Below are 288,358 nucleotides of genomic sequence, written 5' to 3' on the forward strand. Positions count from 1 at the left end.
ATATGTGTGTTAGATATTGTTAGTGTATTAGAGTGTTTAATGTCATCTAAATTTTTTAACAATTGCATTTCAAAAAATAAATTATTGTGGTAAAAAAGGAAAAAAATAAAATGGAACCAATTTTAGACACCATAAAGAATGAGAAAGTGCTACTCTAAAATCAACATCATGGAACAGAGGTGATCCCATGATCCCAGGTGATTTTCTGGACTTTTAAACTCTAGCAGGTTCTTCCATGATGAAAAGCCTTTGAATTCAGTCTCAGTAAAATATATATATATATATATATATATATGTGTGTGTGTGTGTGTTTGTCCAAGAAACATTCTAGTAATGTCAGTTGTGGCAACCCATGAATCAAAGACAAATTTAGTGTCCCTCATTCTTGTGTGTCCCCCTTCTGTTTCCACGGTGATTGAGGGAGTGTTCACAGGAAGGGAGCAAAGTATACTAAGAATCACAGTTTTAGACCATCTAAAACATTAACTTAATTAGTGACACTAAATGTAAGGTATTTTCCAACAACCAAGAAATTTATATACTATTGGGAGAACCAAACTCCACCATGATTGTTATTTTTCTGAGAAATGAAGGCTGAAGCCAAATGAAGTGTCAGCTAAACAGAAGGATGACTCAGGTTCTTCTTACAAAGGTAAGTAAGGAAGCAGTTGAAGTGACTTTCATCAGGTGTCCAAAGGCAACAAGACATACCATTTCATGGAACACTTGGTCAATTCTTCTTGTAATATTCCTGATTAAAAAAAAAAGAACAAAATGAAGATCATTGCATCAATATCTGTTACAGAAGATGATGATATACAGAAATCCTATTAGGCAGTTGGCCAAACCCGGAAAAATATATTCTTTGCTATTAGGTCACATCAATATGAAGGTAAAGAACGTGAATATAAAGAAGGATGGAAAAATATGTTAGAAGAAATGGCTTAGGAATGAGAAACTGAAGAGACCAAAGGTTTGTATAATATTCAATAACCTCACACCTATATATTGTGAATAGTTCATCTAGAAGAGCGTTAGACAGCACTGGATATGGTGAATACAGAATAATATTTTTTTTTCCAATGGAGGAATGCTTTATTTGCATCTTCCATTTTCAGAGGGTTCACAGGAGATTTAAGGAGTCAGACTGTGAAAGGAGTCAGCCAAAGGAAAGGAGGAAAGCTTCCATATCCCAACACCAACTGTAGGGTGAGGCACAATCTAGCATTATCTACTTTGAAACTGACATCATGGGGACATCAGGGGACAGTTCAGGTTCTGGATGGGCAACAGGTCTCATCCTGTAGGGCCCTATGCTTATCATCAGCCATCCTGGGGATAGCAGGCATCTGGAAAGGGCTAGCCAGGGAAGAAGGCCAAGTCTGTTCAAGTTTATGTAGGACTGGCCCATGCATGCCAGCCCAGATTGTTGTCAGCACTCCTGCCTTAGACTGGAAGAGTCACTTTATGTTCTTGATATTAGAGGGAGCTTGGAACAACTCCGGATACTTGTTATTTTGAAACTGGCATCATGACAACTTCAGGGGACAATTCAGTTTCTACCTGGGCAGCAGCCATTGTCCTGTAGGGTTCAGTGCCAACACCATCAATTTTGAGCTCCAATTTGAGAAGGTGATGGAACTTGCCTTTTGCCCAGGGCTTTGTGGTCTCCTCTACTGGCCCTCCTCTTCTCACAGGCTGGACCCATTCCAGAGATGACACACTCTCTGTTGGTGTGCTGTTGCTGGTGGAGACCCGGCAGGGAGTTTGGAAGAGGGTGCGCTTGCCCTTGACTACTGTGGGGGGGAGGGGCCCTTTCCTCTCAGGGGCTGCAAGTGCAGCCCCAAGGAGAACATCCAGAGGAATAACTGGAATACTATTTTCAAAAATGAAATTCAAGATTATATAATAGACTAGAAAATATTGGTTACTGAAGTGAAAGTCCTGTCAGACAGAATCAGCTGTCTTTGTACAGTAAGATGATTAGCAGGTTCTCTTTAAATGAAAAAAAAAAATCATGAATGAGTTGCAATCTCTTGCAATGTAGGGAGAACTCCGAAAGATGAGATCACAATTGTTTTTAAATATAGTGTGATATTGAAATATTGGAATTCTGGGCTCCATTTCTGATTCTCTGGACTTTTTATTTTCTCTGCTCTATCCCAACAACCTTTTCATCTTAGAAAATCACCTGGAAGATCATGCTTCCCCTTCAGCCCTTTCCACTGCTTGGTCAGCTCGTTTCCACACCTACATTTAAATAAAACATGTCCGTCATAGTCACTTCTTTATTCCTCGCTAGTCTCTACGCAATTCTCCAGAGTTTTCTCCACCATTACCCCTTATTGGCTTCTTCTCCCCTACCCCTGCTTTTCAGCTAAAATTTATGTATTGTCTTCCCCTGTTAGAATGTAAGCTCCTTGAGGAAAGACGGGCGGTTTTTCTCTTCTTGTACTCATATACTATTCATCATCCCAGAACTCAGCCTAGTACTTGGTATGCATTCAACCTTCAATAAATACTTATTTTTGACCAGTGAAATCACACGTATAATTTTAAAAAATGTATTGAAGCAAATATCATGAGATATGTTATGATTCCCTGAGCTTTGAAATCAGAGGACATAGGATGAATATTAGTTCTGCTATCATGATCGAGTCACTTATCTCTTTGAACTTTCCTTCTTTTTTTTGGTTTGTTTTGTTGCATTTATTTTTATAGAGGAGACTGAACAGGGCCAATGGGTGAAAGGAGAAAAGAAACAAATTTGGGCTTGATTTGAGAAAAAAAATAACTTCTTAACAATGAGAGCTATCTAAAATGCAATAGACTGCCTAGGAAAATGGTGGGTTGTCTCCTTTTGGAGATCTTCATAAAAAAAGCCTAGTTTTTGGTTGTGGTGTATTGGTGTATTTTATGACAGACTAGATGACTTGCTGAGCCTCCCAGCTCTGAAATTTGGTGACTGTGATTAACGTGACTCTGACATTCCCTTTTATGTTTCTAAACTCCAGAATGGGAGGTGATTGTTGTTGGTATTCAGTTGTTTCTGTCATTTCTGACTCTTGGTGACCCCATTTGGGGGTTTCTTGGCAAAGATGGTGGAGTGGTTTGTTATTTCCTTCTTTAATTAATTTTACATATGAGGAAACTGAGGCAAACAGGGATAAATGACTTGCCCAGGGTCACACAGCTAGTAAGTGTCTAAGGCCTGATTTGAACTTAGATCTTCCTGACTGCAGGCCTGGCACTCTATCTGCTGTGCCACCTACCTGCCCCCCCAAAATGGGAGGCTAGCTAGTTAAAAGTAAAATCAGTGAGAATATGACTAAACCCAAGTACTGAAGTAGAACTGGAATTTCTGGGGAGTGATACTAAAAGACAGATGGATTCCCTGGTGATCAGAACTATTCTTTATGTCTTCACCTTGATGTTGGGTATTAAATTTATTCAGCTTCTTGATATCTGTTTCAGATGAATAAATTAGTAGTCTAGGAGATAAGAGAATGTTTCTCCTATGCCATGAATGATTCACCACGTTAGAAATTTGTAGTGACAAAGAGTTGATGTAATGGAATAATTATTATCCAAAAGCAGTGCAGTGCATTAACCCTAACTTACCTATTTATACCACTCTGAAGTCACCAATTAAGTTTGTAACAAAATAGTCCCAGATTTAGTCAAATCTTATCATCATGCTTTTCTAGAATATATTTTGTATTATTTTATTCAAGATTGCAGAAACTTTCATAGCACGATGTTAAAAGCACCAAGCTTCTTCCATTAAGTCTTTTTGTAGACCTGGATAAATCATTTTACCTTTGTGGACCTCAATTAACTCATATGTAATATGGAGGAATGGATCTAGGCTTATATCTCTGGTCTTCTAGCATTCTCATTGATGTGTAATAGATCAATTGGTCTAATAAAGGCCAATTGGAGAACTGTAAAATTTTTCAAGGGGACAATTTTGCTGCAACTTAGCTGTTTAATTCATGCCTGGGTCCATCCTACCAATAATCAACTTTGCTCTGGAGGTATAGGCCTAGTCATTGTGTCACAACATATTTTGTTTTTCATACTTCATCGTCTTTTAGATAACTTTCAAAGACCATGTTAGCTGCCAACATCAACCAATTGCCCTCAATGTGAACTTGACAGTGGCCCACAAGTTCACAAAGGTCTCATTCCAGGAATATGATTCTCATTACCATGATGAGAAAGAGAAACTGCTTAAAAATATTTGGCAAACATTCTGTGGACATTTGCAAAAGATAAGCATTCCCTTATCCTCATTAATTCATATCTCTTGGCATAGTGAGCCTGCATTGTCCTTTCACTTGTCACTGGTCTACAAGAACCCTGAAAAGGTTGTGAGAAGAACTTAAGCCTTTTCCTTTGAGTGACTAAGGTTACCAGCTGGTTATCTGTGACTCTAGCTATGCCATTCACACAATTTTGCTTTCCAGATGTCAATTAAGCCGCAAGTTAAAATGGGAGAAGCATTATAAAGTACCCTCAAGATATATTTGGGATCAACTCTAATTTTCATTTGTCTGAGTTATCAGAGGTATATTTCCAAGCTTTCTTTAAGAATTGTTAAATTAGACTTTCATGATAAATAACAGGGAGGTTTTGTCACAAGAGAGTGTGTTCTGTCTAAAATGTGAAGTTGGAAAATTTTTTCTTCTTTGAAATCAGCAAAAAGTTGTCCTATCCCTTATTACAAAGTATCCATTCATATTTTTAAGTTCAGTGGATATTTCTGGAATGTCTATTATATGTCTAACACTTTGCTAGGTGATGTCTTGAACCTAAAGCTTATATCACAAAAATTTCCATTCGGCTTATACTCTGTTGGGAAGATAAAAGTATGCACATGAAAAGTTAAACAGTAATACTAGGCAAAAGTTAAAGTAATAAGCAGGCATGAAAAGTCAATCTTGTACTGTTTTCTCCCTATTGAACAGGTGATAGGGTTATAAGTAGAATGTAAACTTCTCAAGACAAGAATTGATTTTATTGCTTTGACTTTGTATTGGTGGTAGTAGTAGTAGTAATAGTAGTAGTAGTAGTAATAGTAATAGCAGTAGTAGTAGTAGTAGTAGTAGTAGTAGTAGTAGTAGTAGTAGTAGTAGTAAGAGTAGTGGTAGTAGTAGTAGCAGTAGCAGTAGTAGTGGTAGTTGTTATCTTGTTGTCCTTGAGTCATTTCAGTCATATCCAACTTTTCATGAACCAATTCGGAGTTCTCTTGCCAAAGATACTGGAGTGGTTTGCCATTTCTTTCCCCAGCTCATTTTATAGTTGAGGAAACTAAGATAAACAGGATTAAATAACTTGCCCAGGGTCATACAGCTACTAAATATCTGAGCTGAATTTGAATTCAGGTCTTCCTGACTCCAGATACATTGTTCTATATGCTATACCATATATAGCTCGCTGTCTCCCCACAACTGAGCATAATGCAATGTACATAGTAGGTGCTTACAAAATGCTTGTTGGATTGGAATGGGATCCCTTCTCAATGTTCACATAGCTTGTTCTAGGAGCCAACTCAGGCTTAAATATTTCTCTGTAAGTTCCAACTAAAATCCCATCTTTTACAGGAAGCCTTTCCCAAGTCCTCTTAATTCTAGTACTTTCCTCTATTAATTATTTCCTATTCATCTTGCATATAGTTTTTTGTGTATATCTGGTTGCATGCTGTCTCTCCCATTAGATTATGAATTCTTCCAGGGAAGGGACTATCTTTTGCCTCTTTTTGTATCCTTAGCACACTGCTTGGCACATAGTAGGTAATTAAATTGATTGAGGTACTAAATACTGACCCTGATATACTTAAAAATATATCTAGTCATTGAAGAAAGTTCATTATACTGTACTCGTTAAGCTCAGAAACTGGATTGATACTGAAAACTAGATGTGGAACTGGATAGATACTGGAAACTGGATGTGAGAAAAATTTCCAATAAGCCATAGAAAAATCTGTGTTTTAATCTGTAGCAGCAACAGCAATAGAGACTCGCCCAATACAAACATAGGAGTTGCTCATAGAATATTAGGCCTGGTTGGGTCCTTTGAGATCATCTTAGTCCAACTATCTTATTTTAAGGATGAATAATGGGAGCTTCAGATATGTCATCCAAAGTGACTGGGCTGATGGCAAAGCTTTGACTAGAAGTCATGTTTCCTAACTCCAAGTCCAAAAATCTTTCAGCTGCACCATGCTGTTACCTTAAAAATAAAATGAAATCAAACCCTACACTTCATGATTCCATTATTTTTTTTTCCTTCTTCTGTGATGACAAGCTACTCTCTGAGAGATGAACCACCAGCTTCCTTCCAGGAGAGGGAAAAGACCACTTGGGAAACCTAAGGAGTGAGATTTTATAATGATCTCTGTGTGATACAATAGCATTTGCTGTTGATTTGAGCTCTCCAAAATGTAGCAAAGGGCTGTGTGCCAGCAAATTGGTTCAAAGAGACACTATTTCACTCTGAGAAACTGGGGACCTGGCAGGTTTACATTAATGACACATGTGCCTATCATCTCTGGTCTCCTGCCACAGCTTAGCCCTAGAGGTAGGAATATGTAATGATACCTTGTCTCACAAAGATCTGATCGAGTTTTCTTCATTATGCCATTCTGTGACAATTTAGTTTTTAATGTCATTGTGTCCTGTGTGTCTGACCTGACAACTTTGAATGCCTAATGGGGGCATTTGTACATTATGCATGATTTGGGGAATTCCATATTCAATCATGATGCAAATGATGAGTGGATCAGATTTAGGGCCCTGGAAGGAGGGGAGATTTGGAATTTCAGGCCATTAGTTCTTAACAAATTAAACAAGCATTTACTAAGTTTCTGCTACTAAAATAGCATAGTGTAGTGGAAAGAATACTGGATTTGAAGTCAGAGGACATGGGTCCAAACCCTCAACTCTGTTACTTACGACTTGTGGATTCTTGTGGGCAAGTCAACTCAGCTTTGCTAAGTCTCAGTTTCATGACTTATAAAAGTGGGGGTTTTGGATGACAGAGTTAAGTTCTCGAAAAGACCTTGAATGGCTGGAACACAGGCCTGAGCGAAATAAGATGAAACTGAATATAGATACAATAATAAAAGTAAATACAACATAAATAAAGTGACTATTTCTAAATAGGGAATAGGGATGGTGGCATGTAGAGCCTTACATGAGTTTGAGAAATCAACTTTGCAAGTACAAGATAGGCTAGAAAGCGGCTCATCTGAAAAAGATGTGGGTATTAAAAGGGATTGCTAGCTCAATGGGAGTTAACAGAGTGATATGACAAAAAAAAAACTGATGTGATCTTGAGTTGCATTAAAAAAGATATAACTCTCAAGAAAAAGAAGATAATAGCCCTTTTATACTTTGGTGTAGTCAGACGACATCTGGACTGTTATTCTAGGCACCACATTTTAGAAAGTATATTGAAAACTGGAGAATATTTAGAGGAGAGCAACCAGAGTTGTGGTGGTTCTCGAGTTTTTGCCATAGTAGGATTAGTTGAAAGAACTGAAGATGTCAGTCTAGAAGAGAAAAGACTCATGACAGGAAAGGGAAGGATTTGACACCTATCTTCAAGTCCTCTAAAGCTAAACATGGAAGAAGGTTTATACTTATTCTTTTTGACCCTTTATGACTATACTAGGGCAAATTGGTGAAAGTTAGAAAGAGATAAATTTAGGTTAAAATAATAAAATCTTAATAAATCAGAAGTGTCCCAAAATGGAATGTGCTGTTTCAGGAGACAGTGGCTTCTTCTTAGCAAAAATCATCAAGCAAAGTGCACAACAATGTATACTTGTCAGATATATGGTAATTCTAATAAAAGGGGGTTCTTTTTGGGTCTGGATTAAACCAGATATCCACTGGGGTCCCTTCTGCAACTGGAGTACCTTAGACTCTACCCTCTCAACCTTTTTGAAAAACTGGGATGTCTGCCCCTTCTGTGACTAAAGCACTTTGTAGACACATTTATAAGGGCAGGTGTCCTGGTTTTACCAAAAGTTTAAGATGGTAGAGCCTAAAAACTATAGGCCAGTTAACATGACTTTTAATCCTGATAATTCAACAGTTTCAATTCATTTCAATGACTATTTTCAAGGCACTATGCTTAGCCTTGGACAAAATTAAAGTCATTTTGCTCAAGAACTTAAATTCTAGGACATTGGATTGATCGGACAATTTGTAACCAAGAATCACACAAACTAGAATAGTTTCGAGTATCAAACTAGTTTCATTGTCTTTTTTGACCAGGTAACTATACCTGGTTTGGTAGATAAAGTGTGCTTTGAACTAGAGCCAGAATGGGGCGGCATGAATAGGACTTTACCCTTGTACATTGAAATTTAGAGGGTTTAGAAATGTAACATTAAGGTTTTTAATGACTGTGCAATTTAAAAGTTTGTTGCATTTACCTTTTGACAACACTTTCACTTGTTCAGAAGCATAGAAACCACACAGCAGAATCACTTTGTTCAACTAGAAATCTAACATTCATCCCATTTCTTTCTCCAGGTGACTGTAGGTCAAGAGAGTTTCTCCACAGCATGACTGCTCTACTCCTCCCTAGTCACTTACCTCTTCTTCGTGACTTAGGGCCTCTCTCTCACCAGGAGGCATTAGGATTTCTGTTTATGTTTCTGTTATATCATGTAGTGGTGTCTTAGGGTGTCTGTCTACACAAAAAGTATCCTAGTGTCTGCCCCATAGGGTGAGCGTCAATGTCAGCTCTCCTGCCCTTCACTCTAGGCCTAATATGAATCTTCTTTCCTTGTAGTAGCCAGTGTCCAAGGGCTTCCCACAGAACTGGGGTTGGCTACTGTTGTCCTTTAGCACTAACTATGTGCCAGGAGCTGTGCTGGTGGGTTGGTTGGTTGTTGTCCTTCATGCATGAAGAGGATCAAAGTGGCATCATTATATCAGGGTCAACATACAGTCTGTCCAGCTGTGCCTGATCAGAAGAATAGGATCTCTGAAAACTCTACCACAGATTGGGCACAAATAGTACATGTAAACATTTGGGGTGGAGATGTCTCTAAATTTGTATTTCAAGAGTACTTTACAATATTATCTCATTTGATCCTTACAACAAACCTAGGAAGCAACTCCTACTATTTTTTAAAATTTTAAATGTTTATTTATTAATTTTTAGTTTTCAACGTTCATTTCCACAAAATTTTGAATTCCAAATTTTCTCCCCATCTCTCCCCTCTCCTACCCAATAACATCTTGAATTCTGATTACCCTTTCCCTCTATATTCCCTTCCTTCTATCACACCCCTCCCTTCCCTTATCCCCATCTTTTTTTGTAGGGCAAGATAGACTTTTATACCCCATTACCTGTATTTCTTATTTCCCAGTTGTATGCAAAAACATTTCTCAACATTTGTTCCTAATACTTTGAACTCCAACTTCTCTCCCTTCCTCCCTCCCCACCCATCCCCACTGAGAAGGCAAGCAATTCAATATAAGCTATATATGTGTAGTTTTGCAAAAGATTTCCATAATTGTTATGTTGTGTAAGACTATATTTCCTTCCATTCTATCCTGCCCTCCATTTATTCTATTATCTCTTTTGACCTTGTCCCTCCCCAAAAGTGTTTACTTCTAATTACTCCCTTCTCCCATTTACTCTCCCTTCTATCATCCCCCTCACCCCTCTTTCCCTTTCTCCCTTACTTTCCTGTAGTGTAATTTAGATTTTTATATCAAATTGAGTGAGCATGTTATTCCCTCCTTAAGCCAAATGCGAAGAGAGTAAGCTTCACTTTTTCCCTCTCACTTTCTCTCTTTTCTCCTCCATTGAATAAGCTTATTCTTGCCTCTTTTATGAGAGATAATTTGCCCCATTCCATTTCTCCCTTTCTCCTCCCAATATATTCTCCTCTTACCCCTTAATTTTATTTTTTTAAGATATCATCCCTTCTTAATCAACTCACCCTGTGCTCTCTCTGTATATACATATATATATATATATATATATATATATATGTGTGTGTGTGTGTGTGTGTGTGTGTGTATACATACACATACACACACATATATACATACATACACATATACACACATATATATACATATATACGTGTGTGTGTATGTGTGTGTTTGTATAGTCTCTCCAACTACCCAAATACTGAGAAAAGTCTCAAGAGTTACAAATATTGTCTTTCCATGTAGGAATGTAAACAGTTCAACTTTAGAAAGTCCTCTATGATTTCTCTTTCCTGTCTACCTTTTCATGCTTCTCTTGATTCTTGTGTTTGAAAGTCAAATTTTCTTTTCAGGTCTGGTGTTTTCATCAAGAATGCTTGAAAGTCCTCTATATCACTGAATGACCATGTTTTCCCCTGAAGTATTACACTCAGTTTTGCTGGGTAGGTGATTCTTGGCTTTAATCCTAGGTCCTTTGACTTCTGGAACATCATATTCCAAGCCCTTTGATCCCTTAATATAGAAGCTTCCAGATCCTGTGTTACCCTGATTGTATTTCCACAATACTCAAATTGTTTCTTTCTAGCTGCTTGCAATATTTTCTCCTTGACTTGGGAACTCTGGAATTTGGCTACAATGTTCCTAGGAGTTTCTCTTTTTGGATCTCTTTCAGGAGGTGATCAGTGGATCTTTCAATATTGATTTTACCCTCTGGTTCTAGAATATCAGGGCAGTTTTCCTTGATAATTTCATGAAAGATCATGTCTAGGATCTTTTTTTTTTATCATAGTTTTCAGGTAGTCCTATAATTTTTAAATTGTCTCTCCTGGATCTATTTTCCAAGTCAGTTGGTTTTCTAGTGAGATATTTCACATTATCTTCTACTTTTTCATTCTTTTGGTTTTGTTTTGTAATTTCTTGGTTTCTCATAAAGTCATTAGCTTTCATCTGCTCCATTCTAATTTTTACAAAACTATTTTCTTCAGTGAGCTTTTGAACCTCCTTTCCCCCATTTGGCTAATTCTGCTTTTTAAAGCATTCTTCTCCTCAGTGGCTTTTTGAGCCTCTTTTGTTATTTGAGGTAGTCTATTTTTAAGATGTTAATTTCTTCAGCATTTTTTTGGGTCTCCTTTAGCAAGCTGTTTACTTGCTTTTCATGGTTTTCTTGCATTGCTCTCATTTCTCTTCCCAATTTTTCCTCCACCTCCCTTACTTGATTTTCAAAATCCTTTTTGAGCTCTTCCATGGCCTGAGACCATTGCATATTTATTTTGGAGGTTTTGCATGCAGAAATCTTGACTTTTAGGTCTTCCTCTGAAGACCTAAATTGTTCCTTCTCATTCAAAAGGACGGAAGAAAATTCTTGCTCACCAGGAAAGTAACCTTCTCTTGTCTTATTCTTTTTCCCTTTTTTGGGCATTTCCCCAGCCAGTTACTTGACTTTTGAGATCTTTGTCAGGGTGGAGCACAGGGCTGAGATTCAGATCAATGTCTCAATTCCCCCAGGGGCTCTAGGTGGAGGGATCCCAAAATGGAAGCTACCACTGCAGTGGTTACTGCCAGGGGTCCAGACCACACTCCCCTCTGTTGGGTGAAGGAGTCCTCCTACTGACCTTTGAAGCTGTTTGTGTGTTGAGCAATCTGGGAACTGGTGTTGCCAGTGGCTCCCTGAAGTCTGTTCAGGGTCCTGTCCCTGCCATATCAGGCTGTACTCCACACTTTCTGGACTGTGCAGCAACTCCAATTATTTATCTCCATTTTGTAGATGAGGAAAATGAGGCCAACAGAGGTTCAATGACTTCCCAAGATCACACACCTGGTAAGTATCTCAGTCAGGTTTGAATTCAAGTCTTCCTAATTTATGACCTTTGCTCTATCCACTGAATCACCCAGCTCCCCCTCATTAGTACCTGTGAAAGAAGGATATCAGATTTTTAGTGGATTCTAATCTCAGTATGAGTAAACTGCATGATGTGGCAGTCAAAAACACCCAACAAGCCCCCAAACCCTATTTAATTTTATTTAGGTCAGTTTTGAAAGGCATAATATCCCTAAAGGGGAAAACAATAATTCCACTATACTCTTTTCTGTTTGGGCCACATTTGGAGTACTGACTTCATTTCTGGACATCACATTTTAAGAAAGAAATTGACAAACTAAAGTATCATCAAGAGGGTGACTGGAAATGTGAGAAGACACTATCACTAATATCGCTAATAATAAATGCTTGTTGGATTGGATGACTAATGAGGATCAGCTCAAAGAAGGGAGAATGTTTAGCCTAGAAAAGACAGGATTTATGGGACAATATTGCCTGTCTTAAAATACTTGAAGGGCTGTCATGTAAAGAGGGATTAGATCTGTTTTACTTGGCCTCAGTGGATAGAACTAGGAGCAAGGAGTAAATGTTGGAGGGACACAAAAGTGAACTTAATATCAGGATAAACTTCCCAGAAGTGAGTGCTACCCAAAAGTGGAATAGATTTCTTCAGGAGGTAGTGAATCCCCCTCTCCTTCACACTGGAAGTCTTTAAGCTAAGCAACAAACTTTTGGGGAATATTATACAAGTGATTCTTGTTCTGTTATGTATTGGATTAGACAATTGACTTCTACGATCTCTCCCAGTTGTTAGATTCTCCAATTCCTTCTCTTCAGCAGGAATTCTTTACTGGAGAACTAGAATTTCACTATATTTAACAAATTTTAATATGTACTTGACCCCTCAACTCCTAGTTTCTCACCCTAATTTTTAAAAAATATTATATAACAACAAAATGGCTAGTGATTTGTTCTTATGAATTTTACCCCTGTTTTTCTTATAGAGTCTGTTTCTATTACATATATGTGTCTAGGCCAGAGGTAATATCCTGGAATGCATTACTGAGTAATTTTTATATTTCTGTTGAAGTACTTGGAGACTTCTGACTTTAAATCATGGGTTTATCTGAAACTGTATTGCCTTAAAAATAACAATGACTATTTATAAATAGGGAGTAGAGATCGTAGCATATTTATCTACCTCCATTTTGGGTAAAAGAATTCTCTTGGAAATATGGATACACCTTAAAGATTCAACTGGAGTAGTAACTTGACTCTTATAAAATTTAATAGACTTTAAAAGAAAAAATGAAACAGAGGTTTGAACAGGAACAAGATCTGGAGACAAATACTATAGAAAATTTGAAGCCTGGGAGTTTATTAAATGAGGAAGATCGCTACATGGTCTTACAGGTTATACTATAGGTTAGTGGACTTGTGAAGCCTTTCTCCCTCTCTCTCTGTCTCTCTCTCGCTGTCTCTCTGTCTCTCTGTCTCTCTCTTTCTCTCTCTCTCTCTCACTCTCTCTGTCTCTCTCTCTCTCTGTGTCTCTCTCTCTGTCTCTCTCTCTCTGTCATAGAGAAGTAGTGGGAGATCCCATTGGAAAGGCTTCTGAGGACTTTAAATTAGAAATTAAGAAACTTTGACTGTGTCCTGGAAACAATGGGAGACCTTAAAGGATTTTGAATAAGGTAGAGATGTGAGAAAAACAGCTGATAGCAAACAAAGATATTTTGAAAAAAAGTTAGGATGCTCAATCACAGATTTTTAGTAAAGTCAAATTCTATTCTGAACATATGTAAGACTTTACCATGACAGAACACTGGAAACATGAGTAAAAAAATAGCTTTCAGGGTGATGAGAGAGGTATAGAAGTTAGAAAATAGGAGGAGGATAGATAAGGAGAGTCCAGAGGCAAGAAGATTACTGTGAGGGAGGGACGCGGGTTGGCAGCAGGAGCAAATAAGACAGGGGACTATGGGTCATGTTATGGGGGGTAGTTCAAAGATAAATTGCAAAGAGAAGTCATAGTTAGCAGGACCTGGAGGAGATTTATAGAAGACAACTAAAGACTGATGACATCATAATTTTGTTACAAGGCTCCTAGTACCAATCAGACCCCCTTACATTGCTGTGGCCACCCCTGAGATTCCACGCCCAGCACATACCAGCAACATAGACTTGCTAGAAAACTGGATTGTAACCAGAAAGAGGAAGAAAATATTTCTTCCTTTAGACACTGGCTGGAAAACTGATGTTTTATCAAGCTGTTCTTTTTGAGGCAGGAGAAAATGTTCCTGAACATTTCCCATTTTCTCATGCAAAGGTCAGCAGACAGATTTGGGCACCAAGTTAGAAGTTGCCTTTGAATGTGACTGGATACAATTATTTATTGGTGGGATTCCTGGGGAGGAAGAGTGAGAGAGAGAGAGAGAGAGAGAGAGAGAGAGAGAGAGAGACAGAGAATGACAAAGATGGAGACTGAGACACACATAGAGAAACACAGAAGCAGAGAGGGAGGAGAGACGGAGAGACAGAGAGAGATGAGGGAGAGAAAAAGATGGAGAGACAGAGACATAGAAAGACAAAGAGAGAAGCAAGAATTCAAAATTGCAAACCAAAGGGAGCAATGCTTTATAATTTACTTAACAAATGATAAGTTAAAACCACAGAAAATACGTAGACAAAGGGAAAAATCCATTCTCCAGGGCTAGAATATTATTGACCATATATAACCAAGAATTTTCCTTGGAGTACCTCCCCATTTTTTTGTTTCTGCCTGTGTTGGTCTTTCATTTTGTCTCCATGTTCACCCCATCTTTCTTGAATCTTTCTTCAATCTATTTTCCTTTTCTTAGATCAATTGCCATAAAGAGAAGGTAGTTCATAGTTCTTTGTTGTATACCATGACGGTGTGAAAAATCTCCTTGAAGAGTAATATGGATTTGTATTTATTAATTTCTTTCTTTCTGAACCCTTTAACAACTCAAAGATAGAAACCTCAATTTGATTCATTTCAATAGACATTTATCAACTGTTTGAAATGTGCAAGCACTGGGGAAACAATGATGAAATCAGAAAAACATTAGGTCCTCATGGCCCTTACAATCTAGGACTGTTTGCAGGATAAAGGGCATACTTAGATGTGGCATAAAGTTGAATGTGAAAATTGAAAAGTTGTCTAATCAAAGTTCTGTGAAGATTTTGATGAGGGAGATCTATTTCAGCAGGGGGGAGAGAGATCAGGGAAGGCTTCATGGAGGATAGGAACCCAGAAATGACCTTGAAGCAAGGGAAAGATTTCAATAGGTACAAATAGGGTAAGAGAAGTCATTCATTCCAGGAATAAGGCACAACATGAACAAAGATCCAGAACCACAGGGCAATATGACTTTTGACACAGGCATGCCTAAAAGAATAGAAAAGAGCTTCCAAGTTGTTATGAAGACTGTATTTGTCTCTGACTTGTGATTCAGTCATTTTCACTCAGATGCTTGTTATTCTGTGCCTAAGATCTCAGGCAATTTATTGTACCTAGAAAAGTGCCTGGCACGCAATTAATAAATCCTTGTTGATTGATTGATTAAACAGTTCAATATATAATGCCTACTCAGGAATATATACAACACAGGGAAATAAAAACACACATACTAGGAATGCACCAGTATAACCAAAGTCTCCAGAACTGTGTAGTCAACAACCATGGTGCACCTTCAGGTGTCTTTCTTGCCCTTTCTCTTAACAACACTCAGCACAAATCACAGTATAATGACCACTTTTGTTTTTGAATTGATTAGTCCTGTGCAACTCTTTGTGACCTCCTTTTGAGGTTTTCTTGGCAAAGGTACTAGAGTGGTTTGCTATTTCCTTCTCCAGCTTATTTTACAAATGAGGAAACTGAGGCAAACAGAGATTAAATACTTACCTAGGGTCACATATATTAATACATATTAAATATATGCGCCTGGATTTGAACTCTGATCCTCCTGACTCTAGGGCCAGTACTCTATACATTGTGCCACCTTGCTTCTCCCAATGACCATTAGGTTAAGGCCCAAAGGCCTAGTTCTCCCTAGTGACTTATGCTGCTCACAGACAACCTTGAGAAGGAGAAAGGCTAATACTTTTGTCAGGGTTGTTGGTAGCAGATGCCTATTCCCTCTTCCTTCAAATTTTTTACTCTGTCCTACTGATAGTGATAACCTTGGCAGGAAAGTATAGGTTGAGAATGAGTAGAGAAGTGGTGTCAGATAGGATTGGAAAGGTATAAGAGTCACCTTGTTGACTTGTTGAGGACCTTGAATGCCAAGGTAAAGAGCTTAATATTAATTTATTCATTAGGCAGTTGGTAACCAGTGAATATTTTGGAATAAAAGATTGACATAACCAGAGTAGTGCATGAAGATTATATGACACTGTTTGGAGAGCTGGAGGCTGTCAGAGTATTTGGGTTTATTAGCTGGAATGCTTAAAGAATAAGGTGTGGTGCTAATTTAATATTCTGATATAATACTACATGATGAGGAGAAGAGGCACTTGAATTTAGAATCAAAGGACCTGAATTCAAATTCCAATTTCTCTACTAGCATTTGTATGATACTGAGAAAGTCACCTATACTTTCTTGGTTTTAATTTCCTTGTCTATAAAAGGGGGGAGAGAAGTTGGAGGTAGGGGACTACATGATCAGGACTCTTTCTTATTCTAAATCTATGATTCTTGGAGTTAATCAGAAAAGGCTTTTAGTTTAACTCCTATTGTTGGAATTCTCCTACTCACTTATTTTAATGTCTCAGTAAAGTCCAGTAGAGTGAACATAATAGAATCTTGGATGATTGAATATTTGCCTATGACTCCGATCATGCATGATGCATGATTTTTGTTTGCTGATGATTGGGCACTCAGTGCAGCCTCTGAAGCTGAGATGCAGCAAAGTATAGATCAATTCTCTGCTGCCTGTGCCAATTTTGACCTAATAATCAACACCAAGAACCGCACCATCCATATGTGGAACCATCGGTTACAACAAATGGAGTTTTGAATGCTGTGGATAAGTTCACTTACCTTGGTAGTGTAGTTTCCAGGGATGTACACATTGACAATGAGGTTGATGCACGTATTGCCAGAACTAGCTCAGTGTTTGGGAGGCTCTAAAGAAAAGTTTAGGAGAGAAGAGGTATTAGACTGACTACCAAACTGAAGGTCTACAGAGCCGTTGTGCTGACCTCATTGTTATATGCTTGTGAAACATGGACAGTCTACCAGCGCCATGCCAGGAAACTGAATCACTTCCATTTGAACTGTCTTAGGAAGATTCTGAGGATCAGTTGGCAGGACAAGACACTGAAGTCCTTGCTCGAGCTGAACTGCCAAGTATTCAAACTATGTTTTAGAGAGCACAACTCCAATGGGTAGGCCATGTTGTTTGAATGCAAAATGTACTCTTGCCGAAAAGACTACTTTATGGAGTACTTGCATGGGGCAAGCGATCACATGGTGGCCAGAAGTTATACAAGAACTCTCTCAAGGTCTCTCTCAAGAACTTTGAATTTGACTGTGCAACATGGGAGACACTGGCACAGGACCACTCAGCATGATGTGCCCACATCAGAAAGGGTGCTGTGCTGCCAAGCCTAGAGGCCTGTATTGGGCTACCCGAGTCTTTCTTACCTGTCCAGGTCTTCGGCTGGCCACGCCGGATGCACATATGAGAGAAAGGACGTTCCAGAGTCAAACAGGGGTTGAGCTTTATTACAGGGTTTCGGTTACAAGTGCAGGGGGTCTTCTTTCTTAGGACGAAGAGGGGGAGATTTCCTAAGAAGGCTAAGCTTAAGGGAATGGAAGTAGAAGTACAAGCGGGGAGAGAGGGGGAGGGGAGAGAGGAAAGAAAAGAAGCGGAGCCCTACTTTTCTCTTTGGCTCCACACGTGCTAAGAGAGCTTTTAGGCTTCCTCAATCCTACTTAATCTTCAGCCACACAGTTTGCATCTCAATACCGTGCTGTTAGGTAACTAGGTGTGCTCCAATCCGGGACGACCTCGAGGGCAGGGAGACTCCACCCATCAGGTATCTCCGGGGGAGAGGCGGAAATACCCGAGCTAGCCGAGCTAGCTCAGTCTGACCTTCTCGAACCCCCGCTGTTCATGGAGGGCCTCGTAAGACTCTAAGATTTAGAAGTCCCACTTTTACCTGCCCGAGACTGTCCACACGGAATTGAGCTTCCAGTCCCAACACTGTGCTCTATGAGCAAAGCAGAATTAAGACAGCACAAAGTAAATGCAGGATGCGCAAATTTGAGATATTCACCCCAAATATTCACATGGATTATCTGCGTCCAACCTGTGGTAGAGCATTCCAAGCTCATGTTTGTCTGACCAGCCACAGTTGGACACACTGAATCTTCACTTTATCATGATGATGTCATTTTGGTTCTCTTGGAAAATGAAGGACAACAACTAACCAACCAATGGCTCAGATCATCATTTGGAACATAAATTGTCATTGTGGAATGCAGTAAGTATAGAATTTTTGGACATTAGGCTAAATATATTCTAACTTTAGGACTTACTTTGTAAGTTGTAGTGTGTGTGTGTGTGTGTGTGTGTGTGTGTGTGTGTGTGTGTGTGTGTGTGTGTGTAGGTGTGCACAGGCATGTTTTAACCAAGATTTTGGTATGAAGACAATTTCTTATAGTTTTCTTCTTTCTCTGGAAATCAAAGTGCTGAAAAGTTCTAGATAATTAAGGGCTATGGTTACTTATAATTCCACTTAAATTTTTGTTATATTATTATTTCATAGAATGTTAGAGCTTGAAGGGAGCTTAAGATTTTGTAATCTAATGCCTTCCCCTAACCAGGTCTAGAATCTACTGCTCCCTAGACCTTAGACAAGCCATATAATTACTTAAATTTCCTTGTTGGTAAAATGAGGGGGGTTGGATTAGATAATGCTTGTCTGGTTTCTTTTCCAGTATGATTATACAAGCTGTCCCCAAAATCTTACTGTAATTTAAACTTTAATAATTTCAGATGTATAAATGTTTAAGTTTACAGGAAATTATCTGAAAGTTTATTAAAATTTTTATCTATTTTGTTTTATGAACTTTGAATAATATATTTTAAGTTTTCATTTTAGCAAGAAGAGGCACTTTGTCATTACATATTATATGTGTGATATTTTCTGGATGATACTTTCTCAGGGCAATTGATTAATAGTGGACGTCCTCCTGTTGGGTCACCTTGGACACCTGATCTTTCTCCATTAGGCAATTTTTTTTGAATAGGGTCACATTACAACTGTCATGTATGCATTGAGTCTTGTTCTTTGAACGATCTGAAGATCAGGATTATAAATTCAAACCTTTCAATCACTGAGCAGTAGACAATGAAAGTTTTTACAAAGTTTGAAAAATCAACAAGAGTGATATGTTACACAAGACAGTGGTTAAATTGAGTTTTGTAATTTTAATAATATTTTTATTTTATTTTATAAATAATATATATTATATAAAAATATATATTATATAAAATTATACACAAATATATAAATAAAATATTTATTTTATTTTGATTAAAGCATACTTATTTTTAGATGTAAATAATTCTCTTTTAAAATGTAATTTTTACAAATTTGTATAATTTGTACTTCTGAAGTTATTAAAACTTAGACTTTTGGGATATCTGGTATATTTAATCACGTGATAACCCAAATATAATTGGATCTTTATTACTTATATATAGATAGGAAATGTTCTGTTCTTTGCCCACAAGTAAAAACAGTTTGGTATTTGTTTTTCAAACTGACTCAGTGGGCTCATTTTATTTCAGAACTCATTTATTAATGCCAACTATGTGCCAGGTGCTGTGTTAGGTCCTGGGTACAAAAACAAGACAGAACAAAACATAAACAATCTGACCTCAAGGAGCTTTTTGTTAAAAATCAATGTTATCTGGCAATTGGAACAAGTATTTATTTCAGTGCTTAACTCTACCATGTTGGTTTAATCAGTTGGGCGTTGCTCAACATTAACCCTCAGAAACAATTTAAAAAACCATCTAAGCTCCAAAGTCAACTAATCAGTAGCAACTTGGAAATACAGTTTTATCTGAACATTTCTTTATTTTTCAGAAATCAGTTTCATAAATAGAGGGAATAAATAGCAGGTCAAGTCCTTGGTAATTTGTATTGCTTCCCATCGAACTACACAATGTATGTGGAAATTGTACCTCTGGAAAATCTTGAATGCGATAATCTGGGGGAAGTATATTTTTTACTGAAATACAGATAAGCGACAATAAGACAAGTGACGATCACAGAGTACTCCTAAGAGCCTCTGTAACAAGATAACAAATATATGTACAATAAACATTGATTATTTCTGGATATGATATTACATTAGGTAAAATATAACTCCTATGAAGAAATTTATAATCTAATAGGGCGTTAAGACTCTACTACTCAGCAGTGATAGACATAATTACATAAAGAACATGAAAGATTTACAGAATGAAGAGTTTTCTGAGATCTCAGGGGAACGATATTATCAGCTGGGGGAAGCCAGGGAGGTTTTGTAGAAGAAGTTGTATTTTGAATTGGACTTAAAAAATTTCAACAGATGAAGAGGAGAGATGACTTTCTAAGCATAAAAAATGGACTGAACAAGACATGATAGTGCAGGATCCAGATGTCACTTTGAGTGGTCAGGTTCTTAGTTTGTATTTTCAGAATAGCTTTAATAAAACAAATAATATAGAAAGCTGTCCAGTTTGGCAGACCTGTTGAATGTGTGGATGGGGAATGGCAGGAAATAAGAATTAAAAGTTAAATTGGTGTTAGGCCATGGAAGACCTCTAATTTTAGGCAGAGACACTTGGTATACAATAGGGAGGCACCAAAGATTTTTGAGCAAAAGAGATGAAATCTGAGTGCAAGGAAACTCAATTTAGAAGATGTATGAGGAATAGATTAGAGCAAAGAGAGAATGGAGGCAAGCTGATCTGTATGGAAGCTAAGGAAATATCATCTAAAAGAAAAATTTACATAATAACATTATTATATATTTGAAAGGAATAGCAAGTTGTACATAAAAATTTTCCATTTCATGTGCAATCATCATTTTTAAAAAAAATCTATATTATGAAAATGCTTGTTTTATTTCATAAATTAAAAATAAAATAAATAGAAAAAAAAGAAAAATAGTCTATTGACAGTGAGGGTCTGTATTAAAGTGGTTGCTGTGGGAATAGAAAAGAAGGAATAGATCTAAGGACTGTTTCAGGGATGGAATGACTAGTTCCTAGAATCAGATTTTCTGTGAGAGATAATGGAGAGAGAAGAGTCAAAGAAAATTGTGGGGTTACAAATAAGAGAGATGGGCTGAATGGTATTGCCACAGATTGAGTGAAGTCAGGAGGATCAGAAGGAGTACTGAGCAAGGACCTAGCTGGGAATTCTGAACTACTTAATACATAGCACTGTGCTAAGTGATGGGGAGACAGATAAAAGCAAGCAAGAGCGTCCCTACTCTCAGAAGGCTTACATTCCAGCAAATAAAGAGGAGCTGGAAAAGCATGGAGGAGAAGCAGCATGGTGTGGATAAGTCTGGGAAGTGACTTGGAAGCCAGATTCTGGGTAAGATAAAGTGAAGGCCCATCCATCATCCATCAGAGCCCAGGCTGGTTCCTGAAGCAGAATTTATTCTAAAATGGGAAGGATTGGAAGGTGATGATCCAAGTGGAGTGCAAGTGGCATCACTGGAGACATCCATGAAGTATAAACTGAGATCTGGAATCAAGCAAGAGAAGACCAAAGGGGCCATCTACAGCATGGATTTATACTGGGCTATTAGGCTCAGTTGATGCACAAGACAGCATCAGAACAGCTTTCCTTCTCCGTGCTCCTTCCCCAGGTGAGTTCATGGAAATGATCATAATGAAAAGTCATAGGTAGTGGTACATGAGAACACAGGAGAGCACACATTTCTAGAGAGAATAAGATGTGGGCATCTAGCCTTCAGAAAAAAGACTTGTCACTTTATGTGATCAGGTTCTTAGTTTGAATTTTGAGAACAGCTTTAATAAAGCAGGTTATGGGAAACATTGTCATTCTCTGATGCCTCGTACCTGGGCATGGAGCCCAGGTGAATTCAGCCTTGAAGAAATCCACTATCAGCCACTGTTTCCCTAGATAAAACAAGCTTCCTTTCCTCTCCCACTTTCCCTAAATGTCATTCACTCCTTGTTTGATTCCCTGAAATTTTCAGGACATCAGATCTCATACTACTGCCCTTTCTAAGGCCTTTAAAATCCCAAGTAATAAAATATTTCATTTCAATAAACATTTGTCCAGTATTTACTTGCCTTGTGAAGGGCACTAGGGATATAGTGGTAAAGTCAAATATGAATTAAGAGCTCAAGGATCTTTCAATCTAATGGGGGGAGGGGAGGGATGAGACGTATAAGATAGAAGGCATAAAGGTGGAGTACAGAGAGTGATAAACAATTTCTAGTTGGACCATAAAAATGAAAACAAAAAGAAAGATTGTTCTTGACCTCCACGGAGCTTACATTCTAATGGGGGGAGACGGAAGTCAACCTCAAAAAGGGAGCTGCAAAGGGGAAGGAGGATGAAGGTACCTGGACCACCAAGGTAAAGTTGGAAGGGGCTCTGAAGGTTCAACTCCTTTACAAAATCCATTGCTTCATATTTTGCAACATTTTTTTCATTTTCTGGGGTTAACGAATCATTTGCCATCATGCCTCTCCCCTCCCTCCAGAAACAAAACCCCAACAGAAACAAAACCAAAACAAGGAGCAACCTTAGAACTTTAGTTTGAAATCCAGATTATCCACAATAGGAGCTTAAAATAAGATTTTTAGGAAAATATTTAAAGTTGTAGGAAACCATATTTTAAATGAAGAGAAGTTGCATGTAACCCAACTAATTTCACTGTTACAGTACTGCAAACTTACTTAGTCTATGTTTTGGTGACTTTGGGTAGAGTCCCATGCTGAGAAGGTTTTTATATTTTAATTTTCACAGAAACCAGAAAAGGCTGCATGGAGGAGGTAGCAGCCAGCTGAGTCTGGAAGGAACTGAATGATTCCAACAGGTGTTGAGGGCAGAGCCCAGAGCTCTTCCAGCTGGAGTTTGACTGACTTGAGAAGAACAGAGGTAAGAGAGGGCAGGATGGGTATGGTTGACTTTGTTTGGAATGAGAAGTATGTGTGCATTCCTTAACTCTGATTTGGAGGGGAGAGAATTCTTTAACTTAAAAAAAATATCCTTTGCTTAATTTAGCATGACTTCTCACCCTTGTGAAATATAAAGGGTTTTTTAACCACAAACCTTTGTTTTTTGTTAAGTTTTATTTTTGTAAAAGAGAATGAGATGGTAGAACCAAAGGCTTTTCTGATCATTTCTTTTTGGCAAAGTGATATTTTATTGGTCACATTTTTTTTGGAGGGGGAGAATTAAAACTGTCTTAGAATTAAAGAATTTTTGAGTCAGAATGAGCCTGAGAATTCATCTGTTCCAATCTATTTTCCAGTAGGGAAATGCCTCATATGACATTCCTGACAAAATGTTGTTCAGCTTGACTGAATCCATAAGAATAATGAAGAATTCTCTGTCTGTTGTGGTAACTCATTCCATTGTAATAGCAAACAAAACAAAAAGGCCACTTTTTAATAGCTCATTAAGGTTAAGGTCACAGGAGTTAGATCTGGAAGGATTCCCAGAGGTCATTAAGTTCATGATCCTATTTTACAGATGAAGAAACTGAGGCCTGGGGTGGTTAAATCATATGCCCAAGATCTAACAGGTAGTTCCAAGTACCTTTCTCACAATATCCCTGACAGGTGGTAGCAACAGCAGCCGCATGAGTTGCTTACATTTACAAAGGCTTTTGAGGTTTATAGAGTAATGTGTAATACTGACAAAGTTCAAAGATTATGATCCCTATTTTATAGATGACAAAACTGAGGCTCAGAGAGGTAACAAATAAGCTGTGATGACTCAGTATTATAGCAGGGATTTTGGTAGGCCTACTGAGTAGAAGGGTATTGAGTTAAAGTCTCCTAGTTCTTTCTTTAAGAACAAGTCTAATCATCCTCTCACATGACAGCTCTTCAGATTATCTGGAGATAACTCAAATGCCTTGGCGATTAGTCAGGAAGTCAATAAGCATTTATTAAGGCATTGTGCTGAATGAACCCTGGGTATAAGAGACAAAGAACATTAACTGTTCTCAAGGAGCTCGCAGTCTAGCCAAGTCTTTTCTTCTCCCACCTAGAGATGTCTAGTTCCCCACCTCTGTGGCAGTGTCCACAGGATGGGGTGGAAAAGGCCTTTCTTACAAATAAGGATACCCAAAGATCTACCTGTTTGTGCAAGGCTTCATGCTACAGAAATACCAGGGAAGTACACAGCTGTATATAATCCACAGAACTTCTGAGTGATGTGGTTCCACTTAATTAATGCGTTGGACAAAGTGTTAGCACAGAAGGCACCTCCCCCCACTGTTAAATGAGAGTTTAATTGTTAACACACGTTTTTTCCCTTCCAAATCATGATTTGTCTGACAATTCAACTTTGTCTGGCTTGGTACTGTAGCTGCATGTGTGCATGTGTCTGCTCATCATCAGATGGCAGAAAGGAGTGTGTGATGAAAATAGTGTATCTGGAGGCTTCAGGTGTTCTCCTTACAGCCAGAAAGTCCAGTATCTGCATCATCACCCCTGTGCCTGTGGGCACATCACTCGTCCTAACAGCATAACTCTACATAAATTAAAAGGGCTGGGCCAGATCCAACCTTCTTCCAGTAAACAGATGAAAATGTAACCTCCCTAGATTGAGTGAGATAGAGCCTGTTGTGTAGTCTTTAATCATAATGAGATTCCCCTCAACCCCCATCAATTCACTTTTTTTCCCAAGCAGTACAATTGTTGCACAAATATTGTATAGATTTGTACAGAATGACACAAAACAATGCCCAAATCTCAATTGTTTATACTGCCAAATCTTGTCTCACAGGCTCTTAGCAGATGCTGCTAGGAACCATCCCCAGACATCACTCATTCATTGAGTTTATCCTTCGAGGAAACCTTCTGAACAAATGGTAGCAGAGTAAGGGATGAAAATATGAACCAGTAGCAACATCTGATCTTGCAATTCAGGTTGAAATGATTCAGGAAGCTGATAAAACCACTACTCTTGGTTCAGAAGCCAGTTACAAGCACAATGCTGAAAAAGTAAAGTTTTTTCCCAATGTTAAAAGAGAACCCCTGTATGTCTCACTTATCCTGCAGGGATCTAGAGGCAGCTTTAAGTGGTGCTGTTGTTAGAGCGCTTGATCAAAATTTAAATCCAGTCTCAAATACTTCTTAGCTGTGTGATCCTGGGCAAGTTACTTAATCCTTATTTACCTCAGTTCCTCAACTCTAATGGGAATGTGTTCATCCTTCGTTGGCCAAGAAGACCATGCCATCAGAGAAATGATGACAGGACTTGCACTTGACTTTGTTTTGAGTGAGGGAGGGCTGTGCAGGTGACCAGCCTCGCTTCTCCTCCAGAACCATCTGAATCCAGTGACCAGATATTCATCAGGATGTCTGGAGATGACCCAGGATGCACTGGGAGACCTTGGCCTAAAGGGGACCTTTAGGTCAAAGTCTTTGCAGGTTCCACGGGGTTATGAAGAGTTGGACATGACTGAACAACAACGGACCTCTCATGGTTGTTGTGATGATCAAATGAGACAATATTTGCAAAGCGCCTGACACATAGTAAATGGTTAATAAAGTGCTTGGTCCCCTCTTCTCCCTTTTCTTCTGAAATAAATTCAAGATATTCCTCTGTTCTTTCCATATATGTGCACCTGATCTCATCAGCAGCAACACCAAGCAAAGTAACTATTTTGCATTGCAATTTATTATTGTTCCCATTCAAATACTTACTTCTTTCTCATCAGCAAGATGAAGAGGGTTAAATGAAACATTGTCTTATCCATAAATAGTAAGAAAGGGACTGGGCCTGTTCATTCACTCCTATAGGGACCTCCCAGGTAAGGACCTTCTTAGAAGTTCCCTCTAAGAGATTAATTAATTTAGCCAGGGTCATAAAGCAAGCATTTTTCAGAGGTGGAACTTGAACCCATGTCTTTTTGGTTCTGAGGTCAGCTCTCTATCCATCATACCATGATCACTTTTAGAAACATGTGACCTTATATATAGTAGAAAAATTTCTGTTTTGCTGGATCTGCCTTGATGTGTGAACCTGGGACTGTTATATTTAGAAATAGATTTGTGTAGTCAGAAAGGACATCAGAGATTGCCTACTTCATCATATAAGATGATAATAACAGTAATAACAGTAACCAGCACTTCTCTAGCATCTATTATGTGCCAAGCATTGTATGATGAGCTACATCACCTCACAACAACCGTGGGAGGTAGATGTTATTATTATCCCCATTTTACAATTAAGGAAACTATAAATGTTTAACAATAGGTCTGTGGAAAAAATGTACATACAACACACTTTTAAATTTAATCTGCATCACTAAAATTTTCTCTGTCACTTGCTTATGAAGCAGATGAATTAAATGACTTATCCAGGGTCATCCAGCTAGTTAAGTGTCTGAGGCTGGATTTAAATTCAAGTCATTCTGACGTCTAGGTCTAGCCCTTAATTCACTGCACCACTTTTTGTGCCCTCTCTGCATGGAAAACTAACTGGACTGGGGGAGACCAAAGATACCAGCTATGGGGAAGTCCTCAAGTGACCATAATCCTGACTTGAGGAAAGAATGTGACAGATCATGGAAGAGGCTTCTCTCTGTGTTAGGGAATAATCCTGTATTTTTTTAGTCTCTATACCTATTAGACCGGAAGCTCCTTGAGCACAGGAACTATACCTTATCTAAAGTTTTTAAATCCCTCCCTCTGCCCCTGTCAATGCCAAAGATAGCGTAAGAACTTAATAAGTGTTTGTATAATTGATTTTTTTTAGGGGGAGGTATGTAGCATAGTGGATAGAGCATTGGACCTGGAGTCAAGAAGACTCATCTTCCTAAATTCAAATCTCTGGGCAAGTCATTTAACCCTGTTTACCTCAGTTCTTCCTCTGTAAAATGAATTGGAGAAGGAAAAGGTAAATTACTCTAGTATCTTTGCCAAGAAAACCCCAAATGGGGTCACAAGTTGGACACAACTGAAACATCGGAACAACAACAGTTATTCTTTTCACATAGCAGGAGTTAGGAGTTACACTGTGATCTGGAAAATCTGCATAAATTTTTTTGCTCCTCCCTTTGTACTAGACAAGAGGTCTGAATTATTATGGTATTAAAACATGTTGATATTCTATAATGCTACACACACATTTTATGCATTTCTGAGTTTTTAAACTTTTTTCTGTCATTTGTTATGTGTCTCCACAAAACTCCCCCAAATTCCCATTTAATTTCTTCTGCCAACCTGCAATGTGCCAACTCATGATGTATCCAAACCACGATGTGGAAGGGATATCTGTAACTGAATTTGAAACAGATATGTATTCCTACCTTGTGATTCCTTCTCTCCTATTTTTCCATAAGGGTGATAGAAGGAATTATTAATAATGGCTGCAAGGTGGGATATTACTAGATACTGTGAGATCTCAGATTTCAAGGATGGGCTTAATTGGAATTACTGGGATTTCAGTTCCAATAAGACTGTGTTTGAGCACAGAATGATTCTATTGTAAAGTGAGGATTCTGCTTTGGCCCAAGAGACTTTTGGGAAAATGACTGTCTAAAAGAGGTCTTTCCTGCTGGAGGTCTGTGAGAGACATGGGATGCCTGGGATAGCAATGGCTAAATGCAGGAAACCATGGGTTCTTGCATTTTCTAGAGACCCCATGGAACAAAGAGAGAGCACATCTGACCTCAGCAGAACTTCAGAGACTGGTAGTAGCAGTCATTTATTGATATAAAGCTTTAATAGATGCTCCTTCCAACTTATTGTACTGAAGCCTGAATGTCTTCCTACATTCTAGAGCATGAGTTTGGAAGACATTGTTTTCTGAATCCTTTTGAGGAGGGAAAAGGTATTCAAGGATGAGTGTTGAAAGTGATTTTTGCCTTGCTTTTCTTTGTGATTTGATCTTGTTCCAGTGAAATATTTACTATGTCAATGTCTACACAGACTTCCTGGTCTCTTAGTCCAGAGGCCACTGGCTATTTAGGCTTGACTTTGATTTTAGAAGTTCACAACTTCTACCTTTATGGAAAAATAGGAAAGAAGGAATCACAAGGTAGGATGACATATCTGCTTCAAATTCAATTACAGTTATCCCTTCCACATCACGGTTTCAATATATGGTGGGTCAGCATAAGAAATTAAGTTCTTCAACTCGGGTCAGTTTTTGAGCCAGAAGAGATAAATGTAATCATTTAAAATATTTCCAAACTTAACCTAAGTTTATGTGAATCTACAGCTGAATGGTATGTAGGCTACAAATTGAATTGGAATTTATCTCCCCCATTGTTTGATATAGTGCTCTGCACTTAGTAGGTACTTGATTGACCAATAAGTTTATTAATTGATTATCCAGTCAATTTATTTTATTCTGTCCATTATTTTTATTCTGTCTTCTTTGCCTGTAGAATCAGTGCTGTCTAGATTTTAAGCTCACAGAGATTAATTATAATACTTAACCCAATCTCTTGGGTGGCTGAATAGAATACCAGGCATTTAGTTAATAATGTCATTGAAGTTCTCTTAATATATTCTCAATAACCTTTCTAGTTTGGATTCCAGTATCAATCCAATTAAGTCATATTTCATGTAACACAATACATTTTATAAAGATGGCAATTTAAAACCATTTCTCAGTATTGCCCCCCTATTTTTTTTTTACATTATGATGCTATAAATACCTCTGTAATATGTTTCTATGTATCATGAGACCATATTAAAGAATAAAATACCTCTGCTCATTACACTCAGTTTCTTGGTCATACAAGATGAGTTTCTCACTGGAATCCATTCCTTCATCAGTTACTTACTTAAACTCTTTATTAAATTCTTACTGTTCCTGAGATCCTGTGTAAGTTGCAGGGATTGGGGGAGATATATAGGCTACATGGATACATAAAGGGATTTTTTGTGGAATCCTTACAATCTGCTAGGGAAGATATGGCACTGTCATTTTCAGCTTACTTTATACCTTTCCTTCTACCAAACATTCCCTCTGGATTGTTACTGTTATAAGCTTTCTTTTTCAAACCTGGGTTTTCTCTTGACCCAGCTTAGCCTGACAGAGAGAACCTCAGCTTTTCACTTTTGTTCCAGGGACTGTCTATTGAAATAGCATATCCAAGTGTTATCAAAGGTTTTTTGTTTGTTTTTTACAACTTATCGTTAGTTAAATTATAAAATGTATAGACGATACTAAACAAAAGAGAAAGGTTAAAAAGCTACAGAGTCATTCTGTCAACAGCTATGCCTCCATCAGACTCATTTTTCACATGACTTCAGTAGTATGCACTTGACCAGTAGAAGTGTGAGTTGACATGAACTTGGTGAAGATGCTGGTAAGAGGAAGAGAGAGGACAATAGCTTAAAGGGACAGTAGGGCTGAGAGGATACCAGAGTGGAGGGGAAGGTTCCAGGAGGAAGTAAGAGAGGGCAGATATGAGTCTGAATGGATGGAATCTAAATGTATGGAGCAAGATCTAGTCGAGGTTCCAAAGCACAAGTGGAGGGGTTAATTTTAGAAAGGAAGAAAAATATTTCATCCTCTGTAGCAGGAAGGCAGGAGAAAGTGGGTGAAGTACAAATACATTTAGAGGTAGTGATGAAAGGAGCATTATGTCAACTGGACTTGATCTCCATAAAGTCAGAGATATGGTCATCTGTTGAAAAGGGGAACTAGGGAAGCAAAAGGGATGTAAACACATGCAACACAATTTTTCAAAGCAGATTTGTTGTTTTCATTGCAGAAGAGTGACAACACTCAATGTATCCTACCCACTTCTGAGTCATTGCTGTCCATTGTACTTCTCCTCTGGTGCTTTCCAATGACTGATATTTGAAGAAAAATATTTATATTTGAAACATCATTCTGACCACTTAATTTTATTTCTCATGAAATTGTGCTTGGCAAACTTTGGCACAGCAGCACGGGGTAGATGAGGTTGCCCCTAACTGTCTGTTCTGGTTTTTTGCCCCATATGGAACTACTTACCCCATGTTAAATGAGAGTAGCCTTGTGATGAGTAATTAGTAACATAGAACAGGAGGCCGTGGCATTGTTCCTGCAGTAGGTTTGTACAAAACAGGAGTGTTCAAGACTGGGGACCTGAGCATGCCCTTTTGACTCCAAACATTGAAAGATAAGCCTCTGGGCATAAAATAATTGCTTACATGCTTTTCTTTAGTGTTCATTCAAAGTGAGAAAGCACATCATGGTTATGCTGCATTATACATTTTAATGAAGTACCCACAAAGCGTCATCATCTCCCTATCTCATTTTTGCTTAGAAAGACAAGGGAATGATGAACCCACACTGTCATTGGGACTAACAATTAAAATAGGGCTTGTTTAGCCAGAATGAGTTAGCAGTTTGGATAAGATGTCTTAAGATTGTAATTGGCAGGAATTTCTGCCTCAAGGTTGATAATTTTGCAATCCAGAAGGAACAAACGAGTTTAATAACACAGTTAATTTGTCTGATAAAGCAGGCAACCTTGTAAGAGGCAAAACAAGTTATGAAGGCAAATTAATGAAAACTAATTAGAAGTATGCTGGCTCCGAAATATTCAGGTTATTAAGAATTTGTGGCAACTCTTGAATTATTCAGAACTAAGGAAAAATAGCTGACTTGAATTTTCTTCTATAATTTAGCACCATATATATCCAGCTGTGGATCTGTAATTTACCAAAAAATGTTGTCAATAGAAATTTAGATCTAGAAAGGACCTCCATAGTCATCTAATGGAAATCCCCTATTCTGCAGATGAAAAAACTGAGGCCCAGAGAACTTATGACTTTCCTGGAGGTCATATAGCTACAAGCAACAGAGCATTCCATTATCAAGAGCATGTTGCTTCATGCTCTTAAATATCCAGTTGTTATATTCTGAGTTCCATTTAAATAAAAAGCAAGGCCTTTGGTAACTTTTGCAGATATATAACTTAGATAGTTCTGCAGTATTCCTGGAAAGAATTTCCTAGACCTTAATTCTGATACGAATCCTCTGTTTTTTTAAAGAGAATGTACTTGGCCTCAAGACCACTTAAAGAAAAACCTTAAGGATAATATAATTCATCCTCTCCCATTTTACAGGTGAGAAAACTGGTGCTTAGAACAGGGAGTCCTGGTAAATATTTAACAACTGACTCTCCAGGAAAAACGTATGCACAGTACACTTTTAAGTTTAATCTTCATTATTATTAACATTTTCTTATCACTTTCTTAAGTCTAGGCAATCGATAAAACAATAGATCAGGCACCAATTCATAGCATTTTCCAACTTTGAATTGTTCATGCTCACACTGAAAATTTAACCATTGACTATGGAGAGCCAGTACAGCTGGGAACATAGGTATTAAGAGAAAGAGTTGAACTCAGATCTTCTGACTTCAAGTTTCTGTCTATGTCCAAGAGATTACATTGCCCCTGGCTGACAAACTCAGCCCTTTAAGCCTGTTGACCCAACTTGAGCTTCCCTCTTCCCATCACTCCATTCGTATTTCTGCTTTTTCTTTCAAAATATTGCTTGTAGTTTCCTTCTCCCATGAAACATTTTCTGGCTAATTTCTGCTGGTTTTAACTATTCTTAGGGAATTCTTGACACTTTGGTAGGTAGCTTTATGTAATGGTATTTAACTCGCATTTGATTTAAGTCAATCTGTGCCTCTTTCACATGTATTAATCCAGCTTCCTCCTTCGGAATGTAAAGTGCCTCAAGAGGAAGGACCATGTCTTCTGTTTCATTTATACCTTCACAGGGTGCCTGGCTCAGAGCTTTGCTCACAATGAACACTCAGTTCCTGTTGGCTGACTGATATTCACAGCAGAGTTGTAAATAGACTAGTAGGGTGGCCATAGGATCTGGATCTGAAAAAATTCTTAGTGTCTTTCTGGAAAAAGGAATCTGTTGTTGTCTGTTTTTCTTCCTTCTAAACAACTCCCTTTTTTTAAACATAGATTTCTCCTGCCTTTTCTTTCTCCACATCCTCCTGTCACCACCTTTGTTTGAAATGCCACTAAAACAGCTTCACTTCAAAGCTCCACCATTTGCCTTTCATTTCAAGTCACTGTTGCTATAGCAGACCTTGTTGGAGGCATGTGCCACAGCTGGGAATGATGGAGACCAGATGACTCTCTAGTCTTTGGGTTTTCTCAAGGATGTGGTTTAATGGTTTTGTTTGGGGATTTTTTGTTTTTGTTTTTTTCTTTGGAATGTAAGATGGGCCTAAACATTTCCCCTACTCCCCAGATGCTTATTGGCTAGCTGCTTGGCTTCAGAGAGTTTATAAAGGATCAAGAGCACCAGGAACCCACTTTTAAGTTACAACCAATGAGTCTGATCCTTTTTTTGGGGGTGGTTTATTATCAGTTTTCAGCATTCACTTCCACAAAATTTTGAATTTCAAATTTTTTCCCCATTTTCCCCTTCTCCTCACCCCAGGAGAGCATGTATTCTGGTTACCATTTCCTTCAGTCTACTCTTTCTTCTATCACACTTCCCACCCCCTTATCCCCTTTCCCTTCTGTTTTCCTGTAGGGCAAGACAGATTTCTATACCCTATTACCTATATATCATATTTCCTATTCTTAACATTCTTAACCTTCATTTTTAAAGTTTTGAGTTCCACATTCTCTCCCTTCCCTCCTCCCCACCCACCCTCATTGAGAAGGAAAGCAATTGATATAGGTTATGTATGTGTAGTCATAAAAAACACTTCCATAACAGTCATGTTATGAAAGACATTATATTTCTCTCTATCCTGTCCCAGCCTCCATTTATTCTATTCTCTCCTTTGACCTGTCTTTCTACAAAACTTTCTACAAAACTATAAAACTTCTGATTACTCCTTCTCCCAATCTGCTTTCCCTTCTATTTCTCCACCCCACTCTTATCCCCTTCCCCCCAATTTTCTGTAGGGTAAGATAAACTTTCATACCCAATTGAGTATGTTATTCCTTCCTGAAGCCAAATCTGATGAAACTAAGGCTCACTTACTCCTCCTCACCTTCCCCTTCTTCCCCTTCATTGTAAAAGATCTTTTTTACCTCTTTTAAGTGAGATGATTTGTTATATTCTACCTCTCCCTTTCTCTTTCTGCCAGTAATTTCTCTCAACATCTAATTTTATTTTTTAGATATCATCCCTTCATATTCAGTTTGCCCTGTGCCATATCTCTCTCTCTCTCTCTCTCTCTCTCTCTCTCTCTCTCTCTCTCTATATATATATATATATATATATATATATATATATATACTTATATATACACACATACACATACATAGATACACACACACACACACACACACACACACACACATTCCCTCCAACTACCCTAATATTGAGAAAGGTCTCATGAGTTACAAATATCATCTTTCCATGTAGGAATGTAAAGAGTTCAATTTTAATCATTCCCTTGTGAATTCTCTTTCCTGTTTGCCTTTTCATGCTTCTTTTGATTCTTGTATTTGAAAGTCAAATTTTCTATTCTGCTTTCATCTTTTCATCAAAAATGCTGGAAAGTCCTCTATTTCATTGAAAATCCATTTTCCCCCTGAAGTTTTATATTCATTTTTGCTGGGTAGGTGATTCTTGGTTTTAATCCTACCTCCTTTGACCTCTGGAATATCATATTCCAAGCCCTCCAATTCCTTAATGTAGAAACTGCTAAATTTTGTGTTATCCTGATTGTATTTCCTCAATACTTAAATTGTTTCTTTCTGGCTGCTTGTAATATTTTTTCTTAACCTGGAAACTCTGAAACTTGGCTACAACATTCCTATGAGTTTTCCTGTTGGGATCTCTTTTAGGAGGCAATTGGTGGATTCTTTCCATTTCTATTTTACCCTCTGATTCTAGAATATCAGGGGAATTTTCCTTGACTATTTCTTGAAAGATGATGTGTAGACTCGTTCTTTGATTATGGCTTTCAGGTAGTTCAATAATTTTAAAATTATTTTTCCTGGATGCATTTTCCAGGTCAGTTGTTTTTCCATTGAGATACTTCACATTTTCTTCTATTTTTTTATTCTTTGGTTTTCTTTAATAGTTTCTTGATTTCTCATGAAATCATTAACTTACATTTACTCCATTCTAATTTTTAAGGAAATATTTTTCAGTGATCTTTTGGACCTTTTTTTCCATTTGGCCCATTCTGCTGTTTAAGGCATTCTTTTCCTCACTGATTTTTTGAACCTCTTTTGCCATTTGGGTTAATTTAATTTTAAAAGTGTTATTTTCTTCAGCATTTTTTTGGGTCTTCTTTAGCAAGCTGTTGACTCATTCTTCATGATTTTGCTGCATCACTCTCATTTTTCTTCCCAATTTTTCCTCTACTTCTCTTACTTGATTTTTGAAATCCTTTTTGAGCTTTTCCATGGCCCAAGACCAACTGATATTTTTCTTGAGACTTTGAATGAGGGAGCCTCAATTTTGTTGTGGTCTTCTAGTTGCATCCCTTGATCTTTCTCATCACCAATGATGTAAGAAAATACCTTTTCATTGAGAAAGTAAGAATCCATAATCTGTTTTTTTCTCCCCTGTTTGTTCATTTTCCCAGGAGTCTGATTCTTTTTAGACTGGATTCAGCTCCAATCTAATCCAATCTAACTCAATTAATTAAATGCTTATTAAGTCCTACCAACTATAACAACTGCTGGGGGACATGCAAAGATAATTCTGTTTAATGCACATTTATTAAGCACCTACTAAATGCCAGGCAGAAGGCAAGTTACCTTGGAGGCAAAGACACAGATAAAACAGCTCCTGACAGTTCTTTTCCTCAAGGACTTTATATTTTACTGGCAATAAACAATATTTTAAAAGATAAATACAAAATGCATATAAATTTTATTCAGGTAGCTTAATGGGGTAAGCGAAGGAAGTAATACTAAGTGTGAGAATCAGAAAGGCTTTTCATAGAAGGCAGCAGTTGAACTGAGCCTTAAGGAGGGACAATATTCTTATGATTAGGGACAGCCTGGATAAAGGTACAGAGGCAGACAGGATACCTTCTACTGGGAAGGATAAGTAGGCCATTTTGGCTGGAACATGGAAGACATAAAGAAGAAGAATAAGAAATTAGTCTAGAAAGACAGAGTGAAAGGCTTTGAATATCAAACAGTGCCAAGAGAGCACAACCAGCCATCATCAATAAACATTTGCTAATTGCTTACTGTGAACCACGTGCTGTGATAAGCACTTGGAATACAAATATAAGCAGAAAAAAAAGAATCTCTGACCTCACAGAGCTTACATTCTAATGGGGAAAGAGAGAAAGTAAAAAGCAGTTGAAAAGGGAGTGGGTTGGGAAAGGGGGCTACATGTATCGGGCTGGAGGGTCAAGAGTACATACAGTTTGGAGAAGAATGAAGACATTACATCTTCTTAAAATGGGAGAGTCTGAGAGTAACCAGTCAAATAGAGGAGGACATCCCAGAGTCAGAAGGTACTTCCAATGTGAGAAGAACAGGGGTGAACTGAACTTGCACAAAGAAGTTTTTGGTGGCATGGGAGTGCAAGTCCCAGAAAAGAAATGAAGCCTGAGGAGGAAAAAAAAAAGAGCCAAAGAGGAACATGGGCAGACCGTTCTTTTAGAAGCATTCATTTGCTAGGTATGTAGAGGAGGGTTTGGAAAGGCAAAAGACTGAATGTAAGGAAATCAATTTGGAGACAGGGAAGACTTTGATGCAGTCCAGGGGTTCTGGAAACCATGAAATGCAAGGGTACAGGGCAGGGTTTTGCCTTGAAAGAATTCTACCTTCCCAAACCTTCTTTCAGTCCACATAGCAAGTTTATGAAGACACCAGTTGGGGTGGGTGAGGTTCCCAGTGAGTCTGTGGTATTTGTAATGCCAATACAAGCTGGCCAGATTTTAAGAATCTGAGCAATTTAATGGGAGAAAGATTGGCAATTTTATACCGAAAGACTGTGGGAAGATCTGGATGAGATCCAGGAGAGGCAAATAGCCTGGGGTGGGACCAGGTGCAGACAATGGAAGGACAGTTAAAATGGTAATTGACTGGGATGGGCTGAGTACCTCAGGTGAATGCCAGGGACTGGGTTGCTGAAATTTGTGGGAAAGTTCAAGGACCTTTTTTAGGGGTCCCATTGCTTCATCAGCCCCATCAGCTTGACCTACAATGCTGGCTTTGTGTGTGGAGAAAAAGAGACAATGAGAGAGATGGTTTAGGTAGAATCACAACATTTATAAATGATTGGCTATTTGGGATGTGGGAGGATAAAGAATAAAAGACTATGTGCCGACATCTTGTGAACTTAATGACAAATTACGTAAAACAAGTGATGCAACAAGAGAAAGGAATATTGCTTATTAAAAGTATTTTTAAAGATGTAAAAAAATATGACTCTGAGGTTGCAAATCTGGGTGACTAGAGGCTCACAGGTTTACTGGTTTCGGGGGGAAAGTTTTTTTTATCTTAGACAAAAGTAAGTAAGGCATACTCTCTATCTTCCGAACACAATATTTATTAGTTTCAAAGGTGTTCAAGAATAGATGATTACTTTTAACCTTTTAGTTTTTAATTCATTGATTAAATCAACAAAGTTATTAAATCAACAAAAATTTAGAACTCAGTTCTCGAAGTCAGAAGACCTAACACTATGAAAGAAAGAAAGGAAGGAAGGAAGGAAGGAAAGAAAGAAGGAAGAAAGAAATTTCTTGACAGGGTAGAGTGATAGACCTAACCTAATAAAATGAAATTTATTGGGATAGATGTAAAGTCCAACACTTGGACTCAAGAATTCAACTGCCCTGGGGCGTTTAGTGAGCTTCTAGTTTAGCATGATTCAACAATGGAAACAAAACAAAACATTCCCTTCATGTGATCTTAGCTTGCATTAACAGAAGAACAAGATCCTATAGAGGGAAGCAATACTCTCCCTGGCTTAGATTGCAACTGAAGGGTTATATTTAGTTTATTTTGCTGGATTCCAGAAAGGCTATTCTGGATGGTGAGAAGACTAGAAAACCTTGCCATATCAAGAACTGAGGATATTCAAGGTTCAGGCAATAATAAGATAACTGTCTTCAAGCTTTTAAACAACTTTCCCACAAAGACCAATTAAATTTATGTTACCTGACCACAGTAGGCAACACTAGTAGGAATGGGTAGAAATTGTAAAGAAGTAAATTTTAGCTCAACGTAAGGAGAAACTTACTAACGACTAGGTGCTGCAGTAGAAAGATCACTGGACCTGGAAGACCTGAGTTCAAATCTGGCCTCAGACACTTAACTATGGCTGACTCTGGGCAAGTCACTTAACCTTGTTTGCCTCAGTTCCTCATCTATAAAATGAGCCAGAGAAGGAAATGGCAAACCATCCCAGTATCTTTGCCAAGAAAACCCTCTATGGGATTACTAAGAGTCAGACATGACTGAAAAATGACTGAGCAGCAGCAAGAGCAAAAGTAGAAAAAAGAGACAAGGGCTTTCTTCTCACCAGAAGTCTTCAAATGAGGAGCATTGCAGAGAGGATTTCACTTCAGGTGTAGGTTAGAATAGATGCTGCCTGAATTCCCTACTAACTTTGCAATCCTATAATTCTATAATTTCAGTTTTTCTAAGCCTCAGTTTATCTGTTGAAAAAAGAGATCAATATATTTCAATCATCTTTTTCACGTTATTGTTGTGAGCATAAGGTAGTTTATGTAGCAGTTAAGTGTCACTGGAAGGTTTACAAAGCGATTTACATAATATTGTCTCATTTGTTCCTCACAACAGAACTATGAGATAGGTGCTATTATTAACCCTATTTTGAAGAGGAAATGGAGGTTAGGTGACATGACGTGTCCAGGGACACCTGGCTAGGAAATTTCTGAGACAGGACTTGAAATCAGGTTTTTTTTTTCTGGAAGAACTTTGTCACCTTAAAATGATAAATGAATGTAAGCTGAATTTTTTGTAAGTATTGTTCCTTGAGAATTATAGGAGATTTGATTGCCCTTTTGGTTCACTTTCCATGGAGTAGAGAAAAAAAATGACATTCTCACACTTACTTAGAATGTGGAAAGCTTTGAAGATAAAATAGTGAAAGTCAAAAAACATTTATTGTCTACTTTGGGCCAAGGACTATGCTAAGTGTTTGGGATACAAAGAAGGGCAAAAAAAAATAGTCTCTGATCAATGAGCTCACAATCTAATAGGAGAGGCAACATTCAAACAACTATGCCCAGTCAAAAGATATACAAGAAACATTGGATGTAATCTCAAAGGGAAGGCACCAGCATTAAGGGGACCAAGAAAATCTTTATGCAGAAGATAAGATTTTAGCTAAGAAGCAAAGAAAACCAGGAGGTGCAGTTTAGGAGGGAGAACATTCCAGGCATGGAGAACAGCTGATGAAAATGCCCAGAGTCAGGAGCTTTGTTTGAGGAATGGCAAAGAGACCCGTGTCACTGGATTATAGAGTAGGTAGAAAGATGTAAGGCATAAGGAAATTGGAAAGGTAGGAAGGGGCTAGGTAAGGATTTGCTATTTGATCATGGAGGTAGTAGGGAGCTGCGGGAGTTTATCATATGAGAAGAAGTGAGTATGTGATGTGATCAGAGCTGTGCTTTAGGAATCTCACTTTGTAGAGTGAGTAGAGGATGTAGAGCCAGTAGAGGATGACCTGGAGTGAGGAGAGAATTGAGGCAGGGAGATCAATTGAAAGCTCTTAAAATAGTTCAGATGTGTGGCGTTAGATTCCCACTTTAGTGCTAATTTTTCTATTTTGGAGTTATTTGAGAATATATCTTCCTCTGAAGATCAGAACTATCTCTGACACTCTTTGCCATTTCTGGTGTGCCACCTTACACATTAACAGGAGTTCAATAAATATCCAATGAGTAAATGGAACAGTTGGGTCAGTGAAATGGTTTAAAGGCAAGTGGTAGTTGAAATGAGAAGTGAGAACAAGAGATGTAGATATTTCACTCCCATACACTTAGACTACATAGGTTCTATGGTGGTCCTCTCCAGTTCTAAAATTATGTGGTCAACAAGAGTTGTCTGTGTTTCATACATGGATGTGTTATACTTATGATGCCATTTTGCCCAGTAGTTCACTCCATCAGCCAGAGTAACACCTTCCACAAACCATATGTTCTAGCTCCCTAAAATTGGTCGCCAAAATAGGTGTGTATATGTGTGCAAGTGCATATTTGTTTATGAGTGGGAGGAGTGTCCTTAACTTTAAACCTAAATTATTAGTGCCATATATATGATGAGGTACCCCACACTTTCTTCTAGCTCATCAGAAAGTAGAGGAGGAAGGTAAATTTGTACCAAATGGGAAACTGACTAGAGAAACAGAGTGTTTATTGTGAAGAGGAATTTAGGGGATCATAATGTTGTGCTCAATTATCTAAACATGTGGCACGTGGAAAGGGGTTTAGAGTCACTTTTCTTAGTCCTAGAAAATAGAAAAAAAAAACCCAAGAAATTGCAGGGAAACTGATTTCAGCTCAATATAGGAAAATATTTAAAGCTATTTAAATCATGTTGAAACTATTCAAAAATAGAATGATTCGTTTTTTAGTGTAGGTAGTGAGCTCCTCATCATGAAAGATCTTAAGGTAAATCCTGAAAAACTACTTGTTTGGGTACTGTTGATTCTTCCTTCAAGTAGGGCTTGAACTAAGCTGGACCTTTGAGGTTCCCTTCGACTGAGGTTCTATGACTCCAACCACATACTTGTGTCTGTCCCCAAAATACTGTTTATAATAAAAGCATATTTTAACTGTTTCAGTTCAAAAACAAAATTCTTTATTTTGGTATATAAGTGTATGCTAATGCTAAAAATTAAGAAGATTAGATAGTAGTAACAAATATATAGTTAGTGGAAATGTCTGAACTAAGTGACAATGTACTCTATTCAGCCTGGGTGCAGGCAGGGGTTATATAGCTTTGTCCTGGGTAGTTTATACCTTCAGGAGACAACGTATTAATGGATTCTCTCCTCTCCCATAGTTTATTCCAAGGATATCTCTTACAATCTCTAATGAACTGACCCTGAGGGGATTCTTGAGTTGTTTTAATAAATAAAATATGAAAAGGTAGGGCATTTTAAAAGCTAAGTCTTTTAAAATTTGTAAACCTAATATTAGAATCACCCAACAAAAACCAAACATTGTATATTTGTTTACTGTGTTGGACTTGCTCCTTCCCAGACTTAGTTCAACAGACAAGACTGAAGTGCTTGAGAACCTGTTGATCAAATACTATACAAAACTCAGAATGGACCGTTAAAAAGCTTTTTTGGACCACTTTCGTACCTAACTTCCATTCTTTCTTCAGTTCCTGTTAAGCCACATATGTCTGTGTCTGCAGTATGTACATTTAACCTGAGGGCTATGACAAAAGGTTTAGAAGGTGAAGTCAAAGTCGCTGGTCCATTTCCCAGTGGAAATACACATGCCAAAGGAAAAAAAAATGCATCTCCATCAATAAAAAAAAACAACAAAAAACGAAGTGAGTGAATCTAAACACCAGGCAGCAGACCTTGGAGATTCAGCCGGAGGTAAATCTGGTCTCATGTTCTGTTAACATTGACCGCCTTCAGGAAAATGAATGCACTTTAGGGAAGTGTGCCACCATCTGGGTTAATTAGTAAATGATACTGTTGGAGCGTTACCATATTTTCTGCTTCAGCAAATCTTATAATTATTTTATTTAGACTCATGTGCCAGACTAATATGAGAAGAAGCCCTTTTAAACCCATCTTGGGATAAATGATGGCAGGGATGCTACTGGCTTTCAAGGGAACATATCAAGAAAAAAAATTCTGTTGGTGGGCCACTGAAAAGCAAAGACAGGTTTGAGAGCAGAGAGAGGGGGCGAGGGAATCAAGAGAGGTGGGAAAGGGGTTTGAGTCAAGCAAGGGCATATAAAAAATTGACAGACAACCGAAGGACAGAATGAAAAACTCATTCTATTTTGATTTTTGGCAGTTCTTCAAATAACTAGCTTATGGTCTGATAGTTGCCATTTTTTTTTTTACTTTAACCAGAATCCATCTGGATATTGGCAAATCCCTACTTCATAGGAATGTTTTTCCAATTGTAATAATAACTCAGATTTACGTAGTGGTTTATGAAGTTACTTCATAACCATGTGAGGGAGGGAGGCAAGGATTCTTGTTCTCATTGTGCAGGTGGAGAAAGAGACCAAGGGTCACAGAGACTAAGTGACTGGCCCCAAGGCCATTTCCCTGGTTAGGAAGCAGCAGTGCTGTCATCCAAAGTCAGGTCTTTTGACTCCAGTTGGTCTTTCCATCATATGATGCTTTCTCTTATTTAAATAATTTTTTATTATTTTAAATTGTTTTGTAACGAGGTTTCATGCAGCAGCAAATAAACATATGAATAATAAAGCAATAAAAAATGGTCCACATAGCACATATTTAGTGACTACATGTTATGTGCAATGTAGTTCACCGACTGAGATGGGGATAAAACGAAGAATACAAAGACTAATGGAAAGAACTGTGTATGTTTAGCCTAGAAAAGAAAAGACTTAGGGGATATGATTTCTGTTTGCAATAACATTTTTGCAGGGGTGGGGAACCAGTGGCCTTGAGGCCACACGTGGCCCTCTCCGTCCTCAAGTGCGGCCCTTAGACTGAATCTAAACTTCGCAGAACAAATCCCCTTAATAAAAAGATTTGTTCTGTAAAACTCAGACTCAGTCAAAAATCCTCACTTGAGGACCTAGAGGGCCACATGTGGCCACAGGCTCTCCACCTCAGAATAGTGCATACTATGCGCCAGACACTATGCGAAGTGCTTTACAAATATTATCTCATTTGAACCTGACAACAACACTGGGAGACAGATGTTATGATTACCCTCCATTTACAGATGAGGAAACTGAGATAGAAGTTAAATGGCTTGAGCAGAGTCTCATAGCTAGTAAGTGTCTGGGGCTGGATTCGATCTCAGGTCTTTCAGACTTCAGGTGCTCAGTGCTCTATCTGCTGCACTGCCTAGCTGCCTCTATAACTTGAAGAACTTTGAATGAGTGGTTAGACTTATTCTGCTTGGCTCTGGATGGCAGAACTGGCAGCAATGAGTATAAAAGGCTGAGAGTTAGATTTTGTCTCTCATAAGAAAAATTCCTTACAATTAGAAATATAAAAGGAGGGTTGAACTAACTGAGGAGTAATGAATTCTACCTCACTAAAGCAAAGCCTGGATGGCCACTTACTGGGAACCTTGTAGAAGGAAATCTTATTAAGTATCGATCCATCAATAAATAAGCATTTGTTAATTAAGCTCTTGTTATAATCTAGGCAACATGTTAGGTGCTGGGATACAGAGCCAAAAATGATATAGTGCCTGCCCTCAGGGATCTTACATCCGACTGGGGATGTTACAACTGAAGAAATCAAGAAAGACCTCTTTGGGCAGGTGTCACTTGAACCGAGTCTTCCATGATTTAGAGATTTCAAGAGCAGAAGAGAGAGGAGAGCTATCTAGGAATAACGTTACCTTGTGCAAAGTCACAAAACTGAGAGAGGGAATGTTGCCCGCAAAGAAGGTTAACTAGGCTGGCCCCATTGGATTGTAGAATGCCTGAGGGAGAGTAAGGAATAATCAGCATGGAAAAATAGACTGGAAACAGATTGTGAAGGACTCTAAAAGCCAAATAGGAAATTATGTGGATTGGACTAGACAGCTTCTGAGGTTCATTTAAACTCACAGATTTTTGTGCTTCTGTAAAAGTATAGTTTCTGAAATTGCTGAGAAAACAATGAAGCAGTTTGATAGAATAAAAGTTTAGATCCATAACAAATCATGTACCAGAATAAGTATATAAGGCCATATCTTTAAAAAATAGAAGAGGAAAAAGAAAGAAATGCTTTTTACAACTGTGAATGATATGAAAGATTTAGGTCTAGAAGGAATGTTAGATAGGCAGATGGATATCTATCTATCTCCCACCGTTATTGTGAGGATTAAATGAGATAATATTTGTAAAGTACTTGGAACAGTGTCTGTCACATAGTATGCACTATTCAGGGGTGGGGAACCTGTGACCTTGAGGACACATTTGGCCTTCTAGGTCCTTGAATGAAGACTTTTTACTGAGTCTGTTTTACAGAACATAGTAAGTAAGGCACTGTGCAAAGTACTGCCGGTACAAATAAAAAGGGATGAAAGAAAGTCTTTAAGGTACATTAGAGGCCATCTAGTCCAAAATACTATACATAAGAGGAAACTCAGGCCAAAAGAGCTGTGACTTGGTCCGGGGTTTCATAGTGGCACAGCCAACATTAGAAGCCAGATCCTTTGACAATAAGTAGGATATCTTTTCTACTGTACTACAATGCCTATGACTAGAGGAAGAATTCTTAAGCAACAAGGAGAAAAGGATATCTTAAAACAGAAAATATGTAATGTTAGCTACACAGAACTAAAAAACTTAGGCAAAAAGATAATTGGTGCTTCTAGGAGGGGAAGAAAAACCTAACTTGGGAAATTAATGAAAAATTAACATCAACTATCTCTGATAAAAATCTAATATGTAAGATATATAAGGAATTATTTTGAATATATAAAACAAGAATAAATTACTTATATTCAAACATGGAGAGATGATAACATGTATCACCTATGTATTCTATCAAATTTGGAATCAGAAAGGGAGTCTAATAAGATGAGGTCTGGGAGTAGTTCTCTTAAGGTTAGGTGAACCTAAGAGAAGAAAAGAAAGAGAGGGGAAGAGGCATACACTGGGGTTGGGGTGGGGAGATAGGAAAGGAAGGTTAGGGAACATTATCTTACATGAACAGGGAGAGCAAGTACACAAACAAGGAAGAAGGGTTGGAGGAAGCAGCTGACACTTGAACCTCATTTTTGTCTGAACTGGTCAAAAGAGGGAAGAACACACATGTACACACACACAATTGGATGCAGAAATACATTTTACTCAAGTGGGAAATAGGAGGTGAAGGGGAGGAGGAGAGGGATTACCAGAGGTAAGGTATTTTAAAGGGTGGATTAGTTCTTAGCAAAACAAACTCTAAGGATGTACAAAAATATTTATAGAGTTTTTTTTTTTTGAGGTGGCTAAGTATGGAAATCTGAGGCAGCACCCAGTAGGGTAACGACTGAAAAAATTATGGTATATCAATGTGAAGGAATACTATTGTACTGTAATGAATGACGAAGGAGATCATTTCAGAGAAACCTGGGAAGACTTCCATGAACTGATGAAGAGTGAAGGGAACAGAACCAGGAGAGTATACAATGATAACAATATGGTAAAGATTTAAAAAAAAAAAAAAAACTTTGAAAGACGTAGGAAATCTGATCAGCTTTAATGACCAACTACAAATCCAGAAGACTAATGATGAAACGTGCTACCCACCTCCTGATAGAAAGAGTAAAGACTTAGAGTGAAGAATGATATTTGTAACAGGTTTTGTTTTTCTTTTGTCCCCAATGTAGAGAGCAAAGTGGAGGGAGAGAAGATGGATATTTGCAGATTGAACAATAAAATATAATTTAAAAAAGACAAATATTTGTTCAAGACCTCCAATAGACATGTGATCAAAGGATATAGATAAAACTTTTACCATCCATATGAAAGATTGTTCAAAATCACTACAATAAAAATACAACTTAAAACAACTGTGAGGGGTTACCTCAAACCTAGCAAATTTGCATAGTTGACAAAATATAGATTAGTTACTATTGTAGAGGCTGTAGGAATACACTTAAACTCTTGGTAGAGTTGGTCCAAACACTCTGATAAGCAACATGGAACCATGGTAGAAAAATCACTTAACTTTTCATATTCTTTGATCCTGAGATCCCTGTATACTTCCAGGAGCTAAAAAATGGTCTTATATGCACCAAAATATTCATGACAGCACTTTTGTTGTTATGTTGCGCATAATACTAAACTAAAGTAAACCAAACTGGACACAAAACACACAGGTGGCGAATTGTTGAGGAATGACTGAAGGAATTGAATGATTGAATGGAATATTTTTGTACTGTAACAAATGAAGACTATGAGGAATCAGAGAATCTTAGAAATATGGTGTGAAGTGAGCAGGTCCAGAAAAAACAACATGCACAATGATTTCAATAATAGAGAGAAAAAGAACAAGTAAAGCCAAATATTGTGGAATTTCCATAATCAATCTTGGTCCCAGAGAAAAATGAGAAAATGTACCACCCTCCTTTTCCTGGAAGATTACCATGGGTGTGGAATGCTACATATGCTTTCCTAGAAGTTCACTGTTGCGGTCTAGCTTAACTTTTTTTTTTTGTTACAAAAAAGTCTCATTTCTTTTTCTTTTCTTCCTTTTCTTCGTTATAAAGAAAGTCTCTCTCTCTTTTATTTAATCTTTATCGGTTAGATGCTTTTATTTTAATTTTTTCATTTAAGTTTTTATTTTTCTTCTTCCCTTTATACCCACCCCCACATTAAGGGGGTGGAAAACCAAACCTTGTAACAAAACACACAAAGTTAAGCCAAACAAAAACTCACATTGACCATGTCCAAAAGTATGTCTCATTCTTTATCTTGAGTCTATTATTTCTGTCAGGAGGTGGATCATGCATCATCACTGGATTGAATTGTGGTAGGCCACTGTATTGATCTGAATTCCTAAGTCTTTCAAAGTCTACTATTATAATGGTGTGGTTGTATATTTTCCTTATTTTGTTCACTTAATTCTGTATCAGTTCATAAAAAGAAAGCTCATTTCTATCATATTCCACCCTTCTATTTAATAAGAAGAACAGAAGTAAGGGGATGAATGAAGTGTGTCCAAAGCAGTTTTTTCCATTATAATAATAATTAAACCCATATAGAGATGAAAATATCTCATTGGACCAATAAGTTCTGGCTTCAGTTTTGTGAAGGTGAGACAGCCCTTGTATTTGCAAGGACCCACAGGGCTAAATGAAGAACTTTAGCTCATAGTATGGTTACCCATATGACACTATCCCAGACTGCATAAATGTTCTGAATTTTCCAGATAGTGGCCATATCCAAAATTTTGTTCTTTCTGTTGGCAATCTCCCATATTCATGAAAATTACTGATGATCTATGTTTGAACTTGACCTCACCATCCTAGCCTCAGGCACTTGAGACTTTTTATCCCCAATTCTAAAAATATGTGTTTTGAGTTTGAATAACTTGTCCAGGAAAAACAGGAGCTGAAAAAAGATATGGGCAAAGAAGGAAGGATGTTTATATGAAGATGGTAACATGGAAAAATGTTAAATCTTAAATGGGAACAATATTTAGTACAAGGAAAATTTGATGCATGTCTTTTAAATAACTATATATCACATACCCTAACTTCCACTAAAACCTTGCTCTGATGCCTCATTGTGGCAAAATGGTGACCCTGTATAAGAATAAGCTATGTCACTAGAACAAAAGCTCTGGCAAGTCCTTCCAGCATGTTAATACTTTGAGGAGAGGCCCAGCAATGAAATGAGCGGCTGTTGTCTAGGTAAGTACAGATAGGCTTGTCTACAGAATTTGGCTACTATGGGCCCACTATTTAGCCATTTCTGGCCCCAGCAGCTAACCAAGATGGTCTACCAAAAATGTGTAGGTGTTGTGACCCCTACTAGTGGAGGGAATGCTTGTTACATGGAAATTATGGTCTTTTGGAGTATTGAACTATAGTCTCAAAACAATAAAGGAAAATTACACAGTGAATATCATTGAATAAAATGTGAACTTAAGAAATGTAGTTTTTTTCTGAATATTGGTTTTGCTCTGTTGTGTTAAAGTATTTGTCACTATGCTCAATTGTACAACCAGAAAATTTTTGGCTTTAAAAGCCTGTTCTTCTACTGACTTCTTTGGAATGACTTTGCTTGGGAACCTGAAAAAAACCTTGTTGAAATTCAGTTCCAATAATTGTGGGTCCAAAATATTTATAGATAGATCCCCTCCTGGAAAAGACAATGCTAAAATATTTAACATTTCTTCTAGACCAGTCCCTGCATAAATTTCATAGGAACTGTTTTTGGACTGGAACAACCTATTTCAGAAAGACTTACTTGTTTTTTTAAATCACCCATCTAAAATGATGTTTTATTATTATGTCGAAGGATTCTGAATTCTGTTACAATTTGTACCAGTGTTAATTCGAATTTAACAAATAGTCATTCCTTTAGTTTGATTAAATAGATCTTTACTGATAACTTTTCACATCACCTACATCTCCCCCCTATATTCCTTCTAGTCCCCCTCCCAGAGAGGTCTCTCTTACAGTGTAGTTGTGGGGTTTTTTTTAGGGAAGAAAAAAATTTAGCAAGACCAATTAACATTAAAAAAATGTGATGTTACTTTCAAATCTATAGAACACCGCCTTCCCAAAGGAGCAAAGGGAAATTGTCTTTTCATATATTTTCTTTGAGGTCAAGCTTGGTCTTTATATTTTTCAACATCTATTTTTAATTGTTTTGTGGGGGTTGTCACTTTCATTGACGTTGCTGTAGGGTTGTACATGTTGTTTTTCTGCCTCTGCTTACTTCACGTTGCATCACTTGATAGCTTTTCCATTTTTCTCTGTATTTACCATATTCATAATTTCTCACAAAACAGTCATATTTCATTATATTCATGTTCCATGTGTTTTTAACCATTTCGCAATTGATAAACAACAATAGCTAGCACAGATGATAGGATGTAGTGAGGTTTTTTTTTAAGGCTGGCGAAGGAGAAAGAAGAGAGAGAGAGAGAGAGAGAGAGAGAGACAGACAGACAGACAGACAGAGATAGAGACAGACAGAAACAGAGAGACAGAGACACAGAGACAGAGACACACATGGAGAAAGAGAGAAAGGAGAGAGAGAGACATAGAAAGAGACAGAGAGAAGAGAGACAGAGACAGAGATGACAGAGAGACAAAGAAAGAGAGACAGGGACAGACAGAGAGAGAGGAGAGACAGAGATACAGAGAGACAACAGAGATAGAGGAGACAGATACAGAGACAGAGAAAGACATGAGAGACAGAGAAAGGAGAGACAGAGAGAGAGAGGCATAGAGAGTAAGAGACAGAGAGGACAGAGACAGAGAAACACAAACACCGAGAGAGAGAGAGAGAGAGAGAGAGAGAGAGAGAGAGAGAGAGAGAGAGAGAGAGAGAGAGAGAGAGAGAGAGAAGTTATTGTGAAAATGAGATTGCTCCTTGCTGGGGAAGGTGAGAAGAATATGATGAGGAGCACCCATGACAGGGCTGACTCTTACAAAAAGAAGGACCAGTTCTTCATCAGTCTGGAGTGAAGGAGGAGATAGTGAGAGGATGAGAGGATAATGTCAGACAGCTGTGAGATGAGAGGCAGAGAAGAAGAGGAGAGCTCCACTTCTCTGTGGTGAGGTATGAAATCAAGGCCTTCAGCTGGTAGATTTGGAGGAGAAGAGATGAGAAACTGGAGCAGAGAAGAGAAAGATGGGAGGATCCAAAAAAAGGACTTTCTTTTTATGACAAGAGCCCAACTGAGAGCATGGTTTTGTGATTTCCTCTAGCTTGGTTTAGCACTCTGAGAGTAGAAGTGATCTAGGGTTGAGGTTTGACGGAGTGTGATCACTGATAGGAGAAGGGAGTAAAGAATTTGAGAACCGTTTCCTGTAGCATTGAAAAGATTCACCAAAAGGTGGAAACTAGGCAGAGATGAAAATGTAACCAGAGCAGAGTAAATGGTCTGGGAAACTACTAAGAGTTGGAGATATTAGAGTTGAAAGGCAGGATGAAGAACACGGTTAGGTGTAATAAGGCATAGAGAGAGACAGATTCATTAAAAATATGGTTTGGATAAAGACATTTCTTGAACATGAAACGGGTGATGACAAGATCAAGGATATAATTATGTGTAGCTGAGGTGCAGTGTAGTCGTAATCACAGGAGCTGATCATCTTGGGGAAATGGGCATTTTAAGGAACATCAACATGATGAAGTCTTCTCGTAGGAAGGCAGCAGTTGGTGGAGAGGGGATACTATGAGATGGGAACTCCACTTATTAAGAAAGGAAGGAGAAAATCCTGAGCATATAGAAATAGTGCCCCCTCCCATCTGAACTGGGCAATTATTTGGAGTCTCTGTTGTTGATGCTAGAAGTGAAACTAGAGAAGTTAATGAACTGACCAGCAATACCAGAAAGGTCATTGCCAGGGATCTTTTGTTGAAGCTCTTTGAATATGGCTAATCATGAGAATTCAGAGTGCTAGTGGAGGCACTCGTGACTGGGGTTAGGTTGGGCTCAAGCTAACCACAGCGATATGCCATGTAAAAAGAAGATTACAAACCAGGGCTTTCTGAATTATGCTTGGAGTAGTATATGCTGACATACAGTACTTCTAGGGTTAGGACAACAAAAAATAAACAAAACCCCAAAATACAAAAATCAAAACAACCCATCTGAGTATCTCAAGTATGAAAATGATGCTTATTCAACATGACTTCTATTAAGAAATACTCAGTTTTAACAAGGTGTATTTTTATTCATCAAGATTCATTGTAGAAAATGATGAGAACTCTTTAACCATTAATGAAACCATGTCTCTGATTTCTCTACAACTCAGTTGAAATGATGACTACTCATTCATTTGGAGATTTATTTTTTGTTGACATTTGGTTAATATGCAGCCTAGGCTGTTTGGGAAAGTATAAGGAAGTCCATGAAACCCAAGTAATCAAAGGGGTAATTTGTCCATTAGGACCCACAGGTATTTTAAAATTGGTTTGGCTAAACTCCCAACTAATAGAGTGGTAGCTGCTCATATCAATATCTGCACCTCTACCTTGAGCATTCCTGGAATTATATTTCATGTAAATTTTCTATGACTTCCCCCCATCCACCCACCTACCTCCCGTTTTTAAGTCTTAGTATTGATTTCCTACAGGAGAACTCCCCTCAAGATAGCCTCCAAACATCATCCTGTACAATAGAGTTGGCAAGCCTCAGACACCCAAATTACTTGTGCACAATCGATGGTCTATTCTGGTCCTGATCAAATTTTCCCTGACTTTTTCATGATTATGCAGCTTCGCTGACTTGAAGCAATCAAGCAGAGAATTATCAGGACATTGATAGATCAGCCTCATCAGCTGCCTGCTGCGATCGCCAGCTTTCTGTATGTTAATCAGGGGAAAAAAATAGCTTGCTGATTGCCTATTAAATTACACGAGGATATATTTGTCTTATGGAATTCCATGACATTTAAATATGATGTAAGCTCGTAACTCTTTCAAGAAGTATGTGTGATGTTATAGCACACATTTCCCAAAGTCTGGAGAGCAGACTCATGACAGTGGAGAGGTTAACAAATATAAGTTAGGTACTTAATCATTTTCAATACAGGATTTACCAAATGATTTTTAAAGTGTACTGGAAAAAATGATATAAAGTATTGAGGTCTGTGAAGTAGATAATGATGTTTTGACTGCTGATCTCTAAGATTCTTTTCTGTCCTAACCTTGATGCTGTTCTGATTCTATGAACAACATATCTCCATGGAAAGAGAGGGTACTTGATTTGGTGCCAGAGGGAGATAAATTTGAATCCTGCCTTGGCCACTTACAACCTGCATGTCCCAGGGCCCTGGACTTCCATTTCCTTTGTTGAGCTCTGAATGTGTGATCTTAGTTCCCACATTAGAATTTTTGTTGGCCAAGGCTAATTAAAGGCATGCACCTAAATCATTTTCTGAGTACCTGAAGGGACTAACCAGTTAGGTAGGTCTCCTTGAAATTTCTAATCCAGACTCTGTTTACCTATAAAAAATGAGATTTGGAGTCTATTGACATATCCAATTGTAACTGGTAGGCTCAACTAGTTATTTGATTAGGATAGTTGGATATAAAAAAAGAAAAAAGACATTTCTCAGAAGTCAATTTTACCTGGCAGTATAAACTTGGCATGAGAATGATGACTAGATTAGTGATTCAAATAGAAAAGAGTAAACTGTGTCCATTAGCACCTACAAAACTCATATCTATGAGCATCATGGTGATTGTATTGTGAGCTTACTCCTGCGGTGCTTATACAAAGTTGTTGACCTTTGGTTGTACGGCTTAATGTTTTGATTGCATAGTTCAAGCATGCAAACATATATGTTTTAGTCAATGACTATACACATAGCGCTATCCTAGGAGAGCTCTAGGCGGGCAACTAGGTGGTATCATAGTGCATAGAGAGCCCAGTCTGGAGTCAGGGAGACTCATCTTTCTGAGTTCAAATCTGGCCTCAGACACTCTTAGCTGTGTGACCTTGGGCAAGTCGCTTAACCCTGTTTGCTCAGTTTCCTCTATAAAGTGAGCTGGAGAAGGAAATAGCAAACCACTCCAGTATCTTTGCCAAGAATACTTCAAAGGCGTTCACTGAGAGTTGGACATGATGGAAATAACTGAATGACAAAAGTTCAGGGGGAAGCAAAAGATGTGGATTTGGTGTCAGACTTTGAGGAACTTGCATTCTTTTTTGGAAGGCAAAGAGACAAGATTCGGGCATGAAACAATTAGCCAACTGGATAAATTAGGTGCTAATTGTGTCATGTAATGGTACACACTGCTAGAAATTCCATCTCTAGGGACTGATTGAGCTCAGTTACCGAAGGCCAAATATGCTACTTTGGGCCAGGTCATCATTACTCAGATGGAGTACTCTGTGTTTGGGCTCTGAAAAAGCCCAGGACTGTACCATGGACACATTGGCATTTATACTGAGAAATGTGGCATACTACATGATCTTCTGACTGCTTCTTCCAGAGGCTCAGCAGCTCTATAGATGGTGATGGTCCCTATGGCTGAAAAAAATGAACACAGAAAAGAGTACAAAAATTGACCAAAGAAACCCAGTACTCTCTGGAACCCACCTGGGTCTTTGCCCATTCATTTTTCCCTTGGGTGTGTATATTGAATATTGCCAAAGGTTAGCTATTAAGACATTTATACACTAATGCTCTTTTTGCTGACCTTTCAGAATACTCTTTTCTCCTTCACCCTGGTGTGGGTAGAGTTGTCTAAGCAGATTGATGGTATATCTCTGTGCTGTCCCCCACCTCTACTCCTTTCTCTCTCTGTCTCTGGCCTTCTTTCTTTCTTTTTTTTGAAATATACTCTTCAAAGTACATATATCTGAAATATGTATTTGAAACACACATACACACATATTTCAAATTACACATAAAAACAATTTTAACTTTCATTAAAAAAAATTTTGAGTCCAAATTCTCTCCCTCCCATTTCCTCTCACCTCCACGAGATGGCAAGCAATTAGATATAGATTATACATGTCTGCACTCATTTCTAACAAACTTTTGAAGTGATTTTGAAGAGCCATAGGGGTTCAGAGACAAGAAAGCTCTTTGTAGCCAAGAGTGGTTGGATTCAGTGGGAGGTGAGTTGGGCTTTCAAGTGTCAATAGACTGTGGATAAAGAGCAAAGGAGGGAAAAATATTTGATTCTAATAATTTCAGCAACCATATATTAAGTTCCTACTACATGCAATTTCTACACTAGGAACTAAAGATATAAATAAAGAAAAATAGTTACTGCAATGAAGAAATTTATATTCCACTCAGAGATACAATGTAAATAGATAAACAAATCCAAGATAATTTGAGGAGGGAGGGAGAACTGATAACTGAGAGAGTTTAGGATGTGACACCTGGGTAGACGGTGGGAACAAAGGCACAGAGGTGAGACTATTGCAGAAAGAGGTTGTGTTGATAACAGTTCTTGATTAAGTCTGAACTTAGACAGTAGGCATTGGTGGCTTTGATTTCAGGAGAGGGTTATTTGACGTGTTTCTGCAGATCAAACTTTATATTTCAGGAATTAAGGCCTGATAGTACTATTTTCACCACAGTTACAGAGGCTACTTCATTCATGTAGCCTTTATAGTTTTCTGTATCCGACAAATACATGTTTGGAGGGTACTTAGAAAAAAGATAGTCAAAGAAATGGGGGAGAATGAGCTATTGCAGTGAGGTATGGAGTCTCTTGCTCCACTCATTTTGCTAATGATTCAGTGAGAAATCATTGTGATTGTATTTATTAAATTAACACTGTCCTGTTTATACACTCTCTTAGGTAAAAGCAAACTAAACAGTTCAAAAGATAAAAATTCTAAACTATTAACAGCTTAATTGCCTCCATGAAGTTTTACCTGCTGTCCCATATGAATGGAATACCATTCTCCCAATGTCTTTCCCTGCTGAAATTTTATCCATCCTATAGAATACAGGCTTTCTCTGATTCCCCCAGTTCCAAAGATCTCTACCTACTCAAACTTTCCATAGCATTTTGTAATTTTTTTATGGCTTTTCATATTTTGTTTTCCATTACATTTATCTGCATATAGATATCTAATGTCTTCTAATAGCTTTTAAGTTTACTTATGGGTACGGTTGTGTCTTTTGCATATTTCTATTCCTAGTGCCTGGAAAAATAGTAGGCACTTAAAAATATTTGGGGAAAAGAATTTGTTTTTCAGCTGGAAACTCAGTGTTTAGGAGTTTATAGTAATTCTCCTTGCCCCCTCTAAGAAAGAGATTTGCTATTGTTTTCCTGATTCTTCATGGTGGTCCAGTGGAATGTCACAGTCTTTTGTATCTTATCCAAACAAGATACATATCTCTTCAATGTCCCAGCAGCCTGGCTAAATGACATAGAATTTAACAGAGGAAAGATGATGTTCTTTTTAGCTATTTGAGTGTTTGTTTTGCCTTGTTTAGGTCCTTACCAGACACATGACTTGTTTCTTTGGATGACACATCCAAAAAATTCCTGTAATTGAAATAAATTGGGAGGGATTCAAGCACCCTAAGAATGGAGCTTAGTGATCCGTGAAAATTCTTACTTTAAAGGACTCATTTTCCCATAATACTATGGGGATACTAATACTAGAGGCAGGTGTTATTTAGAGGAAACCAGAACTGGCTGGGGGAAAAGGTTGAGAAGGAAAGACAGAGATGAAAAGGAATATCTGACTAAAGGCTGCTGACAATGATGAAAGGTGCCTGAGGCCAGCAAATTGTGGGAGCTGTAACATTACCTGCATGACTATGCTATCCTGAGTAGATGCTACAGGAACTAGGAATTAGAGTGCAGAGGCTGGCATATGTAGACCTAGCACAAGCAGATTTGTAGGGAAACGTCTTATCCAGGGAAGAGTGAGGTATACTTTGTGGTACATAGGAAGAAGAGAGGGAGAATTAAGGAATCAGGTCCCCAGAAGGTCACCATTTAGAGGTAAGTAGTTGGTACCAGACAATGATCCATATCAAGGACAAATCTCAGTGAAATAGAAGTTAAAGTTGGGCATTTTTTGGGGAACAATATGCCAAGACTACCTCTGCCTGAGAGTGACCTCTACTTGTAAGGGGTGGGGAATGAATCCTAATGAATCAACTCTTTCTTTTGTGATTTTCCAGCTATGAAAGTCTGAAGGAACTGATAGAGCTTGACTACTTAGGGGCAAGAAACAATACCATTCATCCTAGGCTCTCCATGGTATCAGATTTGCGATTTTAGGTCAGTGGACCCGAGAATACCATCTTATGTACAGAAGAAGAGACTAAGGATATGGAGATGACAGCATGTCACTGAAGACATGCCCACACTAACCAGTCAATGACCAAGATGACATGTCATCATTAATCTTGTGGTATTGGATGAAAATGCTACTTATGTAGCCATGTTGTGACTCCTGGAACAGAACCGTGTGCTACCTTTCCTGGACCATGAGGAACCTGCAGCCTTGAGGCCATATGTGTCCCTCTAGGTTCTTAAGGATGGCCTTTTGACCAAATCTAAACTTCACAGAACAAATTCCCTTAATGAAAGAATTTATTCTGTAAAACTTGGGCTCAGTCAAAAGGTTGCATCCAAGGACCTAGAAGGTCACATGTGGCCTCAAGGCTACAGATTCCCCACCTGTGCCATAGACCATAGGTCACAGTGTTATGTAAGGGTCACTGTTTACAACAACATGTTGTCTCTACCTTCATACAATGTATTTCTATATCTATACTTGCCCTATATATGCAACTCTACTATATAATGTACTCTATACCTACATATGTGCTCTGTGTGTAACTATGATGTATTTACTTTGACACATGATGCATATCATAAATATGCAGCCTGTACATGAAATTTATAGAGTATGTAGATTTTTTTTATACTAAAGGGCTTGGATATTACATTAGATATATGATAACAGGAAATTGAATCCCCTAAGCAGGGATCCAAGATCTGAACGAAAGGATGCTCTCTTGGAATGCCTTGGGTCCATGACAACAAAACAGAGGAGTGGGCAGATCGGAGGTCAGACCATGGACGCTGCCTTGTACAAACTCCATTCATGGTACTGTATCTCTCTTGGTGTTGTGTGTATAATGTTCTTCGTTTCCTTTCTCTGGGGGTGGGGACTTATCTTCTGGGGATAAGGAAGGAAAATCGTGCTATTACTTTGTTACCTAATCCTCAGGAGCAAGTCTCTTTTCTGTTCTTCAATGTTTACTAATCCATACGCTCTATTGTCAAATGTTTATTGAAATATTGACTCCTTGAAGGTGAATTAAAGACCCTGGAAATGAGCTAATTTCAGTTATTCCAACAGAAAGACCTCTTGGTGATGGCAGCCATCAACTATACTAATATTAGAGAGAAGCTCTTTATGATTGGCCCCACTCCAACAGGCAAGAGTAAAAATGTCTAGAAGTCCCACTTGATACTCAAGTTGCATCCCCCCCCTTTTTTTTCTTTTACTATAATCAGGTCTTCCTACTGATCCTATCCTGATTGAATATATTTCCATAGAGTATTAGGACCATTTTGACTCAGGCATTTGTGGAGACTGGTTACATGAAAAAATGAGAAAGTGAAGAAAACAGAAAAAAGTTCTCGTACCTTTTATTTTGTAGGAAAAAAGGCTCCTTTTCTCCCTAAGATGACTGTTGAGTCAACTCCCCCTCTGCAGTTAGCAGCATCCCATCATTTTAGAGACAAGAGAAGCCTCCTTGCCTTTTCTTACATCTCTGCCTCATTTGCTTAAAGAGGAAAGCCCTCTTGAGCAGCTGGTGGTCTATGAACTCTTTGGTTCAGACCATTTTCTTTTTGACTCTCAGAGGTTCATGGAAAACTGCCAGAATGAGAGTTCAGGAATGGTAGTTCTAATACTATGGAAAGTATCTCACCATTTCCATTACCATTTCTGCCTCCATCTTGCCCTCAGCTATAGCCCTAATGAATTATAACTACCTGCTGAGCACTGTATCTACATGTGATATGGTGCTGCTGCACGGAGGCATTGTGCCTGAGGGTAGCTAAAAGAGTCTTTCAGCCCCAATAGGTAAGTTCATTTTACAAACCCTAGCTACAGAAGTAGACTCCAGATGGCTTGTCTGTCATCCTCTATAGAGTTTGGCACCTGTTTTACTCTGTGAGATATTTCTTCCATTTTTTTTGAGAGTTTTAAACTCTTAATATATATCGTGTTTCTACCTTCATGCAACCTGTGTATTTGGTTTACTGTATGCAACTTTACTATGTGCACCTACTCATGAAGTAGGTATCTGATGTGCTTTGAGTCTCATCATGTTATGTGTACATTGATGAATATTGTGTAACTTGGGACAAAACGTTTCTCCATATTGTTTTCTATACTCATGGAGAATATTTCTCATCAATTTATTTTAAACTCAATGCAAATGTAATTAGAGTGAATAGCTAATTAAGATCATAGATTTGGAGCTGAAAGGGACCTCAAAACTCATTATGTTCAGTCCTATCTTTTATAAGTGGGAGAACAGAGGACCAGAGAATTGGAGTGACTTGTCTAAGATCACCTCACTACCATGTGTCAGGAGCAGGGGCTTGAAAAGAAATTTTTGTTTTCAAAACCAGATCCTTTTCCCACTGCTCCAGGCTATGCTGATCTGTAATGTGCATACCTATTACTGTCTATATATAATAGTATCTGAATTATATATACATATATATATTTACAATATGAATTTAATAACATTTTTGCTTGCATTTCCAACATAAATTGTAGGGAATATGCATAAATTCATCTTGTTTATTGTGTTCTCTTGACCTTCAGTTTCCTAAAATGAAAAATATTGGGATTAAATTACATGATATCTACAGTCCCTTCCAGGTCTAACATTTTATCTCTCTGCGTCTGTATGTAGTGCTGTGCTTTATGTGTTAGGGCATATGGATGAAACAGAAGACACTGTTCCTCACTTCTGTATCCTTAACAATTTTACCATGTGGAAAATACATACTTATAAAGCAACCCTGGAAAAGATATGTACATGCTTGTTTCAAACAAAAATGGTTATAGGAGTTTTAAAAAATAAAACTTTTAAGGTGGTCTGGAGAGACTCATTGGAGTCTTCATGGAAGAGGAAGAGCTTGAGCTCATTTCTGTAAAAGCAAGGACCCCAACATACAAAGGGGGGGCGTGCTATCACAGATTCTTAGATATGTTTTTCTAAAAGACAAGCAGCTTTTGAGGGGTCAACAATCACTTTAATCAAGCACATATATCATTCACTTAGTTCAGGGGAAAAAGTCAGCACCCTGAACTTCAGAGAAAATACAGAGAAATGAAGATCAACAGACAGGGCTTCCACCTGCCTGACATAAGCAATATATACATCATAAATCAACAGACAGATTCAACTGTCTGACTATCAGATACATAGTTACCAGAGAGAGAAGCACCAACATCTGTATTTTCAAAGCTGGGAGGTGGGGCTGCTTAGCGGCTTCCCAGAGTCTCACGTCTTCTTCCAAAAACTAAGCTCCAAAGTAAAACCTCACCTCATAGTGCTTATACATTTTTCAGAGCCAACCCTTTAGAACCAGTGCCTCATCAGAAAATTAACAAAAGGTATGGGTCTTCCTACAAATCTTCCCTAATCAAACTCCTGCCCATTAATGGGTGGGGAAGATCTTCCCAGTAAGAAGCAAAATTATATTAACAATAAGCAAAAAGGCATTATCAAAGGAGCATCTGAGGAACAGGTAGGATTCTGATTGTTGGAGAGGAAGCAGAAGGGACATTGAAGATGATTTTCATCTTCTGCTTTCATAGCATTCTGTGCTCCTCTTATTCATTTATCATGTTCTAATTTGTATTATATTTATCTATGCATAGGTCTAATATCCTCTATTAGACTCTAAGCTCTGTGAAGACAGGGACAATATCTTTTTATATTCATATCTGCTTTCCTTTACAAGAATAACAGTAAATGTTTATTGTTTGTGTTCATCATTCTTTGCCTAAGAAGACCATGCCATCAGAGAAATGGTGACATGACTTGCACTTGGCTTTGTTGTGAGTGAAGGAGGGCTGTACAGGTCACTAGCCTCACTTCTCCTCCACAGCCATCTGAATCCAGCCATCAGATATTCCTTAGGATGACTGGAGATGACCCAGGATGCACTGGGAGACTTTGGGTCCTTTAGGCCAAGGTCTTTGCATGTACTCACTTAGGGTGAGGCAATGCCCATTCATTGAATAGGCCTGTTTAAGAAGTAGCCAGGGCATGGCCCCTTTAATGAGGCCCAGGAAAAGAAAGATATCAGACTGGGAGGGAAACAGCAACAGTTACTACTGATAATCCCTCTAAAGCTAAGAGGGTCCAGAAGAGCCCTTAGGCAGGGGCCCATTTGTGTCCCAGCTTCAGAGTGCAGAAGGTTTAAGGTTTTGGGAAAGGACAGGAGAGGAGAGGAGCCAGTAAAACCCAAATCAACTGGGCATCTTTCAGCCATCCTAATTTACCTTCCTTTGGAGAGGAGAAGGAAGGGGAGGGGGAGGCACACAGGAGAGGAATTGAGTTATTAGCTGGGTCCCCATTCAGCCATCTGCTTCTACTCACAGGATTGTGCTCATCCTTCATTGCCAAAGAAGACCATGCCATCCGAGAAATGATGACATGACTTGCACTTGACTTTGTTTTGAGTGAGGGAGGGCTGTGCAGGTCACCAGCCTCACTTTTCCTCCAGAGTCATCTGAATCCAGTGACCAGATATTCATCAGGATGACTGGAGATGACCCAGGATGCACTAGGCTTTAGAGTGATTATCAATAGTAACTGTTGCTGTTTCCCTCCCAGTCTGATATCTTTCTTTTCCTGGGCCTCATTAAAGGGGCCATGCCCTGGCTACTTCTTAAAACAGGCCTGTTCAATGAATGGGCGTTACCTCACCCTAAGTGAGTACATGCAAAGACCTTGGGCTAAAGGACCCAAGGTCTCCCAGTGCATCCTGGGTCATCTCCAGTCATCCTGATGAATATCTGGTCACTGGATTCTGATGGCTCTGGAGGAGAAGTGAGGCTGGTGACTGCACAGCCCTCCCTCACTCAAATGTTTATTGAGTGAATGAATGAATACTAAGAACTTGCAATACTAGAGAACTGAAAGGGGGAAAGGGAAATGCAAGGGTATTTTGTGATGGAAAATTTCCTTTCCATCCCCCAACATATGAAGGCAGATGAAAGATGAAGCATCTCTCCATCTGTCTACAATCTTGTGGGAGTGGTTTAGATGGTCATAAAGTAACTTCATAACTGGTGCATATCAGTTGATGGTTTGGGAGACTGGCCTTAGAGTTGTGAGTACAATAACACTTCACAGCAGGACATTTGTGATAATTGTGAGAGGAGCCAGAGAGTGAAGATAGAGCCTGTGCAAGGCAATAGAGATGTGATCTGCTTTCTAGTCTCCCTACACCCTATGTCAGTATAACTTGGTGCCTCTGCTTGTCCTTGTTTATATCCTTAAAGCTTGGGACTGAGGAGAGGGGTGTGTGTGTGTGTGCCCATGTGTCTGTGTGTGTGTGTGTGTGTGTGTGTGGAGAGGGACAGAGAGAGAGAGAGAGAGAGAGAGAGAGAGAGAGAGAGAGAGAGAGAGAGAGAGAGAGAGAGAGAGAGAATATACTGGTAGAGCAACTTCTGGTGAGTGAGCCTGGTACAAAAGAATTGATTTGCTCCCCTTTTTAACTGGAATTGTTCTCAGAAGTCATGTGGTAGGATTTGTTCCAGTTGTTTCCAACTCTTCATAACCCCATTTGGGGTTTTCTAGGCAAAAATTCTGGAGTGGCTTGCTGTTTCGTTTTCCAGCTCATTTTACAGATGAGGAAACTGAGGCAAACAGGGTTAAATGACTTGCCTAGGGTCACACAGCTAGTTAGCTTCTGAGGCCAGATTTGAACTCAGGAAGATGAGTTCATCTGACTTCAGACCCAGCACTCTATCTGCTTCACCACCTAGCTGTCCCTGTGCTAGGAGAAAACGATGCTATCTTTATGCTGCAATGTTTTTAGTTCCTCTTTTTGCTCCTGGTTTTGTGATTTCAACGCTGGAAGAAAAGACAAAAGAGTATGACCAGGACACAATGTGGTTGACCTGGGAATACATGAAAAGTCATGTCCTGTCCCACACTGCTCAGAACCATGATGATAGACGAAACAGTCCTGAATGAGCTTCCTAAACAGGAGCATAAATAGATACTGGAAAACCACATGAGGAAAAGATTTGATGGTTGAGACTGCCAGTTGATATGAATTCTATTTGTTTAGCAAGCTGGGGGAAACTTCTTTCCCTTCTTGATCATGACAGGGAGAGTGAAAGCATCTCCATCTTTTTCCCTCCATGAACTGCAGGTGTGTGAGACAGGTCTTTCCCTTGCTAAGCTGATTACTTTCTGTTCTTTTTCTGTTTTGTACTCTAGCTCCCTGTGCTCCTTCCAAATCATCCCGCAGATTTGGAATGCATCTTCTTTGGCAATAGAAACAGAGACAGTTCCAAACTAATTTAAATGACACATCTACAATACAGTTACATTTGATCTTGCAAATGGAGTTTCATCAACTCCTATAAAGACTGCTATTTGTAATACTCATTTTCCTATATTGTACTGTTAGACTGTATGCTATTAAACTGTTTCACAAATATGTGTTATTTGTGCAATGAAATTGTGAGTACTTTCCTACTGTGCAAAATATTTTGCCACTGATAAGACTATTCTCAGAAAGAAATATATCTATCTGTGCACACTACTCTGATTTTCCCAGATATGGATGAAAATTTTTTTGAAACACATAAATCCTTTTATATATGTTCAGTTTCTTCTTTAAAAACAACTCTCCAAACAAGAAACAAAATTCCAGGTAAACAAAATTAATTCACTGTGTAGTTTGAACGTATCCAAAGTGTTTATATGATTTAGGGAAATGTAGATAATTGTGATTCTATTGATTACATATCATATAGCAGGAAGAGATAAAACTAATAAAACTCCAGTTGATTCAGAAAGGCAATGAAAATAAGCAGTGTGAGGTTTTATAAAGTTTTAAAAATAATTATAGAGATAGTGTGAATTAATGGATAAAACATTGGATTTTGAATCAGGGACATCTACATTCAAATCCTACTTCAAATTCATACTCTGGACAAGTAACTTAACTTTTCCATATCTCAGTTTTATCATCTGTGTAATTAAGAAGTTGGACCCATTTGGTTCTAAGGCCCATTCCACTGTAAATCTATAATGACTCTACGGACAATGCACATGTATATTCCTCAAGATGATTTTCCTATTTGGTCATGAAAGAAGATGGCATGGAGGCCATGATATTCCAAGTGAGTTTATGTCCTTCTCAAATCTACATAGGAAATGATATTAAATGGAAGTAAAAAAAATTGCTTTTCATTATGTTTAATAATTTGAACTAGTGTGACTTTGGTTTGGTGACACTCTCCACCCTCTTCCCATCAAATAACCCAGACAAACTACTTTATTATAAGTGAAACTGATGTTTCTTGGTCAGAATAAATGGTGTTATAACCCTCCAGTTTCTATCTGAAATTCTGGCTTACTGTGCAATCTTGTTGCAATATTTGTGGCTTAATACATTTTAAAATTGGATATAGCATTTTTGTAAGACAGATAAGAATTGTGAGGATATATAGATGTTTCCAGAGCTATTTGAAGTCTCTGGACAAAAACAGCAGTATATATGTAAACATTTGTTATTTTGAAACCATTTGCATTATAACCAGTGAGAGAAGAGAGAACTGAAATTAAAATTGAGTTGCAAAAATTGGATTGTTCTCTTCCTTCTGTCCTTTTTAAGGGTAACCCAGACATTGAGGAAAATAAATAAGGGATGCTTATAGAATATTTGTAAGTTACTAGAGTCATTCTGGAGTCAAATGGTCTGAAGGATTGACAAGAGAAACAGAAAGATCCTTCAGAAACGGAACAAATATTTGCCAAAGAAATTGAATGATCACAGGGAAGTCAGTATTGCATTTGATCTCAAGCATATTTTCTTCTCATTCTAAACCCAATATAAATGATTTCTCTATAAAGAAGATAGATTGGGAAAGTCACTACTTGAAAACTCAAACACATAAAGGTCTCTCAACAAGAAAATAAGATAGTAGGGAGGCAAGGGTTTTCCTAGTTGGTTTTCCTCAAATAATTTATATGGAAGATATTGGGAGGGATCCATTCATACTCCAATATTCTTTGATGTTGATATTTCCTTCAGTGATTCAAATCACAACCTATCAATGCCTGTTTATCTGTTCATCTTCTCATCTACAGGTTCACAACAAGGTGTCTGTCCAACAAATTGCTGGCCTTCCTTGAATATGTACATTATGAGGACACCAGTGGAGCCCTTGGACTGTCCCTTGTTTATCTCTTGTTTATACAAGATAGACAAGACTAAACTCTTTTAAAATTTTTATATGTGCACATATATTTATATGTATGTATGCATGTATGTGTACACGTATATATGTGTATGCACACATATATACACATGTATATATGATGTACACACATACACACATATATGTGCATATATATATACACATATATATATATATTTGATGGCATCCTTTTCTAATTCCCTCCATGTAATGAAATACAGTGTGCGACCCATCATTGCAGAAACTACTTAATGATACACAAAATTGTATAAAAGAGTTTAGCCTAACATTCTAATCAATTACTTAGTAAAAAAGTATTTGTTAAGTTCCTAATATGTACCAAGAGCTGTGCTGGATGCTAGGGATAAAAAGACAGAAAAATGCTAGTCTCTGCTTTCAAGTAGTTTGGGAAAATCTTCCTAGGCCAAGAGTGTCTTCTGTCAAGACTGATACTCAGTTAGTTGGATAATCTATAAAATTTGTTCATAAGTTTATATATGTTGGATGGATACCAGAAATAGATTATGACTTGGGCCCAGAGATAAGAAGGAAGAGAGAGGACTGAATTACCTTTGGGAAACTGAAAAGTTCTTTTAACATTCTCAAGCTTCTCATTGAAAAAAGGCTTGTTTAAAAAAAAATACAAGTATTTTTCCATTGATCTTCTATGACTGTGAGTCATGGGACTCTACACTCTCCAAAGACTTCATGCTGAAGATCTGTTTATCTGAAAATGAAAATAAGCTGAGATGAGATTATAGTGAGTAATAATCCTTCAACTATATACAGGCATCTTTGTGGTCAACATCTATCACAAGTATTGACTATTTTCATCTCTCTATAGGTTTCACCATTCTGTCATGTGAAATCTTTTGTTTTTTTGTCTTCTCTCCTCTTCTTGTGCTAACCATCATGCCCTAGTTATCTCCATACTGGTAATCAGTGAGTATTTAGGTACATATTTTCAAGGAACAAAACTAATCTGCTAATATGTCTGTTTACTTTTGAATTTTGTACTGATGCCTTTTAAAATTTCATATTTATTTCAGAATATTCTTTTCCCCACTATCTAATAAACCTTTTGTAATAAAAAAATTAAAACAATAACAAAAACAGTTCAACAAAAGCAATTGTTACACTGATCATATCTGACAACACTGTAACAAAGGGGTACAACATTTTTTTCTCCTATTCTCTGGGGCTAGTCTTGGTCATTAAAATTACATTGGTATTGGTTTTCCTTTTTTCCTCAATAAATACTTGTTGATTTGTTGACTGATTGATTCTGCTTGCCGATTTCATCATATAAGCTCTCTCATGTTTCTCTGAGTTTTTTACATTTGCCATTTCTGGTGGCTCAATAATATTCTACATAACATTAATATATCACAGTTTGTTTAGTTGTTTCTCAAATAATTGCTACCTATTTTGTTTCCAGTCTTTTGCTACTTCAAAAAAAATGCTGCTGGGAATATTTTAGTACATATAGGACCTCTCTGCTTGCCTTTGACCTCTGGGATATGTGGTTAGCAGTACCGCTTTCTGGGTCAAACAAGTATGGGTATTTTAATCGCTTGCATAGAAGCAAAGTTCCAAATTGCTATCTGCAATGATTGAACCGATTCATAGCTCCAACAACAGTGTCTATCTGTCTTACATTAACTGAATCAGCAAATAATTTCTAATTTTTGGTATCTGCCAATTTCTTGGGCATGATATGAAATCTCAAAGTTATTTTATTTTATATTTATATTAATTTGAAGCAATCTTTCATATGTTTATTAATAGTTTTTAATATTTCTTTTGAGAACTCTTAGTTCATATACTTTGACCATTTATCTTTTAGGGCAATGGCAAGGTATGTAGATAAATGTTTAAAAACTATCTTTCCTATCAATAGTCACATGGAAAAATACTGATTAGAAAAATGTCAGTTAAAATAACTCTGAGGTATCTCCTTGTACCTATCAGATTGATAATATGACAGAAAAGGAAAATGGCAAATGCTTGAGGGGATGTGGAAAAATTGGGTCACTAATGCACTCACTGTTAATGAAGTTGTGAACTAATCCAACCATTCTGGAGAACAATTTGGAATGACACCCAAAGAGTTATAAAACTGTTTATACCCTTTGATCCAGCAATATCACTACTAGGCCTGTAATCCCAAAAAGGTAAAAGAAAAGTGAAAAGGACCCACTTATATAAAAATATTTATAGCAATTCTTTTTTTGTGGTGGCAAAGAATTAGAAATCAATGGAATGCCCATCAAAAGGGGAATGGCAAATAAGTTGTGGTATATACTTGCCATGGAATGCTATTGTGGTATATGAAATGACAGGGTGGATGGTTTCAAAAAAATCTGAAAAGAATTATATGAACTTATGATAAGTGAAGTCTGCAGAACCAGAAGAACATTGTACATAGGGACAACAATATTGTAAGAATGATCAACTGTGAAAGACTTAGCTACTCTGATCAAGACAAAAAATGCTATCCACCTCCAGAGAAAAAAGTGATAAAATCTGCAATTTGAAGTGTACTTTTAAAAAACTTTCTTTCTTTTTCTCATTTTATTTTTTGTCTGTATTTCCTTTTGCAACATGGCTAATACAGACATATTTTTTCATAACTTCACATGCATAATAAATATGAAGATGCTTGTCTTCTCGAGCAGGGGAAGTAGTGGAAAAGGAGCGAATTTGGAATTCAAAATTAAAAAACATTGTCAAATTTAAAAAATATATTTAATTGGGAAATACTTATTGAAATAAAAACACATTAAAAAGGAATTAGCTTCCCCCCCAAAACAATGTATGAATGATACACTCTTCAGTTTAATCTGTATTATTAACATTTTTTCCTCACTTTCATAAATTTAAACAATCAACAAAACAATAGATCAAACACTCATTTGTGGCATTGACCAGTTTCAAAAGTAGAAATGTTGACTCTCAAATTTCACAATTGTTTCTTGTGAGCCAGTGTGAATTGGCTCCAGCACATCTCTGGAAGGGCCCTGGCTTAACAGATTTTCATTAATACCATGCATATTTAGGATATAAGACCCTTTGTTAATATGTTTTTGTAAGGAAACTGTTTTGAAAAAACAATATAGGTAATGTTTTAATTTTTTCTATTGAAAAATTACCTCAGGTATGTCTTTGAATATTTAAAACATGAATTATAATAACTATAAATACGTATATGCAACTACATATGCAATTATACACAATAAAATAACCATGAAATATGTGAATTTTAGCATAAGAGGGTAGGAACCATATGGAAACAGATACAGAATTTTGGACTCTTTTCACTTCCCTGAGAGAAAATGGTTTTGACATTTGCAAAAAATGCTTCCCTTTTGCGTTTTGCTTCAGAGTCAAATATCCCTTTTAAAGTGTCCATTGGGATAGTTGAGATACATCTAAATGAAACTTGTATTAGCTTAAATTGTTATTTTTTTAATTTCAGGAAAAAAAGTGTTCTTTTTGCCTGGGTGTACAAGAGGGAAAATGAAGCCAGGTAAGAGGTAATAACCCAACCTCTGCAATCTTAGATTCAGAGAAGGAAAATTGGATTAAACTGTGGAGGTTCACGGTGATTCCTTCCTCTTGCACTAAGTGATACAGCTGAGGATTAAGAAGGAGTGGGGTAAAATTGATTCTGTGGAAAGAACTCCTGCCCCAGTCAGGATATCTGGGTCAAAGTGATTCAGGAGGTTGCAACCATATGACTTCCAAGAATGTTTGATGCTAATCTATCATGATTTGATGACACAAAGGGATTGACTTTTCCATTGTGCAATGGGGAAGATAAAGGCCTGCTATGTAACTTTTAGAGGGTGTTACTTTATTTTATTTGTTTCACACAAGTTCTTCTAATAACATCTTCTGAGTTAAAGGAGATCCTGTTCTTCAGGTATTTGTTGGTACTTGATTGTCAGTACAAAGGTGAGATTTGTGAAAGGTAAAGTTAGCATTAGTTCAATCACTGAGGAATCCAGTGTTTGTTCAAACAGGTATTCGTTTATGAAGTCTTATCATGGATTTACTTTTGTCTCCTCAAACAATGAAATAAGGGACCCGCTTCCAGAGTGAGATCATGCTTTTCACCTGGCCTATAACTCCTCCTGTGGTTGGCTGTCTCTTCCACATAATGATGTTTGCTGGAGGATAGAATCATTATAGGCACCTGAGATTCTATGCCCTAATGGTAAAACAGCTAGAATGAGAGAAAAGAAACAGTGATCTCAACTTAAATAGAGACCAACTGTATAGAGAGCACCTTTCAATAGGGGGAAAGAGAGTGGTATATGCTAGGTAATCATTGTTATTTAGTCTTTTTCAGTCATACCGGACTATTTATGATCTCTTTTGGAGTTTCCTTGGCAAAGATACTGGAGAGGTTTGCCATTTCCTGCTGCAGTGCATTTTACAGATGAGGAAACTGAGGCAAATGGGGTCAAGTGGCTTGCCCAGGGTCACACAGCTAATAAGTAAATCTGAGGCCATATTTGAACTCAGGTTTTCCTGACTCCAGGTCCAGTGCTCTATGCTCTGCATCACCTAGCTACCCAGTTCTGAGTCTAAATGGCTCCTTGGTCAAAAAGTGACCCTGTCTGAGGTTTTGTAGCTCTTGATATGGTTCATAAGACTGTCCATAACTATATGATAGCCTTATCCCTTAGATTTTGATTGGGATAGTACTTTCTTCTAATAGGTGCTTGTTATAGGGTCAAACATGAACAACTTGGTAACATGGGGGATGTGGGTTCATAATCCTACCCCTGACACATAAATCATTTAAACTTCATGAACTCATTTCTTCAACCATAAAATGGGGATAACTAGTGTGTGCTACCTATTTCATAACTGACATTTTGTAAACTGTAAAAAATTACAGTTTTGGTTATTTTGGGTGGGAGTATTAGGATTTTCTTTTCCTCCTCATTTATTAAGAAATAAATGGACTCAAAAAGAATCTCATCCTTGTGGGGCTGTCAAAGTGATTTTAGCTATTGGTTGTTGTTTCTGTCCCCATTATATACCTTTGTTTTCTCCCTGAGAAAGTTTATCCTTCCTCTTGCTGCCTGCTCTCTGTGTTCATATGTTTCCAAGATGCCAGATTTAATTCACTTCCCTAGAATGGTTCCCCTTTCTTCTGTTCTGTTCCGTGTTCCACTTGACTATCTCATTACGATGGCCAATTCTCTGGCCTCTTGGTTATGGAAGGAAAAAATGGCAGCTATAGTTATAGCAGTTTCAGTAACTGCATTATATCACACTCAACCAAGTACGAGTTTCACCCTAAGATTGTGGATGAGTCTAGATCAAAGTCCTTGTAAGGAATGACTTCATCCTGTCCTGAAGCCCTGGGAGAATCAGACTCACGGTATCATATCCAACTTATGGTGAAAGCCTCACCATTTCTTGCATTTGTCCCTTCCTTTGCTTTGACTGCTATGATATGTTTGATTCCCCTTCTAATTTCCCTTTCTCACTCCACTGCCTTCCATCCTTGTCCTGTTTTCATATTTGGTTACCCAGACCTCCATCTGTCCATGTTCTTGGAAATGATCCAGGACGTGAGTAGCAGGAACCATGAGAATAAAACACAATTAGATGCAATAGCAATCATATCTTTACCTTTCCTTTCTGTGAGAATTTCAGGAGATTCAAAGAAGGATGTCTCAGACAAGGTATGTAATTACTGAGCTCAAGTACTTATTGTCAGGAGGTTAAATTAATGCCAGAGAAAATACCTCACCAAACTAGCTTTTAAAAAGAATGACTCAGAACAAAATTGAAATGTGGACTGAACATGTCTGATGGTCTGATGTCACCTTCTGAGGGAAGAGGGCCATTCTACTTAAGCTATATTTTATGGGATTCTGAAAGTCGTCCCAACAAATGAATAAGACGTTAAAAGCACCAAATATAAACATTAAAAGCAAAACAAAGCAAAAAGTGAACATGTCTCCCTTCTAACTGCCACATGAGGGAGAAAGCGGGCTGTTGTCATGTTCCCATGTTGCTTTTACATGGGAGGAAGGAAATGGGAAAGGAACTTAAAGACCGATGTTTAACCTCAATCCCTCACGTTCAGTTACCGCATCCAGTTACTGGCATTCATTGTCAAGGAAGGCAGTGTAATGTGGTAGAGAGAACACTGGTACTGGAAGCAGATCACCTGGGTCCAAATTCTGCCTCTGGTACTTATTACTCATGTGACTGACCTTCCTATGGCTCAGGCTGATTATCTGTATAATAAGGAGGTTGGCGTAGAGAGCCTCTGAGGTTCCTCTTAACTCTAGGTCTAGTATGATAAAGGTCAGCATATCTGGGTCATGATTGGGTGCATAAAGGATAAGGATAACTGTCCCTTTTAGATAATTGTCCAGGTTCTTCATAGTGAATTCTTCCCGTTCTCATGGAGGAATGCTAGGGCTACATTTACATACCCCCCTCCCCCAAATATCCTTCTGTCCCCGAAAAAGGAAAGGAAAGACTTTGCTATGTTAAACTAAATATTCAGTCAAGTAGTTGCTTGGATTCTATTCCGTGTCCAACAAGTGACTTGACTGTTTTCTGTCTGCTTAATTGGTATTTCTGCCCCTTCCCCTCCAGGAAAAATCTTCTAGTTGTATAGCCATAGCCAAAACCTACTCCTGGTTACCTTGCTACATGAGAGGACATTCTTCAGCTGATGGGTGCAAGGTTACACTGAACAATTAGGAGAGCGCTGGTCAGACCTGTAGCTCTTCCTTTTCAGGAACCTGCTTTCAAACTACTTTCTGGATATAAAGGAAGAATATCCAAGACTATCCTGCCCTTTTATGTATATTGGACATTTTAGTAGAAATTATTGATCTGGGATATTAAAATTCCAACTGCTCTCAAACTGTTTGGATTAAACAAAACGATATCCCTAAAACAACACTAGATTTACAAAATTCTTTAAGTTGTCTTTTTCATGTAGTGAACGGTTCTATCCCTCTAGATTTTTGTCCTTTTGCATGTTTTGTGTATCCTATGGAAATACCCCCAATTCTACTTTCCCCCCCAAACCCCACACAGACACAAAAGAGCAAAGTGATAGCGAAGCCATTGTGTTTGCAGTTTACTGGAACTTTTTTTTAAGGGTGGGAGGTAAATCTTTCTTTTTATGGCTTCTCATTATTTCAAAAATATCATTAAAAAGAAGAGATATGGGATTCAAATATACAGCTTTCTTTAGGCAAGCACCAGTTTATCAGGACATGACACAGAGCTTCCTGATTCTTCAAATATACAATTCTAAATAAGCACGGCCCCGCCCCCTGCCCAAAAGCATGAAAATCCCAACTAGGTAGGCCCTTCACTCATGGCCTTGCTCTGGATATGATACCTAAACCTGGAAAGATCATAAGTGTAATTTGAATATTGTATTTCTTCTCTTAGCCTCATACATGTGGACAGGGGTTATCACCCTCACACTTTCATGCTATTTATTGGTTGGATAATTTTATATATATATATTACACATATATAATATATATTATATATATTTAATATATGTATACACATATATATGTGAGAGATTTTCAGTCTATTTTAGATCACAGAGCCCTTAGTGTCTCTGTGTTATTATTATTTTTCACACATCACTAGGCCAGAAAGCAAAATAAAACAAAACAAAAAATCCCAAACAGTTCTGTTTATTAAGTAGCTAGGTCCAAATAATTTAAAAATTATTTATGTCCTAAGAGCCTAGTAGCCATCTAAAAAAACAATGCAAATGAATTGAAAGAACAGTTATATTTTTATTCCATTCCTAAATAACCATGGTTACTAATTTGATGTGTGTGCCTGCTGGCACTGCACAACTTCTCAAACCGCTAGAGTCAGATTGGACACCCCCAGCCTCGTTTCCTGTTCCACGTTCATTTCTGAGCAATTCTTGCTTTTATCACAGCGACCATCCATCCCCCAGCTTCCCACAGATATGACATTGTGAACAAGAAAATTCAAGAAGTTACAGGCATAGCCAAATGCACAAGTAAACAAAAAACATATCTCAAACATTCATTGAAAAGAATGTAGCTTGATTTAATGTGGACACTGAGGTACCTTGAACTATGGTTCCAGTGTGTGGTATCAGACAGATGTGACAGATGTTGGTGCATCAGACAGATGTCAGAATATTATTGCATTTCCCTTGGTGGCACAGCTTACAGTTTAGGAACCGTGGAGATAATTTATTAGAAAGGGAGACACTAGGATAATTTGGGGAATATACAAGGTGATCCTTTGTAATAGGGGAAGAAAATATCAGAACTGAAGAGAGCAGCATAGCTGTTAAGTCAGCTTGAAAGCTACTACCTTATGCTCCCCCTTCCCCTTTCCCCTGCATGTACCCAGTGTGTCTGCCCTGGATATCCAGAAACCATACAGGCTCCTCCTGAGGCAGGCAGTCATGCAGGCAGTCATAACCTGCCTCCCTCCATCTTCCCTTTCCCATCCCTCTGCAATAGTAGTTGAAGCAGCAACAGAAGCAGCATCACATGTCTCCTACATCCCCTTGGCCTAGATTCCATCGAGTCAGCAGTGAACTTCTTTGTAACTCACCTTACCTCCTGTAAGTCTTTTTTTTTTTTTTTTACAATGAATTGTAGGAAAACAAAGGGGGCCCCTACTAAGGCTGGCAGGAGTTTTGGCAAAGAGGGCCTAAGAGATACCAGCGAGGCAGTGGCACTGACCAAAGTGGTTCTTGCTATCTATGGCCTTGGGCCTAAAGTTGATAAGCACAGAACTCTCAGATCAGCAACTGTTTTCCAAGACCCTCTCCACCTGAACCCCAACATATCTGATAGCTTGGAAGCAAATGAAAAGGTCATCCAGCATCTACAAACCAGGGTCTACCTGGGTTAGGCCCTGAAGTCTACCTACCTACCCTTCATATTAGAGAATATGCACATTTACTAGATGAATTTCAACAATAATAACAAAACTTAACGTAGCATACTTAACAAAGCTTTTTTTTTTTTTAAAAAAACAACGAACATATGATTTAACAAGTACAGCAAAGGCGACATTTCTTCCATTTATATCTATGTATCTTTGTGAAATACCGTTTTCAGCCTTGACAGTCATTAAAACCAAGTGCTGAAATATCTGAATTTAAAACCAGAACTTTGAATGGCTGTGTCACAAAGTGTTAAGTCAAGATTTTTATGTTATGTAATATATTTAATCATATGCAATCACATTGCTTTATTAAAATAAAAACCAAACCCCCAAAGTTTTAGTGTGAACAAAAAACTTTTTAGTATTATTAAACAAAATTTAAAAATACTAAACTTTTAAAAATTTTCCTCACCTTAAATTTTTATTTTATAATGCATATAATACATTGCTATAGTATTACATATCCCTAATTTATAAATAATTATATATATCTTGAAGTATGTACTTAAAACCTTTTTATTGTTAGAGATATGTGTTCAGGATAGTCTGGAGAAAACTGGTCTAGATTATTGTTGTGATCTAGGGTTGATATGAACCCCGAAATGTGACGGTATAGGGTGCAGGTCTGTCTCGAAAGAATTTGATCACTCAAGCCTTCCAGTCCAAGAAGTGAGCTTTGTTTGTGACACCAAACAAGTGGACCAGACTCCTAGTGAGTTTGCACTATTTGTGACTAGAAGGCCAGATGTTAAGAATCTGAGCATTTGATGAGAGTGAGATTGATATTTTATACAGAAAGACTGTGGGAAGATCTGATTGGGATTAAGGAGTGGCAAGTAGCCCGGGATGGACCAGGTGCAGACAATTGAGTGAGTTAAGTGGTTGGAGAGCTACAGTAAAAGAGTAGTTAAAAACATTATTGACCGGGATGGGCCAGGTACCTCAGGCAAACTCTAGATATCTGGGTTTCAGGCTTTGGAGTCCAGGTCCCAAAGACAAGATCTTTTCCTTTTAGAGGTCCAGATTGCACCTCCATCATTATGACTTCTATTTGGAGGAGCAACATGATGAGTCAATCTGTACATAGATAGACACATTCAGATATATCCCTTAACTTAGTAGCCCCAGCTTCAATAGCCCTTCCAGCAGAGACTGGATATGTGTGTATGTATGTGTATGTGTGTGTGTGTGTGTGTATACATATACATATGTGTATACACACATATACATACATGCATGCTATATATATATACATATATGTATATATAGTCTAAAAATAAAATAATTTTACTTTTAAGCAGGAATAGAATCTTGGGAGGGAAGTCATGGAGTTTGAATCTTATGCCATGGAGAAGGTATCCCAAAGAGAATTCCTGGGAGGTTTTTACTGCCCTAATGAGAGAACTGAGTGGGCCTGTGTTTCAGCACAAGGAAAAAGTTATTACTTATGATGACTTTACTTATAAGCTTTCTTATGATGACTGCTGAAATGTTTAAATGTCTTTTTATTGTTATTTATAACCTTGCTAAATTGCACAGCTAATATTATAGTTGTTTATTTAAACATAAGAGACCAATAAAGGGAAGGAGCTGATATTGAAAGAGACAGAAAAATGAGAGAAAGCTTATGGGAAGTTTCCCATATTTATGAATAAATTGGGGTGGGGGCTCAGAGATAACTAATTAATTTATAATAAAGATGATATATTTTATACATGTGATACTGTACCAATATATTATATGTATTACAAAATAGAAATTTAGAAGGATGAGGAAAATGAAAAAATTAATATTTAAAAATTTTATTCAATAATACTAAAAGATCTTGGATCATGCAAAAACTTAGTGAAAGCATTGTAATTAAGTATAATTTAAGATGTGATCTTGGCAATGCAACTAGTAATCTTTGAGAAACGTATTTGGAAAATAAATAATATGCCATAAGATGAAAGATTTGCAAATATACTTAATTTTCAGTAAAGAAATAAAAAAAGTAATTCTAGAAGCCACAGACTGGTGGATTGCATTGATTCCATAGGACTTGGAAAAGAAAGCTGTGATCTTTATGAGCCATGATGGGTTGACTTAGAACAGACTAGGCTGAACTAATTTCACTTCCTTTCTTGATAGGAATTCGAGATTGGGATATTAGGAGATTAAGGGAGATAAAATATACTTAGATTTTAGCAAGAGATATCTTCATAAGCCATTTTCAAAGCTAGGGCAGGACGTTTGTATTCCTTAACCAAGGTTTGAAATTTGCTACCCTTTGGGTTTTGCTGTTCACCCAAGGCAATGATTTTTCATCAGCTGTGCAATTTGATCTACCATAGAAATGATTAAGCTGGTTGGAATTTTATAGTATAAATATATTCATTTATATAAAACTATTAACAACTGTTCCTTATTGCTTGCCCCTTGTGATCAAAAAAGCTGCCTAATTTGCTTTGAACTTGATGGACCAATGTGTTTCCCTCAAATGGCCATTGAAAGTTACTCAAAAGGTAGAGAAGAGAAAGAGGACTGGATGAGAACTGAGGGTCTACACAGCAGGAAAGAATTACAAAGGATATTTATTGTCAGAGTAACAAAGGAAGAAACGCTAAAGTGAACATTCTTTGTCTAGGTAGCTAGTAGTTAAGATGAGATTCCGTAAGCAGTGATAGAAACAAGCCAGTGGAAGAAAAATAACTCAACAAATACTCAATTGATGTGGAGATTAAAACAATTAATTTTGGGACAAAGTAGGTGTTGAATTGAGATGTATCTAGCTCATATTGTAATTGCTAAGTTTCATAATGACATCAACACCATTTCTCCCTATTATGCTTATGGCCAGTAGCAGGATAAAGCCTGATGTTTCAAAGATGGAGAGAGACTGGCAGTCAGTTGATAAGTAAGCATTTATTAAGTGCCTAATATCTGCCAGGCACCATGCTGATATAAAATATTGCCTTGCTGTGGAACAGAAAGGCCTATAATGAGAATAAGTCATTGCATTAGTCAGAACAGAGGTTGCGTTGATGGGGCAGGACTCTCAAATCTGTTGAACTCATGTGATGAGACGAGTACTTGTTTAGACTAAGGATAGAACAGCTGCAGGGATGTAAAAAGGGACAACATTTCTTAGGTGCAGGATAGAGAAGAATGTCAAGAACAGCTGTGTTTTCTGCAGCAGTAACAACAGAAGATAGAAAAAGCAAAGAGGAAATACCCTTGGAGGTGACAGCTATTGTCTTTCTGTAGAATACATGGCATTATTGAAATAGAGATGGAAAGCAAAAGGAAACGGGGATGGTGGCAGAAGAGATGGACAGATAGTGTCCTAGAAACAATGAACACAAACTTGGACAGACTTTGGAGGATGGAATGGGGACATGAAGAGTCAGACATGGCTGAATGACTGAACACTAAAAGAATGCATGGAAAAGGAAAGAATACCAATAGAGGATATTTGTATTATTTTTCTGAAGATCAGTTCCACTCAAAAAAGAGCATAGATGCCTAACATGAAACTAAAAACAATACCTCTTGTCAATTTGAGTGCATAAGAAACCACATAACAAGAAGAATTACAAAACTGTAACTTCTGTCCTGGGCAACCCCTTTCTGTTTCTCACTGATTAAAGATGAAAATGGGGCTGAGGGTGCTAAGAATTACAAAATTTTTTGATTGTCTATTAACTTAGCTATTGGTACTCTCAATGGATACCAACTAGTGTTTCCTATGACTAATGGAAAACTGATCATATCAATATAGACATTCTTATCATTATGTTAGCCCTTCATTGCCAAAGAAGACCATGCCAACAGAGAAATGATGACATGACTTGCACTTGACTTTGTTTTGAGTGAGGGAGGGCTACGCAGGTCATCAGCCTCACTTGTCCTCCAGAGCCATGTAGATCCAGTGACCAGATATTCCTCAAGATGACTGGAGATGACCCAAGATGCACTGGGAGCCCTTGGGCCCTTTAGGCCAAGGTCTTTGCAGGTACTCACTTAGGGTGAGGCAACGCTCATTCATTGAATAGGACCTTGGCCCCTTTTAGGAGGCCTAGGAAAAGAAAGACATCAAGCTAGGAGGGAAACAGCAACAGTTACTATTGATATACAAAACTAGAAGACAGAAATCAATTGCAGCTAAATGGAAGGCTGGATTACAGATACTCCTTGGAGAGGCAAGAGGCAAATAAAGGATTTGGCAAGGTTGACTTTACTATTCATCCAAAGGCAACAAAAGGAAAGATTTTTAAAAAATCATTTAATGAAGCATTTGGTCATCTCATATTGTGGAACTTATGTGAAGTGTTTGCAGAAAAGATCACTATGGAAATAACTTGCAGCTTGTACTCCATTATCTGTTGCAGAGGATGAAGAAGTAAAAAAATTCTATAAATAACTTGATAGCATCTTCCAAATTAAATCAAAAGATAGGTTGTTCAATGACCTCTGATTATTATTATCAAATAAGGCATAAAATCAGGAGATGAGATTGCTGCAAATGTTAGACTCTTTTGATGGAGGGTATCCAGGACAGAACCCAAGTTGAATTTTTAATAGAAAAGGAGGTCTTGTTGATACTCCTATTCAAGGATAATAGTTATGACAGTTGAATCAAGAGGCAGAACATTGCAGAACCTTCTAAATGATCTCTGTAGTGACTCAAAAGAATTTACTCAGACTATCATCACTCAAGTGGATGAAGAATGCTTATTGTCTGTACTGTGAAATTATTTCAAGAACAGTTTTCAGAACTTGTCTATCTAATCTATCATCTCTGTAAAGATATATATATGTATAATATGTATACATATATTGCATATATGTATACACACACACACATATATATATATATACATATATATATTTCTGTTATCAAGAATGAAAATGACTTGGTCATGTAGTAAGAACAAGGGATAACTTATGAACACCCTAGGTGTTCCACCAGTATCCTTGGGAAGCAAAGACACTCAAGGAAAGTGTAGAGTTTAAAATTGTCCAACCTACAATAAAAGAAACTGAGGCAAAGCTCTGAGCCAATGGTACTTTATTAAAGGGTCCATGGTCCTTTCTAATGAAACGGACCTCTGATATTTCTCATGATCTGAAATACCCCCTTCTTCCAGGGCCTTATTTTTATAAGGCTTAATACCAGATCTGATACTTGAACATTCTAGAGGAGCTATACAAAATACAGAATCTCATTAATTGATAAACTTGGAAGGTCAAAAATGATGTATCAGCCAAAAAAGAAATCACATCAGCAGGGAGTGTCATGGATTGGGTGGAGCATGGGGCATCTTCACTGACTAAGAAGTCATAAGATGGTCACCTTCTCATGTTGGACAAGAGAGAATGGTCCAAAGGTATAAAAATAAGTTGGGGGAACTTTCCATGTAACTGAGTCACTTTCACATGGGCTTGGTCACCATAACAAGGAAAAACAAGGGTGGAGGTCCTGTAGTTAGCTTCCTATGATTAAGCAAGTGAACTTACATTCTGCATTTCATGGTCTAGAGTCTAATAATATACAGAACGTATAATCACTACCCCTATGGAATCATATCAAACTGATTAATACTAGTTGGAATAGAGTAAGAATCCAAATGAATCACTTCGTACAAAAGTCTCTGGTAAGTTGAGTGTATCCCCCATGGTTACAGAATGAGAGTTGTGTATAAGAAGTGCTCAGCCTAGACAGGCATGTGTGGATTGTGTGCTACATTCTTGGAGGGGATTCCCAAAAGGATGAGAACCATTGGAGTATTTGAGATACAATCATTAAGCACCTTTTCCACTTCCAAATCCTGAAACTTTATAACCTTGGAAGTGGTTTCTATTATAATCCCAGGCATCTGATGTGTACTTATTCAGCAAATATTAATTAATGATAATGATGGCTAGTCCTTCCCATACCTCAGTTTTCCTCATCTGTAAAATGAGAGTAATAAGATGAGATTACTTCATAAAGTTGCCAGGGTGTCTAACTATAAGCTAATAATTAGGAAGCACACTCTTGGTTCTCTGTCTGAATGAACTGTTCATCTTTGGGAAATGAATCAACTCTCCCAGTACCACTTACACAGCCACCTTTGCCACTGGACTCCAGGGATGTGGTGTCAAGATAGAGTTAATTTGTCTCCCAAAGCAAACAACATGTTGGTGTAGAATGTTTTTTTCTATCTCAAGAACAGACTCATTAATCATCGCTCTGGATCAAGGTTGTGCAAAGCCAAGCCGTTTCAACTTGTAAGTTGATGAAGTCTGGCCAATTCGGACTAATTTTCTAGGTCTGCCTCTGAGTTAGGAGTACTTAGTGCACTCTCACCTGACCTCATACTTTGCCAGTTTCATACACCCAGCGTCATGAGGCTTAATGCCAAAGCTGGAATCCCTTTGAACCTAAAAGAAGTATAGCTTAGTGAAACTCCCTTCATCCTGTTTAGGGGAAACAGGGTATTTTCCTGGTGAATTGAGAAATAGGTGAAAGTTTTTGTTTTATCCTACTTTTCTTTGATTAAATCTCCTCAATCAGAAAGTTAATAAACATTTACTAAGTGCCTACTATGTACCAGACACTATGCTAAGTGGTAGGGATACAAAGATAGGCAAAAGACATTCCTTGACCTTGAAGAACTCACAATATAATGGAGGAGACAACAGGCAAGTAACTATGTAGAAACAAGCTATACACAGGACAAACAGGAAATAATCAACACTAGAATTGTTGCTGTTGTTGTTTGTCCTTTGTTCTTGAAGTGGACCATGACATCCGGACAATGACGTGACTTGCACTTGACTTTGATTTCAGTGAGGGAAGGCTGTGCAAGGTCACCAGCCTCACCTTCTCCTCCTGAGCCATCTGGATCCAGTGGCCAGATATTCATCAGGACTACTGGAGATTGACCAGGATGCAATGTAAGACCCTGGCCATTTTAGACTAAAGTCTTATCAGAATCTCACTTTGAGTGAGATATACCCATTCAATGAATAGGCTTCATTAAATAGTTACTCAAGGGATGATTCCTTTAATTAAAAAAACAAAACAAAACACTAGAATTAAGAGAGAATGGGAAAGGCTATCTGTTGAAGATAGGATTTTAGCTGTGGACTGAAGAAAATCATGGAAAATAGGAGGCAGAGACAAGGAGTGATTAGCCCCCAGGTCCCTAGTGTTCCCATGATGCTACCTGGCTGCCTAAGGTTTCTCAAGTGGCTGCAGTTGTGATTCCTGCTTCTGATCCCCCCTAAAAGAAAATTACTTCCTATCTTGAGTATTTCTCTTCATCAGAATGTCTAGGATCATAGCGGAGAACTTAAGGCTAGAGGGAGCCTTAGAGATCACTGGATTTAGAGAATGTCACAGAATCACAGATTCTCAAAGGGTAAAGGGACTTTAAGGTGATCTAGTTCAACCTATAACTGAACAGGAGTCACCTGTGACAACATGGACAATTATGATTCAATAATTAGTTAAGTTCCTTCTAACATGTTAGCTCAGAATGCATTACTCTTCTCAGATGATAAACTGCCTTGACCCAGGCAAAATATACATGATGTCAATAAGGTCCAATGTTAATCCACAGAGGGAAATTTAATATACCTTAGTAAGTGTGTAAAGCAGTTATTTTTGGTCAAGGGTGGGAGAGATACCCTTTAGATGAACTCTAAAATTGCTTTTCAGAACTTAATATTGTTAGAACATCTTTGTACATTTAAAGTGCAAGCCATAGCCCAGCACCTTAAGAACTGGATTTGCATGAATGAGGTCCATCATAATTCTAGGTTCTTTTTGTTCTTATCTAGAGTTTCTTCTGAAAATCTCAGAATATAGATAATATATAGGATTCCACAGAGAGACACACCTTCCAAATAAGTGTTCAAGATAAAATGCATATTAGACATAGTATAGCCAAGGGTGTGCTGGTAAATGTTTAACAATCAGCTCCTCCTTCTCCCCCCACCAAAAAAAAAAAGTATGCCTTATACACTTTAACTCTAATCTGAATTACTAGCATTTTCTTGCTTTCTTAAGTCTAGAATCAATGAAACAATAAATCAAGTCCTAATATATTGTGTTTGCTGATTTCCATGGTGTAAATGAAGAAAGTGAGGCAAATAAGACTAAGTGACTTGCCCAGAGTTACACAATTATTAAGTATCTGAGGCTGAATTTGAACTCAGATCTTTCTGATTCTGGATCTTTCTGACCTAACTAGATCCTGCAGTGGATAGAATGCTGGGCTTGAAGTAAGGAAGACTCATCTTTGTGATTTTAAAACTGGTCTCAGACACTGACTACCTATGTCACCCTCACTCAAAATCAACCTGTTTTACTGCAGTTTCCTCATCTCTAAAATGATCTGGAAAAGGAAAACGGTGTATCACTTTACTATCTTTGCCAAGAAAATCCCAAATGGGGTCACAAAGAATTGAAAATGACTGAACAACAAATGAGTAGAAATAATCAGATTAAAATCACAGTATATAGTTATAGTTCTTTTGTAATCTACTCATAAATATGGCATAGTACTGAGAAACATTTAACTTCATATTAGGGCACCTAGGTGGTTCAGTGGCTAGAGGCATTGGGCCTGGAGTCAAGAAGACCTGAATTCAGTGGTGGCCTCAGATATTATGTGACACTGCACTAGTTACTTAATCCTGTTTACCTTGGTTTCTTCATCTGTAAAATGGTCTGGAGAAGGAAACAGCAAACCACTCCAGTATTTTTGCCAAGAAGACCTGAAATGAGGTCACAAAGACTCAGACGTGACTGAAACAAGGGCACAACAAAATGGTCTGAATGCTTACACTGAAAATTTAACAAAGAACTCCCATGAGCCAGTTTGAACTGACTAAATATACAGCCTTTATTTTACCCTACCGAAAATGCAGAAAGCAAATAAAGGACTCACAGGAGACCATAAACAATCATTACAATTCATACCCAACCATTTCCAATTAGTCTCACTTTAGAGATGTATAGTGACATATGCATGGGATGTATACAATGTCTCCAGCCTTAAGGAGAGATCCAATCTCTAATAAACACTTGGTCTTCTGAGATAGGAGTTGCAAGGAAGGCAGTTCTTTGACATTGTGGTGAGTCATTTTTATGACTAAGGATCCATACAGTGGTCCAACCTTATAGCATTTCTTTAAGGTCTTGGACTTCCTTTTAAAGGAAAACCAACTTGGGGTTGCCTGATTGACTCCCTACAGAAGTAAATGATGACATGCAGGCTGTAAATAGACATAGACAGGGCTTGACCAAAACAGTTCATTGCATTTTGTTCATTGTCAGACAGACCATTGTCTCCTCATTTTCTGAGTCAGTCAGCTGCATCCATGCAGGAGATTTCCAGGAATTTGTTGTAGAGAGACAGGAGACAATATTGATTGAGCCTTTAAAACTGGATTCTTGTGTGAGAATCATTGACCCAGATACGGAAAATAATAATCCTTTAACTGTGCAGTTTCTCAAAGTAAAACCACTTCACCAGAATGATTCCATGTATTTTCATAAATGAGTTCTCTTTCCTTAATGCCCAAGTGCTATTTTTACCAATGCAAAAAGCCAAGTGTTATTTTCAGCCTCTTGAATCCCACCTGTCTTCTTACATCAATTTTTGTTTGGGGTGATGATGCCCAATATGCAGCAGAGGGAGAAGGGGGACAATCCCGCTACATTTTCATTTTACTTGCTTTATCTGTATCTCATCATTCAGTACAGTGAATTCAGTTACTTTAAGGAATATCTTAAATTTAACACTAGTGGGACAGTGTGATATAGAGGAAAATCCCCTCACCTTGGAGCTGGGTGAATCAAACTTGAGTCCTGATTTGGTCACTCACCAGTCATTACTTTTGTGGATCTCAGTTTCCTTATCTGGACTCAGTCCCTTCCTGGTAGGATGTTCCATGCTATTGAATATAACGTAGACAAGGCTTAAGGTGACCTCGGGGGTAAAGAGGGACAACTAGATGGCACTATGGATAGAATGTCAGGTCTGAAGTCAGGAATACTAAATCATCTTGAGTTCAAATGTGGCCTCAGACACTTACTAACTGTGTGACCCTGGGCAAGTCACTTAATCCTGTTTGCCTCAGTTTCCTCATCTATAAAATGAGCTAGAGAAGGAAATGGCAAACCACTCCAGTATCTTTGCCAAGAAAACCCCAAATGGGGTTCACAAAAAGTTGAACATGATTGAAACAAGCGGGCAATGGGGAAAAGAGATATTTGTGAACAGTAAGGAGCCTTTCTAAATCTGGTGTCCAGAAGCTTTTTCTGAAACAGCTGGGTGGGTCCCTCTGACTCTGATTTTCCCTGTAGCCTTGTTTGGAATATGTGTTGACTTTACTCACCGTTTCTCAGCATTGCCCTACTAGGTATGGAAATGATTTCAATGGATTGGGGTCCAGGTGGTTAACAAAGTTTTGCACAACTATTCCGTACTGATCATGAAAGCACATTCCCAAGCCTTCTCCAGGTAACAAGACTGGAGCATGCACAAAAGTGTTTGATTCATGAGCCAAGAAGAGATTGCTGAGACAGAAACTGACTATAAAAGAAGTCCAAGTGGTGGTATTTGTAAGCCCAGACAGATTCTATGAGTTAAATTATTTATGCTTATCTTCAATCAAGATGTCAATTGATGAATACTTCTCAAGGAGTGTTTTATAGACCTATTTCTATCTGGGTCTTGGGATAGTGATTGAATAGCAATGTGTGTGAAAATGCATAGAATCATAGCAAAGAGTTATGTTTTCGTAATTTAGGAAGACAGTTCTGTTGGTGAGAGCACAAAATATAAACTCCCAGAGGACAGGGACTATTTTTGTACATCTCTGTATACCTATCCTTGCTTTGTACATAGTAGTGATGAACAAAAATGAATTTTTAAGTATTTGCTTTGTATCAGACGCCGCTAAGCCTTGATACAATGAATTAAAAAGAGGTAGTCCCTACTCTTAAGGAGGTTATATTTGTATCAGTAAGCTCCCCCCAAAACACAGGGAGGGTGTGCTCTCACAGGTTCTTAGATCTGCATTTATAAAAGGCAACTTTTGAGGGATCAACAATCACTTTAATTACGTGTAACATAAAGGGAAAATATAAGCAGAGAAATAGACCAACAGACAGGGCTCTTACTGCCTGAATCAAAGCAACATTGCTATATCCTTTACATAAATCCCTGAATTGAGAGAGCCTTTACATCTGAGCAGTTGAGGGATGTGAACACATGGCCACTCAGAGCCTCAACCAGGTAATCCCAAGATCCTTCTCATAAGTGAACCCCTAAAGTAAAACACCGACCTTCCAGCATATATAACAAAGACTTGGCTTCTCATTGGCTCAGAGTCCATAGGCATGAAACCTACATGACTCAGCACAGCTGTGAACTATCAAGGTTCAAAGGAGACTGAGCCTTCAGATGCTCACAATTTAGCCTGAGCCTGGGAAACAACTCCAAACAAACAAATCCTACTTTGTTTGCTTTTACAACACTCAAATAGGAGAAGACAGCACATACAGGGGAGAGGGATCCAGGGAAGAGAACTTGATTCTGAAAGAGTGGGGAGAATCTCACGTCTATTGTTGAAGGTCCTGGTATAAGTGTGGAAGAGTAGGTCAGCAGTGACAGGTACATGGTGCGATGGCTTGAGTGGGCAGATGAATAGCTGTTCATGATGTAAAGCTGAAAGAAGCATGGTCTGGTATCTTGGGCCAGCCAGCACACATAGTCACTAATTAACTAGGGAGGTCCCTAGGGTAGAAACCTCAACGATGAGTAGGTTAACTTCCTCAGAGACTGAAGAATATAAAATGATGGAGTTGGATTAGCTCACCTCTAAGGTCTCTTCTAGCTCTCAATCTATTACCATTTGTTCCCATGGGTGGGCTGGTAGAGAGTGATTTTGAAGGGAAATTGGAAGTCCTTTACATTCTCAAGTATAGAGTGTTCTGTGCTTCCCTCACAACAACTCTGACACATGATGCTTAGGAAATAGACAAGTCACTCCTATTGCTCCTCAATGAATACATTGAATTATAGAGTTAAAGAGCAGGAAGGGACCTCAAAATTCATCTGGGAAACTGAGACCTACAGTGACTAAATGACTGGCTCATATATTGAGTCAACACTACTAGCTGACATTTATATAACTGTTAAAATACTTTTCTCATTACTACTTTGTATAGTAGTTGGTGTAACTATTATAATCATTTTTCAGAAGAAATAATTGAAAATTAAAGAAGTTATTTATCTCTCCCAAGGTTATGTAATTTGAATAATCAGAGGTGGGATTAGAACCCAAGACTTCTGAATCTCTACTTCCCTTGCTGCTTGTAATGAATAAAGAAGCACATTGATAATGAAGTCAGGGTACTGGTATAATTAATATGAAGGCCAGATAACTAAGCTTTGTTCAGTTAATTAACTGTTTATAGCTTTTATCTTTACGTATCTAGGACCTAGTTCGGTGCCTTTCAATTCAATTCAACAATTATTTTACAAAGCTTAGCCAGCTACCTTTTGTATCTTCTGAATGCAGGTTTGTAGGGTAGCAGAGGGGGCGGGGAGGGTGGGAGTGGGGAAGAACAAGAGTATGTATGGGTCAGCACAGACACATCTATACCAAAAGGGAAAAAACTGATCCCAACCAACCTGCCCACCCCCCCAAAAAGAAGCAAACCAAACTGACAACTCAGATCATATTCCCTTATTGCTTACCCCTGAAATCATAGACTTTGTAGAACCAGAGATGGTCCTGGAGGTTATCTGAAGTACTTTCATGTTTAGCATAAGCTCTTAATGTATGCTTTTCCATTCATTTATTAATTCATTTCCTTATTTTATTAAGGAGAGAACTAGGGCCCAGGTACATTAAATTACTTGCACAAAGTCACATAGTTCAAGTGACAGAGCCAGAATTTGAGCCCTGGTCAATGTACTTCGTGTTTGGGGTCAATTATAAATAATGGTAAAAGAAAATGATAGAGATCATGACTAAGATTGACTAGTGTTGTCTTTGGATGACTATATATACAGTTTTGTTCAGTTGTTTTTCAGTCCTGCCCAACTCTTCCTGATCCTATTTTGGGTTTTCTTGGCAAAGATACTGGAGTGGTTTTGCATTTCCTTCTCCAGCTCATTTTACAGATAAGGAAACTGAGGCAAACAGGAATAAGTGACTTGCCCAGCTAGTAAGTATCTGAGGCCACATTTGAACTCAAGAAGATGTGTCTTCCTGACTTCAGGCCTGGGATTCTATCCATGGTGCCACTTAGCTGATCAATCTACTCATGAGGTCTGTCAATTACAATTTGGTTTAACCTATTTACTGAGGTTTACTATTCTGGTTTTACCAGAGTGTAGTCACTGCAAGTACTACAACTTCTTGGACTCACAGTGAGAGTTTGGTGACCAAGGTAGATGAGTAGTCCTAAAAAGATCTTGGCAAGCCATCACATCAAAGGTGCTAGACCTCCCCTAACACGGCATACATTCGTATATATAGATACATGTATATGTATATATGAAGTTAAGAACTTTGAGTGTTATTCCTAATCCAGGCATTGATTCTGAGATATGATATGGCTAAAAGTCCCTATTATGAATAGTGATGGTACCTTAGCATGAACACATCTGAGCTTAAAGGAGATCAAGAATACTGGTCATCAATCACTTCATTAAGAGACACCTTTTTTCTGTATCTTGAAGTCTTGAGATTATGAGGTGTTCAGGAGTAGTAAGGGGGCTAGGAGAGAGGATTTCTCATTGTGAAGTCTCTGAGTAAAGGGGAAAGAGATTAGAGAAAGGAGAAAGAAGTTCCTGAGTAGAGCCATTGCTGCTCCCAAGTAGAGTTCTGTTCCTATTTAGAATACAAACAAACTAAAGGGATGGGCATGGAGCTAGCAACTCTCTTAGAGATGGACAAGGGAAGTTACAATAACATAAAGATTGACTCCAAGCTATCGTTTGGGATCTTCTAATCCAAAAGATATTGTTTTTTCCTTGCCAGTTATTCAGGTAGTAAGGTAGTAAGTTGTCTTAAGAATAAATAGATCTATTTAATGCAGTGGATAGGAGAGATGTGCAGCTGTGGGGTCTTCCACCTATCAGTGGAGGGTCACAGTGAATCATGGGATCTAGAATTTGGAAATGGAAAGGATTTTTAGAAATGATCTAGTCTATCTCCTCGTTTTACACATGAGAAAACTGAGGATCATGGATTTAGGATTGCAAGGTACTGCTAAAACTGAAAGAATTTAGAATCACAAGGGACATTTTTTGTTTTTGTTTTAGATGAAAATGCTGCTGATGTCTAGAGAGATTACATGGTTTGTCCATATTTATTCTGGGAGTAAGTGGCAGAGCCAGGTTTCAAACCTCTTATTCCAAATTCAACATTTTTTGATTACTGTATGATATTGCCTGTCTTATCTTCTGCCAAGTCTAGGGGCTCTTCTTAGGGTGGTGTATTCTGAATTTCCTGTGTTCACAATTAGCTCTCCATTTGTACAGAGGATACATGGTTTTTCCACACATACACTAAAAGTTAAGAATGAGCATCTAAGATTTTCTCTAAGAAGGATGTATGTACATGTGTAAGCCTGTATGCAATGTGCGTGTAGGGAAGAGGGTGTGCTGTTAGTTGAGTAGAAGCCTAGTGGAGGAAAGAGAAAACTCATCTGCCTGGTAAATCAAAGTCTGCTTTTATTTTATAGTTACTGGAGAAACTATTCATGTTTGGTCCATTTAATGTGACTCCTACAGTGCCTCTGAGGTCACTGAAGCTTGTGGTGAGTTGCTAATTTATACTGTTTGCACAATTTTAAGATACTTAGGAGAATTATCTTCCATCCACTATTCACTTTCTATACCATAATGAACTTTTAAGTAAGTATTAGCATAAGAATAGCTTTTTCTGGGGTGAATATATTTATCATTAAGTATAGGGGAACAGCATATCTCTCCACTTGCATATATCAAGGGAGTTGGAGAAATTTGAGGTAGAAAAAAATAAGCGCTCTAGTTTGCTTGTCCAGGTAGTTTGGCAAGAATTGTGAAATTTGAGGATATCCAGCTGTGAGATTTATGTTTTCAAATTTAGGTTTGTCTACAGCAGCTACAAATCTGAACATAACTAGTCAATGTGTGTTCCAAAGGTTCATTTGCAAGTCAGTAGTTTGGAATTCAGATTGTGTTTTGTGTAGAAATAATGTAATGACTGGTGTTTAGGGTACCTAGACAGTGACCCCTCTTCATACACCCTGTCATTTCAATATCACTGAACTATAATTCCAATAATATTAGCTTAGATGGTAGGAACAAGGGGAACTGAACTTAGGTTTAGATTTTGCATCCTCTCACCTCTTCTGTTGTATCTCTCTCCCACCTCTCTGTAATCCTTTCCCAAGTTACTCATTCAAGCCTAAACCTGGTCCCCATTACAGTACCCCAAAAATCTGTCCTTTCTATAGAATAAGGCCTTCCATGCTTCAAAACTATCTTTTGATATGTAGGGCAGAGGCAAAGTGATGGAGTAGAGGAAGTACTTGGCCAAGCTTTCCTGATATTCCCCTCCAGATAACTTTAAAATGATTTCTAAAATTGAATTCTGAAGTAGCAGAAACAATAAAAGATCATGATGAGATGTTCTTCCAACCCAAGACAACTTAGGAGGTCCAAAGGAGAGATCCGTGACAGGGGTGGAGGCTGGCCTGGAAACCATGTGGATGCAACACCAGTCCTGTGACTTGGTGGTGATGATAGTAGCAGCAGCTACTGCTGCTTCAGGAGCTCTCAAACCAGAGACTGTAAGGAGACCTGAAATTGATCAGAAAGAGATTACAGAGGATCCAGGACCAGATGCTATTTGGCAACTCCATTGGCTATTGACATTTCCAGCACTTTCAGTCATGAGGGTAAAAGGACCCTGAGAAACAATATCGCTCACTATCCTAAGGCAGGAGTGGTATCGATTGTGATCCCAAAGGACTGTAGGCCATCTACATAAGGACTAGAGCATAGACCAGGAGAGCACTAACCATACCTCTTTCTGGATGCTTCCTGGAAGCACCAAAAACTTCCAAACTCCTAGAACTAGCTCTGAAAACTGCAGTGCAAAAACATCTAGAAATCATATTTCAAGAAATTATAAAGGCAAATGACCCCAATATCCTAGATTCTGCAGACAAAAGCAAAAATAGAAAAAAACACACTGTTCACCACCTGAAAAAGATCTCAAAGTGAAAACTTTCAGGAATATTATAGTCAAATTTCAGAGCTCCCAGGTCAAGGAGAAAATACTTCATTCAGCAAGAAGGAAACCATTCAAATATCATGGAGGACAGTTATATCTCCTAAGATTTAGTAGCTACTGTCTTAAAGAAATGGAGGGCCTGGAATATAATATTCCAAAATCGTCTACCCAGAAAACCTGAGTATAGTACTTCAGGGGGTGAGGTATGAGAAGAATATTTAATGATATAGAGGACTTCCAAGCATTCATGATGAAAAGACCAGAGCTAAACAGAAAATTTGATTTTTAAATACAGGACTCAAGAGAAGAATGAAAAGGTAAACATGAAAGAGAAATCATAAGAAATTCAATAAGTTTAAACTATTTCCATTCCTATATGGGAAGATGACACATGAAATTTCTTAAGAACTTTGTCATTATTAGGACAATTAGAAGGATTCTTCCTAGACAGAGGGCACAGGAGTAAATTGATTTATGTTTGGATGATCAAAACAAAAAAGGATGGGCAAGAAAGAGAAATGCCCTGAGAGAAGAAGGGAATGAAGAGGAATAATGAGGAAAACTATCCCACATTAAAGAGGCTCTTATGGATGAGATTTAGTAGTTGACAGGAAAATGGTGGAGGGGGTAGGGGGGCAGAAAACACTTGAATCTCACTTTCATCTGTATTGGCTCATAGAGGAATAAAAATATAAATATATACATATACAGATACACATTCAATTGGGCATAAAATTTTATCTTACCCAACAGTGAGATAAGAGGAGAAGGGGATAAGAGAAATGTGGGGAGGGGTGATTAAAGGGAAGGTGGATAAAGGAAAGAAGTGGAAATCAGAACAAACTAGAAAAGGACAGGATGAAAAGAGAGGATAAACAGAAGAAAATAGGATAGAAAGAAATACATAGTTAGTAATTATAATTATGAATGTGAATGGGATGAATCTATCCATAAAATGGAAGCATGTATTAGAATGAATGAAACCAGAATCCAACAGTATGTTGTGTACAAGAAATGTACTTAAAACACAGACACACAGAGAGTTAAAATAACGGGCTAAAGCAAAATACGTTTCAGCTGAAATGAAAAAGACAAAGGTAGCAACTATGATCTCAGGCAAAGCAAAAGCAAAAATAGACCTAATTAAAAGAGATTGTCAGATAATCTATACCTTGGTAAAAAGCTACATAGACAATGAAGTAAAATCAGTTTTGAACATATATGTACCAAATTGTATAGGATTCAAATTGTTAAAGGAAAAAATTATAAAAGAAAATAGACAGGAAAACTATACTAGTAAGGGACCTCAATTTTCCCTTCTCAGAGATAGATAAATCTAACCATTAAATACATTTTTAAATGTTTAGAAAATGAATAGAATCTTAGAAAAATTATAGATGTCTAGAAAAAATTGAATGGGGATAGAAAAGAGTACACCATTTTTTCTCAGCTGTACATGGCACCTTTACCAAGATTGACTATGGATTGGGGCATAAAAACCTCACACTTTTCTTATTTTTATCTCTAGCAATAAATATTTCATTTGTTCTCATTCAGAGTTTTGGTCTCAAATTTTAAAATGTCAACTAAACTTTGATTCTTTGGTGTGAAATGTAAGATTTTTGCAAATCAAAAATAATTGTGGCAATACAAGGTTGAACACTGGTTTACTCTATTTTTTAGCGCTTTATCCCAGGGTCTAGTATTACAAGCTATTTCTTTATCCTGGCATCAACACTTATTTATTTTGTATTCTATTTCACTAAAGCCCAGAGATCTTTGCTGGGTGAGAGTTCACCTTAAAATAAAGGGAAACATGTCTGGGCTAGTCTGTTGACATCTTTCTTCTGCTTACACATTTTTAAAAGAGTTTTTTAAGAGACAATATCCCAATTTATGAGTGTGACTCTAACGGTGAGATTTCAGTATACAGTGAAGGGGGGTGTGGTGCGTTGTATTTGTAGGACAAATAGAATATATGCTACCTCTCACAACATGTCACATAATTACTAATTTTTCTATGTGTAGGGCAAGCTCTGCACCTGAGATTCTGTTTTGATATGGAAGAGCGTCATTTCTCTGCAAGGGGAATGAAATTTGTTTGTTGCTGTAATTCCCCATATTTTATCAGTGTGAGAACATTTATCATGTATAGACACTGGAACTCATAATAACTTGCAGTCTTAGAGAGTTGTCTATGGCTTAGCAAGATAGTGACTTACCAATAGATGATCACACAACTAGAAAGTGTCAGATATTGCATTCAAACTCAGGTTTTTCTGAGTCTAAATTTGAAAAGAAATGACCCTCGTCCACATCAAAATAGAATCTCAGGTCCAGAGCTTGCCTTTTTATATGTCACCATGTACTTTGCCAACTGCTGCATAAATAGGTGCTATTATTATTTGTATTTTACAGCTGAGGAAACTGAGGCAGACAGAGGTTAAATGACTTTCCCAGAGTCACACAGATAGTGTCTTCCACAAAGGGTCAAAGGATCATGAACTTAGATTTAGAAGAGACTTTTAAGGGAATGTAGTCCAAAGCCCTCATTTTACAGGTGAGGAAACTGAGGCTTAGAGAAGTTCATTTCTAATGAATTACCTAAGGTCACATAGATAGTAATTGGCAGAACCAAAATTCTAATGCAGCTTCTTTGACTTCAAATGCAGAAATCTTACCATTGTACTACATACATTTTCTTTCACATTGATAATAAAAGAATTTTAATAGTTTAAAAGGTTCACATTTCGAAACACCAGAAAAAAGTATACTTCCAAAGGACAAGGAATAAAATTGACAACTAGGTTGCGCGGCGGATGAAGTGCTAGAAAGGAAGTTAGGAGGAAGACCTGAGTTCAAATCTGGACTCAGACACTTTGTAGCTATGACCCTGGGCAAGTCATTTAACCTCTGTCTGCCTCAGTTTCCTCAGCTGTATAATACAAATAATAATAGCACCTATTTGTGAAGCACTTAGCACAGTATGTGGTGATATAGAAGGCACTTAATAAAAAAGATTTTTTTCTCCCTTCTTTCTTTTCCTTTCTTCCTTCCTTCCATTCCAACTTAATGCATTTCTAGATTCTTTGAACATTTTGTCAAGAAAAGATATGGACCTGAAATAATAATGAAAAATAACACCTGGTCTTATATTTCTTTGAGAAGCTGATTGATTGAAGTTTTGGCTAATACTAATTTTAAGTAGAAGCTGCGTCTTGTATAATGCCAGGAATGTAACAATCACCCCCTGAAGCTTTCTTGTCCAGGACAATTGGCATTAGTCAAATTGTGCCAGAATTTGAGAGGGGATGGGAAGAAGGAAACGGACACCCTACTCCCTCTAAATAGGGTTATTTTACAAGAAAAACATAAGGAACCATTTTTTCCCCTGAATTCTAAACATAAATAAAAAAATATTGGACAAGGGAACCAGGAGAGATTTCTAAAAGGAAGAAAATATGAAATAGTAATCTTTCCCTTCTGAATGGCTCATCCATTTCTTTCTTTGCATGCACCTACCTATGTCTCCTATTAAAGTGTCAGTTGATGATTTGTATATGATGGGAAGTTTCTCCACTACTGGCTCTGTAGTCCCCTCCACTTTTTGGCTCCATTTTCTTTGGACCAAAGGGTATATTAGGAAGTTAGTGACCCATGCATAAACTGAGAAGATGTGATGTCACTGGAAGTATGTAAGCTGCTTCTTAACAAACTGCTTGAGTGAGATAAGTCAGCTGGCCACTGTTAGTTTTGAAGACAGATGTGAAACTTTCTGTGTTTGATTTCTAGTGAAAAGAAGGCATATCTGGGTGTGTCTCCTGCTCACATTTATTCTGTTACTTTTGTTTTCAATTAAAGATGCCACCTATAGACAGTTTTGCTTAGTGAACCGTCAATGCCTAATTTTCTTGGAAAGAAAAAATAAAAATACTTAAGATATTAAAAATCCTCACCAAACACCTAAGGAAGTCTCCTTGAAACTAAAGAAAATATTCCAAAAATATATTAATAATTGAAATAAATAACAGGTTATGCATAAATCTCAACTTCTCTGTGTTAGATAAATATATTCTTGTATCCCCAAACCTCTAAATTCTTACTAACAAACATGTTATTAAAAGTATTACTCACCACATTACTATATTAACTAAATATTTCTAAACTTCCTTGCCTCTGGGGAAACCCATCTTTCTCTAAATTTATTTACCTAAATTATATTTAGAGTTCATTTAAACTATAATGAAATGATAATTTCCTGTAAATTCAGATGTCTTTTATAGAAAAAAAACTATTATTTGTAAAAATCATTACTTCTGTATTTTAGAGGTTAAACGTATTCTGCTCTGCCCTACAAAGCAGAACTAGGAGCAATGGGTTGAATTTGCAAGAGAGCAAATTAGTTTTGATGTAAAAATTAACTTATTAATAATCAGAACTCTCTCAAAGTTGAATGTGTTGCCTGCAAAGAAGTTGGAATCCCTCGTATTAGAGATATTTAAGAAAAATTAGGTGACCGCCTGTAGGCTGAATTTTTTCCATGTATGGGTTGGTCCAGATCAGGGGTGGGGAACCTTGGCCTCTAGGTCACATATGTTTTTCTGGATCCTCAAGTGTGGCCCTTTGACTGAATTTAAAAAAGAAGACTGCACTTGAGGATCTAGAAAGTCACATGTGGCTTCAAGGCTTGCAGGTTCCCTACCTCTGCTCAAAATGGCCATTGAAGTTCTGTTTGCTCTGATGTTGTCATTCAATGATACTGTTGCTAACCCTAGCCCAGTAACCATCTCCTTATACATCTTCCTTCATTTTTTTGACTCTCTTTGTTGAAAAGGAGTTGATTATGAATATATTTTTCTCCAGCATCAATATGTATCTTTTCTTTAAGATAGAAGAGAAAAAAATTTCAATTTCTTTTTCATACGAGACCTGTCCTTGAGGTAATGTTGAACTAGAAGACATCTTAGTTCTGCTACTAATTAGCCAGGTAACCTTAGAGAGTGACTTAATTCTCAATGCCTGAATTTCTTCATCTGTAAAATGAGAGGGTTGCCTGGGTTAAGTGGTTCTCAACCTGTGGACAGAAAGTTCTTGGGGGAGACATGAAGTTTTTTCAAGAAGTCTATGAAATCATCTGTGAATTCATAAATAAGCACACCTTTTTACTACATGTAAATGCTATTATGATCAATAAACTGCAAATTCACTTAAACACATTCCTGATCTCCTAGAAAAGTGAAATTTTTATGTTATATATTTTCTTATTCAATGAATAATAGTACAATTACTATGAGGTGGAAATTCACAAAATTTTCTATTGTTTAAGAGAGATTCTCACACTTGAAAAGATGGTCCAATTTGGACCAATGGTCCAAATGCTCTCTAAGGTAGATTTTAAAATAAAATTATATAATTTTATTTCTAATAATATTTTCTAATGTACTCTCTATACACTATAATTAGGAAATGCTGACTAGCTGAATGAGATGCCTTATATTTTATTTTACCTTTTATATATATTATGGCTAATGACATTAAATTGCTGCAGTGGAAAAGAATAATTGGAAAATGGATTGATTGTGTTTCTAACTACACTTATTTAATTAAATTCAATCACTTATTTGTTCAAATGAATATAACAATTAGTGAAAGACAATATATTTGCATTTCCAGAATTATTTTTGATTTGTAAAAATCTTACATTTCATGCCAAGGAATCAAAATTCAGTCAACATTTTAAAATTTGAGACCAAAACTCTGAAGAAGAATAAATGAAATATTTATTAAAAACTTAACTATATTCTGGTTACTATGCTATGTGCTAGAGATAAAAATTAAAAAAAAAACGTGAGATCATTCCTGTCCTCAAGAAACTTATGTTCTGGGTGGGGCCAAGATGACAGAGTAGAAATACGCATATACTTTAGTGCTTCTCCCACAACCCACAAAATACCTGTAAAAAATGATTATCAACAAATTCTAGAGCACCAGAAGCCACAGAACAACAAAGTGAAAGAGGTTTTCAGCCAAAGGTAACCTGGAAGACCAACAGGAAAGGTCTATCTCATGGGACGCTGAGCAGAGCAGAGCCCAGCCCTGGCCCCAGAAGGAATAGGAGCTGAACAGACCTCTAGGGCAGAATTCCCATCAGAAAGGGTCCCAGATCCCTCAACCCACAAGCAACAAAGAAAGCTCCAAAGGTCAGTGTGGGAGGACTTTTCCAGCTGGGAGAGAGAGGAATGGGGTTCCCTCAGCACTGGCCCCAGGCAGCAGCAGCAGGGGGCAGCAGGTGGCTATGAGGAAGCAGCCTGGGACCAATGTCCAGGCAGCTCAGCCTCTGCTGGAATTGAGCAGCTGATCTGAGCCTCAGCCCTCAGTGGTGGCCCCACCCCCACCCAAAGCCTCTGGGGGAATAGAGCAGTTGATCTGAATCTCAGCCTTGAGCACCTTACTGAGGAGAGGAAGAGCACTAGGACCCTTCTCTTGACAAAGGATTCAGAAGTCAAGTAACTGGCTGGGAAAATGCCCAAAAAAGGGAAAAAAAAATGAGACCATAGAAGGTTACTTCCTTGGTGAACAGGTGTCTTCTTCCATCCTTTCAGATGAGGAAGAACAATGCATACTGTCAGAGGAAGTCAAAATTTCTGCATCCAGTACTTCCTAAATGAATATGCAGTGGGCTGAGGCCATAGAAGAGCTTTAAAAGCAAGTCAACAGCTTGCTAAAGGAGACCCAAAAAAATGCTGAAGAAAATAACACCTTTAAAAACAGGCTAACTCAATTGGAAAAAGAGGTCCAAAAAGCCAAAGAGGAGAAGGAACCTTTAAAAAGCAGAATTAGCTAAATGGAAAAGAAGGTTCAAAAGTTTACTGAACAAAATAGTTCTTTAAAAGAGAGAATTGAATTCAGGGAAGCTAATGACTATGAGATAAACCAAGAAGTTAGAAAACAAAACCAAAAGTTTGAAAAAATAGAAGATAATGTGAAGCATCTCATTGGGAAAATAACTGACCTGAAAAATTATGGGACTACCTGAAAGCCATGATCAAAAAAAGAGCCTAGACATTATCTTCCACGAAATTATCAAGGAAAACTGCCCTGATATTTTAGAACCAGAGATCAAAATAAATATTGAAAGAATCCACTGATTACCTCCTGAAAGAGACCTGAAAACAGAAACTCCTAGGAATATTAAGGCCAAATTTCAGAGTTCCCAGGTCAAGGAGAAAATATTGCAAGCACCTAGAAAGAAACAATTTGAGTATTGTGGAAATACAATCAGGATAACACAGGATCTGACGGCTTCAACAATAAGGGATCAAAGAGCTTGGCATAGAATATTCCAGAAGTCAAAGGAACTTGGATTAAAACCAAGAATCACCTACCCAGCAAAACTGAGTATAATACTTTAAGGGAATAAATGGTCATTCAGTGATATAGAGGACTTTCAAGCATTCATGATGAAAAGACCAGAACTGAAGAGAAAATTTGACTTTCAAACACAAGAATCAAGAGAAGCATGAAAAGGAAAACAGGAAAGAGAAATCCTAAAAGACTTTCTAAAACTGAACTCTTTACATTCCTACATGGAAAGATAATATTTGTAACTCTTGAGACTTTTCTCAGTATTTGGGTAGGTAGAGGGATTGTACGCACACACACACACACACACACACATATACACACATATACACACACATAGACAGAGAGTACAGGTTGAGTTGAATCAGAAGAGATGATATCCTTAAAAAAAATAAAGTAAAAATTAAGAGGTGAGGGAGAAAAGTACTGGGAGGAGAAAGGGAGAAATGGAATGTGGCAGGCTATAACTCATAAAAGAGATAAGAAAAGTCTTGTTCAAGGAAGAGAAAAGGGAGAAGGGGAGAGAGAAAAAGTGAAGTTTACTCTCTTCACATATGGCTTAAGGAGTGAATAATATGCTCACTAAATTTGGTATGAAAAATCTATCTTACACTACAGGAAAGTAGGGGAGGATGGGACAAGTGGGGTGAGGGGGATGATAGAAAGGAGGGCAAATGGGAGAAGAGAGTAACTAGAAGTAAACACATGGGAAGGGACAAGGTCAAATGAGAGAAAAAAAGGGGAGACAGACTAGGATAGAGGGCAATATAGTTAGTATTGCACAACATGATTATTATGGAAGTCTTTTGCAAAATGACACATATATAGCCTGTATTGAATTGCTTGCCTTCTCAGTGGGGATGGGGAGGGAGGAAGGGAGGGAGAGAAGTTGGAATTCAAAGTATTAGAAACAAATGTTGAGAATTATCATTGCATATAACTGGGAAATAAGAAACACATGTAGTGGGGTGTAGAAGTTTATCTTGCCCTACAAGAAAAGAGAGAGATGGGGATAAGGGAAGGGTGGGGTGTGATAGAAGGGAGGGTACATTGAGGGAAGGAGTAATCAGAATGCAAAGTATTAGGGAGTGGAGGGAGGGGAGAATTGGGGAGAAAAATTGTAACTCAAAATTTTGTGGAAATGAATGTCGAAATCTAAAAATAAATAAATACAATTAAAAAAAGAAAATTATGTTCTAATAGAGGGAAACTGTATAGATATACATATATATGTATACATACATATATATGTATATATAGATGTACATATTTGTGTGTATGCATGTATGAAGAAATTTTGGTCCTGAAAGTCACCAGATGGTGAGTAGAAAAGTAGCATAGTAAAATAATACACTTTATCCATAAGCAAGAGTGGTATTATTGTGATTATAGGTCTTAGAGTAAGAGGAGGAATGTTTGGATAGTAGTATGCATGATACCCATGTGGTAGTATGGCAGAAGATGGTGAAAGTGAAGAAAGGTTGTCCAAAAGTAGGAACTGGGGTGGAAGGGCCTAACTTCTACTTGATATGGTCTCTGGAAGTCCAGCTTATATGGCAGAGAAGTCAAAGAAAGACAGAAAAAGATGGCAAGCCAAAAATATCCTATGGGTATAGAAGTACAAACAATAAGAGCCTGTGAGGAGGATGGGTTGGATAATGGCTTTAGTATTCCTTGAGTTTCCTGAATCCCTCAAGGTCAAGACTGTGTCCTGTCTCCTTCAAATACCTGCATTCTCTCATCTGTTGAATTTGTATAGCACCTATGCACTATATTGTAGTCAATTAATTATATATTGAAATAACCTAAATGAGATATTAAACTGCTACTAGAGGCTACTGTCTTGTGATTCTTTCCCATCTCTCAAAAGAGCTAGTGGAAAATGGTAAATAATGAATGGTTTGATTTATTGTGCATATTTCTGAATTAGTGAGGCAGTCTTCAAAGTTGTACTTGATGATTAAATATCTATGCATGTATGTTTGCATGAGTTTTATTAGGAACTATATATGTATATATATTTAAGTCAAGTATAAATATATATATTCATATGTGTATATACACACATACATATATACATTCATATATGTGTATATATACACACACACACATATATACATAGACACACACATCTTTCAGACAGTAACATTTTTATGCTTGATTTGCAAAAAACAAATCTTCAAATTCTTTTGTTTTTTTTTCTTTTGTTCTTGGATAGATTTAGAGTATAATGTAAAATTCTACCCCCCCTCTTGATTAGCTAATGTTCAGCCAGGTAATGATAAATATAAGTTCAAATAACACAAAATTCAATTTAATGAGAATGATAAAGTGATACCAGATCCCTTTAATGGAGACAAAAATTTAATTTAAAGCAATTAATGTTATATAGTCTGGGTTTTAACATCCTGCTATGATACATTGTCATTCTGAACTTGCCTATCATTCTGTATGGAGGTGAAATTGAATACCATATTGCTAACAGTAGTATGGTTTTTAAGAGCTCTTAATAAAATAAAATAAAGAATACTTCAAGGGGAAACATAGCCTGTACACACAAAAACAGGCTTATTATTACATTAGAAGAAATATTTGATATATTTGAACAAATGGGATGAACATGGTCATAATATCTGGAAAAGAGGATGAGATGAATGTCTGAGTCTACTACAAATAATATTATAAAACATACAGGTGAAACAAAAGAAAAAGGCAAATTTGCATGAACTTTTGGTGAGTTGCAAACAACTCCAAATTAATTGGTGATTGCATTAAAAAATACAACTCTCTTAGCAAAACAGTAACTAAGGCAAGAACTTGATAGAGCCTAGATGGTAGAGTAGAAGCCAGGATCCAGCCAAACTCTCCCAACATTACCCTCCAAAGAACTTTAAAATAATGCCTCAAAACAAATTTTGGAGTAGCAGAGTCAATAAAAGTTCAGAGGGAAACATTTTTCAAGCCTAAGAAAATGTAGGAGGTTGCAGGAGAGGTCTGTAACACTAGAGAAGCCACAGGCAGCTCAGCAGAATCAACAGTGGAGGGCCATGGAGGTAGTTTTGACAGTAGTGGCAATAGCAGCTTTAGGAGCTCTCAATGCAGTAAGGGAGTCACAACTGGAAAGAGATTACAGAGGACCCTTTTCAGGTGCTAGGTGCAGCAGCATGTGCATTTTGGTAATTTTATTGCACACATACAGTACTGTGTCACAGTTCTAGGGCCTAGCTCAGTGCTAACATTTGCAATTGCAGGAGAGTAGAGGCCCTGGGCACAATTTTAGGGTCAAGAACATCACTAATACTTGTGGCTGCAGGGGAACAGGATCCATTACTGGGTAAAGATCAGAACAAAGACCAGGATAGCAGTTACCACACTTCTCCCAGGAAAACATCACCTTGGAAACATCAAAACTTGCAGACCCCCAGAACTAGCTCTAAAAACAGCAGCATAAAAAAAGCCTGAAGCTTGGGACAGTATTTCCCCAGCCTCATGTGAGTAGAACCCAACTTTAGCACTAAAGTCCAAAGTGAAGAAAGTGGGAAAATGAGTAAATAAATGAAATAAAGATAGAACTTTGCATAAAGAGCTACCACAGTGGTAGGGAAAACAAAGAAATAAATTTAAAAGAAGACGTCAATGTGAAAACAGCTACAAGCAAAGAAAGCCTCAAAGAAAAATGCTAATTAGACTCCTAGCTAGCAAGAATTCTTGGAAGTGTTAAAAAAAATGAGTGATAGGGAAAAGATTGGGAAAAGAAATGATGCAAGAAAATTATTAAAAGAGAAATAATAGCTTGGTAAAAAGGGCACAAAAATATTGAAGAAAATATCATCTTAAAAAGTAGAATTGGCCTAATGGTTTTTTAAAAAAGGCACAAAAATTCACTGAGGAAAAGAACTCCTTTAAAACCAGAATAGACCAAATGGAGAAAGCGCTAAAAAATTCACTGAAGAAGAAAACTCCTTAAAAATTAGAATAAGCCAAATGGAAAAGCAGGCACAAAAACTCACTGAAGAAAATAACTTCTTAAAAATCAGAATTGGACAAGTGGGAACTAATATAATCATGAGATGATGATGAAAAAATGAAAGATTTAAGAGCATAAGAAAATAGAAGAAAATGTGAAATATCTCATTGGAAAAAAACCCACTAGCCTGGAAAATAGATCAAAGAATGATAGTTTGAAAATTATTGGACTAACTTTTTAGCCATAATACAAAAAAAGCTTAAACATCATATTTCTTTTTTTTAAAATTTATTTATTTAACTTTTAACATTCATTTTCACAAAATTTTGGGTTCCAAATTTTCTCCCCATTTCTCCCCTCCCCCCACCCCAAAACACCGAGCATTCTAATTGCCCCTATCACCAATCTGCCCTCTCTTCTATAATCCCTCCCTTCCCTTGTCCCTATCTTCTCTTTTGTCCTGTAGGGCCAGATAACTTTCTATACCCCATTGCCCGTATTTCTTATTTCCTAGTAGCAAGAATAGTACTCAACAGTTGTTCCTAAAACTTTGAGTTCCAACTTCTCTTCATCCCTCCCTCTCCTCCCATTCCCTTTGGGAAGCAAGCAATTCAATATAGGCCATATCTGTGTAGTTTTGCAAATGACTTCCATAATAGTCTTGTTGTGTAAGACTAACTATATTTCCCTCCATCCTATCCTGCTCCCCATTGCTTCTCTTCTCTCTTTTGATCCTGTCCCTCCCCAAGTGTTGACTTCAAATTGCTCCCTCCTCCCATTCTCCTCCCTTCCATCATCCCCCCCCCCCACTTATCCCCTTCTCACCTACTTTCCTGTATTGTAAGATAGGTTTTCATACCAAAATGAGTGTGCATTTTATTCCTTCCTTTAGTGGAATGTGATGAGAGTAAACTTCATGTTTTTTTCTCTCACCTCCCCCCTTTTCCCCTCCACTGAAAAGTCTTTTACTTGCCTCTTTTATGAGAGATAATTTGCCCCATTCCAATTCTCCCTTTCTCCTCCCAATATATTTCTCTCTCACCCCTTAATTTCATCTTTTTAAGATATGATCCCATCCTATTCAGTTCACTCTGTGCTCTTTGTCTCTGTAAAAACATAAAGAATGTAAGGATGAGAAAGAGCAATATATTGGGAGAAGATGGAAGAGACAGATAAAATGGGGCAAATTCTGTCAAAGGAGCCATGAAATGAAGAACTTCTGTAGCGGAGGGAAAGATGTGAGGGTGGCATGCAATGTTTGAACCTTACTCTCATAGCATCGGTTCAAAGAGGGAACAATAGAGACAAAGCCAAGATGGTCTCCCCATTTTCTCTGGAAAACAAAATTAAATCAAGCCTCTAAAAGAATTCTGGGGCAATAGAATCCACAAAAGAGTGAAGCCATTTTCCTGCTCAAGATAACTTAGGAGGACTTCAGGAAAGGATCTGTCTCAAAGTATGGCCCAGCACAGGTTTTAGATGCAGCACAGATCAGCAGCTGAGTCTGTGTGGTTCTGACTCAGCAGGCCAGTGGCACAGCTGGCCAGCTGTGAGGCCTCCAGCCCCAGCACAGCAGACAAACTCCCAGCCCTGGAACTCTGGGTAAGCCATCTGCAAAGAAGGAAGAATAAATATATCACTCATTTGGGTATAGGAATCTATCTTACTCGACAGGGAGAATGGAGGGAAAGGGAATAAGAGATATGAATAGGGGTTAATAAAGGTGGTTGTATTAGGGGAGGCAAGACAGACTTTGGATCAGGGACAGGATAATATAAGAGAGAAAGATAAACAGAGAAAAATGGGATGGAGGGAAATGTATAGTTAGTGATCATAGTTATGAATGTGAATGGGATGAACTAGGCTATAATGAACCCATGAAAGCAGATGGCAGAATAGATTTGAAACCAGAATCCAACAATTTGTTGTTCTTAAGAGGTACACTTGGAACAAAAAGACATACAGAATTGAAATGAAGAGATAGAGCAGAGTCTATTATGCTTTTGAAGTGAAGAAAGTAGGGGTAGCAATCATGACCTCAGACAAAGCAAAAGCAAAATTAGACCTAAAGGAAAAAGATACTCAGGGAAGTTACACTTTGTTTAAAGGTACCATAGACAATGAAGTAATAAAAAAGTACAGCAAATTCCTCTGACGATGATGTCTCTCATTTCATAAATTTATAGTGAAGTGAGTCAAATTTATAAAAACAACAGCTATTCCCTAGTTGATAAATGGTCAAAGATATGAACAGGCAGTTTCCAGAAGAAGAAATCAAAGCTATCTATGGTAATATAAAAAAATTATCTAAATCACTATTGGAGAAAGACAATTTAAATAAACTTTGAGGTACCCCTCACATCTATCAGAAATCACAAATGGTGGACTGGATGAGAGAAAATAGGTACATTAATGTAAATTGCTGGTGGAGTAGTGAATTGGTCTAACCATTCTGTAGAACAATCTGGAACTATGCCCAAATGGCTACAAAATGGATCTGGAAAAACCACTACTAGGTCTGTATCCCAAAGAGAGGAAATAAAAAGGAAAAGGACCTATTTGTAGAAAAATATTTATAGCAGCTCTTTTTGTAATGGCAAAGAATTGGAAATTGAGAGGATGCTTATTCATTGGGAAATGGCTATACAAGTGGTGGCATATGGTTATGATGGAGTACTACTATTATGCTATAGGAAATGATGAGGTGGGTGATTTCCAAAAAGGCATGGTAAGACCTCCATGAACTAATATTAAGTGAAGAACCCAGAGACAGCAGTGTTGTAATAATGATCGACTGTAAAAGACCTGGCTACTCTGACCAGTGATCCAAGACCAATGGACTCATGATGAAAAAATGGTATCCACCTCCAGAGAGAGAACTAATGAACTGAGTGCAAATTGAAGTATAATTTTCTCACTTTTTAATTTTTATTTTTGTTGGCTTTTTTAGTGATATGGCTTATATGGAAATATGTTTTGCATGATTTCACATGGATAATTGATATCATATTGTTTGACTTCTCAGTGTGTGTGGGCAAATGGTAGGAAGGAGGGAGAGAAATTGGAAATAAAAATTTAAAAAGTAAAAGGATATTAAAAATAAATAAATAGTAAATATTTAAATGTTTAAAAAGACAAAATCTTCAAGCTTATTTAAAGTTGTAAAAATAATAGAAATGAAGTAGATAGTGCAGACTTTTACTCCACCATTAGTTGATTCAGTTGCTTTAAAAGCTGAGTTTAATTGCTTAATATTAAAATTATTGGAGAGGCAGTTATTACAGATGAGGATGTGGCCGCTAAATAACTGAAGAAGGTATACTGATCAATACATTTTTAATGTAGATGTACCATGCTTATTCTGAAAGGGACTCCCTCCAGAATTTTCATTTCTAAGAACGACAAAACTTCAACTGGCGTGGGAATTGTTGAAGGATCGCCTTTTACTGGGGGGTTATACGGAGATGATTTTAAATTAAAACAAATTCTTGTTTGTCGATTTAAAATCCTCATGCTCAGGAAGGCTGCAATCATTGTTTCCAGGTCTTTGGCAGTTTAATAAAAAAGCATGTGTGACTAAAGCTGTTTTTGAAGACTGATTGTTCACATTGTTTTAGCCCAGCTACTGAAAGTATTGCAAAAATTGGTCATCCAAGTACATTTGGTTGATTGCATGAGAATGTGAGCATGCAAATAGATCTAGATATGGATAAAGCTCTCTGTACCTACCAGAGTTTGTGAGAAGATTGAAAGAAAGAGAAGACAGTTCAGTCTGTGGAACTAAAATATTTTGGATGATGGTAACAAGACTATTGTCATAACATCAATATAGGCTTTTCTTTAGGGAATATGTTCTACAATATTTCTATTCTTTAACTTTTAAAACTTGGTTTTCTTTTTAAAATTCTTTCTTTGTTATAATCAAATCTTCAAATTCTACTTTGTCTATGGACCATGGGCGATTTGGTTGATTCTCTTGGTTTTGAATTGGTAGAAGATTATGAAAGTATAAGAGAGTAAAAATACTTCATCTAAATCATAGTAAAATACCTGTCCTCCAAAATAGTACCAACAGTCAAGGAGGAAGTTGTTGCCTTTAAGACAAAAGACAAGTTAAATGTTCTAAAGACCAAGAAGGCTGTATTGATGGCTATTCATAGCCAGAAAAGGAAGAAAATTGAAACATTCTCTCCTCTCAGTGACAATGAAACAAAACTAAACCAGCAACCAAAAATCCATGGCTCCTTGGATTGCCATGTTTAAGCATTCTCAAAAAAAGGATCCTTAAAGAGGAACAAGTTTAATCACTATGTGATCATCAATTTCCTGAGTCAACATTAAGGAGATATTCATTGTGGATGTCAAGGTCATTAAACATTGACTCAAGCAGACCATAAAGAAACTGTATGACAAACACATGGCCAAGATTAGCAAATAAATACGACTCAATGGAGAGAAGGTCTATGAGCTTAGTTTAGCCATTTTCAGTTATGTATAACTCTTAGTGACCCCTTTTTGGGTTTTCTTGTCAAAGATACTGGAGTGGTTTGCCATTTTCTCCTCCAGTTCATTTTACAAAAGAGGAAACTGAGGCAAAAAGGAATAAGTGACTTCCCTAGAGTTACACAGTTTGTAAGTATCTGAGGCCAGATTTGAACTCAGAGAGATGAGTCTTTCTGACTCTAGACCTGGCACTCAATGCACACGTCTATGTGAGGCTTGTCCAAACCTAGAATGGTTTGGATAGTGTTAACAAAACTGGAATAACCTCAGTTACAACAGGCTAACCTGATGCCACATGATAAACAGTTTTCCACTATAATACAATTAAATAAATGGCCACCTTAGAGTAATTGCTATGTAGAGTATGACTTCTTTGCACGTATCTTGTTTTCCTCTCACCCAGACTTTTTTGACTACCTTAGTTCCAAAAAACTTTGCTTCTGTTTCTTACTGTAGCAGGCTATCTTTTTATATATTGCTACCAAAAATACTAACAATAATTAAAACTCATGATGCTTAGTAATTAACTCTGAGGTAAAGAATACATTAGTTTACGGTTGAATTACAACAGTTTGATTTAAGACGGCCATAAAATGAATGTAATTGAATTTTACTAAAATTGAACTATATCCTGCCTCTTCTAAGAAGGGAAGCCTAAGTGGTTTATTTGAGTCACAAACAAAATAAGATTGCATCCACTAGATTTCTTTTTAACCCTTAATGTCACAAACAAATATTTTGTGGATCTCAGCTTTTGGGGTCTCCTTTAAAAGAGCAGGGTGGGGGGGTCTCAGGTGGAAGAAAAATCTATTCATTTAGCTCAGAAGAAGCTGAAGGCTGACAAAAGAAGTGCACATATGATCTTTGCCTAGTTGCCACAGTGACAACTGCTAGGAGAGGATGTGGGAGGAAAACATAAGAAAGTTAGAGCAAGAAAGTGGAACAATGTTAGAGGGAGAAGTTTCTCAGGCAGAAGCATGCCCAATGAACAGGAGAACCAAGGAGGTAACACAGTATTTAGGGAAATAATTGAGGATTTTACTCAGTAGAAGGTCACAGATATTTTGAGTCTATTTATCCAAAGGATGGGAGAATCATTAAGATCTTGGATGGTAAGAGTCAGCGTTGAAGGGGCTGGAGGAGTGTCTATAGACAGCATGGACTACTTGAAATTGATAGGTATTAATCAGAATTCTTTTGTACAGCAAGCTTTCGGAGATTACAATATGCAAGGAGGTAAAAATACAACCCATTTGTTAGCTTTGGCTGCAGAAGGCTGCAGTAGGCAGTATCCCACTGACTCTATGTGGCCTAGTGTAGATGGACCCTGGTATTCACTTAGGTACTATATAAGAAAATTAAAGGAGGAGGCAATGAAGACTGCCATAATGATCTGAAGCACAGATGCATACCTTTGCAGTTTCCCATAGGAATATAATAGTGAAGACAGCTTCTCCTGCTTACAAGCACTTAATTTTGACTGTAATAACTGAGGAAATAGGGCAACCTCTTTCAGAGGTGCTGGAAAACATTTCACAGTTAAATGACTTAGGGGACTGGGGAAATGACAAATTTCCTAGAGAGTGAAGAGTAAATAGCCTGATCCAAAATCAGAATAAATTGACAAGGAAAGAATTGCTTACTATTCTACTGAGAGCAGGGGTAGATTTTGGAAGCATAGATGGTATTCCAACTAATGAACTATACAGAATATACCAAGAGAAAGGGCTTGATAATAGACAAAATAGAGAAGTAAGAATAGCCCCTACATATCCTCCTGAACCCTTGTATCCAAGTTTGTCGCACTGTCAGGGAGAATAGGAAGTTGGCTGAGCCCCAGTTCAGATTAAAGAAATACATAGATGGGATTATAGACCACATATTAATTTGACCATATATTGGAAAAATGGATCAAATACTGTAACTAGGGCATGAATAGATACTGGAGCAGAGGCCTCCCGTATATATGGAAACCCTGATAAGTTTAAACATGAACTCCTATCACCATCACAGGACTGGGAGGGGCTGAAATATCAGCCAGACAAATCAAACTAAATGAAAATTGGACAATTACCTAAGAATGTGGTGATTGTACCCATTCCTGAATACATCATTGGAGGAGATATATTGAGAGGTATGACTTTAAATTTACCTGACGGGAGATACCAATTCACAGTAAAGAAGATAGGAATTAATACAGTTTTGGTAGGTAAAATAAAAATGGATCCAATTACTTTACTTGAACCTTGTGAAGTAATTACTTTAAAGCATGTCAGACGGGCAAGATGAAATTACCAAAACTACAAAGGAATATGTTGAGACAGGAGGGTTAGTCCCTACAACCACTCCATGGAATAATCTTATCTGACCAGTATGAAAGTTAGATGGGAAATGGAGAATGACAGTGGATTATAGACAATTGAATAAGGTCACTGCTTGCTTGTATGCTGCTTACTTTACTTTAACAGAAGAGATCCAGAAATATGATGGGACTTGGTGTGCAGTTATTGATTTAGCCAATGCTTTCTTTACTATCCCAATAGATTCGAAACAATGGGACCAATTTGCTTTCACTTGGCACAACCAGCAGCATACTTTTAGATGCTTGTCACAAGGATGTCTGTGTAGCCCCACTATTTGTCATAGGATTGTGGCTAAACATTTGGATGAATTAGAGCTACCTGGTGTACAGCTTACCCACTACATAGGTGATATTATGATACAGGGAAAATCTATAGAAGAAGTGGAGAAGAGTTTGATGCTTTTAATTGAGCAAATGAGAAGCAAAGGGTGGAAGATTAACCCTACAAAGATTCAAGGGCCATCTCAAACTGTAAAGTTTTTGGGTATACAATGGAATCAGGGGCTTGAGAGATTCTCCTGCAAGTCTGACAAAAGATTCATGCTTTTCTTATCCCCACCAATAAGAAAGAGGCCCAAAAGTTTATAGAATTATTTGGATATTGGTGACATCACATACTACATCTAGGAAAAATTACTAGAAAAAAATAAGAATTTGACTGAGGACTTGAGCAGAGTAAAGCTTTTGAAGAAGCAAAGGTCATTATACAATTGACTATAGATTTATGGCTGATGCAAAGTGGCCTGGTGGGATTACATGTGACTGTATAGGATGAATATGTGAACTGGAGTTTATGGCAAAAACAATAAAGCTAAAATATACCCTTAGGATTTTGGTCTAGGAAACTTCCTTCATCTGGAGCTCAATATACTCCTTTCAAAAAGCAGTGTTATCTGCATATTGGGCTTTGGTAGAGACTGAACAACTGACTTTAGTCCATGAGGTAATATTAAGGCCTAGAATCCCAATTGTGACCTGGGTAATGAGTGCCCCAGCTTCTTGTAGAATTGGACATGCTCAGGAAGCTAGCACCATTAAATGGAAATGGTTTATTCAAAATAGATCTGAAATGGGCAGAAGTGAAGTATCTGCTTTACATGAATCAACAGCAAACCTAGATACTGAGGGAAATGATGTAACCTCTGAACCAAAGCAACAGTTGTTACAGTCCTTGGTAAAATGGAATGAGGGATATGATGGATTAACTGAAGAATAAAAGAGACTTGGATGGTTTACTGATTGGACAGGAAAATATTTGGGCCACAAAAGTCACTGGAAAGCAGTTGCCTATAACCCATGGCATATTTTGGAAAGTACTGGGATAAGTGGAAGTAGTCAATATGCTGAACTTATGGCAGTACAGGGTTATATATTCACTGATTCATGGATGGTAGCTAATGGATTAGCTGCATGAATGCCCATGTGAAAAAATTAAAATTGAGAAATTCATGGCAAACAAGTTTGGGGCAAAAAATTATGAGACGGTATATAGGACATGTCTTTGGTTCCTAATTTCTCAGTTTTTCATGTAGATGCCCATGTGGTACTCACTACTCCAGAACGTGAGCACAATGTGCATGCTGATTGACTAGCAAAGATTACTACTCAACATATTGTCCCTACCCTGACACCAACTGATGATCTGGTACTAGCAAAAAGGGTCCATCAAATGGCTAGTCATTTAGGGGTTGAGGCCACACACTAGTGGGCACAAGACAGAGGTACTGGTATCTCTCATTGATTGTTAAAACAAGTAGCAGAGGAATATTATATATATCAGTTGGAAAAGGAATGAACTGTTCCTTGGGTAATAACTGGAGAGATAGCAAAGGGAAAAGTACCAGCCTACCCCAAGATAAAGGATACAAGTTTATATGTACTTGTGTTGATACCTATTCAGGTATACTAGTAGTCTGTCCCTATGAGAATGCAACCCAGAAAAACACATGTTAAATTGTAGATATCATAAGTCATATATATCATATTATGGAACCCAAATGCAGATTCAAAGTGACAATGGGTCACATTTCAAAGGTAATGAAATGAAGAAATATTGTGTATTAAACAATATAGAATGCACATATCACATTCCATATTATCTACAAGTATCTGAGTTAATTGAAAGAATGACTGGATTATTAAAAGAACAGTTAAGGAAGTTAAATTCTAATAATTCATATCAATATTGGAAAGATAATTTGTTCATTGTTTTACATAATTTGAATAATAGACCATTGGGAGGAAGTGCACCTCTAGCCAGAATGATGACCCCAAATCTGCAAATTAGAAAACAAGAAACATATAAGATTCCAAATGTTCAATATTAGACTGTGAGGCCAGATGTCCCAGCATGATATCCAGGGACATCTGGTTCCGCAGGATATGATTTACATTGTTTAGAGGACTTTTGGTTGGATAAGAAAGAAATAAGAAAGATATCTACTGGAATGAGAATCCCTAAGAATCTGGATATTATCTAAATCAGCATTAGCAGCTCGAGGAATACAATGTATTGGCTGGAGTGATAGATTCTAATTATCAAGGAGAAATTACTGACATTCCAAAATGTAGGTAATGAACTCATACTCTTTTGTAAAAATGATAAAATAGTTGAAATGATTATTATTCCTTGTAAAACAATACCCCTCGTGAAAACTGACCCTCCTTCTGAAATAACTAGCAGAGGAACTGAAGGATAGGGTTCTACTGACAGAATAAAATTGGGGGCTAAAGTATGGGTAAAATGGGAGCCAGATGACATTCCAAAGGCTGTCGAAATTATAGCACATGGAAAAGATAATACCAAAACTCTTGTTTATTCAGGAGAGGATGATTGCCAGATTGTACCCTTAACTTGTATATTCTAGCATGAATGAGGCTATGAAAGTGGGTTCATGGACTCCAGAAGCATGGCTGACCCATATCTACCCTACTTCTGGTTATTGTCTCCTTGTTTCTTTTTCTCTTTTTATTTGTTAAACTAGTTTGCTAGATTTGTTTCCAAGAAGCTTAGTACCTTCCACCTGCAGATGCCTGATCACTTAAGCTGGATGTCACCCCCTAACCATGATCATGATGTGTCATCTCTGGACCTGATGTTGACCAAATTCTGAATGCCAGCTAAAGAACTGATCTCTCAAATGGGACCTCTTGGGGCTGGGACAGCTCTAATTTCAGCAGGAAGTAGTTATGGAAAAAGAGACCTTTGCCCCTTACCCTAAGCTTTTGGGCCCTATTTTCTGAGGGGGAATACTGGGTGCTTGTGCTCAAGCCCTATCCTGAAATATTGTTTTATGTGTTAATTTTGTATGATCCCCATTATACTGTTGTGGAGTTCTGTTGACACCAGTTGCCTAAGTTATTGTTTTATATGCTTATTTTCTGTTACCCCTGTTGCAATTCTGTTCCATTGTCCCACTGACCTATGTAATAAATACGAAAGATCTTGGGGCCAAATGTATAGTAATTCAAAAGGAAAGATCTTTCTCATTCATTAATAGTTCCATGTGACCTGCTTAAATCACCTCGAAGTTTAAGTCACATGTGGTAGGAGGAGCTTGCTGGATGGATGGAACAGGAAGGGTGGTGCAGAGCCAGGAGGAAGTTAGTGAGGGTGATAGGGGCTGAGGAGAGAAGACTCAGGCCAGCAGGCACAGCAAAGGCTTGTGCGTGTTTGCTTGTGAGAAGACCCTTGCAGTGGGGCAGTGAGAGGGGGGGAAGGCTTAAGAATGTCTTTGTCCCCAGCAGTGCTAATGTGTATTGATTTCTTGGATACCATGACAGATTTAACTATCTGGTGTTGGGATTTGACTTTCTGGTATCTGAATAAATGTTTTTCTTCTGTCTTCTATATGGAGAGTCTTTTATGCTTTGCGATTCAGAACTATGCCAGCCTATTCATAGTTGTCCTCAGTGCTGTGAATATTGCCTGGGAGATACAATCATTCCTTTTCAATGCAGTGTCTCCTCAAAATATACCTACTGATGGGTAATCTATAGGATTCATTTGGACATCTGGGACAATATTCATATTTTTTGCCTACTTAGTTTTTTCAGTTTGTATGGTTAAAACCAACTCTTTTGAATTATTGTAGAACTTACTTAGGAGTCTCAGTAACACTCCAGAGCTTAATATATACAACCATATGAACGGGGATGTTTTGAAGATCTTCCTACCTATGGAACTCCTTTTCAATTTGTATTCCAGAGCAGATCTCCATGAACCTGATGAATATCTTTGGAGAGAGCATACAACTTGTTTTATATACATCTTACCTGATATTAATAATCAGATGAAGGTCTCTCTCGCTTTGGCTTCTTCCATTCGGAGTAGTGACTGTTGCCACAAGATGCAGTGTAAAGATGGCTAAGTCTAAGAACCATACCACTCACAACCAATCACAAAAATGGTACAGAAATGGCATCAAGAAACCTAGGTCTCAGAGATATAACTCTCTGAAAGGTGTTGGCCCCAAGAGAAATATGTGCTTTGCCAAGAAACACAGCAAGAAGAGGCTAAAGAAGATGCAGGCCAACAACACTAAAGTCATCAAGGCCCCAAGCACCAACGCCTCCAAGGCCAAGGTCCTCAGGCCCAAGATCCTCAAGGACACTACCTGGTATGCTGACCACAAGATGGCCACCAAGTGTCCAGGTCCTAGGGTCAGCACCACATGCTCAGGTCCCAGGACTACAAAGCCTGACTCTAAAGTTGCCAGAATCATTGACCCCAAGGCTGCCAAGCCCATTTACCCTAAGGCCACTGACTCTGAGGCCACCAAGTCTGACTCTAAGGTCAATAAGTTTGCAAATCTGGTCCCAAAGCCAACAAATCTGATGCTAAGGCCACCAAGTCAAGGCTGCCAAGTTCTATCCCAAGGCACTCAAGTCTGATTCTAAGACCACAGAGCCCAATGATTCCAAGGTTGTTAAGCCTACTCACCCCAAGTCTGCCAAGTCCAAACCCAAAGATACTGGGGCTAAAACTACTGATCCAAAGCCTTCAAAATACAGGCTTCAGGAGAGCAGAACTTACTTAAACCCTAAACCACCATTTTTTCCCAGCCATGGTATGATTATTCAACATTTTTTTTTACAAATAAGGGAAATGGTGAGTCATTGGAGAAAAATAATCAGAGAATGGTTAAGCAAAATTAGGTGTGCTGTTGCATGTATTAGGGAAACATTTATGATCTTAAAATTTGCATGGAAGACAGCTTGTCAGAATAATGTCTCTAAAGTTGCATTTTGCTTTACTGACTCAAATAATTCTATTTCTAATTTAAAAAACACTTATAATGGGACCTTATATTTTCTGTACTTTTCAAACAGTGGTGCATCTGTAAAGAGGTGGTCTGCTGTAGAGCATCATTTATAAATGCATCCTATTCCTTTCTCAAATTTTCATCAAGGATACCTTTTGTATGCTGTAATATAGGTGTGTTATTCTCATATTTTGTAGACATGGGAAAATAAGTACGTGAGTTGATAGAAATAACATCCATTTTTAAAATCTTTTGGTATTTTCACTTCTAATGATCCTTCAAAACTAAGGTTGCTGACTGGTTTTTCATCTTCAATCAGCAAGAAATATGAAATTAGACCACAACAGATTTTAAGGTAGCTAGAAAGAACTTCCCTAGATGGAATTTGTTACAAGCTGAAACTAGTTACTAGATGAAACTGGAATTTTGTTCTCTAATTATCATTCCAAACAGAGTAACTACTTACTATTTTAAGTGTAACCTTGCCTCAGGCAAAGGAGCTGGATCAATAGGCTTTTAAAATTGGGGTTCTACAAATTAGAATTAGGCATAACTTCACTTAGTAAACTGCAAGTTATTCTTCCCATTTTAATATTACATATTCAGTTCTCCCCCCTAATCCTTGGATATGTTGTCCTTGATTATCTTCTGTGACTTATCTCTGGTAGAAATGTCAGTGTTACCTGCAAGGCCATTCCCCCCATGGACATTACACATTTTGATGGAGTTCTACTTTGATTGCATCATGTCATTTGGAAGCTATGCCATCTCTTAATGGGTGACTATTCTTTTTCTATTCTACTCTCTGCTAACATTTAGGGCAAAAGGAAATCAGGATGGGGGTAGGGCAAAAGAGTGAGGAAAAGGTCATAGTAAAAGATCTAAAGAGCAATTGGAAAGAGGAGATTTTATTGAAATTTTTTCTTGCTCTTGTTTAATTATCTAATAAACCCTGCCACAAGGGGTAATAAAATAAAGGAAAGAGCATTAAAATCCTACTGCAGTACTAATTATGGAACCAGGGTTCACTGGATTCATTAACCCAGGGAGACCTGAGCTATCATCTTTTAAAAATAACCCAATATACAGCAATACTTCTTTGCTCCCTATAATCCTGCTCCCATTGGTGGAGGGAATTATAAGCTAAGATTTATTATATATTCGTATGCATATATATACATACTATATATGTATACACACAATACACATGCATATGCATATATATATATTTATATATGGATTCATATTGTGAATCCTAGAGAATAAAAGAGATGCCCCACTTGAGAATGAATCATGGAAGATACACAGGAAGATGTCTGGAGCAAGCAGCTGGGTCAGGAATACATTGTTATCTTGCCTCAGCTCTACCAATGAGTCACCTGAAATCCAAGAGAGTGCTGAGATTCGGGGTCACAATAAGAAAAAGAATGAGTTTCAGATGGAATATGTTAGGAAGAGCCTGAAGACACCAGGTTTAGGAGAAGGCCATGTAGGCCTCCTAGTCCCAGGCTACATGACCTTTGTATAGAAGTGGTTATACAAGTGCTAAGTTAGACAGACAAATAGACAGAAAACAGAGAGAGAGAGAGAGAGAGACAGAGAGAGAGAGAGAGAGAGAGACAGAGAGAGAGAGAGAGACAGAGAGAGACAGAGAGAGACAGAGAGACAGAGAGAGACAGAGAGAGAGAGAGAGAGAGAGAGACAGAGAGAGAGAGAGAGACAGAGAGAGAGAGAGAGAGACAGAGAGACAGAGAGAGACAGAGAGACAGAGAGAGAGAGAGAGAGAGAGAGAGAGAGAGAGAGAGAGAGAGAGAGAGAGAGAGAGAGAGAGAGAGAGGTGTGGAGGGAGAAGAAAAGGGAGAGAGGAGAAGACAATAATGTGAATGAGGCTCTTTTGGCTGGAACGCTGAGATCTCCAGGAAGGTTAAAGAAGTGATTACAAGGTTGTCCCAGACTTCCAGGGCTCAGGGAAACAAATCTTGGGGGTAGTACGGGGAAATGTTTTCTTATCTATAGTGCCAGGGGACAAATTCACAACTTCCGTAGGATCAGTGGGTTTAAGGTGAGGAACATTTAAAATTTCTTTTATGTCACCTAAGGGAATTTGTGGGGACTGTATATGACAAGGGGTGAAGGAGAGAGAGGAATGGAAAGGAGCCAAAGAGAGGGTGAAGTTTGCTTAACATCCTCAAGAACAAGAATTCATAGTTATTGTTGGAGAAAACAGGTTCTAGAATGACAGAGGCTTATGGAAGCCTTTTTAAACAGAATCTCTATCAGCTAGAAAGCTACAACTGATGCAGCATCCAAACATGGCTAGATCATTTGATCTCTTGGACAAGATCAGGAAGAAGTCCAGTCAAACAAGAGGAGGGGCAACTAAGAAAAATTAAGTTCTTATTGCATTTAAGTGGTCACTTATTTATTGTTGTGGTCACAGGGCTGGGAATACTGCTTGGTTATTCCCTTGAAGGGTGGGGTAAGTTTGGAAATACCTCATTAAACATTCTCCCTGGGACTCTGGAACATGTAATCAAGTAATCTAGATTATGTTATCATAGATTTAGAGCTGGATGACCTTAGAGATCATCTACTCAAACCCTTAATTTGCCAGATAAGGATACTGAGACCCAGAGAGGTTAAGAGATTTGCCCACGGTCAGGTAGAAGTGTTACTAGCACTGTCAAGGAAAAGAAACCCGATATGTGGGCCCCAGAGATCGAAAACCGGTTATAGAGAAATATGGTTATCCTTTCCACAGTTTCACTATACTGTGGGTCAGCATAAGAAATTTAATGAGAATTTTTGAGGAGTTTTGTGGAAGCCACAGACAACACAAAAAACATTTGGAAATTCAGAAATGCATGAAATATATGCATAGTGTTATATAATATTAGACATATTTTATCTTTTAATACCATAATAATTCAGACCTTTCCTCTGGTACAAAGAAAGGGTCAAAAAATTTTATATGGATTTTCCAGATCTGGAGGGTGCCTAGTCACCTAACCCCCTGGATGTAGAAGGAATGACTGTAGCTAATATAAATAAAAATAATTGTAGACAAACTAAATGCAAAAATGAGTGATAAAACATTGCTAACCTTGTCCTTACATCCTCTACATGCTTCCATGTTCTGTAGGTCCAACAGCAGTTGAGAGAGGAGAATCAGTAATAAGGTAGAAAATCATGAAAGGTGGGTTTTTGTTTTGTTTTGAGGAGGTGAGACTTCAGCTAGGTCTTGAAAGATTGTTAGGGTTACATAAAAGCAAAGGAGGAAAGAAAGAATGCTAGGTGGGAAAGTGTTTGGTGATTTGGATTTTGATCCTGCCTCTGAAATAGGCTATGTTTTATTAGAAAGTTACTTAACTTCTCAGTGCCTCAGGCAACTTTCTAAGATTAGAGATAATTTGCTATTCTATAATAGTGAAGGGACTTTTCACACTGAGAGTTCTCTGTACTCATGAAATTACTGGTCCAGATTCCTAGAAAAGAAAAGTATGTGTGTGGGGGGGGGGGGTTGTGTGTACACATATGAGAATGCTTTGGTGGGAGAGAAAGGTGGTGAATATAAGTCAGAGAAAAGTGAAAGTAGTTATAGGGAAGAGTTATAAGAGAGAATACGCAGACATAACCATGACCTCAAGAATTTAAAGAAGAATTTAAAATTTATATAAAACTTAAGTATTAAAAGAGATGGAGACTTGATCTATGACTTTGTTCAGTCATGTCTGACTCTTTGAGACCCCATTTGGGGTTTTCTTGCGAAGTTGCTGGAGTGGTTTGCCATTTCCTTCTGCAGCACATTTTACAGATGAGGGAACTGAGGTAAACTGGGTTAAGTGACTTGCTTAGGGTCACTCAACTGGTAAGTGTCAGGCTGAATTTGAACTCAGGAATTTATCAGGAAGATAAGTTCTTTCTGATTCAAGCTGGGGGCTCTATCCACTGCACCAAATTATAGGGAACACCTAGGTGAAGGCTCTCCCAAGACCAAGAAATGTTGGGACCTTCTCTGCAACTTAGTCTAGAGCACGGGGTAATTAATTAACTTACCCAGGATCACACAGTCATATGTTAGAGTCAGGACTTGAACCCAGGTTTTTCTGACTTTGAGACAGGTTCTCTAGCCACAATACCACATCCCATGAATTCTCTGATGCTAAGACTTGAGTTCCTAAGAGACATTTCTTTCTCTTTCTCTCTGTTTCTATCTCTCTGCCTATTTCTTTCTCTCTGTCTTTTTCTTCCCTTCTCTCTCTCTTTCCCTCCCTCCTCCATTCCGCCTCTTTCCTTACAGATACACACACACAGATACACACACACACTTATCCAGTAATTTTCCATATATATATGGAAAATACATATTATTACATACATATTATGAAATATGAAAATACATATTACATATTACTACATATATACGTAATAATTTCCCAGGTTATTGAAGTGGTAAGGGGAAGGAGAAGTAAAACTGGCCACCACTCTCGAAAGCACTTCCCGCTGCCTGGGCATTCTCTGACTTGGCCCAGGCACCTTTGGAGTGATTGTCCAGCTCATCTCCTAGTTGTGCTTTTTCAGCAAGGTTCTCTCTGGGCACTCCGTTCCATGTCACCATAATTCATGATAACATCTAACACACTGAGAAGACTTCCTATGAACACATATGTCACATCCTTAGTGTTAATAAATGGTAATAACACAATTATATGACTAACATGTAAATGAAGAGGAAATGAATGATTGCCATTATCACTATTTGAATGCATTAACAAATCTAGTGGCCTTGACTTCAGGAAAATAAATGACATCTCAGCTTTCTTCTTTCATAATGAATTGCAATATAAAACTTCCACATGTAACCTTAGTCTACAAAGGGGTCAAAGCCCATCTATGGGTATTTGTAAAGAGACAATAAAATTAGCACACAGTGAACTGCTCTGGGAAACAGTAAGAACCTCATCTCAGTAACTTAAACAACTCCCTTTCATGTCCCCAAAGATCCCAGCTAAGCTGACTTTGATGGATAGAATCTCGCATTCCTTATACTTCAAGAAGATTTCATTTGATCCTCTGTATTTAAAAAAAAAATAATCAAGGACCACTTCATAACTGTCTTGAGGGCTTCAATTTTATTACCTCTCACCTTCTTCATGATCAGAAGTTGTGGGTGGGCTTGGCAGAATACAACAACAAAAAATGGAACCAGATGTCAACTTGTCTTCCTTTTGTGGTTGGCCCCCTTTTCCTCCATGCTAATGATTTAATTGTTTGGCATAACTTATTAGACTAAGGGTCTCTTTGAGTCTTTCTTGTTTAATCCTTGCTTCCAGCACCTCAAATTTTAGTTAATGCCAATAAAATCCAATAGCTATTCTCTCAGGAGACACCACAGGCAATGACTAAATCTTGGAAGCTCTAACTGAAGTCAGTGTTGTAAGGGCAAATGACTATATGAGTTTGTTTTTTTTTTCTTAAATTTTAGTTCCTTTTGTGATATTTTCTGTCCCTGTCTCAGTCTCATTTTCTCTTTCTTTCCCTTTTTCTTCCCCCTCTTTCCTTCTTTTCTTCCTATCTTCTCTCTCTTTCAATTGCTTAATACTTGTGCTTTTCCCTTCTTATACTCCACACTCGCCCCTCTCTTTCTTCCTTTTGTCCTATTTTCTTTCTTCCTTCCTCTGCTCATCCCCACCCCCTCCCAGTCATCCATTCTCCTTTTCCCTCTTCCCTGAAGGGGAGAGCTGAGATTGTGAATTTCAAGGCTTGCAAAGGATTTCATGGGCAAGTTACTTGTGGGAAGATAGAGAGCACATTCTTGGTATTGTCTGGGGGCATTTCTAGGGGCTTCCTTTATTCTTGTGTGTTGTGAAATAATTTTATAATCTCTCCTTTCTCTGCCTGTCCCACATTTTTTATTTATTGTCCTTCACCCACGTCTCCTGCCAGCAGCTTCTGACTGTGTTTTATTCCTCTGGCAGTTGTGGGATACTGGAAACAAAGCAGATTTGGAACAGAAGCTGATTTTCCCCCATCTGAAGTGGCCACCGTTCATTTATAACATGGTTGTTTTGTCATTACTGAGAAAAGCAAACAGCTGGTTTGATGGAAAAGGCTGCCCCAGTCCCCTGGGAAGGGAGAGTTCAGATGTGATGCAAGCTGACAGAGGGTGAAAAAATAATTTTCAAAGTGATAAGTTTGTGCAGCTGTGATGGACAGCAAAGATGGCATCTGCCCAGAGAAGTAAAATTCAAGGTATCCTTTGATCTGGTGAGCTTAGAAAGAGCGTTGTCAAGAGACAATTAAAATCACTACACCATGGCTTACAGTTGCTGACTAAGAGTCAAAATGCTGTAGAAACAGAGTTTTGGAAACTTAGATCTGGCAGGCATTTAAAGAATGCTTGCTTACTCAAGGACATCTCAAGATTTTAATATTCCATTGCGATGTTTTCATAATCACCAGTAGAGGCCTCCAGACACCTCATTAAGTAAACAAATACACATGACATGAATAGATGCATGCATAGGGGAGGAGATGGCATTTATATTTCATTGACTTGGGATAAATGCAAGTAGTTGCTATCGACAAGGTTGTTTTCGGTGTTGTCAAGCATATTTGCCCTCCAGCTTAGTCCAGAGGTGGTGGGGTAGTTCTATCGAGCTGTCTAAATTTTCCACTGTGTCACTAAGTTAGAAATGGAAGGATCATAGCACTGTAGGATTGTAGTTATAGACCTAAAAAGGAACTAAAAGGTCATTTAGTTAAACCTCCTCATTTTACATATTAGGAAACCGAGGCTCGGATAGGTTAACAAAATATAACTCTCATTTTAAAACAAATTACATTTTACTGATTAACATAAGAAGTCCATTATAAACTTTGAATATTTATAACGTTATTCTCCCAAATCATCTAAACCCAGTTTTCTTAAGCCTGGTTTCCAGGGACAGAAGTGTGGGACAGAGGTAGGGGTGTGTGTGTGTGTGTGTATGTGTGTGTGTGTGTGTATGTGTGTGTGTGTGTATGTGTGTGTGTGTGTGTGTGTGTCTGTGTGTGTGTGTGTGTGTGTGTGTGTGTGTGTGTGTGTATGTGTGTGTGTGTGTGTGTGTGTGTGTTTTAATTAGGTTACAAAATTAGAGCTGTGGATACTTGATCTTAGGCACCAAAGACAAAAGGACTTTTCTTTTTAATCAAAATCTTGACATCTTTTGAATTGAAGACTAAGAACTTTCAACTGGCATCTATACCGGAGGAAAGCTTTAGAGAGAAGTGGACTCAGCTAAAGAATGAAGAGATTTCTGTGGATATCTTATAGTTTCTTTTTTTATTTGGCAGTGTATATGTATGTATAAAAATATAACTTCCCCAAACAAGCCAAAAATATAAATGTACATATATGCATACAACATAACAAGATATCTATATTTTGATACAAAACCCTTTAGTGATGACCTGTTTTCTTTCTTTTGTCTCCTTTACAACTTCAATTTCTCTCTCTCTCTCTCTCTCTCTCTCTCTCTCTTTCTTTCTCTCTCTCTCTCTGTCTCTCTCTTTCTCTATCTCTTTCCTTCCTTCTTTGTTCCTTCCTTCCTTCTTTTTTTTCTTTTCCCATCCTGTACTGTGAGCTATAACTCAGCAGAGGCTGCTCCGGTCACCCTCTTTGTTAAGTACAGTTTTCCCATTGCTCAGATTCTCTAAGAACCCAGTTGGTTCCTCACTAATGATTTACCAAGCTTAAGCAGTTTCTTGCATATTTACTGCAACAACTATACCGTTTGCTGACAGCATACATAACTTCATTTTAATGTTGCATTAATTGACTTTTAGTTCATTAGGAGGGCTTTTGCCCTCATTTGAAAAGGAAGTGTGAACTTATTTTTTCCCCAACAGCAGATTTATTATTTGCTGGGGTATTAGAAAAGTGTTGATTAGGCGTTATTCTTCTGTCATGTTGTTTTTTAAGAGTATTCATAAATTAGAATGATGTGGACAGCGTTGGAGCTCTGCTGTAGAAGTGGGCATGATTGGTCAAATTAAGTTAATTACCTCTGGACTAAGAGTATGACACTGGAGAATATGTGGTCCAGATACTGGGCAAAATCCCATCCTTGTCTTACACAAACGGTCCTTCCAATTAGAGACTGACATCAGGAAGATAGGAAATCTTACCTGCAGGCTTATATATATGTATATATATATATGTGTGTGTGTGTGTGTGTGTGTGTGTGTGTGTGTGTGTATGTGTGTGTGTATACACACATACATATATGTATGTATATGTATTGTATATATGTATATATTTGTGTGTATGTATGTGTATATATGTATATATCACACACATATACTCATGCATATGTATATATTTTAATCTCATTGTCCTTTTCTCCAACCACCTCACCCCTATGTAAAGTCCTCCCCTTCTGTTTCCCACCCCTTGGCTTCATCTGGCTCCTTCATCTCATTCTAAAACAAAAGAAGTAGCAGATTTTGAAAAGTCCCTGTCCCTCAAGTATTTTCAGAGTATGCGGATGCGCTATTGAAGGACTAGCATCCTGGGAGTTCTTTGTTCACTCTACTCCTCAAGGCAAAGCACAATCTGTTTTCTGCCTGCTGCCTGAAAGAAATGAGGGGGAAAGAATGGGGGAGAAAGAAAACAAAACAAATCAGGAAACTTGAAAATATTTCTAGAAAGGCAACTATTGATGTGGTTTATGCTGCAATTTGGGGCATTGCTGGTGATGTGCATGAAATGGAAAAAAACTGTTTATAGAAATCATCTGCATTGTTACAAGCAAATATTTGGGATGGAGAAAAAAGGATTTTTGATTGGAAATGGAGTTGCCAATTTAGAACTTTATTTACATATCCTTAGAACCTTACCACTATAGATTTAGAGCTGGAAGGAGTGGTCAGAGGTTCCAACTTGATTTTAAAGATCTGAGAGCCCACTTAGGTTAAGTAATTGCCCAGGGTCACACAATTAATAGGTGTCTGAGGTGTGATTTTGCCATGAGTTTTATCATATTTTGTCTAAACTGTCACTTATGTCACATACAGCTAAATCTTTTTCAGGAAAGAATGAGGTCTTAGTTATTTTTGCAGCAATGGAATAGATTTTCATGAACAACCTTTTCTTTCATTTGATCATTTAACCAATAGCATAAAAACAGTAACTGCTCACAGGGAGATGTAGCTACAGAAGAGAGTAAGTCTTCCATGTTTCCAAAACCTCAACCTTGGCCTCACTTGCAAAGAGGCCCCCTTTTTTCTTGCATTTGCAAGCACAGCATATCAGTGCCTGGCCCATTAGATACACTCAATAGATGCTTTATCTATCTGTTTACCTAAAGAGAACATAATTTTTTATCCTCTTTTATTTTCATAACTTTTCATTGGTAACAAATCATAATAAATGCAACATGGATATCTTTTAGAAGTCAAAGAATTTCAGAAGATGAGGGAATAAACCACTTCTCAGAACACACGCTGCTCTGAAAGTAGAAACAATTTGCAAGTTATTAGTACTTTGAGTTTGCTAGCAAATAAATTACTTAAATTGCCCAAAGACACAAGCAGAAATTTCTAGCAGAGTGTGTCTGGAATCAGCTTATTTTTAAAAGACTTGCTTTTTTGACTCAGAACTCATGGCAGCAGTTTTTAATCTCTAGTCCAAAGAAGGCAATGTGGTACAGTGCAAAGGTCATTACAATTTGTCTTGGTTATTGCTGTTGAATTGTTTCAGTCATGTCCAACCCTTCATGACCCCATTTGGAGTCTTCTTGGCAAAGATTCTGGGGTCATTTTCCATTTCTTTCTCCAGTTCATTTTATACATGAGAAACTTGGGCAAACAGGGTGAAATGATTAACCCAGAGTCACAAAGCTAGTAAGTTCCTGAGGCCAGAGTTGAACTCAGGTCCTCCTGACTCCAGGGCTGATGCTCTATCCACTGAGCCATTCTCACGTCTATTTACTTTGGACAAGTCACTTAATTTCTCTATGCCAGGCCTGTGCAACATACAACCTGAAGCTTGTATGTGGCCCACCAAAAGATTTTGAGTAGCCTGTGAAGGTTGCCACTATGCACGTTCCTGTTTGTCATGTGACCTACAGCAACCAACCATTGTCAATCTGTCTCTAATCTAAGTTATCTGCAGCCCAAAGAAGTATGACCTATTTTAATTTTGGCTCCTACCTATTGCCAACTTGTGCAGGTCTGCTCTAGGCCTTAGTTTCCACAACTATAAAATAAGCTGAGAAACTTTCCAACTCTATAGGCTATTTCTCTATAAATGAAATTTGGTATAGTGAGAAGAGCATTTGATTGGGAGCCTGGAGACCTGAGGTCTTCACCTGCTTTTACCAGGACATCAGACAAATTACTTAATTCTATGGACCTCACTTCTCTCCTGCTGGAAATTCATAGGATCATAAAGTCCATTCTAGCCCAGCTCATTTTACAAATGAGAAAACTGAGACCCAAGACAGGTGAAATTTAAGAGAGAGAATTTGAATCTAGGTCCTCTGGCTTCAAAGACCTTACTCTTCCCACTATATCAGAGTTGGATAAGATTATCCCAAAGGCCTTTTCCAATTCTGTGACAGAATTGCATTCTTCTGGATAAATTAATAAAATATTTGGTTTAAAAAACCTTTTTTTCTTAATTAAAGTAGACAATATTCTAAGAAGCAATACATTATTTTCTTTTCTCAAACTATTTGGATCTCCAAGCCCTTCAGATAATTTTTGGATATAAAGACAAGGGTTTACTTTTTTCATTTTATAGCAGACTTTTACCTTTCATAGGAGTGCATAAACATCTAGAAAATACAGAGAGCCAGTGCCATAGGTTGACCCAATTTGGAGTCCAAGTCAGCTGGTATGATTTAACTATGATACAAAGTCTTCAAAATACTCCTATATTTTGGACATGCTGAGTGGAGATTACTCATCTGCCTGCTAAACTGCAAAGTCTATAAAGACTCAAATAAATTTATATACTTAAATAAATACTTAAATACTCAAATAAAATCATATACTTAAAGTCAGTATAATCAGAAGCTCTCCCAGAATCCCCTGCTCAGCCACCCCCCATGTATTCTTTCTTCTTAATCTTTTCCTCTAAGGTATTAATTTAGATAATGCTATTTTATATCTTTGGAAACTAATAGCAAATGCTTTTTCCTGCCCAGCTTTTCTTTTCTTTTTCTTCTCTTTTCTCTCTCTCTATCTGTTTCTCTCTGTCTGTCTGACTGTCTGTCTCTGTCTCTGTTTCTCTGTCTCTCTCTCTTGTCTGTAAACATTGCATTTGACCATTCTCCATTTTGGATTTGAGAGGAAAACCAAAGGGAATATTAAATGGGTACCTGGAAGGAACATAAAGGAAAGAAAAAAAAAGAGGGGAAAATTCTTATTTCCTGCATAATTTCTCCTAAGAAGAAAACAATCTTTTTCTATAAAGGAAGAAATGGAGTCTTCCTATGCCTTGATATTCAGGGTCTCCTCTGTTACTCCAATGCTCTTCCCAAAATTTTCGTTGTGATGTGAGGACACAAATGATACTGGATATAGAATCTTTCATTCACAAAGAGTTTTGTTTAGGTGTTAACAAAACTTCTTAACTAATCCACTAACCTTTGGGGAAAATGCTATATTTCTTGAAGTCATTTTTAGAAGCAAGCACCAGGTTATTTCCTAAGTTACTTTACCATTTCAGTAGTTTCCCTTAGAGAAGAAAAAAGGGGAAAGAGGAAGAGGCCTAGGGACAGGGTGAAGTCTGAGGTCAACACCCTCTAGAAAAGCAATGACTGAATACTTTCCTTTTCATCTTTAACTGAGTCCTTGAAAATGATTTTCTTTCTCATGAGCTTCTACTGCCATACCATAAATCACATTTAGAATATGGAATCTGTAAGGGGAAGGATTTTCTTTATTATTGTTATTATTATTAATATTATCATTAATTAGATGAAGTATAGAAAGGGGAAATGGTTTATGAAATTAGAAAGTTTAAGACTAAGTTGTTAACCTTCCAATAAACCTTTTTTTCTTCATAGATACACTTATTTATTTTTCTCATTAGTAGCATTTTCTTAGTTATGAAGATAGTTTATCCTGTTAGCTTTTCCTCATTCTCTTTTCACTCCAAGAAAAAAAATACATCATAAAAGTGTTTTATATATTCATTTAAAAAGTAGGCTTTTATTTATCATTGGAATGCCATTATTATTAATAAAAACCATGTAGCACCTTAGAGTCTGCAAAGCGTTTTACATGCATTATCTCATTAAAATTTCACAACAACCCTGTGAGTGGGTACATTTTATTTTCTTGTCCAGACCTGTAATTTCACTGGAGTCCAGAACCCCAGGTGAAGAAAATTTGCTCCAATAATATCAATTGGCAGTTGTTTTGCAAAAAGTATTCTTATAGAGTTACTAGTAAGGTATAGTGGTTAGAGAGTTGACCTCAGAATAAGGAAGACCTGGGTTCAAGTTCCTCCACATTTGGTCAAACAGTGACCCAAGGCAAGTCACTTAGCATCTCTGTACCCCTACACAACTCTCTAATAAGTTCTACTATTCCCAAATAGTGCTCCCAGAGGAAAGATCTCCTGTACCAGGTGGCCTTTGAGGTGAGTCTTGAAGGAAGTTAGGGAAAGTAAAAGGCAGAGGTGAGAGGATAGATCATTCTAGGCATGGTGGACAGTTAGTACAAAAACAGAAATGTGAGATGGATTGTCATGTTTGAGTGACTTCCAAGTAGGCCAGTATAACTAGATTGTAAAACATATGGAGGGCAGGAAAGTATGAGAAGCCTGGAAACATAGGGTAGGTCCTTGTTTTAAATTCCTAGACTTTATATTTGATTTGAATGCAACCTTTGGCTCAAAGGGCCAGTAACATAGGACAATCTCCTCATGATGGAGATTGATTACTTAGTTTTTCATGCCTGTTTAGGGGCAGATGAAATTTATGAAAGCATGGAAGAGAGATACTTGGTTCTTCTGGCTTCCAGCTTCAAGATACAAGATGTGCCATTCCTACCTCTCTTTAGGTTGTTGAAGAGAAAGAAATACTCTGGGGAGAAGCTGACGTGGGAGGGGCTAGATATTATGTCCCTATCCCTAGCTTGCTACACTAGAGACCTAGAGACTTCTGGGAACTTCCTTTTGGGTGATAGGGACACACACTTCCTCTCTCTCTCTCTCTCTCTCTCTCTCTCTCTCTCTCTCTCTCTCTCTCTCTCTCTCATTTATATTCTCCTATGCATATTTTCCCTAATTTATGTTTTGCTAACTATTTGGATAGATGAGTTTATTTACTGTTTACTATGGCATCTGGTGGGAAAAGTGGTCAAGGCTTCCATGTACAACTTGAAGCACTCCTTTCCCCTTAAGGAATAATGATCAAGAACTTAGCTTGAACCTAAAAATTACGTACCCCAAACTAATTACTTAAAGAAAGTGGATTGATACAATTCTATCCCAGTATCTCTTCTCTCTGAGAAAGGCAGAGTGGCCCTCCTCTGGCCTCAACCTCCTGCTTTTCTTCCTGGCAGGAATTCAAATCTTGTTTTGAGAATAACGTGGAGAGGAGATACTAGAGATATTGATTCTTGTCTATTTGCAAGCCACATCTAGACAGACCCATGTGAATACACTTGTCTTGCCTGGATAAAAACAAAACAGCACCCCAGTTCCATGCCAGAACCCTTTATATGATCAATCAATCATTTGATAAACATTTATTAAATACCTATTTTGTACCAGGAACTGTCTAAGTGCTGAGGATGGAAAAAGAAGGAAATTTGCTTTCAAGTAGTTTATAATCTAATGGAAGAGATAAAATGCAAACAAATATATACAAACAAGCTGTATACAGGATAAATAGAAATTAATTAACAGAAAGTACTAAAATGAAGAGGAATTGGGAGAGGCTTTCTGTAAAAGATGAGATTTTAGTTGGAACTTATAGGAAGCCAGGGAAGTCAATAGGTCGGTCTAAGGAAGGCGAGCCCTCCAACCTTAGGGGACAGTCAGAGAAAATGCCAAGAGTTCAGAGATATGAGCTAGGAAAATACTGCAGCTCATTTACCAAGAGGTAAATGATATGGTTAAACCTACAGTTCAGAAAAATCACCTTGGCTGCTGAGTGGAGAATAGATTGGAGGGGAATGAGGCTGGAAGTGGAGAGACCAATTAGATTATATGAGCAGTAATTCTGATGCTTACATTTAAAGGATTGTTAAGCATCAGATAAGATTTCTTTGTCTTAAGACAGTGCTATACAATTTTCTTCTTGTTTTGATATCTTAAAAGACCTAGATAAAGGAGACAAAAGGGAAGATTCTAAGCCTCCTTTTCTGTTACATTACTCTAAGTGATGATGGGTTTGAGTTCCGCTTCTTTTTATGCTTTCAAATAATAGAACAAAGAACTCTCTACCCACTCAGGAGTATGATAGTTATGTACCTGCTTATGTTGGGAAACTCCAACAGGTAATTCTATTTCTGAGTCGATGGAAAAGTTGGGAGGAGAGAAAGAAGAATTCAAGCTGAAGAAAGGAGAAAAACCTATGAAGAAGGAAATGTGAAAGCTTTTGGCATCATGAAGGTCAGAAATTTGAATTTGGGAGGGAGAAATTTAGAAGGACTTCAGGAGGAGAAGAAACAATTTCATTGAGGAAAGAGAAACAACTGCAATTCTAAGGAAAAGTGTGAGTTTTCTGTAGTTATGAATATGGATATGCATGGACCACTCCAACCAACTTAGATTTTTAAAAAGGTATGCCCAGAAGACAAAAGCAAAGGCATGCAATGGAGGAAGGATAGAAATGTGACATGGTCCAGCATTAGGAGTATCAGGGGGATAATGAGTAGAGGTAGTGAGGGACAATAAAAACTTTTTTTAAAAACTATGCTGGGAGGAAGAGTATAATCAAAGACAAGATAGGACTACTCCTTGGGTGGATGGGGAAGTTGGAAATTGACAACAGACAGAAGGCAAAACTACTTGATGATGTTTTTCCTTTTGTGTTCTCCACCATGGGAACTGACCTTTGTACTAGAAATAATGGCACAAAAGTGGTTAATAAGATTGCTGCCCAAGATAAGAAGAGAGTCAATAAGCCCGTAGTTATTTTTGGTATATTCAGGTTCTTGGTCTAAATGAATTACATACTCAGGTATGTTGTACACATTCATATATAGTATATAAAAATAAATATATACACTTACATGTGTATGTACACACATACGTGTATCTCTAGTCTCATATATGTATATATATATATATATACACCTACAGTCTCCAAATACAAATTCTGACCTTTACAATTCACAAAACCTTTATATCTCCTTCACAGTTCCTTCTCTTTCTTCAGCTTGAATTCTTCCTGCAATATATGCTTGCTAAGGGATTGTCAATAATATTTGAAAGATGATGAAAGATGAAAAAAGGAATGTTGTTGCAGTTGTCCAAAAAGGGAATAAGATAAGTTTATAAACTGTTGACCAGGGACTTTGTTTCCAATTCCTGGGAATATTCTAGAATGGATAACTGAATAGATAGTGATTGTCTAGAAAAAGAATATTGCATCAAGAACAAGTCAAGGCAAATGAACCTTGTTTCCTTGTTTGACAGAATAGATCGGGGAATGCTTTGGAAATGGTTTACCTAAAATTTGGGAAAGAGTTTGCTAAAATATTTCATACTCTCCTTGTGGAAAAGATGGAAAACTATGGACTAGGTGATAATACAATTAGGTGAATTTGAAACTGATTTTATCCCCTGACTCAAAGTGAAGTCATTGTTTCAGTATAAGCTTTTTATTTTATTCTTAAAATTTAGTTTAATCTTTTCAATTAACAAAAGTCCATGTTCTCTTCCTTCTATTTTCCTCCCATAAAAAAACAACTTATTGCAAATATACTTTGTCAAGCAAAACAAATTCCAACATTGGTTATGTTCCCCCTTCTTGTCTCTCAAAGCCCCAAAACATTTCATTCTGCACCCTGGGTCACCACTTCTCTCTTAGGAGGTAGGTAGCCTGCCTCATCATGAGTACTCTGGAATCATGATTGATCATTGCTTTGATCAATATTTTTAAATGTTTCAAAGCTGTTTGTCTTTAAAAAAATATTTCTCCTAGTTCTCGTTACTATTTACTCTGTCAGTTCATACAAGTCTTCCCAGGTTTTTCTGAAACCATTCTTTTCATCATTTTTTAGAGAACAGTAGTATTCCATTATATTTATATGACATAATTTGTTCATCAGTTTCCCAATTGATGAATGCCCTCTCAATTTCCAGTTTGGTGCCACCACAAAAAGAGCTTCTATAAATATTTTTTTTTTGCAAAAGATGTAGATGGTCTAGAATATTGGGCTAAATCTAGTAAAATGAAATTCATTAGGTATAAATGAAAAGTCTCACAACTGAATTCCAAAAATCAGCTTCATGAGAACAGGGGAATCTTGGTTAGACCACTAAAAAAGAATCTGGGTTTGGTTTGGCATTTTTTTAAATTTTTGGATTGTAAACTCAATGTGAATAACAAGTATATGAGTGGTTCCTTCAAGAGTTAATGTGATTTTAAGATCATAAAATCATAGATATAGTGCTAGAAAGGACTTTAGACACCATCTACTTCCTTTTCTTCATTTCACAAATGAGGAAACTGAGACTCAGTGAGGTTATTTGCTCAAGATCACATGTAATAAGCTTCTTGGGCTACATTAAGAGAGTAATAACTTCCAGAAAAACGGGGTGACAATCCCTCTGTATTCTATCCTAGTCAGACCTTATTTGGAATAAAATGTTCAATTCTGGGTACTATAGTTCAAGGAGGGCATTAATAGTCTAAAGATAATGAGGACAATTAAGGGTCTTGATTCCATGTCATATGGAGATAAATTTAATGAATTGGGGATTCAGAAGAGAAAACTGGTGGGAAGAGGGGTGTGGTGGAATAGTTGCCTTGAAATATTTTTATGAGTTGAAATATGGAAGAATTAGACCCGTACAATTTGGCCTTAGAGGTCAGAATCAGAACCAATAGATAGAAACTGAAAAGTGCCTTATTTAGACATTTAGTGTTCTGACCATCAGAGTCATTCAAAAGTGGAATGAACTTCCTTGTAAAGAAGTGAGTCCTTCCTCAGTGGGGTTTTCAAGCAGAATCTACATGACCACTTATTGGCCACATTTGAGAAAGGAATTTGCTTGTTTTGGTTCAGATTAGATGATTGCTGAAGCTTCTTTCACCTCTCAAGTCGGTGACACTGTGGTATGAATGCAATCAATGTAAATTGCATATAAAACAAAGCAGTTTGGGAAGGGGTAATGCTTCCAGGCAATTTGTTGAGTTTAGAAAGGTCTCTTCAAGAAGGTAATACTTAAAGTAAACCTTAAAGAAAGTGGAATTGAGGAAGAAAGACATTCCTGGTACGGGACACAGCTTGAGCAAAAGTTTGAAGGGAAAATATAAAAAAGCAAGTGAGTCAATTTGGCAGGGATAATGGATTATATTTGGGTGAATCATGTGAAATCACCCTGAAATTAAATAAAGGAGAGCTTATTGTTAAGAGTTTTAAAAGACAAACAGAAGAGTTTGTATTTTGTCCCACAGACAACAGGGAACCACTGAAGCATCTGTGATATTCTGACTTCTGCTTTTTTGAAAACTGTTACTTTAATGTTAACAAAACCCTTCATTTTTAAAGTAAATGGATGTATCTTCCCAGCTCCAAGAGAACCATCTCTATGCCAAAAACAAGTAGAGGAAGTCTTTGATGAAGCTATGTCTTATATTGATGCTATCATGACCTGCCTCACCCTAATTCATCCCCTAGACTACATGTAAAAAATGAAAGAAATTTTAGAATAATAGATCACAGACCTAGCGCTGAAAGGGGCCTCAGAGTTCATCTAGACCAATGCCTTCATTTTTCAGAGTCACAGGAAGGCTAAGTGACTTGCCTAAGATCACGTAAATGCTAAATGTCAGAGGCGGGACTTGAAGTCAAGTCCTTTGATTATAGACGTCAATGCTCTCACCATTTTAGGCTTTTGCCTTTGTTCAAAAATAAAGGCAGATATATGTGTCTGTGATTTCACACTTCAGAAAGGCAATTGATTTTGTGTTTTAGTTCAACACTTGTTTGTGTGTAAGGTCATAAGCCCCAGGAAAACACAAATAGAAATTTACCACATGGACCACTCATAATTAAAGACTCATATTCAGTGATAAAGCCAACTTATCCTCCAAAAATGAGGCTGCATTTTTCCTTTTTATTTATCTATTCATTCAACATTCACTAAGTTCCAAGTATATTACATTTTACAATAGACTGCTCTGGATACACATATAATCAAGATATGGTCCCTGCCCTCACGGAGCTTACACTGCAGTAAGAGATTGGGAGATGAACTCACTGAATCCGACGCATAAATGGAAACCTGATCTAACATCTGAACCCTGGAATACTTGATTTATGTTTAAGAGGGAATGAGATTTCCTCTCAAGGTTATGGTCCATGTGACTGGGAATTCTTTCCTTTGAAATGTTTAACTAAGATAAGCCCTTCAATAACAGCCTGCATTCCATTTTCCCAGGAAAATATTTCCTACGAAATGAATGAATCAGTTGTCTTTTACTAAATATTTATTTAAACGAGGCCCTGCCTCCATTTCTTTCTCTTTAACCTGTCACTTCTCTCTACATTATAATGAATCCAATCTGGATGGGGACTAAAGCAAAAGTTTAAATGAACATAAACAGATCCAAAGAGAACTGAACCTGCATTTGCTCTAGGTCCCTTTGAATGAAGTCCTTGATACCTTCATACTGGAATACCAATGTATCTTTGAGTAATCTCCAGTTGGGATAATTCACCATGACATTCTTTTTCACTGACCTGAATCTTGTGCTTACTTGTGTTTATTTTTTTTTCTTCTTTTGAAATCTTTGATTACATCTCAGTCCCACTCAGGGTAATGGTACCACTGCTTAGGAAACCAGAGGAAGGTGACAACGGTGGTTAAGAGAAGCCTGCTAATTGTTCCTCCCTGAATACCCTGACAAAATTTAAATGAACATCTGTTTGAAGAATAGAGCTATTAAATTGAATGTTCTACACCGACAACGTGCCAGGCAGAATAGATGTACAAATAATGCTGTGAAATTGTTTAATTAACTCATAAAAGAGGAAGGCTCTGTCAAGGAAATGTATGTGGTGCACTCAGGAGGTATTTGACAGTTTCGAATAGCATATGTGATCATGATTACGATTATTTTAGTAAATTGAGCCAAATTTACTATTTCTGTTGTTAAATAAGATGGTAGATATCATGAACCCTTACAACGGAAGATAAACCTTTGTGCCTAACTAGTTCATGAAAATGAGGCTTTTTTGCCTGTAGTTTCAGCATTGTTTTTTCCAACTTTCTAATGGAATTTTTCTTTTGTCAACACAATAGCAGTTTGTAGGTAAATGCAATATGATTATAAAGCCACAAGCCTAGTTTTGGTGTGCAGCTGAGGGGAAATAGTATTATTTTAAAAATACTGCACATATATATGCATATATTTCACAATTCAGTTCAATTCAGGAGAGGCAGTTTGAGTCAGTAATTAAAAAGAGCACTGATTTTGAAAGCAGAAAACCTGGGTCTAAATCCTGGTTCTGATACATTTGTCACCCTTGGGCAAAACACTTAACTCTCTGGTTTCGTTTTCTTCATTTGTACAATAAATTTGGACTAGGTCTCTAACGCTCTAAATTTACAACCCTATATTTTAATATGCATTTCTTAAACATTTCCTATGTGCTTGACACACTGGAAAATTTGTCACATGTTGGGGATACAATGATTAAAACAAAATGGTCTCTTCCCTGTAAGAAATTCAGTTGTGTATACAGAAAGTGGCGAGTAGTTCCTTAATTTTGTCTAAGTAGCTCCATCTATACAATGTCCATGGGATGGACTGAGAATACGGTAATTCCTTAGGATTTTCTGATCCTCTGGAATGAGACCAATGTCCTTAGATGGAAAGAACTGGCCCCAGTAATATTTTGTGTCTGATTTGAGTTTGATTCTCTAATTCTAGAAGGTTAGCTTTCAGTACTTCCCCTCAGAAAACATTCTATAGCTGCGTTCCCTCTTCCCTTACCTCCAGGGCAACCAGAGCAATTTCACCACTTTATGACGTCTATCCTGACACAGCTTTATTCAAGACTCAATGTGTGTCCCACCAAGGGAGGAAGAGAGTTAGATAAGTATAGAAACTAGAAACTTGTATCAACTGTATGGCACCCAACAGAAATGCCATATGTTTTTTAGGACTTTTCACAAATGCAGGTAGCTACCTTGTTTTGGTCCATTTTCCCATTGATATGTCCCATGAACCCTCCCAGCTCATATCTTTTTTCTTTTCTGGATATTTGTAATTAACCATTAGCATATGTGTATGTATACATAAATGCACATGTACATATATACACATATATGCGTGTGTGTGTCTGTGTCATGCAGCCTGGAATTAGTGATTTATAGGGTCAGCCTTAGAATCAGGAAGTCTTATCTCTGACACCAACTGTATGACCATGGATAAGTCATTTGACTTCTTGGTGTCCCAGGCGGGTATCTATATGATTTTATTTGCATGAGTGGAAGGAGTTTTCACCCTGGGAGTTCTCTATGTTGATGAAATCATAGATGTGGATAAATATGTACCCACCCATTTTGGAAATGGAAATCTCTTTTTCCATGAGGTCATAAAACTTCTTTTGTTGCACCTGCACAGAGAGTTGACTCATAACCTTTGCCTTTTGTAAATTTTGCTCTATGTAATATCTAGTTAGATCTTATTTCCCTAAAAATCCCATTTATTTTGCAAAAATGGAATTTTTAGGCGTTCCATGCTTTCTGCTTAGTTTTGTGTTACCTATCTAGCTAAAGCTTCTCTGATATTGTCAGGCTAAATCCATGACTGCTTTTGATCCCCCCCCCCTTTAGTTTGGGTTGTTCCAGATATGCCTGTTCACCACCTTATTTGATAATTACAAAATTATTATATTTTCTGCCTGTTGTTTTATATTATTCTGATTAACTGAGATAACTGCTGGAAGGAGATTCATTAAACAAATTAGCATGTTTCTCCATGAAACTCAGAATTAGTGTAAACGCCAAGCTTCAGTCTAATGAAGCAATTATTTATTTCATCATACTGAAAAGAAAAGACAGCTCACAGGCCTGACACTAACTTCAACGTGCTTTGGATGCAGAAAGGTGGTGACGTCTTTGCTGGGTGCATCGCTTTCATAGTCAATATCTTTCCTCATGGACACCCTTGACAAATACTGGCTGAGATACCCTGGGCCAGTCACTCACCTTCTTCACGTCAAAGCTAGCTCTCTAACACTACCAAGCACAGATAAGATACCAGTTTGGACTGCTGAAAGGATTTTCTTACCCCAAGTTTCCTAAATTACGTAATTATGTATAATAATAACAATATTAGCGAACATTTATATGGTACTTACTACGTTCCAGGCACTGTGCGAAGTGGTTTATAATTATTAACTCATTTTATCCTTTTAACAACCCTGGGAGGTAGGTAATATTATTATCCTCGTTTTATAGATGAGGAAACTGAGGCAAACAGATTAAGTGACTTTCCCAGGGTCATACAGCTAATAAGTGTCTAAGAGTAGATTTAAACTCAGATCTTCCTGACTCCAGGCCCAGTGCTCAATCCACTTTACTGCCTAGGTGTCATTTATTTATCTGTCTTTCTGTCTGTCTGTCTGTCCATCTGTCTTTACGTCTGTCTGCCCCTCTGTCTGTACATGTGTCCATCTGTCTGTCCATTCGTCTGTCTGTCTGTACACATGTATGTGTATGTCAATATAGCCACTTATAACCAAATCTATGTGTCCATGTTTAGATATATATGCAGCTGCTTGGTGTAGTGGATAGAACACCAAGGCTGGGGTCAGGAAGAAATAATTTCAAATCCACCTTAAGCCACTTTCTAGCTGCATGACCCTGGGCAAATCACTTAACCTTTGTTTGCCTCGGTTTCTTCATCTGTGAAATGAGCTATAGAAGGAAATGGCAAACTTCTTCAGTCTTTGCCAAGTAAACCCCAACTGGCGTCACAGAGAGTTGAACATGACTGAAACTACTGAACAACAACAAAACATACATATTGATACATCTTTGTGAGTCTACACACACAAACATACTCATATATGTATGCACACATGTATGTTTATATCCACATATGTATGTATACAGGCACAAATGTGTATATATACACACATGCATATATGTACACACATCTATTTCTTCCTGGCAGGGGTAAATATTTTCTTACACTGTGTTAACTGATATTTCCAGTCTCTCTAGAAGTTGCTCTGTCTTTCTTAAGTAAATCTGGTTTGGGGTAGCTAGGTGGCACAGCAGATAGAGTACTGAACCTGGAGTCAAGATCCGAGTTCAGATTTGAACCCATTTTGTAGCTGTCTGATCTGGGGCAAGTCACTCCAGTTCTGTGTCTCAGTTTCCTCATCTGTAAAAGAACAATAATAGTACTTCCCTCACAGACTGTTGTGGTGAGGATAAAATGAAATGGTATCTGTAAAGCACTTAGTTCATTTCCTGGCACACAGCAAACACCACATAAAGGCTAACTATTATTAACCATCATTGTTATTGGGAGACAGAAGCGATGGTTACCTAGAATACACTCTACAAGGAGGACTAGGTAAGTGAGGTCCTAGTGCTGCCTTGTCTGTTCAGGGAATAGGGAAAGAGAAGAGGTCCCCAAATGGACAATAAGAAGATACAGATAACAGAAAACACTAAGAATGAAGGAGGAAGACAGCAGCCCCGTCGTTTCATCTGCATGGATCTCCTGGTGTCAACAATCACACATAGCTGCATGTATGTACTCCTTGTGATCTTTTAGGAATAGCTGTGATTTCTATTCCTATAATGTTTGATTTAAAATGTTAAAAAATGTATTTTGTTTTGACACAATATGATAAGTATTCAGACCTCCCCTTTCCCACAGTACACTGCCTGAAAACAGCTAAGCAAAACTACTCTATTGGAGTCATGCAGATGGATAATGCATGTCAGTTTTTACTTTTGTAGTTTCCTGATTGTTGACATAATAGAACTGTTCTTTACTTGAATAATTTAGTCGCAACACTGTGTTGTGTTTCATCTGAGTTGTGTTCCTCCTGGTGTTGTCTTTCTTTGCTGTTTTCTTTAGTCGTGTACTTATTGTTCTTTTGGGCATGCTCTCTTCATTTTGTATCACTTCATATGACTTTCCACTTGAAAATTTGTCATTCACTATTCCTTATGAAATATTAATATTCTGTTATACTCATACATCACAGTTGGTTTAACCATAATTCAATTAATGAGAATGTGTTTTATGGCAGAATTTTCATAAATAAAGCTTTTGAATATTTTCTACATATGGATCTTTTTCTGTTGTCGTTAAGCTAGTTGGAGATCCCCTAGTTTAAAAGAATGAAAAATGCAATAACTTTTCTTTCATAATTCTAAATTGTATTTAGAATGGTTGGACCAATTTATAGTTCCATTCAGAGGGAATTAATGTGCCTGTCTTCTCTCTCCAATATTGAACTTGCACAACTTTTCTAATTCAGATTATTTTAATTTACACTTTTCTGACAATTAGTGATTTTGAATAGTTTTTCAAGGGGTTGTTAATAGTTGACTTTAAAAAATGTGTTGTTGTTTTTGAGTTTTTTTTCATTCATATCCAATTCTTAGCTATTCCATTTGGGGATTTCTTGGCAAAGATCCTGGAGTGGTTTGCCATGCCTTTCTCCAGTTCATTTTACAGGTAAGAAATTGAGGCAAAGGTAAGTGACTTGCTCAGGGTCACATAGCTACTAAGTGTCTAAGGCTGGATTTGAATTCATGAAGATGAGTCTTCCTGACTCCAGACCCAGCAGTTTAACCACTTCATACCCTTTGAGTATCTATTAACTAATGGCTATTAGATCTTATAGATTTGAGTCAATCACAAATCCGTTTTGCATATGAGCCTTTAAGTTTAATGCAATTATTTTTAAAAGACATAGCTTTAAAAATGTTCAAATTCTAATCCAATTCTAGATTTTATTCCTATGAAGGTTTCAATTTGATGTTATTTATTATCTCTTTTATGTTTTGTAATCTCTTTACTCTCATGTAAGCAGAAAATTTGTCCTAAATCCTGCCTCTGATGCTTATTCTTTTTGTGACATTGGGCAAGTCAATTAAATTCCCTAAGTCTCAGTTTCCTCATCTGTAAGGTGAAAGGGTTAAGCTAGATGGCCTTTGAAGTCTCTTAAAACTCTAGATTTATGCTACCTTCTCCTATACACACTTGTGAAGACTATAACCTTCTGTTCTCTTCTAGAATTTTTTAAAGACATGACCTTTTATATTTAGATAATTTACCCATTGGGAGTTTGTTGTAACATTTTATTGACATGATGTAACAGATGTTCAGCATTTGATTTTGAATTATAAAGTGATTTATACAGGTAACTTTCATGGTGAAAAATCTGTATTGAAGGATACTCAGGAATACGTGACAATCTGTCACTTTAAGACCATTTCCACTGTTCTTAGAAAGGTGCTGCCATTCAGTACAGCTGTTTTGGAAACATCTTCCTGCACTGCAAGGTAGTTACTCAGGGTTGTGCTGGAGCCAGCTTGAACCAGCCTACAAACTGATTGTTAAATTTTTAGTAGAGCATTTATACCTCAGAAATAGTACAAATTAGAACTTGATTTATTGTTTTGATTGTCACTCTAGACTTAAGAAAGCAATAGAAAAAATGCTCATATTGTAGATTAACCTTAAAAATGCGTCATGTACACATTTTCCCCCCAGGGAGCCTGTTGTAAAATGTTTACCAGCACATTCCTGAGTCTGATAATCAATGATGTTTGGTATCACAAGTACAAAGGTGTTCACAGCAGCATTTTTTGTCAGAGCAAAGAACTAGAAACTAAGGGAAGACCAACATTTGGGGGAATAGATGAGCAAATTATGGCACTTGAATGCAATGCAATATCGAACTCTATGAAATGACCAAAAGATTTAGGGGAAAAATATAATTATGTGAAATTGTAGGAATTGATGTAGAATGAGAAGAAGAGAATTGGAGAAAATATATACAATGGCAACAATATTGTGAAAAACAAAATTTGAAAGACCTAACAATTCTTATCAATGTAATGACTATCCATGACTCAAGAAGATTGATAATGAAACATTCTTCACACCTCTTATCAACTAGAGGTGAAAATGGGACATACATTTTCAAGCACAGTCAACATATGGATTTATTTTGCTTGAACTTGATTATTGGTTATAAGGGAAGGTTATATTTTGAAGAGGGAGAGCTAGGAAAGAGAAGAGGAATAGTTCTAATGATACAAGAATCAATGAAGTATTTAAAAAGTGTGCAGGATGAAACAGAATAAGTTTCAAAGAGAAACAAACAAGGAGAGTAGCTTTGAGCTACCATGCTGAATATACTAAAAGTCTTAAGTTGTCCATAATGGAGATTCATGGTTTTGTGTGTACAATCTTCTTTTATATTCTTTTTTGTCTATGGAAATGCTCATAATTGTTGGGTTTTGTTAAGTTCAGACACACAAAAAATAAAAATAAATAAAAATAAATTGGTATTAGTAACTAGGCTACTCTCCCCAAACTGAGTCAATCTATAGGGAAAAGATTTTAAAATCCCAAAGGAGGGTTGGATGGAAAAATACTTAGGATATCTTCTATGACAGTGTTGTGTAAGTCACTTTAGAGAGAGCCAGGGAGTTGGAGAAACATATACCATGAGAATGATTGATATTTTCTCTGGAAGTATTCTATAAAGAATTGAGGTTGAATGTCTTTGATACTGGGCATTATAGACTCAGGTGTTCTTACTGGACCCAAGGGCTATTCATTTAGAGTTCTCTATTGGATTATAGTAGAAGATACTGGTTTGAACCTATTTTCTACCAAAAAATAATTGCTAAATTTCCGTTACATTCTAATTAAATAAAGAATCTTTCCCCCCTCCTTAGGAGTTTGTTATCTTTGGTTGATTAAAAACTGAATTTTCGTACATTTGCTTTTAGTTTTTCTTCAGCTAACTCTACTAAATGTTCCAATAATATACTTTTCTATTTTTTTATCTAACACTATATAGTTTTGATAATTTCTACTTTGTAACATAATTTAAGATTTTACTAATTTATAAGTCTGGTCATACAATTTACAGTCTATACAAATTCAACAAATTCCAACATGTTTTCCTTTCCTCTAGGATCAAATGGAAATTCATGTTTGGCTTTTAAAATTCTTTCCCAAATAGCTCTGACCTAACTGTCCCACCTTATTGCATATTTTTCCCCTTTCATGCTCTCTACAATTCAGCCAAACTCAACTTTTTTTCTTGCATGTAACACTTCATCTTTTGTGCCTGCACCTCTATAGCTCATTCTATCATTATACTTCTCCTCTGCTTTGTGTCTTAGAATCCTTTTTTCCCTTCAAAACTCAGTTCAAATATCATACCCTAGATCTATGGTGTCCGTAAGCTACTCCTTATCTACCTACCAAGTTTCCTTAGTGTGCTTTGTATACATGCTTGTGATTGTGCTTGTGTTACTTCCCCTAACTTCACATCCACTTCTTGAGGAGCAGGATCTGTTTGATTTTGTGATTGTCCCTAGCATAATAATATATTAATTATTATACTTATATATTAATATATATAAATAATAGCTATTTAATAAATGTCTGTTGGTTGGTTGAAAGGCCTCTGGTAATGCCAAGTTCCCTTCGTTCCTAGTCTTCTGTTTGATGATTCCCCTTAATCATGAATCATTCCCCAATTCTTATCCCTTAATCTTATTCCTTTGCAAATTTTGTTATTAATCTGTCCATTTCTATTAATTCTTCCTTTTGTGATTTGCTTTGCACATTGCTAAACCAGTAGAATAATTTTGGCAGTACTGTCACTTTTATAGCATGTCCCTGCCATGAACATTTAGCATCTAATTATTCAGTTGCTTATTTCTGGTGTGTGTTTACATATGTGTATATATATGTACATACATAATACATATACATATATATATATACATATATACCTATAGTTGTTGTTATGTTTGTCCTTCATTGCTGAAGAAGAAATGATGACATGACTCACACTTGACTTTGTTTTGAGCGAGGGAGGGCTGTGCAGTCACCAGCCTCACTTCTCCTCCAGAGCCATCTGGGTCCAGTGGCCTGATATTTATCAGGATGACTGGAGATGACCCAGGATGCACTGGGAGACCTTGGCCTTTATGTATGGGGCAGTTAGGCAGTGGATAGAGTGCCAGGTCTGAAAGTCTGGAAGATTCATCTCCCTAAATTCTAAGCTGGCTTCAGTCACTTACTAGCTGTGTGACCCTGGGTAAGTCACTTAACCGGTTTACCTCAGTTCTTCATCTGTAAAATGAACTAGAGAAGGAAAAGTAAACCACTCCAGTATCTTTGCCAGGAAATCCCCAAATGAGTCACAAAAGACTGAAAATAACTAATGTGTATATATGTATATATGTGTAATATATAGACATGTCCATGTCACTCTCTACACACATATATGTATGTTTATGTGCATATCTGTTATTTATTATTAACATAATTCTAATAGTTTCCCTAATATTGAACCATCCTTGTACTAAATATGGGAGAGTCAATATCCATTCAGAACAAATACACACACATATATGAATATATATTAATCGTTAGAAAAACTATTAAAATTATGTCAATATCAAAACACCTTTAAGAATCATATGATTCTGTGAATAGATGCAGAAAATACAACAACAAAATATAATTTATGTTAAGATGCAAAAATGAAAGTGAAAGAACTTTTTTAATATTTTCAAAAGCATTTATCTTAAAAAAATCTGTCTTTGTGACAGAATTATATTAGAAGCTTCCCCAATAATACAAAGAATGAAATAAGAATGCCCATTGATTTTGATATTATTATATTAATGATGTTAATAGGAGCCAAGATTTTTCCCCCTCATCTTTGCTAGATTCCCTTGCTTCAGATATCTCATTAATCATGTCCTCGCTGCCCACACAATTGTGCATCCCTACAACATACCTTTTTTATGTATATCCAGTTAAATCTACCTAGCTGTTTTTTCTATCTTTGTCCTCTTTAGTGTCATTTATTACTTTATAATAACATTTGAGACTACAAGGCTAGGGTCTAAGTGTGGTAGCTAAGGGGGGCCCTTGAAAATGAAAATTGTAAAATCTTTGCAAATTTTTTCTAGTTTTCCTCTGTCTACTGTTGTGCTACTTCCATTTTTATCCTTAAATATCCTTAGGATGCCTTTGCTTACTTAGGTTTCTCACCAAATATTCTTTAAACTGGTTTGCCCCTTCACTTCTTACCTCTGCTCTGTGAGGTAATGTAATTGTAATCTTCCAATATTATGTGTGAGATCTTATAAATAATTTTATATTTTAAGCCAGTGTTTTTTTTCTTCCTGGAAACTGAGTCAAGTATTTGTTGACTAGTAGATTTTTAGACTCTTTGGTCTCACTTAGGCTTTTGATTTACATCTGTCAAACTTTGATGTCAAATTATGACTTTCCGTGTCAGTATCACTTCTACCATCCATGTCTAGTTTTCAGTAATAAAGAAGTTGTTTACATGGGTCAGACTTGAGTTGTTTCAATTGCATGGAAAAATTTAAAAACATTATTGTCTTTTTTTTTTTTTTTTGCGAATTTTGATCTTTTCTTTACAAGTTATTGTTCTGATTGTACCAAGGTAACTGATTCAGGGGTAATTCCCATGTCAAGTAGTCCTTTACTGAACTATAATGTATCCCATTGTTAAGATACTGTTCAGCACTCACCGTATTCATTAACAGCTATTGGTCTATATGCATAATTTACCATCTAAAAAAGTTATCAGAAGTATCCACAGATTTCTGAAAGATTTTCTCAATGACAATATTTACCAGAAAAATATTAGTGGGTTTTTTTTTTAATGAAAACTGATATTCCATGGTGGACCACATCTTTATGTAGAGACTATAAAATCCCTCTGTGCTTGTTTTTGGATTATGAAAAAGTCCACATTGATGTGGTAGAAGAAAAAAAATAATTTTACAAACTCTTTTCCACTGAGCTATCAACAGCCTATAATTTACAAACATTCCAAATTCCTTAAAAAACATGAAAATAGAGAAATCCAAGTATAGGGAGTGACCTTCTGATTATAAACACTACATGAATAATTAAATAGTCAGGCACATGCCTGTCAAAAGTGTGTTTTAATATGATGGAGGAGAGACCAGTTTGAAGAGGGCATCCAGATCATTCAGTGTGAACACTGCGTTGTGTTGGATGCCTGAAGGGGGAGGAAAAGGAATAAGCATTTATCTAGAGCTTTCTATGTGCTGGATGCTGTGCTAAATGTTTTGTAAATATCATCTGATTTGACCCTTAAACCTGCAAGGTAGGTGCTGTTATTATCCCCATTTTTCAGTTGAAGAAACTGAGACAGAGGTTAAGTGAGATGCCCAGGGTCACATGTCTAATAATTTATTTAAGGCTGTATTTGAATTCAGCTTTCCTGACTGTAGGCTCAATGTTCTATCTATTGTGCCATGCAGCATCACCTTACAATATTTCATACAATAGGCCTTTGGAAGAGGTCTACACCCACTTAAAATGGTTTGACCTGATCATCCTAGATTACAGCATGCAGATGGATGCCCATAAGTTTGTATATTTATGACAGAGCTGAAAAGGATGAGAAAGAGTGGATTGGATCACCTTGAAGAAATTGCAACAACATTCTAAGAAGGGATCCATAGGTATCACTGGACTCTCAAAAGGACCCATGACACAAAAAGTTTAAGAACTCCCATGTTAGTGTGTTTGAGTGGCTATGAAAATGAACTGGGAAAGGAAACTGCTTTTGATCAACATGTTTCAAGAGGTGTCCTTTAATAAGAACTGACCCTGAACTAAACTATGTTGATTTTCACTAGAATTTGCATTTTAGGGGTTCCCTCTCTCCATTCCTCAAAGATCCAATCTGAGAGAATATGATATCTTTACATGATTAAAAAATAATTTCTATGTTTTGATATGCTGATTTTCTTAGTAACAAATGAGAAAATAAGAAAATCCTCTGAAAAGTATCAAATACTATTCAAATGTTGTGATTTTTCACCATTACTTGGTCTCAGTATTATTTTCATTATTTTTCCACCTTTCCAGGTGCATGGATGGATGTGGTTGCCATTATCAGCACACGAAAGTATTTGCAGAATATAATTTCCTGCCATGATATATGACGTAAAAGTCAAACATATTTGAGAAATTACATGCTGCAATTTATCAAAAATTGTAATCAAGGTGCATCATTACCCAACATAATTGCTTTTGATTTTATTTTTAAACTCATTAGGAATGTTCTAAAATTGACCCCACTGATTTTTGACTTGATCATGTGGTGTAGTGAATAGAACTCTAGTCAGGAGTTCGAATGAGGTGGGTTCAGATTCAGTTGCTGATGCTATGTCAGGATGAATGAGTCACAACACTGAACCACTGTTTCCCCATCTATAAAATGGAGTTAAAAGTACCTGTAGTACTTGTGTGACAGGGTTAGTTATTGTGATTCAAGTGAGATGGTGTATTAGAAATGACTGTGGAAAGTCTTTATAAACAGTTTATTATCATCATTATGATATATTTTGAAAGTCAATTGGTTTTTCATATTTTCTTATCGCACACATAATATTCTGATTTTTCAATGAGAAAATGATGCTAAGGAACATGGATGAATGACAGCAAGCCAAAGAACTTCCTATCCTGTGACCTTGGGTTAAGAATGTTTAGAAAAGAAAACAGAGACAGAATGGGATCATTAGAAACAAAGCTTCCTAAATTATTTTCACTTACTGGAGAATGCCATAGAGGGATTACATCCTGATTTTCAACAATTATTTCCATTTATATTTTGTTTTAGGATTTCTTAAATTACTTTCTTTGCTTCATCTTTATAAGTTTTGACAAATCTCTGATGATATCCTTAAAGATGGGCAAAATGTGGGTTAGATGGTAGTTCCTGAAGAAATTTCACAGCTGGTTAAATCACCTATCAAAAAATTCTTCAACCATACCTACAAACATCTCCACCCACCAGCAGTATTATGCTCACACCTTAAATCTCACTCTCTCCCAAAAGTGCATCACCTTCAAAATCCTGGACTTTGAAATCTATTCTCCACCTGTGATTTCCTCTCTTACTCTTTCAAACTTAAGAAACGGTTACTGTGACCTTTGGTATCTTGATCCATCCAAATTCTTCCATTCCATATCTCTTCCTCTGACTTTCTTGTCACCATACCCAATCATGACCTTTCTACCTTATAATCCCTTACCTCCATGATATTTTGCTGTTGCCAACCAGCAAATCTCTCTTCCTTTTTTAACCACTATCTCAGTTCTCCACTGTTGCTCCAGAGCTACTGGGCATTACTGGAAGAAGCAATGTAATTGAACTTATTTTATTTACCCAATGAAGGTTTACAGTAGATCTAGATGGAGAAATCTCTCTCTCTAGACCTTTGCTGCAGTTTTACAGTTCTTCAGTTTTACCCTTATGAAATCCCTATGTCATTTTCCATAATGGCTATTCCAAACTTTTTCTTCTTCCTTTTTGCCCCCAATGCCACTTTTAACCCTTTCACTTGAAGTAGACAACCTAGTCTACTACTTAGCTGAGATTGACTCCATCCAATGTTCATTCACTTAACTCTATTTCTCTATTACTCAATACTTTTCCATTCCTGTTTCCTCCTTTCCCTGATTATGGAAGAACAGATATCTCTACATCCCAACAAAGTTAATTCCTTTATCTTCACCTTTTATTTTCTTCCATCCTGTCTTCTTTAGGACCTGCTCCACACTACACTACATCACTCATCCCTTCTCTTTTCTCTCACCTTAAATGCATCCCTCATCAGTGACTCCTTTCCATTTACCTAAAACCACGTTCAAATCTTGTTTAGTCTTTAAAAATAAAGTTTCCTTTGACTCTTCTACTCCATCTACTTAGTATTACATCTCTCTCCTCCCCTTCCCTCTTAACATTCTTGTCTCCTCAGTATCCCATCCAGTCTGGTTTCTGTTCACACTCGTCTGAAACTGTTCTCTCAAAGGTAGCCTATGATCACTTGTTTGTCACATCCAATGTTCCCCTTACTCTGACTGCATAGACTCTCCTCTGGAAATTAAAGTTTGCCAAATGGACACTTTGAGTCATTTCTATTTATTTTAAATGATCCACATTAATCAGAAGAAAAAAAAGCAGGAAAAAATCATTTGAAGCTCATTTCTATCATTTAGTCTTCTCATACCTCTAATTTAGTTAGTGAATAATTCAACCATAAATCTCCCATTAACTGCCCACATACCCATTAACAGAGAGTATTTACATGGGCCAATTTAATATCATAATCACAGAAGGAAATCTTATTTAAACTGAAAGCTAAAGTAAAATCTTAAAAAAATTAACTTCTTGATGCAGTTGCTATAGGCAATCCCAGGCAATCTTCTGAATTAGTAAAATATTTACATATCCTATATGATTCATCCCAAGCCACAATTATTTCTGTGGTATGATCTTTTCAACATGTAAGTAGTTTGGATATAAAACAAAATGAAACAAAAAGATAAAAATCCACTCATTCTAAAATCTTATGATACTGTAACACTCAATGAATTGATTACCTGATATCAAACAAGCAGTTTGACTCTTTTTGGTCTTTAAGGGTTTTGCATGAATTGGCTAGTTGTTTTGACATTGTGGACATATCACCAGAATGTTGTTAGCATTAAATAATTTTCCTCTGCTCATAATGCCTTATGAGAGACCACTGTTTTCACTGATGATCTATCTCTACACAAAAAGAATGACATAGGAAATTAAGGCATGTGTCTGGTTACTTTAGGCTCCTCTGTCTACCATATATTATTTATATATGCTTATACATGTGTATATGTATATGTATATACATACATGCATACACACGTATATTTGCTTTCATAATGAATTTTGTGGGTAATTCACGCTGGAGTGTTTTTTAGGGTGTGGCATTTCTTTGTCAGAATTATCTAGCTTTTTGCCTTCTCCATACAATTTGAAAACAGAGCAATTAAGAGACTGGGGACACAAAGCTACTTAAAATACTCAGATTTTTCACTTCACAACCAAGACCTGATTTCTCTCTCTTTCTCTCTCTCTCTCTCTCTCTGTCTCTGTCTCTGTATCTCCATCTCTGTCTGTCTCCCTGTCTCTCTCTCTCTCTCAGATTTTGTACTTTTAGTTTAGAAATTTTTTTTTCTCAAAAGGATATGGTTCAAGAGTTGCCAACACACATATACTGCTCATAGGTATATAGCCTCCTAGTGAGAATTTGTGGGTATTATTCAAAGATCAAGCATAAAGACTTAAGATGAATGAGAGAAAACTGCTTCATCCCTTACTCCTTTTCATTTCATTTCAGTGACCCACATGGTGATGTCCTTGGGGGAAAGGTAGTTCATTTTAATATCCCACCAGAGGAAAAAAATCATCTTCTTTTTCAGATTCCACCAAAGAAATTTCATCTAAGCCTTGAAAGACATAATGAGTAGAACTGTTATCTTGATATTTCTTATGGAATGAATTTATATAGATACCATTTTAAAGGCAAAGTTCATTCAGGGGTCATTATTTGGTTAATTTCTTATAATATAATCAACATTGGTGGCTTTTTTTTGCTTCAATGGGAAGTGCTTTCCAAAAATCAGAGGGAAAAGTCTGTTCTCTCAATTTAAACTCAAATACGTGGCTGCCATTGTTGAGAATGTTTGAAAGAGTTTTTACTCAAATTTGTCTGTAAATCTTTGATGTCTGTTTCTTATGAAGTGAGAGTGTATGTCTCTTGAGTTTAATATTAGAAAGAGAGGTTCTGCTCACATGGATCCCAGCTGGATATATCCTCCTTCACAGCCTGAGTCTCTTTCATGGAAAAAGAGAAAGGAAAAAGAGGGCCACATTATAGAATTGGTTTTTGTCTGTATTTTTGGCAGAAACTCAAAATGATGTTTGTTCTGGTGTCCATATTTCCAACCAGAGCCTTTCAGTTCAACAACAGATGGGAGAAAGGAAGTATGCTAATATTGGGACATGCACTTTGGACTTTGAAGCCCTACTTATCTGAACAATTCAATAGTGCCAACTGCAGATACAACCTAATCCTTTGACATAGGTCACTAATTGATACAAATAACAAGGGATTCAATTCAGTTCAATTCCATTTGAATTATATTTCTTAAACATATATGTAAAATATTACATACTATATATGTAAAATACAACACGTATGTCATGTACAATATACACAACATATGTACAATATATGTATACCATACAATATATATGTAAAACATTACATATAGTAAGTAGATAGTGTATAATTCTAGGCATTAAAGATATGAAGAGTAACACATAGTCGCTGCCTTTAAGACGCTTACATTCTGCTGGAAATGTTCTATAGTAATGGGAAGGAAGATCTGTCCCATGGTAATGGCTTGTTGGTTTATAGATGCCCTAGATATTTAGATGTAAATATTTATATATAAAGACTTAATTACCTAGGTATAATCAATCAACAAATGTTATATAAGTATTAAAAATATACAACACGTATGTACACACACAACCACACACATGCACTTACACACACATATATAATATATAATAATGTATATATTTGCTATATCTTTTATTAGTATGTAAGCTCCTTTTTAGAAGCAATTTTAAATTACTTAATTACTTACATTTATATTTCCAGTGTCTAATAAGAAGCCTGGCACATAGTAGGCACTTAGTAAGTATGTGTAGATTGATTATAACTAGGTAAAAACAAAACACATCTATAAAACTTTTAAAATAAATAAAAATGGCAAAAATATAAAGTGAATAAAGACAAACTTACATAGTTTACTACAAGGTCATTTGGGAAGGAGGAAAAGGAGTGGTTATCAGCGTTTTACAATCCATGTGAATCTTTGTTCTCTGTTAAAAACTGTGTCACTTTTTGTAAATTAGTGAATTTAAAAATAATAGTGTAGGCTACTAAACTAGAAAGACATTGAATATAGGCCCAATATCAGACTCTACATTCATCCTCAGAAAACCAGCCCAGCTAAATTTGGGCACATTCATCACCAGTATGCTGAATAATGAGGAACTTTTCAGACATAGTAACTTTAGCTGATCATCTACTTGAGGGGTGGCTTTGAAGCCGCATATGGCCCTCTAGGTCCTCAAGTTTGGCCCTTTGACTGAATCCAAACTTCACAGAACAAATCCACTTAATAAAAGGATCCGTATCAGAATATCAGTACTCAGAGTATAAAGAAAGCACAAATCCTTTAATTATTGAAGTGACTCATAATTTATATTACACAAAGATGAATTTCCTGGTCTTCCTATCACATGTGGTGAGTAGACATTAAATATCCAAGTGCAAGAGCCAAAGTTTTATTAAGACTTTTTTATTTTAATAATTTTATTTTTTTCCAATTACATATAAAGATAATTTGTAATATTCATTTTTATAAGATTTTGAGTTCCAAATTTTCTCCCTCCTCCCTAAGATGATAAGCAATTTGTTACAGATCATATATGTGCTATCATGTAAAACATTTCCATATTAGTCATGTGAAATAAGAAACAGAACAAAAGGAAAAACTACAAAAAAAGTAAAAATAGTATGCTTTGATATGCATTCAGACTGCATCAGTTCTCTCCCTGGATGTAATATTGTTTTCCATCATGAGTCTTTTGGAATTGTCTTGGATCTTTGTATTGCTGGGAAGAGCTAAGTAAGTAATTCATAGTCAATCATAACACAATGTTGATGTTCCGTGTACAGTGGTCTCCTAGTTCTGCTTATCTCATTCAGCATTAGTTCATCTAAGTCTTTACAGGTTTTTCTGAAATCCTCTTCCTCCTCATTTCTTATTACACAATGGTATTCCATCATAAGCATATACAACAGTTTGTTCAGCCATTCCCCAATTTATGGGCATTCTTTCAATTTCTAATTCTTTGCTATAAAAATTTTTGTATATGTGAGTCCTTTTCCCTTTTAAAGTTCTTTTCATACTTCTCTTGATTTTTGTATTTGAAAGTGAAATTTTCTATTCGGCTCTGGTCTTTTCTTCAACAACACTTGAAAGTCCTCTATTTCATTGAATGATCATTTTTTCCCCTGAACTATTATACTCAGTTTTTCTGGGTAGGTGATTCTTGGTTTTAATCCTAGCTCCTTTGAATTCTGGAATATCCTATTCCAAGGCCTTCAATCCCTTCATGTAGTAGCTGCTAGATCTTATGTTATCCTGATTGTATTTCTACAATACTTGAATTGTTTCTTTCTGGTTGCTTGCAATACTTTCTTCTTGACCTGGGAATTCTGGAATTTGGCTACAATATTCATAGGAGTTTTCCTTTTGGGATCACTTTCAAGAGGTGATTGGTGGATTCTTTCCATTTCTATTTTACCCTCCCTTCTAGAATATTAGGGCAGTTTTCCTTGATAATTTCTTGAAAGATGATGTCTAGGCTCTTTTTTTGATCGTGGCTTTCAGGTAGTCTAATAATTTTTATATTATCTCTCCTGAATCTATTTTCTAGGTCAGTGGTTTTTCCAATGAGATGCTTCACATTGTCATCTGTTTTTTCATTCTTTTGGTTCTGTTTTATAATTTCTTGATTTCTCATGTCATTCATTTCCATTTGCTCCATTCTAATTTTGAAGGAATTATTTTCTTCACTGAGCTTGTGGACCTCCTTCTCCATTTGTCCATTTCTGCTTTTTAACGTATTCTCCTCATTGGTTTTTTGGATCTCTTTTGCCATTTGGGTTTGTCTGTTTTTTAAGGTGTTATTTTCTTCAGTATTTCTTGGGTCTCCTTTAGCAAGCTGTTGACTTGTTTTTCATGATTCTCTTGCATCACTCTCATTTCTCTTCCCAATTGTTCCTCTACTTCTCTTACTTGATTTTCTAAATCTGTTTTGACCTCTTTCATGGCCCTGTGACCAATTCATATTTTTCTTGGAAGCTTTTGATGTAGGAGCTTTGACTTTGTTGTCTTCTGGATATATGTTTTGATCTTCTTTGTCACCAAAATAAGATTCTATAGTCTGAGGTTTTTTTATGTTGTCTACTCATCTTCCCCGCCAAGTATTTGGCTGGGAATACTTTGTCCAGGTAGGACTCTGCTTCTAGTGGGATTGGGGGTGGGGGTCAGTGTACTGTCCCAGCCTTCAGGGGCTTTGTATCAACAGCTCAATCCCCCACTGTATGTGGGACAAGAGCTCTGGAAGCAGTCACTTCTATAGGCACTGCCACTGCTGTTGCTGCTGCCATCTCCTCTGCCCCAGGGCTGTGGTCAGACCCCAAATGGACTGGGTGCCTCTTTCACCCAGGTCCCACAGAGTTTTCCCACTTACCTTCTAAGATGTCTTTGGCTTTTGTGGGTTGAGAAGTCTGGAAACTGCCACAGCTGCTGGTGATTCAGTCCCCAGAGGTCTGCTCTGGCTTGTCTATGCTGTTGTGGCCCATGCCAGACTGTGCTCGTCTCCCAGTCTGTTAAGATAAATCCTTCCTATTGACCTTCCAGGTTGTCTTGGGCTGGAGATTTGTTTCACTGTAATTTTTTTGGGTTCTGTAGCTCTAGAATTTTGTTTGGAGTCATTTTTTTACAGGTATTTGGAGAAGTTTGGGGGCAGAGCTCAAGCAAGTACCTGCTTTTACTCTGCCATCTTCCACCCCTGTCTTCTCTATCAAATCTTTAAAGACAATGATGATAATGAAAAAGTACTTGTATTGAGTTTATTTTTTTCTTTTTAAAAATCCTTGAAATTCTTCATCTCCATCCTTCTACCTTTAAAGGTGAAACTGTATTTTTCAATGCTCTTGTGACTGCTTATCAATCCATAAGTATCTTTCACAGAAGAAAAATAGGAAGGGTCAAAGTAAGACTGACAGATGTCTTAGTTATCAGCCCATGTGGTAGGGAACAACATGTGTGTACATATATGTATGTATATATAAATTCATACATATGTGTGAGTATGAAGATAAGTCTGAGACACTACTATATGGACACAATTGAGTCTAGACAGAATGGAAATATTACCAACTCTGTGACATAAAATGATTTTGCCTTAAGTTGGTCAAGAGATTATTTTCACCTGAGTTTAAATTAAGTAGCCAAGTCTCAGCCAACAAAAGATTCCCTCTTTTGGGAATATCTGTCTCTATTGCCTTTCCCCTCAGGCCAAACCATCTGTGATTGAAGAGTGATTCTGAAACTATGGTCATTGGTGATATGGTCACTGAAGCTGAAAATCATCTAGATAACAGTGATGGAACAGACAGAAGAATTGGAAGAAGTCAAAAGTGTCATTATTTTTCACTGATGTAAAATCATACTTTCAAGATGTAAAATCATTCTTTGACAACAAAAACAAAAGCACAAACTGCTGAGTGAATATTCATTAGTCTGGTCTAGGGTTTCTAAGATGCAGAAAGAAGAACAGTCAGAAGAAGCACACCATCCAGTTTCTCCCATGGCATTGCCAACTAACCTTTGGTCAGATGAGTTTGGGGCCATGAAATATGTTGGGAAAGCTAGAGGATGACAACCATTTATTTTTAGGTTCTCTATAGCGATAGAGAAATAGTTTATGTTATTGAATGAAAAATGCTTTTAAACTTGAAGTATTTCAATTTTAAAACATCATTTATTCCTAAAATATACATGTGGTTAGGGATGGGGGCAGGATGGAGAATAGAAGTGAAGCTTAAAAGAATAGTGAGAGAGAATGGGAAGCTTTGATCACATAGGAAGGGTGGATTAGAGGAGTCATAGACCACTTTGGTGAAATCCTCAGTCAGTGGGGTTAGATTAAAAATTAATTCTTAATGGAATGGGGCTGTAGTCAAGAAGACCTGAGTTCAAATCCTGTCCTACTAGCTATGAAATATTGGGCAAGTCTGTGGAGCCTGTTTCTTCATTTGTAAGATGGAAATAATAGGAGCACTTATCTCATAGGACTGTTGTAAAGACTGAATGAGGTAACATATGTAAGTTGTTTTACAAACTTGAGTATTATATGTATATATATAAACATATACATATTATATATGCACACATATGTATATATACACATATATGTATATATTTATATAGATAGATGTATACATTCATATGTGTGTATGTATATATTTATATAATTGGGGAAGTTAAATGGCATAGAGATTGAGTGTTGAAGTCTGCTGGTCAGGAAGACCTGAGTTCAAATGTGATCTCAGACACTTACTAGCTGTATGACTGGAAAAGTCATTTAAACTCTGCTTATATGTGTGTAGCACATAGTAAGTACTATCTAAATGTTAATGTATTGTGTGTACCTCTTTATATGTGCAAACATACTCACACACATATATGCTAAATATTATTTTAAAATAATTTAATATATCATTTATTCATTTGTTAAATTTTATTTTTGCCTTTTATTTTTACTTTTCAGTACTTACTATTGGACTCTATCTCACTTCCCCCTTTTAACAAAGAACATTTTAGCAAAATGATCTTCTAGTACAGGGATTTCTTATCAACAGTTTAATCACTTTTTTATACATGCCAACAAATTGTTTTCCAGAATTTGTGGACCAATCTGTGCATTTATCCATAATGTATTTGTATGCCTATCCTCCCACAGACCCTCCCACTTTGACTCAATTTTTTTATCATCTCTGCCAATTTTATGGGTGTGAGGTGTAACCTCAGTGTTGTATTAATGGACATTTATCTTCTTATTAGTCATTTGGAACATTCTTTCATAGTGATGTTGTTCATTTTTATTTCTTCTTCGGAAAACAATTTTTTTTCATTTTTCTTGTCACATGTATGGGGAAATGAGTCTGGGTATAAATTCATTTTTAAGCCTTTTCAAACCTACCATTTTATAGAGGAACTTGTAATACTGAAGTAGATTATTTAAGGGAATCATAGTGTCTCTTTTTACAGAGATCTTTAGGAAAAGGATAGTTTAGTATATGATTAGGATGGTTTGGCTACAGCTTTGTCTATAGGGGAGAGGGGCATGGGTTAATTGATGGTCATTACAATGATTAGATGACCCTTGAAGGTCTCTTCCTGCTCTATAATTCCATGGTACTGTGATCACTGACACTGCCTTCATGGTAGACTTGTTAATGTTATTTATTTTTAGATAGCAACTAAATGGAGACACTGAAAGAAGTAAAGACTACCATGGGGAATACAGAACCATTTCTGAGATGTGTCCGGCCATTCTGAACCTCCATAATCAGATTGAGGTAGATCAATAAGCAGAAGGAGCATTTTCTCCAGTCATGTCTGAACACAGGGGAGGAGGGGAAAAGGAAGTGCCTTTTTCAAGCTATGTTTAATGTAAAGTTTTTCAGGATTTTAGATCAAAGAGAGACAAATCTTAAAGAAGAGTTGGGTTTTACAGATCTTTTAATAAATTTCAGTAATAACATTTGTGTCTCATTTGGTTACAAAATTACCATCTGACAAAAGGTTTGAAGGTCTACTTAGAATCATAACCTCTAGGATAAAATCCAAACTGCTCTGCTTGGCATGTAAATCCCTTTACCTCATGGTTCCGCCCCATCTACCCATTCCCCACACTCCATTCCAGCCAAATTTGATCATTTACTACTCCACTGACTAGCATTCCTTTTCACATCTTGGTCTTGACACAAGCTGCTTCCTGTGATTGAAGGCTCTTCCTCACCATCTTGTAAAATCTCCTCACTTCATCCAAGGCTCATTCCAAAAAACACTTCCAGAAAGATCTCTTTTCTGATAATTATGCCAAATTTGTATTTATTATGTATTAATTGTACACATAAGTTCCTTAAATCAATCTTGGAAGACATCTCATTTTGCTGTTTTTCCTAGATAGTTTAACCAAGAATGGGGAAGATAATGGTAAGAGAGTGTGAGATACCCAGAATCCTCATGACTAAAGGACTAATGTGTCCTTGTTTGCTAAGGCTTTCATAAAGCTACTAGGATGCCTTAAAAGTGAAGAAGAAGAAAAAGAGGAGAGGCAGATTAAAACCTACTGTCAATGTTTTTGATGAATGTGATCATAAGATCATAGATTTCGAGTTCAAAGGGACCTTAGACTATATCCAGTCCAACTCCCTCATTTTACAGATGAAGAAACTGAGGCCAAGAGAGGAAACCAGGTAAATACATTCAGTTCTGAGGAACAACTCCATTTCCTGAGTAGCTTAGGAAGTATTTTTAATGGGACTCAGAAATGTTCTTCAGTATACTAAATGAACCTGGTAGACTTAAATAATTCATGCATATATAGTACCTTTCTTCTTCAGATGTCATAAAGCAATTTATACTCATTTATCATTTCCTCATTCAGAGTATTCATTGTTATTTCGTTGTAGTTCTTATCTACTGACTTTATGGATAGATACTCTATCTTATTTAATCACTGGCTCTCCCCCAGTCTTACATGGTGCCCAGTAAATTGTAGGCACTAATACGTGCTTGCCTTTCCTCCTTTAGTACATAATGGAGAGATTATGAAGATAGAATGTTGCCTAAACTGTCAGGTGCAGTCTCTTAGGGTTTGTTGAACAATTTACTTTGTAGCAAGGATGGCAAAATTAGTGTGGGGAGGCTATGGCTCTCAGGAAATGAGTATCAAATAAAAAACAAAAAGAATCAATAAAGCATTGGTAAGGACAGGGGGAGAGAGAGAGACAGAGAGAGAGAGAGAGGGAGAGAGGAAGAGCAGGAGAGAGATAGACAGACAGAGGCCAATTTCCTGAATTGAACTGACAAGCTGAATTCAAAGTGCCTCAGGGGGGCATTGTGGAGCAGTGGAAAGAGCAAGGATTCCAGTCACAAGAACTAGGTTCCAATCTTCACTGTCATATTTTAGTCAAGACTTTCCCCCTGTGGGACTGTTTCTTCTGTGGAATGAAGAAGTTTGGATCAGATCAAGGGCTCTTAACCTTAGTATGTGTATCATGGACCTTTTCGGGAGTCTAGTGAAACATATGAACCTCTACTCAGAATAATGTTTTTAAATGGATAGAATAAAATTACAAAGGAAACCAATTATATTAAATACAGTTATCAGAATATTGAACAAACACTGAAGTTCATGTACCCCAGGTGAAGAACTGCTGAGCCGGATGAGCTTTAAGGCTCCTTCTTCCTCTAAGTCTATGATCCTCCCTCTTGAGTAATTTACCCAACCCAAAGATTCAGTCTGTTAGACTGGATTCCCTCTGTTTCGCTGTTTGTTGAGCATCCACAAGGTTACAATTTGAGGTTTATGAGAGGACAAGATAGAAATTGATGGTCCTTGTTAAGAAACTTATTAAGTATTTGGAGGGAAAACAATATAACTGAGAAAAGTCTTATGAGCCTATAGAGCACAGATGAACACAATCCAATCAGAATAATAATTGTCATTTATGTAAGGTTTCAACATTTGTAAAGCACTTTATATGCATTATAAACAAACCTCACAGCAGCCATAGAAAGACAGATAGGGATGGTAAGCATTGTTGCCACCATTTTATAGAAGAGAAAAAAAGAGTTTTAGGGAAGTCAAATGACCTGAAGGTAGTCACACAGCAAGTGAGTGCCTGAGTTAAGCACTCACTATGCACACACACACACACACACACACACACACACACACACACACACACACACACACACACCCTACACAGGAAGTAGATTTGTTGAGAATTACCCTGTAGGATCTGCATAAAATAGCAAGTCAGTTTTTGTAAATCAGGCATTCATTTTGGCACTATTCATTGAGAGCTGGAAAGTGCTTGAGCGCCCAACCCCAAGTCTTGCTGATAAGGTACTTTGTGGGTAAGTAGTTGACCCAAAGTCCTACTCCAAATCCATGGCACTTTCTGATGGCATGATCTTCTTTGGCAACGAAGAACAAACACACATTCATTGAGAGAACTATTCAGGCCAAGCCCCAGAGAGGCCATCACTTGAGGGTGGGAATGAGAGGAAAGGAGAAAAGCACCAGGCCCAGTCCCTGCCTTGATCTCCATCTTGGCCTTAGTCTATTATTTCAACCCCCTGACCAAAGGAGGATCTTGTGAATTATAGAGGGTCAGAAGATTTGAACTTCTCGTTGGTGTCCTTGGAATAGCATTGGCAGACAGTAGCATCAGTATTGGAAGCCAAGGACAAATTGGACACGTGGAAGAAAGACAGCTTTGGGATTCTACAAAGAGCACAGCAGCAGAGTTATGCCATACTTAAGGAGAACTCAGCAAATATCTCATGAAGGGGCATGGGGTGGGTATGAGAGCAGAACTTCTAGTACCCAGGAGCTAAATATTTTTTTCTTTGCCGCATGTGGTTTCAAAAGTTTAAGCTTACTTTTTCCTGGACTTTTTATATACATGTGGAAGAATGACTTCTAGGCTTTTTTTTTCGGAGGGGGTGCAAGAATTTTGTATCAAGTATTCTTACTCAGTAGATACCTCAGTAGATACCCTTTTCTGAAAGCTAAGTTTGAACACTAATTTATTGTTGGTGGAACTCTGAGCTGGTCCAACCATTCTGGAGAGCCATTTGGAACTATGCCCAAAGGGCTACAAAAATGTACAAAATGTACAAAAACCCTTTAACCCATTAATACTCCTTCTAGACTTCTAGGACTGCATAACAAAGAGATCATAAAAATGGGAAAGGGACCCACAAGTACAAAAAATATTTATAGCAGCTCTTTTTGTGGTGGCCAAGAACTGGAAATCAAGGCAATGCCCATCAACTGGGGAATGGCTGAACAAGTTGTGGTATATGAATATAATGGAATACTATTGTGCTATAAGAAATGATGAACAGGCAGACTTCAGAAAAACCTGGAAAGACTTATATGAACTGATGGTGAGTAAAATGAGTAGAACCAGGAGAACATTGCATGCAGTAACAGCCACAGTGTGTGAGGACTGTTTGTGATAGACTTAGCCCTTCACAGCAATGTTAAGAACCTAAAACATTCCCAATGGACTCTTGAGGCAAAATGCCATCCACATCCCGAGAAAGAACTATGGAATCAGAACTCAGAATGAAGCAGATTATTTTCTCTTGTGTTATGTTTTGGTTTGGTTTTTCTTATAGTTTCTCCTATTTGTTTTAACTCTTCTATGCAATATAACTGCTGTGAAATGTATTTAATAAGAATGTAGGTGTAGAACCCATATAAGATTGTATGCTGTCTTGAGGAGGGAGCAGGGGAGGGAGGAGTAGAAAACTTAAAACTTATTGAAGTGATTGTTGAAAACTGAAAACAAATTAATTAAATTTTAAAAAAAAATTAAAAAGGGGAGGCATTGGAAAAAAAATAAAAACTAAATCTGAGTGACTCGTTGATATCAACTGATAATGATTGGGGAAATCTTTTGATGAGGGTTTATAACCTGTGATGATAACAGCCCACCCCAACTCCTTGGAGTTAACCTTAGATCACTGAGGGGCACATGTGGCCACAACCTTGTGGAGACCTGACCTGTCAGTGCAAATTGTAGTAGAGAGAGTAGTTCCAGAGCTTGTGTGATCATAAGTAAGCAAAGTGTAATGGACTAACCTTAATTCAGCCATTAATTTCTCTCTAATTCTTTCCAGTAGGCATGTCTTGACCCTAACTCTATTATGAAGGTGAGCAAAGCACTTGGCCTTGCCCTGGTCAAGTCAAGAAGTCAATAAATAAATATTTATTAAGTACCTGCTATTGGTCAGGCATAGTTCTAATAGCAAGAGTGATAGAAATATTCCTTTTTTTAGTAGAATATAAGCTTCTTGAAGGTAGAGATTGTTTTCTCTCTCTCTCTCTCTCTCTCTCTCTCTCTCTCTCTCTCTCTCTCTCTCTCTCTTTCACACACACACACACACACACAAGGACAGGCAATGACTTCCACATTGTCAGTGTTGTTCAGTCATTTTTAATGATGTCTGACTCTTCATGATCCCATTGGGATTTTCTTGGCAAAGAAACTAGAGTGATATACTATTCCCTTCTCCAGCTCATTTTACAGATGAGAAAACTGAAGCAAACAGGGTTAAGTGACTTGCCCAGGGTCACACAGCTAGTAAGTATTTGACATCATATTTGACTCAGGAAGAGTTTTCCTGACTCCAGGCCTAGCACTCTGTGCACAAAGCCATCGAGCTGCCTTGCATATAATCAATCCCTAATAAATGCTTGTTGAATCGGCTAAGTTTTATATCTCCCCAAATGCCTAGTATCATACTGGCTACATAGTAGGTACTCAATAACTTCTTGATTTATTAATGATGGAGAGATGCATGAAAACAATGAGTAACTGGAAAGTTTCACTGCTAACACTTATTTCCTATATACATCCATTGTGTGTGTGTGTGTGTGTGTGTGTGTGTATGTGTGTTTGTCCTTCATTGCCGAAGAAGACCGTGCCATCAGAGAAAGGATGACATGACTTGCACTTGACTTTGTTTTGAGTGAGGGAGGGCCGTGCAGGTCAACAGTCTCACTTCTCCTCCAGAGCCAGCTGAATCCAGTGACCAGATATTCATTGTGATTACTTAGCAGAGACCAGGTATTGCTGTCATTTTGACCAGAACTGCTCTAAAACATTCCTACTATATCTAGATTGGTATTCAAGTGAACATGTTTAAAGAAATTGAAAATCAATTTGAAATTAAACAATTGCACTGAAGCGAATTTTGTCAAAAACAGGAAAATATCCCATTGTGTTTCATGAGCTTGACTTCACCACAATAATATGTTACACTTCATTACACCAGGACATTGAATGCAAAAGATAAAATGTTATTCAATAAAATAATCTACCAGTTGAACAGGGTCAGAGGTACTGTCAACATGAGATGTTTGAATGCAGGAAATTAAACCACAAATAAGTTCTACAAAAAAAGGTTTTAAAAAATCATGAATTTGCTTTCAAATGGCTACATTTTTAGTCACTTTTGATTTATCCATGAGAGCAGTTTTTATTATCTGTGTGCTTGTTTGCTGGACCACAGCAAGGCAAATTGCATTGGCCCATCAAGGATAGATTCCTATTAGAATTCACAGAGAATTGCAGGGATGAGAGAGGCTCCAAGAAGGCATTCAGCCCACACAGGACCATAACTTTTGAAAATGAAAGAAAGCTGGAAAAAGATAGAATTTGTTGATTGGCAGTCAAGGTGCCCACAGTTTTCATTAAAAATGAAGAACTAAGTCAAGTAAATACAGACCAAATGGAGTGACAACATTTAACCCTTCTAGGCTAAACTCCCATTTGTGTTTCCTGAGGAGTTTATAGCTAGAACTGACTGACAGTTGATGTGGTCTGCTTCTGTCAGTTTTAAATCTATAATCCTTTGCTCCTAAAATATGGTACACTTAGAGTTTCATTTTCTAAATGGATACAATACTTTACTGAGATATAGAAGCCAAAGGAGTAATCGGTGCCATAGCTAAGCAAACACAAAAAATCGCTATGTAAAATGATACCTGTCCTTATAGGTTTAGAGTTAGCTAAATGTAATATGTTTAATTTTAATTTTCCTTTGTAAGAAAGAAACTTAAATTAAAGGGTAAAAAAAAGCAGCAAATATATAGGGCATGGATATGAAACTGAGTCAATAAAACACAAGCTTATACAATTTACCTTGTAAGAGTCTATACACTTCTATTCCAATGCATTACTGATGAGATTTTTAATCACCCTCACAAAAATGAGGTGCATATGAATCTTGCAACAAGATATTTTCTTCTGAGAGTGAGCATCTACTTTGAGAAGGGGAAAATGGAAAAAAGTCCTGTCAGCTCTCATTTCCTAGTAGGTCATTGTAAGAAATTCTCTTAAGGATTGCCCAGGTAGGACTATAAAAGGTTATCCATGGATAAGTATTGACTGCATGGATCCATTGGGACCTGTTCCCTCTGTTAGTGAATGGTAAACTTCTCCCCACCTCCCCCAGCCAGCTTCACAGGGAATATGCCCTAAGGCATAAGAAGAAGCTCAATTTAATTTTACCCACTAAGTATTTATTCTGAGTGCTCTGCTAGGTGTGTGTGTGTGGAGGGGAGAGGCAGGAAGGGAGGCACATACAAATTTTAGAGAATACATAATCTTGTCACAATGGAAATTATAATATGGAAGCAATTCAGTTCAACTCCAAAAGCCTTTATAAAGCACATACTATGTGCCTGGTACTCTGCAAGTCACTAGGAATACAGAAAGAAAACCAAAAAAATAGTCCTAGCCCTCAAGGTCTTGGCTTCAAGCAGCTTCCATCTTATTTACAAGTGACTTTAACGCAAAGTAGTTCTTGAAAAGTGCTTAAAAAGTGGACAAAGGGGAATGTGACCAATGATCAGAGTTCTTGGAAGAGTTAAGATTTGTTTGGGAATTTGAAAGATTAGGAGGAACTGTAGAGTGGATAGGATAGGCTCAGGAGAAGGTAGGGAAGGCCATTAGGCTATTCTAAATGTGGGCACAGAGACATTGAGGTAAGGAGAAGAAAGGCTATATTTAAGGCACACATTATATTTAGTAGTCCAGTTTGGCTGAAAATCTGTGGAGTATATTCTGGTGGATGTATGATGAGGCTGGAAAGGACACCATATTAAAGGTTAGGTTTTCCTTTCTTCTAGCTCACAGGATGCTGTGAAGGTATACCATATTTGGATGAAGGGAATTATCAGAATAAGGATCAAAGAAGCCTCTGTGGAACTCTCTCTGTATTTTCAGGGAGGTGGATAGTTTATGCCTTCATGTATGTATACACATAATGTATATAAACATATGCATATGCGCACATGCATATATGAATTATACAATATGCACATTTATATACCAACATGTATGTGCATGTATAAGTGGACATATCTACATATTTAAATAAATGTGTCTAGTTAGATATGGAAAAACATATACATGCATTCATGCATATCTATTCATAAAGCAGTGGGAGACTGCAGGACTTACTGCATGCTAAACCAGGCACAAGATGGAGGATCAATAAAGGAGATATTCCATTTCTGTCATTTCCTTACTACCTTCTGTACTGGGTGTTCAAGGACTAGTACCTCTGCTGTGAGGGCTTGTCATGTCCTCTTCAAGGCTGCTCATCCACCCTTCGTGTTCACTTATCACCCAACTCTCATCTGTAGCTCCAAGAAGCTGTAACATGCAAATCAGTCATAGCCTGGTAGAACTGCCTCAGTAGATGGGCTAAATCAGGTTGAGGGTAACAAACCTGTCAGTGAGTTATGGGGATGTCAACCCCCAGCATGTGAAGACTTTCCCCAATAGCATCAGCTGATGAGGACATTTTGTTCCGTTGGCCATGAAGGCAGCTGAATCAGGCACTGTGGAGTGCTGAGAACTTGATTAGGCATTGAAGATGCCAAAGTCGTCTCTACATCCTGGGCCATTCAAGTCAAGTTACTTTTGACTTGCCACTGGACTTTGATGACTCAGAAATAGAGAGTGAGGCTGACAACTTTGCTCCAATTCTGCCTCATTTAAATCCCTAGTCAAAATATCACCCATGATATCATTGGTCCTATTTGAAACAAAGGACAAATAATTCCTTTGTGACCTTGAACAAGTCACCTAGCCTCTCTGGCCTTCATTTTCATTACCTTTAAAATTAAGAGGGTGGAGTACATGACCTCTATTGTCTCTTCTAGCTCTTCCTCCATGATCCATTTGGAATCAGTTCACTTTCTCCTAGGAACAACAGGGCCTCAGAATAGAGATCAGTCCAGGGGTACAAAGTTAAAACTACATGGAACTGTTTTCAAAATATACAAGGTACCTTCCATAGACTGGGTACTCAATAAGAATTTCCTAAATGGATTATAGTATGAATCAATGTATATTGATTAAAAAGTAAATACATGCTTCCTAAAAAAGACAGAATGCTATGAATGCTTAATGACAAAATGATACCTTGATGCCAAAGGCAATCAAATGTTCTTGAATTTTTAACTCAATTTCACTGCTTAAGTGGAGCTGAAATGACATCAGTGTCATTTTGAGTAATTCCAAGTTTGAGATTTCAAGTTTTAGAGAGCTGTTTCTGGAGGGCAAATATGGAAATAATTCATTGTGAAATTGAGGAAAAAGAAGACCGTGGAAGAATCTGTCGCCAGTGTCTGAACATGATAATCAAATTCTCCTGGTCCTAAAGAAGAAAAAAAACCCAGAAAGATCATGGAAGGCTTCATGGAAGAATTGGCATGTTTCATTTTTAAAGAATAACTAGAATTTGAGCGTAGTAAGGAAGGGAAGAAAAAGAAGAAAAAACTAGCTGGTTTTAATATAGAATTTTTCAGTCTGAAAATATGTATTTATATGTATTATCTCATGTTGCATTTACAACAACTCTGTGAAGCAAGTGTTATCCCTACTTTACAAATGTTGAATTTGTAAAGATCATCTCTACTTTGTAAATAAGAGAACTGAAGTTCAGAAACTTGTGTGTTAAATCATGCTTATTGTAGGTCAATGATGGGAGTCACCCATGTCTTTCCCAACTCTGAGTTTACTATGCTACACTGCCTTTTGGAAAGGGGAAGAGAGAAGGGAGAGGAGATGGGGGTGAGGGCATTCCAAACATATTGAATTTCTCACCAACATCCTGAGTGAGAAATACATTTGTTTGTAGGGGATAGCTTTTGTGTGTTTCCATGAACAAATTCATTATGCCTTCTTTATGTTAAGCGTTGAATCCTGCTTTCCCCAAAACAAAGATATTGTGGATGCAAATAAGCATCTTCATGGTGGTGATCAAATCTGACTGTATGACTCAAGCTTTGGAAATTCATTTCCCTATTAAATAACTACCCTGAGACCTACTTACTGCTAGGAATGAACTCAATTAGATGACAGTGGTTTAATTAGATGACATTATGTAGCCCCTTTGCACTCCTTTCCTCATCTTTAGGTGTGCCTTTTCCCCTAAGAAGGATAAAACTGCAATAATTATTTGAATGATTTAAAGCAAATGTGTTAGTTAATTGGCAAAATGGTATGGTCATTCCTTGTTATAGGAACATTTTCCTCAGAAAACTATCTTCTCCTTGGAGTCATTTATATCTATTAGAACTTGTCATATATTTTTTTACCCCTTTAGACTGGAATCTTTTCATATTCAGTTCAACATTCTCATAGATGTAGCCAGGGAAAGTATTCACAATTTTTACTGTCATTGCTGCTGTTTTCGAAAGCTAGTCTGGCTGTAGGAAAGTCATGGAAAAGACCAGTGCATGAAAATAATATATAGCTAACAGATTACTCACAAAAAACAAAATGGGAAAGACCTGAAAAATATGACCTGGAGAATAGAAATTAGCTGTTAGCCATCTCCTGACTTGTATGTCAGATTGACTTTATGATGCTCCCGCAGGAGAAGAAGCCTGCGTAACAACCTTACACTTTGCTATCTGCTCTACCTGCCTACTGAGCCCCCTCTGGAGTCCCTCCACCCCCATCTTCAGTTGTTCTGTCTTATGTCTTGACCCTGGACTCTGATGACTCTGCAAGAAAGAGTGAGGCTGATGCCTTTGCACAGCCCTGCCTCACTTAAATCCAATCCACTGACAAAAATCAAGACTTCACATTCCTGATGTCATTGGTTCTCTTTCAAAAGGGGAACAGCAATCTGGCCAGTTCCAGTTGGGCAATGCTGCTATTTCCCCCTTCTTCCTCCTCCTTCTCGTTTTCCCCCTCCATCCATGTAGGGAGTCATACCATTACATCTGAGTACTCTTTCCAAAGGAATATAAATTGTGATTGCTTGTACTACAAAAGATATCTTGAGATTTTGGGTTCTAGATTTTTTCTTCCCTATTTATTTATTCTACCTTTTTTTTTTTTTTTAACAAACTGGGACAATTAACTCTTTTATCTCAAGTAGTTTTCATTATGAGCCTCACTTGCTCATTGTTTGGATTTTGATGGCCCAGAATGAATGTGAATAATGATTGTTTCTGTTCTGGTCAGAAACTCTGAGGATCTTCTTCTTCCAGAATGATTCTTTTGGGAAGTTAAGCTAGGCCATCTTTTGTCTCAGTTTTTACCTAGCCTCTAATCACTGAAAAGGTGTTGCCTCAAATAAACGGAGACTTAGGAAAGACCTGAGCTTAAAAAGGTCAAGGTCTCCCACTGCATCCAGGGCCATCTCCAGTTGTCCTGACCTATGTCTTGCCACTGGACTCTAATGACTCTGGAGGAGAGAACGAAGCTGATGACTTTGCATAACCCTGCCTCGCTTAAATCCAGTTCACTTGCAAGTCAAGACATTGCCCTCCTGATGTCATAGATCCTCTCCGAGATGGAAGGATGAACAACACCAGCACCCCAATTGATTTTGGTTGATTGGTTTCATCTCTCCTGGTTTTGTTAGGGTCCTTGCTTGACATTTTCCAGTAAGAATGTCACTAATTACTACAGCAGCCCATTCTACAGTTTTTTTCCTGACATCAAGCCTAAATTTCCCCCTATAGCTTCTGGTCATTACTTCTAGCTCTGCCCTCTGGGTCATACAGAACAAATTTATCTATTCCCTCTGCCATGGGTTTTGTTTGGCTATTTTTCAATTGTATCCCACTCTTTGTGACCTCATTTAGGATTTCCTCTTTCTTTTTGCCTTTCTCTTTCTTTTTTTAAAAAAATATTTATTTTTAGTTTGTAACATTCAGTTCCATAAACTTTTGAGTTTTAAATTTTCTCTCCCTCTTTCCCTTCCCCCTCCCCAAGATGACATGCAATCTGATCTAGCTCTACATATACATTCATATTAAATATATTTTCACATTAGTCATGTTGTAAAGAATTATAACCAGTGGAATGAACCACAAGAAAGAAGAAACAAAATAAAACAAAAAAGAGAGAGAGCAGATAATCTGCTTCTATCTGCATTCAGACTCTGTAATTCTTTCTCTGGATGTAGCTAGCATTTTCCATCATGAGCCTTTTGGAGTTGTCTTAGAACCTGGCATTGCTGAGAAGAGCCAAGTCTATCAGTTAGTCATCACACAATGTGACTGTAACTGTGTACAATGTTTTCCTGGTTCTGCTCACTTCACTCAGCATCAGCTCATATATGTCTTTCCAGGTTTTTCTGAAATCTGCCTATTCATCATTTCTTGTAGCACAATGATATTCCATTACCATTTGGGATTTTCTTGGCAAAGATACTGGACTGATTTGCTATTACCCTCCCTGGCTCATTTTATAGATGAGGAAACTGAGGCAAACAGGGTAAACTGGCTTGCCCAGAGTTATAACAGCTAGTTAGTGTCTGAAGCTAGATTTGGACTCAGATATTCCTGATTCCAAGTTCAGCACTCTGTCTATTGCATCACCTACCTGCTTTCCTGCCATGTGCTAGCCTTCAAATGTATAAAGACAGCTCACCTGCTCACTGGTCCACCTGCTGCCTTTAATCTTCTCTTTCCCAGACTAACCATTTCTATTCTATCATCCTTCATATGGCACCCCAGCATTGTGTTTATCCTTCTCTGGAACCCCTTCACTTTATAAATATCTTTCCTAAATGAAGGCACCCAGAACTGAACCGTATGGCCATGGGGGTGTACATGGGGAGAACACTAATCTAGCACTATTTTGCTTTTACTGGTCCCTGTTAGAACCAAGTAGCAAATAAAAAGGGCTTCAAAAACCTAATGGAAATGTTGTTGTTTTAAAGTTCAACAGAAGAAAAAATGGAGAACACTGAGTTTGAAAACAATATTAGACAATTTCCTACCCTCTAATGATGCAACTCCAAATTTTACAGAAGGAAGTACACTGTATTGGAAGAAGAGAAAGACAAAACAGAAATCCTCCAATGAGCCACCTTGTACCAGAGGTCTATGCAAATCTGTCTCTCCATATGCAAGCATTTTTCTCCAGCTGAGTAGTTGTCTGTCATTCCTATTTTAGGACTAGTTCCTAATTGCTCTTTGCTGCCCTCTGTTGGTACATTCAGTGGCACATGTCCCTCTGCAGAGTAGTTCATCTCATAGGTTCATGAGTCAGAGGATCATACATTTAAAGAAGGCATCTCAGACATCATCTGGTTCAAACTCTATGTTTTTTAAGAGAGGAAACTGAGGCCCAGGGAAGTTGAATGACTTACTCAAGATCACACAGATTGCAAGAAATTGAAGTGGACATTTGAACTCAGGTCTTCTGAGACCAGAGCTATTTTCCCCTTCGTTGTATCTCATGCATACCTCACAATGGGTAGTCCTAGGAATGGTGTTTTCTCTGCAACACAACTTTCTTTTGACCAATCAGCTAAAAAGTACATATTAAACAATTACTATGTGTGCTAACTATTGGAGATACAAAGACAAAGATGAACCAGTCCCTACCCTCAAATGTCTTACATTCTAATGGGGGTGTATCAAGAATATATACAAAATAAATAGAAGGATGTTTTCAGAAGGTGTGCAATGAAAGTTGGAGTTTGGGAGACCAAGAAGAAGGAAAAAACCAGACCCAAACTGGCATTCCAAGGGAAAGAGATAAGGAGGAAATGCTTTCCAGGAATGAGGGGCAGTTGTTGCTAACAAAGTCCAAACTCCATCCAGAAAACAGACCTCAAGATTTCATCTTAAGGAGGTCATTCCCTCTTTCCACTCTTCCTAATAATCTTTGGCCATATATCTACTTGCCGAAGGAGAGTCTCTTTAATAAAGAACAGCTTTAAGTGGGTATAAATTTTAAGGTCCAATTTAATGACTAGTAATCTTGATTTGTTCTTTTCCCCTTGGATAACCAGGATCAATCAGTCAGTGAATAAATATTTATTAAACATTTACTATATGACAGGCACTGTGCAAGGCCCTCAGACACAAATTAAAACATGAATTATCTCTGTCTTTAGGGTACTTATATTATAATGGCCAACTAAATGCATTTAAAGGAGTCATGGCCAGGAAAGAGAATTTTGGTCTAGGACATCACAGGATCATAGATTATCATGCTGCTTAGGGTAACAATGGTTCTATTGATCTGATTACTTTTCCCAGCAGCAAGAGATGGGCAAGGGGTCTATAGGTGGCAGGGGGAACAGCAAGATATCCCTGCTATATAGGTTTTAGTATCATAATAGATGTCTGGATGAGATATGAAGCATGGTCTGCAACTGACTAGATACTGAGTTTTCATTTATTGTCATCTACCAATAAGGATAAGTGTCTTGCAACCAAGATGAATACTCCTCATTTGTTCAGAAGCTATAAAAGCAACTCTCATTGATCTCTAATATGTTTTCTTAAATACTGGTTGCTATTTATTTCCCCTTCCTAAGAGTTTTATAAATATCTTCTATAGCTATTATATGTCTATATCTATAGAGAGATTTTTACATGTATAAACATGCATTTATATGTGTATACATATCATTATGTATATACATAAATATATATGCATATATGATTTTTTACAATAAAATTTCAAGGAGTCCACATGACTTTAGGTTCACTTTATCTTCCTCAGACACAGTCACATCTTACCGGAGATGGAGGTGGGGCAATTTGGAAATATCCCTAAACTCATTATGTAAACATGAGATAGTAAGAGGACTATAAGTAAATATGATGGTTCTGTTCTCATTCTATAAAGTACTACTGCTCACTTTCATCAGTAGGAAATTCCCAATACTGAGGTCATCAAGTCTACTGGTACCGTTAATGGATCATGGGACGTTCTGTAACAAAATCTGTTGGGAATCAACTTTGTGAAAAAAAAAGAATGGACCCTGGCCAGTCAACATTATAGAGTTAGTGAATGATGAATACATGATAGCTCTCAACTAGGCCTCCTTGGGTCTGTGGCCAGTCAGATATTTCCAGACTTTGGCATATGACTCACTGTCTGTGTCAACCTTATTCTGTCTATAGGCTAGAAGAGACAGATGGTGATATTACCTTGGATTGTGAATGCCTCTTATGTGTCAGAAATGGTGATATCCTTGTTATTGTTTTATAGACTGTGTTCTTCATATGGGATTAAGAAATTCCCTGATCTACCCTAATTTGTAAATATTGTTCAGAACAGTGTTTCAGAAGTGTGTGTGTGTGTGTGTGTGTGTGTGTGTGTGTGTTTTCAAGAAGAAGGAGTATAGCTAGGTCCTGATTAATACAAATATTGAACACCCTGAAGGGAACCCATGCATTTGCATTTACCCTATCTGAAGTGTTAACTATAGATAATTGTGTAAAATATGGTAACTGAATCCAGCTCAGTGGAAATGTGCACTATGATTTCAAATTCTCTGAAAACTTAATGTAATACAGTATTTGCACTGAGATCTATCTATAGCTACATAGACCACACGCTCAAAGAACCTTTCAGTCATAGTTATGATGCAGAAGGCAGAGTTCATCTCTTAAACTAGACCCCCCTCCTTTACTATTTATATGGCCCTGGTCAAGTTATGTCACTTTTATGGGCTTCTGTTTCTCTATATAACTTCTGAAGTTCATTATAGCCCTAAACCAATGATTAGTGTGGCTCTTGAAGCCTAACATGGTACAGGCATACATCATGAACTCCTACTTCTCTGTTGCTCCATGTCCCAGAACCTCCTACATCACCTCACACTCTCTCTTTTCCAGGGAAACATTTAAATATGAAAAACCAACAGGAATATGAAGTAGGTATGGGACCAAGAGAGAAAATGAAATGTATTATTGTGGGTTAGATGGGAGAAGATGTTCTCTAGGTTTTACATATGGTTGTCCTCTCCTGCTAAGGTCACTTTCTGTCTTCTCCTAAATATCTCATCCTTTATCTCTTTTTTCTTTCACAAACTGCTAAAAGGAAGGATGGTATGTTCCTTTCCTCATAGCTCATTCACTTCTCACTCATTGTAGTTGAGTTTCAAACCCATTTCAATTGAAATCTACAAGATTATCAAAACTTCTTAACTGCTCAATTTGATGGCCTTTTCTAAGTCCTCTTGCTACTTTACCTCTCTGTAGCTTTTGATACTGTTGGCCATTCATTCCTTTCTCATGTATGTTCTTTCTCTCCCTCACCATGTATATGTATGTACTGGGACTTCAATTTCAATGAAAGAGTATGCCTATAAGCACAAAATTTGCATATGTGAATGTATACTATGGTAAATGGTAAATGTTTAGCATGACTTTCTTGGGGGAAAAGCACATACACACTTTTATGTTAATTTGCATTATTAAAACTTTCCTCATCATATTCTTAAGTTTAGACAATCAACAAAACAATAACTCGTACTCTGATTTGTAGTGTTTGTCAATTTATGATGTGTAAATGGTCACACTGAAATGGGATAATTTCAATCTCATGAGCTGGTTCGACCTGACTCCAGCACACCCATGCATGTCTGTATCCTATAGGACCAATCTTCTATTGCACATTGACATCAGGATGTCCCATTGACACAAGCAAATGTTTCTAGTGCCTAATCTACTCCAGGCTTATTGACTATTTAACTGATAGAATCTTTCAGGCATCCAAAATACTACTGAAATCAATAAAGCAGCCGTTTACTGGAAAATGGTCTGTATTCCTTCCCCTCCATCCCCATTGTTTAATTTATTTATAAACTTTCCCTTTTTATTGTAAATACAGCAATAACCAAGAAAGCCAAATTTTTCAATATATAAAAAGAACAAGAAGTTCATAAAACAGAACAAAAGTTTTATTTATGCTCCCCCCCTGTACCTAATACTATCTACTACCTACTACCACCCACTTCCATGGCAGAAGTTATTTATTGTAACAAATACATATAACCCAGCAAAACGAATCAATGCCTTGGCCATATCTGAGAATACGTTATTTTCCTCATCTATTAAAAGAGGTTAAATTAGATCAATTCCTTCCAGCTCTAACCCTTTATAAACTTAAGTATACCGATGGCACTTTATAATCAGCACCATTCAAGTTCATATTTAATTGTTCTATAACTGCTTTTTTTATGTTAGCTTAACTAGACTATGATGTATTTAAGAACAGAATTCATGCCATATGCACTACAAATCCTTGTCCTACTATTCTTCTCTTTACAACAAAACTTCTTCTCTAATGGGAAAATACAACACATCAAAGGAAGTGTTTGCCATGGGGTAGGAGTATTTGGCACGGGTATATGATAAAGGAGTCTGCAGTGATTCTGGTAAGAAGTGAGAATATGCTGGGTGCTCCCCTTAAATGGAAGTTATGGAGGAAGTCATCTAATCAGAGCGAGGGGCCTCAGGGAGAGAGAATCCTTCAGAGTTGCAAATTTCAGGGCTGAAGTGATCTTCCAAGATGGAGTAGTTTTTGGAACTTGATGTAGAGTTCTAATGTGCAGCCTGGTGAGAAATATAAATATTAATTATTTTACTAATTAAATATTTTATAATTCTAATTTCTCACTTTTATTTCTTTCATGTCTTGCCATGGACAAAGAATTTATCACCTATGGATCTATTTGGCAATGGACAAATGGGTTCCTGGATGGATAAGCCCCATTACAAAGTAGGCAATTTTTAAAAGAAGGACATAATTAATATGTATTAATAAGCATGTTGGGTTTTTTTTGGAGGGAGAATTTCTAACTTAGTAAAAGTATGCAGATATAACTAAATGAATTATATATTGAGCTAACTTTCCTAAAATGTAAACCTACATGTGTGAAATATACAAGTATTCATGAAAAGAGGATGGAAATGGTTTATTAGTCAATACTTTCCTCACATTCAGCATCTTCTTCTATGTGGCCACCAAGGAAGAGTAGAAGAGGTCTATTACTTAGCTCACCAACAGAATCAACCACATACTCCCTTGTACTAATCCAGGAGCAAAAGAGAGAGAAAGGGAGAGACCAAAATCCTGAGAATATTATCTTTAATTTCCTTGCCTTACCACTGCTACTTCTTCTGGTCTGATCAAATCTCATGTGAAATTCTTCATGCCTCTTCTTAAGTTCCTTCCTCTAAGGGATAAAGGTAATCTGGTACCTTTTGCATTCTAAACTTTGAAGTCAACATGAAGTGGTGGTTCCCTTTTTTTCAAGGGCTGTCAGTTTTGAATTAAGGGGGTCCTGACCTATTAACAACAGAACATCTCTTCTTCATTCCAGTCATCATGACTTACTGTAGATGACCTATTATTCTGGCTGGAGCCTGGTCAGGAAAGGTGAGTTAGTAATACACTCCCTGTCCAAATAACTTGAAGACAACTGAGTATGAGTTATAATTTTGATACTGATAATGTCAACTAAGTAGGAATGCTCCCAACATAACATGAAGGGTTTAAAATGGGAGACACTTATACTTCTTTACATCTTTATCTATTCTGATTCTATTATTGGGTAGAAGTTCATAAAGAGCGCTTTGGATACTCTAAATGCAATTTTCTTTTGTAATATTATAGATACTTTGGATCAGGCCTAAGAAGGCTACCTTTGAGAACATGGTAGTTTTATAAGACATGATGCACTACATTATGCTTTATAACCATATTCAGTGAGGTATGTTTTATTAAAAATATAGAAACTCTCACCTTATGAAGATGTACTTATGGAATCCAAAGTTGGAAAGCACCTCAGGCAAAAGCATTCTTTAGAAATATTGATTTTTCCTCAGCAGTACTTCTCTCTTACCCAAAATAAAACAAACAAATAAAACCTCAATTTGCCCTCTGTTTTAAAATATATAGTTTAAAAAATATATATCATTTTTTCAAAAGTAGAGATCAAGTAAAATTAGGCATGGAAGATTGGTTTCTATCTTATTTCAGGATGACTGTGCCTGAAATGAGGGCACATGCTTCAGAACATAGTTTTCCAAGATTCATATATTTTATTATTGTTGTCAAGGAACCTCAGGCTCTGAGTGTCCTCTCTAGACACTCATTTCATTCAGCCTTACATCACATATTATTTCCATTAATTGTGTTAATGTGAGGAGCTTGGTGAATTGTTCCTAATTAGTTTTTCTCCACTAAAAGTTAGGAGGTAACAAAAAGAAGGAAGAAAATCAACTTTAAGCTTTAGATGACATAGTGGAAAACTTTCTAATTTAAATGCTCCAGGCCCTGGAAGGTACAGTCTGATCCTTTACCAAATTAACTTTATTTGGGAAGGCAAAAAGGCCAAGGAAAATTTTTTTCCCTGTCTCTCTGTGTTCCTTTTTGGGGTCTGAAATGTCTGTCAGAGTCCTGTCAGCATAGGGAAACAACAGTAACAGCAACCCCCAATTCCCCATCCCCAACCTGCACTGCTTTTAGCCCAGCCTCTGGAGTGACACTCCCAATGCACATTGAAACTGGAGTCCAGTTCCCAGAAGGTGGCAGCTATGCCTCCCCTCAGGGCCCTCTCCAGGGGATTTTGAGTGGTTGGAAATGGTTTTCAAAAGCTGTAAATCACACTCCCCTGCTGATGTGATCCTTATAATGTTTATCATAGTCCTTTTAAAAAGGATTATTTACTAAAGTGATATAATAATAAGAGTTGGTATAAAACATCCCCCTAAAAGTGTGTGATATAGTCTCCCACTTATACTGATAAGAGTCCAGAGGAAAATGGGCTCTAACTTAAGAGAATATACATAGCAAAGGAGCTCACAGCTCCTGGTGGAGTGAAATACTTTTCTCCTCATTGTAGTCTACTCATGAAATTCTCTCTAGACATGTTATAGCCTTTTGCTAGCTTCCTTATAGTGTTAAAAATAATTTTCTTTATTGTGTCTAGTTTGTCTTTGGCTCCCAATGTAAACACTAGGGGATGCTTCTAAGACCAGGATGAAAAGTTAAAAAATGTTTCAAAGTTCACAAAGTCCTCCTCTGGTCAAGATCAAGAGGTGACTGAGACCAAGGACTATGACAAGGTCTCTCTTCCCACTCCACCAAGGGATTTCTTCTTAGGGGCTAGGCCAGAAGGCTTTCCCTCAGATTCTGGCAGACAGTCAAATTCTCTTATTCTAAACTATGTTGCTGTTTTGATATATGCCCCACAAGGCATGGCCAAATCCTAAAATCAATAAGGATGGATTTCCTGTGAAATGACACTCCATTTGCAGGTTTCAAAAACTTCTAAACTAATCAAGGGCATTTTTGCAGGTCTAAAATCCTTGTTTGCTTGATTCAATAAAGGTAGTCTCACCTGAGTCAGGCAAATGGGCCTACCATCTTGCAGATTGCTTTAAATTGAATGAGTCAGTTTGATTGATTGACCTAATTGACTCCTGACTTTACAAGCTAAAGGATGTGAAAAAATATGAGAGACTGAAAAATGTGACTTAGATCTTATAAATTCAATAGTCAATAAATATCAAGTTCTGCATTTGGGTTCAAAAAAATCAATTGCCCAATAACAGGGTAGGAAGAATTGGTTTTATAGTAATTGATATAAAAAGACTCTTGGAAGTTTTAGGTGATCAGCAGTCTGATGTAATCACTAAAAAACCCCTCACCCCAGAAAAATCCCAGAAAAACTAAAAATGCAATTGTAATCTATAGTGGCTAGATAGAGTGATAACAAATTACTATAATTTTTGAAGTATTGTATCTAGTCTGGTGATACTTTTTTTTTTCAGAAGAAAAACAACTTTTTATTTGTTTAGAAAAGACAGCTACTCTGAGCTGATTTTCCCCCTCAGACTTTTTACTCCAATACAAAAATTCCCACTATGATCTCATCCCCACCCTTAAATAACTCCTCCCATTTAAATAAAAAAAAAAAGGCTGACTAACTTGTTCAATTGCTACTGAACAGGAAGCTTCTTCCTTCCCCATATATTCCCCAAATAAGTGAAATCACTGTTTAAAAATGGGCAAGAGGTTATGTAAAACAAATAATTTATTGTGTAATATATGTAATGGAACAACTTAGAGGTTGAACTTCTCACAAATATCTAGCTTGTGATAGTCTCCACAAATTAAAAATATCCCCTTGAAACTAGATTATAACAGAACACATGCTACAATATAGTTTCTTGTCTCACACACAGATATTAGTGACGAAAGACAAAGGACACCATCTGCTTGGAATGACTTGTCATTTTCCTCCTAGCCCAATGGAAGTTTCTTTAGTTCAAAAATGTTTGGGTTTAGCTGCTCATTGAAGTTCCACTGCTTGCACTATTGGTGTTGGCAAAAGGGCTGTTTTCTCCCACATCCCTGGATGCTTTGCAGGTTGGTGTAGTGCATATCCCAGGAGACCAGGTCCTTTAGAGGGTTCTGCTAAAGGGGAGGAGGTTTACCCTTGGGCCCAGAATGTCCTAGTGTTGGAAGGAGTCCTGCAGGACTATCACCTAATAAAGGAGGCTTAACGGGAGGAAGGAGAGGCTGGACCTGGAAGGGGTTCCTACCAGGCTTTGGAAGAAGAGGAGGTAGTTTGCCCATAGTATGAGATCTTGGCATCAAATTAGCTTCAATCAAAGCATTCACAACTGCAGTTCAAGTGTCTGTTGTCTTGACGAAACCTTCCAATCCCTCTTTCCTGGTCTTCTTACCTGGACTACCTGGTCCAGGTAGTCACTGATGGTGTTCAACTCCTCCTGATACAAATGTTTTTCTTCACTTAGTAGGAAGAGGACATGTTTGATGCCCAGAGGCACAGAGCAGTTTTCATAGAGTTCTTCTAAGTCATCTACCAGATCAGTTGCTTTTTGTGAGATCCCAACACCTTCTAGCTGTCTTCGCTCAGCCAAAATAGTCCCAAATTCCTCAAGCTACTAGAAGCAATGCATCCTCCAAGGGCATAGGGCTATATATTGTGATAGACTTGTGAAGTGAAGTTATGGTGCAAGAGGAGAGCGCTACATTGAAATATTTGACAAGAATACAAAAGTCACTTCCTGGTAGGTGAGCAGGTGAGACTCGCCTCTGATGTCAGATAAATCATTTCCACCACAAGGCCAAGATCTTGCAAAGGATGATCTATGCTTACTGCCTAGTCCCTTTGGTCTTTGCTGATGGAAACAGTAGTGCCATCTGACAGCCTTTCTTTATTGTATTCATTCTGTAACTATTGGTATAACTGCTAGTAGAGCTTCTCTTTTCCATGGTCCTTACTGTGGTCATCATCTTTATGAGAATATTGGTATCTCTCATAGCTATCTTCACTTCCTTTAGAATAATCATACTCTTTCTCCAATAATTCTTCAAAGTTATGGAGGAGGGATGTGGGGTGGCCCGGTGCCTGCCTCCAAGCCTCCCGTTGTGAACCTCCACTCTCACCCAAGGGCCACTGCTGGCAGTCCAGGTCCTAACACTGCTTCCTGCCTCCTCCTGTACCTCCCTACAGCTAGGTCGCTCTGCTTGGATATTATTCTAAGAGGGGTCTTAACAACTAATAATGAATCCACAGAAGAACTCTGGAGATAATAAGGGGCTTAGAAATCCTATCACATGATAAATGATAAAGTCAATTAATAATGTAAATTATTATCTCCCTCCTCTGATGAAATCATAGGTCTGGCTAAAAACAAACAAGAAACATGATAGCTATATTAAAATACTTCCATTAGAAAGAATAAATTATTTTGTGTAGTTTCATAAGGTAGAGCTAGGGTCAATGGTGGAATATGCAGGGAGGCAAATTTTAGCTCATTATAAGAAAGAACTTTTTAAGAATTAGAGATAGCTAAAAACAGAATAGACTACATGGAAAATTAATGAGCTCTTCATCTCCGAAAATATTTAATCAGAATATATTCAATTTAGGCCATCTGATAAAGAAGCTGCAAAAAGCAATCTCATATATATATATATATATATATATATATATATATATATATATATATATATATATATATATATATATATATATATATATATATATATATATATAAATGTGGGTTAAATGACCTCAAAGTGAACCTTCTAACTCTGTGATTCTCCTAAGTGTGAGAATCATAGAATTCATAGAATCATTCCTTTCCTTTCCTTTCTCCTTTCCTTTCCTTTCCTTTCCTTTCCTTTCCTTTCCTTTCCTTTCCTTTCCTTTCCTTTCCTTTCCTTTCCTTTCCTTTCCTTTCCTTTCCTTTCCTTTCCTTTCCTTTCTCCTTTCCTTTCTCCTTTCCTTTCTCCTTTCCTTTCTCCTTTCCTTTCCTTTCCTTTCCTTTCCTTTCCTTTCCTTTCCTTTCCTTTCCTTTCCTTTCCTTTCCTTTCCTTTCCTTTCCTTTCCTTTCCTTTCCTTTCCTTCCCTTCCCTTCCCTTCCCTTCCCTTCCCTTTCCTTTCCTTTCCCTTCCCTTCCCTTCCCTTCCCTTCCCTTCCCTTCCCTTCCCTTCCCTTCCCTTCCCTTCCCTTCCCTTCCCTTCCCTTCCCTTTCCAAGACTAGATCTATGATTTCATTGGTTGGTTGAATTCCCAGTGAAGAAATTCCTCCACCAATTCAGATTAGCATTTCAAAGCACTTGGTGTTACATCAATAAGACCTGAGTTCAAAATTTTGCCTTAGATACTTAATAACTCTGTGACCTTGGGCAAGTCACTTAACCCTGGTTTTCTTCCATGATACTGAAGTTGTTTGAAATTTCCTTCTCCAGTTCATTTTCCAGATGAGAAAACTGAGATAAAAAGGGTTAAGTGACAAGAAAACCCCAAATGGGGTCACAAAGAGTCAGACACTACTGAAACAACTGAACAACAAGAACACTTATCATAGACTCACAGATTTAGAACTAGAGGGGCCCTCAGAAGATGTCTAATCCAGTCCCCTAATTTTACATATGGGGAGCTGATACCAGCGGAAGTTAATTGACTTGCTCAAGGTCACAAATATAGTAAGTTAGTAAGATTTCAGATTTGAACTCTGGTCATTAAACATTAACCCCAGCATTCTTTCCACAATATCATATTACCTTCATCACTTATTCACTTTGATGTCTTAGGTAACTTACTTGCCCTTTCAGTGCCTCAATTTCCCCCCTTTTATAATGTAAGAATTTATACTAGATAATCCCTAAAGTTCCTTCTTATTCTAACATTGTATGATTCTCAGATTATGACTTTTCCCCACAAGTTAAATCTACAAGTCACATAAAAGCAAAACAAGCAAACAGCAAAAAAGCAAAGCAAAACCCCCAAATGTTTGAATATAAGATAAAGACTCATATTAAATAGAATCTTGGCAGAAGCTATGGATGATAGCCATGGCTGCTTCATTTTGGACTTGAAAATATTTACCATCATATAATATATTCTCTATTTTTGGCTATTGCTCTTTTCCCAGCTTGGTGGTGAATACTTACTAATGGCTCCCATTCATCTTTTCCCTCTCCTCTTACCGAAAATCCAAGTCCTCTTCAAGGCACTTTTCTTTTTTTTCCTGAAACTAATAATCCACATTTCCCCCACTTTCTACAGTAAATAATGACTTACCAAAATAGAAACTCACCTCCATCTCCTTCAAAATACCCATGTACTCTTTCCTTTCATGGTATTTACATCCTCTTCCTTCTTGAAGTATATGGATTTGAAATAACCAGAGTGTTTCCCTACTACCTTGCTGTTAAAGATATTCAAAAATATATTGTCATTTTCTGCTTGCAGTATGAATATGATAAAAGAAAATATTTTTCACAAGGTGCACAACATCAGGATATCATCCCCTGTTAGACAATAATGTCTACTTGATCTTTTTTCTTGCATAGCATGTGTTGTCTTGGTTGGAAACATTTATTTCTGCTATAGTGCAGGAAGGGCCTGTAATTCTAAGTGTTGATTTAGACTTCTAAATGCCAAACCTTGGAAGTACCAGTGTAGTTTTTAAGAGGTGGAATTGATCCTATAAGTATATATAGTTGATGTTTACCTACCCTGTGGTCTGAGTGACACCACAATTCCTTGTTTGCCCCCAAATTATGCTGGACATCACTTCCCTGACCTAATTTGTTTTAAAAGCAAAAATTCCACTGTTTGAGGCATTCCCTTATAAGAGACAATAAAGTTTGGAGAGGGAATAGGAATCATTGCCTCAAGATGGACACTGTCAAAACGTGCATATATTTTCTGAAAAGCAGGACAAGAGGCTAGAGATTCACAGATTCATATCATGAGAAAATTCAATCCAAATCTATATACAAGTCACCTGACAAGAGATTGTAGAACTTCCGTTTGTGGAATTTTGGTGAGGGGGGCGGCATACTACCTCCCTAGGCAACCAATTGCATTCTTTGATAGCCCTGATTGTTAGGAAGCTTTTCCTTGCATTGAACCTAAATTAAATCTACAGTTCTGCCCTTTAGGTCCAAAACAAAAATTCTGATCACTAATTCTGCTTTGTAGCACTTCAAAATCATTCATAACTAGGTTCTCTGTAAACTTTCCTTATAGAGACTAAATGTCTGTAATGCCTTCAACTGATTCTTATATGAAATTATCTCAAAGACCCTTATCATTAGGTTCATCTCCTCCTGGATACTTTCCATTCTGTCAAAATACTTCTTTCCATGTAATGCTCAGAATGGAACCAAATACTCCATCTGTGTTGCCTTATCACAACAAAGTACCCTGGAACTGTCAACTCCCACATTCTGGGTGGTATGCCTCCAAAAACACCTGAGAATCACATTACTAAGTGACTCATCTGAATGGTGAACTATCCCACACAACTCTCTTTTATCTAATTATTTGATAAGTATGTGGATTGCCTTTCTGCTCAAGTCATAAAATGATGAAAGTCATAAAGTCAAGAAGAGATGACTAGAATGTTTCACTAGAGATGTCCCTTCAAACAATTTCCTCCCTTCCCCTCCCTGCAGGTGATTTCTCTTTGAGTTTGACAACTCAAGAAACTACTGTATTACCCTATAGCCTATATATCTCCCTCTTGTCCCCAAGAATGGTATGAGTAATTGTCACTGGGCTTTTTAATTCTTTGTAGACGATTTCCACACCATTCCTCCATCTATCTAGTAACCTATCAAAAACAAACAAAAAACAACTAATGAGGTTATTCTGGTCTGACATGTACATGATGAAATTACTTAGGCCCTTAGTGATTGTAGCTTTAATTTTCTAAATCCTCCATAACTATCTCTCTAATAATAGCCTATAGTTTATGGATACCACATTCTTCCCTTGTTTGAAAATCAGCCCATTTAGCCTTGTCCACCCTATGGCACATATCTTGTATTCTGTGATCTTCTACACACTGTGAATAAACTTCAGCAGTCATATCTGCTAGATCTTTCAATATCTTGGCATTTAGCTCATCCTAGTTGTCTCGTTTGAACTCATCAAAAGAAACTCTTTTACTGTTTCCTCATTTATTACTTATGAATTGAATGTTTTTGTTCTCTTATGTCCTGTTAAAATAGTATTGACTTGGCAGAGAAAGCAGCAGTCCCCAAAATTGGGTGTTTCCACCAAGTAGCAGTCATATGTTTTCTTTGACATTTCTCTTTTCCTCCAATATGGTGATATGACTTATTTTTAGCTTCAGGGAAATGCCACTCTTTTGTGTCCATTCTCTATTACCTGTTCTTGTTTCTAGCTGATACACGTCTTTGAAAAATAAAAGTCACTTGGTGAATTCCCTTTGTTTCCAAGCTGGCCTCTTTGGAGGAAGCAGCTTTTGGCAAGATATGATCATGATGTGAACCTACTTGTGCCATCAAGAGAAAGGTTATTCAATAAAGCAAGAAGAAAGGTGAGATGAGTAGGAGTGCTTCATGGTTTCTTGCTGAGGGGTACCAAACAAACTATTCACTAACTTAACGTTAGCAATGAAAAAAATGTTTGTTACCATTCTGGGATAGATCTGGGTTGTTTGTGATGGAGAGCCATCCACATAGCTCATCAATTCTAATAACCACTACCCACTTTTGGTGTTTCATGGGAGTTTGGGAAGTGAAGATGGGATGATGCCAGAAGGAAACTAGGAGGCATTGCAAGGCATTATGAGACCTGAGCCAAGAAATGAAGACATTAGGCACACAAATGATCTTTGCATTCTGGCTCCTGATTAATAGTAAGAATTTTGGAAGAGAAAAAAATTGAGGAAATGAAGTGTTACCTAAAAGGACAGAGTTTGTCTTCAGGACTTTTCAAGTTTTGATGGGAAAATTAAGTGGCAGGAAGCAAGAAAGACCGGTATGAAGGAACGCAGTCTGGGGAAGACAGACTCAAGTGAGATTCTTCCATGAGAGATCCTAGACAGAGGTGGGAGATAAGGAAAGGACTCTGGGTACCTCAGAGAAAACTGGTTGTAGAATTCTAAAAGAAGGATCTAATACAATGTATTTTAGGCTAATCTCCATGAGATGTATATAACATGTACATGAAAATGTACATCATTGTTTTTGATACTCTTTGTGGTACGATTCCCGAAATGTATAGGGGAGTCACTAACAGTTATGACATTTTACCCTGCATAAATATAAGCATATTATCTAAATTAAATGAGGTTTTTCTTGAATAATACTACCCTATACTTCATGTAAATAACATTTCTTCCATGATCACTTTGTTTTCACTTGAAACTGTTTTTCTTCACTTTCCTTGTCCCCTGTGTAATGCATCTTTCTATGCAGAAAGGACAGAATCAAGCCAGCTCATGTCTTGTTTATTCTCCAATGCATCTACTAGGTGCTGTGCCTTCCAAGGGGAGACCCTGGCTACCACTTTCATTCTGGAAAAGATTAGGGAAAATGCTCCCAAAATTACGGGCTTCAAGCTTATGTTTAGAATATAGAAAGATCTTAATTCTTCCATTTAAGACGTATCCCAGTTCCCTAAATACACTGGCTGCTTCTATGTGACTAAGTTCCTATCTCTGGAGAATACCTTAGACAAAATTCAATATTTTTTATTCTGCCTTAAATTTTCTTAGAAATGCCTTAAAATTTCCAATCAAGCAAGATCACTGGTTTAGTGACTTTGACTAGCAGTGGTCCCACTATCATGGAGAATAACAGGACAAATACGTACAAGAAAAATAACAACAGTATTTATATCTTTGCCAAGTACTTAAAGTGTTACCTCATTGGAGTCTCATACCTATGTGAGGCCAAAGCTGTTATTATCTCCACCTTACAAATGAAGAAACTGAGTCTGAGAGAGGCCATCTGAAGCAGTATTTGAACAAATGCTTTAAGAAATGATGAGCTCAATGATCTTAGAAAAACACTGAAAGACTTGCAGGAAATAATGAAGAGCAAAACAAGCAGTGTATGCAGAGAACAGTGTATACTGTAATAGGAATATTATTTTAAGAATGACTTTGAGCAACTAAGTCAATTTGATTGTCATAAATATCCAAATTAACTATAAAGGTCATGTGAAGAAGGATGCTCTCTGCAATCAGAGAGAGAAGTGGTAAATAGAAGTATGTACAGAATAATTTTAAATTTATAAATGCCTATTTGTGTCTAATCGTTGTCATCTCTGGGGAGGAGGGAGGAAGGAAAAAAACAAAGGAAAAAGTAAAAAAAAGAAATTTATGTGATAACTACTACATATTTAAAAGGAATTAGCAAGTTGTACATAAAAGATTTGCAATTTCAAGTACAATCTTTTTTTTATTACGCTATCTTATAGAAATGCTTGTTTTATTCCATAAATTAAAATAAACAAACAAAAAAGAAACAAGTTAGGTAATCTGTTGTCAAGTCTACATAACAGTTGCCTCAGGAACAAGTACAAGTTATTATAGCTATATGAAAGTATGTATCAGAGACATAACTAGTGATTTTGGTATCTGGGCAATCAGCATGAAATTTATCCTTGGGGCAAGCGATAGTAAATAAGCCTGGGGCAAAGAGTAAGAAATCTCACTTTAAAATGAACTTTATAATCCATGATGTGAAAATAATACAAGTAATTTGGACAAATTCAGTTGAACAGGAGGGGAATGAAATACTGTAATGAATCATAGATGGGCATTATTAATAGCTTCCTGTTGAAACTATTTATTCTTACTAATTAGGTACTAAGCTCAGTTAATTCTATGATGAAGCGCATGTATTTAAACTTCTTTACCTTTTGCAAATTAATGCCCTAGGCAAAAGTCCCAATTACAGAACCCTAGGGCTTCCTTCAAGATTTAGTTGGGGAATCTCTACTGAAAAATGTTCCTGATCCTTCTACTTGTTTGTGATTTTGCCATCAAACTATAATATTGTTTGTTGACATATCATGGCAGCACTGCAAAGATACTTTCTTGACGACTGGATTCAATAAAGGCTACACATACACATTTTTTCTATCATATAAATATGTATTGTGTATGTGTGTATATATAATATATATTACATATGCACACACATATAGTTATATATACATACACACAATTTGTATATACACAAACACAATACAAATTTATTTACATTTTGTATTTTCCAATAGAATATAAGCTCCTTGAACTTATTTCTTTTGTTTCATCTTTCTATCTCTAGGTAACTAGGTGACACAATGGATGGAGTACTGGACCTGGAGTGAAGAAGTCCTTTGTTCAAATCTCACCTCAGATATTTAGCCGTAGGGCCCTGGTCAAGTCCATTAATCTGTCTGACTGAATTTCCTCAATTGTAAAATTGGGGTAATAATGGTATCTATCTCTCAGGTTATTGTGTTGTGTTCATCCTTCGTTACTGAAGAAGACCATACCATCAGAGAAATGATGACATGACTTGCACTTGACTTTGTTTTGAGTGAGGGAGGGCTATGCAGGTCACCAGCCTCACTTCTCCAAAGCCATCTGAATTCAGTGACCAGATATCCATCAGGATGACTGGAGATGGCCCAGGATGAGGCAATTGGGGTTAAGTGACTTGCCCAAGGTCACACAGCTAGTGAGTATCAAATGTCTGAGGTGAGATTGAACTCAGGTCCTCCTGATTCCTGCACTGCTGCTCTATCCACTGCACAACCTAGCTGCCTCATCTCTCAGGTTATTGTGAGGATAAAATTGGGTTATATTTATATTGCATGTAGCACAGGGTCAGGCACATGGTAGGCATTTAATAAATGCGTGTTTCATTCCTTGCTTCTAATGCCTAGAACAAAGCCTCCTACACACTAAGGGCTTAATAACTACTTGTTGGACTGGACTGGACTTTTGTGTGCTATGGACTTGAAATTTTGAAGTATTTTAGTTTTCCTTTTCCTCTTCCTTTGAAAACAAAACCAATTATTTCCTGTTAAGGATGTTCCCTACCCTCCTACTCCTCTTATAGTAGGGTGTGTGTGTGTGTGTGTGGGGGGGTGACAGGGTTGAAAATTGGAACTCAAAGCTAAAAGGACAATTGATTTGTCACTTTGTCTGAAAATAGAATTGGAAAGAGTCAATCTTAGGTAAATATAGCATACAGCCGGTTTTCCTTTTTTTCTTACTGTTTGGGTACTGGAAATCCATTTTTCTTTTCCTCTGGGGGTGAATGGGGAGGGGGATAAAATGGACATGAATCAGTGTAACATTTAAAGAACTCTGCTATCAGGTCTGCCATCTCACCATGATGTCATAAGTAGCTGGTGTTGCCATGGCAACATTACAAGGATACTTTCTGGATGGCTGGATTCAATGTTGGCTACACATATACAATTTCCCCCCCTTTTATTGGTAGAAAATGTATATTTTTTGCTTTAGTGTAGATTTTCTTCATGTTAGAATTAATATATCTCAAATCATTATACTATCTTCCTCATTTTTCATTTTGCTTACATTTTCTTCTATTTTAGTGTTATTGGAAATTTGATAGAATGTCTATTCATAACATTCTCATTTAAAATAATATAATCCTGAAGTAGTATGTTGAAGTCCTTGGCTCTCCATGTTTCAATAAAAAAGCACACTCCCTACAGGCAGACAGATAGGCACATACACGACCCAGACACACATATTGAGTTACTCCTAAATATCTTAGAAACCTGACTACTATCAAAGCAGATTTGCTCTGATAAAATAAGAGTAATCTTACCTCATACTGTCAGACAACTCATTTGACTACCAGTTCTTGAAAACAGATAAAGCAGATAAGAAATAGCCTTCTTGGGACAAAGGTTGTGTAACCTGAAAAGGAAACCAAATTAATACCCAACAAGGCATTTTAAATCACTGTTTAATGGATAAGCATAATAAAGGAATTCAATAATGGGCAGAAGACAAACCAAGATTTTACTGTTGTCATTCATTCCAAATTCTTCAACTTAAATCACAAATCATCATTGGGTTTTCTAGGCTTATTGCACAGTGTTCCCTTTTATTCTGTCTTAGTTGTCTTTCCCAAACTTGATGTCATTGCCTGTGTCCTTGCTTTTACATTACCTCTTACCTCTGCCTCCTCAAATTCCCAGCTTTCTTCAATACTTAGCTCATGGGCCACTTTCTTAAGAACTCTGATCAAAACATGACTGAGGTGAAAATATATTTGTCCTTTGTTGCCAAAGAAGACCATGCCATCAGAGAAATGATGACATGACTTGCACTTGACTTTGTTTTGAGTGAGGGAGGGCTGTGCAGGTCACCAGCCTCACTTCTCCTCCAGAACCATCTGAGTCCAGTGACCAGATATTCATCAGGATGACTGGAGATGGCCCAAGACGAGGCAATTGGTGCCCAAGGTCACACAGCTAGTGAGTATCAAGTGTCTGAGATTTGAACCCAGGTCCTTCTGACTCCTGCTCTGGTGCTGTATCCACTGCACCACCTAGCTGCCCCCATAAGGGGAAAATATGTTTAATAGGAATGTATATGTAGAGCTTATATCAGATTGTATGCCATCTTAGGGAGGAGGAAGGGAAGAGAAAGGGAGAAAATTTAAAACTTATGGAAGTGAATGTTGAAAACTAAAAATAAACAAATTAACTTAAAGAAAAAAACTCTGATCAATACAATGACCAAATATGATTCCAAAAGACTCATGAAGAAACATACTGTCCATCTTATGACAGAGAAATTATGAACTTAGGGTACAAATAGGGAAATGTTTTACACACAAACGTGTATATATACATGTATGTATATATGAATGTGTGTATATACACACATATATCACATGGCCAATGTGGCTATTTATTTTGTTTGACTATGAGTATTTGTAACATGAGTTTGGTTTTTTCTTTCTCAGTGTGGAGGGGAAAAGGTAAGAGGGAGAAAAGGCAGATTGTTGTTGATGACTTTTTCTTAAGGAATGAAAATTTTTTTAAATTTGCTTTGTCTTTGTATCACTAATCCTTAGTATGATGCCTCACACAATTCTTATTTTAGAACTGAGATTTTATCAGTTCAGGGAATTCCTGCTGTCTCCACCAATGCTCATATTAAAAAACATTCAATGGATCAGACTATATTGAGTTGCATTGGAGGTTACCTGTCAGGTAACCTGCCTTGAAGGCAGTCCTGGGTGAGATGTCACAGGATGAGCCCTAGACAGCAGAGGAAGAGAAAATGGGGAGAAGGCATCAGAAGAGAAAGTCATAGAATCATAAAATATTAGCACAACTTATCTGTCTAACCCAACTTCTTTATTATCCAGATGTGAGGAACCAGAAGCCCAGAAAAATGATATGATTTACCAAGATTATGTACATCTGCACCTGAGACTTGATCTTTTGTCTCTAAATCTAAAATTATTTCCCTAAAGACTGAAGAAAGATGTTATCTAACTAAAAACTTTTTCTTTGTATTATAGACCCTTTGGCAGTCTGATAAAGACTATATATCCCATCTCAGATTACCGCTTTTAAATAATTGAAGGAAATGCTAAATTTCAGTTAGAGGTTAGTGAAAGTAAATATGTAAATTTTTCTCATCCAAGTTCGTAAGATCCCTGATATTTGTCTAAAGAGAGCAGCTAGGTATAGTGCATTAGAGGCAGTTAGGTGGAATATTGCTGGATCTGAAGTGTGGGAGACCTGAGTTCAAATATGACTTCAGACATTGAGTAGCTCTCTGGCCCTAGGCGACTCACTTATATCTGCTTGCCTCATTTTTCTCATCTGCAAAATGAGGGTAATGATACCACTTACTTCTCAGGGATTTTGAGAGACCCAAATGAGATAACTGTCAAGCTCTTAGCATAGTGCCTGCCACTTAGTAAGCGTAAATGCTAGATATTGTTATGGTCATTATTGTTAGCATTGCCTAGCATAGTGCCAGCATGTAGTAGGCACTTTAAGAAATGCTCATTCCTTCCTTCCTTCCTTCCTTCCTTCCTTCCTTCCTTCCTTCCTTCCTTCCTTCCTTCCTTCCTTCCTTCCTTCCTTCCTTCCTTCCTTCCTTCCTTCCTTCCCTCCTTCCTTCCCTCCTTCCTCCTTCCTTCCTTCCTTTCTTCCTTCCTTCCTTCCCTCCTTCCCTCCTTCTTTCCCTCCTTCCCTCCTTCCTCCTTCCCTCCCTCCTTCCCTCCTTCCTCCTTCCTTCCTTCCCTCCTTCCTTCCTTCCCTCCCTCCTTCCCTCCTTCCTTCCTTCCTTCCCTCCTTCCTTCCTTCTTTCCTTCCTTCCCTCCTTCCTTCCTTCTTTCATTCTTTCCTCCCTCCCTTCCTTCCTTCCTTCTTTCCTTGATTCTTTCCTTATTTCCTTCCAACCATCTCTCCTTCCTTCTCTCCTTGGTCTATGGCCCCTATGTTAATAATTCCTGCTCTTGGACTCTGCTAGCTGATCTCTCTGGGGCTGCTTCATCTCCACAAAGCCAGGCTTATAATCCATATGAGTACTCTCAAGGACAAACTCAATGATTATGAAGAATAAAATCATGAAATGTGAGGGCTGTATCATTAGTGGTGACTTATTAACCAAACATGGAGTATCATATCTAGTGTGACTGAGACAATATATGCATTTTAGAACTTTATACACAGATTGAGTGATGGCTTATATGTAGGATCTAATGTTTGATGCACCAGAAAGCCACTCCTCATATAAAAATGTCTTCCTGAGATTGATTTTCAAATGACTAAAAAAAAAAATTTTTTTATTTGGTTTGTTTTTAGTCTTTTCTTTTCCCTCACTCATCTTTTTCCCTTTCCTTTCTCCCCAAACCACCCCAGGATTGCTGTAGGTAAATAGATAGATTGCCTTAATTTGTGAGCATCTGTTCATCTGATTTGAATTCTGTATTCTCCAGGGGAAGCATGTCTTGATGCACCGAGCAGAAAATGAGATACAGAATTCCTATTGAAAACAGAGGTTGAGGGCTGCGGGGAGGGTCATCTATATCTTACCTGAAGTGTTACTTTGAAACTATGCATTGGTATGCAGAGAGTTTCCAACTAAATGCTATAATCCATGCTGATGGTCGGATGATATATCTTTTTTCCCCTTTGAATTTCCAGGACAAGGAAGCCTGAGCTGAGTGAACTTGATGAGGGTGATTTTCTCTGAGCAAAGAAAGAACCCCTGTGGAGTTTACAATTTCCATTCAAAGTAAATAACATCAGAAAATGATTTTTTAAAAAGTCAATTTGAGCCCATGTCTTGTTCTCGAAGGCTAACAAATAGATAAAAGAGGAAATATATTTTTAGAGTAACAGTTACAGGAGGAAAACTTCCTGGTTCAACTACCAATACCTCCCACCAAAACCAGTAACTTGGCAAAAATCCTGAGGCACAGTTCCTCCTATGATGCCCATGTGCGTGGCTAGATATGTCATAGGGAGTTCCTCAAATTCACACTTCTGCTTGCTGTGCAGAGATCCATCCTTGAAAAGTAGTTTAGAACAGTCCCTGGTAAATCATAGGTGGTTAATAAATGCTTACTGATTGATTGAAATAGTTTCCAGGATCTATAGAGATCAATAGAGAATCACCTCACAGCACTTGTGATCTTAATCATCAATACTCAAGAAAGGGCAAAGTCAGTTAGCTAGTCAATGACCACATATGATATGCTCACTATGTGCCAGAAACTGTGCTAAGTGCTAGGGATATTTAAAAAAGAAAAGAAAAGAAAAGGAAAAGCAGAGACATAATCCTTGCCCTGGAGAATCCCACATTCTAATGGGTGGAATAACAGGAAAATGATTCTAAAATGTATAGTATAAATTGGAGGTCATCTTAGGGGGAAGGCACTAGCAGTAGGGAGACAAGGGGAAGGAATCAGGAAAGGCTTCTTGCAAAAAGTAAGATTTAGGGAGACTCTTGAATGAGGACAGGGAAGCCAGAAGGCAGAGCTAAGGAGGGAGATCATTCCAGGCCAGGAAGACAGCTTAAAAAGAAGACACTGAATTTAAAGATGGAATGTCATGGGTGAGGAGCAGCAAGTATCCAATGTAGCTGGATCATGGTTTGTTGTTGCTGTTGTGTCCGATTCTTCATAAACAAATTTAGGGTTTTCTTGACAAAGATGCTGGAATGGTTTGTCTTTTTCTTCTCCAGATAATTTTACAGATGAGGAAATGGAGACAAGGTTTAAGTGACTTGTGTAGGCTCACGCAGCAAGTAAATGTCTGAGGTCAGATTTGAACTGATGAATATGAGTCTTTCTGATTCAAGTCCAGTGCTGTATCCACTGTGCCACCTAGTTGCCCCTAAATACAAGGTAGAATTCCTCAAAATCCAAGTAGGGTAAAGCAGAAGAAGATTCCTTCCTTCCTTCCTGTGCAGGAGAGAGAATATTTCCTTAATTTTTGCTCCTCAGTCTTCTAATGGCTCTAGTCTCTCTGTTTCTGGTTGGGAGTACACCATTCTCTGTTTTATTGTTCACCTCTGGGTCAGGGAGGACCTGACCAGACAACACCAGAATTTCATGTCACTTCCTTGCCCAGAATTTTCAGATATTTCTTCATTGTTCACAGAATTTAGATCAGTCAATCAGTAAACATTTATTAAGGAGCTACTATGTGCTAGGCACTATGTTAAATAAGCCCTAGAAATACAAATGCAACAGAAGAAAGACAGCCCCTGGCCTCACTGAATTTCCAGTCTAATGGAGTTCAAAGTCATTAGCAGGCATTCAAAGCAACTGCTTAGCGTATTATCTTCTCCTAGTCTTCAGCCAAACTAGTATACTCATTTTTGCCAATATGGTCTGGACCTTTCTGTCTCCATGCTTTTCCTTACCCATTCTCTCTACTTGGAGTATGCAGTTGTATCATCTGGTGGGTGAAAGTTTATTAGCAAGAGAGTGACATGAACAGAGCTGCCCTTTAGATCAATTATTCTGGAGGGAAGTAGGAATCAGGGAAACAAGTTTTCACTCCATTATGCAGTTGAACTCCCAGATGCATGGATTTGATTTACCCTGACTCATGTCTACAAGAGAGTGCCTCTCATTTAGCTCGCAGTGGTTCTCTTTTTCATATCAGCGTGGAATGGTCGCCATTGGCAACCTGAGGCAGCATGCCAAAGATGATTTTCAAGGGCACAGTGCCTGCAAAGTCCTAAACAAAATTGCTAGTTAACCCCAAACAATCTCTAATTAGAGGAATATGTATGGAGAGGGTGGGCGGGAATTTTTTTTTAACAATTGGATTTCCCAGTGCTCAGAAATACTTCTATCTCTACTCTGACAGGCTTCCCAATGTAGGACAATTGATTAATTAATTGAACTGTGTTAAAAGCCTACTATGTGCCAGATGTTGGGGTACAAGTATGAAGACTGAAATGATTCTTCTTTCTTATATAATAGAATTCTAATATAATTCTATGTTTTAATATAATTTTATGTTCTAATGAGGAAGAGAATATATAATATAGAGATTAGCATCTATAGAATGCTTTAAGTTTGCAAAGTGTTTAATTAATGTCATATGGTTTTATTCTCATTATTACTATCTCTATTTTATAGATAAGGAGACCGAGGCAGACTGAGGTTAAGATTTGCCCAGGGTCACACAACAAGTAAGTATTTGAGGCCAAGTCAGATTTGAATTTAGGTCTTCCAGTGTTCTATCCATTGGTCTAACTGCCTTATGTACATAGCATAAAATGAATAAATACAATGTAGGAGACTAGACTGTATGAATCATCTCCTTTGAGTCTCCTTTTAAGTGTAGAGTATTTTTTTTTAATCTCTGAGAGGAAGAGAGAGAACAGGTTCAAACCCAACCTGCCTCTCATCTCCCTTTGTTTTCTCATCTCTCATCTCCTAGCAGTCAGCCCTCTGTTTCTTACTCTCACTCACTAGTGATTCCTGAAGCTGCTTATAATCAATTCAATTCATTGACTTAATAATGTCAATTACATAGTTTCAAAGTAGTTGGAGTTGGATTTTATGGTGCTTTTCAGGAACTCATCTACTACATAATTTGGGGTGTCATGGCAATCCCTTGATTTGCTGGTATAGCTTAATCTTATTTAATCCCAAGAAATGCTTATCTTGCATGTACGCTGATTTGGAGAGGGTTATCGGAAGTATGTGCAGAGCAGTTACTATAGGAATTGTTGCTATTATTTACCATCTATTAATGCTTCCTGGCATCCTGTTGCCTAGACATTATGTGGTAAGTAAAAACAACCTTTGACTTCTTTGAGACAACATCCTGTCACCATACACTCACACAGGTTTTAGGAAGGGTGAGTCTGCTGAAGAGCATACTTTCAGAATTTTATTTCCGGAAGACTAACAGGAACAATACTCAGAGAGGAACTTAATAGTTAGGAAACTGCTTAGTACTGGATAATGATTTCTCCTCCATAATCTCCCCCAGGGCATCTTGGTGGCTCAATGGATACGGTTCTGGCCCCGGAGTCAGGACGACTCATCTTCATGAGTTCAAATCTGACCTCAGACACTTACTAGCTGTGTAGCCCCAGGAAAGTCACTTAATTCCATTTGCCTCAATTTCCTCATCTGTAAAATGAGTTGGAGAAGGAAGTGGCAAATTATTACTGTGTCTTTGCCAAGAAGATCCCAAATGGGTTCAGGAAGAGTTGGACACAACTGAAAAATGACTGAACAACAAAATTCATCTCCTACCACACCCTAGTGAATTAGTACTAAATTAGATTCATTTCATATGTTCAAGAGAGTGTCTTGGATTGGGGAGATATGTAGTGAGGGCATCTTAATAATGCAACAACAGACATTTTTAGAGTACTTTAAGGTTTACAAAATATTTTGCTCACAATAGCTGTTTGGGGGAGGCAGTATTTTAATAGCTCTTTTGGGGTATATTGATACTGATGGGGTATATTGCTAAAGATGAAGAAATGAGTCTTAGGTTAAGTGACTTGTTCAAGAATAATTGTCTTAAAAGAGTTAGAGAAGGGTAGCTAGGTGGCACAGTGGATAGAGCACCAGCCCTGTAGTCAGGAAGACCTGAGTTCAAACCTGGCCTCAGACACTAGCTAGTTGTGTGACCCTGGGGAAATCACTTAACCCTGTTGGACTTAGTTTCCTTGTAAAATAAGCTGGAGAAGGAAATGGCAAAACACTCCAGGATCTTTGTCAAGAAAACTCCAGATGTGTTCATGATGAGTTGAACACATCTGACATGACTGAACAGCAACATCAAATGTTTAAGAAGATTCAGTCTTTGTGTGTCAGTGCTTCAACTGATTGCCACCAGGACTCTCTGAAGCTAGGCCATCATCGTCTCTGCCTGCTACCTTCGGATTTAATTTTTGTGGGTGTAATTGCACTCACTATAGTTCTTCACTGAAATATTTTATGTCTTTTGTAAGCTGCAAGAGAGCAAGGAATGACTCTCAACCTTCTTTAAATATTCTTCACATGGAGGCTTGTACATAGTGGCTGAGAATAAAATATGTATTTTTTTATTTTGTTGAATGGAGTGGGGATGGGGTGGGGAATCCATAAGACCTCTCTAAATCTCTCTGCCAAACGTTTCTTTTGCTACCCTTTCTAAGTCTCTCTGCTTTCTGGCCACTCTACCTTGGACTCACATAGCAGATGCTTCAGAGTTGTGTTCCCATCTTAGTTATTCCATTGTGATGCATTGCCCATAGTCCATTTAAACAGCTAAGCCATTATTTAAGTAACACATTGCACTGGGAATTGAATTATCCCCTATTGAATTGCATATTGGATTCCTCCTGGGAATAGGAATCCACCTTTTCTTAAATCTTAGAATCCTCAATCAGATAATGTTAGAGTTGGAAGAAATCATGAGATCATTTAAATCATTTCTCTCTTTGAACAGCTGTGAACACAAAGGTCCATAAAGGTTAAATGACTTGGCCAAGATCATACTACTGGTTAGTAGCTGAATTAGAACTAGGGTCTCATCTCCTTAATCCTAACTAGAGTTGTTCTTTCTCTTTACTGTGGGCCACAGTTCACCATCAGCTGTTGACTTCAGAATATCTGTATGAATCCAGGTAATGAGATTCCAAATATTGGCTCTTTCCACTTCACCAAAGACATCTGACTTTGTAGCAATTGTGACCTACCTCTCAGTTAAAACTAATGTTCTCCATTATGAAATGGTGCGAATATTGGTTTGGGAGAGAGGGCTCAGGGAGAAAGCAGACCCACTACTCTGGTCTTGCAAGCTTTTTTCAGAAGCTCCTAAAGGGCTGCTTGCTGAGCACAGCGATATTTGGGCAGGCTGTTTCAATTTCCTCTTTTTGTCTTGTTCTCTACATCTGCGTTGGGAGAAAGCAGAGGAAGTGATAAAAAAAATGGGTCAGGGTGACAGATACTTTTGGAACTTCCCCATTCAGCATCTGTCTTGTTGAGCTGCGAGCCAAAGAGGAGACCTTCTAACAAATAAGGCCTTTGTAAACGCTAACAAGATGTTTTTTTCTTGTGAGAAAGATCTTTTCGATTAATGTGGATTGGAAACCATTGCTCATTAAAAGTAGAACTGTTTGGACCCCTCCAGAGATCACTGGCAGTGGGAATGTCACCACCTCCACAAAATAAAGGCAGATGTTTGCATAGGCTCAATGGGAGGCCTTGGGAGAAAGTTTCTCCTTATCCCAAATAACAATTGTCTAATGGAACTGAAGGGAGCAGCTGACTTGTGAGCTATTTTCCTGAGGAGCTGTAGAATCTCAGACTTTACTAGATATAAAAACCTACCAATTCTCTTAGAATTGTCTTGAAAGATATGAGAGGGGTGATTTCTCTAAGTGATTTCTCAAAGATCTGTCTATAATCCTAATATCTCTGTCAGCAGATACCCAGGGATTGCTGCTATCATCCAGGTCAACTTTCCCAACTTTCACAATGACTTTAATACTTGGGTTGTGTCTTCCTCTCCACACCAGACCCTGCCATCAACTTCAGAGAATTTATTATTTGTGTTGACCACTACCCTACCAAGCTGACTTCAACCTTCCAAGACTCTAGTAGCAATAACTTCCTTGTTTGTTATGTATCAGTCTCACTCAAACAAGGTCACACGTTTAATTTCACTTCAAGGAATCATACTACTTCCAAGATGTGGAATCAATAATCCTTTGAATTTTGGAATTCCAACCTCCACGCACAAACCCCTTTCTTTCCACCTATCTACCTCTCTCACTAAAACTAAATCTATTCTTTTTTTCCCTCAATGGTAACCTCTGATTCCTTGATCCATCACTGTGACATGTTGGTATGTTTCAAAGTTGCCCTGCTCTGTCCTTCAGAGAATCTATTATGCTTTGTGCATTTATTATCTCACCCCTGCCTCTCATTATGGTTTCATTTGCCTTTTATTCAACCTTGACTCATGGTCAACCACTTTAATATTTCACTAGCTAGGACCTTAGAAATATTGACTTTCTCAATTTTCCTTTTTACCCTAGGAATCTTCATGCTTGGGCCAGTTTTATCATTTGATTTCTCTACTTTTTTTCCAGGCATGCTAAGCAACTTCAGATAGACCCTCATTTCCTCATCTTCCTACTCTCCCCTTATTAACTACATATTTTATTGTTGCCTATAGAATCTGTCCCAAACATTTTCTTCTTAAATAACCATACTTGAATAGCAGGTTTCTAATGAAATATTCCAGGTATCTAGTCAATGATTATAGTCATCTACTGTTTGATAAATGCAAAGATCCCAGCTTCTGGGATAAGAAATCACTGTTTGATAAAAACTGCTGGAAAAAATGGAAAATAGTATGGCAGAAACTAAGCATAGACCAACATCTGATGCCATATACCAAAATAAAGTCCAAATGGATACACAATTTAGGTGTAAAGACTGATACAATAAACAAAGTAGGAGATCAAGGAATACTTTATCTGCCAGATTTTTGGAGAATGGAGGAATTTATGACCAAACATGAGATAGAGAATATTATGAAATGCAAAATGAATAATTTTGATTATATTATATTGAAAAGTTTTTGCACAAACAAAACCATTGCAACCAAGATTAGGAAGGAAGCAGAAAATCGGGAAAGAATTTTCACTAGTGTTTCTGATAAATGTCTCATTTTTAAAATATATAGAGAACTGAGTCAAATTTACAAGAATACAAGTCATTTCCCCAAAGGATATGAACAGTCAGGAAGAAATTAAACAGAGGAAGAAATTAAAGATATTAATTAATTAAATAAATTAAAAATATCTATATTCATATGAAAAAAATGTTCTAAATCACTATTGATTAGAGAGTGTACTCTCTAAGGTACCACATCACAACTATTGGATTGGTTAACATGACAAAACAGAAGAATGATAAATGTTGAAGAAGATGTAGGTAAGTTGAAACAATAATTTATTGTTGGTGGAGCTATGAGCTGATCCAATCATTTTGGAGAGGAATTTGGAACTATACCTAAAGAGCTATAAAATGTGCAAACCCTTTGATCCAGCAATATTGCTTTTAGGGCTATATCCCAAAGATCCTAAAAATGGGAAAAGGACCCAAGTGTATAAAAATATTTACGGTAGCTCTTTTTGTGGTGTCCAAGAACTGGCATGCCCATCAGCTGGGTCATGGCTGAATAAGTTGTGGCACATAAATGTAATGTAGTACTATTGTGCTACAAGAAATGATGAACAGGCAGACTTCAGAAAATCCTGGAAAGACTTATGAACTGAAGCTGAGCGAAGTGAACAGAACCAGGAGAACATTGTTCGCAGAAAAAGTCACAGTGTATGATGACTGATTTTGATAGATTTAGCCCTTTTCCGCCATGCAAGGACCTAACACAATTCCAAAGGATTCATGATGGAAAATACCATCCACATCCAGAGAAAAAACTATGGAATTGGAATCCAGAGCAAAACAGACTATTTTCTTTTTGGTTTTATTTTGTTTTTCTCTCTCTCATGGTTTCTTCACTTCATTATAATTCTTCTATGCAACATAGCTAATGTGAAAATGTGTTTAATAGGAACTTATGTGGAGAACCTATATCAGATTACATCTTGGGATGGGAGGGGGAGAAAATTTAAAACTTATGGAAGTGAATGTTGAAAACTAAAAATAAATAAATTGGAAATATTCCAGGAATCTGTCTTTGTCTTTGTGCTGACATTTTTAACAGCAACTCAGAGAAAGACACATTTTATTAAAATTTGAAGATGACACAGTGCTTGGAGGAATAACCAACATATTAAATGATAGTATCTGGACACTAAAAGATCTCAACAGGCTAGAAGAATGCATCAAATTAAATAAGACAAAATGCGATAAGGATAATTGTAAAGTTCCACAAATTAATTCTAAAAAGATAGAATAGGGAAAATAGAAATAGACAAGAGTTTCTATGAAAGAGATCTGGAGGAGTCAACATGAGTACACTCAATACGAGCACTATGACATGGAAAACAACAAGGCTAATGCTATCTTTGGTTATGTTGACAGAGACATGGTATCCAGTACTGGGCAGCTAATAATATTTCTACTGTACTCTTTTTTGAGTACAGGGCAGCTATGTGGCACAATGGATAGAAAACTGGGTCTAGAGTCAGGAAGACTCATCTTCCTGAGTTCAAATTTGGCCTCAGATGCTTACTAGCTGTGTGACCATGGGCAAGTCACTTATCCTATTTGCCTCAGTTTCCTCATTTGTACAATGAGTTGGAGAAGGAAATGGCATACCACTCTAGGATCTTTGCCAAGAAAACCCCAAGTGGGGTCACAAAGAGTCACACATGACTGAAAATGATTGAACTTTATTGATCAGGGCATGTCTGTGTACTGGTCTGCATTCTGAAGAGGATGACCAGAATGGTAAGGAGACTAGACAATGTTCCATACAGAGATAATTTGAAGAAACTGAGGATACGTAGCCTGGAGAGGAGAAGATAAGAGCTTCACATCTTTGAAAGGCTGACATATGGAAGAGGTACTTGTTCCACATGGTCTCTGATAAAGAGTAGAAACTAGCAGGTACAGGTTGCATAAAGACAGACTCAGACTTGATATTGGGGAGAAAAACCATGAACTTCTTTATTAGAGTGGCACAAAATGACACTGTGATTTCTCAGAACTCAAAGTGTTCCCCCTTAACGAAGGTCTTCAAGTGGTGACTGTGACCACTTGTTGAGGATATTGTAGAAATACCTCATGGCAGGTATAAGTTGAACCTTATGCCCTCCTAGGTTTCTGGCAAATGTGAGATTGTGATTCTCAGACTCTCTTCTGCCTCCCCAGCTCTACCTCTATCTCTCACTCTTTTAAACTTTTATTTTTGTATTCTTTCTATTATGCTCTGTGCATTTATTATCTCACTTGAGATATCTGACAACTTGACAAACTCATCCATCATATATCAGAATTTTATAGGATTATAGATTCAGAACTGAGAGGGACCTCATTGAATCCAACCTCTTCATCATACAAATGAGGAACCTGATGTCCAGAGAGTTAGGTGATTTGCTTAGGGTCACACAGTTAAGAGTCTGAGGTGGTGTCTGAACTTAGGTCTTTCTGGCTCCGACCTTAGCACTCTGTTGACACCACCATACACGAGGAACAGGAAAACAACATGAAATCCTGAATCTTTCATTAAATGTAGTTTTTTATAAAGCATATGATGCTGTTGGCATGTTCCAGAGCTGCCCTGCTTGCCTGTGTTTCCTTCTGAGAATTCTATTATGCTTTGTGCATTTAAAAAAGATGCTCCATTGATTCTCTTTTTTTTTTATTGCCTCGCTATCCTTATTCCCTCTTCTCCTCCCACAATTCTTCCCACCTCCAAATTGGGGGGGGGGGAAACAAACTCCACCAACCTCCCTTGTAATCAACAAACAGTCAAACCAAACAAATACACATACTGACCACCAATCCGCATGTTGTATGTTGGATTCTTTCACCTCTAGTTCATCATTTTTCTCTCGAGAAGGAGGGAAACCAACTTAATCTTCCTAATTTTGGCCTCTGGCACCCCTATTCATCTTCTCTCCTGTGTTTGTATCCCTGGGATTATTATTATATCTCCTTAAAATGTGAGGCTGTCTCTTTCTTTGTACTTATAACCCCAGGACCTAACACAGAACCTGGCAGATAGAAGATGTTTAAAAAATACATGTTGAGTGATTTACTGATCACCAATTCTTTCCCCTAGCTCATTTTCTCATGTACATTCTGTTACTCAGTCCTATCCCATTTCTGAAATATTTTTGAAATATATCTTGTATCTGCCTCTTTCCTCTTCATCATCTTTATTCCCCCTGACACAGCCCTGGTTTAAAACCTCCTTAGACCCTGCCTGGACAATCGCAATTGTCTGTTAACAGGTCTTCCAGCCTCAACTCTCTCCCCTTGACAATCTATCTTTCATATCACTATCAGAATTTGTGTTTTTTTTTTTGTTGCATATCTTCGTATGTCACTGACTTGCTAAAAAATCTTCTGTTTTCTAGTGCCAAATGAATCATGCTCAGACTCTTTTGTTTGCCATGGAAGCCCCTTCACCAACTTCTACCACTCGGTCATGGTCACTTTATGTCATATTTCTTCCCACTATAGACTCTCCACTCAATCTTCTCTGTTCCTTGGACCCTTGTAGCACCGCCCCCCCCATCTCTATACCTTTGTTTCATTTCTCCCTATATCTGAAATCTCCTTTCCCTGCTTTGTCTCTCCAATTAGACAGGAAACTCCCTGAGAGTAGAGACTGCCTTCTTTGTAAAACCAGTGCTTAGTACAGTAAGTAGAATATAGCAAACATTAAATAAACATGCATTGATTGACTGACTCCAATTCCAACCTATCCTTTAAAATTCACTTCCTATATCACCTTCTTTGTTGTTGTTCAGTTGTGTCTGACTCTTCACGACCCTTTTTGGGATTTTCTTGACAAAGACACTGGAGTGGTTTGCCATTTCATTCTTTAGCTCAATTTACAGATGAAGAAACTGAGTCAAACAGTGTTAGGTGACTTGTCTAGGGTCTCACAGATAGTAAGTGTCTGAGGCCAGATTTGAACTCAGGTTCCTGACTCTAGGCCCAGTGCTCTATACACTGTTACCTAGCTGCTGGTAAAGACTTCAATGATCTTCTCAGTTGGTAGAGAGAGACCTTCCCTTTTAAGCCACCTTTGATTATTTGATTTTTTTGCATCCATAATTTGCATTTGAAATTGTACAGTTTATAATAATTAAAATATTTGTTGTAGCTTTCTCCTATGCTGTAGATCCTATCTCATGTAAACCTTGTGTTGCCCCGAGCATTTAGCACAATGCTCTGTATATAGGAACACCTTAACAAATGCTTGCTGAATGGACATGCAGGAATTTTCCACTTTGATTCTTACTAAAAATAATACTTAACATTGAAGCTGGTGACGATATCTTGACATGTGGAATTTCAGTGTACATGTCATTTCCACATTGATTTCTGTGATTACCCTGCTATCAGATACTTTTACAATCTGACTTTGCCTTTTCAGTGTCTCAGAGAGTTTGGTGTCATCATGAGTAGCTGAGGTAAGGTTCCTACTTTCCTTGGATAAAAGGTATGGCTTTTACCCTTTTAAGTCCTATAGCCTCTGGCCCGCTTTAGGGAAATATTGTTTATCCAGGAAGCATTGATGGGTTGTTATTGTTGTCATTTTGGTCACAGTCAGGGCTAAATTAGATGTTTCCTTAATTCAGTGCCTAGGGTTGTTGTGTTCGTGTGGATTCCTTTGCAGAACCCTGGGGGAGTAGCTGTGTTTTGAGAAGGATAAAATAGTGAACTGCTCAGAATCCTGCTTCCAGCATCACAGGCACGCGCAGTTCCAGAATCTCATTACTTGATTGAGTTTCCTTCGAGCTTTGTGTGTGATAGGACCTGGTGATTATTAGGCCTATTAAAGAGAGGTATTATTACCCCCAGGGAAGCTAAGTGGCACAGCAGACAGAGTGCCAGGCCTGGAGTCAGAAGGACTCATCTTCCTGAGTTCAAATATAGCTTTAGACATTTATTAGCTGTGTGACCCTGAGAAAGTCACTTAACACAGTTTGCCTCAGTTTCGTCACCTGTAAAATGAGGTGGACAAAGAAATGCCACTGCTCCATTATCTTTGCCAAGAAAACTTCAAATGGGGTCACTAAGAATTGGACACAACTGAAAAAATGACTGAACAAGGTGAACAGTCATTTTCTCCAAAGCAATACTGTGGGTCCTGGTGTCCCTGCTAGCATGGAAGCTGGGGATTATGGCTTCTCAGATTGCCCAGAAGTTTCTTAGAGGGGAAGTTGTTTGGGGATAGAACTTATGGTGGACTTTATTTTGCTTCTTTTACTGCTGAGTCATTATGGAACAAATACCACCGGGCCTCTTTTTTAGGAATCACAGCTGCGGTAGTTATTGCTGGCCGCATTAGGGGACCGTTGCCAAAACACTCTAGTGCAGTGTTGTTATAGCCCAGAATTATCCCTCAATTCATAGAAATGTCCTAAAAATGGAATGAAATCAGCTGATGGATGCATCTTGGAATAAATGATTTAATTTATGGCCGCATCTAAATAACCTAGATGGTGCAATAGATGGAGTGCTGGGTCCTGAGTTAAAAAGACCTGAGTTCAGATCTGGATTCAGACATTTACTAGCTGCCTAACTTTGGGCAAATCACTTACCCTTGTTTGCCTCATTTTCCTCATCCATAAGAAGGACATGGCAAACCACTCCAGTAGCTTTGCCAAGAAAACCCCAAATGGAATTATGAAGAATCAGACTAAGGAATATTAACATAAATATATGATCTTAAACAAGTCAATTTTTTTACCTTTTGGGCTTCAGTTTCCTCGCCTGAAACATAAAGGAGGGGTCAACATCATGAGGGGAATAAGCACTGAGTCTGGAGTCAAAGATTCTTTGAGTTCAAACCCCATGGGTAACCCTGAGGAAATACCTCGGAGCCTCATCTGCTTCCTTACCTGCAAAATGAAGAAGCTGGACTTCATAATTTCTAAGATTCCTTCAAGTTCTAAATCTTTGATCAAATGACAATTGGAGCAAATAAGAAGAGTAAACTGCCAGGCACATAGTAGGCGCTACATATGTGGTAGCTATTATTATCAAGGTTGTGATGTCATACTTCACAGTTTACCCAAATTCTTGATTGTAAGTGTCAGTGTCTTCCTTTCTTTATGTATCAATTAGATCATATTCTCCTTGAGGGAAAGAACTTTTTCATCTTTAAATTCACAACTCTTGGCATAGATTGTGTTCATAATATGAGCCTATTAAATGTGACTGAATAGCTGCCCTCTCTTTGGGTTCTGCAGTTTGCCTTCTGTCTGAAGAAGTTGGTCAGAGAGTCACGGTCTCCCTGTGTCCCTGGGGCAAATTTAGAATACATTAATGTGGAATATAAGTTTCTTGAGAGTAGAGATTATCTTATTTTTGTTTGTAAGTAAGGTGGATTTTAGCGTGTATAGATTTTTGTCATCCTTTCTTAGAGTTTCATTTCCCAGGTTCCATAGCCATAACGATCTCTTGTTCCCAGGCGTTAGATATGAGTTCTTGTGATTATGGCTCAAAACATCTCCACCACGGTTGTGCAGCATTATGCAGTGATAAATAATATCAACATTTGGGCTTAAATAATAAATATCCACTGTGACTGTGCAGTGAGATACAGGGATGAGGTGATGTAAACTTGTGAGGCGATTGCTGGCAGGATGCCTTCTTTGTTGCCCTATAAAGCAAGTGGGCAGTGTTGTCAGTGATGGGGAACTCTTCCATTTGAATGCACAAGCTTGAATACTGTGTGTGCCTTGACTGACCCCCATTAGTGCTTGAGAGGATTTAGGGGAATGTACAAACTGTTCTTGTCTCGATTGACCCTATTGAGACATAGGGGTAGTTGCCCCACCTTCTCACCTGCCCCTGTGAGAAGGTGATTAGGGAATGCTGTAGGACTTGATGCTCCCATTATCAGCAACCCTTGTGAGAAGACTAGACTAGAATAAAGTAAGATTATTATCCCTCAAAGCTGTCTTTCCTGTCTGACCAGACTAAAAGTGAACCTGTGCTAGCAGCCCTCTGGTGTGCTAGTGTTATCTGTCTTACATTATTTTATACATTCTAGGCACCTTGCACAATTTTCATTGTTGTTGTCCAGTTATTTCAGTTGTGTCTGACTCTGTAATCCCATTTGGGGTTTTCTTTGCAAAGATACTGGAGTGATTTGTCAATTTTCCTTCTCCAGCTCATTTTACAGAGGAGGAAACTGAGGAAAATAGTATGAAATGACTTGCCCTGGGTAACACAGCTAGGAGTGTCTGAGGCTGGATTTGAACTCAGGAAGAAGAGTCTCCCTGACTTCAGGCCCCAGGCTCTATCCAATGGTCTCCAATGTCCTATCTAGGCTCTAAATCCTATAATTCCATCCATTCAATTTTATTCAATGAACATTCAGTAAGTGTCTACTATGTTGCAGATACTCTACTGAGTGCTGAGGATACAAAAAAGATTGGGGAAAGATAAGAGCACACAAAAAGAAGTTGAAAAGTTGAGAGGGTAACCACTATGGGGTACCTGGCACAGGGGCATGGTGTTCCATGGAGTTGAAGCCAAGTAGAACTGCTGATGGAAAATGAAGTCACTAGGAGGTCTGTGAACTTTCCATAAGAGAAAGCTTTATAAGGAGTTGAATGCACCGTCAATCAGTCTCAGGGAGATGGGTAAGAGATCGTGAATGGATCTGCAAAAGAAAAAAAATCGCTGATAATGGAAAAGAAATTAAAATGCATGCCAACTGTGGTGGTGTGTCAATAGTGTCATCTTTGTAGATGAAGGATAGGAAATGGTCATTATGACTTTCTTTGAGGTCATTTTGTCTATTAACAAATTTACAGGACACAAAGTCCCCCAAAGTGGGTGTGGTCACCATTCATAGAGGAATATTTTGGGAACTACAGGCAGGATGTTCTCCCTAGAACATCCCTAGATGTTCCTGTTTTTAGAATTCTCTTCTTGGCCTGGGCTTGGGAGAAGATACGAGAGTAGGCCAAATCATAGTGTGGGGGAAATTAGAGAATGGTACAGCTCTCATCTTTTTAAGTTGGCCCAGTTTAGTGGAACATTTTACAATACTATCTTATTTCTGACAGTTCCTCTATAGCATGAACATTGCCACTGAGTTTTTATTTCATTGTGCTTGTATACTAAGACTGTGCAGGCACCAAAACTCTTTGGTAACTTATAAAATAAATACAACTGAGTGAATAAGGTGAGAATTTGAAAGAATCCTTACTACTGAATAACCTCCCCCCAAATTTACCCACCTCTACAGAATAGCATTATGGAGCTCAGAAATGTTACTTATATGGAAACTTTTTTCAACATATGTTGCTCAGCTTTATTGATTTTCTTGCTGAGATTGAGGTGGGGGAAGGGATACAGGGAGAAATTTAGATTATGTTAAAACAACAGATATTAATTATTTTAAAAAAGAAATAGTTTCATGGAATGCCAGAGTCCAAAGGGATCTTAGAGAACATTCAGTTTAACTGCTTCATTTTATGAAAGAAGAAGCTGAACACTTTTGCACAGGGACGTGCAGAATCTCTCCCAAAGACAATCTTTCTCTGGGAAGTTCTTCCAAAATTATGCGTCATGAATAGAGAAAGTTTTAAAACATATATCCAAGAAACATAAAGATATGCATATATACACACAGTATGTATATATAATAAATACATATACATATAATGCACCTATCTATACACATATAGACATACGCATGTAAATGCACATGTATTATACATATACAAATATACATGTGTCTGTGTATTTGGATATATGTGCATATGTACGCACATATGTGTGTGTATGTAAATGAGCTTTCCATGACATTCCCTTTGGTGTAGCAAACTCTCTCCTGTCCATTTTCTGACTACTAAGATCTGGGACCATGGAAAGAGGAATCAAAAAGAGCCCTATGACAGGCCGTGCTTTGGGCACAATAGTACTCCTCAAGGCACAACAGAGGCCACAAGAAGAGTGTGACATGTGTCTTTGTAGCAGTCATATACACATTCTGAGTGAGGGTGAACTCAGTGGCCCCTGAATTCCCCAGGGAATCTGGCTGGTACAAGAGGGCCCCATAGCTTTAATCAACTTGTCATAAATTTACCTTCCCTCAGCAAATTCACATGGCTGTTCCTCCACGCTCAAGGCAAATTTACGGCACACCGATTACAGGTTTTGTTTGCCTCCAAGTAGAGAGAAGCCAAAGTGATTAAATGGAATCAAAATCAAGGGAAGCCCGATGCCAAATGTAGCCTCCATGAAACCCTACCAGATTGAAAATCCAACTGGCAATCTTATCGATATCAAGTTTCCTGATAAAATTACACTTGTGAAATGCAACTGAAAACTTCTAGGATGAATGAAAATGGAAATAATGTGGGTTTTTTCCCCCTCATTAAACAATCCTGTCCTTGGATTCCTATCATAGCCTAATTATTGATTTCCTTACCACAAATGAAAAACAGAAGTATTGCAAGAAAAGGGAGAAGATAATCAATAAAGTTAGAGCAAAACAAAGGAGCAAGAGGGGAAAGAAACAGAAATAAATTTTATACCACAAACACAAAGCACTGTAACCTTAGGAACATTTTTTGATTACCTAGAGAGGGTCCTGGACTGGAGACAGCTTCACTTGGGTAACTTATATGAATCAAAAGCCGACTGAAAAGTAATTTTATTATTAGGACTATGTTTTTTATCATTGTTATGACATGGTTTAAATGTCACTAGGCTTTTCTAGACAGTAGGATTTACCTACCATGGCATGGTGGTGGTATACGCATGGAAAAAAATTCCAAGTCATTATTCCTTAATTCTATATAATACCTGCACACACGCATCTTTATAAACATGCATTATACGTGTGTATACGTTGTCTATATAGAAATATACAACTTTAACTAGAAATACATCCATATACAGTTATTTACACCCTACACATGTCCTTGCCTACGTGTATGTATATGCATTTGTTGATATGCATATGTCTGTCTTATTTTTATATGCATATTCATGCATATGTACTTGTACTACATATATAAACATACACATATGTATATATGAACATATCCATATGCTTATATGTGTATACATAGAAGTGCATGTGTATATCTGTACTATATAAATTGCATATATGCGCATGTAAAGAATGAACATGTATAAATACACATATACATGTGTATATGCATAATGTAGTAGACATACTTGTGTCTAAATAGAAATACACAGACATGTGTGCATATGTGTATTTCTGTTTGCCTGTATATACGTAAAGGGCTCCAGAAAGCCTAGGGAGGGAAAGCTTTTGGGAGACTTTTCTGTTCTTGCTTCATTTATTTTCATCATGGCAGTGTTAATAGCAGAATCTTTCTTGTTTTCTATTAAATCAACCTTGGTTATACTTGGTATTCAAGTTTTAACCAAGCATAAGATCGGTAGGACTTCTGGCAAAATAGCAGAGTAAGACGATAACATATTCTGTACCATCTTCTGTCCTAAATACCCTGATTCTCCACTAGCTCAGAAGAAAAAGCAGGTTAAATAACATAACTTAATTTATAGGAGGCGAAACATTTCTCAACAGTGTAAGGCCTTATGGAAACCAACAAACAAGAAACAATACAGAACAGTCCAACCAAAGCCTTCCTACAAGCCGTGCTGCTCCCAGTACCATCATAGACATAGACACACATCTTGAGCTTTGGATGTGGGGGCTTCTGTTCTCTTCCCTTCAAGACTCTTTTCAGCTTTGACTTAACCTGACCACACCCCAGCTATTCACCCTGCTTTGACAACTGAACTTTGAACTTGTCCCCAGCTGGGACATTAGGGAAAGCTGGAGTATGTGGAGTGGGAGGAGGTACCAGTACAAAACTGGTGGGAGGGGAAGGGATTTCTATACCAAGAAAATGTACCATATAAACTCAGCTGACATCAACTCACCTTACAGTTTTTCTTTCTTTTTTAAAATTTCTTTTTGAATTTTTGTTTTGAGTTTTAAATTCTTTACTTCCCTCCACTGTGTTCTTCACCAGTTGAGAAGGAAAGAAATATGATAGTATATATTGGAAGCCATTTATTTCCATATTATTAATCAATCAGTATTTATTAAGTGCCTACTATATGTCAGGAATTCTGATAAACACTGGGGATCCAAAAAGACAAAAGACAGTCTCTGCCTTTAAGGAATTAACAGTATCATGGAGGACATAGCACGCAAATAGATGCATACAAAGCAAGCTATATATAGGATAAATAGAAAATATTTAACAAAAGGAAGGCACGGGAATTGAGAAGGGTCAGGAAAGACTTCCTGTAGATGATGGAATTTAAGTGCCATTTAAAAAGAAGAGAAGGAGGTTAATAGTCAGAGCAGAAAAACAGAGTAAGACTTACATAAACTGATGCACAGTAAAGTGAGAACCAGAACATTGTGCGCAGTAATAGAAATATTATAAAATGGTTAACTGTGAATGACTTAGCTATTTTCAGCAATACAATGATCCAAGACAATTCCAAAGGACTCATGATGAAAAATAGTCTACCTTCAGAAAAAGAACCAATGAAGTCTGAATGCAAATCAAAGCATATTATTTTTCACTTTACTTTTTTTGTGGGTTTTCATTTTTTTTTTGATTTGTGTTTTCTTTTACAACATGATTAACATGGAAATATGTTTTGCACATGAATAATCTATATCAAATTTCTTGCCTTCTTAATGATGAGAGAGGGGAGAAGGAGGGAGATAATATAAAATTCAAAATTTTTAAAAGCAAATGTTAAAATTTGTTTTTATATGCAATATGTTTAAAAAGCAGATTATGTGCTACGGATTAAAGAAATCACAAATAAAGGTAAAACAGCAAAAATATGAGACACATGTTTTACAAATCATACTTCAGTAAAATAGTACTCAGTTCAAGAAATACTGAGCAAAATATACAGACCTGAATGGAGATTAAGTAATAATGCTCTGAATAATAACTAAGTCAAAAAACAAACTGTAGCAATAAAAAACAATTATAACTTGACAGCATACCAAAACTTTAGGTAAAGTTAGCTAAAGTTCTAGAATGAAGAGTTATATCTCCAAAAACATATATTAATAAAATTAAAAAATGGAATTAATGAACTGATCATTCAGATAAAAATAAATTGCAAATCGACTGCTGAACAACTCCTAGATAGCACAATAAAATGAAACTTGAAAATTAGATAATATTGCAAGTATAGATAATATACAATTAGCACAAAATTCAGTTTAAAACAAAAGACTACTAAAATCAGGGTAAAGTTTATGTACCATTATCTAGATTTTAAAAATAAAGATGAAATCACCGTGAAAAGGGGACATTTTAAAGAGATCAGAAATTAAATCTATTCACAATTGTATGCCAATAAAACAGAGAACTTAAATGAAATGGATGATTATCTCCAAAAAACAAAATAAAACAAAAAGTCAGATAGGAAATGAAAATCTTAAACTACCAAAGAATATATGTAGAGGGTAGGGTGCGGTAAGGGGATTTGAGATGGTGGGTGCAGTAGGGAGGGCAAAAGCCTGGTCTGTACAGATTTATAAGTGAATCTTTGAAACACTTGTAGAGTATTAATACTAATGCTACAAAGATCATAAGATAATAGTAAGGATGCTATAGCCATAAGCCCAGAGAAAATTACTTTGTATAGTCAAATTGGATTTAAGGCAAGGAGGATTTAACTCAAGATAATTAATTAGCATATTTAATCATGTAAGTAACAAAGAACACAAAAGTTTATCAATAATCCACATAGTCTCCAATAAGATTTAGTGCCATGCTATGTCAAGCAACAACAAAATAAAAAGTTTAGGCTGTATTTGAAAAAAATAATAGAATGCACAATAGATGATAATTTAACCAACAATCCATTGGTTCAATTTGAATTTTGGGTTCAAATTCAAACCCTACTCTCTTTATTCCTCCTTGATACTTTTAGGATTTTACATTGAATATAAACAATATTTTGGTATTATTGTTGAGTGTTACTGTGGATGAAGAACTGTTTAATATATTTTAATGGAGCCATATGTTCTCATGGTTTCCATGGCCGTCAAATGATAAATACAGTGTTTTGCTTTCTCTTTCTCTTCAATTTTAAAGCGAAAATGAATTTTTTTTCAAGAGGGATGGCAATGAGTATATATCTAGGCAGACTTGTAGACTAGTTAAACTGTCTCCCTAGAAGATTTCATGTTTTATATGAATTATTCTTGAAATTAATCCATATAAAGAATCTTTTAAAGAGTTTTCCATCTAGACATTGGATAATCCAGAGCTCTCACAATACTTGAATTTATTTTCTGTATTGTAGTATATGACTAAGGTATGGATATGGAATTGAATTAAAGGTTCAAGGCTGGTAAGCACTTATGATTGATGAGATTTTCACATTACATAAATTAAAAAAAATTCTTAATACTATTTGCATAACATGAAATAAGAATATCATTTTTGTAGATTGTTTTATGAAAAATACGTGACAATTTCTTGGTGAAAATAAGGGTGTATTTATATATAGTGTTTGGGATATACAGCATTTAAGGTTCCTTATAGCACTTAGATTCTGTGTCACACAATTTAGTTCTTCATCATATACTGTCTTATATCGTTCATTTGTTCATATGTGTAAATGATTTCTCTTCAAGGAGACTGTAACCTCCTGCAAGGTAGCAGTTAAGGTCATATCTTTTTTATCTCCCATAGGTTAAGCATAACTTAGTTTACCTAGAACATGGTTAATTAATACTCACTGATTGTTTCATTTCTTGGATCTTTCAAATCTTGAAGGAAAAGTGTTCTAATCTTTGAAATAAATTTGTTAACATTGTGCTTTGCTTGACTGTCAGGTGACCCTGAATCCTTAGGTCAGATTCCAGGTAAAAGCTTCTGCATCTGCACCTAAAATAAACTTTCTTATTTTTCAAAAAGGAAAAAGTGGGAGAAATTGTTTGCCATTATCCTATTACTCAAATCTCTTACTATTTGTTAGTAACTGTGCTTGTATAAAAAAATTACTTTGCTTTTAATCAATCAAGTCAATTAATCAATCCTTATCAATAAATAGTTAGGGGCAACTAGGTGGTGCAGTGGATAGAGCACCAGTGCAGGAATCAGGAGGACCTGAGTTCAAATCTCACCTCAGACACTTGACACTCACTAGCTCTGTGACTTTGGGCAAGTCACAACCCTAATTGCCTCATCCTGGGCCATTTCCAGTCATCCTGATGAATATCTGGTCTCTGGATTCAGATGCCTCTGGAGGAGAAGTGAGGCTGGTGACCTGCATAGCCCTCCCTCACTCAAAACAAAGTCATGTGTAAGTCATATCTTCATTTCTCTGATGGCATGGTCTTCTTCAGCAACGAGGGACCAACACACAAAATCAATAAATCGTTATTAAGTGCCTACTATATGCCAAGCATTGTGCTAAGTCCTGAGGATACAAAAAAAGGCAAAAAGTTTCTGCTCTCAAGCTTCTTACAATCTGATTGTGACAACAAACAAAAAATTTTTAAAAGTTCTTAAAGAGTACAGTCAACAGTCAATTAACATTTATTTGGCTTTCACTATATGTAAAGTACTAGGAACATAAGGCAGGCAAGAAGAAAAATATTTCCTGTTCTTGCAAGCTTGGATTCTAACAGTGGAAATAAAACTCACAAAAGAGAGCTGAAAAGCACAAGGGGGCATATGGAGGTATGAGGACCCTAACAGGGATGGTGAAAAGTCTGGAAAATGAAATGTCTGGCCTTTCTTCCAAATAAAAGTTCTGGGAAGAACTCATCAATGCAGGAAGAAGGCAGCAGGGAGAAGGAAGCAAAGTAGATAACCTGAGTCAGAAAGCCCTATTACTGTAAATATTTTTTCATTGTCTGTTTGGTTTATTGCTTTGAATTTTGTGAAATAATTATTTTTTTGCTGATCTTGCTAATCAGGCTACTCTTATCCATATAAATGTGTACCTTCATAAAGGCAAATTGCTATTTTGAGTCATGAACAACATATTTTTATGGGAAGAAAAACACTGATAATTTTAACATTATTAGCTCTACATTTGGTTATCATTTGTTAAATAACCACAATTTCATGAGTTTCTCTTGAAGATCTTTAAATTAGGTGTCCCTAACTATTAGCAGGAATCAAAGGAATTTTGAAGACTTAAACAACCATTTTCCTTGCAATTAAAACACTGAGGAAATTAGAAAATCATGAAAATTATGAAAAAAGGAAGGTTATCTTTCCTTTTCCAGAAGGGTTCAGTAAGTTTTGACTATTAGTGATATATGTGGGTGTCTAATTTAACACTGAACTTTCACACCCATATGTCATTTGCTTAAACACCCCAAAAATACATGTTGGAAGCCAACTGGAATAAAAAAATTCTGTCAAAAGATTGAGCAATATGATGAAAAACCTGCTCCAGTGAGACATTAGCTTTCAGCAAGATTTCCTGATGGTACGTACCTCTTTAAACTAAAACTTTATTGAATTTCTTTTGCTATGGCCTGCAAACTATTGGATCAGAGATCTTGAAAGGAAACTGAGTCAGTGCTGTAATTAATTTCCGATGTTGTTTTCTATACCTATATCTTCACACTAAGCTGGATCAAGTCTTTGCACATTAACTCCAGGAACAATGGATAGGTCAATCAGATGGTCAGGATGATAGATGGATCTTGGGGAGTATCAGGTGTTCATAGAGGATGAGAACTTCTGATGAGAGCAATTGCTGAGCCCTTTTCAGGGCTGCTTATCCCCCTTTGGTCTCCACCTGTTACCCAACTCTCACCTATGGCTCCAAGAAGTTATAGCATGTCCAGCAGCCACATCCCAATAAAATCATTTTTACTAACAGGCTTTTGAGGGTAAATAATAGACCTCAAAGCCACTGGTGAGTTAAGGGGGTTTCTACCCCAAGCATATTAAGACTTCCCCTGGTAGAATGGGCAGATGAGAACAGTTTGTTACAACAATCATAATGCAGTTGAAGCAGGTGTTGTGGAGCGCTTAGAGCTTGGTCACATACCTGTGATGCCAAGGTTGCCCACTGCATCCTGGGCCACAGCCAGCAGTCCTGGCTTTTGTCTTGCCATCGGATTTCAATGACTCTGGAAGAGAGAGTGAAACTGTTGACTTTGTGCAACTTTGCCTCACTTAAATCCAATTCATGCCCAAGTTAAGACATCAGTCCATGATGTCATTGTTTCTCCTCAAAAATGAAGGTTGAACAACAAATTGATCCTAATCAATTATCAAAATAATGTGACATTGGAGTAAATTCCCATGAGCTGTCTCTTCCTCATTCCTAGTTCAGATCAGTTATTTGTTCTGGAGTGGTATCAAGATAGAAATGAGAAGGATTCTGGTAGACAAGAGATAAGTGGTTACAAGCTACATATTTAAAAGTACAAGGATCTTATTGAAATATATAAAATTTTGATTTTTTTGCAGTTAGTAGAATCACAACTTGCTAAGACATTTCTTTTTGATTCCAAATCCAGTGGTTGGTCTCTCTGCCACCCTGAACTTTGAGAAAACTCTGGATTCTCTGCCTTTAAGTGTTTGGACAAACCTGAATTTTTCCTAACAGTTCACTCTTTCTGTAATTACATTTTTTAAGTGAGATTTAATTTAATGACCACGTTTTTCTAGTAAAATAATAATAAAAACTCTTTTACTATGCAAAGGCATAAAGTTCCACATTTAAAAGCAACATTTGGCCTACTTTCCAGCCCTGCCCATCCCCTTCCCCCAAATTAATGGCAACGGATAAGGATCCAAACTCACATAATACTAGAACCAAATGCAATTTTTATTCTTTTTAACTGGTCAGATCTATGCCTTGTGCTGAGTTCACACACTGCCAGAAATGAAGTCACTCCTCCCTATGACACAATAATATTAGACCAATAATGGGATTGCACTGAGCTTTGAAAATAATTCATTAAGGCATGTAACTGTGCCCCACTCTGTCCAAAAAGGCCCTGGGCTTCTCTCCTATGGAAGCTTGCTCTACATCCTCACTGGTTCCAGTTTTGAAGAAAAGGACTACACCCTGAGGCTTTGGAATTGTCTGTGTTACCCTTATAAAGGTCAGTGAATTCTGTCCCAAAGGTACAAATGTTTTCCCTAGGACTTTATGAAGGGCAAACTTGACCTATTCTGCCTGCTTTTTGACTATTGTGGATTTCCTTATAGCTGAGAAGAGGTTGCTTTTCGGGTTGAGCCAGATTTTAGAGTCTAGGGATTTGGCAGGTTTGTGGTAATTTGGCACGTGAATCAAGTATTTATACCAAAGGCCCCTGGGCTTCGGGTGAATCCTTTCCTCCATGCACCTGTGGACTGCTGGCAATCAACATTCCTCCCACCACTTGCTGTGTGCCAGTTCCAACAGAAAGCTGGGCAAGTTACATGATTTAACAAGCTTATTCTTCCTGTGTCCTTTTTTTGAAGCTAACAATGTTTCATGGGGACATAGGGTTCAAATTTTAACAATTACAAATACCTTTCACCTTTAAAAAAGCCCTAATGGTCAATAAAGGATAACTGAGTGACACAGTGGATTGTCTACCAGGCCTGGAGTCAGGGAGACTCATCTCCCTAAGTTCAAATATGATCTCAGACACTTACCAACTGTGTGGCCCTGTGGAAGTCACTTAACTCTGTTCACCTCAGTTTCTTCATTTGTAAAATGAGCTAGGGAAGGAAATGGCAAGCCATGCCACTATCTTTGCCAAGAAAATCCCAAATGGAATCACAAAGAGTTGTACATGAGTGAAACATGTCAAGGGTCAATGAACAACAACCAAAGGTCAATGAATCTATGTGAGGTACTTTTGGCCCCAGTCAATGGATACAGAGAGTAGCTTTCTACTATGAAATGACTCCACTCAAAGTGAATTGTCATTAGGATCAGATATGAAGTCCTCCAATTTCTAAAAGCTCTTCACAATCTGACCCCAACCTCCATTCCAGTAAGACATACAATAGAGTAGGAGTTCTTAACTTGGAATCCAATGACACACCCCCTCCCCCGCCCCAAAGATACACATATAAAAGTCAGGAGGTCCATAAACTTGGATGGGAAAACAATGATATCTTTACTTTAACCTTTGGTTTGCAATTATATGTATTTTACTTTATGCATTTAAAATCATTATTCTGTATAGAAAGTTTACAGGCTTCACCAGATTTCTAAAGGGATTCATGATTAATGAAAAAGGTAAGAAACCCTGCAGTAGGGTATAATTATCATTACACACATGAAATACTACTAAAAGAACTCCCAGAGTGAGAATTTTTCACTGATAGAAATCAGCAACTGGTCTGTAATTTAGAGCCTTAAAGTTGCCTAGAGGTATTGAGAGGTTATGGGATTTGTCTGTGTTCAAATCAGTGTCTGGAATTGAATCTGCATCTTCCTAATTCCATGATTAGCCTGCCATCCCTTATTCCAGGTAGCTTCTCAAACATAATTGTTGAAGAATGGCATGAATTCAAGTCAGAAGGAGCCTTGTTTGAGAACTGGCATATTACTAAGCACTACCTAACAGAAATACCTCCAAATTTGACCACTGATGGGTCCGCAAATGTACGGTGAAGTGCCATATATACAATATTGGTTTAGTTCACTTCATTTAGGAAAAAGAATGAAAAGCTTTCCTGATTAAATCAATTTGGCAAATTCCATCTAATCCATGTATGCAAGGTAGGTAAACTGTCTTAATCACAATGCCTTTGTGGTTGATAAAGGAGAAGAAGGTGGGGACGCAATTCAAATCACCTATTGATAGACTGTTCCAAAGTGTTCCCATGTAGTACCTGGGAATCTACATAGGAGAAACAATCAAACAAAGGGTGGAGACCCAAGAGATTTTTACTCTTCAATATACATCCCACTATATTCCTAAGCTTATCATGCTTCCATAGAACCCTAGAGCTGGGGAGCTACATTCTTGCCCTACTGTGAGCAGTAAGCTTCCAGACTCATGATCCTGAGGGCTTAGGTTCTTTCTCAGTATGTCACCCACGATCTCCTCACATGGACATGAAATTTAAATGTGTTATAATAGCCTAAGAGAATTGTTAGATGAAATTAAATGTAGAGTAACAAATAGGTATAAAATAAAGCCAAGTTGTTGATGTTTATAGTCATCATGACAGTGAAATGCCTATACTCTACCACATTGTTATATCAAGAAGTGGAAATGGTGTTTAAGAAGATTAAATCTGAAAGAGAGACTGGACCAGATATACAGAACAAATCTGTTTTGAAGGTTACTTAAGGTTAACTATTTTTTAAGGGGATAAAGAATTGATACTTCAAAGAGAAGACAATGGCAATTAAATAGAAAACGTCCCAGACAATATTATTAGAAAAAAGAGAAAGCAAACTGAGTTGTTTAGAGAGTACCAGATACTATCACCTTATATATCCACTTTTTCGTTTCTACAAAAATTTTATCAGCACAACCACACATGTATCAAGGGTGTTCTTGATAAGAATGAGGAAAGAAGAGTTAGACTTCTGAAGATACCTTACTATAGTAAATTGTATCTTCACAGTCACATAACGGACTGAAAGGTATAGAAAATACAAAATCTCACTGAGTTAATTGTTGATAATAAAATAAAGCATTTGCATCAGTAGAGTAAAATGAATCATCAAAAGCCCTCCCCCAATCCTTGCTAAGATCATATCAGAATTATTATTATTATTATTTTGACAAATAAAATTGTAGAGATAACTTTGATGATCTGATTATTAGTATCAAGGGGGAGTATAACACAATGAGATATATGCTCATCAAAGGTGTGCCCCACAGGGCTTTGCCATGGGGGATACCCCCCTCAGAGAATGATGGAAGAGAATGATGGAAGGATCCTTCAACTGTTTTGTGTCATGTGTCATTTGGACAGTCTTGTGAAACTTATGGATGATGTCTTCCCAGAAAATCTTTTAAATGTGTTAAATTAATAAATAGGATTACAAAGGAAACCAATTATTTGAAACATAGTATACAAAATATTAAAAAACATTATAGATCCAAAATTAAGAAGCCATACTATAGATGGTGAAATTCTATAAATGTATATGTTTGTACATAACATTGTGCTAATGACATCAAGACCAAGGAATCCTATACGAGTAGTAGCCATGGCTTCCTGGTTAAACATTTCATATAAGTGAAAAAACATTGATAGAAAGTACTTCTTGCCCAAACTACAACATTCAGTTGAATGCATGTGTTATTGAGTTAGTAATACATGTGTACAAGTATTGCATTTGACCAATAAGCTGGTCCCAGAATTGAACGGGAAGAGCAGAATGAAAGGGCTAGGACTTTCCAGATATAAGGAACACATTGAAGAAAGAGATGAAGTTAAAAAATGGACAGTGAATGCACAACTTTGCTGGAACATAGAGAATATGGATGACATATGGCTGAAAATGTAGGGTGGCATCAGACTGAATTTCAGGCAAAGAATATAAAACTTTTACCTAATTGATAACTGATACAAAATGATACCAGTTTAAGGGTAACTAAAAGGGAGACAATAGTAAAGTGACTCCTAGATTTGGAATTAAAGGATCTGGGTTTGATTCCTGGCTCTGTCACTGCCTGTGTGTTCTTAGAGAAGTTACTTTGCACATCTTGCTCTCAGTTCCCTCATTTGTAAAATGAGGAGGGTCCAACTAGATGAACTCTAAGGTTTCTTCTGTCCCCAAATCTATGATACCATGAATGAACACATTTGCTAGTCATAAATAAATTCTTTCCTGCTGTGGATTGTGTCTGTAAAAATTTGGAGTATAGGGTATAGAAATTATATGCTCTGAATATAATAACAGCATCATTGGTGATGGTTTTAATCTTTGAAAAACTCCAAGTAATTGAGAAAGTTCAGATTTTTATAGTTTTATATATACATGTGTTTGTATATATGTCTGCCTAAAATGTGTGTAAATACATGTGTTTATATATAAATACATGTGTTTATATATAAATACACATATACATATACATATACATACATACATACATATATATGGAAGATATTGATTGAATTCAATGGTCAGTTTACTCAAATGATTAGAATAATGAATTTTATTTTGCCGTTGGACATTGACTCAACACCAGTTTGATTGACCTAGTTGTGCATAAGGATAATACCAAAGTTATTTTTCATAAGATCTCAATTTATTGACCCTTTGACTTCTATAAAGCTCATTTCCACTCTGCTACATTGAACCACAGACTTTGCCATCTCTTCAGACTGAACTATCAGTAATCAGTCAATTCATTAATTGATGAATATGTGTTTATTTAGTGACTACTATGTGCTGAGCACTATGCAAATACAAAGAATGAAACTCCCTACTTGTATGGAGCTTACATTCTAATTTTCTAATGTCTTTGTTGACCTACTACTTGGCGCAGTGACACATAGTAAGTCCTCAATAAATGTTTATTGACTGACATGAGTGAGGAATAGAGGGAAGACCATTTTGTCTGAATCACAGAGTATGGGAAGGAGCAATGTCCACTATGACTAGAAAGTTAGGTTAACTATGGGTTGTGCTGTGTTTTAAAAACTAAACAGAGAAAAAAAATACAAAGAAAAAACTAAACAGAAATTTATATTTTATGCCAGAGGCAATGTGGAGTCAGTGGAATTGGTTGCGTAGGAATCACATGGCAACATTTGTGTTTAAGCGCTTAAGGAAAATTACTTTGAAAATATCATGTGTCATCTGGAGTTGATAACTGGAGACTGGATACAGGGAAACCAGTTAGGAGGCTGTAGCAACAACTTAGAGAAGAGGTGATGAGGGCATGAACGAAAGTGTGAGTGGAAAGACAGGGTCAATTATGATAAACGTGGCGAACACAGAAATGGGAAAATTGGCAACTGTGTGGGTAGGAGAGAGTGAGGAATCAATAATGCTGCAGCTATAAACCTTGGAGACTCGAAGAATCCAGTTTGCCTTCAACTGAAGTAGGCAAGTTTGGAAGAGGAAAGAGTTGAGGAAGAGGATGAAGATAATGAATTCTGTTTTGGAAATGCTGAGTTTAAGATGTCTCTGGGACATTCAGTTTGAAATATCTATTAGGCAATTGGTGATGCAAGACAAGTTCAGAAGACAGGGTGGGATTGGATATTGTGCTGCTACTTGGTTATGTCATTCATCTCTGACTCCCTATCACATTACAAAGTCTACTATTCCAAATCTTTTACTCTCACTTACACGCCTGATTGTACCCTACCACTTCTCTGTTTCTGTTTCTCTCTCTTGCTCCCTCCTCCCCTCTCTTCTTTTTCTTTTTCTTCCTTTCTTTTTCTTTCTTTCTTTCTTTCTTTCTTTCTTTCTTTCTTTCTTTCTTTCTTTCTTTCTTTCTTTCTTTCTTTCTTTCTTTCTTTCCTTCTTTCTTTCTTTCTTTCTTTCTTTCTTTCTTTCTTTCCTTCTTTCTTTCCTTCTTTCTTTCCTTCTTTCTTTCCTTCTTTCTTTCCTTCTTTCTTTCCTTCTTTCTTTCTTTCTTTCTTTCTTTCTTTCTTTCTTTCTTTCTTTCTTCCTTCCTTCCTTCCTTCCTTCCTTCCTTCCTTCCTTCCTTCCTTCCTTCCTTCCTTCCTTCCTTTCTTTCTTTCTTTCTTTCTTTCTTTCTTTCTTTCTTTCTTTCCTTCCTTCCTTCCTTCCTTCCTTCCTTCCTTCCTTCTTTCTTTCTTTCTTTCTTTCTTTCTTTCTTTCTTTTCTTTCTTTCTTTCTTTCTTTCTTTCTTTCTTTCTTTCTTTCTTTCTTTCTCCCTCCTTCCCTCCCTCCCTCCCTCTCTCTCTGTCAATCCTGCCCTGATTTTGTCACCTATTTATTGCAATTACTGGGATTGATACAGGTGCCCTCATACCTCAGAAGTCCTTCCTTTTCTCCTCCTTCCCACCATTCTCAAAGGATGAGATAGCTGATCTTCATCCCATTCTGTCCTATCTCCTTTTGAATTTTACTCTATTAATCATTCCTTCTCATTAACTTCATTATCTTTCTAAGGACTGTTCTTTGCTTTCTCTTAAAAGGTTCGGGTTTCTATTATTCTAAAAAAAATAAAAAATTAGTTTTATTTATTATATTTATTTATTATATAAAAACTTTATTTTAGCATCCCTTTTAGCTATCATTCTATATTTGTCCTCCCCTTAAGAATGAATAGCTTATCAGGCAGCTAGGTGGTGCAGTGCATAGAGCACCAGTGCAGGAATCAGGAGGACCTGAGTTCAAATCTTACCTCAGACATTTGACACTCACTAGCTATGTGACCTTGGGCAAGTCACTTAACCCCAACTGCCTCATCCTGGGTCATATCTCCAGTCATCCTGATGAATATCTGGTCACCGAATTCAGATGGCTCTGGAGGACAAATGAGGCTGGTGACCTGCCAGCCCTTCCTCACTCAAAACAAAGTTAAGTGCAAGTCATGTCATCATTTCTCTGATCGCATGGTCTTCTTCAGCAACGAAGGACAAACACGCATACAGAGTAGCCTATATTTGCTGTCTCCACTTTGTTATCACCCACTCATTCACTCTACAGCTATGAGATTTCCAACCCTAAAACTCTACTCAAACTCTTTTATCCAAAATTGAAAGTAATCTCTCATTTGTCACAGTTAATTGCATTTTCTCAGTCATCCCTACTGGTCTTTCATTATCATAGATATTGTTGAATTCCATTTCTTCCTGGACATTTTCTGCTCCTTTGGCTCTTATGACATTGTTCTCTTCCAGCTCCCCTTTTACTTGGCTAACTTCCTTCTGGATCTCTTTCCCTGTTTCACCATCTTCTCTTGATTTCTAAGTGTGGCTGTTCACCAAGGCTAACTCTCTAAGACTAAGATGAAAAGGGATTGTAATATGCAGTGGTGGAGGGAGTACTTACTCTAATGAAATTGTAAGTCTCTAAAGATTTACATAATAATGATATAGGACAGAATAGCGATTATAAGTATAATTAATCATTAATATTTTAAACTCTTTGAGCACAGAGATTTGCCATTTCATCCCTTGCATAGTGCCTTGCATATGGTAGGTGCCCAACACATCATTGTTGAACTGAACCAATTGAATCTCTACTAGATAAGGGAGAATATGATCACTGTAAAGTCATAGATAAAATCAGTTTTGTGCCCAACCCCCAAATGCAGATTATGCCTAGCAGTTCAGGTTCATGATGCCTCTTTAAAGCATATGTTCCTAATCTTAGTTCCATGAGTTTGTTTTTTAAAATTTTTTTGCTAACTATATTTCAATGTAATTCTATTCTTTTATTATCTTATGTAGTTTATTCAATTAAAAATTATTCTAAGAAAGGGTTCATAAGCTTCATCAGATTGCCAGAGTCCAATTTGTATGGAGATATATCTATAGCTATATATACACATACCTATATATAGATATCTATAGAGATTTATAGATATACAGATATGGACATATAGATACATAGATATAGCATACACACATATCTACATATAGAGATCTATAGACATATATAGATACATATGTGTATATATTATATACACACACAAATATGTATGTGTGTATATCACATACACACACATATACATACATTTTTAAAGTCTAAGAAGCCCTCTATCAAAGGACTGAGTTTTCATTAATTATGCCACAAACCTCTATTTCTGAACCATTTTACTTGAGACTAGTGTAAGCACTGAAAAATAGCATACAGATTATAGAAGCATAAAGCCAGTTCGTACTTGTTCACAGGAGATGATTGTTAAAGTTTCATTATTACCTTGAAAATCAGCAAACACTACAAATCTGGGCTAGATTTATTGTTATTTTTTATTTTGATTATCTAGATATAAGGAAATGATGGGGAACTTGTTGATTTTTCAGATTTCATTTAAAAGTGTATCATGTATACTTTTCCCATTAATGAGCTAATTATTAAATACTGACCAACACATCCCTGACTGGATGGGAATGTAGAAGTCATCTAGTCTAACCTACTAATTTTTAAAATGAAGGAACCTAGACCAGTGAGATTAATTTTCTTGCCATGGATCACATGATGCACAGCCAGTACGTGTGTCAGGTTGTCCTGATTCCAAGGATGGCATTCTCTCCATTATTTCATGTTACTCCCTACTTATCTACTATTCCTTATTTCATATGCAAAGTAGAAAAGTGAGACAACTTTCTAGATAAATAGAAATCAAAACCAAAATCCAATTCCATCTGAAATGTATAAAGACTTGATGGAAGTGGGTTTTTTTTTTTTAAATCTCTTTGATTGTCTCAGTGATTGCCATAAGTTTCTCTTTTGCCTGTGGTAGTTCTGTACCTCACAGTTATCCATTATGCCCCACTCCCATCCCCCATGTCCCACATAAGCATTTTAATTCATGTTTTAGAAAGCCACTTGATTTACAAAGAGACATTTCTGAAAGCAAGACAATTCATCTCATTTGGATTTCCCGGGGTCCCATTTCACAATTTGTGGTCGGAGCTATTTTTGAAATTATTTTGTAATAAATACCTTTGTTTCAAGAGTGTTTGCAAATAAGGGCTTGGCAGTGAAGGATAAAGCAGACAATCACTTATGTGGTTGTAGATGTAAGGGTTAATTCCAGTCAATAGGCGTCCCTGAAATCCAATTGATATTTATTGTAATGCTAATTCAGAATTCACTTCATTTTAATTTCCAAACAAGAGGACTTTATCAAGTAGACTATTTGGACGTAGAACGTTTGTTGTCAAAAGGCAACTGGAAAGTTCCAAATCACGAGGGAAAGAAAAAATGCCACATGCACAATAAGTCATTAAATAAGTAATTATGCCATCTCTCAGAGCTGTCAAGATGACAAAGGAGGAGGAGATGGGTCATGAGGCCCTGAGATAGGATTTTGTCCATACCTTTCCTTTAAAGGAAGGTAAGGTAAGGAAAGAATGTGACGATGCTTCCCATCATTCTCTTTGTAGAGTCTGGCTTCCCAAGAGGACAATCTCAAACAAGATTATTTCCTTTCTCTTCACCATTTTTGTGAGATTTCCCAAGCTGGAAATATATGACAGAAAGTCATCAGAAAATGAAACTGAGCCCCAGAGGCCAAGATACTTGTCTGGGAAAAGGAATTCAGTTACTGATGGGGGAGGGGAGCATATTTTTTCTCATCTGGAAAAGTTGAAAGTTTTCAGTATAAAGTCTCAATGTCTCCCTCATGAGACAAACTTAGATCAAAAGGACTCACCAAATAAGCCTTGCCTATTCTTTTGGTCATGTGTTCTCCAGTAATTTACATTCAGGATCACAAGACAAATTTCAACACTCTAGAGATTCTGTTCAATTTTTACACATTTATTGAGAATTACAAGTAAAGGACTGATATTCTGTCTTGGTTTTCATTTTCCCTCATATTTTTGTCTAAAGATCAGAATGATGTAGAGGAGGGGTTTGGTGTCATGAAACCTTTTGTCAGCCTAGTGGAGGCTTCAGACTTCTTCTAGGAATAATATTTTTCAATACATCAATGAAATGCTAAATTTCAGTTAGATGATACTGAAAAGAAAGATGTGTTTCTTTTTTCTCATTCAAATTGACTATTTGAAATCTATCTATAGACTCCCAAGGGTAGATGGACTGCAGACTCTAAAAAGAGTGTCATAGGACATGCCAAATAATAGTTGTGAATGATTTTTGGACTTAGGTATCCACAACATATCTGCCAAGAAGAGGGGGGAAGGAAAATAAACACTTGTTAAACATCTGTTATGTGCCAGACCCTCTGCTAAGCAGCTTATAAGTATCTCATTTGATCCTCACCCTTAACCTTGGGAGGGAGATGCTTTTATTACCCCCATTTTGCTGTTGAGGAGACTGAGGAAAACAGAAAAGAAGTGACTTACCTAGGATCTCACATAGCTAGTAAGTTTCTGAGATAAAATCTGACCTCATTTTTCTGACTCTAGGTTCTACTGAACCACCTAGCTGCCAAGAGCTACCAAGAGCAATGTTTCAAGCTTTATGTCAATTATACCTTCAAATTGGTAAAGAGAACCTAGATTCCTTTTAAAAATATATAACATATATGTATGTACATACATACACATACATATATATGTACCTATGCATCTCAAAATAGCTAGAAGTAATTTTCCAGCAATTAATTTCTAATCATGTATTTTTCAAGTGTGACACAGAGACAAAAGTAAGGGTATGGAGAGGCTATAGAAAAGAAATGGGAAAGGAAGACCAGCATCTGTACAATCATAAAATTAGAACTAGAAAGAACCTCAGAAGTCACGTAATCCAATCTCCTCATTTTACAGGCAAAGAAAGTGAGGCCCAGAGTGACTTGTGGAAGGTCAGAGACAGGGTTTAAACCCAGTCTTCTGACTCCCAAAGTTCTTTCCATCATACTATACTATTTCTTCATTTTTAGCTATGGAGTTTTCTGGAGTGAGGGAAGGGCTCTCCAGGGCTTTTCAAGAGCAGTCCTTATTGTGTATTCATTTGTAGGCAAGGATGCGCCTGAGAAGCTAAATGATGTGACTATTTTACAATCACAATGACACTAGAGTTTAAGTGTAGCTGCCAAAAAAGAGCATTACGATTTGATGTTGTATTAACAGAAACATGGCATCCAGGACAAAGGGAAAGATGGAGCCATTGCCTTGGCCATACCATACCTGAAATATGATGGTGAGTTCTAGACTCCCTAATTTGGAAGATATCCTGATTAGCTGGAGTATAGGCAGAGGACAATCTGGCTAGATAAGAATCAATTGAAACAACTGGGGATAGTTAGCCTGAAGACTTAGGGGGTAGATAACACCTGACTTCTAAATTTTTAAGGTCTGTTATACAGAAGAAGCATTGTTTTTTTTTTTTTTTTTTTTTTTTAACATGGCTAAAAAACCCCATACTAAACAGGAGTTCCTTAACCTAGTTTATCCAGAACCCATTTCTGAAAGAGTTCAAGGAATAATGAAATGATAGATTTTTATTTTCATTAACCTTTGGTTTTCTTTTTAATCCTATGTGTTTTATTTATGAATTTAAAACATTATTTTGAGAAGGGGTCCATGAATATTTCTAGATTGCCAACAAAGGCCATGAAACTAGGGTGGGGGAGAGGGGAAAGAAGAAAAAAAGGGGAAAAAGGGAAAGAGAAAGTTACATGAACAGTTTATTATATATTTAAAAGGAATACCAAGTTGTATATAATACATTTGCAGTTTCATGTACAACCATTGTCTGTACAATTTTGTGCAATTTATCTATTTTAGAAGGATATATCTCTCTGTGTCACTGATTCTCCAATTGAGCAATTAAAATAAAAAAAGAGAAATTTAAAATACACATGTATAATCCTGCAAAACAAATTCCCATATTGGCCATGTGCAAAAAACATCACATTCCATATTTTTCATTGCAATCTTGCTGTCAGTCACCAAGTATTTAAGCACCTACTTTGTTTCAAGAACAGTCTTAAGCTAAGCACTGGGAATAAGAAGAAAGTAGAAACAAATAAAAGTGGAACTCTTCTCAAATAGCTCCTAATTCAGGACTTCCATTACACCATCTTGAATATTACGAGAGTCTCCCATGTTGTATCTCTATGTCTAGTCTCTTCTGCTTTCCTGCCCTCCCCACATACCATGCATATGCACACATGCTCACATACTTGTCATACACTGTGGTGTTGGGCTCATCTTCCTCATATCTAGTCCCAAGCACGTCATTGCCTTCTTTAAAACCTCCAACGACTGCCCATTGCCTACAAATAACCCCCCAAATAATTTTATTCAAGTCCTTTTATAATCTAGACCTAACATCTTTCTAAACGCTTGATTCTAAAGCCCTTCATGTACACTATACTTTAACCAAGCTGGGCTATTAATTGAATATATCTCATACTTTCTCACCAATGTGCCCATTTGAATGGACACATTTCCTTTTCCCAGATACTGTTCCCTTCATTTCCAGCTGTTAAAATCCTACAGGGCATTCTTCCACTTTTGTCATGAAAGCAACTTCTTATTTCCTATGATGCCTAACACATTGATTTATTCATTGTTCACAGAGTGTAAGCATTGAAGGAATGAATTTGAAATTGTACATACACAAGTTACTCACTAGAACAAACTGCTATCCTTGCTCATACATGAAGAACGTTAACAGGCTGTAGAGGGTAATTATGATGGTGATGAACCTGGAGAACATCCCATCTGAGAACTGAAGACACTGAACCTGAAAGAGAGAAGGCTTGGAACTTCCGATATTTGGAGGAGCATCATGTGGGAGAAAGATTAGATGTATTATGCTTGGCCCCATTTTTTTGGTTGCTGTTCAGTTGTTTCTGTCATTTTCAATTCTTCATCAACCCATTTAGGGTTTTCTTGGAAAAGATACTGGACTGGTTTGCCATTTCCTTCTCTAGCTCATATTACAAATGAAGAAACTGAGGCAAGTAGGGTTAAGGGACTTGCCCAGGGTACATAGCTAGTGTTTGAATTCAGATTTGGACTCAGGTCTTCCTAGCACCATATCCACTGTACCACCTAGCTGCCTTGCAATAGCTTGGTCCCCTATAAGACAGAACAATGACATGGACATTTCAAAAAGGGATATTTAGACTTGATGTAAGGAAAATTCTTTCTCAAAATTAGAATTATCTTAGAATGGAATGACATGTTTTGGTAGGACAGTGAGTACCCTTTTATTAGATGTTTTCAAGCGGAGAGAGTTTCTACATATGAAAGAGTTGAACTATGGATATGGAGCTGAAAGAGATTGATTGATCTCATTAATTTTATAGAGAAATAAAGTGGGGCTCAGATAGGTGGTGACTTGCTTAAATCATGAAATTGGTTCCTTGTTCTAAATAAGGTTCTAGTTCTCTTTCCATTGTATTATGAGGCTGACCTTGGAATCCCCTTCTAACTCTCAGATTTTGCCTGATAGAAATCATTGGTCTAAAAATGTAAATATAAAGTATTAGTTGATCTAAACAGAAGAATTTATATTTGATATTGTCAGTACATGAAATCTAGCTTCTCTTTAAGAAAAAAATCTGACCTTGAATTTTCCTAAATATTATTATTCAGGTCAATTTTAATCCTGACTTTCACAATTTTTAAATGTTGCTTTGAAAAATTGTTCAACTCTCCTGTGGGAGACAGAAAGAAAGAACAGAGAATTAGAAGCAAATGCCTCATTTCTGGGTCTGGGAAATAGAGATAATATGTCATTTTTGTTCAGTTTTTCTGATAGGAAGGAGTTGTCATAATTCCATCTGTGATTGAAGTATAGAAAGAGAACCTGAATTGTAGAATTACAGCATCTTCAGTAATGGATGTGAAATTGTGTACTAAGTACATGGCATTACCTTATTGGATGCTTTTGGATGCTCACTAAAATGATGGCTGTTCCTTGACATTTAAGTTTGAAGGTTAAATCTGAATTAAAATCTAGATCAAAAAAGTTCAAAGGCACCATATGTGGAGGGGGGGCAGTCTGCAGTGTTTTTCTATTTATCATTCAGGGTTGGTCTATTTCTATTTCCTTTAATCAATGCCTTCACAAAATGATTGACGTGACTTTCTTGAAAATCTTTAGGTAATGTGAATGGATGATTTCTTTCTTGCTTCATCACTTTTATTTTATATGCTAAATGCCAATTTTAGACTAGACTATTTGGACTTTTGAGCATGATTTCCTTATTCGCTCAGAGTCTTCCTTTCACATCTTCAAGGTTACAATCCGGACAGCAGGGATCTTTTTATTAAACATGCAACTTAACTGACCATCTGGAGTGCTTTTTATACCAAGTAATTATGGTCCATGACACTATCCTAAGTTTCCAGGCAAGAGATCAATCAGTGCTAATGTGGTTATCAATTGGATTTAAAAGATAGACTAGAATAAAAAACAAAATTACTCAAAACACCAAGTAAAAATTACACTTTGATTATAGATACAGAAGAGTGATCTTAGTTGAAATAAGATTTCTTCTAGTACCATTTTTCTTTGTCAAAAGATAGGGCATATATATTGTTATATCCAGTTGTGGAGCCATTTAACCTTAATACCCACTTCTTGACCAATAATTAATGTATTTATCATGGTATTTTTTGTAGTCTCTTATTGTCTCTGAAATTCTGTCTATATTTGATATAACAAATATAGACGTGCTTATTTCCACATCTATTCAAAATTGTTAAGTATCTTGGATCTGTGAAAAAATCCAGGAGCAATACTGGTTAGCAGGCTATGTGGAGTTATGCGAGTGGTATAATAAAAATAAACCAACAGACAAACAAACAAAAAACCCTTTTCAACAAATACTCTCCTAACTATGTCTGAATTTTTCACTTTGGGTTAAAAAACCAACCATATAGCCTATTTACCTACTTTCACCCAATATTCCATTAACCTGCATTCCTTTAATAGCCCAACTGGGAATGGGACTCAGGGCGAGTAAATATGAAAGGAACCCCACTGTGGTCAAATCTTATACTTCTAACCCCATACTTCCACCACCATTATCTATCCTTACTACCTACTCATTACATTCTAACTTGCTTTGATATTTTGAAGCTTGTGTTCTCATCTATTCGCATATTACCTCAATTAAGGCAGATTCTAATGGATCCTGACTTAGTTATTCTCAGCAATACAACAATCCAAAACAATCCCAAAGGACTCATGAAGAAAAATGCTATCCACCTCCAGAAAAAGAACTGATGTTATCTGAATGCAGATAGAAGCAAATTAATTTTCACTTTCTTCTTTTATTGAATCTTCTTGTACAAAATAAATAATATGGAAATGCCTTACATGATTGCACATGTATAACCTATATTGGATTTCTTATTACCCCAGGAATGGGGGACAGAAGGGAAGGATAGAATTTGGAACTCAAAACAAAAAGAATGTTAAAAATGTTTTAATATGTAATTGGGGAAAAAGAAAATATAATTTCTTAGAAAAAAGATTGTAATGTATTCATACTTTATTAGACCTCCCTCATTCTTGTCTGCAGTCTTGCACAGATCCTCTATACAGGTCCTCTCTAGTGTGCTGCAAGCCTTTCTTCAGGACTTCCCTCATTTTGTAACTACCAATACAATGCTAAAGTTGCCTTGTATTATTTCTCACTCTTGCAACATGTTTGACCTGCTCTCTTTTCCCATCATACAGGGTGTCTCAAAAGTGCTAGTAAATTTTAATGCTTCAATAACTTCAGAAATATAAATCCTACAAACCTGCAAAAATGTGTAAGGGTAGTTATTAAAATTCAACATAAATACTGTCTTGTGCTATATATCACTTTATTTTTTTAATCTTGTAAAAACTTTCATTACCTGTTGCTCAGTTACTGAAAAGAATGAATTCACAATACTACCCTTATGATTAACCAAAGAATGAGATGTTTATGTATACCCAATAGTTTTTGGCAATAACCTCCTCAATCCACATCCACCCAAAAAAGTTTAATGGAGGTAGATCAAGTGTCTGAGGTAGCTAAGCAAGAACACTTCCTAAACCAATCCTACTGCCATCATTATGTAGAAGAAAACAATTTTGAAAGACTTTAGAACTCTGATCAATGCATTGAGCAGTCATAACTTCAGGAGAATTATGGAGGGCGGCACTCACCTCAGCCTTGAAGCGCTTAAGTAGAGATGCAGAACAGACATCTATTTTCAGAAATAGTCAACATGTAGTTTGTTTGACTAGATGATAATTCTCTGTTACCAGGGAGGGCATCTAGGGGAAAGGAGGAGCTAAGTTAGTGGAAAATGATAGAGATAGAAACAAAAGAAAGAGAATAGCATCAATAAAACATAAAACATACGTAGAAAGAAAACAAAATTCAGGAATATATCCAAAGGCTTCAATTTCATTAATCAATCCATTCTTAGATTTAATATACACTATTAAAAATAAACTATATGTAGCACAATTTCATTTCTTTCTTTTCATTCTCCTTATATGTTATATCAATATGCTTGGATTTATTGAGCTCATAATAAGAAAGATTATCATTAATTTTAAAAAAAGGAATATGATAGCCTACCTATGCCTATGGTGTATCAGTCTCTTCATTGCCTTGTGGCTCACTTGTAATTCTGTTAATTTGGAGATTGTGGTTTTCAAGGATTTATCTGCATACAGAAGCACTGGAAGAAATATTGGTATTTAAATTAGCTTATTTTTTTAAAGGTGTTTTACAAAATACTTTGGAATCATTAAAAACACTAACCAATTTTCCAAATGCAATCCAGTTCACTCTACCTGATTCTCCTCCTAGCTCACCTATCTGCAGAGCCCTCCCTAGATGTGTTTATGTTGCTATACACATGCTATACATATACTCAGTAGACAGACTATCTAACTATGTGTTGGGCAGTAGGTAGTTTTAATTCATTGAGGTTTTTCTGGTATATATTTTTAGATTAGGTGATGCATAGGATAGAGTGCCAGGCCTGGAGTCAGGAAGATCTGAATTCAAATTCTACCTCAGATATTTGCTAGCTGTGTGACCCTGGGCAAGTCATTTAACCCTGTATGCCTCAGTTTCCTTATCTGTAAAATAAGCCAGGGAAGGAAATAGCAAATAATTCCAGTATCAACCAAGAAAACCTCAAATGAGTGGGACACTCCTGAAAAATGACTGAAAAACAGCAAAATCTTTAGAGTGATCTCATTTCAGTAACCATAGATGAATTCCTAAAACTAAATCTCTCACACACACACACACACACACACACACACACACACAGGTACACTCAATGTCTATTACTGTATCCTGTGACTGTAAGGAGTGTAAAATTTCCATTTCTCTTGTGTTCAAATATGATCAAATTGTTAATATTTAAGCTATTGGTCCAGTGACTTCACACACACACACACACACACACACACACACACACAGACTTGTAATACCAGAAATTAGAAGATTATTTTGTCTAGGAACAGGAACTCATGCCTAACTATGTTGCTGAACCTCTAAAAGTTGTGTGTCAGAAATCCCTGAAAAGGGTCTGTTTCTTCCATCACGCTACTGTGCTCACTAAGAAAGCCAAGTATTGTAAACTATCTTGACAAACTACCCATATAATGAAATTGTCCCATTGAGGAGTATTCACAGATCCATAAACCCTCTCTCACTTTTGATATTTGGTCTAGTAAGTTTTTCTGTAGTTTGCTTTGACACTAGGCACCCTGGATGGATGAATGAGCCTCACAACACTAAGTGACAAAACTTTCTCTCTTTAGTTCAGAAGACCATGCTGGGAAAAGAAGGACATTTTCCATCAGTCAGGTAGCCCTGCTTTCCATAGTGAAGACGACTTTTGGTGGCCAGGGAAATTTTGTTTGAATAGCTTATAATTCAAGCTCAGGTTGATCTAGTTAGAGCTCACAATGGCATTTTCCCCTTGCCTGACTTCTCCAGCAGAGTGTTGCAGAGCAAAGATGTTCCTTATTAATTACATGTTGGAAATGCATGGCTTTGAACAAAAGGTTAAGACAGCTTCTCAGCAGGATGCAATGAAACCTGCAAGTTGCACCCTATTCCATTTAACCTGCTGCTTTCTCTTGCTTGCTTAGAACTAGGCTCACTAGAATAGGCTTTCAAGCTCCTTCCTTTTATCCCTTCACCTTGTTGTCAGAAAGCTTCAGCATTTGTACTTTTTTCCTCTTCTCTAGTGAACCCCAGTATGACTCTCACTATCTCAAAAGGGAACATTTGACCCACACTTAGCCTTTCAGAATTGGTCTGGACACATGAAATTTTAGAGTACAACTATTATATGACTGGAGAGAAATTTGTAGGCTAGTGTGTGGGCAAAATCAGAATGCCACCTGAGATAGAAGGGAAAAAAAGACAAAAAAAGTCAGAAATATTTAAATATGTTTTGTTTAACTCAATTTTGGGAATACTCCATAAAAATCTCCATGTGTACATAAAAATTAAATCGGAAGCATGAGACCCTATTAGTATTATGTTTCATAGAACTAAAGAAGAGAGGTCCCTATAGAAATCCTAGAAATCCCACGAACATAGCCAAGGCTTAGAGTGAATGCAGAGGTTAGAAATTCACTAATTTGGCTAGTCAAATCAATAAAAAAAACCAACTAGGGGAAGTAACTTACCTCTCTGAGCAAGCGTTCCCATATTCATATGTAGGATATTGGCTTTCTATTATGTGGTTATTTTATTTATCAAAAGGTCAGAAAATGACATTTGTATGAAAAACACAAGGAAAGTCATGAGGAGAAATAGAAATAGTTCTGAGATAACTTGAGAGAAAATCTGTCAGATAAAAAAAGTGCATGGAAAGGGATACACAAAGTTTTAATATACATACAGTTTTAAGAGGACTGGAGTAAAATTCTGCCCCTCAGAGAGAAGGGTGCTGACTGTTGGTAGAGATGGCTGTAGTGCCTAGTTGCCCAGAAGCTAATTTGGATGGTGCTGTTCTGAGGGCAAGAAAGTCCTAATTTCAGTCAGGACAGTCATTGAGAAGATACATCTAAAGCCAGCTGAGAAAACTCAGAGAATCAGTGAGTAAAGCTGATACTTCTTACAGAGGACATAATCTAGAACACAAACCAATGGAGATGAGAAGCTATAAGCTGTGGGAAGGACACAAAAACCAGTGGAACTGAGATGACAAGAGTTAAGCACAGCTGAGACCAGGTGAGTAAACACTGGAAGACTCTCCATGTTATGGAGGGAATTGATATGAGTGGAAGAAAACTTGGATGATGAGAAGGAAACTTTCTATGCTATTTGAAGAGCTGGCTGGAGATAAGCTGCCTTGCTTTGTGGAGTCCACTTCATCTTGAGAGCCTCAGAGGGTCACTTTTATTCACTTTTACTATCCACTCTATCAGGAGAAGTCTACACAGAACAAATATGAACAGTTTTACATATGATGACACCTCCATGTTACATAGGGAGAGACAGTCCTTGCTACATATGCAAAGAAGATCCCTTCTCTCAAGGAATTTACATTCTGAAAAAGTGGTGCTTGTGTAGTGCTGTGGTATAGAAAAAAGTCTGGAGATTCAGTGATGGAGCCCAGTGAACACTGAAGCAGTGAACTTGACTGGTCTGGGCATTCAGAGAAAGGTGCCACAGAGACAGAATGGTGTTTTAGGCTAACAAGGTTGCTGGATCATGGTGGGAGAAGAAGTCAAGAAAGTCAGGACCAGAGTTGAGGAGCGAATGAAGGAGAGCTGTGCATATGGGTTGTGTTCTTATTTCTTTGGGAGCATAGAACTGCTAGTAGTATTTCTGGGTCAAAGAACATGCAGATGTCATAGTTAACTATTCCCTGTCTAATTATAGCTGCTTTAATTTTTTTTTTTTTTACAACCTTTTTAATGGTAGGTAAACAAAATTGTCTATTTTAAGCTGTCTGATCTTCTCTATACCTTATTTAGTCATAAACTCTTGCTCCTCTATCTACTCTGATCTATAGTTGTAAAAGGGGGCAGCTAGGTGGTGCAGTGGATAGAGCACCAGTGCAGGAATCAGGAGGATCTGAGTTCAAATCTCACCTTATACACTTGATACTCACTAGCTGTGTGACCTTGGGCAAGTCACTTAACACCAATTGCCTCATCCTGGGTCATCTCCAGTCATTCTGATGAATATCTGGTCACTGGATTCAGATGGCTCTGGAGGAGAAGTGAGGCTGGTGACCCGCACAATCCTCCCTCACTTGAAACAAAGTCAAGTACAGGTCATGTGATCATTTCTCTGATGGCATGGTCTTCAACAACGAAGGATGAACACACACACATAGTTGTAAAAGGTATTTTCTTCAGTACTCTCAATTTGTTGATGATATAACCTTTTTTTTGTTTTAAATAGCTAACTCATATCCATTTGAAGTTTATCTTAGAGTATGGTGTAAGGTGTTACTCTAACCCTAATTTCTGTAAGATTAGTTTCTAGTTTTCCCAGGATTTTGTCTTAGAGAGTCCTTGTCCCAATACCCAGAGTGTTTGGGTGTAAGAAGCACGATGCTTATTTGGTCATTTGCTTTGTTGTATTGAGTTGCAGTCTCTATTGCAATATTTCAGTGATTGACATCTTTTTATTTTAACCAGTACCAAATAATTTTGATGATTAATGCTTCATAATATGGTATTCCCAGGGTCATTCCATCTTCCCTAACTTTGTATTCCTCCAGATCAAGGGTTGGCAAACTATGCTAAATCTGACCAAATACCTGTTTGTGAGGCCCCAAAGCTAAGAATGGTTTTTATATTTTTAAAAGGAAAAGTATAATGAATTGCATTTGGACCATGAGCCATATTTTACCAATTCTTGCCATAGATGAATTAAAAAACAATCTATAAAGTGATCCCTTAGCAGGTTTGGTGCTCTATCACTGAGTAAGTAAATCAGATAATATTGTTATTTATTTGTTATTAAAACATGTCACTATTATTTTGGCTTAGCCTTTCGTTAAGCAAAGAATCACTTTTTCTTTTTCTTTCTTTATTTTTTTGCCAAGCAATTGGGTTAAGTGACTTGGCAGGTAACACAGCTAGTGTGGCTGATTTGAACTCAGGTCCTCCTTACTCCTGGGCCAGTACTCTATCCACTCTACCATGTAGGGGCCCCCAATCAATCTTTTTCCAAATATTGATGTCTATTTCTTTAAAGACTGTTCTATAGTTGTTTTCATAGTTTCTATGTAGATCATGGCAATTTGACTCAATATTTTAATAATTCTTTTGTTTTGGGAATGGAATTTATCTTTCTAGCTCTTCTTTCAAGACTAGATTTTGTTAGTAATAAGCAAAAATACTGATTTTTTTGTGTAGATTTATTTTTCTATTCCTGTAACTTTGCTGAAGTTATTTATTATTTCATCTAATTTTAGTGAACTTTCCAGGGTTTGCTAGATAGACTGTTATATTGTTTTCAAAAAGCAATTATTTTGTTTCCTCCTTGCTTAAGTTTATTTTCTCAATTTCTTTATCTTCTCTGCTATAGCTACCATTTCTAGCATTGTTCGAGCTAGTAATGGAAATTCTTGCTTTATAGCTGATCTTATTGAAAGGTCTCTAATTTATTTCCATTTATTCAATTTTTTTAGGCAAAATGAATACTATTCATTTCTCCAGTTTTTTTTCGTGCAGCTATTGATGTAATTATGTGATTTTTGTTGCTGCTGCTGTTTTCACTGCTCTTCTCAGGTAAGTGGCCCCAGTGGATGGAATGTTGGACTAAAAGTCAGGAAGACCTGAGTTTAAGTCATGCCTGCACAACTTGTGAACTTCTTCAGGTTGTAGATAGATTAGATTAGAAACAGACTGATGATGGTTGGTTGTTGGGGATCACGTGACAAGCAAGAGAGTGAGCAGGGTTAACTCTGCACTTTTCTAGGATCTCCTGAAATCCTTTGGTGACTTGTGGGTCCTATGTTGTGAAAACCTGGTTTAAGTCATGCTTTAGGCAAGTCAATTAATTGTTTTTAACCTTAATTTCTTCATCTATAAAATGGAATAATAAAAGCACTGTCTCACAGAGTTCTTGTGAAGCTCAAATTAGAGAAATTATATCTAGTTCTTTGCAAAATTTAAGATACTACTTAAATATTTGATATTTTTCTTATTAATATGATCTTTTATTTTTAAAATTTTCCTTATATTAAATCAATTTTGAACTCCTGGTATGAATCTAACCTGGTTATAGTGTATACTCTTTTAAATATATTTCTGTCTTTGCTAATGTTTTACTTAACATTACTGTGTGATTGTTCATTAGACATATTGGTCTATTATGTTCTTTCTTTGCCTTGTCTCTTCCACTTTAATGATCATAGAATGATTATAGAAATTGTTTGAACATCAGAAAGATCTCTCCTTATTTTTATAACAATAATAATTTATGTAATATTAGAATTAGTTATTGTTTGAATTTTGATAACGTTTACATGTAACCCTATCTGAGAATTTTTTCTTTCAGATTTCATTTATGGAACATTCAATTTCTTCCTATGATATTGAGTATTCAAATTATTTTTTGCTCTGTTAATTTGCATTTTATATTTTTATAAATATCCACTCATTTCATCTAAGTTATCAATTTTGGTGACACAACTGGGCAAAATGGTTTCTGATAATTTCTATCATTTTATCTTCAATTGTGAATTCTTTTTTATGTAAGTAATTTGGTTTTCCTTTCTCTTAAAAATCAGATTAGCTATTACCTATTTTATTCATTTAAAAGTAAAACTTTATTTTTCTTTATCAACCAATGGCTTTGTTGTTTTAAATTTTGTTAACTTTTTGTTTTCAAAAGTTATATTTGCTTTCTTGGGATTTAAAAAAAAAGAAATGTTGCTTTTCTCCTTTTGGTTTCCAAACAGTAATCACCAGAAATACATCAAAGCTAACTTTTCTCAAGTTCCATTTAGTTATCATGGCATTGGATTTGTCTAGATCTGAAAGGATTCTATTGTTATTTCTCATTATTTTAGTTTTATTGTTCATTTCTTTCCACAGTGTGATTAACTTTTTCTTTAAATATTTAGATTTTATGTCATTTGGTGCATTCATATTGAGGAACACTTCTGTGTTACCTGGGCAAGCTGCTTAATCCTCTTTGTCTCAGTTTCTTCATCCGTAAAACTAGCTGGAGAAGGAAATGGCAAACTATTCTAGGATCTTTGCCAAGAAAACTCCTCATGGAATCACTGAGAAAAATGACACAACAACACCAATAATATTGAGTCATTATTTATTCTACCTTTCAGCATAATGTAATTTGCTTGATTATTTCATTTTAATTATGCCTATTTTTATTTTGCCCATCTGAAATCATAGTTGCCCCCTCTGCTTCTCTGAGTCCAAGAGATTTTGATCTGGCCCCTTATTTTAACTTTGTGTGCACTGCATCTGTTTCTTGCAAACAATGCATTGATGTTCCTCCTCACACATTCTACTATCCTTTGTTTTTGTTTTGTGGGTGAATACATCCAATTTGTATATGTGTTTATGATTTTTAATTGTAAATTTCCACTTTTTCTCATACTATTGTGATTTTTCCTACCTTTTCCTCTGCCCCTTTGTTTTTGTTTTTTTAAAGGCTATGAAGAACAGTTTGCTTAATACTACTCATATGTAATTGAAATGATGCTTACATTCTGTGGTCCTCTTCTCTTTCCCTTGCCCTGTCTCCAATCACAGCTCTTATAACCTCTTTATGATCTACCTTCTGACAATGAAATTTATTTTTCATATAAATATTCTTGCTTTTTGGAATTTCGTATTTAAGATTTCTACTCCTTATAGCTATGGCCACTAACACATGGGTCAAGTCAAGTCAGATCAAGTTAGCAAGCATTTATTGAGTGTTTACTCTGTGCCAGGCAATGTACTAGCTGTAGAGATACAAAGAAAGAAAAAAAAGTCCCTGCTCTTATGGAGTTTTGAGGATTGTTGTAAGGATAAAATCAGGGCATATGTAAAGAACTTTGTTAACCTTAAAATGTTATATAAATGTTTCTTCTTCTTCTTGTTCTCCTCCTCCTCCTCCTCCTCCTCCTCCTCTTCCTCTTCCTTCTCCATCTCTTTCTCCTTCTCCTCCTTCATCATCATCGTCATCATCTTCTTCTTCTCCTCCTCCTCCTTCATCATCATCATGTTCTTCTTCTTCTCCTTCTCCTCCTCCTTCATTTTCTTCTTCTTCATGGCTACTACTTTAATTATTTGCCTCTTGAATTTTTCTCAGTCAGTTGTATGTCTTCATTGTCTTCACTTGTAGTTGCTCAGTTTCTGGGTTGGTGCTTTGTTCTTGGGTCAAAATCTACTATCTCCCATATGCTTGGATGGACTGGGCAGACCTTGATTGGTCCTGGATGTGGTGGCCTTCTGGAGTAATTCCCAGGTTTTATCTTGGCATCCTAGCTTAACATAAGTTTTGGCCTTGACCCTTTCTTTGACTCCTTTTCTTTGCACAGTCTCCACCCCAGTGTTGGTTGCACTCCTATTTCTGAATCTCCAAAAGATATTATAGGTTGTTCTCATACTTGGCTTTTCTTATGATCTCAGATGCTCTGCTTCCCAAGGGTTTCTGTGACCTTTTTTCCCTTTGATGTAGATCTAAATCATAAAGAATAATGAGAAAGAATCTTGTGGCTTCTGTATACACTGGATTGAGTGCTAAATCCTGAGATAATTGAGGAATCTGAAGATCCAGCTTGACCTTCAGCCTCATTAAATTTGTGACTGACTGGATCATCTACTGGTTGTGTTCTGGAAAAACTCTACAAATCTAAGGATTTTTCATAAATTTTATTTTTTAATTCAGAACTGAAATTTTAGTTATTAGTCATAAGCATGTTGTTTTAAACACTGCAGTAATTTTTTGAATCGTTTGCATGAACTTATTTATGTTTATATTATGTTATTTAACGCATTTGCCCAGTTTAATTCATTATGTTTTCTTCTTTTTTGTTCCTGGAAATGATACAGAATCATAATATTTGAATGACTTTAGAGCTCTGGGCACATTATGAACCCTATTTGCCTAAGTTTCTTCATCTGTAAAATGACATGGAGAAGAAAATGATAAAGCACTCCAGTACCTTTGCCGAGAAAACCCCAAATGTGGTCACAGAGTCAGACATGACTGAAAACGACTGACCAACAGCAACAGAAGAGGTCAACTAGTAACACTTGTTCATTTTTACAGATAAGGGAACAGAAGCCTAGACTGGGGATCCTCAAGGTCAAAGTGCTACCCTTATTCCATTCAGGAAAACATATCCTATGTGGAGATAGGTATGCATAAAGTATGTGGCTTAACCACAAGTATGTGGTTTAATTCTCTCTATCACCTGCTCTCCATTCTCCTTGAAATGATCAGGGCGTTAAACTTCAGTTGGTTGCTCCAGATTGCTTCTTAGAAGCATTCAGCATTATTCCCAGAAACTCATGGCTGTAGTATTACCTTTTTGCTCTTGGCAGCATCTTAGTTCCAGATACCACATTGCTGGCCTCTCAGAGCCCCAGTGTTACTGAGCTTGTGTTCATTGGTGCATACAGATGACCCCTTCCTGGGCTCACCTGAAAAAAAAGAGCTGAATCTAGGTTTTATTTTAATGACATTCAGGAGATTTTTTATATTCATGCCTCTTTATGATCCTTCAGATCGAAGGAAACAGAATTGTGCGAAGTTGAAGAAGATGGGTTCTAAAGGAACTTTTACTCTGTTCTTGTGGGTAGAGAAGCAAAGAACTTGGGTTAGCTCTTTGCCAAAGTCAGCCTGTTAGATTCCTGACCCTGGGGATGGACCAGCTCCGTTTATCTGGCTGGGGAGTTACTATGATAGCAGGCCAGTGGTGAAGACCTAGGTGAATGGAGCTTCTGAAGTCAGATGAAGGCCTAGTCATCTGTTGAAAAGACTTTAACGGCCCTCCTGCTTCACCATGTATAACCACATCTTGGTCATTTAATTGAATGCTAGATGAACCCTTGAAGATTGAAGCCTTCAAGTGGAAATCTGATGTCTGTCATGGTTCAGGTTTCTAATGATTTGATTAAATACTATAGGCTATGACAGCCAAAATCACAAATGTATATGTTCCCATTGTCTATTTAAAAAAAAATCAGATAATTTTACAGCTGGAAAGAACTTAGATATAATTTTTTTAAGGTGAAGAAATAGACTCAGAGAACTCAGATGATTTGCCCAAGGCTACATAACTGGCAAGTGGCTGCTTGTGGTCTAATACTTGACCCTCCAAACCCAATATAGTGTTCTTTGTTCTTTCTACTAGATTGGCTGCCCTTTCACACCATCTATGATTAGTCAATTACAAACAAAGTAGAATGGAATAAATTGATTATTCAACTTTACGTTAAAATACAGCAAGCCAAAAAGTTTATAAAGGAGTTGGGAAAAAATTAATGGAATTTTATAGCTTGTAGAAAAGTTAAAGATTATTCAGTCTAACTCACTTCATAGATAAAAATGTTGCATCCCAGAAGGACTGTATTTGTCTTTAGTAACAAAGAATTGGAATCCCATACTTCCGAGGAGCACAGTTCTTTCCTTACATCATGCTTCTTCTAATTTTGGTTTTTGTCACTGTTGGGTGTACCTGATTTTATGCAATAGCCATATTCCTGTTATTTACAACCATTTTGTAACCTTCTGATGGGTGGAGCAGTCACAACACACACAGCAATTAAGTTCGTTGTATTGTGTGGGCCATGGCTTGTGATTCTTCAAAGCAACACTAACCTCACCCTCACTCATCAAAGTCCATTGGTAAGACAAAAATCAAAATGGTGATGGCCCAGGACGCAGTGGATGACCTTGGCATCTTTGATGTCTGAGCAAGCTCTAAGCGCTCCACAGCACCTGCTTCAGCTGCTTTTATGGCCATTGGAATAATTGTTTTCATCTTCCAATTCCACTGGGGCAAGTCTTCACAGCATTCTCCCTTTGGGGTTTATGGGGTGTTTATGGGGAGGACTAGCACTGTATATCCTTTTAAAATCACAACACCTCTCTTAAGGGTAGGAAGTAGCAGTCATTCAGTCCAGAAACTGAATTAATTAAATCAGAACACTTAGCTATTTAACATTAACATTAACACACATTTAGCTGAGTCAACTGCCCTAGGCAAATGATTTCATTAGGAGCAAGGTAATTCTCTAAACTAGAGAACTTCATAGAAGACCTATAATTTGGGTGGAAAAAGAAGGGGAGAGACCTGGGCAATTGAGGACATAGGGCATAAAGAGATGGACTATATGTAAAGGGCACGAAAGAGGGCCTATCTCCTGAAAAATATCAAGAATTTTCATATGTATGGACTGAGGATACGTATTCATTCAGCTGCAAGCTCCCGAAGGATGATCATTATTAGGCCCAGTCACTTCACTTTTCTAGGCCTTGTTTTCACTATATATAAGATTAGGGTGTTGGATGAGATGAGCTCAAAGGTTCCTTCCAGCTCCAACATTCTGCCACTCTTTCTTTTTTCTTTCTTTCTTTCTCTCTCTTCCTTCCTTCCTTCTTTCCTTTTTTTCTTTCTTTTTTTGTTCTATAGCTGATCAAGATGGGGGGAGAAATATGGAGGGAAAAAGTATGTTATTGAGATAACAAAAGGTCATATTTTAAAATTTCTTATACTATCCATAGTCTCCAATGTATTTTTGTCAAAATTCAAGAGACTGTGAATTTAGAAAAGGATGACCAATATACCTACATACATGATGCATTTTTCATTTTATTAATTATCAATTTTCACCATTTTGGAGGAATTCGGGTATTAAAAAACAATAGGTGTTGGTATGTCAATGTGGAGAGAGCTTATATAAATTCAATAATATCACAGTAAGATTTCCTTAGGGTTCATGCCCTAAGACCATGCTTTATAATAAGGGCCCTTTGCTGCCTTACTAGTGAAGCCTTTTTGGCCAGTGTCCAAGATGGGTCAGTCTTGTTTCAGATTCCAAGAGTGAACAAAAAATGTTGACAGGATCCATTGTACTAGACTGCAGTAAGTGTTCTTAAGCAATGTAGTAAAACCTTGATAGTGGGACTCATTACATGTGTTTGGGTATCTTATGAGTCAAATTATGCCTAGAAAACATGATTCTATTCACTGAAGTTTGATATACTAGACTACATTGCTCTATGACTATGCTTTAAGGTTTAGAGAACACTTTCCTTACAACTGCTGTGGGAAGTAGGTAGTACTAATGATACTATATTACTTTTATAGAGAAGGAAACTAAAGATGGGAGAAGTTAAGTGGCTTGTCTGTGGTAACACAGATATTACCTACCACATCCAACACTCGAACCCAGGGTCTCCTACTTGTTCCATTATACTAAGCTACTCTTAAAATTAATACCAGTTTATGAAAATAGTGTCTAATGACAGGTATTTATCCCATGGAAGTAGACTGTCCCTTGCTTCCTCTTAGATAAATATTGAGAAAGCATTAAAAATTGTGCTAGTCAAGCCTTTGGATTTGAAAGAGAAACTCTTCTTACTCTTTCTCTATCAGTTCTGATACAGTGTCTTGCTCTCTTCTCTCCCTCAGTAATTAGGGCAGTGATTCTTCTATCTGAGTATTAATCCCTTTTCCACACCTTGGAAAGATAAGTGTAATAACCCATCTAAGAGGAATACACTTTTCCCCAGTTTTCTTGTTATGATAAAATAGAGGAGGTCCCTTGGATTATTTCAGGTCACCTGTTGACCAAATAGAAAGAACTCTTGTGTAAAGTGGTCATAGAGGAATTCAGCAGTGTAGGAAATGATTCTCCAGAGATGTGCCAGAAGAGCTAAATGACTATTATTTTATTTGATGAAGTAAAATATCAAACCTGATCTGTCACTGCGTTTTTATCATATTGTGAAATTTTCTTAGTTTCAAGAATCCCATAAGGTTACTTCATGGTGGGATGTATGAGGTGTTCAGGAAGGACTAGCGCCTCTGTAGGGACTTGCTGACACCTTTTCAGGGCTGCTCATTCACCTTTGGTATCCACCTGTGGCTCCAAGACGCTGTAGCATGTACAGCAGCCACACCATGGTAAAACCATTTCAGCAGAAGGGCTAAACCAGGTTGACGATAACCAATAGGCCTCAAAGCCATAGGTGAGTTTGGGGGATGTCCACCCCAAGCAATGAATACTTTGCCTGGCACAATGGGTGGATAAGAACAGTTTGTTCCAACAGCCATGAAGGTGGCTATGTGGACCACTTTGAGCTTGGTCAAACAGTGAAGATGCCAAGCTCATACACTGCATCTTGGGCCATCACCAGTCATGCTGACATTTTTCTTGCCACTGGATTTTGATGACTCATGAAAAGAGAGAGAAGTTGATGATTTTGCACAGCTCTGTTGAATGTAAATTCGATCCAGAAGCAAGTCAAGATGTCATCCTGTGTTATCACTGGTCTTTGAAAATGAAGGATGAACAAACTCAATAATTTGATGGAGATGGGAAGACATTTCAAGGCTGTGAATCGAAAATTTTTCAGTTCGGACACTTCTTCTGAAGCAGAACAGTATTCGAATTTAGAATAATAACAAATTAATAAAAAATAGTTTCTGGTAGGCTTGTGCTTAAAAGATTGAGTAAAATAGTAATACATTTTCTTCGACAGTTCTACTTCCCACACCAGAAGTTCCATTGCTTTCTCAAAGTTTCTTGATATGATCTTCTGTTACAAACTGACTTTACATATAGATTTGAAGTAGCCAATTAATACATTTACTCAATGAGTCACATGTACAAATCATTCCATTAAGGAAATAAGGATGGGATTTAATATATACAGTAATTATCCCAGGGGAGTTTACACGTTCCCAAGGGAACATTAGGAGAAACCCTGATCTCAGAAATATATCCTATAATTTTAGATCTTAGAATGTCAGAATTGGGGAAGAGGAAATTTCATACTTAGTCTCATTCCCTCATTTTTTTTTGATAGGAAACTGAGGCACTAAGAAGTGAAATGACTTCTCCAAGGTCATAGATTTAACAGTAGAACTAGGATTAGAACTCAGGCCTCCTGACTTCTCGTCCACCATTCTTATTACTTTTACCATATGAGATTACCACATATTAGATATCAATATCTGCTCCCCCTAGATTACTAACTTTACTGTCCTTTCTTTTTTCATCCCTCTCTACCCCTGTTCCTTACCATTGATCAGGGAACAATGGAAAAAGACATTTTTTTCATTGTCAGTGATGGGTCCCTTTATATTATAACTCATTAATATGAATCAAAAGGAGAAGAAAATCTTTTTAAAAAGCTAAAATGAACACAAGTTGCTTCCTACAAGAATGTTAATCCATTCAGTTGGACCCTTCGTGCACAGTCTAGTGGCATTTGATCTAATTTGGCACAGGTCCTGATCTCTGGGATTCTGGGTGCTGAGAAATTCTGTATAAGCTGTCTGTTTCTTATTTATGCAGACCACAAATGGAAAATGAAAGAGTTTTTAGTCAGGTGTCCACTTTAAAAGTACATATTCCAAAGTAAAAAGAAAGTAGAAAATCTTGAAAGAGGAAATTTATTTATTTTTTTAAAATTTGACAAAAAAGGTTTGTAACCTAGCTGCTTGTTATCTAGCAGCTCTCAGTATTCAGACCCTCACCCATTCATACAGAACTATATTCTGGATTTTGTAGGAAAACAACATTAAGTCCTGCTTAGTATTACTGATCTTTAGTTTAAATAATAAATACTTTAACAATGTAGTGGTGGGTTTTAAAGGTCAGTTTTAAAGTTCTCTGCTTTAAAAAAAGTACATTTCAGTTTAATTTATACTTATTGTCTATGATTGCAATTATATGTTTAAGGGAAAGGAAAAATCAATATGTCTCATAAAAATATTCCTAACATATCTTTACCAACTGCTGTGTAATATATATATATATATATATATGTGTGTGTGTATCTATATATGTGTATCTATACATACATGTGAATAATGTATGCATATAAATTTTCATTTATTTATTTGTAAGACTCTAGTAGCCCAGAGTTTCTTTCCAGCTACAGAAAGCTGTATAATGAGACTTCGTGAGTGCCCAATTATCCACGTTGCAGCTTTGTTATAATAATGTTGACATTGTTTTGGGAGGGGAGAAGGAAAAAAGAAACCCACCATCCAGGCATCTTCCTATAATCCCCACAGGAGGAGATGGGGCTTTTGCCAAGTTCATTGTGCATAACAACATCTGCACTGATTTGGAATTTTAAAGGGAAAATTGAACAGTGCTTCCAGGAAAACCCACAGGTAGACAACTACTCAGTGGTAAAGCTATTTGGTAACAAAAGTATGATGTAACTTGTACAAAAGATTAGGTTTCAAAAGGCCTCTCTTTTTATATCATGATATCGTAGACTTTAAATTTAAGACTTCTATCTTAATTCAAAAGCATTCTTTGAAAACAGACTTTCCTTCAGCAGCAAAATTCAAGTTCATTGTTTGATAGAGATTTCTTTTTAAAACACCTACAGTAAAAACAAAATATGTTTGTCATCTTAGGTGTGGCCTCGTTTCCTTGTCTTTAAAATATCTTATTATTCACTCATGGTTTATGATATTATGTAAGATTCACAGAACATTTTCCCTGTAACTTGTAACTCAATGAAGCCCTAAGAGATCTAACTTTCTGATTTTTTTTTTCAGCTGAGCTCTAATCTCCAGAGGTTGGCTTGTTTATTTGTGGCAAAATGCCACTTCCTCTTTGAGAGAACAAAAGCTTGTAATGATTTATTAAAAACATATTAAGGCTTTCAGGATAGATAGTCCCTAGCAAGGAGCAATTTTGATGAGTTATGTTAAATAGTTTAAACTTTCCTTAAATACCACATGGATGGGAAAAATGAAAGCGGGAAAAAATGTCTGGAAAATGTATTTCATATTTTCTGGAAACAGACAATACTTGACAAGTCATTGACTATATTTAATAAACCCTAAATATAGAATGTATTGCACATGCCCTGATTTGTTGTACATTTTCATGCTTGTGCTAGAACAGGATATTGCTGATGAAGTCACTGGATGTTAGAGTTAGAAGAGACCTCAATGACCATCAAGGTCCAAACATAAAAGGAATCCCTGCCATAACCTACTAGAACAATGGTCAGTCATTCAGTGTCTGTTTGAGACCTCCAATGAGGGGGCACACACTAATTCCCAGGGTACTCATTCCTCTTTTTGAGAAGTCTTATTGGTAGAAAGGGTTATTTTTTGTTTGTTTGTTTTTTACAATAAACCTAAAATTTTCTCCTTGCAACCTCTGGCTATTCCTCCTAGATTTGACCAGAATAATCAAATTCCCTTTCAAAATTTGAAAGCAGTTATCATGTTTCCCCTGAGTCTTTTGATCTCTGGGCTTAATCTCCCAACTTTCATTTTATTTGGGTCACACACATATATATATACCCATACATACATACATGCACATATATACATATACACATGTCTTACACACACACATGCACACATATTTGTCAGAAAGTTGTTACACTAGTCCTGAGATAGGATTCCCTTCCCCATTTGAACTAATTTACTTTATATTAAAAGAAGACAAATATTTTTAGGTTCTTACAATATGACTGATGGTGGATCTATGCAAAGAAAGGCAATCTGGGTGTGGAAGACCAAAACAGAAATAATCGCTATTTATACTCTGAGTCATCAGAGCCCAAACAATGACCAAATGAAACTTGGACTGGGATCTTTTGATGTTCAATCAATGAGAGCCAGAATGATTTGGTTTTAAGGCATGGTCCTTAAGAAAAGAAATCTAGTCAGTAAACCCCAAGACATCTTGCAAGGTTTCAGGGGTCAAAAATTATATTCCTTTTTGGACAGAGGGATAGGACAGAGAGAGAGAAGGAGGGAAAGAGGGAAGGAAAGAAGGAAGGAGGGAAGGAAGAAAGGAAAGAAAGAAAGAGCTTCATTGCCCAACTGGTGCTGGCCAGTTGATTCTCTAGTGATGTAATGTTAATGTAAGTTAATGGGGGGGGGGGAGAGTTAAAGATCTTCCCCACCCATTAATTGACCTCAATACTTTTTGTTAATTTCTATTGAGGCACTGGATCCGAGGGTCCTGCCCTCTGGCTCTGAAAAGTGTATATATACTCTGAGGTGAGGTTTTACTTTGGGGCTTACTCAGTGGAAGTGTTTGTTTGGCCTGACAAGACTCTGGGCAGCCACTAGGGAGTCACTTGGCTTTTAAAACCCAGATGTTTATGCTTCTCTCTCTGGTAACTATATATGTATGTACGGTCAGACAGTTGGACCTGTCTTGATCTGTGATGTATGTATTACTTATGGTCAGACAGTTGGACCTGTCTTGATCTGTGATGTATGTATTACTTATGGTCAGACAGTTGGAAGCCCTGTCTGTTGGTCTTTATTTCTGTGCTTGTATTTTCTCAAATGATATATGTGTTTGATTAAAGTGATTGTTGACCCTTCTTGTAGAGCAGGCCCTCCTGCGTATGCCAGGGTCCTTGCTGTTACAAGTAGGGCAGCTATGATTTCTCACAGACTGTCCTTGATTGTTGTTTGTCCTTCATTCTTGAAGAGGACCATGATATCAGGAAGGTGATGCCATGACATACAAGTGAATTGGATTTAGGTGAGGCAGGGCTGGGCAAAGTTACCAGCCTCACTTTTTTCCTCTGGAGTCATCTGGGTCTAGTGGCAAGATACAGATTAGGATGAATTAACAAAACAAACATAATAAATAAATAAATGAATCAATAAACTCCCCAGTCAGTCCAAAGACCCTAGATATAGAGTCAGACAGATTTTTATGTATTAAAAACAATTAACCAAATAAGACCAATTAATTAAAAACAATTAAGTAGGTTACAGAATTGGGCAATTTGATTTCTAATTAGAGGAAACATTAGGGACTTTCCAACTTAAGAGGGAGAAAGCAAATAGGTACGGTTTCCTGAAATCAGAAAAAGTGATGTCCCACTCCCCAAACTGTCTGTATTTAATCAAAGGAACATGATAACAATAACTGACAGTATGAAGCCAGTTTTTAAATATGATATATGGGTTGCTTGAGGTGTGTAATTGTGAGGAAACTCCTTGCATCAGTCTTTGGATTTGATTGGGTTTCTGGTCAACATAACATAGGTCTCTAACATAGGTTAAGAGTCTCTAAGCATCAGGTAGAGGTGGTCCAGCATCCCAGTGATTTTAAGGCTAGGTTCAAACAATGCAATTAAGTTTTCTCACGATTCTTAATTAAGTTTTCTCAGAAGACAAAAATTGTACTAGACCCGTAATTGAATGGAAAGGGAACTGAGCTAGCTTCAAAATTGAGTCACAAGATGGAGTTAGTGTGGTTCACTCAATTCTCACAATGAATTAGTTCAGACTGAGAAAAGTTAAGTGAATTGCCCAGGGTTACTTAACTAGAAAATGCCTGGGATGGGACTTGAACTTAGGTCTCCCATGTTTAGCTCTTGCCCATGGACCCATATGCCAACTCTTCTGTTTTTATAAAATCTTAGTGAGAATACATATACATATACACACACATATGTATATATATACGTATATATACATATACGTATATATATACGTATATATATATATACACACATATATATATGTATAGAGATCATTCTTGATGAAGTAGAAGAAGGGAACAGCTAGGATTTTGCAAACTCTATTTTATAGTAGACCATGCCTTTAAAAAGAATTCCATTAGGCTAATGAAATTTGTTGACTATTAAAAAAAACACTTCATTTGATAGATCAAAATAAATATATAATGTACATACATATATGTATGTTTATGTGTATATATGTATACATGAATTTCCTCCCAAAAGATACCTCCCATTAAGATTGTGAAATCACTCCAAATTTCTTGAATGATATAATGGGCAATATACCTTTGATCACTGACCATCCTTGCCAAAGGTGCTTTCCATAGTCATGGTGGATATCAGAAGAGGGGTGATATATGGGTGGTGATATCGACCAGATGCTTTTGCTTGGAGAGTACATTTTGCTGACAATACCAAGTTTTAGAATACTGAAGAACTGTCTAAATACCTAAAATTAGAGTTAGGCATAGTTAGCCATACAGGAAAAAACAAAACAAGTGGATGAAGAATGGAAGGTCTGTTGTACAGACTGCAAGATGAAGTAGTTGCATGGATGACTATAGAGTGAGTTACATATGTACATGCATATTATATATACACATAAATATACAATATATGTCTATATATGTTTATGTGTATATATTTAATACAGAGTACATATATGTATATATGTGTGTACATACATACAGATTTATATGTGTATTTATTTAGAGTTTATATACATGTATGTGAATATATGTATATGTAGATATTTTATATATAGGTTTATATGTGTATATATGTATATTCTTCTATGTGTATGTATGCATACATGCATGTACTTTGCACCCATGCATCTTCAAGAGATGCTGAGTCGGGACAATGAACTGACTTGAGGTTTGAATAAGAGAAGAAAGTAGACTGGATTTCATTTGTTAAATATCACCATTCTTTTAACGACCCTTAACTTCTCCTAGACATGAAGATTTAACTATATGATATAGATATTTTTTCCAGTGATTGTATATGATTGTGAATCATAGAAAGTCACAGTTTTCAAAGAATTAAAGTTACAGGTAGACACAAAGTATAACTAAGAGGTGTAGGTTATAGGTGAATAGGCTGCAACCTAATGAGAAAAAAGAATTGTGTTACAAGAACATTGTTAAGGATGACATTAGAGATAGGTATGGCCAAAAAAGGAGAAAGACTAGTCATGAACTAGAAGTGAGGGGTAATAATGGGCAGCCTACATGGTGCATAGGTATCTATGCAATGTTTGGGGAGCTAGAGTACAGCAGAATTTGAGAGTTGGGAAGGACCTCACTGAATATTGAGTCTAACCTGTATCCTGGATGATTAGTCCATTCAGCTTTTGCTTGAAAAAATATATTTTAAGTGATGTCTAATGGGGTATGCTGGAGCTACCTTATATCAGCTTTAGAAAGCCTAGTCATTAACTTTTCAGCGTGAACATTAATACCTCAGAAATCAATGAAGGCTACAAACCAGGGCTTTATTTATTGTTTTGTTGATTGTCTGGACTTAAGAATGTGATGAAGAAAATGTTAATAACATGGATTAAACTCATGTGTCCTGAATATATTTTTCCTCTGTTGGAAAGTTGGTTATTAAATATTTATCAGAACACCTTTGGGAAGCCATCCCCTCCTGAGAGAGTCAATTTCTGCTTTGGGGCATCCCTAACCATTAGAGAGTTTTTCCAGATCATCAAACCTAAATCTGACTCTTTGAAACTTCTACCGATTTCTCTTGATTCTACCCTCTGGGGCCAAATAGAACAGATCTGAACCCCCTTCAAATACTGGAAGACGGATATCATGGTACTCCTTTGTATTCTTTTGCCTAATGCTCAATGTTCCACTTAATTTGGAACTCATTTATTTAGAGTATATTTAAGTTTGAATTATAATCATTTGTGTATAAGTCATATTCCTTTACCAAACTGCAGTGTGAATGACTTGGAAAGTAGTATGAGATAAAGCTAGATTGAAGTAAGACCTCTAAATTAAGTGGGACATTGGACATTAGGCAAAAGAATACATCCCATTTCCACCACACGCACAGACACACATGTACTAAACTAACACACTCACAAGTACACACACATACTTAAACACTCATAAACACACACACACACACTCATAATTTCTCCCTATCTTTCACGTCCTATTCAATGTTACCTGATGTAGGAAGCTTTCTCTGATTCTCTCCAGTCAGTAATAACCTTTTCTCCTTAGGATTTCACATATTACGTAGTCTCTGCTGCTGCTGTGCATTTTTTAAAAGAAAAACCTAACTTATGATTCCATTGACACAGCGAGCTTCTAGTGAGAAACTTTTTCTCCCAATGATCAGTGCCTTCTCTGAACTTTCCAGTGTAGAGATTTGCCTGGGGGTACCAGGAGGTGAAATGAATTGTCCAGGGTCACACAACTAGTAACTGTCTGAGGGCAGATTTGAACTCAGGTACTCTTGACTCCAGGGTTGGTGCTCTATGCATTGCATCACCTAGCTTCCCTTAGGCTTTTATTTTTAATATTGATGATACAATCAGATGCAGACAGTGTTTTGTTTGGTTTTACTAACCTGCTTTTTTTTTCCTTTAAAATCTGTGTTTGAAGAGATAGCCTACTGGTAGAGGGGCAGAGGGAAGGATATATATGTAAATGAATGTGACGTAAAAATAAAAGGCACTGATAAACATGAATAAATGAACAGGTGGAAGGAGGTCCATATGGGCACACATCAATATCAGCATATTTTCACTCTCTTTCCCCAGTAGCCAGCAGGGTCAATAGAAGTAAGGTGAGTGTTGAGAAATATGAAGCAAGTTGCTCCATTATGTCACCTGTGCTGGTTGTGAGAAACTAATTTTCTTGATCATGGGTCTTAAGCAAGAAGCCTGAAGTTTAAGCACAGTATTGATTTGATTTTGTAAAGTATGATGTGTGTGTATCTTTATAACCTATTAGGCTATTCAGTGTGATGGAGTGAAAAGAATACTGGACTTAGAACCTGCAGAGCCAGGGTTTAACTCCTAGCTTCCACATGTGCTAGCTGTGTGATCCTGGGAAAATGGTACATCTCTGAGCCTCAGTTCCCTCATCTGTCCAGTGGAGATGATAATGCTCACACTTCCAATCTAGAGTTGTTTGGAGAAAAGAACTTGATAAACCTTAAAGTCCTACATAAATGTGGATTATTATATTGTCACACTCTAAAAAGTTGTTTTTTATTAAATCAGTGAGTGATGGGCTGTTCAGACAGGCATTTGGAATTTTGCATGGTCAGAGAGAGTGTGATACACTCAAATAAGCTGGCACCTTCCAGCTCTAACTTGCCTTATTAATTTAGGATTAAGTGGGATTGGAATTGAAATTAGAACATAAATTAGATGGAGTGAAACTTATGAGATTGGTATAGAGCATGTCTGGTCAGTCACCACAATCTGGAAAAGAGAAGATTTCGACTAAAACCATATTGAATCATCTCCTCCCTTCTCCCACTCCAACATGTATACACTCCATTTTTTCTCATTAAAAAAAATCACTGTTGTGACTTATTTGTTATGGAGCTTCTTAGAAATATTAGCAACCATATATATATATATTTACATATATATATACACACACATATCATAATTCTTCTTCCAATAGACTTGGCATTGCTAAGGCTCTTCATTTAAAAGAGAATATGAATTAACTAAATTTCTGTTCCAAGTGAGCAGTGGTCTTTTTACTGACCTTTTTGCTCACAACACTATCTTTAACTCTCCGAAACTACCTGGTGGAAGTTGTTGGAATTGAAGTTAGGGTAAAACCAGCTGTCACATTGACATTAAGCCAAATACTAGTTTTTGCTGTTTATGGAATCAGTCAGCTGTCTATAAACATTTTTCTAAATGGAGTCTAATGTATTTCTTTAACTGCCAAGTGTGTTTACTGATAACAAGGAGTTCATCAAGGAAAAGCTGACTCCAAGGAATGACACAATCCACAATTTCTAATTCCTTTAATAGTGTCTGGTGCCATTAGAGACTCACAACAGAAACACACACACAAACACACAGACACATTCTCCTTTAGCTGAGCCTTTTTGCTGTGGCTTTCATGAAAAGTTGAATGTGACAAGCTTTCCAGGAAAAAAAAATAGTTTTTTTTTACCTACACAGATTTATACCTGATTGGCCCTTTCCCTGGGAAAAAAATTAAACATGCCATCAGCATTACTGTGCATGAATTCTATGAAACAACATCTCTTGAGATTTCAATCCCAGCCATTCTTCACTGGAAGACATTGACCTAGAATGGTCTCCATGGCTAAATTGTGGATGCTGGTGAGGAGGTATATATACATGTGCTCATGCACATACGTATATAATGCACACATATACACACACAGGTGTACATGCAAACACATACACACAGTTTTGACCTCCATTGGTCAACCTTGCTGAGCCTTTACATCACTCCTCGTTATTACTGTTTCCTCAAATCATTTTATAATTCCTTCCCTATGCAAATGTCATAAACCACTCCCCCATTTCCCTGTCTCTCCCTCTATCCCCCACCCCCATAGAATATAAACTAATAAAGAGAGTGATTGTTTTCTATCTTGTCTTTAGACCCCTAGAACCTAATATTTTGCCTCAAATGTAGTAGGCACTTATTCATAACTGTTTATTGAATGAATAATTCTTTTTGCACAAGCATTTTAGATCATTCATAGTAAAAGCCTGTACTGTGAAATAAGATGTCTTTCACTTTTTTTGTTTCTTATTCTAGCCAAAAGAATGCTATGATGTCCTTAAGTGTCAAAAGAGAACTCATTCAAAAATGGGTTTATGCTGAAGGTTAAAAACTCAGAAAGTATTTTAGTTTATGTTAAGGCAGCTCAATTCTCTTTTGATAAGATTCACAAATACAATGTAAGGTTGTGATAATGTTCACATTATCATAGGTCCTCTGAGTTATTCTGTCATGATTTTTCATTCATGCCCAGAACAGGGTTTCAGAGAGTTCAACAAACTGGCCATTGAAGTGGAAATAGCATGTTGTTTAAACAGAATGGCTTATTCTTTTAGTACTCTATTTTTTGGGGAGTATGCAAAGTAAAAATGAAATTCTTAAGTATGGAATTAAAACTGTGATAATTTATAAGTGTAATCTGGGGGATATATAAATATGATATGTGACAGTAAAATATAGAGTTAATAAATATTTTATGCAATTGTTTGGCTTAGAATCTTTGACCTTTCAAATTATAGGAAGAACTGATTGCTTGGAAAAGATTCAAGAATGTTACTTTCTTTTCAATTACATTTTGTGACTTCTGTCTTCAGCATGATTTTGATGTTTGTTCCTTGTTCATGCTGTTTAGGACAGTTCATACTGTCTCAAAAGTCTTGATGCAGTTTAAAGCTATTATTTAACATTATTTCACTTTCAAATAACTTCACATAAGATGCCAGTGAATATTAATTCAAGTCCTTGGAACACATTGCTAATTTTTGCTGGGTTTCACATGTTACTTGCATATAAGAGTACAGAGACATGGAAATATTTTAAGCTACATTAGAATGTGCAAATGCATGTCACAGCATTCTGCAATTTTACAAAGACTTCTTTGAAAACACTGTGCAAACTGCTATTTGTCAGGGAATAAAGCAGGAAGTCACTCAGACTTTGCTTTTCTTTCCAAGGAGAGGAATTATTTGGCTTATTTGTGATATGAACTAATTGAACCATTTTTAAGGGAAAAAATTAGAAATACATATTGATAAGACAAAATGCAAACCCTAGGTCTACAAAGTTTAAGAAGAAAGGTCCCAAATCACTTTATAAATGATTTCTCTTGCTGTTCAGTCCTTTCAGTTGTGTCTGACTTTGAGAACCCACTTGGTGTTTTCTTGGCAAAGATACTGAAAGATACTGGTTTGTCATTTCCTTCTCCAGCTCATTTTAAAGATGAAGAACCTGAGGCAAACAGAGGTAAGTGACTTGTCCAGAGTCACACAGCTAGTAAGTGTCTGAGGCCAGGGGCAGAGCCAAGATGGTGGAGTAGAAAGACACAGATACGGAGGCTCTCCCCACACAGCCCATAAAATACCTGTAGAGAGGGACTCTCAACAAATTCTGGAGCAGCAGAAGTGGAGAACAACAGAGTGGAGGAGATTTCCAGCCCAGGGGAACCTGAAAGGCCCACAGGAAACATCTGTTGCACCGGGTGCAGAGAGGAGCCCAGCAGCAGCATGTGGCTCATGAACAGCCCTCTTGGGTGGAATCTCCAGTCACAGCAGCTGCTGTGGTCTGCAGATCCCTCAACCCACAGGCGCCAAAGGTCAGTGATAGGGTTTTTTCAGCTGGTCAGGAAGGGAGAAGGGCCTTCCATAGCTCTGGCCTTAGGCAGCCGCCACAGAGGCCACATTGGCAGCAGCTGCATCCATTGTTGGAGCATAAAAACCCTGGGGGCACTGAGGAGCTGATTCTTGCCTTGGCCCTGTGTGGAGGCCCTGGTGGGGCGGGTCTTTGTCTCACACTGAATGGTGGCCCTACCTATCCAACTTATCTGAAAATCAACCCTCAGTGCTGACTTGGCAGAACTGGAGGCCAGGTGGCTGTGGACAGGTAACTGCTAAGATTCTGGGCACAAAAATCCCTTTCTACGCCCAGACCAGTAAAAGCTTGATTGTGCCACCTTGGAGGAACTGAGATCTTACAGATTCCCAGACTATACCCTACTCTTGACAAAGGACACAATAGTTAAGTAACTGGTTGGGAAAATGCCCAAAAAAGGAAAAAAATAAGACTATAGCACGTTACTTTTTTGGTGAACAGATATCTTCTCCCATCCTTTCAGACGAGGAAGAACAATGCTTACTATCAGGAAAAGACATAAAAGTCAAGGCTTCTGTATCCCAAACAGACAAAATAAATATTTAATGGTCTCAGGCCATGGAAGAGCTCAAAAAGGATTTTGAAAATCAAGTAAGAGAAGTGGAGGAAAAACTGGGAAGAGAAATGAGAGAGATGCAAGAAACGCAGGAAAAGCAGGTTAACACCTTGCTAAAGGAGACCCAAAAAAATGCTGAAGAAAATAACACCTTTAAAAATAGGCTAACTCAATTGGCAAAAGAAGTCCAAAAAGCCAATGAGGAGAAGAATGCTTTAAAAAGTGTCTGAGGCTGGATTTGAAACCAGGAAGATGAGTCTTCCTGACTCCAGGCTGGGTGTTCTCTATCCACCTAGCTGCCCTTTTCTAGGGGGGAAACTTTTCTCTTGGGGGCTGCTTCCCTCAGCAGTGATAATGTGCCTACATTCTTATTTAATCTCTATTCAGTGTCCAGCAAATCCTTTTATTTGCTACACACAAAGTGATATAAGCAAAATGTGTTGAGGGATGTATTTGTTTCTTCTATGAGCTACCTGACCAAGCCTCCAAGCAAAATTCTTTGGAGAAATTGTGTAAAAAATTCAAACAAACAGCAAATCCCTCTAGAGAATTTCATTTTGACGTCTTGCTCTGGGTCAAGTTCTCTAAAGGTATGCAAAGGAAAACAACAAGAGCTCAGTGGGACAGAACGAAATTCCCTGATGAATTACAAAATATAAGGTTGTATAGCCTGATGTGTTGTTTTTATTTCCTCTAAGCAATAGTGAAATCTACTCATCCCAACAGGACATTACAGTCTGAGAAGACTAGAAAAAGGGAAATAGCTGATTGCAGGAGGTTCTGGGGTTAGAAACAGCTTCCAGTATTTCCACAGGCTTATTTTAGAAGCCCTGGGATACACTCTTGATGTAACTTAGATGTATGGTGGTAGAAATCAGCCTCCAACTGTTTAGAAAGTAGACAGGGAGGAATGAGTGTTTGTATGAGAAAAAGAGAAGGAAGGGGTGTTCAGAAGCTTGGAACTCCTGTACTTGTGTGAGAGTGAGTTAGGTCATGGTGAGAAGTGAAGGGTGGTCCTGACAATTGATGTATCTAAGGGAGCATCCAGAAACTTGGAATCTGGAGTAACTGGGAGAAGAGAATTAGTGAATGTCAAGGCTGAGGTCAGCATCTCCTTGAGAGCAGTGACTTCTGACTTTTTTTTTATCCTCAGCACTTAGCCCAGTGAGTGGCACCAAGTAAGAGTTTAATAGATGTTTGCTGCATTGCTTTAGATTGCTCAGGGAGTGTGTGTGTGTGTGTGTGTGTGTGTGTGTGTGTGTGTATGTGTGTGTGTGTAAGTTCTGAGCTTTCTCATAAATTCTATTTATGCTTCTATAAATCCAGATAAGGAAAGAGTGTGCTAGAGGTAAGGGAGGAAGGAAAAGGAAGACCTAGAACAAAATATGTGAGTGAGAGCAACATGACTAATGGTGACTGGATGAATATTGATGAAAGGTCCATGCCTGTAGGATACATCTGGTAAATACCTTTGCCAAAAAGAAAAATCGAACTCTGCAATTTCCCTATGCCAGTCTTCATTAGCTTACTTATCTTTTGTTTGTAGTACCCAGCCTCCTGTGTCGGCTCATTCAGGATGGGTTGTCACAAAAATAAGAGCAATATTAAGGCATTTGGAACTGAGACAGCAATGCAACTTCAAGAAACCCCTTTCATTTGTAACATCATCTCCCTTATTTCCTTACCAGCCCTCTTTATTTTAAAAGACTCATTCTCTTCCACTGGTGGTGTTACTATTACACCACCACCTCACTCTACTTTGACTACTTGTTCCAACATGGTCCACTCCATCTTCTGCCACCTGTCCTTTAGGATCTTAAGTCCTCATCTTCACCTGGACTCATCATGCAAGGGTTTCCTTGACTGTTACCAATATCATGATGAAAAACAAACTTACTTTGAGAGGTTAACTCATGGAAGTATCACCAAATTTTAAGAATAATAAATTGTTTCCTCACTTGCATGGGATCTACTTGGATATGGTTATATCTGCATAATTACAGTGTACTGGCACATGATATTATACTTCAAAAAGAGACATTTTTTTCAATTTGAATAATTCTGATTAAAGAAACTTGGGGTTTTTTAGATTCTAGGAAAATTCCTCAGATACTGATCTTTAGAGAAAGAAAATTTTTCTCTAGGGTACTGTTTTCCTCACTGTTCTAAAATATTACTTTTGATTTGATTACTTATCAATGTCCAGAGTGTCCTTTTATTTATTAGACACAAAGTGTCATATACAAAATGTATTGGGTTGTAGCTAGGTTATTAGAGATGAGTATAAGTTGAAATTTCCACTTGCTGAAGAAGAAAAATGAATGTCAAGGACACATTTAAAAATATACTGAAGAGAGCAGAAGGGAGTTCAGAAAGGAAGAGACAAGTAGGGTAGTACCATCATCCTAAGAGATGTGTGTGTGTGCACATGGGTGCGCACATATACAGAATCTATTTAATATATGCAAAATATATATATTTAAAACCAAGCTCTATGGGAGAAATTCCACAATCATCTTTTTTCTCTTCTTTGCATATGGAAATCCTAATGCTTTTTTTATTTTTGTCAATTCCTATTTAAAAAATAAAATGTAAAGAACTTTCCATAGATTTCCTATTTCTGTCCCAGTGTATCTGAAGGTGATGGCTATTGTGCTATTGTGATCATTCCTCCAGAGGGAGATGGTCTGGAGGAATTAATTCCCAGGTTAAGAATGTAGAGGATTCCATTCCAGTGAATTTGATCTTCTTGCTTTCTCAGCCTGTCAATCAGCATTAGAAAAGTTTGTGATCATTTGTGAAGGTTTGAATGCTAAGACATAAAATAACAAAAATAAAATAACAAAAATGTTTTGTTATACTTACAAAAAATGTTTTAATGTTAAGACATGGAAGGAGTTCAATTAGGAAAAAGAAAAAAATCTATAAAGGGCATCAGGATGCCACTCCACAAATACCTGAATATCTGACCTCTTCTAGTTTTATTAGAAATTATGATTAATAAAGGGAAGGGGGAAACCTTCCAAGAGGATGAGTCAGTGATAGAGGAACATAATATGAAAGCCATGTAGCATCTAATCCAATCCAGACTCATAGGAGGTTCTATTCTGCCTTAACAGAATAATACATAACATATGCTCTACAGTGCCTTAACTATTAATATTCAAAATACTTACATGATTTCTTTGTTCTCTAAGAATCAAAGCATTTTCTTCTCATCTGCTTAGTTGATCTAACCTGTTATATGTTTTTGAATTTTGATCTCTTGATGGTCCTTAGAGGCAGGGCAACAATTATTTTCAAATGTTTATCATGATGAAGATCTAGATTTAGTTCTAAAGACACAATGGTACTATTATTAAGAAATTTTTCTCTCCAAATAAGGTTGTAAATTTTGCAAAATGAGATTTAAGACATATATATGGAACAATGGATAAAGTGTTGGATAAGGAGTTGGCAAGACCTGGGTTTATATTCTCTCTCAGACACTAACTGTGTGAATTTGGGCAAGTCACTTAACCTCTCTCAGCCTCAGTTTCCTAATCTGTAAAATGGGGAGTATAAAAACTCCCAGGAGTATTATGAGCATCAAATGAGATAAAATATGGATAGTGATATTGCATGAACATGAATTTAATTCACTATTCTAATCTAAAACTAAATGAAATCTCGAAGTCACTAAACTTTATAATTTTTTGGTTGTCATATACTATTTTAAAGATATTATTACTTTAAGATACTTTTACAAGGCCCTTGAAACAAAAGCAAAAGCAGTAATGTTTCCATGACGAGAAGGGAACTTGTGCTATGGAGGTGCTCAGTGAACAAAAATGAGCCACTCCTAACGTTTCCTTCCAGTTTCTTATTCCATGACTATTAACTTTCGTTTTGACATATGTGTTCTTCCATTACACACTGAAATCCAGTTTATTGAACTATCAGGTTTTTCCAGTTGAGACTGTCTAACTTACCCTGTGCCATGGCTGGAAGAGATTCCATGAAGGTTCAGAATTGGGATGTCACATAACATTAGGGGTCTACTGACCTCAATGCTCTTTGATGATAATGTGCTCCATTAAACAGCATTACTTCTCTTGGTTGCTCAAGTGGGTCCCCCATCATTTCCATCTTTATGCTTTTCCCTTTTCTCAATGACATTCAAGATCTATATAGTACAGCAACCGAATTAGGTACCTACTGCCTCGAGCTGATTCTGTATGTTATAGGAGGCTTTTTAAAAACCCCATTTGTTTGCTACGCTGTTAGAAACAAGTGATTCTCTTTAGTAATTTCTTTTTATTTTCTTATTTATTACTCATGAGAGCATTTCATGAAAAGACTGCTCAGTTTATGCCTCTGTTTACAAAGAAATCACTTTGGCTCTCTTCAGTTATAAGAAGTATTTGAATGACATTTCATATCATTGCAATTTTGGGAATTGCATAGTGGAAGAAATAAGAAAGGACTTCAGAAAAGCAACCCACCGAAAATATCTTTGTAACAATCAAAGCTTATGCCACTTAGCTTTCACAGAGTACTCATTTTACGTCAGGTTTTCTTTGAAGAAGTCAATTCCTTTACTCCATTCCTACTAAGGGATATGGGGAAACGATTGTACATATTTTCAATAATATAGGAATGACGATTGTGTTGATAATGGATCAGAATGTAGATATTGTAAATGATATGGTTCCTGCAGATCACACTTATAACAAAAGCAAGCGCTAAAAACTGATGACAGTCATCAGGTTCCCAATCCAGTTCTCTGTCATCACTGCTTCTTTCTTCTTTCCAATCCGGCAAACATTTTTAATGCTCTTAAATCTTTACTTATTTATTTTATTGGTACCTTTAACTTTAACTTTGATAGCACTTTTTAGAAATATACCTCTCTCACTCCCAGAAAGTCATCCCTTATGACAAGGAATAAAATGAGAAACAGAGAGGGCATAAAAATAGCCTAGACACTTCTACCGACACATCAACTAAGTCTGAGTGTAAATACATTGTTGCACACCCCTTCCTCTATGAAGAAGGGGAGGAGGTACATTTTTTCATTCCTTCTGTTGGGTCAGGCTTTTACAATCGTTTCTTATTAATGTGGTCAGACTTGCTTTTGACATTAAAAAAATATGGCTTCTTAGCTGAACATTATATATTTTAATAGCATGGACCCCTAGTGCCCTTGAAACAAAAAGTTATCTGTCTATAAATTGTTTTTTATTAGCTTTCTGGAATTGGGTTGCAGGTATTTAAAGGTTAAACTGTCACACTGATAAGTCCGACCAACTCAGAATTGATAAGGTTCATGTGTCATGAATAGGCAGGTTGTCTAAGATGTAATAGTGTGCTACCACCTTGTACCCAGGCCATCACTTAAAAGGGAAATAAGCTAAGACGCCTATTTAGCCATTAAAAAATTCTTAACAAATGCCAAGAAAACATTTTTTTTCATATTTGTACCTGCTGTGATGGTGGGTGTATGAGCAAGGCAGAAAAGACAGATACGGGATTAGAAGCTCCATTCACATGAGATCAGATAAGAAGAGTTTTCTTTGGTCCTTGAGTGGAGCTGCTCTCTGGCGTCTATGTTCCATGTTCATTCTTCTTTGCCTCATTGGATAAATGGTACCATTGTTCACAGAGTGACTTGCTCTGTCTTTATAAATGGCACACGTAGTTGATTCCTGGCTACCCAATTCTTACGTGTAAGTCATTTTTTTTCTGTTCAAGGTGAACTGTTTTATATTTCATAGGATTTAGGTCTGAAAGGGACCTGAGAGGTCATTGAATCCAACTCCTCATTTTATAGATAAGGAAACTGGGTCCCAGAGAGTTTAAATAACTTGCCCAAGGTCACACAGCTAGTAATTGACTGAGGTAATACTTGAAATTAGAGCTTACTGTCTCTAAACCTAGTGATCTGTTCCCTACTGTAACTATACCTTGCTGCCTTTCAGATTATAGAGTACATTTGATTTAATCCAGGTGAGCTTTTAGAGGGAGGGGATGAGGCAATGGTTAGTTCTATCATAATATTATGTAACCTATGCCTTGTATGTCATAGATATTTAATAGCTCCTCAAAGGTAGAGATCGTTTCATTTTTAAAATTTGTGTTCCCAGAGTCCAGTTTAGAACCTGGCACATAGTAGGAGCTTGTTCATTGAGATTGATTGATTAATTGAAGATAAGGTCATATTCCTTTTCTTTTCTTTTTTTTTAAAAATAAGATCTGTGGTTCCATTCATATAAGGAATTTCCTAGTGAGGAAGTCACTTCTGCTAATTCAAGTTAATACCCATTCTGCAGGTAATTAACTTTAAGTGTTGCTTATGGACAATGAGAGGCTAAATGAGTTACAAGGTCATATAACACGTATATATCAGCAGCAGAATCTGTACTGTGATGTTCCTTACTCCTGTGATGAAGCAGCATGTACTATAGTACATGGAGAACATGTCATATTTTTAGAAATCTGTCAACTTTTAGAGCTGAAAGGTATGTCAGATTTCATATAGTTCAGTCTTTTCATTTTATGAATAAAGGAATGAAAATCTAAAGACATTAACTGATTTTTCCTCAAGAAACACAACTTGTGAGAGCAGGCAGCCAGGCCTGCTAAGTCTTACCATAGAGTAAGTACCAAAAAATACCAATTTCCTCCAAACATTTACATACATCTTTCAGGTTTATAAGATACTTTCCCATGAACCCCATTAGTACAATTACTAATATCCCATTTTACAGATAAAGAAATTGAGGCTCAGTTGTTAAGTGCCTTGCTCAGTGTCACACAGCAAATTAGTTGCTGAGTCAAGATTTTGACCAAAGTGTACTGTTTCCAAGTCTAGAACTCTTTCATAACATCAATCTAAAATGAGAATTGGTTGTGGGGGGAGGCGCTGAATTTCTAGTTTCTTGAATTCATTTCCATTGCTGAAAGTATACCTAGGAATATCTGGTCCATGGCTCTAAGTATCTATGGCTCACCTTGTAAGTCAACTTGGGTTCTAATTTTACATACAGCATGATTATTAAGGCATAGATTGCTGCCTCTGTGGTACTTACCCTTGTTTAAATTAGTGGGAATGATCTGTCTCGAATAAGGACATCTGGTCCCTATGCCCTTGAAGAAAAGGCCAAGTCTCCTTCTAGCCCTCTTTAGTAACAGAAGAGGATAAAACCACTATAAAATGGGCTTTGATATGTATAAAAATGTATACAATACAATTAAACTATCAGACAATTACTTTCTAGAGCTGGATAAAATAATATCAAAATTCATTTGGAAAAACAAAAGGTCCAGAATATCAAAAGGACTAATGAAAAGAAATGCTTGGGAAGGTGGCCTAGCGCTACCAGACCTTAAACTGTACTATAAAGCAGCAATTATCAAAACCACCTGGTATTGGCTAAGAAACAGAGAGGTAGACAAGTGGAATAGACTTGGCACTCAAGATGCAGTAGGCAAGGAATATAGCAACCTTCTGTTTGATAAACCCAAGGACCCCAGCTTCTGGGATAAGAACTCATTGTTTGACAAAAATTGCTGGGAAAACTGGATAACAGTGTGGCGGAAATTAGGCATAGACCCATACCTGACACCGTACACAAGAATAAGGTCCAAATGGGTACATGATTTAGGTATAAAGATTGATACCATGAATAAACTGGAAAAGCAAGGAATAGTGTATTTATCAGATCTATGGAGAAGGGAAGAATTCTTTACTAAAGGAGAGATAGAAAGCATTATGAAATGCAAAATGGATAACTTTGATTACATTAAACTGAGAAGTTTTTGCACAACCAAACCCAATGCAACCAAAATCCAGAGGGATGTAGTAAATTGGGAAAGAATTTTTACAGCTAAGCTCGGGGATAAAGGCCTCATTTCTAGAATATATAGAGAACTGACCCAAATGTATAATCATACAAGTCATTCCCCAATTGATAAATGGTCAAAGGATATGAACAGGCAATTTTCAGAGGAAGAAATTAAAGCTATCTATAATCATATGAAAAAATGCTCTAAATCACTCTTGATTAGAGAGATGCAAATCAAAACAACTCTGAGGTACCACATCACACCTATAAGATTGGCAAACATGACAGAACAAGAAAATGATAAATGCTGGAGAGGATGTGGGAAAGTTGGAACACTAATTCATTGTTGGTGGAGCTGCGAGCGCATCCAACCATTCTGGAGAGCAATTTGGAACTATGCCCAAAGGGCTACAAAAATGTGCATACCCTTTGACCCAGCAATATAGCTACTAGGACTATATCCCCAAGAGATCATAAAAATGGGAAAGGGTCCCACATGTACAAAAATATTTATAGCAGCACTCTATGTAGTTGCCAAAAACTGGAAGTCAAGGGGATGTCCATCAATTGGGGAATGGCTGAATAAATTATGGTATATGAATGTAATGGAGTACTATTGTGCCATAAGAAATGATGAACAAGAAGACTTCAGAGAGGCCTGGAAGGACTTATATGACCTGATGCTGAGTGAAAGGAGCAGAACCAGGAGAACTTTGTGCACAGCAACGACCACAGTGTGTGAGAGTTTTTTCTGGTAGACTTGGAATTTTGTAATAACGCAAAAACTTCTTATAAAAAAAAAAATCCCAAAGGTGGTTCTCAAGGCAAAATGTCTTCCACATTCAGAGAAAGAAATATGGAAGTCACTCACAAAATGTAGCGGATCATGTTTGTGTATGTGTATGTGTTTGTGTATCATGTTCTGATTTGTTATACAATTTCTTTCATTTATTTTAGTCTGACTACATAGCATGACTATAGTGAAAATATACTCAATAAGAAAGTATATGTAGAATCTATACAGAATTGTATGCAGTTGCGGGGAGGGAGGGGGTAGTGGGGGGTAGATGGGGGGGATAAAATCTCAATTGTATGGCAGTGATTGTTAAACATAAAAAAATAAAAATAAAATAAAAAAAAAACGTATACAATATTACATATGGTGCACATGTCCCTATGATATGACCTTTAACTTTGAAGCTAACTCCCCAACTTCACACCTAAAGTACTGAAAAAATGACTTAAAACAAAAGTAATTAAAGCAACTTGCTTACAGAATGTTGTTTTCAGTTAACTGATAAATGAGAACTTCCATAAGGGAATGCTAACATTACCACATCTCTAGTATCTTTCTAGCTATAGTAGAGTATTTACTATTGATTTGATTTTGTCCTAATGGCAAAAATACAGATATCATCCTTTGCCTCTTGGGAGAAGATATCATTTCTTGTTTTTCTTTGTATATCTCTTATCTTCTCAAAACCCACAAAAATGCATTTTTCTCTTAGAGAACTTGTCAAACATTTACCAGCACACTGCTGGGTGTAATACAACGGAAGTGAAGTCAGGATATCTAGAATCAAAATCTGTGTGTAACACTTGCTAACTACATAATATAGACAAGTTACATGAACTTTCTGAGTCTTAGTTTCTTCATCTGTAAAATAGGGATAATAATATCTTTAAGTTCCTGCTATTACCAACCCAGATTGTTACGTGAGGATCAAAAGTTATCTTGGATCTGAAGTGGTTTGCAAATTTTAAAGTGATGTATAAAATTCTTTGGTAGAAACAGGCAGTGGGATGTGTCACCTGAGCTCCTTTCACCTCATCCAGGGAACCAATCCTTGTGGAGATGAAACCCAGCCATGCTTGATTATCTTTCTCTGAAGAATATCAGCAGGCCCAGATCTGAGGGGAGATTCAGAAGGGACAGTCTCATTAAATGTGACATTGTTAAATGGGTCAGCATCAGAAATAGGTATAATTTTATCAGTGGAAATGGCATTCAAGAAGATGCTTTACTATCTGCTTAAAGGACACTGGGCCTTTCCAACTGACCTGAAGCTGAAACCTCCCATATGTACTGGATCTTTCTGCCAGAATAGAATGCCAATTCCTTTAAAGCAGGAATTGCCTTGCTTTTCTATGTGTATTCCTACCACTTTGTCCAGTACTTCTCAGATAAGTGATAAGAAATGCTTTTATTCATTCAACTATATTTTCTTTGTAGGCATGAAATTTGAGTGAAAATATGGAACTAGAACATTTTCTTTGTAATTGCCATAGGATTTAATCCCTTCTGATCTGTCATTGTGAGCCTTTGGGATGTCCCCATGGGGATCTGCTACATAGCTTTCAACCTCAGGTAGACTGGTCTTGACTGTTCCTGGAGGAAAAGAGATGTTCATCTTAGCATCCATGTAGGCTGAGGAAAGGTATCCAACACTCACTTGCTCAATTACTCAATAAGGATTTCTTAACTGAATAGTATGTATTAGGCCCCAAGGAAAGAAAAGCACAAATGAAATAGTCCCTGCTCTCAAGTAACTTATACTCTATCAGGGAAATGATATAGATCCATATTAGCAAAAAACTAAATACACAGAAAGTATGAAAGATAATTAATTGACCTGGCTGGACAGGTCATGAAGGGTAATAGTCTTGGATGAAACCTGGCCATAGACTCTGCTAGCTAGGAACATATCTGAGAGTGCATTTTGGATACATGTGGGGAATGACAAAGTAGCTGACTGATTAAATTGACTTGAATCTATAATTAGTGAGGTCAGAATGGATAATAATTGTCTTAGGTAAAAATCATATGTCCCCGGAGACTCCTCCACCAATCTTGAGGTACTTTTACTTAGGGATGACAGAGGGAAACAATGTGTCACTCAAATGCCAGGGTTGTTTCTCCTAAAGATTTGGAAAGCATCTCAGCCCATAAGTGAGATGAGAAATGCCTTACGGCATTTGCCTTGTGAGAAGGCCAACACCTGGGAGAAGGAGGAATGGATGTTATATCTACTCTCTCCCATCACAATGCACCTACCTTATGTACAAAATTTCCATTTAATTTTCATGATTCCATGGTAGGACCAAAGGTACTGTTTATAGTATATGGTACTGGGGTGGAAAGGAGGGGGAGGTGATTTTTAACTGAAGGAAGTGGTTTGACAATGGGACCTGTATTTGATTGCATCATGGTTATGAGGGGAGCAGGGTGGCAGCAGCTGCAGAGAGAAGCAGACAGAAAGAAAGCAAAAAAAGAACGCAAGGAGGGAACAATGGGGGTGTGGCACGAAGGAGGGAGTACAGTTCAGGAGAGTGACTGGTAACTATTGACCAACTCCTCCAAGGGAGTAAGAAGGGAATGGTGGCTGCAGTGGATGCTTTGTCTAAAGTAGATGTTTTCCCAGGAGGAAACTCCCTTTGCCAATAAACACTTTTGTAGCTCCACCTCAGCTGATCTAGTTATCTTCAAGAAAGGCTAAAGTTGTGATATTTGGGTGGTGGTCACATCAAGGAAGAAAGCAATGCCCTGTGGTCTACACTTCCAAGAAGAAGAAAGCTGGAGGGGGGGGGCAGAGCCAAGATGGTGGAGTAGAAAGACGCACATACACATAGCTCCGAACCCACAACCCACAGAATGGCTAGAGGGGACCAACTCACGGTGAATTCTGCACCCAGAGACCATGGAATATTGGAGCGAGGGAGATTTCTGTTCCGGAGAGACCTGCAAACCTCTCGCAGGGGGTCCTTCGCGCTGCGGACTGGGTGCCGGGACTGGGAGCAGAGGGCAGCCCTGCAGCGGCCGCGACACCATGAGGAAAAGATCCGAGAGGGCTATGGGGACGGGATCTCCAGCGGCCACGCGGGTCCCTCCACCCACAGAGGGACCTGCAAATCTCTCGCAAAAGGTCCGTTGTGCTGCAGACGCGGAGCCCAGCCCAGACCTGCAGCGGCCGCGGCTCCGGGAGGTACAGATCTGAGCAGGCTTCAGGGACGGGATCTCCAGTGGCGGCACAAGCCCCTCCACCCACAGGTGACGGGGATTGGTGAGAGAGTCTCTTTGGTGGGTCGAGAGGGGAGTGGGGTGCCCCCATGGCTCGGGCCCCCCTGGGAGATAGAAGCTGAGAGGCAGCTGTAGACAGGGGCTCCCCAAGCGGGCAGGAGCCTGGATCCATTGTGGAAGGTCTGTACATAAACCCCCTGAGGGAACTGAGCCTGAGAGGCGGCCCTGCCCAGACCTCAGCACCTGAACTTAATCTCACACTGAATAGCAGCCCTGCCCCTGCCAAAAGCCCTAAGGCTGGAAGCAGCATTTGAATCTCAGACCCCAAACGCTGGCTGGGAGGACCAGGAGGCGAGGTGGGTGTGAGGAGAATATTCAGAGGTCAAGTCACTGGCTGGGGAGAATGCCCAGAAAAGGGAAAAGAAATAAAACTATTGAAGGCTACTTTCTTGGAGAACAGACATTTCCTCCCTTCCTTTCTGATGAGGAAGAACAATGCTTACCATCAGGCAAAGACACAGAAATCAAGGCTTCTGTGTCCCAGCCCACCCAATGGGCTCAGACCGTGGAAGAGCTCAAAAAGAATTTTGAAAATCAAGTTAGAGAGGTGGAGGAAAAACTGGGAAGAGAAATGAGAGATATGAAAGAAAAGCATGAAAAGCAGATCAGCTCCCTGCTAAAGGAGAACCAAGAAAATGTTGAAGAAATTAACAACTTGAAAACTAGCCTAACTCAATTGGCAAAAGAGGTTCAAAAAGCCAATGAGGAGAAGAATGCTTTCAAAAGCAGAATTAGCCAAATGGAAAAGGAGATTCAGAAGCTCACTGAAGAAAATAGTTCTTTCAAAACTAGAATGGCACAGATGAACGATAAGGACTTTGTGAGAAAGACAGATATCACAGAACATAGCGAGAAGATTGGAAAAATGGAAGATAATGTGAAATATCTCATTGGAAAAACAACTGACCTGGAAAATAGATTCAGGAAAGACAATGTAAAAATTCTGGGACTACCTGAAAACCATGATCAAAAGAAGAGCCTAGACATCATCTTCCATGAAATTATCAAGGAAAACTGCCCTGAGATTCTAGAACCAGAGGGCAAAATAAATATTCAAGGAATCCACAGAACACCGCTTGAAAGAGATCCAAAAAGAGAAACTCCTAGGAACATTGTGGCCAAATTCCAGAATTCCCAGGTGAAAGAGAAAATATTGCAAGCAGCTAGAAAGAAACAATTCAAGTATTGTGGAAATACAATCAGGATAACACAAGATCTAGCACCCTCCACATTAAGGGATCGAAGGGAATGGAATAGGATATTCCAGAAGTCAAAGGAACTAGGACTAAAACCAAGAATCACCTACCCAGCAAAACTGACTATAATACTTCAGGGGAAAAAATGGTCTTTCAATGAAATAGAGGATTTTCAAATTTTCTTGATGAAAAGACCAGAGCTGAAAAGAAAATTTGACTTTCCAACACAAGAATGAAGAGAACCATGAAAAGGTGAACAGCAAAGAGAAGTCATAAGGGACTTACTAAAGTTGAACTGTTTACATTCCTACATGGAAAGACAATATTTGTAACTCTTGAAACATTTCAGTATCTGGGTACTGGGTGGGAGTACACACACACACATGCACACATGCACACATACATAGAGACAGAGTGCATAGAGTGAATTGAAGAGGATGGGATCATATCTTAAAAAAAAAATGAAATCAAGCAGTGAGAGAGAAATATTGGGAGGAGAAAGGGAGAAACTGAATGGGGCAAATTATCTCTCATAAAAGAGGCAAGCAAAAGACTCATTAGTGGAGGGATAAAGAGGGGAGGTGAGAGAAAAACATGAGGTCTACTCTCATCACATTCCACTAAAGGAAAGAATAAAATGCACACTCATTTTGATAGGAAAACCTATCTCATAATACAGGAGAGTGGGGGACAAGGGCACAAGCAGGGTGGGGGGGAGGATAGAGGGGAGGGCATGGGGAGGAGAATGCAATCCGAGGTTGACACTCATGGGGAGGGAAAGGATCATAAGAGAATAGAAGTAATGGGGGCCAGGATAGGATGGAGGGAAATATAGTTAGTCCTATACAACACAACTAGTATGGAAATCATTTGCAAAACTACACAGATTTGGCCTATATTGAATTGCTTGTCTTCCAAAGGGAAGGGGTGGAGAGGGAGGGAGCTAAAGAAGTTGGAACTCAAAGTGTTAGGATCAACTGTAATGTTCTTACCACTAGGAAATAAGAAATACAGGTTAAGGGGTAAAGAAAGCTATCTGGCCCTACAGGACAAAAGAAAAGACGGAGACAAGGGCAAGAGAGGGAGGATAGAAGAGAGAGCAGATTGGTCACAGGGGCAATTAGAATGCTTGGGGTTGGGGGGGGAGGGGATAAAAGGGGAGAAAATTTGTAACCCAAAATTTCGTGAAAATAAATGTTAAAAGTTAAATAAAAAAAAAAATAAAATCTTACCTTCCTCAAAAAAAAAAAAAAAAAAAAGAAAGCTGGCATATAACCTTTACTCAGTCAGAGAAGTGCGATGGTTTATTGGGCCAGAATTGCCCCAGGATTTTAATCTATCAATCAATAGACATTTATTAAGCATCTATTATGTGCCAGACACTGTTAGGGGTATAAACCTGGGGAAAAGGGACAGGGCATTGTGTGTGTGTGTGTGTGTGTGTGTGTGTGTGTGTTGTGTGTGTGGTACTTTCCTGTTTCACTTGACATTGAGCTTCTTGGGAAAATTAATGGGAGCATTTAGATGGGCATTATTGGCTGTTGAGGGATTTTGAGGCCTCTAGACCAACAACTTTCTGAACTCCAGTAGAGTTCTGGAAATGCATAATTCTCATTATTTAAAACTCATGCACTGTGTGCATAAATTGATCGCTAATTTTATACTCCAATTAGGTTTCCCATGCATTGAAGTCATCCAGTAAACTTTCATGTTTTTCTTTTGGAGCTACATTTTCCTCAAAAAAAAATCAGGGCATATGTCAATGCCGTGCATACAATGAATATACTTTTCCATTTTTTTAGGGAGAAATATGTGTGTGTGTATGAATGTGCATTCGATCTAAGTATACAAAGACATGCTTTTCTAGGTTGAAAGATCCCTAGGCTTCCATAATTAATCTTCGGAAGAATTCTGCAAAGTAAATTTGGTAACACAGTAACCAACTAAAATCATGTTTCAAGGACTGGGGCTTGCTTGTGCAAATGTATCTAAAGCCATGCAAGAGAAAAAATTCCTTGGATACTTCCCAACACACACACATACACACACACACACACACACACACGCACACACACTATGAAGACTACCTGGCATCATTCACCCACATCTTTACTCAGTCTTACTTACTGACACAACAAACAAAAATGAACTCAACCATATTATGGACTTGGTTGAGTTAAATGTTTCCAGGAAGTAACTTTGTCTAAGAATTAACTAGTGGTCTAGATAAAGTCATTTCCCAGGATAATTTTCCTGTTTTCCTGGGAAACTGAAATAATTTAGTCCTCTTACATGGGTGGCCACCAAGAATTATGCTATAAATAAATACTTTTGACTCAGTAGAAGTTGTCATATGTGCATCTTCACAGGAGATGTTTTAGCCAAAAGAACAGTTAAGAAAATTTCCCCAATTGCCTATATTTTTGATACCATCACATCAGACCAACATATTTTCTTCTCTCCCTGTCTTATAATGCTCTGTGTTTTGTAAAACCATTTGCTAAATACATAGCAGGCTACCACTTTTCTCATGCATTGTGCAGCTTTTGTCCGAAGATCATAGGTTTTCTTTTTTCTGCAAGGCAAGTGATTAATTGGTTCAGTTCCTATGTGGTAGGTGAATAGCCACACAGAGATTTCAACTATGGAAGGAGGTTTACCATTTACCTAAATCTGTGTAACAAATGATTCTGCAAACAGCTAAGAATGAATTAAGAGCAGGAAATCACATCCCCCAGCTAGAAAGTTATTGAATATTTATATCCAAAAAAGATGGCATTTGGTGGGGGGTCATTATTTCCTCTTTTAATCTGAATTTTAAATATACTGGGAGATTTCAAAGAGCAACCCAAAAGGAAATGACAATTAGAAAGTTTCATTTATTTGTTACTTAATTCAGAGGAAAATTGGGTGAAGAGACTAGAATTTGCACTGAAGAATTCACATAATAAGTTCTATAAAAAAGAGCTGGAATATCTAGATGAACATAGCTGCGCAGTGTGATCTATGACCTAGAGGCTTTATTCTATCCTTTTCAGCAATAAATAGTATGAAGTCAAATAATTCATTCACCATATGAGTCTCACTTTCCCCAAGTGTGAATGGGAACAATGATATACAGCTTTCTCCTGGGGATTCTGGGAGAGGGAGGGAGGGATAATTCTATAATGCTTTCATGTTTGTGGATGAAAGATATTTGAAGAATCTGTTAAATTATTAAAGTAAAAACACTTAAAACCATTAAAGATCTTTTTTAAAATCCTGAGTATGGGTATTCCTATTAGCCTCAGGCTAACTATTTTTTCTACAAAAGAAAATTAAATCAGTAAAGCTTTCTGACAGGGTTCAGCTACATACAGAACACCTTTGAATTCTCAACCCTACAAAAGTGACTCATCAGCCTGCAGTGGAATGAATGCATACTGAATGATTTTTTTTTCTTTCATTTATTTCTTTTTAGTTTTCAACATTCATTTTTACAAGATTTTGAGTTCCAAACGTTCTCCCCATCTCTCCCCCACCCTGAAACACCATACATTCTGATTACCCCTTTCCCCAATCTGCCCTCCCTTCTATCACACCCCTCCCTTCCCTTATCCTCATTTTCTCTCTTTTCTTGTAGGGCAAGATAGATTTCTATACCCCATTACCTGTATTTCTTATTTCCCAGTTGCATGCAAAAACAATTCTCAACATTCATTCCTTAAACTTTGAGTTTCAACTTCTCTGCCTTCCTCCCTCCCCATCCATCCCCACTGAGAAGACAAGCAATTCAACATAGGCTATATATGTGTAGGTTTGCTAAAGACTTCCACAATAGTCATGTTGTGAAAGAGTAATTATATTTTCCTCCATCCTATCCTGCCCTCTATTCTATTCTCTCTTTAGACCTTATCCCTCCTCTAAAGTGATTATTTATTACTCCCTCCTCCCATTTGCCCCCCCTTCTATCATGCCCCCCACCCCACTTATCCCCTTCTCCCCTACTTTTCTGTAGTGTAAGATAGATTTTCATAACAAATTGAGTGTACAGGTTATTCCCTTCTTAAGCCACTTGTGATGAGAGTAAGCATCACTTTTCCCCTCTCACCTCCACTCTTTTCCCCTCCATTGAAAAAGCTTTTTCTTGCCTCTTTTATGAGAGATAATTTGCCCCATTCTATTTCTCCCTTTCTCCCCCCAATATATTCCTTTCTCACTTCATTTTATTTTTTTAGATATCAACCCTTCCAATTTAACTCACCCTGTGCCCTCTCTCTGTCTCTCTCTCTCTGTCTCTCTGTCTCTCTGTCTCTCTGTCTCTCTCTCTCTCTCTCTCTCTCTCTCTCTCTCTATATATATATATATATATATATATGTATGTGTGTGTGTGTGTGTGTGTATGTATGTATGTAAAATCCCTCCAACTACCCAAATACTGAGGAAAGTTTCAAGATTTACAAATGTTATCTTTCCATGTAGGAATGTAAACAGTTCAACTTTAGTAAGTCCCTTATGATTTCTCTTTTCTGTTTACCTTTTCATGCTTCTCTTGATTCTTGTGTTTGAAAGTCAAATTTTCTATTCAGCTCTAGTCTTTTCATCAACAATGTTTGAAAATCCTCTATTTCATTGAATGACCATTTCTTCCCCTGAAGTATTATACTCAGTTTTGTTGGGTAGGTGATTCTTGGTTTTAATCCTAATTCCTTTAGATTCTAGAATATCGTATTCCACATCCTTCAGTCCCTTAATTAGAAGCTGCTAGATCTTGTTATCCTGATTGTATTTCTGCAATGCTCAAATTGTTTCTTTCTAGCTACTTTCAATAATTTTCTCCTTGACCTGGGAACTCTGGAATTTGGCTACAATATTCCTAGGAGTTTCTCCTTTTGAATCTCTTTCAGGAGGTGACTGGTGGATGCTTCCAATATTTATTTTACCCTCTGGTTCTAGAATATCAGAACAGTTTTACTTGAGAATTGCATGAAAGATGATGTCTAGGCTCTTTTTTTGATCATGGCTTTCAGGTAGTCCCATAATTTTTAAATTTTCTCTCCTGGATCTATTTTCCAGGTAAGTTATTTTTCCAATGAGATATTTCACAGTATCTTCTATTTTTTTTCATTCTTTTGGTTTTGTTTTGTAATTTCTTGGTTTCTCAGAAAGTCATTAGCTTCCATCTGCTCCATTCTAACTTTAAAGAACCACTTTCTTTAGTGAGCTTTTGAACCTCTTTTTCCATTTGGCTAATTCCGCTTTTTAAAGCATTCTTTTCCTCATTGAGTTTTTGGGCCTCTTTTGCCACTTGAGGTAGTCTATTTTTAAAGTTATTATTTTCTTCAGCATTTTCTTGGGTCTCCTTTAGCAAGCTGTTGACTCCCTTTTCACGATTTTCTTGCATCATTCTCATTTCTCTTCCCAATTTTTCCTCCACCTCTGTTACGTGATTTTAAAAATCCTTTTTGAGCTCTTCCATGGCCTGAGACCATAGCATATTTATTTTGGAGGTTTTGGGTGCAGAACTCTTGACTTTCATGTCTTTCTCTGATGGTAAGCATTGTTCTTCCTCATCTGAAAGGATGGAAGAAAATACCTGTTCACCAAGAAAGTAGCCTTCTATAGTCTTATTTTTTTTCCTTTTTGGGGTATTTTCTCAGCCAGTTACTTGACTTTTGAGTCCTTTGTCAAGAGGAGGGTATACTTTGGGGACCTGTAAGTCCTCAGTTCCTCCAAGGTGGCACAATGAAGAGAGAGGAATTTACTTTTCTCCTCTCCTGTACTCTGGTCTGGGAGCTACCAAAGCTTTTCTGCCCAAGATATGCAAGTAAAATTCCCTTTCCAGAGCCTCCACCAGCTCCATGAGACCAGCACTCTTCCTCACCCCAGGACTGCCACTCAGGGTTGAGACCTAGATCAGTGGCCCAATTCCCCCAGAGTATTTAGGCTGAGGACTCCAAAAATGGATACTGCTGCTGCCACTGCCTGAGGCCAGGGCTAGGGGAAGACCCTGCTCCCTTCTCACCCCGGTAAAAAAGCTTTCTCATTGACTTTTGAAGCTGTCTTTGGTGTTTGTGGGTTGAGGGATCTGGGAACCACAGCTGCTGCCAGGGATTCCACCCTTGAGGCCTGCTCTGGTCCTGACCTGCTGTGGCATGGCCAAGGCTGGGCTGGGCTCTGTGGGCTTCACTCTACTCTGTGCCCCATGTGATAGACCTTTACTGTTGACCTTACAGGATAACTTGGGCTTGAAATATCTGTTGTTTTGTGGTTTTTGTTGCTCTAGAATTTGTTTAGAGTCACTTTTTACAGCTATTTTATGGATTGTAAAAGAAGAGCTAGAGTTGGTGTGTCTTTCTACTCTGCCATCTTGGCTCTGACCCCCCATATTGAATGATTTTTTGATTGTTTATGCATCTTTGTCTCTGGAGTCTGAGTTGTGATTGTTATGTTGTAAAAGACTAAGTGAGTCAGTATGGTATTCCAGATAAAGGATTTACCTTGAAATTAGAATCCTTTAGACAGCAAGGAGATCAAATCAAATCATTCAATACTCAAAGAAATTAATTCAGGCTATTCACTGGAAGGTCAAATACTGAAGGTGAACCTTAAGTACTTTAACCACATGATGAGAAGACAGGACTTGTTGGAAAAGACCCTGATGTTGGGAAAGACTGAAGGCAAAAGAAAAAGGGGATGGTAGAGGATGAGATGAATAGATGGTGTCATGGAAACAATGAACATCAACTTGGGCAGGTTTGAGAGATAGTGGAGGATTGAAGGGCCTCACATGCTATGATCCATGGAGGTGCAAAGAGTCAGATATGACTGAACAACAAAACAGTTTAAGCTATGTTTCTTCTAGTATCTGATTACATTTATTAGCTGTATGAACACAAGAAGGTGATCTAACCTATTAGTGTCCTCAAGCAATGCAAAGCTAATAAGACTCTAAGTTACCAGTGAATTTCTTCTCTGCATCAGTGTGTGGGGAGTTTCAACCCCAGAAGTTCCCAAATCAAAGTTCCAAATCAAAAAGGAAAAAAAAAGTAGGGAGGGGTGGGGAGACTTAAAAGAGTTTTGAACTGACAAGCTGGCCTTTGTATATGTTTGTACACCTCAATACTGCATCTTAGGACAGTACTTGGGGAAATCTTAGGGAGTGCCAGTTTGCAGAGGCAACGGCCCTTTAGTAGCACAGGAAAGTCCCCTTGGTGACTTGCAAAGGTCAAAGTACCAACCTGTTTTCTAAGAATTTAACTTTGAAAAGGTAGGAGAGACATGAAATGATAGTTTAAGAGGATGGAAAAGATCTGAGCATGTTTGTAGGCATCAGGAAAACAAATGGGAGAGATGAGAGAGGGTCCTTGATCATATCCAGATATCCCAATCAACTATCCATTTCTGTGGCACCGTGCAGTTACTCTGACTTTGCCACAGCTAAGCGGATCAATATAGTGATCACTAGAACTAGGCCCACCCTTCAACACCAAATTCAGTAGCCACGTTCCTAATGAGCAGTGCTGAAGAACAATTAAAGACAACTTCCCATTGCTAGCTAAATGGTCACTGTCCTCTCCAAAATTACCAAAAATTTGTAAATTGCTAAATCTAGTGGGTTTTCCTCGGTCCTCATTCTCAACCTCTGTTGACCACTATTGATCACTTTCATCTCTTAGATACTTTCTTCTTTGGTTTGATTTTGTTTTTGAATTCTCCTTCAAATGTCTTTGCTTTTTAATTTTCAATCTTTCCTTACCTACTTGCCTATTCTCCAATGTAGTCAACATGGAAAGAGTAACTTTGACTGCCTCTTACATGATCCTAAATTGAGGGTACTGAGCTCCTTGTGTTTCTGTGGAAAGACATGGCAGCTTTGACTGTGATGGTCCCTTCCCCTTTTATTCTCTTCACAGCCACTAATGTTTACACTCCTGCATCAGTAGTCATTCTCAGAGGGTTATCTCCCTTTGGGTTCTATCTATTCTTCCCCTGTTTTTTTCTGATTTAATGAGTCCTCCTTTCTTGTCTGTGTTCCTGCCTCTAATTCAGACTCCTATGTCAGTAGCCATTCTCAGAGGATTATCTCCCTTTGGGTTATGTCTCTTCAACCCCTTTTCCTGCCTCCAGTTCAGATTTTTGCTAGCTTCTGTCTCTTGTCCCTGACCAGCCTCTCTGAAGGCAGTAGAGTACAGTGGTAACCAATAATAGTAGCTAGCACTACTTTAAGGTTTACAAGGCATATTACATACATTATCTCATTTAGTCCACATAATAATAGTCATAAAGCAGGAGCTTTTATTATCCCCATTTTATAGGTGGGGAAACTTAGCTGAAGGCTGTATTAAGTTATGTGATTTGCCCAGGGAGTGGGGGCAACTAGGTGGCTCAGAGGATAGGGAATTTGGCCTGGAGATGGAAAGACCTGAGTTCAAATCTGGCTTTAGACACTTACTAGTTGTGTGACCCTGGGTGAGTCAATGAACTCTGTTTGTCTCAGTTTCTTCATCTGCAAAATGAGCTGGAGAAGAAAATGGTAAACTACTCTTGTATTTTTGCTAAGAACATTCCACATGGAGTCAAAAAGAGTCAGATAAGACTGAACAACAAAAGTGTAGCTGGTAAATGTCTGAGGCAGGATTTGAACTCAAGTTTTCTCCAGATCCAGGCACCATAGTGGTATGGGTAGACATCGATTCCAACTGTACCACACTCTGTTTTCATATATAGTGCATCTGTGTTTATATCTGGGCAATACACTTAACTTTTGTGTATGTGTATATGTAATGCATATATTACATATCCAAGATGAATATAATGTATACAGATATGTATTTTAAATAAACATACAACATGTGGATTTGAATAGACAGATGGCTAGATAAACACACAGGTTGTTCCCAAAGTCTTAGAGTAGAAGTATGTGTGCTACAAAGTTATAAAAACTGTATTTAATAATCATTTAAAATATCTAAATATTGATATTTTTCTTACTAAAATTTAATTTGTGCTATATGTCACTGTATTCTGTTTTTGAACATTGTAAAAACTTTCAGTCACAGCTGCTCCTTGATTGAAAGAATTACATTTGTAATCCTAATCTCAAGACATCCAAAGAACATAATTTTGATTCATGTAAGACAGTTTTGATGTGACCCAATAGGAAAAACTCTAGTGGAGAAAGTTCAGATGACCAAGGTAACTAAGCAAAGAATCTCCTTTACTTATCCGCTTATCTAAGGTAGTATTATCCAGAAACTCTCCCACGTAGAATACATAGTGACAAAGTGCCCCATCTTGTTAAAATGAACATTTTAAAATACATTATTCAAAATTCACAAAACTAAATATTACAGAGAATTAAATAATTAAACATTCAAATGATGCTTTTAAAAGTTTGTAGCATTCATATTTCTGAGGTCATCAAAGCCTAAAAGTGTATTAAAATTTGAGGATTATTACATATACATATGCATACATACAATAGATTTAATAAAATTTGTGGGGGTAAGGCATTAGAAACTGGACAGATAGATAAGGCTCTGTGTATAAGGTACTATCTCAGTTGAGCTTTGAAGTTAGAAATAAGAAACTTCAAGAAACAGATGTAAATAGAGAATGCATTCTGAACAGGGGTCACAGCCATTGCCAAGGCAGATATGGGAGGTGGAGTGCCATATATGTACAGCAATAAGATATCCAGTTTGGCTGGATTGTAGTGTATGTTAAGCTATGTCTACAAAATATAGAAAGGTATTTTGGAGAGAGATTGTAAAGGGCTTTAAACACAGAAATTTGCATTTGATCCTAGATGTAAAAAGTAATGACAAAGACTGACATGGTCACCTCTTTGGCTGTTGTGTTGAGAACAATCAGAGAGACCTGAGGTAGGAATACTCATTAGGAAGTTATTGTAATAGTAGAACCAGGGAGATTTTTGGAATTAAGACCCACCTGGTGGTGGGCTTGGTGGTGATGCTGGCAATGGCAGAGAGTGTAGGGGACTGGTGTCAGGCAATGAGTCCAAAGAGGATAAAGTCGTAAGAGCCCTGCTGCTGTGTTAGCGAATCTAGCCTAGAGAGTACTTGTTGGTTTGGGAGATAAGTAAATCATGGGGGCAATGTGAGGGAAGAAATATCTACATGTCTAGGTGAGACCACTTGGGATGGAGGAAAGGATGAACAAAGAAGAATCACAGATACGATGCTAAGGAAATCCATGAGTTATCAGCAAATTTTAATGTTAATATCAATTTATGATATTATCTTGAACTAATATTTATTTAACTTTTTTCTGGCTCTAACATCCCATAATGCAGTTTAAGTAGTTTGATAGATGGGAGAAGTATTGGAAACCTGTGTAAAATGGAAGTTAGATATAAGCAATGTTTAGGGAGCAAAAAAAAGAAATTGTGACTTCATTGGGTTGAATTTGAGATGCCATTTGGCACTCATGCAGCTGGGTGGCTCAGTGGTTAGAGGACTGCGCCCATAGTCAGGAAGACCTGAATTCAAATTCAGCCTCAAACATTTATTAGCTGTGTGACCCTGGGTAAGTCACTTAATCTCTATTTACTTTAATCTACTGGAGGAAGAAATGGTAAAACCACTCTGGTATCTTTGCCAAGAAAATCCTATGGATAGTACCAGTGTGCTGTGCTCCATGGAGTCACAAAGAGTCAGACGTTACTGAGCAGCAACAACAATTTCAAATGTCCTCAAAGGACTAAGAAGACTTTCATTATTATATAATTATGTTATTATTATTTTATTATTATTATTATCCATGAAGAGGAGATAGCTAAATCTGTGAGATGGAATTAAATCATGGAATTTGGCAGAAGAGACCTTCGGATCAAGTTTTAGGATATTTCTTACCATGGTTGGTTCCATGGGGATGAGGAAATCACAGAGCAAGACTTTAATGGAGGCACCAAGATGGTGGAGTGGCATCCAGCCGCTGATAGAATCCTCTGCATTTGTAAAATAGCTTGGGTTTTCTGTGACTTGCCAAAGGTTTATCTTCCAAACAACAACGAGATAAACTCAGTTCTACGGAGGCTGCTGGAGCCCACATTCATGACTATTCATCTAGCTTGATTATTGCCAGTAAATAAGGGTTTTGTGGCTCATGTTTTGGGAGCTTTTCTTTTTCAATTGGCCTCAGAACAAAAGGTCCATATTGCTTAATGACTTATCAGCTGTGGTTAAAATTTACTCCTTAGGACAAGTGTGGGTCACAGGTTTAGTGTTCTTTCACTATGAAAAAATAACTCTTTTCTCAGAAAATTCATTTTCTGTGAGTGTTTACATAAAGGGAAGACCAAGTGGGTCTACAAGCTCCACCCTTATGTAACATAGTTTGATATATCTAATAGTACTCAAAGCTTTCAGACACCATCTATACAGTAACCTGCATGGTTTGACCATTGTATGTGTATACACACACACACATACACACACAGATATACATATATATACATATGTGTATGCGTATACATGTATATATACATATGTGTATGTATGTATATATATATATGGAAACATTCTTTCTTTCTTTTCTCCACTGTGGAATATATTCTCTCCTTTAGTACCATCAGAAACCTGTAGCCAGCTAGATAAGATGACCTAGTAAGTCTTTGAAATCACTTATTTCTGTAAATTATAAATGAGGTATAATATGGGAAAGAGGCACCAATATGGTTAGGTTGTTACCAAGGAGGGAGGCCCAAAGGAGTGATACTAACAATGTCTTCTAAAGCCATTCTTTTTTGGCACCTACGTCCCTATGAAACCAGTGTGCCATCTGGCAAGTGGGCATAGTGCCACCTTAGCAGATGGGGCTGAGTGTAGGCAGCTATGAGACCATGTATGATTATCAACTGTGTTGCTGAGACAGGATTTCCAGCCAGGAATATTAAAACAACTCTTCATCCTTAGTCCTTGGTTCTGTGGTTAAGGGCAGATGGTATTTGTCCCTTTGAGTAAGGTCTCCATGGGGCTGACCCAAAAACCACCACAGTAGAACTTGTAGTATTTATTTGGAGTAAGACAATGGGTAAAGAGCCGTGGGTTCCCCCTACCCCATTCTCTGCCTTATCTTCACATAATTCAGTTCAGAGATTGACAGAAAAATGCTATCTGTTGGAGAAAGAGTTTGTGCCAAATTCTGCAAGTGATAAATTCAGCTAACTGAATTTCATTTTTTCTTTGTTAATCATCTTCTGTAAAGTCAATCTACAACTTAATTTCTACACACTGGGTTTTATTTTTTCAACTCTTGATGTAAACATATGTGGAAGTGATTTGACCTTGATTTGGAAAAGAAGCATAGATGACCAGATTTTCCCTTTCTTGCTACAGGCAATTCATGGAGTAGGAAAAAAAATGAAAGTGAGAACAGTCAATCATCAATCAACAAGTATTTATTGAACAGTTAGTGGTGCATGTGCAAGGCACTGTGCTAGTTCCGTGCTGAGTACACAAAGATGAAATACTACACAGTTCCTACCTTCAAGGACCTCATGGTGTAACAGGGGGTTGGGCATGTGTACAAATGGCACAAGGTAATGGAAGTGAAGGAAAGACGCAGGCAAAGTGCTCCAGGAGAAAACATATTTGAGGAGAAAGTATATTTTCAACTGAGGGATCAGGAAAGTCTATTGATTGTAGCACCTGAGCTCATCCTTGAAAGAAGAGCAAGATTTGAATAGATGTTGTTGTTGAGTTTTTTTTCCAGTAACCTTCAACTCTTTCTGATACTATTTGGGATTTTCTTGGCAAAGAGAGTGGAGTAGTTTGCCATTTCCTTCTCCAATTCATTTTGCAGATGAGGAAACTGAGACAAACAGAACTTGCCAGGATTGCACAGCTACTAAGTGTCCAAGGCCAGATTTGAACAGCAAAAGATGAGTATTCCTGACTCCAGGTCTGGCACACCATCCACTATGCCCCTGGAATAGAAATAGATGGGATAATACATCGCTGGCATTACTGTGGCTAGAAATCAAATAACAGCTAGGAGTCCAATTTGATTGGAACATGGTACGTATGAAGGGGAGAAGTATTAAATGAGACTTATAAAAGGAAATCGGAAACTGATTACACAGGGCCTTAATGTCAGGCTAAAGAGTTGTATTTGATCCTAGAGACAACATAAAGGTGGCTAGGTGGCACAGTAGGTAGAGAGATGGACCTGGAGCCAAGAAGATCAAGAAGAGGAGTTCAAACCTAGCTTCAGACACAAGCTGTGTGACCTTGGTGAGTCACTTAATCTCTGTTTGCCTTAGTTTCTTCCTCTGAAAATGGGAATAATTGCACCTACTTCCTAGGACTGTTGTACCACATGAGATAATAATTGTAAAATTCTTAGCACAGTGCCCTGCACTTAGTAATCACTACATAAATGTTAGCTATTATTATTAACAGGAAGTTACTTAATTGACATAGTCAAACATGTGCATTAAGAAAATTACTTTGGCAGGTGTTTGAAAGAGATCTTGGAGAGGAATAAGACTTATGGCTGGAAAACCACTTGGGGACTGTTGTAATATTCCAAGTGAGAAGGGATAAAGGCTCAAGGGTGGGAATACTCTGAATGTAGAGGAGAGGACGTATTCAGGGAATACTGTAGGATTAGAATCCACAGGACCTGGAAACTGGATGTGGAGGGTGAGAAAGAATCACAGATGACCCTGAGATTTTAAATCTGGGGAAATGGAAGGACAGTGATACCATCAATAGAATAAAGGGAGCTAGAAAGTGGGGAAGCTTCAGAAGAGAAGATGACAAGATGATGGGTTTCATTGTTGCCTAAGTTGAGTTGGGAGATGGCCAGTAAATTTTTATAAATGCCTGACTGGAGCTCAGAGGAGAGATTGAGACTGGATATAAAGATTTAAGCAGCATCTGCACAGAGGTGATAATTGATGCCAGGGGACTGGATGGAATGACTAAGAGAAAGAATTTAGAGTGGGAAAAGAAGGGGGATAGAGTAAGAGCCTTGGGAGACATTCTTCATACTTTGGAGCTGGGGGAGAAAAATCAACAAAGGAGATCTAGAAGGAGTGATTAGATGAGTGAATCACAAACAAGCATTTTCATGGAAACTAAGGGAAGAAAAAGTGTCAAGATGGAGAATATCATAGCTGAGAGTTCAAGAAGAAAGAAATAAGGACAGGTGGATTTAACAATCAACAGGTCATTTGGAATCTTAGAACAATTTCTATGGAATGTTCAGGGTAGAAGGAAGATTACAAAGCACTGAGAGGGTGGTCAAGAAGTGGAGACAAGTAAATACTAATTTTTCTGAAGGCATATAAGCAAAACTTGGCTCCAGACAATGCTTTAAGTTTTAGAAAGTATGTTCCTTACCATAATTATCCAATTATTACTATCCTCATTTTATACTTACAAAAACTGAGTTTCAAAGAGCTGCTTGGTCATTCAGCTATTAAGTGTTAGAACTGGGATTCCAACAATATAATTCATATAATATGGTAGACTATACTATACTGTAACATGACATAATATAATATAAACAACATGATATGATAGATGATACAATTGTGTATATATGTTAAATATAGCCTATGAGAGAAACTATGATTTTCTACCATATTAATAATCAATTATTAAATTAAAATTGAAGTTTTTCCTTTCTATTTCCTCATTCAAGGACCAATCCCTGTAGATCATTCAGTCAGTCTCTGAATGATGAGATTGCCCAAATCCTCCCAGTACCTGTTCTGTGATCTTGGGCAGGACCCCTACCAACTAGAAGACCTTACAAACAGAATCTAATCTAGACGAATTCTTGTCCCCAGGAAGTAAGTTTATATCCTTTCAGCCCCTCTGTTAGAGTTTAGCAAGGGTAGAGAATCTGTCAACTTCAAGGTCCTTAGGTGCAGCCTTTTGACTGAGTCCAAGTTTTCAGAACAAATCCTTTTATTAAGGGGATTTGTTCTGTGAAGTTTGGATTCAGTCAAAGGGCCACCCTTGAGGACCTACAGGGCCATATGTGGCCCTGAGGCCATAAGTTTCCCACTTATGAAGGAGAAAATCAATCAGAGTGGTCTACATAGAGATGGATTCCTTTGTCCAGATTGCTGGAGGTGACTGAGTCTTATGATCAAACTATGTTCTTAGCAGGAAGAGCTGAAGACTTGTAGCCTACCTCTTCATTTGAAAGTCTACCACCTCATTAATTGTTCACCAAGCAGGGTTGATTTTCACCTGCCAGAGACACCTCCCTTTCCAAAGATCTTTTGTCTTTATTTATCAGAGAAACCATTGAACTTGACCATCAATTGATTATCAGCTGGCCTAATTAATAAGTTGATTATTAATTACTCAGAAACTGTTTTTTGGGCTCTTCATTTTTGTCACCTGTTAACATGTTGTTTACTTGAACGCTTTTGGAAGAAGGATAAAACAATGAATTTGACATTCAAAACTCAGCTGACTATAGGTAGAGATCAAGGAGAAATAGAACAGCTTTTAGAAACATCCTTACAAATGCCATGGTAGGATTTCTCTAAAGGTCCCTTTCTTTTTCTGCCTTGAGAAAAACAATTCCCTCTTGGCTGACCACAAACCTGAATGTTATAACAGAGTATATAGGATAGAGGACTAAGTATTTTTTACAAAATATACACTATAGAAGTGGCAGTTCTGGGACAAAATTCTACCATACATCAAAAGAGGATAAAGAAAAATAAGGCCTAGCCAAGCTATAAAAGATCAGCCCACATATAAAAAAGATAAGATCTGTGCTCCAGTAGGAAGAATGATAAATATAGAGTCAAAATATCTGGGTTCAAAGCCTGCTTACTTCTTGTGTAAATGTACAGGTAAGTCTATTTACGCATCAGTTTCCTCAACTGCAAAAATGAGATGGTTCCACTACATTGCCCATAAGATCATTCCAGCTTTAATTTTATAATCCTATGACCTGGCTGAAGCCCCCATAATATTTGAACAGATGATACCTTGCTTCTGTGGCTACAGGAAAAAAAAGTAAGTAGGAACCCTATGATTTCTCAAATAGGCAGTTAAAAGAGAATTGTGAATGAGGGCCCTTATATTTGATGGAGAATGTTACAAAGCCAGATGACTGGGAAGAATATTAAAAAACCATAAAAATATACTGCCATGGGGAACTAAGAGTTTTAATAATATCTGTGAGCTCTCTCTCTAAGATTTTAATATATTCCACAAGAAGAATTCAAGGTTAATTTTACTATTTTATCCAATCTTCTTGGAAGCTTTTTTTTTTAAAACATGAAAGCAAGTAGTCTCCACTTGTCCCAAATTTCAATCTGTCTCTGTGTGGACCTCCTCCTCAGAAGCTTAGATCCATCCATCTTCTTCTTTTGCCTGATTATGGTATGTGGGTTCCTATTAAAAGTTATTAAAACTAAATTTCTTATGCAAATTAGTTATTTGATTGAGCTACTTCCCATTTTGATTAAAAAGTGATTTGCATTTTCTTCTTTGAGCTAAAATTTCTTCAAAGTGATCAATGTATTTATTACTTTTGCATACTAAATAAATTGATGTTATTATTATATTTTGCAAAGTAGCACCTGTAAGAATATTAACTTTGGGGTACAATTTGATAATACACATTATTTTCAAAGTTAAAAAGACTGTCAGTTCACAAGACTCTCAGAAGATGTATCAGAGAAACACTTCTCTCCCCCTTATAGAAATCCTTCCTTCTAACAAATATAAATGCAGTTAGTTAGTTACAGTTAGTTATAGTTTGTCAAACAAAACAGACCAACCCATGGTCTGTGTAGGATATAAGAATTTCTTGATCTTTACTTCTGATCCATCAACCTGTACCAAGAGGTGGGAGATATAGATATTAAAAAAAGTGGTGCAATAATAAAGCAATTTTTAAAAACTGCAACAAAGCATGCAGAAGAAAAGAGTGATTTCATTGCCTCTTTGTTAGGTTGTACACTGTATGTATACAGTAGGAGAGGAAGATGCAGTACCAGAGAGGTAAGGCATGAGCAAGAATCCTAAAGGGAGGACCAGAGGAGTTCTGATGCTCCACAGGGGTGAACGTGAAACACTATCATAATGAAGTGGAGAAGAAGGGGCTGCCATTTGTTCCTACCATAGTCTCCCAATGCAAGACTTCAAGGCTAAGGAGAACAGGGAGAAAAGACATTGTGAGGGGCAGCTAGGTGGTGCAGTGAATAGAGCTCCTGTCCTGGAGTTAGGAGGACCTGAGTTCCAAGGCAGCCTCAGACACTTGACACTTGATCTGTTACATTGAGTAAGTTACTTAGCTCCAATTGCCTTGCCTTCCCCCCTCCAAAAAAAAAAAAAAAGACATTGTGACTCTGTGAGATCAAGGATGAAGTCAATTTGGGGCTATGAGCCATTATATTATAGATAAAGAACCTGATGAATTCTACACTCTATCCATACTCTGTCTCTTCTCCCCTACCTCCTCCTTTCTCTCTAGTAGAGATGATCTATTTTTCCCAATTATTGTTCATTTATAATCTATTTGCTTTTCATTTTGCCTCTTTTAAGAAACTGGTTATCTGTTAGATCAGTGGTGTCAAACTCAAATAGAGATAGGGCTACTATAAATTAATAAATATCATAAGTAAAGATTCCTGCCTTAAAAGCATGCGTTAGCATTATCTGTATCCTGGTATATTTTTATTTATTTTGATAAAAATGTTCGAATTACTTTATGATCTGATCCTGCTACACTTGAAAGTGCTGCATGTTGTGATCTGAGACCAGATGATCAATATTATTGTATTATTTATATGTGTATCTTTGGGGAACAAATGGGTGTTTAGGTACCCAGGGCCAAGACAGATAAATTCTCACAAATCTTAGACATATTCCTAGTAGAAGGACTCAGAGTTAGAATTTAATAAATAATATTTTGTTAATTCCTATTTTATAACTTCCCCAAAGCAAAAAGAACATTGATATCTAGACCCACTAAGGCTAAGATATTTCTTGGGGACAGAAGAGCTGTAAATAGGCTGGGGTTAACTTTTCTGGACAGGTAACATTCCTCCCATTGTTTCCTTGAAGGAGGTTTGAAAGGAGTAATCTTAAGGGGAAGGCTGAAGGTGTGGACTAAAGGGAAAGCCATGCCTAAGGGAGGATCAGGGAATGGGTGTCACTGCCCATATAAGGGTGAGATCTAGTCAAGAAGGAGTAACTAGCTCTCCTATTCAGCTCAGTTCTTTCTACTGCCAACAACTGTTAGATTGATAAGAATCCCACAGGACTGAAAAGGCAAAAATAGTCTGATTCAATTCAGTGCAGTACAATAAATATTCAACTAACAACTACTCTGTGGTACATCATTGTGGGGAAAAAATGGTTCTCCTTAGCAGTTTCAGTTTTAAAAATATAGTGAAAATATATACTTCTGTCTTAAGAAAAGAAGACATTTTTTCAGTTATTTGAAATTCTAAATGAAATCAAGAATGCAGGGTCCATTGATAATGCAGAAGGCAAAAGATCAAAAGATACATGAAAGTACAGGTATCTTTTCTTCAAGAAGAAAGAGATGAAGCAATAGGACAGCTAGAGAGGGTAACTTGAACACATCTTGTACATGCACATTATAATTTTTCCTCAGAAATGTCACCATTACTTAGGTATGTAGCTGCAATTTATTTTTGGGAGAAAAACAAGTTAAGTCCATTTTTATTTAGAAGTAAGTAATCTTCCTCATCATCATTTCTAATCCAAGTAGAGAATAATTTTTTAAAAAATTAGTGAATAATTAAAAAAAAAACCTTGATTGAATTGGCTTCTATTTGCCACATATTTTTTCTTTGTCTCTTAAAGCATACTATGAATTTGTCTTAGTCTAAACCTCACTCATGGAATCACAAGTGTAGAGCCAGAAGGCCAGCTAGTTCAAACCTTTCATTTTACGGATAAGGAAACAAATCCTCTGTACTGATTTGTCTCAGTAAAGTAAAAGAGAAGCATCATGATTTTCCCAAGGTAATTCAGCTATTAAGACAAGCTTTCAGTTCATGTTCTCTGAAGCTCAAACAGGTGTTCTTTCCAATGTATCACAATGGTATTCCTCAGGATCCTCCTAGAAGACTAATTGGCTGTATAGTTGAGACATGACATGCTTTTTGGTTAGTTGGCATCATTTCAAAATCAATAATTTGACCAGTAATCCAAGTGACTACTTCATCAGCTTAATCTTAAGGCTCACTAATTCAGGAATCAAAATACAAGACAGAAGGCATCACTTCCCTCCCTTGCCATCCTCAACCCACTGCCACTTTTCAATGTACGAAAGAAATAATATAATAAATATATAAGATACAAATAAATAATATAATATAGTAAATATATAATAATATAATAAAGTATCTTTCCCTCAAATGACTGGAGTCAGAGCTCTGCAATGATAACCCAGGAAAGAAAACCAAGTGCTCATTTCTTTGGAGGAGTAGTTGATATGATATGAATTGCTGGCAGGGGCAGGAGTTCCATTGAAAATCTCCAGGTAGGTTTTTGGGAAGGGATCTCCTTGGTATGACACACCCAGAAGAACTCACAGGCTTTGTCTCAAGATAACACATGAATGTTTTAGTTGCTGATACTAGAAGTTGAGAAAGTTCAGGCCAGTGACACCAACTGATATTTGATGTACATTTTATTTGACTCCATTAGAATGTAAGTTCCCTCAGGGCAGGGACCATTTTGTTTTTGTCTGCGTATCCCCACCCCAGCGCATAGTACATGGCCTTACACATAGGAGGACCTTAATAAAGGCATAAATAATTTTAGGCCTTTTGATTTGACCTAAATATGGAGTAGTATAACCCTAAGAGCCTTAGGAGGAAGCTGGGTAGCTCAGTGGATAGAGTGCTGGACCTGTGGACAAAAAGACTTGAGTTCAAATCTGGTTTCAGACACTTACTAGTTATATGACTCTGGGAAAGTAACTTAACCTCTATTTGCTTTAATCTGGAATCACTCCAGTATTTTTACCAAGAAAATCCCATGAATAGTATGGTCCACAGGGTCTCCAAGAGTCAGATGTGACTAAACAATTGAGCAACAGTAACACAAAGGGTCACTACATTAGTCCCATGTCTGCTGAGGCTGATTCTAAAGAGCCATAAGTTCATAATAATTCTGTCCCTGGAAATATAATCATGAAACAAACAAATGGATCATCATTATTTCCATAGGTTTCCCAAATGGGTGATACCACCACCTATGGGATGCTAGAATGATTGTGGGGGTGGTAGTAGCCTTAGATATAATTGGGGGGTGTTGAATAAAAACAAGGGGGTGGTGGAAGCATAAGGAAAGAAAAGAAGATAAAAAATTTTGAAAAACCATTTGTCCATTTTTCATCTGTTGTGCAATAAAGTTAAAGTCATAGTGATTACTTTATTTTCCAAATAAACATACAAAATGCAAGTTATAACCAGTTAGTGGTATGCCAACAGGTCTTAACAAGTAAGTGCTGGCAGGTGAGCATGTGGCAAATTGTCAGGGAGTCCAGCATGCATCAACAGGAACATGTGCATGTAATGACTTGTCTATAATATGATACTATCGTTACATCATGCAATATTGTATCATCAAAACTTCAAAGCAGGAAACCCCCCCCACAAATTTACAATAAATTATTAAATTTAAAATGTGTCATTTAAAATATTATATTTTTGTGAAATGATACAAATTTTAAAAAAAAGTCCCATTAAAGGATGAAAGCAAGTCGATTTCCAAGGGGGGCACTGAGTAATTTTTTTAAAACGGGGCAGTAGGCAGTAGAACCTCTGTTCTAGTGATTCAAGGACTCTTAAAAATCCAATCTCCCCCCACCCTGCCACCCCAAACACACCTTTCTAGTATTATTTCTTACCACTCTTCTCCAAAGACTCTAAATTGAGCTACTTTCTATACTGTCTGCAATTTCTTGCTTCTGTGTATATCTTATGCTGATCACTGTGCCTAGAATGTTGACCACTAATCTCTTCATTTGTTGGTTTCCTCAGCATCTTTTACAATAAAACAAATATTAACTTCCTTCTTGAAGATTTCTCCTTTGACATTACAAAATATTTTTTAATAAACTTGTATTTGATCCAATTTTGTAATTTCATTAGCATATGGACTTAGGCCTAGAAACTTCTTCTCTCTTCCCTACTCTCCTCCAATTGCCTACCTCCTCCCACAAATAGTGAAGATCAATAACTCCTCTCAAACCTTAAATTTTAGAGAGTTGTGTGTGGGCAGTGAGAGATTAGGTGACTTCTCCAGAGTCACACAGCCAGTATCTTCCAGGGGCAGGCCATGACTGCCAATCTTCCTAACAAAGTCAGTCTTCCATCTACTTCCCATACAGCCTCTAATCTGTATATGACTCTAAGCTCCATGAGATGAGGGACTTTGCATTATCTAAACTTCTTGAGTCTACTAGGTGTCTAGCATAGTGATTTGCACATAGTAGGTTGCTTAACAAATGTTTAAGTTAAGTTAAATTGAAAGGAAAGTGTTGAATAAATTGATGAAAGACTGATCCCTTCTTGTACTTTAGATTCAGATGTAATGGTTAGCTGGTTAGTTCTGGGATGGTATGATCGCTGAAAAGCTCATATTGTGATTCTAAACACAGAATCCTTCCCTACTTGATTGCCAGTGACTACAAGTACGAGTAGGAGCATCACAAGCAAACCATAGCAAGCATTTATCATTTGCCAAACCAATATGAATGCCACTGTGTTCCATTCAACAGTGATTCAAGAGGAGTGATATGGTTATGAAGCTCTCTCTCTCAATTAGAACATGAAAAATTGAAACAATGAAGTGTTGGTTTGATAGCTCAAAAATCTGTTCTCTCCAGATAACCTTTAATCTTTGCTGCCCACCTGTCTTTCTGGCTCTGTAGTTGTCTTCTTAAGATATTCTTTATAAATTTTAGACCACATGCCAAGTAGCAAAATTTTCTCTGGAGAGCTTGAGGGTAAAACAAGGTTATATCTTACTTTCAAAGCAAAAAAAAAACCTTTTAAGCCAGGGTGGAAGACGATGGAAAAATTCTTAGACCAGTGTTAAGAAATATGCCTTACAAACCCCATATGATATTTGTGAGCCAAAACATGGTATTTAACTTAGCAACACAGCAGAATACAGTCATAAAGGGACTATTAAGATTTTATACAAAAGCGAATGTTAAGCTAAATAAATGATAATTCTATCATCCAAACAAAATTTTCACAGATGCACTATCTTCAAAATCAGGTCCGTTAGGAAAATGGGAGAAGCTTCATCTAGCATAATACACTGATGCTGCAGTTATCTAGCTAATGAGAAAGATACCTTACTCATGTGATTGTACTAGGCTGTGAAATATGTACTCTGAGCTCAATGGGATGACTGTACAAGGCACAAGTTAACCTTTCTTATTCTGTTCATCAACGAATGGGAGGAATTTGAAGACTGAGCCAATGACAAACTCCAGGAATTTAGGTTCTGAATGGTTTTTATCCTATAAGTCAAATTTTCAGTAGCATCTTTTACTCCTGGTTTCTGATTCTTCCACAGTACAGTTACAATAGAGGGAAGAATCAGAATTTCTAAAGACATTTTTCAATACTTGTACACAGTCCTAGTCTTTTCCCTAAGTGTCTAGTTTGGTATCACCAACCATATAGTCCAACTGTATGTCCTGTAGATAGCTCAATCTTGACAAGTTCCAAATAGAGCATATTATTTTTCCCTTTCAAGCCTACCTCTCTTGTGAAGTTCCCTGTTTCTTTTTGGGGCACCATCATCCTTCTAGAATCTCAGTCTTAGAATCAATCTCAACTCTTCTCTCCAGTTATCAAGTTCTATGGATTCTACTTCTAAAGTACCTCGTAATTCTGTTCCTTTCTACTCACTTGGCCTCATCTGAGCTCAGGTCTTTATCCCCTCTCAAGCAAACTGTTGTAATAGCCTTTTAATTGTTCTCTCTTCCTCAGATCTCTTCTCTTTCCAACCCATCTTCCAGATAACTTCTTTTTGTCATCTCATCCTTCACAATCTGAGTCCCTCTCTCTTTCTAGGTTAATTACATTTCTGCTGAAACTGACTTAACTACCATTCCTCATAGATGACATTCTATTTCTTCTCTCTGTGCCTTTCCTCAGGATGCTCTTCATTCCTAGAATGTACTACCTTCTCATATCTGACTCTTAGAATCCCTAATTTCCCAATTTAGAACAATGTTCTCTAAATAACTAGATTATGCATACCCTTGGACTCAACTATGTCATGACCAGACCAATACCTCAAAGAGACCTAAAAAAGAAAGAAAAGACCTTTATGGACAAAAAATATTTATAGCAGCTTCATTAATAGTAGCCCCAAACTACAAAGTAAGGATACACCTATCTATTGGGGAATAGCTAAACAAATTATGTTATATGAATTAATAGAATAATAAATGATGAAATGGGCAGTTTCAGAAGAAACTAGGAACATTCTCAATGAAGTGTGAATAACTATTATTATTTATGTATTGCCAATGTATTATAAAGAAAAACAAGTCTCAAAAACTTAAGAATTTTGATCAAAACAATAACAAACTAGAAGTCTAGATGAGCAATGGTGAAACATGCCACTAACCTCCTGCCAGAGAGGTGATGGACTTAAAATGAAGAATTAGGGTATTTTGTACATGATCAATATAAGAATTTGTTTTACTGAATTATACCTACTTTTTCTGAGGATTTCTTCTTTTTCTTTTTCAACTGTAGGTTATAGTAGAAAAGAGAGATAATGAATGTTTATAAAAAAAATAAATAAGTAACTGAATATATGAATAATGAATAAAAGGAAAGGAAAAGGAGGGGAAGGGAAGGGAAGGGAAAGAATCCTTAACTTCTTTTCAAGTTCAACGTAAGTGGCATTTTGTATGCTAAAGCCTCTAGATGCTAACACACACACACACACACACACACACACACACACACACACACACTTTTTTCCTACCTCTATGTCTCTATATTTTTTTATTCCAATAGAATGTAAGTTCCTTGAGGATAAGATGGTTTCAGTTTTTGTCTCTGTATCACTAGTGCTGAGAACCTTTTTTTCATAGCATTTTATTTCTGTACTCCTTGCCTTTGTACTGGTCTTTCT

General features: G+C 37.3%; 1 pseudogene; it reads left to right on the plus strand.

Moving 5' to 3' along the window:
- Positions 1-110,525: 110,525 nt before the first annotated feature.
- Positions 110,526-117,485, plus strand: LOC140507793 (uncharacterized; annotated as a pseudogene).
- Positions 117,486-288,358: the final 170,873 nt, after the last annotated feature.

The sequence above is a fragment of the Notamacropus eugenii genome, chromosome 5, assembly GCF_028372415.1.
Source record: "Notamacropus eugenii isolate mMacEug1 chromosome 5, mMacEug1.pri_v2, whole genome shotgun sequence".
NCBI classification, from domain to species: domain Eukaryota; kingdom Metazoa; phylum Chordata; class Mammalia; order Diprotodontia; family Macropodidae; genus Notamacropus; species Notamacropus eugenii.